Below are 288,358 nucleotides of genomic sequence, written 5' to 3'. Positions count from 1 at the left end.
AAGAGGAGCTCCCATTAGAATTAGATATCTGGCATTGTTCAATCCTGTCACAGATTGTGAAGGTTTTGGCAGGTCTGATCCCTACAGGGTAACAGCTTCTGTGTCAGGTAACCTGGTAAAAGTATCTTAACAGCAGGTCAGCAGGAAGTGGCTTTTCCTTTTCAAGGAATGGCTTTGGGACACATTTTCAGCAACCTACAATAGCCTCTAAAACCTAATTTAAATCTGCTTTACACTCAGAGAATTTACGTTTTAACTTGGATCATGTTACTGACTGTCATAAAAAATGTTCGCTTCTTCTTGTCATAATATTACGTCTGTTTCTACTAGGTTTGCAGAAGCGTACTAATTCATTGAGCATCGATTTTACTTTAAACATAGTAGTAAACGCCATTGCATTGGTTCAGCAACAGTGCAACTAGAGTAGGAATTTACAGGTGCTTCCTAATCATGAGAAATAAGTTTAATGCTGTACATCATGGCACATTGCACACTGTAGCAATTATGGCAGAACAATCATAATTTATAGATATTTATGGATCAGCCAAGTGTTCATTGCATTAGTACTTTGAGCAATTTCACTACTGTAGTATTCTTAAAATTGTAATAACATCTTAATGAGACCACTGCTCTATAGGTCGGCTGTGGGTAGGATCTTGCTTGTCGGGCTCAGTGCACTACCTCCCTTACCTTTCTTAATCATCTTCCTATCTACACCCTGGGTTCCTGACTTATCATAATGATCAGTTTCCACCCTGCTTTGTTGCTCCTGAAGCCAATCTGATTGAAAATTAGACAAAGCTGATGCCATCACCCAGAGTAGTAAAGGTTAGGATGAAAAAAAGAAAGAGACATAGTCCATGTCTTGTTGCCTTCAACAGATCATAGGCCTTCAACAGACCTTGGTCAATGCTGTCTAAACGGTGTTAGTCCTAGCAGGAAAAGGCATGGCTTCCATTGTACTTTGCCTCCACCAGGTTCCTGTTGCTGAATGTTTGCATGACTTGTTGTGTGTGGAGCATCAGTAGTCTGAAACCAATGGCTCTGAAAGAGGAAGTGTCTTGCCACCTTCTTACCCTCTCTGCAGGCAACTTATCATATCCTGGCTCCCCAAAGCTGCTTCAGTCTGGCCTCCATGGACTGTCACTTTCTGTTGGTATTCCCCAACATGTGGGCAATTAGTTCCCTCTGCTTTGCTCCTAGGTGCCAAAAAGAATGTTCAGCTGGTCCTATCTGGGTTGTGCCGGTTATGTGTGTCGTTGACAAAGCTGAAACCTCTGATCTGCAAAAAATGTCCAAAGGTATAGAAGGGGCTCAGTCTGTTGGGGAAGATAATTCAGCAGAACAGCACAGAAGCCAGCAAGTTGACCTCAGATGTCAGAGGTGTGTTAGGTTCCCACTCAGCCCACACACTGCAGGAACGAAGTATGTACCAACCACTTCCCCGACTCACCAGCCACTCACAAGATGTAAATAATGAGTATACTGATGACCCAGAAAAGGGGGTGGATTATGGGGAGACACCAAGTCTACCACCCCTATAGAGCGAAGAACGAACTGCTCCTTCCTCCATGCTTCTGCACCTACACAAACACAAAAAACATACACTTCACAATACATGCCCTACCTTGAAACCCAACATCAGTGACCATATCCTGTTACCACAATCATATATGCTTACCAGTCAAGAGCACAGGTTTTGTATCGTGGAGACTGCAAACGACCTATTCACCTCCAAGATTTCTTCTCTTGGATCCAAATGGTTAGGTCGAAAATGAACACAAGGTGTCTCTCTGCACGTTACTGATATCGGGGGAAAAATACTCCACATGGACAGAAAAAAAACCCTTCACGCGTGAACACCAGAACTGGATAACTATACTGGGAGGGATTGGGAATGCAAACTAGCGTTCTCTACACACGGGATTGTTTAGCACTCGCGGAACGACCTAAAACGTAATTTCCGCATCAAAACGACATGGAGCGGTGCTTTAAGGAGCCGCGCAAAAGATAATGAAAGCGCAGTCAAAATCCTCGCGTTCTCCTCATAAAGGAAAGGGAACAAGGTGCCGGTCAGGAGGAGAACAAAAAAAACCCTAAAGCCCCCCCCCCCCCGGAACAAAAAACGAACGTGATAATGCACACGCACCAAAAAAACGGGACAAAAACGTGGAAAAGGTCACTAACCTCACTACCCAGGGACAACGAGGGAAAAGAAAAGAACCCAACTAAGGGGACCAGACTCAAAAATGCTCAAAGGAAGGGAAAAAGGAAGGATATCAGGTCTCACGAGCCCGTGAGAAACAGCAAAACGAATCCAGGAACCAGCCAACAGGAACCCACAGGTGAGCAATAACAAGCCCCGACAGTAAGGTAGGACTGACCTATATCCTGAACTGGCAGATCATGTGACACCAGGCCATGATCACCGAAAGAGGACTGCACCTGATTCCTAACAGTACCCCTCCCCCCCCCAATGATCCTCCCCACCGGTCGGGGTTTCAGGGGATGCTGTCTGTGGAACATCCTAACTAAACGAGGCGCATGCACCCCTCCAGCTGGCTCCCACGTCCTATCCTCCGGGGCATATCCCTTCCAATCAATCAGATAGTATAAACGTCCTCTCCTACGCCTGGAATCTAGAATAGCCTGGACCTCAAACTCTTCCTGTCCATCGACCACCAAAGGAGCAGGAGGGGGTAACACCTGATCAGTAGGAACATAAGGTTTCAACAAGGATGTGTGGAACACGGGATGAACTTTATTATCCTGCTGCAACTGAAGCTTCATAGCCACCGGATTCACCACCTGAAGCACCGGAAAAGGGCCCACAAATCGTGGCTGCAATTTCCGAGACCCCTGCAATCTCAGATTGCGAGAAGCCAACCATACTTGATCGCCCACTAGATAACAGGGAGCGGGGGCCCGATGTCGGTCTGCCTGCAGTTTCATATCAGCCTTAGCTTCTTGCAACCGCGCCCTTGCCTCCTCCCAGATGTCACTCAACCTCTTACACACGTCATCAATGGCTGGCACATGCCCAGTAGGTTGGATAGCTAACGCCTTGGGATGGTACCCTAATGAACAATAAAAAGGAGTCATACCCAAAGCGGAATGCAGACTATTATTATACGCAAATTCCGCTATGGGAAGAGCCATCACCCAGTCACATGACAGGGACGAAATCAGGCACCTCAAATACTGTTCCATAGTCTGGTTGGTACGCTCCGTCTGGCCATCGGACTGCTTATGATACGCTGACGACAGCCGTATTTCCATCATGAGTACCAAACAAAGCTCCGTCTAGAAATGAGACACGAACTGAGCCCCCCTGTCAGATATAATTGCAGACGGTAAGCCATGTATCCTTACAACCGAGATCATAAAAACCAAAGCCATCTCCTTAGCTGTAGGGATCTTGGCTAGCGGGATGAAATGCGCCATTTTCGTGAATAAGTCTACCACCACCAAAATGGCTGTAAATCCAGACACAGATGGGAAATCAGTCACAAAATCCATACTGATGGTATGCCAAGGAGTAGGAGGGACCTTTAAAGGCTGCAAAAGACCAGAGGGCTTACTGTGCGAAGGCTTAGTAATGGCACAAACAGGGCAAGCGGTCACAAAACTCTGGATATCTCGCGCCAAAGTCTCCCACCAGAACCATCTCATACATAACTCCTTCGTCTTCCGCATCCCAGGATGTGCCACTAATGCAGAGGAATGACACCACTCCAACACCATCTCTCTCAGTGTAGTATTGGGTTCCCAAGGCCTACATGTTCCGAAGATAACCCACTTACATTGAAAGAACTGTTGGCACGGAAGCTGTAAAATTCAAATAACAAGTTTATTAAGACCCCATGGGGTGGTGGTACATTCCTACAGCACCCTTCGGTAATGCAAGAAGTATCACACCGAACATCGGTGTGACTTGGTCTTTTATACAGTTTACAGGTAATAAAAGATAGGCGGCACAAAGTTACAAAGCGTTATGTACATATAAGGTCATCTTTTGGAACACAGCCAGCTCATTGGAGGGTTTCAACCCCGCTGGTCAGTTTGCGGCACATTCCTGAGGGGCGACTGGTCAGTGGGGACTGCGCATGTACGGGATGACCAATACTAAAAATAGCCTGTTGCTGGGCAAACTTGAGTGGTCAGTAGTGCGGACAACGGACTAAAGGGCACGCTAGCCACGAGGCCGCTTATGGTCTAAGATGGCCGCCGGAACATACAAAATGGCGGTTTCATGTATAGTCAATTTAAGCGGGAAAACGTGTAGCACAGCTAAGCGCTAACTCGGCCATTGTCAAATTACGACAGATGACCCTTTTAGCGTTTAGCTGAAGCTACCTCATAGTGAACATAATCAGGGTGTTCATCTTCAATATCTATGAGCATTATTTGAGTAACTTCTTTATGAAGCATCATTTTGTCATGGGCAAGAGCTCGTCTTGATGGTACACAAGCTGATAAACACATAGAGCAAAAAACTGGGCCACATTGAATACATAGGCATACAAAGAACAGTATTCCAACAATGACGCATAGAATTGTTAGCAGCTTCCAACCCCAAGTGGTGAGCATTGACCAGAACCATCCTGAAAGTGTCCAAGTGCCATTATCCGGGTGTATTTCAGCAGCTATTTCATGTAGCTTGGAAATGGCATCATAAACAGTTGGAGAATTGTCAGGCACGTATACACAGCAGCTGCTTCCGATAATTCTACATGCCCCCCCACGATCAGCTAGGACAACGTCTAACACCATCCTATTTTGGAGCGTAACAATCCTAGAAATCTGGAGTTCTTCAGTAATATTCCCAAGTGCAATGGCAGTATCATTTGCTACAGCCTCAACAACACGTGTCAATCGTCTTATTTTCCGACTGTTCAACGCGGCCCCCACAAAGGAAAACAATCCCAAATTAAAGTCCACATATTGCTGCAAGGCAGTATCAGTCTGGTCGACATCATCCAGAACAACAGTCCGCTTAACTCTATTCAGGACAAAATCGTGGTACAAGACATAGTCATTATGATACATTGGCGGGGCAATGAATACAGGGGGTAGTACAAACGATACATAACATGTGCCTAACCATCCCAGCGGAAGTTGATGGTAACCTTTTGTTCCACAAATGAAATACGTATTGCGAGATGCTACAAACGAGATGCCATTCGGGCTATCAAAAGTAAGTGTGGTGTTGCATTCACTTTTCCCCACCGGAATCGACCCTTTATTCCTTGTACACAAATCAGCCTTAGTAGCAATAACATTAATGACATGTGAGCTGGATACATTGATGTTTCGTTGATTGCCGTACACACGCGGGGCAGATATGTTATCGGGCCGGTACTCCTCCCATTCAAATCGAGTACCTTCAGCCCGTGGAAACCCATCCTTGTCATGGAAACATATTTTATTCAAACGGAAAAGCACCCCCCCTTTCGTTGGCCATCTCAGAGTAAAGAGGAGGGTGTACCAGGCATTGCAGGACCCATTATGTGAAAACGGGAGTGGAATGAGTGGGGTGCCCCCTTTCTTCTGGTGCCCCGGCAACATCCCACACACCCAACAGTTAGACGTATTTGTCATATTATGCGTATGATGTAGGATCTGAATAAAGCTATTGTTCAAATAAGTCTGTCGGTGCCGTTCTTCATGGTAAGGCAAAGTGAAGTGAAAATGTTCAGATGGAGCCGGGGTAGTCGGCAGCAAATGTTCGCGTGCAGGTACCACAAGTTCAACTACCCAAGCTATCACCGCTATTACCACAATGGTCAAGACGAAAAGGATGGCACCAAGTATTCTTTTATCTCGTGCTGCAGATGACGCCATAGTTCAAAAAGTTCTCAAATAGTTCAAATTGTTCACAAAGTCTCAAATACACATGTATGTATATCTAAAAAAAAGAAAAATACGGTGCTGAGCTCCGAGGTAGCCGTTGTTTTCTTCTCCGGGCCAAGACGGGTGTCGCTACACTTGGCAGAACTGATCCCCCCCCCCCCCCTTGGAATTCCCGGTTTCCGTTTCACAAACCCCAGAGCGGTAACCAACCAGTCTTGAAAAAACCAAAAATCTTCTTTATCGTGGCCGTAGATTGTAACGCTCTCGTCCAGAAACAGTATGGTCCGGGAAGGCTCCCTCAACTTCGGCCGATGTCACAGCTGGGCTCTTTTCTTTATCCAGAATCTCCTTGTAGTCAGTCAGCACAGCAGGATTCACCAGATCAGGAGAGACACGCCGGCAGTGAATTGAGTGCACCCACCGCTTCCTATTGGTCACTCGTACTGCTGTCCGGGTCGCCAGAAGGACCTGCTCGGGGCCCCGCCACCTCGGTTCCAAGCTGCTTGCCCTCTCAAACGACCGGATCATGACATGGTCGCCAGGGCGAAGATCATGGCCCTCTCCAGTAGAGTTGTCAGGGAGCGCTTCTCGAACCTGTTGATGAATAGAGAGCAAATAATTTGTTAATCGTGCCAAATAATCATTCATCATTATACAAGGCACATCATGTATCAATCGCGGCTTAGGCACTGCCCAAATATTCATCAGCCTTCCGAACACCACTTCATATTGTGTGAGGCCAGTTCGGGAGTGGGGTACTGATCTAAGAGAGAGTAATGCTAGCGGTAAGGCATCCGGCCACTTCAATGACGTGGATGCCACAATCTTAGCCAATTTGAGTTTCAACGTAGCATTGTACCGCTCAACCAGGCCTGCCGACTGAGGGTGGAACACAGCATGAAACTTCTGCTGAATCCCTAACCCCTTCAGTACATACTCCACAATTTTCCCAACAAAATGAGGCCCATTATCGCTCCACAGAAATTTGCAAACTCCAAAGCGAGGGAAAAACTCCTTGAGCAACACCTTCGCTGTTGTCAGAGCTGTATTGTCTTTCGTGGGGAAAGCTTCAACCCATTTGCTAAAAGCACATACCACCACTAGGACATACTTCAGGTTGTTGCAACGCTCAAGCTGGATGTAATCCATTTGGAGTACCTCGAATGGTGCGGAAGGTGGAACGAACGCTCCTTTCGGAGTATGGGTCCCCTTTCCAGGATTGTGTTGCAAACACACCAGGCAGGTCTGCACTACTCTCTTGGCAGTATTAGCAATCTCGGGATGTTCCCAAACTCGTGTTAGCAGTCGAGTGATTGCGAGAGCTCCCACATGTGCCAACCCATGTGTCATCTGAACCATCGCCTGCAAGTACGCTGCAGGCAATTTCCATTTCTCCATGTCCTTGCTTCTCCAACAACCTTCATCATCTAGTACCCCATCTGTTGCCCATGCCGCGAGTTCTGATTCAGTAGCTGATTTCTGAATATCTAAGATTTCTGCTCTAGCATCACTCCATCGCTCAGCCTGTGATTGTGCAACGTACAAGGGGGAGTCAGTTCGAGACATAGCCGTTTGTCTCGCTATGCTGTCCGCAAAGGCATTTCCTTGACCCACTTCATCAGTGATCTTTTTATGGGCACTACACTTTATTATCGCTACTTTCTTTGGGCAAAGCAACGCGTTTAGGAGATCACGCACTAGTTCTCCGTGCATAATGTGAACTCCATGAGAAGTCAAAAACCCACGCTCCTTCCAGAGTAGCCCGAAGTCATGTGCTACTCCAAAGGCATACCGGCTGTCTGTGTAGATGTTCACACATAGGCCAGCACTCAATTCGCAGGCTCATGTTAACGCTATCAGCTCTGCTGCCTGAGCCGATTTCTGTGGTATTCTAGCTGTCTCTACCACTGTCTTAAGTGTCGTGATCGCGTATGCTGCGGAAGTCGTACCATCTGGCATCCTCAAACACGATCCATCAACCCACAGTTCCCCATCCACATCTGGAAGTGGCATATCCTGTAAGTCGACACGACCCTTTGTCTGTTCCTCAGTCAGAAAAACACAATCATGATGTTTTTCTTCCTGACCCTCCTCGACCGGATAGGGCAATAAAGTGGCAGGGTTCAGGGTAGCACATCTTTTCAGTGTGATATGTGGCGCCAAAAGTGTAAGCTCATATCCTGTCAAACGTGCACTCGTGAGATACTGGGTTTTCGTCTGATTCAACAGGGCATCGACTGCATGGGGAACTAACACCAACAATTTGTGCGATAAAACTATTCCCTCACTCTGTCGTATAGCTACTGCTGTTGCTGCAACTGCTCGGAAACACCCAGGTAATCCTCGTGCTACAGGATCAAGAAGGGCAGAGAAATACGCACATGGCCTCTGCTTATCCCCGTGTGTCTGCACTAACACTGACAACGCGCACCCATCTTTCTCGTGCACGTACAATGTAAACATTTTCGTGTAATCTGGTGTACCTAACACGGGTGCAGAGCAAAGGGCCTGTCTCAATTGCTCAAAGGCATTCTGACATTCATCTGTCCATTCAAGGGGCATTGGTGTAGATTTGGACAGTAATGCTAACAAGGGTTTTATAATGTGCGAAAACCCCATGATCCACTGACGTTAAACCTATGAAGGCACGTACATCTCTCTGCGTGCGGGGGACTGGTGTATCTAAAATCGCCTGAATTCGATCTGATGTCAATGCACGCCCCTCCTTAGACAAAAGATGACCGAGGTAGGTCACCTTGGGTCTACAGTATTGAAGCTTTTTCTTAGAAACCTTGTGATTATTCTGTGCCAGAAAAGAAAGTAACGCAATCGTACTCTCCTCACATTGTGCATAGGAGTCTGCGGCAAGCAGAAGGTCATCCACATACTGGATAAGGACAACCCCAGACTGTAACTCAAAGGAATCAAGCTGTCTTTTCAAAGCCTGGCAGTAGATACTCGGGCTCTCGGTGTAACCTTGGGGAACACGACAAAATCTATACGATTTATTATTTAACGTGAAACCAAACAAATATCTGCTATCAGGATGGACGGGGATGGAAAAGAATGCGTTTTTTAAGTCAATTACACTAAAGGTCGTGGCCGTTGGTGGCACCAATGTAAGCAGAGTCGTAATATCGGACACCACCGGATATTGGGGAATGACAATTTTGTTAATCTCTCTCAAGTCAATAATAAACCGATAGACTTTGTCGTCAGTATCTCTTTTAAGGATCGGAAGAATGGGGCTATTACAAACATTATAAGGAACCTCCTCCACCACCCCCACAGTCATCCAATCTTGAACAATATGTGTCAGGGCAATTTCACCTTCCCTCGAAATCTTATACTGTGGTACCCGTGGCAGAGAGGCCCCCTCCTTAACAGTAATATGAATAGGTGGAATACGCATCTCTCCCACATCCGTGTCTGAGGTCGCCCATAACGTGTGCGGGAGAGAGGCCAATGCTTCAGCATTCTTAATCGTGAAAAATCTGTTCGGATCTGGGTAATTGTCATTTAGAATAACCCGCACCCCTTCAGGAGCACAGCGTATTGTTGCTCGAAAATATTTAAGCAAATCAATGCCCAGGATATTATCTGGGGTATAAGGTGATAACAAAAATTGGCCAAAACTGAAAAATTTATCGAGACAAAGTGCAAGAGGCTTCGATAATGGGCTAGGAGAGGGTGTGCCATCAAACCCTACACATGTTATCATATCGCCAGACAGGGGAGCCCTCGGAACCAAATTTTTAGACAAACCGCTATGAGTAGCTCCTGTGTCGACTAGAAATTGATCAGTAGAACCCAGGATGCCCGCTGATACATATGGACCACTCTGATCTACTGGCACTTCAACTGATTCCGTACCCCATCCTACGCAATCCTATGCATGTACATAATCCTGATGTTCCACATTCTCGCCTTCTGATATCTGATACTGGTTCCGTCTATCAAACGTGTTACGTTCATCCTGGCCACGGCCCCTCTCTCCAAACCTACTACGATCACCTCCACTTCCTCTAGCTCCCGAATAACCTCCTCTCGACCTTCCGCCTCCTCGACCACGCTGACTACGCTGTTCACGTAGTACCGGACAATCATCAGCCCAATGCCCAAACTCTTTACAATAGGCACATTGATCCTCCGCTATATCTGTACGACCATACGACGTATTCCCTCCACCTCGTCTACCTCTATCATTCCCTCTACCCTGTGTTCCCCGAACCTGCGCCAACATCACCTTCGTTTTCAATTCCTTCGCCTTTTTATCAACACTTTCTTTAGCCTCCAACTCCTGCCGCTCATAATACTGAGCCATAGTTAACAAAGACGCAGGGGTCGCCGTGGCCCAGGAACTTTCACTCGATTTCAATCGCTTTGCAATCTCCGGTAGGAGATTAGCTACATACCTATCAACAAACAAATGCCTACCCGTGTCCTCCGTTAAAGATTGACCACTGTAATCATGAAACGCCTCTTCAAAGCGTGTAAAGAAATCTGAAACCGTTTCATCTGGCTTCTGCTTGCATGAAGCTAACATAGTCCAATCGATCTTTTTAGAAGGTACGAGCATTTTTAATTTAATCAAAATAGCCGCCGGGAGGTCCAATATCAGCTGGCAAGGCTTACATGCCGGTTCCCTGTCTAAATCAGCTGCCGTTATTTCTTTCCAGGTACCCCCAAGTATCGTCTCATCATTATTTTTACGAATCTGTCTCCACATATCAGGTGGAAGAATTAACCCAAAAAACAGATCTATGTCAACAAGAGTCATCACACAAGATGAAATAGCCCCTTCCACCCCTTCATAGAATGCCGCTGGATTTTTACAAAGATCAGGTAAAGAATTTTTCAACGCCATAACATCTGCTCTGTTCCAAGGCGTATACACCCAGTTATATACAAAATATCCCTTTGCATCCTTTGATAATTTATCATCATCTGTACCTTCCCCTTTTGGTGGAACATACAAGGGTGCGGCTTCACGCATAGGCATAACATGCAATGCAGAATTCTTATCTGAACCCCGGAGAGAACACTCCTTAGTCTGCACATTAGACTCCGGCCCGGACTCCTTATTCTTTTTCCGCTCCTCCCGCAATCTGGTAGTCTCATCTCGCAGCTGGATCAGTTGCTTGTAAAAGGCATCAACATCTGCAAGATCAAATAAACCTTTATCCAAATTCTCACGGTGAACTGACACAGCTTTAGATTCTAACGTATCTGAAAATTGACGATATGCGGCAACAACTTCATCCGCCAAATGAGACAGAAAATACAGTAATTCATGATCCGTCCAGCTACTTCTTTCCGTAACAACTTCAGACTGAGAAACATAGTACGTATTCACTTTACGAGCCCAACTACGTAAATGTGCGGATCTCTCCGCAGAAAACCTGAGAGCAGATACACCCTTCTTTTCCGACTTATCCTGTCCATCATCCTCCGAATCTGCAGCTGGAGCCGTAGGCGAAACGTACGGAGGCGGTGACCGATCTAGCAATGAAAAATCATCAATTTCATTATTAAGGACAGGATAAAGCGGTCGATGAATTGGGAATTGACCAGTCGTTTGTAATTTACGTTCCCGTTCCTCCCTCTCTTTCTTTTCCTGAGCCTCCTTTTCCTCAAGCTGTAAAGCCTTATCCCGAGCAGCCTTACGCTGCTCTTTGTCCGCCAAGGCAACTTCACGTTTCATTCGCTCACGCACCGCTTTCTCCCACATTCGCACACAATCAAACATGTTTTGTCTAGACCTGCGTTGAAACAGACATTGCTCCACAAACTGTACTTTGCGCAAATCGAACGACCCATGTAGAGGCCATTGCAATTCAGGATCCGATTTAGTATACTTATTCCATAATTTACTGTACATTATAGGGGGAAGGCCAAATTTGATATACATTTCCCTATTTGGTGTGCCTTCTGGGGGAGCCGGCTGTGCTTCCGCTAACCTAATTGTGGTACCATTTCCAAAACAGCACATCCCTCGGAGTGTGCTTAAAACAGGCATGTTCAAAAAGTATCACAAAAGCGTGACACCGTATTAAATGGCACTTACAGTATTTCACACAAATGTGCCGCTCAAAAGGAAAAAAAAACAAAGATAGAGAAACATCTCTACATGCCTGCCTATGTGAAGTGCACTACACATATAAATTCAAAGGACACAAATTCACAAACGTTAGCTAACTCAAATCGTAGGTCATAGAACTCCGGCAAGCGTCCGAAGACTACCTTACCGATCACAAATCATAGAACTTCAGTAAGCGTCCGCAGATTACCTTACCGAACACAAATCTTACCCAAAGTCTCAAAGGTCCAGATTCCAACTGCCAAGGTCTTTTAATCGAATCAGCCAAACGGCACTCATCCAGCAACGCAGACGATCGAGTACTCAGTCGGAGACCGGCGCCACCTGGAAGGTCAGATCGGAAGGAAAGGAAGAAACACAGCGGGTGCCAAGACTCAGGTCACTCGGTGGCAGCGTACGCGTCCATGGCGAGTTTCCAAACCTTCGTCACGACCTCTCCTTCGGGCATCCGAGTCGCCGATGAGTCCCTTCGTGGTCGCCAATTTGTAGTATTGGGTTCCCAAGGCCTACATGTTCCGAAGATAACCCACTTACATTGAAAGAACTGTTGGCACGGAAGCTGTAAAATTCAAATAACAAGTTTATTAAGACCCCATGGGGTGGTGGTACATTCCTACAGCACCCTTCGGTAATGCAAGAAGTATCACACCGAACATCGGTGTGACTTGGTCTTTTATACAGTTTACAGGTAATAAAAGATAGGCGGCACAAAGTTACAAAGCGTTATGTACATATAAGGTCATCTTTTGGAACACAGCCAGCTCATTGCAGGGTTTCAACCCCGCTGGTCAGTTTGCGGCACATTCCTGAGGGGCGAATGGTCAGTGGGGACTGCGCATGTACGGGATGACCAATACTAAAAATAGCCTGTTGCTGGGCAAACTTGAGTGGTCAGTAGTGCGGACAACGGACTAAAGGGCACGCTAGCCACGAGGCCGCTTATGGTCTAAGATGGCCGCCGGAACATACAAAATGGCGGTTTCATGTATAGTCAATTTAAGCGGGAAAACGTGTAGCACAGCTAAGCGCTAACTCGGCCATTGTCAAATTACGACATCAGGGTTGGGGGAACAAACAACCGGCCCTCGTTATACAATAACCCATCCTGAGATACCACTTGGGATAATACCAACCAAGGAGCCAAATCCGTCTGACGTAACCGCTCTTTCACCAGGGAAGGAAAGTCATCAGCTGTTACGACCCCTATGATCCTCTCCTCATCGATCATTGGTCTATCTTCCTTTAAGTGACTCACTTCTCTTGGATCAACATGGATCCGGGAAAGAGTGTCGGATTTGATCTGCTGCGCTGCGGGTCTGTAAGTTATCACGAAGTCATACTCGTTGAAGAATAGGACCCATCGAATCTGGCGCGGAGTCAATGCCCGGGCTGACCGGAAAAACTCCAGGTTTTTATGGTTGGTATAGATCGTAATTGTATGCCGGGCCCCCCATAGATAGTGGCGCCATTCCTCAAAGGACAGCTTCACAGCCAATAATTCCCTTTCCGCCACGGTATAATTACGTTCTGCCGGCAGCAAAGTTTTAGAGAAAAAGGCGATAGGGTGCATATGACCTGTACTCTCCTCCCGTTGGGATAACACTCCACCCACCGCACACGATGAAGCACCCGTTTCCACAAAGAACGGCAGGGCAGGATCAGGATGCGTCAACACAGGTGCTGATGTGAATTTCCTAAGCAACAACTGGAAGGCATCCTGAGCCTCAACCGACCAAATGAAGGGAACCCCCTTCCTCAACAGACGGGTCATGGGTGCCACTATATCAGAAAAATGGGAAATAAAGCGCCGATGAAAGTTGGCGAACCCTAGAAGCACCTGAATGTGCTTCACTGTGGATGGTATAGGCCAGGTCACAATGGCCTGAATCTTTTTAGGGTCCATTCGAATACCTTCCGCTGAGATAATGAATCCCAAGAACTCAACCTCAGAGGTGCTGAACTGACATTTCTCTAGTTTGGCATATAGATGATGTTCCTGCAATTTCTGTAGCACTTGTGTCACATGTTCTTGATGTTTAGCACCGGTATTCGAAAATATAAGGATGTCATCCAGATAGACGATGACAGTCCTATCCAGATACTCACTAAGAACCTCATTAATGAAGAACTGGAACGCCGCTGGCGCGTTACATAAGCCAAACGGCATCACACAGTACTCAAATAGGCCATGTTTGGTCTTAAAAGCCGTCTTCCACTCATCCCCGGGTCGAACACGAATAAGATGGTAGGCGCCTCGCAAATCCAATTTGGTAAACACCGTGGCTTTGCGGAGCTGGTCCAACAACACGGGGATAAGCGGAATGGGGTATTTGTTCTTCACCGTGGCCTTATTTAAGGTCCTATAATCCACACAGGCTCTCAACAAACCCTCCTTCTTCGGTATAAAAAAGATCGCTAATGACACTGCCGAACAGGAGGGACGAATAAAACCCAACTTCAGCATCTCATCAATATATTCCTTGAGATGCAGTTCTTCGGGTTCTGATAATGCATATATGCGACTGCATGGCAAAGGAATACCGGGCACCAAATCGATCCTACAGTCAAAGGATCGGTGCGGAGGGAGACCCTAAGCCTGTCCCTTATCAAACACATCCTTGAATGCAGAATACTGCGGTGGAACTGAACCCACCTCCATCGCTGCACAGGACAGAGGGGGGATCCCTTCACTGGCCTCTCTGTAGCAATGTTTCAAACAATGAACGGAATCCAGCGTCACCAAACACTGCACCCAATCAATCCTGGGATTATGCTCCTGCCACCATGGAACCCCCAACACCAAACCAAAAGAAGGAGCATCGATTAAATCAAACACCACCATCTCAGAATGCCCATTCTCACACAACAACCCTAAAGGAACGGTTTGACGTGTAATACACCCTGACGTCAATTCCGTCCCATCAATGGCTCTCACTGGATCTGGTTGTTGTTTATAATGACAAGAAATCCCCAGTTTGTCCGCCAAGGAGATGTCTATGAAGTTACCGGTGGCCCCGGAATCCAATAACACCGACACTGGTACTTGATCATGCACTGAAAGCAACAGGTGGGCTGTGATAATAAAATGCCTAGGAACCAAATCCACTGCCCCCAATACTTCGTACCGTCCCCTCACCTCATCCTCTAGTTGGGGGTGATAGTCCACATGGACAAAGGCAACCCTCTTTCCATACCCAGCACGAGACGGTTTAACTGGACAATACCTGGCAAAATGACCTCCCTGTCCGCAATACAGGCATAGATTTAACTCTCTTCTCCTTTTCTTTTCTTCAGGGGTCAAGGGCCCTCTTACTCCCCCTATCTCCATGGGTTCAGGGGCACTCTTATGCTCCCCAAGTGGCTTAATGTCTGGTTTTAGGTAGCTGCCGCGGGATACTTGGAAACGACTACGATCACCCCTCCTCTCTGACAATCCGTGGTTTAGTTTCACAACAAGGTCTATGAACGCAGCACAGTCATCTGGTGGATTCACCACCTGCGATACCACATCCTTAAGTTCCTCAGACAGACCCTGATAGAACAAAGAAGTCCGCTTCTCCGCCGGCCAATGAGTCTCGGACACCAACCGGTTGAAAGAGGCTATATACGTTAAGAGATCCTGTCTGCCCTGCCGTAGCTTTAATAGTTCCGTGTCGCTTGCTTGCATAAAAGCATGCTTAGCGAACAGTCCTCGCATCAACTCCTTGAAATCCGCATAATTATTCAACACACGATCATCACTTTCCACCAAAGGAATAGCCCACTGAGCAGCGGTGCCAGCCAAATATGAGATTGTGAAAGCGACTTTAGCAGGGTCATTGGGAAAGGCCCCAGGCCTGCACATAATATGTAACTGGCACAGATTCATGAACATCCCAAATTTATCACTATCTCCCATAAACCTCTCCGGGGGAGCCAATGGAACAGGAACAGGGGAGGTCACAGTAACCGCAATTGGGGCCCCACTTCCACTAGTGCTCTTTCCCGCCCCTCCATACTGAAACGTAGCAGGCTGTATAACAGGGCTAGGCCCTCTAGTATGTACCTGTTCTCTAGCTCTCACAGCCCCCAGTTCCTGCCTTAAGCCCACATTCTCCTGATGTAAGTCCTGTACCTGGGACTGTAAGGCTGCCAGAGCCCCCATCACGTCCTGCATAGTAGGGGCATCAGTGCCCCCACCCGGTGGACCTCCCGCATCCACGTCCGTACTCGTCCGGGCAGTGTGACTATTCGTAGGCTTGTTATTCTGTTAGGTTCCCACTCAGCCCACACACTGCAGGAACGAAGTATGTACCAACAACTTCCCCGACTCACCAGCCACTCACAAGATGTAAATAATGAGTATACTGATGACTCAGAAAGGGGGTGGATTATGGGGAGACACCAAGTCTACCACCCCTATAGAGCGAAGAACGAACTGCTCCTTCCTCCACGCTTCTGCACCTACACAAACACAAAAAACATACACTTCACAATACATGCCCTACCTTGAAACTCAACATCAGTGACCATATCCTGTTACCACAATCATATATGCTTACCAGTCAAGAGCACAGGTTTTGTATCGTGGAGACAGCAAACGACCTATTCACCTCCAAGATTTCTCCTCTTGGATCCAAATGGTTAGGTCAAAAATGAACACAAGGTGTCTCTCTGCACGTTACTGATATCGGGGAAAATACTCCACATGGACAGAAAAAAAACCCCTTCACGCTTAAATCTACGCGTGAACACCAGAACTGGATAACTATACTGGGAGGGATTGGGAATGCAAACTAGCGTTCTCTACACACGGGATTGTTTAGCACTCACGGAACGACCTAAAACGTCATTTCCGCATCAAAACGACATGGAGCGGTGCTTTAAGGAGCCGCGCAAAAGATAATGAAAGCGCAGTCACAATCCTCACGTTCTCCTCGTAAAGGAAAGGGAACAAGGTGCCGGTCAGGAGGAGAACAAAAAAAACCCTAAAGCCCCCCCAGTACAAAAAACAAACGTGATAATGCACACGCACCAGATAAACGGGACAAAAACGTTCAAAAGGTCCCTAACTCACTAACCTCACTACCCAGGGACAACGAGGGAAAAGAAAAGAACCCAACTAAGGGGACCAGACTCAAAAATGCTCAAAGGAAGGGAAAAAGGAAGGATATCAGGTCTCACGAGCCCGTGAGAAATAGCAAAACGAATCCCGGAACACAGGAACCAGCCAACAGGAACCCACAGGTGAGCAATAACAAGCCCTGACAGTAAGGTAGAACTGACCTATATCCTGAACTGGCAGATCATGTGACAACAGGCCATGGTCACCGAAAGAGGACTGCACCTGATTCCTAACAGGTGATTTCTCATATCAGAGAAGATGTGGGGTTCCTGGTGCCAGAAGAGAGAATGGACCCATATGAACTATTTCTGTTGAGATCCTTCGAACCTGCAATTGGGCTTTGCTATTTGAAGACCTTTTATGAGCCTGCTTCTGTCATGGACACTTGTTTGGAACATGTGCTGCGCCTCAATGTTTATTCACAGACTTTACAAGCCCTCTTGGAAATCAAATCAAATACACTCCAGATTCTATTCCAATGTTTGCTTACCATTCCTAATGCATTATGGTACATTTGTAATTTGTAATTTGTAACTGGGTTTTGTATCGCGCCAACTCACCGACAGGTCTCAAAGCGCTTCTGACCAGGTACAGCAACCCTCTTCATGTATTCCCTTTTAAAGTTTGAGTACTGAAAAGGAGCCTTTTGGTGTATCTGATTCTGCTTGAATGTCTGTCTTGCCATTTACAACATGCCCATGTGCTCCCTTGCATGAATTCCAGCAATGTTCAGAAACAAGATCTAAAACATTTTCTACTCCGTACTTGTTGCTTCCTTAAACTTAAGTGCATTCCTTCAGACAGAGAACTGGAGAATGGACTTTAACTGCTCTCGACTGCACTGTGCTGCAGCTATGTCACATCTGTTCTGAGTTCCATTTACCCTATATGACTGTGATCTGGGAGGAGGGATTTTAGACTGTTGTCTGCCTTCATAATTCATGCTTTAACTACCATTAGTGGGAACTCTTGCTTTCTTCTCCAGCTGCCTGCACTGCTAAATCATTGAAACCTTGAGAAGAGTCCTGATTCTAGCTACTGCTTCTTTTGGTGTCCTGCTTCCCCGTGGCTGTCCCGTGCAGCATTGTGCTATATTTAACTTGTTTCTCAGTCTCACCTTTTTGTCTATCATTTCCAGCTTGATAGTTTTGATTTCTGTGTTTTCCCTGTTGAGCTTTTGACCACATATTCACTGAGTTGGCAGTGGTTCCCTTTGTTTCCTTGTTCTGGTTTACTGTTCTGTCCTTGTTCTGAATTCCTTTGTTTTTCCATTTACCAGCAGGGCATTACTTGTCTCAGTGCCTGTTGGGTAAAGGCTGCTCTTGATCCTAGTATTCCACTTTTGCAGTCTGTATCCCTTTACTGTGGGTCCTCTGGTTTGGTCTCCGTTGTGATCAGGTAATGGAAAGATTTCTGTTACCTATTTTAGGGCCAGATGTAGGTAAATACTGATTACGACTCTTAAATACCGACTCATACCGAATCGGTATTTAAAATTCAGAAAACGGGATGTAAGTAAAAATTCGGTAAAAATTACCGATTCGGTATCACTCGGAAAATGAAATCGGTATCTACCGAATTGGTATTTTCCGAATCGGTAAATACCGATTCGGTAATACCCATTCATTCCTATGGTCCGACTTCCCCATAGGAATGAATGGGAATTACCGAATCGGTATTTACCGATTCGGTAAAATACCGAATCGGTAAATACTGAATCGGTAATATGAAAAGGAACTCATGTGAGCCTGTGATCCAATCAGTAACACCTACCACACCCCACAACAAAGCTACAGAGGATCCAACCAATCAGATGCAACCACCCCTCCACAGTACCTGGGAGTGGCCACACCCATGCAGGTGCAGAGAAACTGAGCTGTTTGCAGAGCAGGAGGAAACAGAGAGGAGCAGGCTTCCCTGAGCATACCTGATCGCCAGAATGGAGTCCCAGGATGGCCAGAAGGATGCAGCAGAGCGCAGGAGGAAAATAAAATTCAATTCAGCAGAACTGCAGGTGCTTGTTGAAGAGGTGGTCAAGCACCACACCCAAATTTTCGGTAAACAGTCTCTACATGTTGCAGAGTCTGTGAAATGTAATACATGGCTTGACCTCCAGACAAAGGTCAATGCCATTGGGGTGACGCACAGGGGTATTGATGACTTCAAGAAAAGATGGTACGATCTGCATACCATCACCAAGAAACAACTTGCTGAACAAAGAAAGGAAGCTGGAGCCACAGGTGGAGGAAAAAACATAGCACCAAGACTAACAGACCTTGAGGAGCTGGTGGAATCCACCCTGGAGCCAGAAAGCATCCATTTAATTGGGGACGCTGATAGCTCTGCCAGAGCTGCAAAGAAACAAGGTATGATGCATGGACAGTAATCCACACCCATTTCCCTGTCCCCCATCCCCACTGTGTGTGTAAGCATAACACTCCAGAGCAGGTTTTACTGATGTCCAGAAATGCATCATGGGAGACGTAGTCATAGGTACATACATTCAATGCAGTCACCATAGAATTCTGCAAGGCATGCCACACAGTACTTCGAGAAGCTGATGTAGACTAGGCAATTGTGTGATAGAAATGTAATTTAATCATGACACACAGGTGAACGACACCACTTACCCAATGTCCATATCTGTCCACAGGAGAGTTCTCACGCAGTACAGCTCCAGAAAGGGAGGAGAGGGCATCAACAACTGAGAGGAGGGAAAAGAAGAAAGAAAGAGCAGGTCACAGCGCTGTTAAGAAAGACAACACCACAGCGCAGGAAGCCACAACACCTGAGCGACCCACAACACCACAGCCTCAGTCACCTCTGTTGTTTGGGACACAAGAGTTGGAACCAGCAGCACTTTACCCTAAACCAACAACACAGTCATCTGTGCAGGAAAGGGCAAGGAGGCTTGATGTGCCCCCTCTAAGGATCCTGCAAACCTCAGATGAGTAGGATGAGGAGGGTGAAATGCAAAGTAATCCACCTGTGGCTGACAAGGCTAGGCAGCAGAGTACTGCAGGCGCTGTGCGGGCCAGTGTTCTTGGCCGAAGGGCACGGGAGAGAGGTGAAGGCCAGGAAGGAGAGGGGGTCTTTTGTGGACTAGAGGCCACCATGGTAAAGGTGCAGCGCCTGCAGGCGAAGGCAATGTTGGCAGTGCACAGGCAGGTGAGCAGTATCAATTGCAAAATATCCAACATTGACCATGGAATTGGCAACATGGCTGAGAGCATGCAGCCAATTGCAAAGGGGATGACAGACATCACACAGTACATGAGTGTTCTCTGTGACAAATTGGATAGAGCCCACTCAGAGCGGCGCAGGGAGCGCCAGTGTATGCGGCAGCAGTCAAAAGCCCTGAACCGCTTTGCCACAGCAACCTCACTGCTGTGCCGGTGTTCTGTCGCCATGCAGGATTCAATTGTGCACTGCTGCACAGATTTTTCAAGGGGGATGGGGAGGGTCACCTCTGCCATGGAGCAGATGCTCACAAACCAGGCAGGCACTTCTGGAGACACAGGTGTCGATGAAACTGAAGAGTCCACCAGCAGGAGTGGCTCCAGCACTCCTGTCCCTGAGATGCGTAGGAGCGGCAGGTGCCAAATTTCTGACCCAGGCACCAACCAGAAGTGTTGAGACCCAGCCTTGTGCATCCCGCACTGTAGTGCGTGGGCACAAACATTAAAAATGGCCTCAACCCACAGGAAAGGTCACAGTGAGGAGAACTGCGACCACCCAGTCATGGACACAGACAATGTAGGACCATGGTGTTGAATCTTTAACATGCTTTAGTGACAATTAAACTACATACTTCACATACTACGCCTGTCTGTGCCTCCTTACTTACTTAGAAATATCGACGTGTGATCTCTGCCTGTCTCAATCTCCCATCTGTTGCTGCTGCTCCTGTTGCATGAGGCTCTGCCTGTTCTTGGTCATCATCAATATCCTCGTGATGTGTGAGCTCCACCTCTGTGCCTTTCTTGGTGGCAAGATTGTGCAACATGGCGCAGGTCGCTATCATCTTGCAGCACAGGATGGGAGTATACTGGCGTGCACCTCCACTCTTGTGGAGGCAGTGGAACCTGCTCTTGAGGAGTCCAAATGTGCGCTCCACTACGTTGCGAGTAGACCTGAGAGGGATGACCCCTCATTTTTTTCAGACGTGTGGCGTCGTATCTCAAGATTCCCATCAGCGGAAATAATCTTGGGAGGAGACTTTAATGTCTGCTTGGATGTCTCCCTGGATAGAAATGGCAGTACTTTAGGTAGGAGTAGCCAAGCTGTGGAGGCTATTCTTGGGATACTATAGGCAGGTCAATTATTTATTTATTTATTTATTTTATTTTGAAAGTTTTATATAGCGCGAACAGGATCTTTGCAGATATCAGAGCGCTTTACACGGCTGGGAATGCCAGCAAGAGATTGGGGTTACATATAGGTAGAACAGCACATCAGTAATATAAATATAACAGTTAAATGTGTGCATAGATAGTCAGTAGCATTGATAATACAGGTGAGGTACATAGTCATAAAGTTCGAACAGCGGTATAAAAGTGTGCGTAGATAGTAGTAGCAACAATAATTCAGGTGAAATACATAATCATACATGTTAATACATGCATAGAGTTCGAACAAAGTAATACAGGTCGGAGTAGGGTCTTTCCAAAACAACGTTAATCGGTCAAGTGTATTTGGCCATAAAAATAGCTTTTACTTCTTTCTTGAAAAGCGTGAAGGAGGAGATGAGCCTGGTTTCAGGGGGGAGTGAGTTCCAGATCTTGGGTGCCATTCCTGAGAAAGAGCGTTTATATGTTTTTACCTTCCGGAATCTTCGAGGTTTTAGCAGAAGATTGTCTGTGCCTCTAGTGACTCTAGAGCCGCCAGAGATTGACAGCTTCTGAGTGAGGTATCTGGGGGAGCTCAGGTGTAGAGCCTTGTGTGTCATGCAGGCGATTTTCAGATGTATTCTGGCTTCAAAAGGCAGCCAGTCCAGTGTTTTCAAATCAGGGGTGATGTGCGAGTGTTTTTTTGATCCAGTGATGAGTCTGGCTGCAGCGTTTAGAGAGGCTCTTAGGGGTGCAGTGGTGGTTAATGGGAGACCGTAAAGGGCGGTGCTGCCGTATTCAATTCGAGGGATTACTAGAGCTTGTACTGCAGTTTGGAAGTCTTTGGCTGGCAGGAAGGGTTTAAGCTTCCTCAGTGTATTGATTTGGAAGTTCGCTCCCTTAGTAGCCTTGCTGATATGATGTTGCATGTTAAGGTTGGAGTCGAGCGTTATGCCTAAAGATTTCGCTGAGTCCACTATGATGGGTTGGACATTGAGTGCAGTTAACTGTTTAAGCCAGGTTTGCGTGATGGGGATCTTGGTGGGGGGTGTGATCAGCAGAAATTCTGTTTTTAGAGCATTGAGTTTGAGATGATTATCAGCAAGCCAGGATTGGGTGCTTCTGATCGTAGAGTTCAGTAGTACAATGTCGTTGGGGGATTGTACTTTGAGATATAGATGGGTGTCATCTGCGTACATGTGAAAGAGTACATTGGATGATTGGAGCAGGGTGGTGAGAGGTTCCATAACTAGGTTGAACAGGGTTGGTGATAGGGAAGATCCTTGTGGGACGCCTAGCGACACAGGTATTGGAGAGGACATCCGGTTGTTACTCTTGAATTTCTGCGACCTGTTGTGTAAAAAGGAGGTGAACCACTTGAGAACAGTCCCAGAAAGACCCATTCTTGTGCTCAGAAGCTCGAGTAACTTCTCGTGTTTGACAGTGTCGAATGCCGAAGAGAGATCAAGCAGGATGAGGAGGCAGGTGTCACCTTGATCTAGAATTTGAAGGGCGTCGTCAATTATGTGCGTCATAGCTGTTTCAGTGCTGTGTCCTGCTCGGAAACCTGATTGATGCGGGTTGAGGAGATCAAACAAGTCGATATGTTTAGTCAGTTGTAGTTGAGCGCATTTTTCCAGTAATTTGGCGAGAGTGGGAATATTGGTAATGGGACGGTAGTTGTTTAAGTCGGATGGGTCGGCAGTAGGTTTCTTTAGCAAAGGTGTGACTTGTCCAATTTTGAGGGAGTCAGGGAAAGTTCCTTCTTGGAGCGAGCTGTTGATGATTTTAGTCCAGAGGGGAAGGAGCAGAGGGATGAAATCTTTGACGGCGTTGGCAGGGAGGGGATCCGAGAGGTGATTGGAAGGTTTCAAGGTGCTGAGCAGTTTGCCTATTTCTTCTTCGGAGTAGGTTTCAAAGGTTGACCAAGTAGCATTGTTTTTAGGTTCGGTGGGTGTTATGCAATTGAGAGTGCTGTGGAGTCTTGCGTCCGCGCGGAGGTCATTCTTTATGTTGTCAGTTTTTTGGGTAAAGAAAGTGGCGAAGTCATCACATGAGGGTGCTTCGTGCAAGGTACTGATAGGTTGGGGTTGTTCCTTGGCTTGTGTTCTGATTAACTCAAACAGTTTTCTAGGGCGATTTTTTGCTTGATCAAGCTGGAGGCTGAAAAAGTTTGCTTTCGAGCGCTTTATTTTCCTGAAGTAGGCGTTTCTCTTTGTCTTCAGGGTTTTTAGGTGTAGTGCAGAGGGAGCTGTCCTCCAGGTGCGCTCTGCCAGTCTCATGGCTCGTCTATCTTCATTGAGACTCCCGTCGTACCATGGTTTGGAGATTTTAGCGGGGACTCTTTTTAGCTGCATGGGAGCAGCCTCATTAATTATTGAGGTCACTGCGCTATGATAGTGGTCAGTCAGAGATTGGACATCTGTGACGCCAGTAGGGGGAGTAGGAGGTCGCGACTGTTCTGAGGTAGGGATAATGGGTTGAGTCTTTTCAGGTCTCTTTTCCAGACTTTAGGTCTGGTGGGTTGAACAGAGTTGAGTTTGACTTTTTCATTGATGTGAAATGTAACAATATGATGGTCTGACCAATCACAGCGTTGAATAGCCTCAAGTTGAATAGCGCCCTCTTTGGCGATGATAAGGTCGAGGATAGCGCCTTTCTCGTGGGTCGGGCTGTTGCATAGTTGTGTGAGGTCCAGGGCGCTGAGGAAGCTTTTAAGACTATTTACCACCGCATCGTTGAGATCGTTCCAATGGAGGTTGAAGTCGCCCAGGTATATTTGGGTGAGCTGTCGTCCTGCGTTGGATGAAATCAGGTCCATCATTTGCTGGGCGAAGATGAGGTGGTCTCTGGGAGGGTGGTAAATGCTATGGAGAGAGCATATCGGTTTGCCATCACTGATGACATCGAGGCAGATGTATTTGCAGGAAGTTGGAGAGGGTAGGGACGGCACGGGGACTTTCAGAACAGAAAGGCTGTTCCTGTATATGCATGCGATACCGCCACCTATCTTGCCAGACCTGTCAAGCCTAATGATGTGATAGTTAGGGGGGACCAGAATGTCCATTATAGGTGTAGAGGATTCGGTTAACCAGGTTTCAGTCAGGATGATTAGGTCGAGGTCCAATCTGAGGATGAGATCAGCGATGGCGGCGGAGTGTTTAGAAGCCGATCTGCAGTTTATGAGAGTGCATTTGAGACGGGGTGTGTCTGGAGAGGAAGAGGGTGCTAGAGAGAGTGGGACTTTTCTAAGGTTATTTGGGACGGATATTCTGTTGTTAAGAGTGGAGGATCTACGGGGGTTTGAGTGTATTGTGGGGATGGGGAGGTGCGGAGCCGTTATGAAGTTTAGGGGAGATTGGTCATAGGAACGGAGGAGGGAGAGAGTGTCGAGGTCCGAGTGGGGGTTGCATGTACGGAGGGGGCGGTTGTTGCGATTGTGGGCGGGGATCGCGGTCCAGTGAGTGTGGCGGTTGTGCTTGTTGCGATTGTGGGCATGGATCGCGGTCCGGTGAGTGGGACATGGCTTAGGAGCGTCGTCAGGACGGGAGGGGAGCATGTTGAGATGGGAGGTGGTGGTGAGTGAGGCGGGTCTAGGGGGTGTGGTGATCAGCTCTTTGATGATGTGCATGTCTTCCTTGATAGTGTGAATTTCTTCTTTGAGTTGTAGGAGGAAGGACATAATTTTGTCTAGCGTGGAGTGAGAATTAGTGCTGGGGGTGGAAGTCATGGTTGGGTGGCTGACCTGGGACTTAGCGTGCGGGAGGGGGGGAGGGTTAGTGTTCATGCAGGGCTCCGTGTTGTCATCGTGCGGGTTGGTGTTAGGGAGAGAGGATAGGGGGGCGATGGGAGTGGATGAAGTATGAAGGAGATTGGGGGCGTGGAGGCGGGGATTCATGGCAGGCGGAGAGAGCGGGGTGGAAGTGGAGTGTATGATGGTGGTGAAAGGGGAGCCTGAAGGGGAGTAAGGGCTGAGAGTGGGGGGGAGTAGAGGTTGGAGTGCTCTGTATGGTTAGTTAGCATGTGGAAGTGGAGGCTGAGAGAGGGGGGGGACAGGGTGTGGGATTTGTCGCTATGTGTGTCGATCTGGTGCTGAACTAGGTTTGAGGGGTTGTGGCCGGGATCTATGATGTCAGGGGGGAGAGGATGGGTGGGAGTATTATGAGTGGGTGTCACCGTGGTGGGAGTGTGGGGTCGGTTGATGTGTGATGGGAGGTTATTTATGTCTGTGATTGCGGAGTGTGGGGTGATTGCAGCAGGTGGGTGAGTGGCTGTTGTGTTGGGGGAGGAGGTGAGGTGAGTGTCTTTCTGGTGCTGAGCTAGGTAAGAAGAGTTGTCGGTGGGGGCTGTGAGGTCTGGTGTGATAATACTGGAGGAGATGTGAGTGGGGGTCCGATGGTTGGGGAGGTTCTCTTTGAAAGTAGGGAATAGGTTGTCTAGTAGTTCCAGGTTCCTATCAGTGGATTGAATTAGGACAATCCCGTTATTGTAGAGAGTGATAGTGGTTCTGCCTAGGAAGAGTTGGGAGGGTGTGATGGAGAGAGTGAAGCAGTGAGCGGATTTCCTGGTGGTGGAGACAGTGAGAAGTGTGAGGAACATTTTTCTCCATTGAGCTCTGCGAGAGGTGTGGAAAATGATATCGATGTTAAGGGATCCAATGACTGGTGAGAAGTAGGTGTCGACAAAGGGGATTTCAGGGTGAGACCTCAGGAAGTTGTGTTTAAAGCGTTTAGCGGCTTTTTTGGTGAGTGCGGATGGGTAGATGATTTTAAACGTGTGCCTGCCGATGGGCTCCATGTTCGGATGGCGTTATATGTGTAGGTGAGTGTGGCAGTGAGTTGGGTGTGGGAGGGTAGATGATAGTGCGACACACAGTGTACACTAATGAGTGAAGAAATATGAGGTAGCGGATGGTACAGCTTAAATAATGTAGCGAACTGTGAGGTAGCGGACGGTTCAGCTTAAATAGTGTTGCGAAATATACAAGAATATAAAGAATATAAAAGTATGAGTGTTGTCAAACGGTGCATAACGAGCAATATTAATATTAGTTATTCACCAGAACAATTTGGGGTAGGTCTAGGTACATTGACGGTGAAGAAGAGTGAGAAATGTGCAAGTTTACAATAAACGAAAATGTACACAATACAGTAAATGCGTCAAAAAACTGAATCGAAGGTGACATTAGTTAATAAACAAACATAAATGGGGTCGCACTCTGTGCGCTGTGTTCAAAATATAGGTGGAATTATAATACTGCAATAATAGGCGGACATTCATTCATATAACTCCACCTATATTCAAAATATAGGTGGAATTATAATACTGCAATAGTAGGCGGACATTCATTCATATATGAGGTAGTAATCTGCATTGCAAATGTTCCGCAAATAGGTAGGATTATACTGCTGCAATAATAGGCATGTATGAGGTAGCAATCACAAGCAGTGCATTACAACGCTTTAAAATACAGGTAGGGGAATAATACTTTCATATATGAGGTAGCAATCTGCATTAACACTGTTCAAAATATAGGTAGAATTAAGGTACTGCAATAATAGGCAAACGATAATAGGCAGCCTATTCAAAATATAGGTAGAATTATTGCTGGATGTATGGCAGATACAACATCCACGGAGCCAAGAAAGTACCTTTGTTTCCTCAGATCATGGAACCTGGTCCCGTATTGATTGCTGGCTTGTCTCTGAGGCGGTCGGGCCTGGACTTTACGTGTGGACCATTTGCCCACCATGCTTTCAGACCACTCTCCAGTAGTTCTTGTCTTGCAAATACCCTTTGAGAGGCCGCCGTTCGCATGGAGACTGCAACCCACTGAACTTGCAGACCCAGATTTCAAACAGACTGTCAGTGATGCCATTTGCAATTTCTTCTTTGAAAACGAGGGGTCTGTGGACAGCGCTGGATTGCTTTGGGAAGCGTTCAAAGTGATGATTAGAGGTGCTTGTATGGGGGCGCAGTCTGGAGTGCTGAGAGACCTCCTGCGCAGACTCAATAAATTGGCATCTGAGATATCTATACTTGAGCGTGACTAGGAATCAACTCCCTCTCCACATACGTTAGCTAAGATTAGAGAGTAGTGTCTGTACATTGTGAAACTGTTGAACAGGAATTGCAGCACCGCTCTCGGTGAGCGATGGCTCGATACTACGGGGATGGGGGACGTCCCAGTCGCCTGCTGACACAGAGATTGTCGGAACCCCGCAATCAAGAGAATATTAAGGAACTGAGAGACGAGGAAGGGGTGGCGCATTATCTGACCTCTGAACTCAGTGATATTATGTTAAGATTCTACACCACACTATATGCAACCAAAGCAGGCCCTCCGTCTGCCGAAATAGACTCCTATCTAGATGATGTGGCATTGGGGTGGCTCTCAAATGCCCACAGGGAGTATTTAATGCAGCATTTTGATGAGTAAGACATTAAACTTGCTATTATGGCACTGCCCACATGCAAAGCGGGCAGTATGGATGGATTCCCTAGCGAATGCTATAAAATGTATGTGGATGAAGTTGCACCTCGATTACTCACTGTCTTTGCGGAGGCTTATGACAAAAGGGAGCTCCCACCCACCCTTAGAGAGGCTCTGTTGGTAACCCTGCTAAAACCCGATAACCTCCCAGATGTGAATCTTATAAGCCCCTCTTAATTATAAATATTGATGCCAAAATTCTGGTGAAGATGATCGCAACTAGACTGCAGCCCCTGATTCCTCTTTTAGTTTTACCTGACCAATCCAGATTTGTAACCACCCACTCTACTACACATAATTTGCGCACCGTGTTCTCCACAGCACATTACTTTGAATCTGACTTTCAGGTGGTGGCTGTGCTGCTTGATGCAGCAAAGACCTTTGATTCCCTTCGTTGGGACTTCATGTTTACAGTTTTGACACAAACGGGTTTCCCTCCATTTTTTCTACAATGGCTCCAGGTACTCTCTGCGGCTCCGGCTGCACGAGTGCGTGTTAACTGATGGGTTACCTCGGCGTTTTCGATAGAAAGGGGCACGAGGCAAGGATGCCCTTTATCACCAATGCTCTTTTCACTGGCTCTGGAGCCCTTGGCCTGCAATCTCCAACAGGTACATGCGGCGGCGGCATTAAGATTCAGGCAACGGCCACTTGTGGTCTAACAATATGCTGATGATATGCTGTTATATGTCCGAGAGCCTCTCACCTTCTTGCCAGATCTTCTACGGGAATACGTGAAATTTGAGCGTTACTCCTGCCTGGGTATTAATTTGTCAAAGTCAGTGGTGTTCCTGCTGACAGCTGGTACCACGGAGATAGACGTAGATTTTCCCCTACAGTGGACTCAGGAACCAGTGTGGTATCTTGGGGTCTGGCTGCACAGAGACCCCGAAAGGTTGATATCAGAAAACTACGGTTGGGCCATTACGAGTATCACTGAGCAGGCGGAGCAATGGGCGTGCTTGCCGCTCTCCCTTGCAGATAGACTTGCAATTGTTAAAATGTCCTTCTTACCTAAGCTGCTATATTTCTTTGTTAATATTCCAATTAAATTAAACATAGTCCTATTCCAGATGTTACAATCTGCACTTCTTACATTTGAGTGGGGTGGGAAGAAACCCAGATGTAGATGGGATGTCCTAGTGCAACCATTTGACCATGTTGGGTTTGAGACTCTGGAATTTCGCCTCTATTATCTATGCGCCCAGGTGCAATTTGCACACTATTGGCATTATCCTCCGAGATTTTTGCCCCATCTTGTGATCGAATCTGATGCTGTACGACCTTTGCCTCTGCAAGCTGCGACCCTATCTGGGGGATCAGAAGGTCCCAGAACTCAGATTAACCCAGTGTTATGCAATGCTTGGGCCTGGAAGATGCTGGCCAAACAGTCAGGGCTTCCATATATATATGCCCAGCGATTACCGCTAGCCTCTCACCCAGACATCTCTGCCGCAAGGGAGAAACCAGCCCTGAAGGAACTGGCGGCTGTGGGTATATCCCGCATGGGGGATCTTTACATACACGGCCAATTTAAATCACTGCACGATATACAGGGTTCTGCAGCTTGTGGGTTCATGCTAGGTTTCACTTATGTTAGGGTGCGGCAAGCTATTGAAACTATTTACCCAGACTACTCAGAGGAACCTGTCACTTTGCAAGGGTTGCAGGTTATGTTGGGGGGGAGGAGTGAAAAGGCCTTATCACTAAACTATATAATGCCTCATTGCGTGAGCGGGAACTTGAGGAGCAGCCTTCTTATTGCCGATGGCAGAATGAACTAGGACATGTACTTACATTGGATGTGTGGAAGAGCTGCTGTGTGCTAACTGGTCGCCTCATGGCGAATTGCAATTTCCGGCTGATCCACTTTAAATATTAGCACCAATTTTATTATACCCCATTGCAACTTCATAAGTATGGTTTGCATGAATCTCCTAATTGTGTAAGGTGTGTCTTGCTTATGTCTTGGAAATGTCCTGGAATTTCTGCTTTCTGGTCCGAGGTTACAAAAATTCTCACGGATGTTATATTGAAGCCTGTACATTGCACGCCAGAGCGCCTGTTGGGTTATGTGAAAACGTTAAAGCCATGTAATGGGTGGATAACCGATGTTTCCACTTTGTTTGCGAAGAGGTCTATAGCACTTTGTTGGGGGACAAAAACCACTCCCACAGTTAAACACTGGATTCGAGACTTGCTTTATTGCAGAGACAAATTAGAGATATATACTGAGGAGTTACCTCACGCCCCAAAGACTTCTGGGTGCCCCTTACAGTATATTTAAGCACTCACTTGACGTGAGCGGTCTGTATTGTACTCCTGCCAGCTAGTAGGGGGTTGCTTCTCAAGATGTGGGGCCCTGCCATGAGTATTCACCGAACATCTACTCATGCATGTATCTGATGTCTGGTGTGCCTCCAATGCAAGAAGTACTGTAGTACTCATTGTTGGTGAGGGTAGAATAGGGTCTAATTAAATTTAGCTTTGCTCTTGTTGGCATGATTATCCAAATTGCATATGTATGTATGTCTAAATGCCTTTTGATTCAATAAACAAATTTTTAAAAAATTATATTTTTAAAAAATATCTTTATTCAGTTTTTCCACTAAAAGCATACCCAACCTCCCATAAGACCAAAGTCAAAGCTCTAGAAAAAGAAAAAATCAACGTATTACATACATAAGTTCGGGCTAGCAATCCGTTATATACAGATGGGTGTAAACGTGAAAATTAAAAGAAAAAAGAAAAGAAAATGGTCACATGTAAATTGTCCATACAATTTATCACACAGTGCGAAAGTTTTCCAAAAGAAAGCTAAAATTGTGATTATATATACAGCTACTTATATAAAACAAACACCCAACTTAGGCGTGGCTATGAATCCACTGAAGCAGTGGCTCCCAAATCATCATATCTCTTTTTCTTTTGTTATGCCCTTTATTCTTATAAATGGCCACCTCCAGGCTACATGTCGCGAGCAATCTAGCCCTCCATTGTGAAAACCTGAGTGGGTTTGAGTCAAGCCATGATGAAGCTAAACATAGCCGCAAGACTGCCATAGCCACAAAGATCAGCCCCTGCACACGCTTTGGTCGGTTACTGTTTGCTACAACCAACCCCAGTAGTTTCCGTACATTACTCCACACTTTGTATACACTAGATATAGTCTTGAATTTGACTTTCTTAAAATAACTATCATTGGCATGTCGCCAAAAACATCCTTCACAGCCCTCCCCAAGGATGATTTCTTGTGGGGTCGGGATAATATGGTTATTAGATTCTTTAGAGATAAGTATTGAACAATACCTTAACACGGTAGCCCAATAGTATAGTTTAAAGTTGGGCATTGCTTATCCCCCTCTTTTCTTTGGTAGCGTAATCCATCTAAGGGCCCAACGGGGTCTCCTGAATCTCCAAATAAACTCGAAAACATTGAATCTATAATTTTGAAAAATTGGGGAGAGAACTCCAGACATATCGCCTGAAAAAAATCTAAGAATCTGGGCAGAAAAAGCATCTTGACTATATTACACCTGCCACCAATAGTCAAATGCAAATTATTCAATCGTACCAGCTCTTTTTTTGTTCGAGTTATCAATGGATTCAAATTGATACTAACGATGTTTTCTATTTTTGCGCTGATGTTAACGCCTAGCTAAACTGCTTTTACCTTTTACTCTTGCGTCCCTCATACTGATTTTGTCATTAAGGATGATCTGGGTTTTGCCTGAATTTAATTTGTACCCAGAGACGAGTCCAAACCGTTGAGCCTCATCTTCTATCACATTTATAGCCCGATTGGGATCGCTGGTGACAAGCGCGATGTTGTCGGCATATGCTAAAATTTTGGTATTATGATTACGTATTTGGACAGGTGGTATTAACGCATGATTTTCTAGCCTAGGGACGAATTTATCAATATAAATCGGGAAAAGAAGAGGGGAGCAAGGTCACCCCTGTCTAGTCCCCCTAGTGATAGTAAAGCTCTCCGATAGAAGCCCATTGATCTGAACACTGGCGCCTGGATTAATATATCACCTTTGGGTGGCCTTAATGAAACTCTCAGTAATTCCACAGTGAGACATGGCTGCCCATAGAAATTTCTAGGAGACCATATCAAACGCCTTTTCTGCGTCAAGCAAAATAAGCGCCATAGGGTCTCCTGTTGTCTCTGTACAGACAAATAGGGAGATTACTCTTTGGACATGATCTATTGTTGATCTCCCTGGGATGAATCCATGCTGGCGATTTGACACTATTTTATTTATGATAGGTGCCAATCGAGCTGCCAAGAGTTTAGAATAGATTTTGGAATCCCCATTTATCAATGTTATAGGACGGTATGATCCCATTTCCAGGGGATCTTTATTTATTTTCAGAAAGACCACAATCTTAGCAGCTGACCAAGAGGCAGATGGATTCCCCCCCTGAAATATATAAACAAATAGTTTTAACACAATTATTCTGAGTTGATCTGCGAATTTAACGTAGAACTCCATTGGGATCCCATCTATACCAGCTGCTTTCCCGCTGGCCAGCGAGTTCATGGAGAGGAGGATTTCATCCCAATAGAGAGGATTATCCAGTTTATCTTGATCCTCCTTCTCGAATCTGGTACCTGTAATCAGATCTAGATATAGTTCTGGATCCTCCTGTCCCATTTCTGACTCTGTGTGTAGCTCCTGATAGAATATCTGAAATGACACTCCTATTTCTGATGGTTCTGATCTTAAACCTAATTCTGGATCCTGAATTGCCTTTACTATATTGGCTAAGCTCTCCTTCTGGGTGCGAACCGCTAGCTGATGACCAACTTGCTCGCTTAGCTCGTATACTTTCTCTCTATAGATTGTTGCTTTAGCTATGGCCTTTTCCGTTAATATCTCCGAAATAAGATTTCTAGCAATAGCTACCCAGGCTAATTCATTATCCGTCACCCATCCCTCTTGAGCAGTTTTGATCAGATCTTCCTCTGCTCAGCCCAGATTCTGTTGCAGTGTTGCCAATTGCTGTTTTCCCTCCTTATTAAACCTAAATGAAAATTACAGCATTTCTCCTCTAATACCAGCCTTCAGTGTATCCCAAACCACATTGATAGGTGCACTGCCCAGGTCATCTGTTAAAAATATTGGGATCCACTCTCTCATGTGTTGGCAATATTTCTCGTTCCTCAATAATGCCTTTTCAAAAGTCCATATCTTTATAATGTGACTGTTTAGACTACTAGCGAGGCTTAGTGCTAATGGGTTATGATCCGATAACACCCTTGGGAGTTTTTCTATTGTGCAAGTGGACTTCAATGAGTTAGAATCAGCATATAGTCGAAGTGTGCATGACGGGAATGTGGATAAGAATAGTATGTGAATCCGGGATCCCCTGGGTGTTTGAGTTGCCAACAGTCCATCAGCCCATGTGATACACATAAATCTCTTAGTGCCCGGAAAACCTTTGGTTTCCTGCCATGATATTTAAACTCGGACCCATCGACCAACCTCCTGGCAGGTGTAAGTTAAAGTCCCCGCACACAATCAAGGGTAGGGGACAGTGTACTAGTGTCATCTTATTTAACCCATTATTATAGTGACATTCGGTGATGGCCCAACGCCCAAAGTTATCGGCTAATGATCTTGAGAATTGAAGTTTATACCCTAATGTTTTAAGCAGGTATATTTGCGACCCTTAGATGTGTGTCTCCTGCATGCATACAATGTTCGCCCCCATTAGTTGTAGCCCCATAGCAACCTTCTGTCTTTTCTTTGTGTCGTTAAGGCCACAAATATTAATCGACATGATTTTTAACTTAGCCATACTAGTTTGAGCAGTCATCGGTTGCTTTCTGTGGTGGCATACCTGTTTCATGAAAACATTCCCTGCCATTTTCTTGATGCATTGACCCCACCACACAACACCTTTATTACCCATCTTGTACTTAATATCCCTTGGTCTTACCCACCCTGGATCCCCTCCAATCCCCTCCACATTTTAAGCCGCCAGGCTCAATCCTGAGCTGTGTAATAGCGTCGGACCAACCTCACCCACACTCCACACCTGCCCTTCCCTCTTATCCATGAGAATAAACAATGCCCTGGCTTCTCAGTCAACCGCTCAGCCCACCAGGCATATATAACGAAACTTAAAAAAAAAAAAGGAAAAAAAAAAAAGATGTGAGACAGCCCACACAGGGAGAAAAGAAAGAAGAAAGAAGTTATTAAGATGATGGAGATATCAGAGAGAAAACAACAACAATAGCTCAATTATTGAGACACGACCCCCCAGTAGGGAAAGTGGCTGGGTATCTGAATAGTCCCATCGTAGATCGGGTTCTTCCTCAATGTCCACCTTCTGATCAAATTTTCTCCCTTCTGAGGCCCTTTTAGATTTTCCCTGAGTTTTTTTACCCTCACATTGGCTACCATTACTGGCAGAGGTATCAGCACAGCCGTCCCCGCTGCTATCACTATGAGAGCCCAAGATTTCAGAGCCATCGGATTCCTCATTCAATGAAAAAAAGTTCTCGGAGGTATCCGGGACATATACCCCTGCTCAGTGTTATCGGGGGGGGGGGGGGGCTACTAGCGTGCCCTTTGATTGTTCATCTGGAGATGGACCCCCTTTCCCGGGCACACAAGTGACAGTTTCTTCCCTCTCAGTTTCTGTATTGGTTGTAGCCTGTAGCCCGTTTTTTAAAGCCTCCCTGCTCTGCTTGTAGTGGGTTAACTGTAGTGCCATTTGAGAGTAGTACTGTGATCTCACTGCAAGAGCCCTAAGATAATCGTGCTTTAGTCGTTTCTGGCAAGTTCTCACGGTGTAGTCGTTGTTTCTTTTCTCCTTCCCACAGATTCATTTTGTCACCAGTCACGAGATCTAAGTCTGCATTTGAGTCAGCATTGCCTTTCTTATGAAATGGTTTAGTGAGGAAAGTTTGTTTTTTCTCCACGACGGCAGGCTGGTCACTAATAGCGGTGGATTTAATGTTTTTGCTATCGAGGGGTTTGCTGCTCTTACCGGAATTCACGCCGGGTTTGGCTTTCCCCGCCTCCGATCAAGCCTTTGTCTCGGATCACGGAGTTGCTTCAGGAATAGGCACTGTGGGGCGGGCTTTGCTCCCTGCTCCGCCTCGGGCTGCTGCCATTGCCAGTCTCGTGCACGCTTTCTTCTCCCTGGCGTTTTGATTGCTAGGCAACCTGGATCTGCAACGTCAATTTCGGTCCAGCCGGCGAATGCAGTAAGGAGCAGACGAGCCAGTGCTTTCCAGCGCGGGCTATGTGACAGGTTGCTTCGGCGATCGGCCATCTCCACGCTCGCACCGGATCGATTGAATGCCAGTAATGTCCTTGGTGCCAGTGTCATCTCTCGGATGAAAGAACTCCTTTAGAGGGACGGGGTGGTGCAGAGGTGAGTACTGAGGTCTCACTCAGCCGCCATCTTGGCCTCTCACTGATTTAAACTGTAACGTTATGTTTGTGCTAAGTGGCAGTGCATATGCCCTCAGTACTTGGATCATGACTGCATACCTGAATACAATACATAGACAAAGATGATACAATGTGGCTCATAGATGAACCAGGGTAGTAATTGAGTACACTTTTGGATTTCTAAAGGCTAGATTTTGCAGCCTATTTACAACTGATGGTACTCTCCAACATTTGTAAAGTCAATCTTTGCAAGCAAGAACAATCCCTGGTCCACTAATCTTGATGCCGCAGAGGAAACAGTGCAGACCTCAGTGGAGAATTGGGCCCCAGATATCAACAAATACACAACTATCAAATTGGTATTAAAAAGTAACTGCACCTCTGCTCACGTGAAATGGACACTAAAGTGCTACAAGCGAGGGATCTACACGTTTCCCTAATGTCGCCCTAAATACATCAGACATGTAAACGATGCCTTTACCAGGCATTGGGAAAACATGGTTTAAATCACATACTATGGGCAATACTTGTGCCACTTCCAACTAAGGAACTCATCCCAGCCTGGTAATCAATTGTCAATATTACACATTGCAGATTGTGTGACTACAGAAGGGAATCACTGGCTCCTATACTATTTTGTTGTCCAGAACTGCATTTTACCCATCGTACTCTCTTGAGGCCAATTTTCCAACAGCATGGCACTGCCATTGGTTAAAGAGGCTCAACACCTCTTATTTACCCTGGAAATTGAGACGGAGATGGCCAAATTTAGGAAATGTATGCAACAAGCCTGTCCACTGTTATAAGGTAAGCTGCCACAAGCCCCTGCCAAATGGCTGGTTCTAGCCCTGCCCTGTAGCAAGGAGCAGTCAAGTGCACAATAGAATCTTCTCCAGCTATACCAGTCTTTGGGGCACCAGGCAACATATTGGAATACTTTGATCTCTGCAATGGAAAATGTTTGTGCTCTGAAATACCATGTGATGTTGCACTGAAAAGTTGTTATCCTTTTTAATTAATACACCAGAAATTAACTGATTTAAAAAATATCCTGTTTGTTGCGCTGAGAAGTTTTATATAATTTTACTCCAAATTAACCAATTTAAAAAATGCTCTTACATTGCCCATGTTCTTATCTTGCGATTGAGGCACACCACTAATGGCTTTAATACATCACATAATAAAGTGCTTACTCTCTAACATTTCTCTAAAGTGGCATACAACATTGTAGCAGCTTGTGCAGTGCTACACAACATTGCATCTAAAAAAGGTATTTCAAACCAGCCTGAGGTTAACAGCTCAGGTGAAGAAGAATTTTGACCACACAACCCAATCCATGATGTCACATGGCCTGCAGATGGGAGGGATTGCCGAACATACATTACAGTAAACTTTTTCAAAGGTAAATGAATTTAGTATAATGTATATTAATAAAAACTCATAGTCCAAACATAGATGAGTCATTTTTATCCACATGTGTTTTCATAGGAAAGGGAAGGAATACAATTAAAATATACCACACTTTTAGTTAGCAATGTAAGCTACAAATACAAACCTTTGTTTTGCTTATCAGAAACATATTTTAATATTGCTTTCTTAAATTGCTAGGAGTTGGTCTGTAAATATGTGTCCCTGACATGTTGCCTTCTCTTTCAGAAGTCTGTCTATGAGTATGCCTACATCTTACCACATTAGATAGTGACAAACTACAGTGGCAGAATGCCTCCTCTCTTTCTAGGTAAGGGGTTGCCTCATAATTTGAATGTGTTCGCATAGTTTGCAGAAATTCCTGTGATGGTGTAAGCTGCTTGAGGCCCTTACCTACATCTTTTCTGCAATATGCTATTTTCTGTTGCATATGTGTGGTTCTTTCACCCAAAACCCCCATTATGGTAGCCAATTTCTTAACATTCTTATTATAATATTGCTCTCTTAATACTACACCGTGATATATTTTATTCTGTTGCTGAATCTCCTCATGAATTGCCACACATAATGACATTAAAATAATTTAATGTCATCAGTAAAATTATCAATGCTATTAATTATGGCTGTCAATTCTTTATTAATGTTTTTGCCAGTGATACTTAGAGAATCCAATTGTTCATTTTGTACATGCAACATAGATTTTTCTATCTGCACATATTTCCCTCTTGTGGGTTTTGCACCTGCCTCATCATATGTGCAGTAGTTTGTGCGCTTAATGATATTAGTAGTAGTAGTAGTAGTATAAATCTTTATTCGGTAAAAAATTTCACCATAAAAGAATACATTTTATACAATTATACATTACTTTAGGTTAAAAGAAAAAGGGAAATAAAGAACATTAGATAAAACCTGGCACAATAAAATTCCCTTGTTAAAATGTGAAACCTGCACATTATACAGTACATTGGGTGATTATTATGAGGTCCCAACCAAGCATTCTCATCAATACACTGTTACATAATGGTTAGAATGACTAATGATATTAATCTTTGCCTTCCAAGTCTTTGGATGTAGAGGTTTGTTCCATGTCATACAGAAGGAACATGTGTAGAAGGTCTTCTTGTTCAACTTCTGGGAGGCACTCTTCTTTAACAGACTGTAGCAGGACTTGTAATATCTATGGGCGGAGGAACATCAATTATGGCACTATGTTGATCCTCAACTTCATTCTGAATATCCTCCTTATGCCCTCTGATATGTTTGCCTCAATATCTGTAGTGAAAGAATGTAACAATATTATCATTTTAATATACATTTTATATATTGCTCTTTTTTTCACTATGGACATAATGTTTTTATGTGTAATACGTGTTGGCACTTTAAAAGGTAAAACATTTGTTACTGTATTATTTGGTGGACTAGAAGAAATGATATTAAGTATGCATGCTGTACAGTGTTTTCCTTTGATAAAGCAAACTTTAATAAACCTTTAACAAAAGAAATGTATTATTTCTAATGGACAGCAAACTACACGATGCAATTCACCATGCAAACCAAAGAAAGCCGTCTACATTTGCTATATGACTTTTTAGAAATTAATAATGATATTCAAATGTAATGTTGCACTTTGAATAAACTGGAATATTTTAATTCACATTACTCCCATTGCACTTATGTGTTCTTGAATTCTGCTCCAGAATTCATTTTTTGTGGTGCCTCGAACTGTTAAAGATGTTTTGACAAAAAGCTGTTCATTGTTAGCCACGCATTCTTCCCCAATTTTGTCTATTTCTTCATCATAAAAAGTCTGCTTGCTTTCCCTCAGTTGACTCCTCTTGATGACCTCCTGTCTTGTCATTCTTCTAGACTGAAGCACATGCCTAGGACATCTATTCTGACAGCTCCTGTGCTTTTCATTGTGAATGTAACAACATGTTTCCTAATGCTGATGTCCTCCCTGCATGTCTGAGCAACATTTGAAATTTGGAATCTCAAACAAATTGCTTTTTGCGATTCTGTATTTTAGGAAAGCAAATCCTAAGAAATCGGTAAATTACACATTTTGCATCTGAGCCTTACTGCCAACTAATTTTAAAATCTTGTGTACAACAGAATAGATAACAAGTATTGATAATACCAATAGGCTTATAACTGAAAGTGTGACTTTGGTAATTGGTGCCTTTAGGTACTTAATAAGCTTTGTACATGCTGTATGTGAATCATTGCTGCGCGTATTCATTCATCCACCCACTAACTCATTCTTGGATTCACTGACTTATCCATCCATGAATAACTGTACACACAAATTCAAACATCATATTAAAGGTATATAAAATGTTAATACATTTTAAAAAACCATGACCGCCTAAACACGGCAGGCATACGCTTGCAATACATAATAAAATGATACTTAACCACAGTCAGCCGCCTTGCAATGATATTGTACAATGTGTATTATTGTTTTCAGGTTGTAACATATCCACTAGGATTAGAAACAATGACTGGTAAAAGAATGATAAACTAAGCAAATGCCTTGCCAAAATGGTCTCTGAATAAACATTGCAATTGGAGGCCATCTTGTAATGGGATTTTTCATAATGTATAATTGTTACACCGATCCCGATCTACCCTGTAGAGAAAATCTTTCCAAGGTGACTACCTGGTTTAGAATCAGTGGCACATAAATGTTCCAACATGACAAAGAATGGGGTACAAGCACTCTTTTTAGAGCCAAAACACACAAATCAAATGACCTACTCTAGCATATCGACATGTGCTTGGAATAAAACTCCTATCTCAGTAGAGCTTCATTAAAATCTTTCTATGTTGATAACACAAGGTGTAGATGCAACTGGGCTGTCAAGCCAGGCTTAAAAAGAGGTCCTTTATCATCAGGTACAACCTGTTAAAACCAAAGTTTTTGCACAATTACCTTTTTCAGAAACTTTACTCATCACTTTAAATGCCAGCAACGCCCAAATAGGCTGAATGTTATCCTACTGTTCTGCTTCCCTTTCCGCAAAATATTTCAACGGATAGATGATTTAGCCATTTCATATCAGAAAGCATTCAAACAGCTAGGCATTTTAGGAGACCGGTATATGAGTTGAAATACCATCAGATCCTAAAGTGGCAGATTTATTCATGAATGTGACTTCCTTACATCTCATCCAAGAGGAAGGTCATACTGTTTACCTTATTTGTAGTAGCCAAAACCTCATTAACATAATCCACTACCAATCGGCTGGAAAGATCACTTTGTCATACTTTTAGACTTATTCAAAGAAAAACAAAAATGTTAATTGGAAAACAATATACAGTAATCTGTTTCTGGAACGAAGCTACCCTTGAGGATTGGAGTAACAAATTTAAAGAACACTTTCCATCCTCTCCAATAGAAGATACTACATCTCACGCAGATGTTACTGAACTTCTGTCCAAGCATTGCTTTCAATCACCGAATATATCTAGTGAAATAAAAGATGCCTATTTCCATTATATATGCTTTGCCAATGAATTGGCACAGGGAAAGAAAGCACGAAGATCACTGAAATATAAAAGGCAGAAACTCTACAAATAACAAGATCAGGAAACCAACGCTCATCTATTTACCAAATTTCAATTACTCTTCTTTAAATAAATCTTTAATTAAGTAATTTAGTAAATGTCTGGCTTTCCTCTGGACATTTGCCTGGTAAAGTTCTAAAAAGATAGCCATGAAATGGTTACACCTATAATCAGGGATGTCCTCAATGCAATTCCTAAGCCAGCTAAAGTCCCCAGAGCTTAAATAAATAATAAAACAAACATAATACAACATTCTTTTGATGCAACAGATCCCACTAATGTCCAACCACTCTCACTGACCCTATACCTATCTAACCTCCTAGAGAACACTGTAACCTCTCAACTTCAATGTATGGTTGAACAATCTTATTTATTAGATCCAACAGAAGCAGACTTTTGACCACTAATATGGACAGAATCAGACATTGTCTGCACTACCGATAATCTCAGAATGATAGCAGGCTGTGCTGGACTTGGTTATGAAATATTATTAGATCTCAGTTCAGGTTTTGACACCATTGATCATACTCATTAGTCTCCTAAACAGTTTAATTAAAAATGGGAAAAACCTAATTGGATCTTCTTCTTTTTGTTAGATAGAACTCATGCAGTTAAATTGGGAGGCTTTAAAAAAGCCTTCTAGACTTTTGGATGGAGAGTACTGCAACGTTCCCATCTATCTTCGTCACTTATTAACCAACTAGCAGCAATCAGGCTCCAGGGCCCCCGCCCGCCCTGACATTGTCCGTAGGTCTCCCGGAGCGCACCCGCGGCTGCTTGTTTGGGGCAGAGTTCTGTAAACATCCTCTGTCCCTTCCGTCAGCCACTCACAGCTCGAGTTATTGTTTCAATAGCAACCGCAGGCAGAAATTGGTGTTATTGTGGTCTTATTTCAACTCAAGCGAGCACAGCTCCGGCGTCCGCACACTCGGGGAAAGTCTGAGGGAGCGAGGAATGAATGCCTTTCACATGATTAGCCGCTGCGGGTCTGTGGGTGGGTGTGTTCAACAGGAGGGAGCGGTAGGAGCGAACCTGTCAGCCGGCCCGAGAGCTAATTAGCTCCGCGCACAACAAAGATAAGCGAGCGGGGAAGGGGACCCCTGGGGGCTCTTTAGTTTCCGGGCGGGTGATGTCTGATTGGCAGATGTTAAAAGGGATTCCTTGGTAATCCGGAGCATCAATGAACTGCACAAATTGAGCCCAGAAGTGGAGGGACCCAGGAATGAGGACACTGCGTGGGTGCGCGCGGGAGCACGCAGCAGCGAGATGGACCGGACGCTGGAGTCCCTGCAGCTGGTAGTGGCCCAGGTGCTCCCTCACAGAGACCCCGCCATGGTGTTCAGAGACTGTGAGTACAGAGGGGCGAGTACTGAGAGTGTATGAATGAGCACGCGGCTCGGCGGAGTTCAGCGAGTTTGTTTACGTATTCTGGGGTGACTCTCAGTAGCACAGCACTAACATGAGCAGCGTGTTCTCGTTGTAAGTGAGCCCTTACCTACATCGGGTACTCTCTGATCCTACAGTGCTATGGAACGACCGCACACTGTGGTAGGCGCTATTCAAATACAGGCAGCACAGCATTGCATTACATTGTGTTGGTCTAGCGCTGCTGTACGCTCGATTGCGGCCATGAAAGAAGAACTTTGCTCCTCCCCGCGCACCTGATGTCAGCACGCACGTCGCGGTCGGCGCTACTTCCAAGGGACTACTTTTTTTTATCGTACATTTTTTAAAGAACGTATATTTTATTTTTTTATATAGCCTATGTCCATCTGCAGACCCTGACAATTACAATGATGCATCAGGTGTTCGGATTGGCGCTGTGGTTCCCGAGTTTACCCGCCTCAAAGGTTCCCAGTTCTCTCTTTATAATAGTAGTATAGATATGTAAGCTCATTAGCTACTCTGTCTCAAATTTAATGGGTTCCTTCTTTTATCACAAACAGCATCCAAACTATTTCAACATGTCCCTACAAGAAAGAGACTCAATGAGAAATCACACATGCTCTTCAAGAACTTAAAAGCTACATGTTTAGCACCTTTTTAGAATTAAACTCCTTCAAGACTGAAATAGAAGTAAACTAAATTCCTTAGATGCAGCTCCATAGTCCATGTCCATACACCTTCACCAGTCCAACCCAGAATGGCTGGAAAGTGGGTATCTTACCAGGGTATCTTAGCGTACTTGAACTTTCATTAAGTACCCATGGATCCCAGATGAGTACATACAGTTTTTATCCTCTGCAAAACATCCAACAGATTTTCCCTTCTTTAAAATTTTTCCCAAAGGATTCTCATAATTAACACATTCATTCACTCCTAACTAGATTATGGAACGACTTTTTTAAGTATGTCAGCAAAAAACTGTGATTGCCAACAATACATCCAAAACACAACAGCCAGAATCTTGCTCATGCTAAATAAATTTGACCATGTGTCTAAACATCTTCTTCTCCTCCATTGATTACCAGTGAGGAAGAGTTCAGTTTCAGGTGGCCTACATGGTCTATCATACCTTCAATGGGGTAAGTCCAAAATGTATTCCACAAAACATAACAGGTCTATGCACTCTGTTGCCGGGATGAAACTTTCAAGTTCCAAATTTAAGTTGACGAAATCGTTGGTAGGGCTTCCAGGGCCACCACAGCCCTGTTCTGGACCAGCATCACAATAAAACCTTTGGCCCATACCCACTCTCCTCACCTTCAAAAAGCTATAGAAAATGTGGTTATTCACAAGTGAGTTCTCCCCATGCTTACCTAACAGTCATTAAACATGTGCATGAGTGTGAATACTGCACTCAATAAATAATCCTAAAATAAAAAAAAAATCATCATGTTGTTTATACATTCCTTAACAATAAATGCCACTATCCTGCCTACCATTATCTTCTAGGGACACCAAATTGATCCTGAACTCGACTGGTGGTTGCTTCTTTTTTTTGAGACATTCTATCTATCCATAGTGTGCTATCTGGGGTTTTACTTTTTGAACTCTAATGCTTTTGTCCTCTGGTGTGACTGAAGGCTTGCTAAGCAGTCCATGGTCACTCTATGTTATGCATAGAACGGTTTCAACAGCCATGTGATTCAAGAGCGTCTTACTTTGTAGTAGTTTGCGATAAATCAACTTCCATCATTTCATGTTCATCTGAAGTTAAATGGTTTGCCTGGGCAGAGCAGTCTCATTGAAGCCTGTTGTATGCCCTCGTATGTTGGCCATACTCACCTTCTTGGATCCGCTCTGAGTTTTTCACAGCATCTTCTGCAGCCGTGCTCAGATATGATATTTAACTTTATTGTTTGCCCATTGTGTTTTCCCAAATAGTTCCTAAGAAACTATAGTGTTATAGACAGCCTATTTCTGTTTGATCACATGCACTCGTAGGTCAACACTTTAAATGCTGAGGTGCCGTGGACCTCTGAGAAAACATATTTTTTTCACGTTTAATTATGTTTTGCATTGTTTTTAAACCAACATTTTTTTCAATTATGAAATTCCCCCATTATCCATAGTATTGAAGTCCGTATCTCTTATAATTCATTCAAAGGAAAAAATGACTAAGTGGTAAAACCATCGATAACATCATGCTTTCAGCGTTAATAGGAAACATGCTACATCAGGAACAGAAGAACTCTGTGCCTCTTTATCGAATTCAGCAATGTCTTTTACAGCATAGACAGAAACAGACTTTGGATTAAGCTGAGGTCTTGGAGTATAGATCACACACTACCTTAAGCCATGCAGGGGCATATGTATCAAGTCCTTTTCCCGGTCGCAAACGGGCCGATTCTCAGAATAGGCCCGTTTGCGAACCAGAAAAGGCCTTTTGGGATGTATCATCCCACAAGGGCATGGTTAATTAGAGAATCGCTAAATTGCGTTTTTCTATTTTGCGATTACATTTAAGGAATCGCAAATTGCTATTCCTTAAATGTGATGTAGAAAGGACCTAAGTTGTGAAAATTTGGCATAAGAAATCGCAAATTTAGGGCATGAATGTGCGCCACATGTGCACACATACATATTTCAGGGGTGCAACAGGGTGACCTTTTGACACCCTGACCCCTTGAAATTGCATTCTCAATTTGCGATTCTCTAATTGCTAATCGCAAATTGAGAATGTCTTCCAATTCATTCCAATGGGCCTCTTAGCCGATAGGAATGAATGGGAAGGTATTCCTTAATTGCGATTCGCAATTTACTAATCACAATTAAGGAATGCCAAGGAATGGCAAAATATTAGCACATTTTTTATTGCATCCCGTTTTGCGATTCTCAAATAGCGATTCCCTAAATATTGCTATGTGAGAATGTGAAAGTTGAAGAAATTGATGTACATAGACAGCATTCATTCCCCTTCTTCTCCCACTCCTCTCCCTGTGAGCACCATGAATACCGTAAACTATTGACCGTATCACTCTGCCAGTAAGAGCCCATACCCCTATGCATATGTACAGCCAGTTTAGGCACCATGGCCTTTTACCCATTGGAATCCCCGGCTTCCCACCTGCGCGTACCTTACACCCCCTCTCTCATGCATAGACCATGAAACCCTCTCCCTCTGCGCGACCCTGCTGTGAAAGGCAACTCTCCTGCTTGACCCGCACAAAACCCCCTCCATTCCCTCTTGAAGAGGCATCCTTCGCCTTAGCTGACATAGCCCTCCCCAGCTGCACCTGGCTGCCCCCGCTCTCTCATGTACGGGTCATAAGATCTCTCTCTCTCTCTGTGTGACTCTGTCCCTGTGTCCACCCTGGCTACCCCTCCCTTCTCCTCACATGGGCAAGTCATAAACCTTCTTCTTCTGCAAGGCCCTGTCCTTGAGAGTCACGGCCGCGCCTGACCAACACCTCCTTCCCTTCCATGAATGCCCCTCTGTTGACGAGCCTTCCCTCCGCGCTCGATTGTCCACGCGGCATGAATACCACTCCTTGATGACCCCTTCCCCCGAGTCCGGCTGACCACACATGTCCGAGGCCATCGCCTAAGCCCGGAGATACCATTTACTGCCCTTATTGTATGAAGTCACTCCTCTTCAAAGGATCCTCTATTGGTCTTAGCCACCCCACCCCCTGGGCTATGATCAGGCGTACACATCCTACGAAACACTCAGCTGCGTGATTGCCCTCCCCTCTTATCAGCAGGTCAAGGGTCCCCATTGTGAACACATGTGGGGTAGGATTGACACGAGGATTATAGGAATGTCTTTCTTTTGCGTCATACTGTCCTGATTGTGTTATCAAGTGTTCTGTAAGGTATAAAAGCAAGAGTCTCAGCTCACTTGTTAGAGCACCTCCCGAAAGACACTGTGTTTCGTGTCCGAAATGACTGGCTCTCCTCATGAGAATTAAACTCTGTTCTTGATTCCTGCTTTCAGCGCCCGTCTCTTTATTTGGTAATTATTCAACATGGGAACTAAGAGGCGGTTTGCGCCAGCGGCCTGGGCATCGATAGGATTATGGGCTCATTTTCCACAATTGGCGTCCCAACGCGGGGTCCATCAGTGACATAGGGTCCGATAAGAGAGATCCAGACGAAGAAGTGAACATCTAAATGATCGGGGTATGCCTGCCTTGAGAGGGCCCTCGCCCGGCTGCCGATCGACAGAACTTCACCAATTCTGAACTGACCTCTCTTGAGTGACCTATTGTCCTGACTGGAATCCCACAGGAATGCTACATGGAGTAAGAGAACGATCGGGCGCTGGAGGAGGAAGTCAAAGAACTGTCCGTATGGTCCGGTCCGGGTAAGATTAAGTAGGGCGTTCTTACGCCTGATTGGTAGGGTGGTTCTATCCACCTGATTGATTGATTGATTGTATTGAAAATCGGTATTTGTATACTGATATTGTTGGTATTGGTTCATTTAGCTTTGAAGGCTACTTGACATATTGGTTCTCTTCTGGAGAACGAGACATTCTCTGTTTGCAAACAGCGGCGAATAGGAACGTCGTCCCTCTTTGCAGATAGAGAAGGGTAGGTAATGCAGACTTTTGTCCCCGGTGTAATCCGTCATGCTTACTTTTCTCCCCACTGATTGTTTGAAGTCGATTAATAATCGATTGTTGCTCTTTGAGATCTTCCCTGTCTACAAACTGAGACGAGTAGAAATATTCTGTCTTCCTTTTTGGATAGCGAAGGGCAGGTAATGCAGACATTTGTCCCCGTTGTAATCCGTCATGCCTGTTTTTCTCCCCACTGATTGGTTGGTTGCCTGGACATTGTTGTTCCAGGAATTGTTTCGTTTGAGGTATTTTCTGCCTGCAAACAACGTGGAATAGAAATATTCTATCTAGTCTTTGCAAGTAGTAAAGGGTAGGTTATGCCCCTTTGTGAATTCGTCAGTCCTACCCACTCCCCACTGTTTGGTTATTTGGGGGGTAGCTCGCATGGTCCGCCCAGGAGACTACCCTTATGGAGGACATATGCTCCCCGCTCATGGGCCATTTAGTGGAAGTAGACCATCTGGTCCGTCCAGGAGGCTACCCTAGTAAATGGAAGTACATCGCTCGGTCTGTCCAGGATGATACCCTAATGAAGGAATATATGTTCCCCTTTTGATCGATAATCTCGTTCCACCCCGGACCATTTATTGGAGGGAACTCGTCTGGTCCATCCAGAAGTACCCCCTAGTGAAAAGGACACATAAAAAAAAAAAATATGAAGTGATCACCGTTCCCTACTAACAGAAAGCTTTAGCTCGAAACACGCTAAGGAAGAGAAAGAAAAATAGAAAAGGAAATCAGGCTAAGTCAGTAACCCCCTGATGAGCTTTTGACTTCACTAAAAATAAGAAACATTAGAAATAGTTCATAATAAGAAATATGAAATGGCGAAAAGTTTGGCAGCAAAAATAGCCACGAGGTAGCTAGGCTTCACTGCCTGTTCCTGCTCCCAACATGCCTGCCTCATTGCCCGCCACGCCCAAATAACGGTCACATGAAATAGAAACAATCCAATAGGTACCTACCCCCATTCCGGAAGCTCCCGAAGTGCAACAGGTTCGCGGTTACGCCCATCCGGAAGGCGAGGCCTCGAGGCACGAGGGGCTCGCCTGGCCACGGTCAGGAGGAGATGATGTTGGGCAGGCGGTCCAAAGAATGACAGAGACCTCTCCTTCTCTCCTTTTCTGCTGCCCTGCAGGCCACGGGGGGGGGGCTGTCTTGCCTCAGCCACCGACCACCCCCCCCCTTCTGTCTCTCGCCTGGTCCGACCCACGAAGAAGGCCGAAGCCAAAAGCGAGAATGGCGGCGCTTGCAAGTAGTCCCGCCACATGTCAAATTCCTGGATAGTTACAGGTAGTGCTGCCACATGTCGACGCCTGGACAGTTCCAGGTAGTCCCGCCACATGTCAAGAGAAAAGGGGGGGCTGTCTTGCCTCAGCCGCCGACCACCCCCCCCCCATCTTCAATGGCTGGCACGGCCAATACCGAAGCGCTGGAGCCGAAGAACGGCGCGGGGTCGCTGGAAGGGGGAGGTGACGCGAACGAGCCTCCCCCACCTCCCTCCAGGTGGAGGCTTCCAGCGACACCCCAATGCTCTTACTTAAAGAGGGTCAACATCAAAAAGCGGTCTTCTGCCCAGGACGGGCACACGCTCCATGCCTTCTCTCCTCAACCTTGAAGATTCTATAAGAGCCGGGGGGCACCCCGATCCCTCCGCATGGGTGCCCCCGCCCCCTTCACTGGGAACCACGACATCGGTGCAGCTCCTGCCGGCGCCAGCCTCGGATTGGAAATGGCTAAAATGCAGCCGCGGCGCAGACTTGTTCAGTTCCGGAGGAACACCAGAATGACCCGGTAGGAAAATTGTTGCCGCCCTCCCCACTCTTTGACTCATGGTCCATATTTGATAGACTGTTAACCACATAGCACAAAACTTTTTGAACTGCCAACGGAAAGTTCTGGGCCAACCACGCGAGACTAGAGACACTCTGACTGTGCTGGAACTCGCCTGACCCCACCCAAAATGGCGCCGACACAAAATGAGACGTTTTGAATAAACCTTGTTGCACCCTGATTGCGCAGCTTGTTGTCCCGAGATCTATATGCAGTTTTTGGATAATGAAAGTAGATATGAAGGATGTTGAGTATGTGCTTGGATAATGAACTGACTTAGGGTGGGTACTGATTATGATTTGGAAAATGAATTGGTGTAATTTAGATAAAGAATGAGTATTGGATAATGAATTATGAATTAATTAAAACTGATTTCTTGACATGCATCATGCTTGCTCTGTAAGAAAATTTTAATACGATTTTATTGCACTGCTGCACTTCATGCAATGAACTGCCACCAATTTCGTTTATTAAAAGTATTTTGAAAAAGAAAGCATGGTTGTAGCAGTTGCATTAATGAGTTTTGGATGCCCTACTACTGTGAGCGAAGAATAAGTATGATGAAGGATGTAGATCAAAAGGGATCAGATATTTAGCAGCTACATTATGTATTGCAGGCAGCCAGGAAAAGTGTTTTAGACACCCTTAAAACGACACCACAGAAATGCCACCTGGCCGTCACCCTTGCACCCGACAGAGAGGGTTACGACCGAGTAACTCATGTAGATATGTAGATCGTCAATGATCATCTATCTGACATTACTGGTCCCTCTAGGCTTAAACGCCGAGATGGTAAAGAAATGCAGTACGCGGAGATAGGTCGAGTAGGTGGTAGGTAAAAACATTTTTGGACTACTACATGCTGATGTACTCTGAATGCTGCCCCCCCCACCCCTTCTTTTCCCTCCCTTCTGCAGGTCACGTCAGAACGTCGGCTGAAGTGTGGAAGAGCGACGGTCGGACCACCGACGAAAAAGGGAAAGAGGGAATATGTGTGTAGTCGTTATAACGATAAGTTTTTAAAAGACGTAGGCTTAACATGACTGTTCCTCCTTAGGACATAGCGACTGGGAGGATGGACTGACATAGAAACTGGACAGGTACTGAATGACGAAAAATTGACTAGAAATGACGTGTTAAATAATGTAACTGGACGTTTGACTAGGTAGGGAAAGGACAAAGAAAAATTATACGGGTAAGGGTTGCCACGGCACCACCCGTCTAGGAAGTTAGAAATGTTGCTGATGTTCAAAATGCACTACCCCCTTTCTCACACTCTTATAGATATAGCCAAGCTGTCCGACTGTTCTCCCGATCAATGCTTGCCGTTGCCTCAGCCTGGAGAACTTCCCACCAAAGGAGGGAACAGAAAAATGGTTTAAGATCCAGCCATGGGTAACTAGCACGACCAGGTTAATTACTGATCGACCAACCGAGGTGTGAGTATTGGTAATTGGGAACGCTCGCAGGCGTGACAAGCGAGAAGGGAAAGGGGGGAAGGGTAGAAAGAGCTAAGCACGTAGATAAATAGGATAGTAAAGATATGTAGGATATATATAAAAATAGATCTTGTAGGCTAACAACTGTTTCCTGTCTTGTCGTGAATGTCTTGTATATGTGTAATACATGTGCCGTCTTCCCTGTCTGAGTTTGTGTGTGTGTAATGTACGAATTTATGTCTTCCCTCTGTCTGTATCTGCGTGTTACCTGACCTTTGCTGTTCCGTGTTGTGAGCGCACTAAATGACCTATTTTCGTACACGTCTCTCTCTCTGTCTCTCTCTCTCTCCACCCCCTTATCTCTCTCTCTACATGTCATACATGTACCGAATGGCTCGTTTAGATTGCGGACGACTCTCACTCTCTATGAGAGTCTCCCTATTTTCTCTCCCTCTTTTTGGTAAAACTGTACCCCACCGGTACCAGTCTGATTTGATACATATTGAACGCGAAGGTGTTCAGCGAAATTGACCGAAAACTAAAATGACTGTATCTCGCCATATTACTGCCTCTCCTTTCTGCAAAATGAATGAACCTGAATTGGCTGAGAAGGAAAGGACAGGTAAGACGACTAAAGTCCCCCAAATCTGGCCATTTATAGGGGAACTGTATGTCAATGGCACCTTATGTCTGTTCTTCAGAGACGAACGCCAACGTCTAGATTGACCCCCAATGCCCAGATTGCCCCACCCCCCTTTTTTGCACCGAAGCGTAAGCGCCCGAAGCATCCCCGCCCCATTTTGATAGAACCCAGTTGCTGTCCCGGATATAAACATGATGACCATGAGTAGCTGTTGACCCTCGAAATCTTGTTTTACCTGACTGTCGATGATGGCACCCCCGCCCTGTCTGAAAATGTTAGCCAGTCCTGAAGGGAAATGCTCCGTAATGTTGAATATGATGTAACGCACAGTTGATGGGAATATCATTTATCCTCACTTGAGTTATAAACAGGACAATGAATAAACCTGCCATAAACTCAGTAGGAATGCTGACACATGCACTGCTTGGTAATAGGACCTCTGACTGTGACCAATGAGCGTATCTCCCAAATGCGTAGAATTGAGGGAGGAATTCAGATGCGTAGATATCTTCTTCTGCCATTTCTCTAAAACCTTGTCTTGTACCTATTCAAAGATTCACGATCACCGAAGGAGATGGGTCAGATGTGACGTACAGCCTGACTGCGGATCTTGGGACTCGTGTGACCTCGACCAAAGGTGGAGCCGCAGAGCAGCAGGATACGGGACGAGACCGCAATTTCAACGTGGAAAATGAAAAACGAAGGGCCGCCTCGAAGCCCCCCGCCTGCTAACCCACGTGTGCCTGGAGTCTCCGTCCCCCTTCTTTGGGCCCGATGGATGGGCCTGCCTGCTTGTTATCCTTTGCTCCCTTGGTCCCTTTTGTGTGTCCCAGGAACTCTGACCCAACTCCGCCCTCTCACCTATCGACTATTTGAACCACACTCACCCTCTTTTCCACGTGACCTTTTTGCCAAGGGAAAGAACCGCATTCCACTGGGAATAGGGTGCTGCCATAGAACTATGGGTGCCGAGCATAAGGCGCCACCAACCGGATTGTTTAGGGAACAGGACTGTGGTCTAACAGCAGAGGACTGACCGCACCCTGCAACGCGAAAGGATAGGACTGAGCTGGACCTATAGCTCCACCGCCGGTGCTCAACAGCGCCAACGAAAGTACACGGACTAGAGCCTACCAGTGATGGCTCACTGACAAAAAGACACTGTGACGAAGAAATATTGTGTATTGAACTGAATTCCACTCTCAACTACCTGGTCAAAACTGTTCATTGGTCACATTTTTAAGTTAGAAAGATTTATGCTATGTAGTGCGTTTTTTATTGTCAGGAACACAACGAAAATGCAATTTCCTATGTGCTGCACTCTGCCCATCACCTCGACTGTCTATGATTGAACACCAAATGTTAGTATCGACAAAATGCTAATCCATCAACGATGCCTGTCTACCTGTAATCCCATCAATTGCAAGAATGACTGCTGTTATGTAAAAAGGGGCGACTGTGAAAGTTGAAGAAATTGATGTACATAGACAGCATTCATTCCCCTTCTTCTCCCACTCCTCTCCCTGTGAGCACCATGAATACCGTAAACTATTGACCGTATCACTCTGCCAGTAAGAGCCCATACCCCTATGCATATGTACAGCCAGTTTAGGCACCATGGCCTTTTACCCATTGGAATCCCCGGCTTCCCACCTGCGCGTACCTTACACCCCCTCTCTCATGCATAGACCATGAAACCCTCTCCCTCTGCGCGACCCTGCTGTGAAAGGCAACTCTCCTGCTTGACCCGCACAAAACCCCCTCCATTCCCTCTTGAAGAGGCATCCTTCGCCTTAGCTGACATAGCCCTCCCCAGCTGCACCTGGCTGCCCCCGCTCTCTCATGTACGGGTCATAAGATCTCTCTCTCTCTCTGTGTGACTCTGTCCCTGTGTCCACCCTGGCTACCCCTCCCTTCTCCTCACATGGGCAAGTCATAAACCTTCTTCTTCTGCAAGGCCCTGTCCTTGAGAGTCACGGCCGCGCCTGACCAACACCTCCTTCCCTTCCATGAATGCCCCTCTGTTGACGAGCCTTCCCTCCGCGCTCGATTGTCCACGCGGCATGAATACCACTCCTTGATGACCCCTTCCCCCGAGTCCGGCTGACCACACATGTCCGAGGCCATCGCCTAAGCCCGGAGATACCATTTACTGCCCTTATTGTATGAAGTCACTCCTCTTCAAAGGATCCTCTATTGGTCTTAGCCACCCCACCCCCTGGGCTATGATCAGGCGTACACATCCTACGAAACACTCAGCTGCGTGATTGCCCTCCCCTCTTATCAGCAGGTCAAGGGTCCCCATTGTGAACACATGTGGGGTAGGATTGACACGAGGATTATAGGAATGTCTTTCTTTTGCGTCATACTGTCCTGATTGTGTTATCAAGTGTTCTGTAAGGTATAAAAGCAAGAGTCTCAGCTCACTTGTTAGAGCACCTCCCGAAAGACACTGTGTTTCGTGTCCGAAATGACTGGCTCTCCTCATGAGAATTAAACTCTGTTCTTGATTCCTGCTTTCAGCGCCCGTCTCTTTATTTGGTAATTATTCAACATGGGAACTAAGATGCGGTTTGCGCCAGCGGCCTGGGCATCGATAGGATTATGGGCTCATTTTCCACAAGAATCGCAATAACGGTTTTTGATACATATGCCCCCTAGTCACTATACTCAGAAAGTTGGTAGTCATATTATGATTTAGATCACAACTGAAATGATAACGCACACTATTATTACAGAAAGCCTTGTAGCATGTACTGTTTTCTCTATTAGTTATAAATGCATTAAAAAAAATTGATTGTAAAAAAAAAAGTTGCCAATACTAAAGCACTCTGACATTCCATAGACAAGGATTTCGCAACCATGTCTGGCAGAGGTTCTAGCGCTGAATCTTAAAAAGGACTACCCTAGACTATCATTTCTGCGATATCTGCGATTGGGGAAACAAAAATGGAAAGCAGTGGTCAGACAGACAGCTGCAGGCTCTGCCAGTAGAGTTCTGAATCTCTGGGACGCATCATATACTACTGTGAAGCCTGCTCAAAGAACCAAGGGCCCTATTTACAAGAAAGTAACGTAACGTGGTGCTGCACGTCATTTTGCGGCACTGTGCAGCATTAGTTTCTTGTAAATATCGTTCAAGCCAGGGGCGGACGGCATGGTTCGTGGGTGGGTGCGGTGCTCGCGGTGAGTGGCGGGGAGGGGAGCGGGGTTTAGAAATTCTAAAAGAAAACTTACCTCAAGGCCGGGTCCCATGTCTTCTGTGCTCCTGTTCTCCAAAGTCTGCTTCCAGGAACAGGAAGCAGGCAGCCAGGCTCCCACCGGGGCTGTTGGGGTGGGCATGTTCTCCATGCAGGCTGTAATGCAGTCTGCACGGAGAATGAGGAAGTGCGCATGACTGCTTTGGGCGGCCCGAGAGGGGCGACCAAACAGTCATTGCGCACTTGAGTGGCAAACCACTCTGCCCCTGCCCTGCTCCATGAGGAGAGCAGTCCCGCCCACTCTCCAACCCGCAAAGGAAACAAAAGCATGATAATAACTGGAAGTTATTATCATGTTATGTTTCCTCTTCACGCACTGCTTGAAATCAGTGGGGCGACGCTCCTCCGCTATAGCTACTTTACTACTGCGATCGGGAGTCAGAATTAGTGCTATGGTGGTCAAAGAAAATGTTAACACCGCATATATGAAGCTGATGAGTGTTTTTTTTTTAAGTTTATACAAATAGCATCTGTTAAATTAAAAACCTGTTCTAAATTTACGAATGTAAACCGATCACACATTGAAGTCCGAATGTATAGGGAATTAACTTTAAAATGGCATCTATTCTTGAACCATTGTGTCTGAAATACCATTGGTGCAATCTAATATAGTACCTAAGACCATATGCCGTAATTTTTACACCAGTCTTACTTTTGAGACGAAGTACTTTTCTCAAATGGACAGTTTTTGCAATGGTTTTTATTAATTATGCAATAAAGTTTGTTATTATTAGAAAATATATTACTACACTAAGCCGCTATAAACCTATAGTATAACACAACTCAAGCAGTCAATGAATCTTGTACATCCAGCTTTTTATTTTATGTTGTTGCACACATAACATATAGCACTTGCAGGAATAGAAAATCATAGCGTGGAGCTAACTGGATATTCATTTTCAGAACAGAGACTATGGATAAGGCTACAGGTTCATACATGACAGTGAAGACACCTGATTGCCGTAATCACAGAATGCAATAATCAGGAATGTGTCAAGGAGGAGCAGAAGACACCTACATTGCTTGTAATCTCAGTGTTTTATCACATATCCTTAATCGACTCGAGGTACCTCAGCAGAATTATTTTTTCAGAGGCCTTTAAAAATAATTTCTTCTACACTTTTCCAGACCACGAGACTGCCAATGAGCTCATATGTAATTACCATAATGCTGAAAATAGCTTATGGGGACAGAGTGAGCAATACTCACAAACCATGTAATTAAGGTAATCTGCCTGCAGATTGACTTTCCTGAAAACATGCGTTTTGTAGAAGAATGTGTAGGACATCAGATTCTAAAAATAGCTGCTTCTTCCATGGTGTTTTTTTAGATTTAAAAAGACCCTCGTTTAATTTCTAAATAAAGGAGAAATCTATGATTCATGGAACCATTCTATGAGTGTTCGATGAGCGTAAAGACCACAGTCTGCAATCTTTTGGGCTGATTTATGGGTGGGTGGTAATGTACATGTTCTATTTGTGGTGGAACTGGTAACACTACTGGTATGGGATTGCTAGTAGATTTACTGTCACCATACTATACCAAAGTTATTGGTAATTCCCTTGGTGGATTCTCCACTGGCAGAGAACACTCTCGAGACACTAACCAGTTCAGGTGCAAATCTGTAGATTTACTTTATCCACCTGTTGGACCTGGCCCTTTCTGAAGGCCATCCCCAAACGTTTTGCCTTCCTCCCCCTACTTTTTGCTGAATTCGTTTTTGTTTGCCTTTAGGACTTCGTGCACTTTACCACTGATAACCAGAGAGAACCAGCTTGAGCTTAAAACATGGTATAATTGGCTTATACCCAATTGGCATATTTAATGTACTTGCATGCTTCCTGTAAAGGGACTTTACATGTGCCCAGGGCCTGTTAATTCTATTCTACTAATGAACCTGCAGCACTGTTTGTGCCACCCACTTAAATAGCACTTTAACATGTCTCAGGTCTGCCATTGCAAAGCCTGGAAGTGCAGTTTTAACTGCCATTTCAACGTGGCAAAATGCATCTTTTCATAAACACAAATGGGCAGCTAGGATAGAGTTGCTGGAAGGGACAGTAGGGGAAACCAAACATTTTGGAGTAGATGCCTCACCCACATACTACTGGCATGCTTTATCATCGGCGCCTATCCACACCCTGGTAAAACCCATCTCTTCACACAGCAGTATCACCAGACCACCAACGTGAAGCTCCAGCCTGCTCATCTGTGACATCCTACCTACTTTTCACGCCACGCCGACTGTCACCTGGGATGCTCTCGATGCTCTCGGCGACCCTCTCCAACACAACCATGACTCCTGGCACAAGAATTGCGAAGGGAAAGCTACAGCTGGGCTAATCTGGGACTGTATCAGATCTGCACTTCATTGCTGTTGGCCTAAACTTTTGACTTTGAACCAGTCGAGCACAACCAGGTAGCCGCGGTTGATGCTTTCTGTGTCTAGGCACCATTTTACAGTTTATTATTTAGAGTTTCATAACTCCAGCTCTACTGATTTGATTTATGTCATTTTGGTCTTGTTCCATTAATTACATGTTGCTGTATTTTTCTAACCTGGTGTGGGATCGTCTTGTGCAGTGTTTTCACTGTTTTACTGTTTGAAGAGTTGCACAAATACTTTACACATTGCTTCTAAGTTAAGCCTGACTGCTCCTGCCAAGCTACCAGGGGGTTGAGCACAGATTCATTTTGGGATTGCTCTGGCCTTACCCTGACGAGGAATGTGGTTGCTGCTTGACCAGGGCTCACAAACCGTCAACCGGTAAACCAATTTCTGACACCACTCTAATCAGTACCTAACATTAAGTAGAACTGAACCCTAAAGATGTGGGAAATAGCAGCATCTGTTACTAACAGCACATACAAAGGTCAAAAGTGTAGGTGCAGAAAAAACTAATTATCCTTATTTGCTCTAAATATAGCAGTAATCAGTATCTTGTGAAAAAAACTCCAAGGCATTATATTTTGCTGAACGGTACCATTATTTTGATTAAATGTAATAAACGCCCAATCATAAGTGTCCCCCAATTCAAGTAAAAACACATATTTTTTGTGAAATTATAGGTATTGCTTGTTAGCAGTTTATGCTGCACATCAGGGGCTGTGGGAGTAATTGTTGCACCCTTTCTAAGGCTGTGCAAGTGAATTAAGCAGGTGTATGTGGGTGTAGGTATCAGAGTGAGAATTTTCTCTGTAGTCACACGTACAGATTATACAAACATTTTATAAGTGGCACTGTGGCCAAAGATAATTTACCTCAGTTTTGCAACTTAGGGTCAATACAATAGACTTTCAAACTACCCATTCTTCCTGCTCCCCATTCTGTGAGTTAAAACTACTGTTAAACTCACCCTGATTCCTAAATCTTTGCTCTTCTGGCTCCCCTAGCTACCTAAGCTGTGTAATTTCCCTTCCCAGTTTCAGAACCTCCCAATACATGCAGGACTGAATTGGACACCAAAATCAGCCGAGCCAAATTTCTCAAACCATCCAAAACTGCAGCAGGCCATCCAGCTCTGAAAACAGCCTCTTGGCCTGCAACCCACTGGGAAATATGAGTGCCAGAATAATCAGCCAGGCCAGGAATGTCCTTGACACACCATCCTGTCAGTGCATGTTTAATATTCCTGCCAGTGCCCCACCTCCACTATTAGAAAGAGGATCCTTCACCCTGCTCCATTGGATCTAGAATATACATAGCTTTATGAGCTTTGGCACAGAGGTCAAACTATTGGCCAGGTGTGTGGGGTTTCAACACCAGATGAGACAAAGGATAAATGATAAGATGCAGTTTATTTCATAACTAGAAAATGTACAGCAAAATACTTTGACTGGTGTCTGCTCCAAGCCCAGTCCACAACTGACAGATTCTACTAAAGAACCCAGTGAGCTCTAGAACTACTGTTCCATCTCACTGATCCTGTTTCCTCCCAAAGTCCTAGAGAAAGCCATCAACCTCCAACTCACTGATTACCTGGAGAGAAACAACCTGCTGGACCGTTCCCAATCAGGTTTCAAAGCCAACCACAGCACTGATACAGCCCTGACTACCGCAGCAGAAGACATCCGCACCCTACTCGACAGAGGAGAATCAGTCACCTTAATTCTGGTCGGCCTCTCCGCAGCCTTCAATGCCATTTTCCCACCACACACTCATCGGAATCACAGATGGGGCACTCACATTGATGGCATTCTTTCTCACTGGGCGCACCTAAAGAGTCTGCCTCCCTCCCTTCACCACAACCCAAACATCGCCAGGTCGCATGATATCAACATCATCTCCTATACCGATGATACCCAGCTCGTTCTCATGGTATCAACAGACCCCACCACGATGAAGACCAACTTCCACAGCTGTATGAAGAATGTCTCAGCCAGGATGAAGAACAACTGCCTCAAGCCCAACACGGACAAAACTGAAGTCCTGATCTTTGGTAGGTATGCTGCCCACTGGAATAACTCCTGGTGGACTTCAGAACTCGGACCCACCCCCACTCCTAAAGACCATGCTCGCAACCTTGACATCATCCTGGACAGAGACTCTCCATAAAAAGTCAGGGCAAAGCTGTTTCCTCAACCTGTTTCCACTCGTATGCTTCGCAAAGTCTTCTAGTGGATGCCCATCAGTATCAGAAGAACGGTGAAGCAGGTCCTCATCACCAGCCTGCTGGACTACAGTAACGCACTCTATGCAGGCATCACCACCAAACTCATGAAACGACTCCAGACGATCCAGAATACAGCAGCCATACTGATCCTCAACATACCCAAGAGGACACAAAGCACCCAGCACCTGATGGACCTACACTGGCTCACATTACGGAAGAGATGCCAATTCAAGCTTCTGACCCACGCCTACAAAGCCCTCCACAACCCAGGACCCGCCTACATGAACCACCGCCTGCTTTTCAACAGACCTCCTAGAAATCTCTGTAGTTGTTCAGATACCACGCATCTGCCGCTGTTGCTCCAGAGGGCACTCCTTCTCCCACCTCACTGCCATGTCTTAGAATGACCTCCACCTCCGCACTTCACCCTTGTTGACTCATTTCAGGAATGGACTCAAGGCCTGTCTCTACGAATGATAACTGCAGCACAGTGCCTGGGTACCCTCTCAGGTGACAAGCCACTCTATGTAAATACCACTTGATGACAGTCTTAAGTGACAATGACAAAAAAAAACATGTTACAACCTGAAAATACAACAATGTCAAAAATCCTTACAGTTCAGATAATGCTTCCAAACATATTTCCAAAACAAAAGTTAACTTTGACAGTATATAGTAGAACACATGTACAAGTACAAATGTGAAATGCATATGAACTTGCCAATAAAATACTCTATTCCAGAACGTAATTCTTCAAATATCTAGGATAGTGTGCAACACTTCTATTTCTTCCAGTTGTAACATTAGGCCCACCACACAACGTGTTTTATAAACCGTTGGAGACTCCATCTGTGACACCCTCACAACTGATACCATTACCTTCTTCATAACATGATCCTGCAAATATTTAGGAGTGCATGCAACTCTTTTATTTCTTCTAGTTGAATTATTAGGCACACCACAGAACATATTTTCTAAACCATTGGAAACTCAAACCATGACACTCTCGCAGTTGATCCAATCACCTTCTCTAGAACCTAGTGTACCAGCTCTTGAACCACCTCAAGAGCAGAATAGCTAGAGACACCCTAAACACCAACCCACAAAGTATCCAATATTCCTTGACTTACTAAATATCCTCCTCTTCCAACTACAACCATAACCACATCCCTTAGTACATCATCGTGGTTCTTGACCACAGCAGCACTCCCCTTATTCCACCACTTATCATTCTCCATAAGAATTGCATCTTTGGAAACCTTAACAACACATGTGTTATGGAAAAAGTTTAAAAATCCCTTCTTGGAGTCTGCAGGTTTCCTAATTTTTATTGAAATACCAATGTAAAAATGCACATCTCTCCCTTTATTTAAACTTTCTCACGCCCCTTTTCTCTTAGGTTGGACATCTTTTACAGTGTGGTGCATATACTCCAATTCTGGCATTTTGCCCCCATCTCAAGACCACTTACAAGAAGAAAATCTACCACTCAATAGAACAAAAGGGGAAACTTCTTTGGAGTGTTACACTAACCCCGCAACTTTTCTTGAACTGTTAACATGACATCAGCATCATTAGACAAAACTACTTGAATAGTGTCCTTCAACATTCTGTTTACCCTCTCCACCATTTCATTACCTTGAGAACTATACATAGTGTCCTTCAACATTCTGTTTACCCTCTCCACCATTCCATTACCTAGAGAACTATACAAAGCCACAGACAAGTGTTTGGAGCCAAATTATAGTAAAATGTTTCCATTGTCCTCGACTTAAATTGTACTCCACTGTCTGTGACTAAGCATTTGGGAACACCCTCTGTCTGGAACAATTCCAATAAAAAAATCAATGACTGCATGTGTATTGGATTTATTCGAAAGCCATGCACATATGACTAATAACACAACTTAGATGAGTGATGTTGGTTATTCACATCCTCATTTGTATACATTTTATGTATATATACTTTGAACAGATTAACGTTGTTCCCAAAGTGAGACGAAAAGGAAGGGGGAGGGAAGTGGTAAGTGAATCGTGAGTTTTGAGGTTGTGTAAAGTAGTTTCAAAAGTCAAATGTGGTCACACAAACCATTTTTTGGTTGACATCACATGGGCATGTTATTATAGCCCCATACATTTCTAACAATTGTGAAATCCTATCCCATACAATAAAACACAGTAGCAATAATCTGTTGATTTTGGGTAGGTGTTGTAAAAATGGAAAGTCAACGTTTCGACCCCTGGTCAATGTAGGTCTGCTCATTCTTGAACACCCCAGAATCACCAACATTGCAATCATTGTGGAATTTGCCGGCTACTGTAGGCCATTTCAAGTGCAGCCAGTGTAAGGCCTGTGAAACCACCATACAAACCAAGCAGTTTACATGCAGTCACTATAAAATAGACCTTGGATTATTCACTGACACCAGTTGCGTGATCTACTGCATCATATGCCTGTGCTGTCTGGCCTACATAGGTCAAACCCAACAAAAGATAAAAGCATGCATTCTCCAACATCACAGCAAAGTAAGGTGTGACATTCAGGGTGCACCCCTGGTTGAACACTGTAAAACAGCAGATCACACACCAGAGTCTTTGAAATGGGTGGTACTCGAAAAGGTATCCCTAGGCCCGAGGGGAGGTAATATTGGTGCAATCCTTACCCTGAAAGAGAGCAAATGGATGACCCGTTTTGACACTATTCATGACGGTTTGAATGAACATGATGCTAGCTATGCCCAGTTAGCACGTCTACACTAATTCAGTCTGGAATTAATTTTGCTAAATTTCAATTGCAAAGTTTCTGTCCAGTATTGTCCTTTTATATCCTTCTGCAGGTCGACCACAGATGAACACAAATAATCCTACTGTTATAATGTTTTGAAATTGTAGTTACCATGTTCTAAATATGAGACATTACTACATGTACTACATTCGTGCCACCAAGGTGATTTCTAGACATGATGTCCATCTTGGACATGTCATTATTGCCCTTTAAATTAAAAAGCTGTAAATATTTTAACTTGCAGTTCTTAAATTTAGCCCCCACCTTGGTGCGAGATTTGCGTCGCCCAAGGCTGCTTCCCGACCTGCCTACCTGACATTGCGCCGCCGCTATTAGGCGCTGGTTACTCACTTCAGCCACTTCAGCTGCCATCTTGGGCAGGGGAAGGCTGGCGGTCTAGCTGATCGCTCCTCTCACCCTCCTCCCACCCCCCAACCATGGATAAAAACAACAGACCCGCCCGTCCGTGCAGCGGGCGGGCGCAGCGGGCGCGCCGGCGGCGCGCCGAAGGCGCACCAAAGGCAAGCCCGTCTGCGCCCGTCCGTGCCTGGAGACCGGGCCAAGGGCCAGTCCCCCTGGTCCATATCCCCTGGTCCCACGAGGACCATACACGTCCAATATGCTACTGCTTCTGCGACCCCCCCAACATCAGTCATGTCTCCTACTCGACCCGCTGCTACTTGATGGGGATTCTGCACAACTCTGTTCCTGTTGTAAATCACGGATACCCCTCTATCTAAATCCTCCCCCTACCACCAAGTCTAAATCACCCAAATCCTTTTCACTTGCCCTTATTAATGTCCGCTCGTTCGGGAAACACCGACAGGACATAGCTGACTTGATGGAGGACAATAGTTTAGACTTGCTATTTATGACAGAAACTTGGATGGACAGTTCGTCCGATCCAGACATAGTGATTGCAGTTCCAAAAGGCTTTTCTATCCACAGACTGGACAGACAACGCAAGAAAGGTGGTGGGATTGCCGTCATTGTACGCAACACTTTCACTGTCAGAACCAACATGATCTCACTACCATCCTGTGAAGCTCTGCAATTTTCTATCAAGTTGACTCCCTCCTATAACTTTAAAGGGATCCTTTTGTATCGTCCACTGGGATCAAGGACCGGATTTATCTCCGACCTTAGGTCCGTTCTGGAATCGTCAGCCCTTGATAGTTCTCTTACTGTCCTCGGTGACTTTAACTTTCATTTTGACTAAACGGAGGACAAAGACCCTGCTGCGCTTCTAGGGGATATGACAACCTTTGGTCTCCCACTGCTGGTCAAATCACCCACACATGACGGGGGCCATATACTGGATGGCATTTTCACCAACTCACAGGATTTACATGTTTCTCAAATTCTTCCTGTCACTTGGTCAGACCACCATGCTATCCTGGCTTCACTAACCACTCAAGACACTGGTGCCTCCACATTACCCTCTAATCCTCGCCAGTCCTTCCAGGCGTGGAATGACATTGATAGTTCCAGCCTGGAAACTCTCTTAACCAATTCCATCCCCCCTCTATCAACCGACCCTAACACCGCCACTACTCAATTCTATGAGTGGGTGGGCTCAGCGGCATCCTCCCTGGCCCCGGTTAAACAACGGTCTCGTAATAGATCTACCCCGTCGGCCCCCTGGTATTCGGAGGCCTTAAGAAAACAAAAACAACAGTGTAGGAATAAGGAGAGGCACTGGCGAAAAGACTACTCTGTAGAGACCAAAATTAACTATAAAGAAACGGTAGCCAAATACAAAACTATGATTGGTGAGGCCAAGAAAAAATTCTTTCGCGAATCGAAATGGCCAAAAACTCCAACAAGGCTTTGTACGAAACCACTAAGCAGCTAGCAGGCTACTCTCCAAACTTGACTCCACCTCCCTCACAACCTCTCTGTGACGCCCTAGCTAGCTTCTTCTTTAGTAAAGTCAACGACATCTATTCTGCCTTTGCTAAAAATACCAAATTCCCTTCTAACTTGTCGACCGCCGTTCATACTGGACCCATCCTCTCTCAGTTTGCAGAAATCTCTAGTTCCCAGATTGCGGACATTATATCCACCATTAGATCAGGCTCTGCACTTGACCCCTGTCCATTTAAAGTATTACTACCTGTTATCGAAGTGGTTCTTCCTGCCATCACCTCTATCTGCAACGCCATGTTTAGTAGAGGCACTTACCCTGACATTTAAAAAAAACCCTCATTAAACCACTCTTAAAGAAGCCACATCTTGACATGGAAGAACGAAAGAGCTACCGCCGATTGCTAGCCTACCAGTTCTGGCTAAAATAGCTGAAAAGGCTCTTAATCAACAGCTCTCCGCCTTCATAGAGCAACATCATTTACTTGATGAATCCCAGTTTGGCTTCCGCCAATTCCATGGGATGGAGACGACTTTGATTAAAGCGGCGGATGATATTAGATCCATCTGCAACGCTGGGGGTACAGCAGTCTTGATACTGCTTGACTTATTGGCAGCTTTCGACACGGTCGATCATGCTATTTTGATCGACCGTGTCGAAAACATGGGTGTCCAGAATAATGCCAGGAAACTTCTGGCCTCTTTTCTGGCCAACAGAACCCAGGTGGTCACAATGGGATCCTTTCACTCTTCCACCTTGTCTCTGCCATGTGGAGTACCTCAAGGCTCATCCCTAAGTCCGACACTTTTTAACATCTATGTGTCGGACCTAGCCAATATCATTCGTGAACATGGGATGAGCCTTACCTCCTATGCAGATGACACACAGTTGGTCCTTGCCATTAAGAACAACGGCCATAAAATAGCTGAATATCTCAAATCAGGCATGGTAGCAATTGGGAGCTGGATGGCTTCCAATTGTCTAAAATTAAATTCTGACAAGACGGAAGTAGTCATCTTCGGACAGCTGACTCCGGAATGGTCATCCAATTGGTGGCCATCTTCATTAGGCTCTCCTCCCGAGCCTGTCAGCAAGGTGAGGAATTTGGGAGTCATCTTCGATGACCGCCTCACTTTTCATCCACACGCTAACCAGATTACCTCCTCAGCCTTCCACAAACTGAGACTCATCAAAAAAATTCTCCCCTTCCTTCCTGACACAGCTGGTAAAACCCTGGTCACTTCCCTTGTATTGTCCACCTTGGATTACTGCAATGCTTTATTCCTTAATGCACAAGAAGGAGTCCTAAACAAAATGCAAATTATACAAAACTCAGCTGCTAGGCTCCTGGGAAAAATTCCCAAATATCAATCTGCCTCGGACACCATCAGAGAGTTACACTGGTTACCCATCAGAAACAGTATAAAATGTAAAACTCTCTGTATTGTGTACAAGGCTTTGCATAACCTGGGACCAGCTTATCTCGTTCAAAATCTGATTCCCTATTGTCCGTCCAATCAATCAATCAATCAATCAACGACATTTATAGAGCGCACTACTTACCCGGAGGGTCTCAAGGCGCTTGGGGGGGGGGGAGGGGGTGCTGCTACTGCTCGAACAGCCAGGTCTTGAGCTTCTTCCTGAAGGAGAGGTGGTCTTGGGTCAGGCGCAGGTTGGTCGGGAGGGAGTTCCAGGTCTTGGCGGCCAGGTAGGAGAAGGACCTTCCTCCTGTTGTCGTTCTTCGGATGCGGGGGACGGCGGCGAGGGCGTGACTGGCCGATCGGAGATGGCGTTTGGGAGCGTAGAAGTTGATGCGGTTGTTGAGGTAGCTCGGGCCTTGATCGTGTAGGGCTTTGTGTGCATGGGTGAGGAGACGGAAGGTGATTCTTTTGTTGACGGGGAGCCAGTGCAGGTCTCTCAGATGTCCAGAGATGTGGCTGTGGGATGTCGAGGATGAGTCTGGCTGAGGTGTTCTGGATCCGCTGGAGTCTCTTCTGGAGCTTGGCGGTGGTTCCGGCGTAGAGGGCGTTGCCGTAGTCCAGTCGGCTGGTCCAGAACACTGCGTTCTTCAAGTCTAATTGACCTTGTGGTTCCTCGTACCAAAACTGTTTCATGGGGTGACAGAAGATTCCTGGTGTCAGCTCCAAAGTTATGGAACACGCTGCCCCACTCGATTAAAGCCAGTCCTTCTCTCTGGTCCTTTCGTAAGCAACTTAAGACCTGGCTCTTTAATCATTAAACTCAGCTCCCCCCTCTCAAGTTAAATACTACAGATATCTCAGCGCTGAGACGCCCATGGGCCTTTGTTCGCGCTCTAGAAATGTCACTAATAATAATAATAATAATTTAAATAAGATAAGCGATACCACAGCCTTCCCACAACCTTTGATCTAAAGCTTTAGGACATGTTACATTCAAAAGTTTGGGGCCCGTGCCTCTCTTCTTTTAACTGACCGGTTTCACGCTGCAACTTAAAATCTCTTCAAAACAGTAGACTCATTGATGAAGTATTCCTCGCGTTGTCACCGGACTTATTTGGAGTCACTGTAACTTTATTAAATCTACGATGAACAGCGGGATGGCAAAGTGGGTGGAAGACAACCACAAGATGGCGGCACATTTTCGTGGTCATGCCGAATGGCTCTGGGCACGTTGCTGTAATGAAGCCCTTAAAAGCAGCCTGCACCTCCGAAGGCACCGGGACGTCATAGACGATCACACAGCAGCTGCTCTTGATACCAACAGGTAAGGCAACGCACGGCTGAGGGAGCACGAGCCATGGTTTTTAAACCGCAAAACAGCGGTAGGCTAGCAAATGTAATCTGCGGCCCAAAATCGGAAAAAAATACAATCAGTAAGCTCACCTCAGAAGTACTCTAAAACAGCATTAGATGTGTCGAAATCTTCCACATCAGAATTTCCAGACTCTCCAAAAGGTTGCAACAGAACAGAATTTACCGATTATTACTTGTCAAAGATAGTCCTCATACCAGTCAGATCAACTTGCACCATCCCAAAGTGACACGAAAGTGAATAAGCACACATAGTTGAACCACTCCTCGTGGTAGGAACATCTCATACAGCAATAGGAAACTAAACACGTAATTGTGCTATCCATGTATTAACAATACACCAAACTTGGCAGAACCACATAACCCCTCTGTGGCGCAGATATGTCCTCACATTAGATCAGATTTCCAAAATATAGATTTCCTTTAGAATAGCTGTAGTCTTTGTAAAAAACGCTGTGGCTGGATCACCAGAAGAGGCTGTAGTGTAACTACTCCAACACACTGAATCCATATGGGTTGACAGATGTAAATACAGCTCTCCAAATGTAATAAATACACCAAACTTGGCATAACCACACCACTCCGGTGTGGTACATGTGAATACATTCGCTGAGTTAGAACATAACTCATTTCTTGAACAGCCACAATTCCCTTGCGCAGTGGATACATCCATACGGCAGATTCCAAGGAAAGTGGTAGGGTGAAAGTCAGTCCATTCATACCCTAACATACAGACCATACCTGTGGTCAAGTCCATGGAGTAAGATCAGGCACGACACAGGTTGGGGCCGTCCGATGACAGGACACTGGTGGGGCTGACTTGCCTTTTACTCCATTCTGCTTCATGTATTTTTCTTTCCTTTTTCTTTGAAGTTGCGCTGGTTACAATGGTTTCTTTATAGTTTCTGGGTTTCAGTTCAATCCTTAAGTAGGCTTGGGTCCAGGTCTGCTCGTCGCCAAAATATGTTGTACCTTGTACATGAAGACACTTGTAGCCAGGTTGTAAGTATCTTGAAGTCTTCTTTAATAATCCATGTCTTGTAACATCAAACAGGGATCATCCAAGTACAGCTCTTAATCCAGCTCGAATTACTCCTATGCCAGCCCCATCAGGAGCAGCCTGCCTAGCTGCTCAGCCCATCTCCAACTGTCACCCACTCATCCACACAGTCACCCAGGCATTCCATTCATCACAGGCACACCAACATTCCGTCACCATCTCTCACTCTGGCTGAGCAGCTAGGAAGACCTAGGCTGATTCACATAGGAATGTAAATCTTAGGATATAACAATTAGCCTTCACGTCGGATAATGGTTTCTTAAACACAGCCATGGCTTAGTGCAATTAGCCCCTTTTAATGACCATGTCGAGTCTGTTTCTCTCTCTCTTTCTCTTTATCCGTCTCGTGCTCCAATTCTTTGATAATGCCGTGTTTATTATATGTACTGCGGAACCCGGATGGGCTCATTCTTTAACACGGTGGTGATAATAGTACAATGCAGTGCCCTCGAATTTGCCAACAGTTGAGAGGTATATGACCCTCTTGCCATTTGATCATTATATCCTCTGTATTCTGTTTTTAACACGGCTGGGTTTTGTTTATATATAAACGCACACGCTTGCAAGTAATTAAGCTGTTTCTCGGTGGGTATATGCTAATGATAACCCACTCGCTTATGTATTCACCTATTTTTAGGATAAAGCACGCTCTCTGCATATTAGTGAGCCCACGGGCCCAACCACTAGCCGCCAAGGCTGCCACTCACTGAAGGTGGCATTTTTGTAAATATTTCATTTGCGTTTGTTTTTTCTTACGAAAGGTGCTATTTCACTAGCTCATTTATATGTTATCTACTATAGGTGCCCTACCCCTCACATCATGCCCTAGTCCTGATGAAGACCCCAAAGTAAGGTGCCACTCAACCTACATTGACCAGGGGTCAAAACGTTGACTTTCCATTTTTACAACACCTACCCACAATCAACAGATCATTGCTACTGTGTTTTATTGAATGGGGATAGGATTTCACAATTGTTAGAAATGTATGGGGCTATATTAACATGCCCATGTGATGTCAACCAAAAAATGGTTTGTGTGACCACATTTTACTTTTGAAACTACTTTACACAACCTCAATCCTCACGAATCACTTACCACTTCCCTCCCCCTTCCTTTTCGCCTCACTTTGGGCACAAAGTTAATCTGTATAAAGTATATATATACATATACATAAAATGTATACAAATGAGGATGTGAATAACCAACATCACTCATCTCAGTTGTGTTATTAGTCATATGTGCATGGCTTTCTAATAGTTTCTGTTTGTTTTGAAAAACACGTTGACTGGAACCCTATCTATGCAACATTGAATACCCAGGTCCCAGTACCATTGGGTCAACCCTATTTTGCAATGCATGTGTATTAGGCTCTCTCAAAAATTTATATTCAAACCACTTAGAATAGTAATTTACCTCCACCAATGCATACCTCATATTAGCGTGTAGATTATACATGTGCCCTTAAAATCCATAGATAACTTTTCCCAAGGTCCTTTCATGAACTCCACTGGACAAAGGGGAAAGCTATACATACAAGCAGATTTGTCAGCATTCATGCAGTTAGTACAACTAACTAAAAATGCATCATCCCTCTGTATCCATTCCAGGACACCAATAGCAAGTGCAGAGCCTATACTTACTACCCATCTTCCAAGCATGTCGTTGATGGGCAAATGCTATCAGACATGACCTTAACCCAACCGGCGGAATTAACAAATTCCCTTGCAACACCAAATCACCCTCTAGTCAGTTCACATTTCCTTTTATAAAAGACTATGGCCTAGGGTGGAAAACACCTTGGCCCTGCCTAATTGGACTACCGTTTCTTGGATATTGGATAGAGAAAAACAATCCAGTAAAATATTCTTATTTAGTGGCCTGAGGTCAACATGCATTCTTCTACTTCCTGTTTACTTTTTGGCCACAACAATTGGAGAAATCCATTGAGAGAAATCAACTGGTTCAATAACCTTATCGAAACACAACTTGTTCAAATGATCCTTCAATTAATTCCTAATGCTCAGTGGAACATTCTTCACCTTGTGAATCACAGGAATGACATTCTCCTTCAGAATAATCTTGTGTATAAACACTTTCACCAATCCCAGCCGGTCTTCTAACAAGAATTTATTCATGTCAAGCAGCTGATCAAGTGAATTAGGGATAAGTGAGAGAACCTCAACTAAAAAAATCTGAAAATCAGTACCTGGTCTCAACATCATCTGAAAAGCATCCTGCTCTCAACCCAAAATGTTATACCTTTCTTAGCTACATAAACCTTGGTGTAAATTTTCCTGTCTTTGGACGTGACCCATTCTGGAAAATAGCCCATTATGTTAATAGTATGCCCCTGAAAAGCTACTGTACAAATATCAGGAGGAAGTGTATTTTATCTGTGACAATAGGGATGGAAGAACCAAAACCCACCCTGACTTAAACCCAAGGATTGTGCATCCAAATTGCCTCAATTTATATCCCTTTCAACTTCAGTTGATTGAACAACAGTTGGTAAATTGTCCAAAATCCTCGGTCTTTCAGACCCAAACAATTATATGATAAAAACGGTTTTCTTGTGGGATCAAATGTAGATCCATCTATTGCGATCAAATAGTAGTTAAAATTCTTGAACCATTGCTGCCACTTGAACTGCTGCAATTGTGGTTCAGCTAGAAAAGGAGTGAGGATGTAAGCATTGCTTGTTGAGTCTTTATTCAACTAATGGAGCACTAGCAAATATCCAACTTAACTAGAAATGTTAGCTCAAATTGCCTGTGCTCCAAAAATTGTTCAAGAAATCTGCTTGCTGCTTCAACCAATCCATTCCGTGGTTAGTAATTGCCCCAATCCGAAGTAAAGTTGCAATCACAAATGCACATTGACAGTAGAAATATGAAGCCACAAAATTAGCCAATCCAATGCAAGGTTACATCCAAAAATGTGTGATTCTGAGACAGCCAGGAAGGAAGGAAGAAGAAGGCATTGGTAGAATGGCGAGTACATGAGCCTATCAGAAACACATGCAAGCTCAAAATCCCCGATCAAGTACGATGAAATCCACGCTCTGTGTGTGTCTGAAAGAGGGAAGGAGCGCAAAAGGAGGAAAATATTTTCATCTTTCCCATGCAGCACGAGGAAGGGGTTGAAGGCTCACACCGGTCTGTTTCATGAGGCAAAGACTTGAACTCTCCCACGCTCTAGTTCGAACTGACAAGGGGCCTGCCAAGTGAGCAGAAAGTCTGAAAAACGCCTAATTACCACACTAGGTATCATGGCCTACCAATTCTACATTTAGATGAAACCAGCTCTGAATCTCTCACCAGTCACTGGCCTGCTCTTTTGATGAAAATGCTTGTACTCTCATAGATTCAAGCTCGAACTGACAAGGAATCGTCCAGACGAGCGAAAAGATTGAAAATCGCTGAAATATCACAAAAACATATCATGGCTTCCAAAGTTTTGAAATTAACTGAAGGAAGCGCTGATGAACTCAATCGCCACAGTGAGGTAAATGGTGTGCTGCCCAACAACCAATTAGCACAGGTCCAACACCTCAGTCCCGGGAGCACCAGAAAAGGCGATGGATACATTAAAAGAAATGAAAAGAAGACATTTATTTCATAACCAACAAACGGACAGCACAAGACTTTTCTTGGTGTCTGCTCCAAACTATGTCTACAACTGAAAGAGTTTGGAACCCTCACCAAGCAATTCCAAGATTCAACAGTGTAACGTGACAATGACATTGACCAAACATAAGAGGAGCCTATTGCCAGCCCAATATGACAGTAAATCTATAAATCTGAAGCTGCTCTACATCTAGCTCATGAGGTTAGCGACTGGAGGACAGGGGCTCCTAGAGAAGATACATGCCTCGTTCGGCCAAACCTTAGTTTGATTCCATCATGAGAAAAAAGTGCAGAAGCTCAACCAACTGCCCCTTTTTTGAAGGAAATTTCCCTGATCTGTGGTGGGAGAGGTACAGTGAAAGTCTGCAACCGCACACACCCTGTAGCTGCATTGCAAGGTCCAAAGGCAGGGCTCAGGGGGCACAATGAGAAACACTGATATCTTGGTATTTGCCAGTGTCTTTGTATATGTATCTGTCCTGGCTTTGGAGGATGAAGATGAAGACTCCTTCTCCATTGGGGATTTCCTTGGAGAACATTGTGTTCATCTTCCCCTCTCTCAAAGAACACCATATGGGCGCATTAAGGGTCTAATTTACAAGTTTTTGACGCAGGACAGCACAGTTAGTCACTGTCCTGACCTGTCTTGCGACTAAAAGAAAGGGCAGGAATTTGTTGTATTTATGATATACAGTGAATTCCTGGCCTTTTCCACTGTGCTGGCACCATTTTGGCTGACTTGCGCCAACACTAGCAACTTTGCACCATGGTGCAAGGGTGTCTGCATTGTAGGAGTGATTGTTTTTGTGCAGGAAAAAAAGTGAGGCACCAGTGGCACAATGGGCTTGTAAATAAGCTGTTAAGTGTGCATCACGACCTAGCTGGGGCACAGTTTATGTGTCACTTGACGTCTTTTAGCTTAGGCACACAAGATTGTAATACAATGTAGTTTAGGCATGGGCGGAAAATCCGTTCCGCTCGCGGATTTTGCGGATTTTCGGGAAATCCGCAATCCGCGAGATTTGCGAATTTCCTGCAAAATCCGCAAATCCGCGAGCAGCGGATTTTGCTCGCACTGCTCGCACTGTTCGCGTGAGTTCGCGCCCCGCGAATAAGTGCGAAATTGCAGAAATATGATCTAAGCAAAACTGAAAGTAACTACTTACCAGGTTCAAAAGTTCAGGCACATCATTAGTAGCCATTTCCTGTAGTGCTTCATGAGGGGCCCCTCCAGAGTTCAGTTGCCAGTTGAAACTATTATGTGACCCTGCTCTGAACCTCAGAATAGTTACACATATGCCACAAAGGTCATGAATTACAGCTAAGGGAGACAAGCAGGAGCCAGGCTGGAAGTTTAAATCCATTAATCAGCCCCTAATTCATTATTGTCAGTTGGGGCAGGGCAGGTGTTGTAACTAATTTTGCAACAATGAAAGCACTTAGCAAGTGCAAAAGATCACTAATCAGGAAGCACTAAGGAAGCAGGTGCCAGCTAAAAAAATATTCTGTGACACATTAATCAGCCCCAAATTAATTCAGGTCACTTGAGGCAGGGAAGGTGTGCTTGCTTTGCCACAATAATGTACACTGACTGGACAACCAGAGGGTGCTGTGATGAAACAGAGGCTGGCATGGGTGGGCCAGAGGGTGGCATGAGTAGTCAGAGAGTGGCAGTGGTGACAGAGAGTGGCAGTGATGAAGAAGAGTGTCCCAAACAGGTTGGACACGTAGAAACAACAAGTTCGCAAAACTTGCGACCCGACAGGTAAGTTCGCAAATTGCGAAATTGTAAAAACCCTCGCGAACTGGCAGAAACACGGGCGAACACAAAAAAAAAAAAAAATCCGCAAATTCGCGGGAATTCGCGGATTTTGCGGATTGCGAGTTCGCAAATCCGCAAATTCGCGGATTGCCAATCCGCAAAATCCGCTCATGCTTAATGTAGTTCCGTCTTCTCCATGTAGCAATATACCCAAGTAACCATCTGTTGCACCTTCTGTAATACCAAAGGGATGTGAGAGTGTAAAACGGGTGCAAATGTTCCTTGTGCTCCTGACCCTCTTGTTACTATGGCTCCAAGCCAACAAAGTCATCCTGTCATCCTGTGGGTGAAATGCAATGTAGCGCCCCTCCAACGTGGGAACAAGAAGGCAAGTGACAGAGAGCGAGAAGCACAAAAATAAGCAGACAGATTTTCATCGATTTTCTTAGATATTTTGTGCAGCGCTGTACTTCGCCTTTCAGGGGGAGACATACTAAGATTTTGCGCTGGCTTTTTACCACAAAAGTGATGGAATTTGTGCAAAATCTTTTTTCCCCAATTTACTTTCCAGCGCTAAACTTGTTTAGCGCTGGAAACAACGGAAAAGTAATGTGAACTGCTTTGCCTTAATTTGTGCCATGGTGGTGCATGGGTGTTCCCATGCAACCACCCATGGTTTCTCACGCTAAACCCAATGGGCCTCATCACTTTTACCCAATTTAAAAGTGACGCACCGGCGGCGCAAGACCTTCATAAATAATTCCCAATGAACCAAACAAAATAGATTGGGTTTAGCGTGAGAAAACGGTGCCCTTTTAAAGCAGGTGCAAGGAAGGAGAAATGTTTTCATTTCTCCTTCCTTTTCCGACTTTGCATGCCTGCTGCACTGTAAATTAAATTGTAAATTGTAAATTGTAAATTGTTGTGTCTTGTAAAGCGCACTGCTACCCGGAGGCCTCGTAGCGCTATAGACCGCTGGGGAACCCGTCCTGGCTTTCCCTGTGAGATAGTCCCTCCTGGGGGTCTCCAAGGTGAAACCAGGCATCCCCGGCGTTTGTGTGGGGCCGTTGTGGAGATGAGGCAAGCTAATGCCCAGAGTTGCCGAGTGTGCTCCCTGGTCGGAGTAGGCACCGATGCGAGAATTATCAGTCCGCTGATCCTGGTCCAAGACCCTGCCGCGTCGGGAATCGAACCCTGGTCCCGGGCCGTTCTCTGCACTCGGGTCTGCCGCCTCTAACCAGTGAGCCACACCTCTCCACTGTGCAGCACTCATACAAAATGGGGAAATGGTTATGGTCTGTGCATTGTATTTTGTACTGGAAGGGTTCCTTTCAGTACAATACCTATGCTAGACTCACGGAGACACCCTTGCACCCTGGCGTAAAAGTGTCGCCCTGGCCCACAGCTGCTGATTTCAGCGCCGGCGCTAGTGGGAGGGGAGCAGAGTGCCTTATTTTAGTAAATAGGGAACTCTCCTCCTCTCTCGTTATCATGTAGCGCACCGCAGCATTTGCAGCTGCTGCAGTGCGCTACATGAAAAAATAGTAATTCTGCCCCAAGTTACTAACTAGCAAAAATAAGGGTAAACAACTCTACCAAAAGCAAGTCGGAAAAAGAATAATGAGAAAACAACTTGTAAACTTCAAGGTTATTTTTTCAGTATAGATGCACCTGTTACCACAAGAAACACATTTACAACATTAAAGAGGCATGGCTAGACATGGATACGTGTTGAGACGGGCTTGTTGCGAGACTACACGCAGGGGAATGAAGTGGCGACTGATGACAGACGCAGGAAGACGCACTGAATATGACACTTGCTGAGCACCTGGTATTGGAGACAGGGCCACCAGAGGCTACAGTGCATGAGAATTGAATCCCGGGAGACAGCGGGATAAGTGCTTATGGGTGACATCACAGATCTGCGAGAGAGGGGCACACATAATAAGCATCCGCGCACAGACAGGACGTAATCCCTTGCAGGAGGTAAGGTTGTGCGAGGGCCCTGCAGGCCACAGGCACCCCTGGCAGGACTTCACAAACAGCTTCTCCGTGCCAGAGGATGACTTTGAAATATCTGCTGCAGCTCCAAGAAGCATTATCAGCCCCTTCGCTCACTGCTCAGCCATGCACGTGCTCTGGGGGAACATTCGGATCACCTGGCCTCTGCTGCCTGTTGAAGAAGACCTAAGTTCTTGGCAAGCCTGTGCGTTGATGACATTTTTGGCATAGTGCCTAGGCCGTGCAGCTATGCACTGACCTAGTGCTTTTGCATCTGTGGGGAAGAAATCGGCATGAATCTAGTAAGTGTCATGTGTTATTTAGGATGGCACCTCTGTGGTTGTGGTTAAGTTGTGTAGTCAGTCCATGGGAAAGGCAGTTTTAGGTCTGACGTTAGCTAAAACCTTTCGATTTTACAATAATTGTGTGTATATAATGCTTTCAACCTGCACTGTTCATTCTTTTATATGTAGTTGTGTCACTCACATTTTTTCTACCACTGCAGCGTACGGTATAGGGCAATGGATCAGATGCAGTGCTTAATTTGATCCAGTGGTTGCTGGTGAGACCCAGCTGCACTTATTTTTGGGGTCTGGCACTTATTTTCCCTGAAAAGATTTTGACGCAGGAAAGAAAAAGACAGAAAAAGAGGGAAAGGAGGAAGAGAAAGATGAATAACAGTGACAAAGAGAAAAAATAATCTGCAGGAGTGAGATAAAGAGGCTGGTGAATTAGGAGTACGCAGCCTTGATACTCAACACCCAGATCTTCGATAGAGCCAGCCGTGGGCTTTTGAGCAAAACTTTGGGCCACAACACTTATTCTTTTACAAATTAATCACTGGTCAGCCCACTTGAACCACTGACTAACTTTACTGTGAGTGACAGCTGCTCTATCACAAGTACCACGTTCACACACAAAGTAATTTCAGCCATTGAGTGGGACCACCATACGCAATATGTGCTTTTTGAGACCGACACAATTTTTGCTTTCAGTCAATTTTGTGTGTATTTTGGCGAGGTCCTGATACCTCATCCAACAACAACATTATACAAAATCCATGACAAAACAAAACAAGCATTGACAAAGATAAAATGGCGACAGCCAACACCAGACCTATTAGCATTGACAATGCTTGTTTATTTTCCGTATAATTTTTTGGGGCCCATTTGACAAATTCACACCAAGCTTAAGAGATATTTTTGATCGATCTTGAAATAATTTATGCAAATGTATCAAAAGGTCAGGGTTATACCTGGGGTTAAAAAAATTGAATGTTCCCATTTTAATGCATATAAATAACTTTCAGTGAAGTCTACAGAAACAAAACACTGTTCAAAATAATTCCAGACTAGGTGTGACATTAGAAAGCGCTATTGATTTTTATGCTTTGGTGTAAAATCATACAGAGATTTGATAGAGTGTGAAGCAAAACATATTACAGATGGCTGAGTAAAAAATCTTCCAAAGATCACAGATGTCTCTGAAACTGAGAATTTGAATCTGAGATTGGAATGAAAAGCCTAAAATGGTGTTCCTTTTAGTGTTTGTGTAGGACATTGGGTTCTAAAAAAAAGCTATTTCTAACACAGAGTGTTCTTTTATTAGAATCAGGAGCAACTCCTCCGCAATGGTGGAGGAACGTCTCCCCACTGATCCAAAGCCAGCAAGTTAAAAATAATACGATATTTTACTATCATTTTATTTTTCACTTCCCAACTCTGAGCCAGCTTGTGCAGGGATGGGTGGGGTATGGGTGGGGGTGGAGGAGTGCTATGTGCACTTCTAAGTGCACATGTGTGTTTGGACAGCTGTCTCATTCCGGCCAAACACATGCGCACTTAGGTTTCTCCAACCCAGTTGCATTAAGCTGCCGGGCTGGAGAAACTAAGCAGACTCCCTGACCTGAGCGGAGTATCTTCTCAGCCCACTCAGGCCAATCCCTGAGCTGCTCTCAAGCAGGAGAGCAGAGCGGGGTATTGGATGGAAGTCTGTGACGCTGCCCAGTGCCAGCTGGGACAAGGAAGTTCACAGAGGCACACGCAAGGCTGGATGCAGCGGCAGGTAAAGGTACTTTGTTTCATGTTTAATTATTACCTCTCATGCGTTCCCATTCCGTGCTCTCAGCGCACCCTCCATCTGCCCTACCCCTCTTAATTATGTTGACCGCCACTGGTTAAATTTAGAAGGACTCTCTTTCAGTTTCTGAACAAAAGTAAAAAGACTGAGCCCTGAAACCTGTTTATGAGTTCTCAGTGGGCCCACAAACCACAGAAAGGACACATGGTCTGCCCCAGGTGTAAAGTAACTGTACATTTTCTAGTTTCTAGTGTAAATAGTAAGTCTACTGGTGGAGGATTTTATGCCAGTGGAGACTTTGTAGCAGAATGACAGCCGGGGGGTTGGAATCATCCATCAGCAGAGACTATTCCAAAGTTATATTAACTGACTTGGTGAAATGACCAGTTTTACAGTTACTACCCACCTTTCAATCAACCTCTTAGTTTGTATTCATAATAAGAACACAGGAGGCGACAATGAGCAAAAGGCTCCTTCAGCGCAATGTGGAGATCCGACGAAGCACACCTCACAGCAGGATCAAGAGCTGTAGGCCAGAGAGAGAGTCTCCACGCAGCCAGCGTGAGACTCGAAGCAGGGAACACAACTGAGAAACAACAGATTACGCGCATCTCTTCCCAGACCTGACTGGGCTATATAGAAGTTGCTCCTCCCCCGTCAGGATTTCTGGGAGTTGTAGTTCGGGGTGCACAAAGGAGACAATGTAGGCGCTTTGGACACTGCAGGTTCCGGTCAGCGCCTGACAGAATTCCCTCCTCCCATGCGCCTCCTAGAACCAGGCTTATCAGGACAACGGGCATGGAACTTGCGCACCGCCCGGGGTGCATGGACATTGGATGAAGGCTCCCACGAATTGTCTTCCGAACCGTATCCTTTCCAAGAGACGAGATACCAGAGCCGCCCGCTCCTGATCTTAGAATCCAGCACCTTACGAACTTCGTACTCCAGCTGACCATCCTGAACCACCGGCGGCATGGCTCGTCTAGTGACTCCCAAAGCCGGTTTCAACAGACTGCAGTGGAATACCGGATGTATGCGCAAAGAAGCGGGCAGCTTAAGCTTGTACGCCACCGAACCCACCGGGCGCACCACCGGATAAGGCCCAATGAAACAGGGATGAAATATACTCCTGTAACGGAAGCGGATGTTCCTGGTTGACAACCACACTCTTCACCTGTCTTGTAGGTAGCACCTTCCTGGCGTCTGCCATCTGCCCACGGCTTGTACAGTCTTTTTGCAACATCCAGGTTGCGACGAATCTTGAGATGCATATCCTGCAGGCGTTTGATCAGCATAGCCACGGTGGGTTGGTTGCTAATGTCATAGGTTATCGAAAGAGGAAGCACCTTGGCATGGAAACCATGATTGGCCCGAAAGGGAGAATCCTTGCTGGAACTATGCCATGAATTGTTATATGACAATTCTGCTAACCACAACATAGCGACCCATGTTTCACTAGCCTCTTTAGCATAACAGCGCAGATATGTCTTGAGGGTCTGGTTTAGTCTTTCTGTCTGGCCGTCTGTCTGCGGATGGAAACTCGTCGAAGTAGCCACCTCGATTCGGAGAACCTTGCACCACATTTTCCAGAACCGGGCTATGAATTGCGGTTCGCGATCTGAAACAATAACCCTTGGGAGTCCATGCAACCTCACCACCTGTGACAGCAACAACGGGGCAGTTTGTCCGGCTGTGGGCAGGTTTCTACAAGGGACGAAGTGTCCCATTTTCGTATGACTGTCCACCACCACCATAATGGCTTTGCACCTTTGATCTTTCGGCAGGCCTACTACAAAGTCCAGTCTGATGGTATGCCATGGTTGTGTTGGTGTAGGCATAGGAACCAGTTTGCCTTTAACTCTACAATGTTTGGCTTTGGCTCGAGCACAAACATCACAATGTTTAATCCATTAGTTTACATTGTTTTTCATGTATTCCCACCAGAACTGTCTCTGTACAAGTTGTAGTGTCTTCTTTACACCAGAATGTCCTGCTACTACAGCGTCGTGGCACCAGTTGAAGGCTTTCAATCTGATTTCCTTGGAGGGAAGGTATAACTTGTTGTTCACGAATGGCAACCCATGTTTGAGAGGTACTATTGTTGGCCCACCGTTTCCACTCTGCCTGGTTTCTCTGGTTCTTTACCTCCTCTAGGAAGTTCTCTGTGGTAAGGGAACACAACACCTTCTCGGGTGAAATGATGGCCTCTGGTGGAATGTCTTGTTTTGCTAGCACATTTTCTTGTCTGGATACAGCATCCGCTTTTCTGTTCTCTGACACTGGCCTGAATGTGATTATTTATTTATTTATTTATAGTCTAATAGCGCGCCTGAATCAGCCCCGGGGGGGTATCTCCGCGCATAGCTTCTGTATGAGTTGGGCAAACTATATTGAGGGGGTGACAGAGAGAAAGGCCAAATTAATCTTGTGCGAACAAGTGAGTTTTTAGGAAGTCGAACTCTGCGAAGAAGAGCATCCATCGCATTTGACGTTGTGTTAGATGTCTGGCGGTCTTCATATATTGTAAATTACGGTGGTCAGTGTAGACCGTGACGGGGTGTTTGGCCCCCCATAAATAGTGCCGTCATTCTTCAAAGGCTTTCTTGATGGCCAAAAGCTCTTTTTCGGCCACCGTCTAGTTCAGTTCGGCTGGACTCAACTTCTTGGACAAAAAGGCAACTGGATGTAATTGTCCCGAGAGACGATCTCGCTGTGAGAGCACTACCCCAATAGCAATGTCGGAGGCGTCTGCTTCCACCACAAAAGGCACCTCAATCTGCGGATGTTGGAGAATGGGGGCCGATGTGAATGCCTTCTTGAGGTACTCAAAAGCGCTCTTGGCTTCTGGGGTCCAACAGAAAGGATGTCCCTTTCTCAGCAGACGTGTTAAAGGGGAGACCAACTGTGAGAAGTGTGCAATGAACCTCCGGTAGTAATTTGAAAATCCAAGGAAGCACTGCACATCTCTTACGTTCTTTGGAATAGGCCATTCTTGCACTGCCAAAACCTTCCTCTCAGCCATACACAACCCAGAGGGGCTCAGAATCACACCCAAAAACTCTACCTGTTGCACATGGAATTCACACTTGTTCAGTTTGCAGAACAGTCCGTTCTCCTGCAATTTTCGCAAAACCTGCTTTACATGATTACCATGACTGTCTGTGTTTGGAGAGTAGATCAAAATATCGTCAATGTAGACGACTACGAACATGTCCACATAACTCTTTAAAACATCGTTCAGGAAGAACTGAAAAGCCGCTGGGGCGTTGCAAAGCCCGAACTGCATCACTAGATATTCGAAAAGGCCATAACGGGTTTTAAAAGCCGTCTTCCACTCATCTCCTTCTCGTATCCGCACCAGGTGATAAGCCCCTCTCAAGTCTAGTCGGGTGTAAATGACTGCTTCACGAACCTAATCTAACAAAACGGGGATGAGTGGAAGAGGGTATAGACTTCTTACAGTGTTCTTATTCAACACCCTGTAGTCCAGACATGTTCGCAATTCACCATTCGTTTTTTTAATAAAAACCAGAGGTGAAGCAGCCGGTGAGCGGGAAGGACGAATAAACCCGATGTCAACATAATGATCCAGATACTCCCTCAGGTGTTGTGTCTCGGGGTCTGATAGCGCATACACCCTACAAGAAGGCAGTACCGCTCCAGGAATCAGATCTATTTGACAATCGTACTCCCTGTGTGGGGGTAGTATTTCCGCCTTCGTTTCAATAAACACCTCTCTGAACTCTGCATAGGCCGGGGGGGGTAGTACTGTTTCTTTTTCAGCAGCGGTAGCAACCTGATAGACTTGTGTGAGGGATAGGACATGATTGCTTAGCGGTTGGACACAGGATGATAGACATTGCTCCGACTCAAAACATAATGACTTCTGTGTCCAATCAATTCTGGGATTATGCTTCCATAACCAAGGCATTCCCAATATCCCCTCGTATTGAGGCGCTTCAATAATGTTTAACGTTATCTTTTCCACATGCATGTCCTCCTCTCCTTTCCTGACCAGTTCTAGCTCTTTTGTAACTTCAGTAATGGGCCCTGACTTCAGCGGCTTCCCATCCACTGCTAAAACCCTTTCAGGAGTGTTCCTAGGTACCCGAAGTAACTCCAGACGTTGTACTAACCCGCTATCAATAAAATTTCCGGTAGCTCCTGAATCTACCATCACCTCTATGTTATGCGAGCCCTTGTTATCTGTGAGACTCATCTGCAGTACGATGTGAGACACAGAAGGAACGACCTCAGCTCCGGCCAGAGATGGGACTCTCAACGCGGTTGGAAGTTCTGTTTCCTTCTCTGATAAAGCTTCTACACTAACCTGTCTCTGAGGAGACATGTTAGTGACAACCACTTTCTTGTTGCTGGAGGATGTACCTGGCTTCTTCGGTTTCGTGGGGCAGTCTCTCACGTAGTGTCCTTTCCTGCCGCAATACATGCACAACCCCAACGCTCTGCGATTCTCTCTCTCAGCTCTGGTTAAAGGGGCTCTAACGGCTCCGATCTCCAATGGCTCAGCTTTCTGATCAGGGGTGGAGGAAACAGGTCTGGTACTCTTCTCGGTTTTCTCCCCCTGACCATAAACCCTTTCACCTCTCCTTTCTGCCAGTCTATGGTCCAGACGCAGTTTCAGATTCATCAAATCCGTGCACGTTCTGGGCTGGGGATCTATTTGCGCTAAAACATCTTTCATGTCGTCTCTTAGCCCCTGATAATATAACGACATACGTTTCTCCTCTGGCCACACGGTTTCTGCTATCAACCTGTTGAACTTAGTCAGATAGGTGACCAAGTACTGTTTCCCCTGTTTTAATTCTAACAATTCCCTGTCAGCTGACATTGTGGTAGCACGCCTATCAAACACTCTCTCCAGTTCTCGAAGAAAAGAGTCCCAATCAGATAGGAGTGGATCATCGTATTTAACCAAGGGCACAGCCCAATCGGCTGCATCCACGGTCATATACCAGATGGCAAACGCAACTCAGGAATGATTAGTCGGAAAAGAAGCAGGTTTAGATGAAAAGTGCAGTAGAATTTGTGTGAGAAAGGTCTGTATCTTGGCTGGATCACCGGTAAATCTTTCGGGACTAGCCAATTGAATGGGAGGGGGTACGTTCACCTGTATCTGTGATGACCCTTGATTGGCATCAAAAGGGTTTCTTGCCTGTCGATCGACTTTCTCTCTAAGAGCGGCGGTTTCCGCTTTGGAGGCTGCCAACTCTTGCTGTACCAGCACAAGCGCTTGTAAGACATCGTCTAAGGAAGCCATGTTTGTGCATCACCAGAAACCAAAGGAGCGATATATCTTGGGCGCGTAATTCTGTCAGTGTCTAGCCACTCCTCTGGTTTCTGTGTGATGCCAAAAGGGGTCCACCTCCAGACTTCCCCAACTCTGGAAAGGAGCAACTCAGAGTAGTGAGGTAGTCAGGCGAGGGAAATAGTGAAGAAGGCCGGGACCAGTAGGAAGCGGGAGAACCTGCAATATAAAATACAGTTTTAATACATAGACAAGCAAACTTACTACTCTCATGTATTCTCGCTTGGACTTGCTAATACCTTTCCACTGGCAGTGATTTCCTGTAGTGGACGTCTAACAGGCAGGGACTTCAGTATCAACTTAGATATCTACAACAAGAAACCACAATGGTAAAGCATAGATTCCATTACTACCACATACGCACAAACTGCAGTAGTCAATCATACATACCAACTTCCAATTATCCGAGTGCAACATAAACACAGCTCCCAGAAATAGGGCTTTCTTCTCAATCAGCAAGAGATTTGGACAAGCCCATAACATAAGTGCTCCGCCCGTTCAGAGCAAAGGAATGAGAACTTAAAATAATAAACTCAGGGTCCATTAAGTGAAGGAACAGAATTCCACAGGACTGTACAAGCCAACCACGCTTCCTTCAGCGCAGCAGTAAGGAAGGAAGAAACCGAGTCACTGAATACAGTTAACCACCTACTTGTTCCGATTATTTCAAAGGATAATAGCTAGGTTCGCTGTATGCATCGGATTGACTCCCTTGGGGCAAAGCGCTTCCACAGCGCTACAAACAAAACAAACTCCCATCCGGTGTTCTGACCAAACAGGAGGCCTCCTTTAACAATCCCAACAGAAAGACAGAGCGTAGAGATGAGCAGCGCTTCCTTCAGCGCGGAAGATACCTCAAGAGCAGAATCTTCCAGCCCCACCTTACTTCCTGACAGGGATCTTCCGAACGAAACGGGCGCTTACTTCAGCGTCCGTAGGAAAAGAACACAGGAGGCGACAATGAGCAGAAGACTCCTTCAGCGCAATGTGGAGATCCGACGAAGCACACCTCACAGCAGGATCAAGAGCTGTAGGCCAGAGAGAGAGTCTCCACGCAGCCAGCATGAGACTCGAAGCACGGAACACAACTGAGAAACAACAGATTACGCGCATCTCTTCCCAGACCTGACTGGGCTATATAGAAGTTGCTCCTCCCCCGTCAGGATTTCTGGGAGTTGTAGTTCTGGGCGCACAAAGGAGACAATGTAGGCTCTTTGGACGCTGCAGGTTCCGGTCAGCGCCTAACAGAGAGGCAACATCACAATTCATTAAAGCACAAATGCACAATGTAGTAATCAAATACAGATTCTTTCTTCATTTCTTAATTACAGATCTTTTTAATCTTGTCTTGTCGTCACAAAAAATGCCAGAAGATGTTTCAAAACCAGCAAGAACAGCCAACGCGTTTTGGCACACACGGGGCTTCCTCAGGGCAAGCTTCACAACGTTCGAGTTCAAACGACAGATTGCTTCTGATCCCCGTTAATACTCAATAGTTTAAGACCTAGGGGGCCCTTTGATTTTTAAGTCTGCGGAACGTGGAGACGGCGTCTTTCGCAAATGGATCTGTGAGAAGGAACGCTAACTCGGCGAAGCCAGCTACATATTTTGGAGTCAACTATCGTATTGACCTTTTCCCTACAGAGGACTTTTGAAGTAATTACAGTTAATCGGAACCATTTGTGCGACTGTTTTCCTAGCCATGTGGGCTAGGTCTCAAACTATTGAGTATTAACGGGGATCAGAAGACATCTGCCGTTTGAACTCGAACGTTGTGAAGCTTGCCCTGAGGAAGCCCCATGTGGGGCGAAACGCGTTGGCTGTTCTTGCTGGTTTTGAAACATCTTCTGGCATTCTTTGTGACGACAAGACAAGATCAAGACTGATTTGCATATGGCTTGGTATAAACTTGAATAGCATGGGGGGCAAAAAATCCTGATAGATTTTAGTCCAGATCTCTGTACCGGGGTGAAAGTTTGACATTGTTCAGCATTCTGTCCATTAGTTATTCTTTTGCATCCATATGCACTCAGATACTGTTGGACGATGCACTAGTATTTGTACGATTCAATCTAGTTGCCCTTTCTCAACAAATAGCTCCCATATGGTACATTAACAAGATCGCCTTTCGGGACCTGGCACTGCAGGACTCGATCCACGCATCCCCAGACCATTATTTGAAAGAGAACGACAACGGTGGTGTATCTCCGGCCACACCCTGGAATGTGACTAACGCTGTCCTGAAGGGTGATTTTATTGGGTGAATTGATAGTGAATTGATAGCGCATACCTCAACATTTACAAAATAAGCCAAAGCCAAATAGGCTGACTTGAAGGTTTGCGTTTTCCCATATTGAAGCCAGCATAAAACAACAGGTCTGACCAAAGTCTACAGAGAGCTACGACGGGTTCAGGGGGAGCTTGAACAGCTTTATGTGACTGACCAACATGGATGCTGCTATGTTTTAACGAAAAATACTGTGAGAAAGTGGACAAAGCCAACAGACTGGCATACAAAGTGAGACAGAATCAAATGAGAAATCATATTTCTTCTATAAAAGCCGACACAGGAGAGTCCCTTTCAGACACATTCAATATCCTCAATATTTTCACAGCATAATATTTTGCGCTGTCCTAAGCGCAATCCCTCTCTACTAACACTCAGGATCAATACTTACAAGACCTCACATTTTCCCACTTAGATCCATAGTTATTCCAAGAACTGGAAGAGCCAATCACACCAGATGAGGTGTGGTCAAAAGCTAACAAAGCCCCGGGCCAGATGAGTTATCAGTTTCATTCTATACAGCCTGCTCTGAGCTGTTGGCAGATCCCAGGGCCAAGGTTTTCGACTCCTTTTTACTCACTAAAACGGCAACACCAACTATGGCGGATTTTTTAAAACCTGGCCAGGATCCCACAACTCCCTCGTCATATGGATTCATACGAAATAGACAGGCTTGAGGCAATGTGCATCTGTCAGTGAACATCTTGACGCAGCAGAGTGGACCAACACCACGACCATCCTCTGTCTGGATGTGGGGAAGCTTTTTGATTGTGTGGACTGGCAGTTTCTCCAAGCTCTCTCCTCAAAGACTGGATAGGTCCCCCATATGATGACCTATGTGTTGGCCAATTATGTCAACCTGGTAACTCTGGTCAAAGCTAATGGTACTCTCTCCTCCCCCACTCCTCTCTACAGAGGCACTAAGCTGTGGTGCCCACTATCTCCATGATATTTGCACCCACAATGGAGCCCATTGTCCCGTGGAAATAAATCTGGAAATCCAGGGTATTTAGGTTTATCGAGAGCACTACAAGGTAGCTCTGTTTGTTGACAACGTCTTGTGTTTCCTGACGCACCATAACATATCTTTCCCACATCTTCTGGATGAATTAATAAGGATACACACAGTGATGTATGGAATGATTGAACTAATCTCAGTCACTGGTAATCAGTCAGGCCACATCCCAATTCATCGTTATTTTGCACACCATGCCAACTCAGTTTGGACCCAGCAATATACATATCAGTCTCAACCCTGCTCCAACAGAAGCAGTCCAGCCCAAACTGCCAAGCCAGGTCCTCCCTTATCCAGAAAACAAGCAACCCAGGACCAGTTTTGCCCGATTTACGGGCTCATAAGCCGGGTACAGCTTGGTTCCAGTGGCACAGTGTGCACAGGACCCACATCTGGGCATACCCATGCCAGTTAGGGCGACACTATGAGTATATAGAACAGTGATGTATGGAATGCTTGAATTAATCTCAGCGATTGGTAATCACTCAGGAACATCCAAAACCATTGTTATTTTGCACACCATACCAGTTTGGATCCAGCTATATGGAAATCAGTCTTAACCCTGCCCCAAAGGCAACATTCCTGCCTGAACTGCCAAGCCAGGTCCTCCCTGAATAGAAACACAAGCAACCCAGTTTTGCTCTAGTTATGGGCTCATCATCTGGGTACAGCTTGGCTCCGGGAGACAAGTGTGTCCAGGACCCAGATCTGGGCATACTCTTCCCACTTAAAGAAGTTTGAAGCTGCCACATGGTTTCGCTTTAACTACTGTCCACCGACATAGGGGAAGAGTGTCTGATCCTACTAATATATCTCAACACCTGCTCTTCACTTCTGGCTGGTCAAGGGAAGCTTCCTCCTTCCATCATTTAGGAATTTTTCTCAGTTGTTCCATCCACACAATATACACTTGCAACATCTCACCTGTACTGCTGGGGTAAGCTCAAGATTCCATGGTTGGGCCGTATCAACAGCATTAAAAATAATTACCTGCCCCAATCACTTTATGTAAAGCAAGGAGACTATTCTTGAAGTCTAAAAATAACTGCTGAAGTCTGTATGGCACAATTCAATGCCTAGAGTACCTAGGTAGACACTTTTTAAGAGACCATCGGATGGAGCTTTAGAATTCCCTCACATAGAGCACTATATCCATGCTTCCCAATTACAATCAGCTTTGGATTGGCACCAACTTCCATACACCAAACCTTGTGTGCTCCCCGAACAGGGACGCTCTTGCACTCCTCTACACAATACTATGTATTTTATCCCAACAAGCATCATTATGGGTTACTGCAACTCTTTTGCAGCATTGGGATAAGATTAACCACCACCAAGCGCCCACCACGTTGTTGTATGGCGTTTTAGGATCCGAGCGAATTTTCCCGATTCATGCCCTTATATAGGTACATTTCACATTGCCCTAATATAGGCATAGAAATCATACCCATATTTAGACATAGCCCATGCAGTCCACATTCAGGCATGGCTACTTCCACCCATACCAGAAAGCCACAACGATTTCTTGGAAAATCAGCTTAAGCCGTCAGGGAAATCCCCTTGCTTTAATATTGATTTGTCCAAGAACTCATGGAGTTTTCAAAGAACTACCATTCACTTGGGGTTCTTTGATGACGTTATTATGCCCTACTTTACGTCAAACTAGGCACCTTCAAGGTACGCATTATACTTAGCAGCCTGTATTACGATTGTACCAGTTCACTTTACTTGCATGAGAAAGAAGGCTGTTCAATAAATCCTTTTATTGAAAACACCTGTCTCTCTATTTCTTTGCACCTCTGATGAGAAGCATGCACAATTGACTGAGTAAAATATCTATCTATTGTTTCCGCGACTCTGAAGATACGTTTATTCTTGGGGAAACAAAGTTGTCATGTTTATGCGGTTGTCAGAAACTAATCCCTTCTTGTTTATTCGAGAAAGTTTCTAGTGACCTCTGAGCTGGCTGGCACTCACAATTAAGTCTAATATATTTCGATAGAGACCTAGTCGACCTCAGTGCTACATCTAATCTTTAGGATATATTATTCCTATTGAGAATATAGGAACTACACTGCAACATATCCCTTCACACTTTTCCCATTGTGGGAATCCCTGAGTTCTCGCTGGGCACTATAGATTCACACTTTGAGGAGTGGAAAGAAGGAGTGCCTTCATTGCTAGGTGAAATTTACAAGGATGGGGCTGCTCTGGACAGGCCTTTCAATTGACCATGGTGGATGAGTTCCCCCTGCTCAACTCCTTTAGTGGGTGAACACACCTAGAGTGAAGGACAATGGTGGAAGACCCAAGGCACCCCTTGAACACCATACCTTGCAGGGTATGGCAAAGAAGGGTACCACCCTTCTCTATATAGCCCTGTTTAACCTATCACAACCACACAGGCACCCCTACTAGTTGAGATGGGAGCAGGACCTGGGGACCATTTTGAAACATGGCAGTTACTTGTAAGCAGTCAACACTGCTGTTTGCCTGCAGCATAAAGCGAACTCCTTACCAGATGGTATTTCCCTCAGTAAACCTTTATGCCATTTCTGGAATATCTGATCTCAGTTGGAGGAGTTGTGGGACCCAGAGCACATGTTTACACATGTGGTAGCAATGCACACAGGTGAAGCAAGTTTAGGTGGTGGTGCTGCAGAAAATTCCCCTGATATCTTTGGTGGCCCTGACATTAGACCCAATGGGGTGTTGCATGAGGCAGGGGAGAACTCAGTCTACTCATACACTACTCCTAGGGGCAGACTGTTCACTTCCCTCCTACTGTCTGTAAGGGTAACAATAGCCCGTACTTGAAAGAACCCCTTACCCCCGAGCATTACGCTATGGTGGACCAAAGTGTGACACATTTACGCTAGAGAATGTTTGAATGGTGTAATAAATGATATGCTGTTCAAGATCGAAAGTATTTGTTTACCATTAAAAATCATTTTAGAAGGGATAGGTACCAGGTGAACCTGACCACTTCTTTGCCGCCTATCTTCCACAAGCTCAGCTGGGGGGGGACTCTCGTTCTTATACAGCACCTCTGAAGATGATTACGATGACCCACCATGAACTTCTTTTTGCATTGCAACTATGTTCAACAGTAGCCCGTTGGATTTCTGATCTTCGGCCTGGCTTTGTGCCATGGCCTGTATTGCTAATGTGATATCAACAATCTTACGTTAAAATGTCAACACACTTTCAATCAAAACCTCAAAATAATGTTTAAAAAAAAAACATAGAATCTCCACAACCATAATACCCAAATACAATATCAAATGACCTCATGCATGACAAAAAATATTACATAAGAAATAAAGTCATTAATGACCACTGAAAGTGCTGCATGACTATCACTGAAATCATCAATTAAATGAGTGATGGGACATCACATGTTTCACGACATCACAGTGAGTGCCTGTAGTACCACTAAGTGAAAACAGATGACCTCACAGAAGTTGCAGTACCACAGCCACAGTCACTAGAGAGATCAATTAGTGATGGAAGAATGTCTGCAAATCTCTTGAAGAGATATCTTCGTTGAGATTCCATGGGCTGTAAAGCATGTAAACCACTGTATTTAATTTGCTGCCCATGCCGGGTGTACTCATAAATAATAAATATCTTCACAAATATTAAAGTGGAGCCAGAAGCCTCTAGATGCCCTTGCAGAATTTATATATAGAACTAAGGCAACTGCACTTTAATTATTTATTTATTGTTTATTTTTTAATTGTATATTGGCACGAGCATGGCACAATGGGTACCATAATACCTCCATGTATTTTGGCACAGTTGATATATTGATTTAGGAGCAAGCATCATCGTTTGAACCAGTCTAACATGAAATTACAATCAACATATTATGTTATGTTAGGATGTCTTGTATAGCCCGCAGCTGCCTCAGCAAAGCGGCGTCCCAACATTACTAGCAGCTAACAGCGAGGAAACCTATCATGACAAAAGGAAAAAAAGACCAGTGGGCTGATACAAGCCACAGAGGCAAGCAGAAGGGCTTGGACTACAAACAACCTAAAGAGAAGGAAAAAGATGTGTCTTCAGTGCTTTACGAAATGCCAGATAATTATCCAACCTCTGGATATATCCAGGGAGGGTAATCCACAGTTTAGCTGCCAGTGTGCGAAAGGAGCACCTCCCGGCGCGAGCCCCCCTGACCTGGGGAACAACTACCAGGTGTTGACCCACCATGCGAAGATGGCGAGTGGGAGTGTAGGAGGAAAGCAGGCCCGCTAGAATGCCAGGGGCAGGGGAATTCAGGATCCTAAAAGTGAAACATAGAGACTTGACCAACACCCGTCCCGCCACCGGTAGCCAATGTAGCTGATGAATGGTACTGGAGGTGAGGCTGGGTTTAGGCATGCTGAGAAGAGTTCTGGCGGCTACATTTTGGACCCTTGCAGTCTAAAAACCTCTATCTTGTTGCCCCCAGGGAAAGCGAGTAGGCATAATCCAGTTTTGACAGCACAGATGCTTGGAAAATCATCTGTCGGATGGAAGGGTAATAAAAAACAACAGAGGTTAGAGCCCGCAAAGAATACCAAAGCATCTTGCTGCCACCTTCTTAGTTTGGGTTTGGAAACTAAGAGCCGAATCGACCCAAACACCAAGGTTTTTTACCACCTGGTTGGTGATGGGTGCACGGATCCAGGGTGGTGAGCCACCACTGTTCGCTCCACAGCTCAAGATCTTTCCCTACCAGCAAGACTTGCTGGCATTAAGCTGGGGACAGTTGGTAATCATCCACCCTGCAACGTCCGCAAGACTGCTTATTAGTGTTACCAAGCAGAGTTCACAATAAAGTGGGCTGCTTCCAAAAGTAAATTTGATGGTTAATTATTCTGTAGGAAAATTTGCAAGATGTAGCTTACATACATATATACTTTAATGGCATATTTCAGGAAGGTTTGTCAAATGGGTCAACCTAGATTGAGAACTTGATATCAATATTGTATCAATGTGTTCCTTGCATCAATAATAATGATATGTTGCTTTAATATGTATTTATACTACACATGGTTTACACACCAGCTCTAAGAACAAGTAGAAGAACCCATATTGTTTTATTACAATTATATGCAATGATTACTTTATTTTTAAATTTATATTTTTTATTGCAAAAATATGACCAACATGTTTAGGCAGCAGCATGTCTTTTTTTGTGGTATATGCTTGCAATAAAAACAAAAAGAAATGTAACAATTGCACAGCTTGCCAATACCTGACCTATCGTCTTTATTAACACTTGTTGAAACATGGTGAGTAGAGAAAATTGTGCAGTTTGGGTCTCAGAGTTGGCACAATTCCTAATGAAAACATAATCTGACAAGACAGCAAAGAAGAAACTAAACCCCATTGGTTTGAGAACTTCAGAAGCAAGAACCCAAGCTTCATTCTCATTGCTTTAGAGGAGTTGCACTCAGGTACAAAGGCTATTGTAAGGTTTAAGAGCTAGCGGTAGGAGCTCTTGAACCTTGTGATAAAAATACAAATCCTGGGGCCATGTGGTGACAGGGTGCCCACAACTCCCCCAAATGCAAGATGAGGGCACACTCCATGGTAAAAATGCTTTTACTACTCCTTCTCAAAGGTTACTGAAGCAAATCCACCTTTCTCTGCATAGTCACCCCAGATTTTTTGTTTTTTTCCTGGACCCTATTTTTGCTCACTTTAGGACTCAGTGCAGGTTACACTACTAAACAGCAGTAAAGTGCTTGTGCTTCCTCTCTAAATCCTTTGCTGTACATTGGAACTCCCTCTTTGGCCTATTTGTCTTCCCAACAAGTCCATTGTACATGGTGCCTTAAGTGCACCTATGGCATGGCAAAGTAAATTTCATGAGGGCTTCAATAAGTATTCACCTCATGCACATATATGACAAAACTTTCTGCCAGGAGTACCAGTCTGCTGTGACTTGCTGCAGTTTATAAAGACTTATGTGACACATGACAGGGAAATATGTATATTTTGATATATTCATAAGTCAACCCCTAACATTGTCTTTTAAGCCCATGGCATGTGAAATGCATCCCAAAAGTTATTTCACTACGTGGTCTGGCTAGACTTTACCCTAACAGGTCTTGGTGAGATTAAAATCTATATTTTCTACCTCCACTTATGAAAGGGAACAAAATATACTGCAAAGTTATTTCCTGCTTACTTTTAAAAATCTGACTTAATGGTGAAATCAGATTTTTGATAGCTTAAGCAGAAAGGTAACTTTGTGGGAAATGTACTTTAGACTGTGTGAGCTAGAAATGGCTTGAAAATAAATCTGTAACGTAAGTATATGGTTATTGCGCACACCTATTGATGTATAAATTAAGGGCAACTTAAACTATTTTCTTGCTGTTTTTTATGTTTAACTGCCTTGCACACGTATGATAATGCAACTCTACTTTAAGTGTCACTGATCACATGAAGTAGAAATGATTCAATCAACAATTTTTCAACACAAATTCAAACAGTACTAAAATGACTAAATTGTTTATCAGACTACATTTTAAAAAATGTTTCAATTCATCAATCTTTTATATCTCTAATATTCATTCACTGATATTAGATTACACATCAAAATACTCTGTTTTAAACATGAACAAAAAAGCTGGTAAAGTGGCCTATTTGACTAATGAAAGTTTCATTTCTGATCATGTGTCTGTTGCCCAATGCATTTTGGGATATCACTCCCTTCTTCTAGGGCCACTGTGAAAAATATAAACAACAATGTGGGGGGGACATCAAAAAGCAATATTGTTTAACTTAATTCAACTATGCACATCTTCTTAGTGTTTGACTGGGTGATAGGAAGCTGAAAAAGTGTTGCAAACTATGCTTGATTGATGAGAGAAACAGCCATGCCTGAAAACATGACAATGTGATTAGCGTCACCCAAAGACAAAAAAAACCTGTGCTTAAGAATATAACAATGTGATTTGCGTCCCCCGGAGATGAGAAAAAGAAAAAAAGAAGTGCACAGACTCCCTTTCTAGTATGTAAAATAATTCTGTGACCACAAAGTTCCCCTGATTTATAATCCATGTCACCCACAAAAATAGTGCCAAGTTCGTCTATTACAGTAAAGTAATAGATTAACAAAATAAGTATCCATTATAACTCATAAGTACTCACAACACAGAGTAGTTGTTCATCACAACACCTTCTTTCTGAATGTCATAACCAAGCATACTTCTGTACAGACTCTGTAAGTGATAACCAACCATAAGGAACAAGTAAAAGAAAAACGACCACTGTCATGGCACTGAAAGTATATCGCCTATATGAACATACCTGCAGTCAGCATTGCATGGAATGCGCCGATCGACAACGTTAGGAATTGCTTTGAATATGGTTATACTCTACGCTGTGGAGCAAAGAAATTAAAGAGCCAGTTTTAAAAAAAATTGTTCATGTGTGAAACCTCAAGGTTACTGTTTCAATATCCACAATATCAGAATGCGAAAAGATGCTTACCACAGTTGGTCTATGCCAGTGTGTTCTCCGACCGTTCACCTAAAAAAACTGCACAAGTAATCTTTTGCTGCATTTCAACCCTACATCTAGACATCACATGCAGTTGGCGTCTTCCTTATTAAAAATAAAAATAAGACTAAAGTTCCCGGAGGGATCGCTAAGAAAGAAAAATAACCGTTATATTGACACTGTGTATACCCGATGAATCTGCTGCATCTGAAGATGAATCAAAATCCCAACCTGCGGACACCCCCGCGCCGCACGACCACCAGCTGCTGCGTGTGCCCCTTTGCCTGCCCTCTGCCTCGCTGCCGGCTGCCGGCTGCCGGCTGACTCCGCTGTCGGTTGTTTTGGCCTTTTTTTGACCGTAATTTGTGCCTATTTTTATTTTCTCTTTTTCTGTGCCCGTGTTAGCGTCTCATTTTGTATTGTATTTTTATTGCTATTCTTTTGCCGTGTCAGCGCTTTCCTTCCTGTTTGCCCGCCTACCTCGCCGCCCTCCGTCTTCCCTCCCCGCTCCCCGCTTCCCGCCACCACCGCAGACCCCGCCCCTTTTTTCCTTCTGTTCCCTCCCCGCTCCCGCCTCCCAGCTGCTCCGCCCACCCGCGCACTTGGCCTTATATGGCGACCGTGCGACGCAGGTGAGTGTGACCCACTTGTGGGACACCCCCGCGCCGCACGGCCACCAGCTGCTGCGTGTGCCCCTTTGCCTGCCCTCTGCCTCGCTGCCGGCTGCCGGCTGACTCCGCTGTCGGTTGTTTTGGCCTTTTTTTGACCGTAATTTGTGCCTGTTTTTATTTTCTCTTTTTCTGTGCCCGTGTTAGCGTCTCATTTTGTATTGTATTTTTATTGCTATTCTTTTGCCGTGTCAGCGCTTTCCTTCCTGTTTGCCTGCCTACCTCGCCGCCCTCCGTCTTCCCTCCCCGCTCCCCGCTTCCCGCCACCACCGCAGACCCCGCCCCTTTTTTCCTTCTGTTCCCTCCCTGCTCCCGCCTCCCAGCTGCTCCGCCCACCCGCGCACTTCGCCTTATATGGCGACCGAGCGAACGCGCAGCGGGCGCGCCGATTGTGCGCCGAAGGCGCGCCAAAGGTAAGCCCGTCTGCGCCCGTCCGCGACCGGACCGCACCCAGCGCCAGGACCCCTGGCCCCCGAAGATCCCGACCAACCCGCCTGACGTACTCCGCCGCCACCCTCATCGCACTCAACACCGGCCGACTCCCAGAATGCCACCAAGCCACACCACGACGCACCCACGGACCCTTCAGCTGCCACGCCTGCAAGTTCACCTGCATCCGGACCTGCCTCGCACCAGCACCCGCCAAATCGAACACCAGCAGCACCCACCTCAAGTGCATCCTGCTCAACACCCGCTCCGTCCACAGACACGCCATCGAACTCTGGAACCTCCTAGACGCCACAGCCCCTGACGTTGCCTTCCTCACGGAGACCTGGATGAACGCCTCTTCAGCTCCCGACATCGCCATCGCTATCCCAGAGGGCTACAAGATCGTCCGGAGGGACCGCAACACCAACCAGATGGGAGGAGGCATCGCCATCATCCACAGGAACACCATCCGTCTCACGACCAGCACCGACAACACCCTGACCAGCGCCGAACACCTGCATTTCCAGATCCACACCAACCCGAACACCACCCTCAGAGGCACCCTGATCTACCAACCCCCTGGACCACGCACACAATTCAGCGAGGACATCGCCGACTTCGTCAGCCCGCATGCCCTCCCCTCCGCTGACTACATCCTCCTGGGAGACCTCAACTTCCATCTGGAGAACAACAACGACCGCAACACCAGCACCCTGCTCGACAACCTCGCCAATCTTGGACTCAAGCAGCTGGTGTCCACCCCCACCCACCTCGCCGGACACACACTCGACGCAGTCTTCTCTTCCAGCACAGACATCGACTTCAGCCACGCCACAGAGCTTCAATGGACGGACCACAGCTGCGTCCACTTCACCTTCAAGAGAACGACGACCCACCACCACCAGCAACAGGCCGCCCGCAGAAGCTGGAACAAGATCACAGCAGACCAGCTCGCCACCTCCCTGAGCCAGCACCCTCCTGCCAGCTCAGCGAACCCCAGCCAGGCTGCCGACAACCTCACGAAGTGGATCAGCATCTGCGCGGACGAGCTCGCCCCGCTGAGGACCCCGCCCAGCAGACCCGGCAGCAAGAGAGCCCCGTGGTTCACCGACGAACTCAAGAGCTCCAAGAAGAACTGCCGAGCCCTCGAGAAAGCCTGGAGAAGGTAACCTACACCGGACAACAGGACCTCCTTCAAGCTCGCCACCCGGAAGCACCACCAGCTGATCCGCGCCGCCAAGAAAACAGCATTCAAGGACCGGTTGGACAACAACGCACACAACTGCAAGGAACTCTTCAACATCGTTAAAGAGCTTTCCAACCCCAGCGCAGGAAACAACGACATCACCCCATCGCAAGACCTCTGCAACTCCCTCGCTTCATACTTCCAGAACAAGATCGCGGACATACACAACAGCTTCAACAACCAACCAACGCACACCATGACCAAACAACCACCTCCCACCACCACCCTCCACGCCTGGACCCCGATCAGCACCGATGACACCATCCGCACGATGAACTCCATCCACTCCGGATCACCGACCGACCCCTGCCCTCACCACGTCTTCAACAAGACCGACGCTGTCATCGCACCCCACCTGCGAGACATCATCAACACATCCTTCGACACCGCCACCTTCCCTGAGAGCTGGAAACACGCCGAACTCAGCGCTCTACTCAAGAAACCAACAGCGGACCCCACCGAACTCAAGAACTACCGCCCCATCTCGCTCCTCCCGTTTCCAGCCAAAGTCATCGAGAAGACCGTCAACAAGCAGATGGCCGCCTTCCTCGAGACGAACGGATCCCTCGACCCCTCACAGTCCGGCTTCCGAGCCAATCACAGCACCGAGACCGCCCTCATCGCCGCCACCGATGACATCCGAGCCCTGATGGACAATGGAGAAACAGCGGCCCTCATCCTCCTAGACCTCTCCGCGGCATTCAACACGGTCTGCCACCGCACCCTAGTACAGCGCCTCAGCAACATCGGAATCCAGGACAAGGCGCTGGAATGGATCATCTCCATCCTCGACGGAAGAACACAGAGAGTCCGCCTACCACCGTACAAATCAGAGGCCTCCCGGCTCCGAAGTCATCTGCGGCGTCCCTCAAGGATCATCTCTGAGCCCCACCCTCTTCAACGTCTACATGAGCCCCCTCGCGGCCATCGTACGCAAACACAACCTCAGCATAATCTCCTACGCCGACGACACCCAGCTGATCCTCTCCCTGACCAACGACCCCGCCTCCGCCAGAGCCAACCTGCACGAAGGGATGAAAGAGGTAGACGAGTGGATGACGACCAGCCGCCAGAAACTGAACTCGGACAAGACGGAGGTCCTCATCCTGGGCTCCTCACCCTCCGCCTGGGACGACTCCTGGTGGCCTCCTGCCCTGGGCACCGCACCCAAACCGACAGACCATGCACGCAACCTGGGCTTCATCCTGGACTCCTCCCTCTCCATGACCAGGCAAGTCAACAACGTCTCCTCGGCGTGCTTCAACATCCTACGCATGCTACGGAAGATCTTCTGGTGGATCCCCACCGAGACCAGGAAGACCGTCACCCAGGCCCTCGTCACCAGCCGACTGGACTACGGCAACGCCCTCTACGCCGGTAGCACCGCCAAGCTCCAGAAGAGACTCCTGCGGATCCAGAACGCCTCAGCCAGACTCATCCTCGACATCCCACGAACCAGCCACATCACCAGACATCTGAGAGACCTTCACTGGCTCCCCGTCAACAAAAGAATCACCTTCCGCCTCCTCACCCACGCACACAAAGCCCTACACGACCAAGGCCCGAGCTACCTCAACAGCCGGATCAACTTCTACGCTCCCAAACGCCACCTCCGATCAGCCAACCACGCCCTCGCCGCCGTCCCCCGCATCCGAAGAGCGACTACAGGAGGAAGGTCCTTCTCCTACCTGGCCGCCAAGACCTGGAACTCCCTCCCTCCCGACCTGCGCCTGACCCAAGACCACCTCTCCTTCAGGAAGAAGCTGAAGACCTGGCTGTTCGAGCAGTAGCGGCACCCCCCCCCCCCCCCCCCCCAGCGCCTTGAGACCCTACGGGTATGTAGCGCGCTCTATAAGTGTCACTGATTGATGTTAATCCCTCGTGCATAACATGTAATTGAAGCTTGTGAATGCCCATAATTTATAAAGCCCGTAAACCTAGCTCAACAGTGAATTTGAATAGGTACTGCATCAACTTGTGCAGTGATGTACTGTGAAAAGAGATAACCAGAACACCTTTGATCCTAAAATCCATGAAAGTAAGTGATAGTGTGATGAAATGAAAACACTTAAGTACTAAAAAGAACTTGTTGCTGAAAAATGAGTTTGTTTTGACAGTCGATTGTTAGAAATACATACACAATCACAAATATTGTCTCCTGGGATGCAATTTACCTTGTGTACGTTACATAATACAGAGATCGACATTTGCATTCATATCAAATTGGTATACAACTCACATCAGGGTCATTGTATTGAATCTTTTGATCCAATAAGTTTCTCTCTGTGACAGTAATTTGAAGTTGTAGTGCATCCAGAATCAGGCATCCTAATTGCCAATGTTCTGTCTGCTTTCTAACCAATGAAAACTAGATTGGAAGTAGTGTTTTTGTTGCGGATCATGCTTTTGTGTTCCGTGATTCTTGTTTTGATCTTTCGTTATGTTTTGCTAATATACCTTAACCCATATGGACATTTAATGCAGTAAATTACATTAGCTGAATTACAATCTGCTGTATGTCTGAGTTTAACTTGCTCATCCGTATTGGGGTGTGTAATGATATTGCCACTGATTACATTATTGCAATGTATGCAATTATAGCATTTTCTGGTGCCTTCTTCTTGTTTATCCATTTTGGTGTAATTAGTCATTATTTCATGTTCTTCGTCCTCGTGTAGACAAAAGAAGGGTTTGTTTTTGATTTTCTTGATGGTGACCCATTTAGTTGAACATTTAGAGACAAAGACCAGACAATTTTGTAGAAGTGTAGGTTTATTTATCAGAAGGTTTTGATTGTTAATTGTTTCCACTCTTTTTTCTGTTATCTCTAGTATTTCATTGGGTACCTTCTTTCCATGAATTTCAGTTTTTATTCTTCAAATGATCTGAGAGTGCTTCTGTGGTAGAGGATATTCTCTTTATTCTAAGCATCTGGGAGTAAGGTAAATTGGCAATTAGTTTTGACGGATGAAAGCTCTGGTACAATGATAAATTGTTTTGATCAGTGCTTTTCTTGTGTGCGCTTGTATTGATCTTTGAGTTTGACTTATCCACCTGAACATCTAAAAATGCTAAACTCCTGTCGCTGATATTGTCAGTGAGAATTCTCATATTCTTGGTGTTTAATTCAGCTATTTTGTCCAGAAGTTTAGTTTGAGTATTTTTCCAAATCAAAGTATGTTGTTGATGAACCAACAATAAAAGATAAGATCCTCATCACACTCTGGGTCTGAAAAAATATAGTCAAGCTCAAATTGGGCTATGAATGTATTTGCATATGCAGGGGCTCCTGTAAATCCCATTGAGGTTCCTCTTACTTGAAGAAATCAACTCTGTTTCAATTAAAAAAAACTATGTTGAAGACAGAATTGTAAGATTTCAAGCAGGAATACTTTGTTAGCTTGAAGTTGAAGCTGTAGTAATGCCCATTGTACTGCGTCAATGCCATCTTGTTAAGGAATGGAGGTATGAAGAGATGTTACGTCGATTGTACATAGTAACCACTGGTTGCTTTTTTCACAATCAAGATTCTCTAGGCTTTGAAAAACATCTGTGGTTATATGATCATCATGTTTGAGCAAATGACAGCAAAAAATAATCAACATATTTCCCGAGTGGTTCAAACAACGAGTCACACCCTATCACAGTAGGTCAAAAAGGTGCATCATTGATGCTTCTATGAATTTTTAGAAGCATATATAGGCAAGGTCGTTGTGGATATTAACTGTGAGAAATGATCGTGTTGTAGATGTTATCCACTCCATTTACAGTGCTTTGTCTAAAATGTTTAATAATAGTTCCAGTATCTCAAAAGTGGGATCTTTGTCAAGGAGCAAGTATGTGGATTCATCTATTACATGTTCTTGTACTTGGTATTGTAATGACTCTTATCCATAATAACTAAGGCGCCACCTTTGTCTGCTGGTTGAAACACTAACTATATATTGTGAGTCAAAGTTTTCAAAATTCTACGTTCTGTTTTCGAGAAGTTAGAGCGTCAGTTAGAGTGAAAATTTAAAGAAGCAAGATCTTTTTTCGTCAGTCCTCAAAGGTATCCAGCATTTTATGGTAAACTGGCGGCATGTAAGTACTCCTGAGTTAGAATCCTGTATATTCCAAAACTTTCTTTTCACCTTTGGTTGGTGTAACATTCTTAAAGACATGCTGTAATCACAAAGTTCTCATAAATCTAAACAATGCTACTTCTGTTTCCAGTGGGTTAGTGTTGTAGGTTGGTACGAATGAGGTACCTTTGCTTAGTACCGCTAACTGCCATGTTGTAAACGCAACTGAAGATATGTTAATTACTAAACTTTGTTTTTGCATCTCAGATTTTTGCTGATCCTTTCTTTTTCTTTGTCCTCTGCATGTTTTTGGAAAAAGGCTAGTATCTGGTGGACGTACTGTATCTCGGCCGCTGCCTAAAAAAGTTGAGGTTAATAACAGAAGCAGAGCAGAAAAAACAGAAAAATGAGTGCAAACAATTAACTGTCCAGAGTTACTGATAAACAAACCTAAGGTTTCACAGTATCTTTGTCTCTAAATCTTCAACTAAATCAGTCACCATCAAAAAAATCGTCAACAAACAAGACCTCCTGCAGAACGAACCTGAGTTTAAATGTTTATTTAAAAACAAACCCACTTTTTGCCTACACGAGTACAAAGATGGTGAAGGAATCACTGACTACGCCAAAAAGGAAAAGCCAGAAACAAGAAAAAGGCAGCAAAAAATAAGATAATTGCATACATTGCAATAATAAAATCAGTGGATTATCATTACAAACCCCAGTACAGGTGAGCAAGTTATACTCAGACATTCAGCAGATTGTAATTCAGCTAATGTGATTTACTGCATTGAATGCCCACTGGTTTATTGTATATTGGCAAAACAAAATGAAAGATCAAAACAAGAATCACGCAAAACAAAAACATGATCTTCAGCAAAAACGCTAATCTAGTTGTCCACTGGTTAGAAAGCAGACATAACATTGACCAATTAAGATTTCTGGTTCCGAAGACACTAAAAGTCCTGACAAAGATTACTGTCACAGAGAGAGACTTACTGGATCAAAAGATTCAATACAATGACCACGGCAGGAATTTCATATAAAATTGATATGAGTTGTTTTCTATAAGTGTGCCACTTTGATATGAATGCAAATGTTGAACTCTGTATTAAGCAACCTGACACAAGTGAGATTGCGTCCCAAGAGATTATATTAATGATTGTTTATGTATTTCTACTGATCAACTGTCAAAATAAACTCATTGTTTAACAACATGTTCTTTTTACGTACTTAAGTGTTTTCATTTCATCACAGTTTCACTTTTTTTCATGGATTTTGGAGTCAAATGTGTTCTGGTTATCTCTTTTCACAGCACATCACTGAGCAAGTTGATGCAGTTCATATTCACATTCACTGTTGTGCTAGGTTTATGGAATTTGGTAAATTATGGATATTCACACACTTCAATTACATATTATGCACAAGGTATTAATATTCAGACTTTTCCTTCCAGAATCCTCGGAACTGTGCTGTGATGCTCAAAGGGGTCCACCTCTCGACAGCCCTAAGAATGGAATGTAATAACACACAGACTTTTGGAATAGTCAAGCTAGGGAAGGAAAGGGTAGGGACTACAAGGAGGGAGATCTGTGGATGACACAGGAACACTGGGTAAATATACAGTTTTCTTATATGAATATGTATGACCTAAAAACTTTAGACCTCATAAGCAAAACACAATACGATTGGTATACCCTACCTGTAAAGGAAAAGAAAGGTGCCTTATATGTTGCGAGAAGAGAGTAGGGCTGGATGTGAGGTTTTGTTGGAACACATGAAAATATGAATAAAAGAGACACCAGTGTAAAACAATCTGATCTTTTTCTTTTCCTTATACTTTTGTTTATATGTAATAACTCCCCACCCTTACCTAGACACATATGTAGCAACACCTAAGACTCAAACATCATAGGAGGTACACCCCAGCGTTGGATTTCTCTTCTGGGAAGAAGACAAAACAAAAGACCTTGATTCAAAATGTAAGATCACTAGTACCAGTCAACACTGGAAAGCATAGTTTGTGAAACTTGACTTCTGACAAGGTTCCATAAGATATGATCATTAAACCACAGCTTCTGTTGGATGAATCACAATAGAGCACTTTCAATGTCTTATCAACGACTTTCACAAGCAACAATGTTATGACTAACATTGTAAAATCCAAAATTTAGTCGTCTTGATAATTTACTCATAAACAAAGAAGTTATAGTGCCGTCTTCTAGATATTATAAATATATATAGCAACGGATAGTCTGGCGTCTATGAGATATGGCTTTTCCCCGTTTTGAGACAGCATACAGGTGGTCACAACCAATGGGGAGAAAATAAGGAATAAGACCTCTTCTGCAAGAGACAGCGTAAAGCCTACCTCGGCCAACGGAAGAGATCGTATGATCAAAGGAACCAACAAGGTTCGGATGGGGCCAGGAGCCTCCTCCGCAAGAGACCCCGGAATTACGGGTCTCAGCCAATGGAGGAGGAAAGATCACGAGACCCCTTTAACACGCTCCCAAAAGAAATCCACAAGACAGAGATGTGCCGGCTGGCCCTCTTACCCCACACCTCAAAGGAGTCCGAAGAAGAAGTCTGCCAATTCAAGACGGAATAGTCGGCAGCGCAGATGGTTCTCTGTTTGCTTTTCTTTGCTTCCGGCTGTACGTAAGTGTCACATGCAACGTGACCTTCAGGGCATGGCGGGAAGTGTAGTTCAAAGCCCTTATGCCCCTAATTACGGCTTTTTGTTAGTCAGCGTGTTACCGGCCTGAGATTCCTGACATTAGCATTAGAGCAGGTTGGGATTTTTCTTTCTTAGCAATCGCTCAGGGAACACTAGTCCTATTTTTATTTTTAATAAGGAAGACGCTGACTTATGTGGTGATTAGATATAGGGTTATATAGCAGCAAAAGATTACCCGTTTGGCATAGACCAACGGTGGTAAGCGCCTTTTAGCATTCAGATATTGTGGATATTGAAACACTAACCTTGAGGTTTAAAACATTAACAATATTTTAAAAAACTGGCTCTTTAACTTGGTTGGTCCACAGCGTAGTCTATAACCGAATTCAAAGATATTCCTAAAGGTCTTGATCAACGCATTCCATGTGGTGTTGACTGCCGGTATGTGCATAGAGGCGACATTCTTTTGTGCAGTTAAAGCGATAGTTTTTTCTTTTACTTGTTCCTTGGTTATCACTTTCAGAGTCTGTACAGAAGTATGTTTTCTTACGACAGTCAGAAAGAAGGTTTGCGATAAATACTGGTCTGTGTTGTGAGTACTTTTGAGTTATAATGGATACTTATTTTGTTAATCTAGTACTTTAATGTCATAGACTAGCTTGGCACGATTTTTGTGGGAGACATAGATTATAAATCAGGGGAACTTTGTGGTGACAGAATTGTTTTACATAATAGAAAGGGGGTCTTTGCATGCCTTTTTTTCATCTCCGGGTGACTCCAAGCACATTTTTATGCTCTTAGGCATGGTTTTATTTGCCTTTGCGTGATGCTAAGCACATTGTCATGTTTTCAGGCACTGGTGTTTCACTCATCTACCAAGCACAGTGTGCAACAATTTTTCAGCTTCCTATCAACCAGTTAACTACTAAGAAGATATGTACATTTGAATTAAGTAAACAAAAATATTGATTTGGGATATTCCCCCTTCCCACCCATTGTTATTCATATTTTTCACAGTGGTCCCTGAAGAAGGGAGTGACCTCCCGAAATGCATTGTGCAACAGAGATTGGAAATTAAACTTTCATTTGTCTAATAGGCCAGTTTACCAGCTTTTTAGTTCATGTTTAAAATAGAGCATTTTGCTGTGTAATCTAATATCAGTGAATGAATATTAGAGATATAAAAGATTGATGAATTGAGAATTTTGAAAAAACGTAGTCTGGTGAACAGTTAAATTTGTAATTTTACTACTGTTTAAATTTGTGTTAAAAAATTGTTGATAGAATCATTTGCTGCACAGTCAGGTCACAGGTGATCAGTGACACTTGAAGAGTTGAATTAAACTAAGTTCTGCCACTCATCAAACCTTCAGAATTGAAATACACGTCTTAGCTGGGCTTCTCCTATTCTTTCCCAGGACCCTCCTACATATCTGGTCTCCAGTCACAGTAGAAGGGAAACAGTTCTGCTACCTATCACACTTCTAGAGCTGGTCTTCACATCTTTTGACAGTGGGAGATAACTCTTGCTCAGAGGATAATGGCTTACCTCTGGGTCCAGTGGTGTAAAGCTCATGTCTTCCAATACAAAGACTTCTTTCAAACCAGTATGACAATGTGTAATTGAACATGCAACAATTCATGTACTGTGACTCCATCAAATGCACTATTTTCTAAACAAGCAATGTGGAATACAGTAATCTATGGAGAACCAGTGCCATAAAGCTTTGGTATCTTATTCTGGAAAAACATGATAAACAACTATCTGTGTGCACTGGATATTAACACTTCATAAACTAAAAGATTATTTCATACAAAAAGGTTGCACTGCTGTTGCCCATCCTGAAGTATGTAGAAATTGATGTGTCATCAAAATCAGAAAATACTGATTTACCAGTAGCGCCAACACCTGCTCTCGCCAGAGTAAGGCCACACGACATCTCTCACTTCCTGGATTCCATTGACATCAATGATGGGCTTCCTCTGCTCTGTTAACATCAGGACTCTGTTTCAAATCCAGCTGCTGTTGTTTTCACAAACCATCTAAGCACCACTCTGTCACCAAGGGCTAAACTATGTTCTATGGTTTCAAACTGCAAATTCAGTGAAAGATCACCTCTGCTTTATCAGTGGAAAGAAACAAACTTAACTGGATTGAATTAACATGCAAGAAAGTAATTTTACCTCCGTTTTTAATGTTACTTGAAGAAAGAGAGTTTTTTTTTAATGGAACAGTTTACACTTTTTTGTCTTCTTTATGTTTTCCTTTTTGCACCCAGACCCAATCATCAAAAAATGAAATCATTTGTCTAGAATATTTTTCATTTATCATTGTGCATATAACCCTTCTTTATAAAGCTTGTACATTGTCATGAATGCTTTTTTTGTATCTTTCTTATCATTACGGAGGTGCTGTACATGTCACGTCATCCAATACAGAGACCCCTTGTTTTCAGTATGAAAATGTGTCATTGAACAAGCAACAAGCAGTAAGCACAAAATGCACATATGTAAGCATGTTCTTCTGTTATGTAAATGTATCATGAATTTATGATAAGCAAGATCATGCAAAAACGTATTCAGTGATTGTTTAATTAAGAAGTTATTCCAGGAATGTCATAAACACTATTACCATGCTCCGTCATAATTATGTTACTTTATTTATATAAATCATTTGATTTTAGACCTTTATTTTAATTTTAGTTGACAGTTTGAGGTTCTTAAGTACGTGCAATACAAGTTCCATGTTAGCTGCAGTTTCGATTTTAGTTGGCCTGTCTGCACTTTAGTGCCCAGTCAGTATATTTTTCATCTTTTGCAAAACCTGCAAAAGTGGTATTTATGTTGCCCTTTAGTCTGAAGTGCTATAATATTAGGCAACACAAGTCCAGTATATATTCTTGATATTTACATCTCAAGTTCTTGAAAACAGACACTTAAATATGAGTTAAGGATGGGCTTTTTACATAGGGGACATATTTAACATCCACTGGTTTACTCCAGTTAGTTCTAGTGTCTTAAAAGGCCCATTTGATTCTGTAATTTAGCCCCAAACTGACCACTGAGAAGAGACCCTCTTCACCTTTGATGCAGATCCTGATGGGCACGGTACCAGATTCCACTTTAACCAAAGAAGGCGCCAGCGAGACCCTCCAAGGCTCTGCGAAGCATTTTGCCTTTATTGACTGGTGCCATTATTGTGTTCTCGAACAGATACAATCTCTTTGCCCTTGTGCTCGAAATAGCTGGCAAGATATTCCAAGCAGACAAAAAACCTTGTAGTCCCAGTTATGCACACCATCTCTGAAACTCGAGAAATGTGCTTTATATTTATTATCTGAGGGTGTTAAGAGTTACAAATTGTGATAATGATGTTACAGTTTTTCCTTGTTGTTTTCTTTGTTCATGAAATGCTTACCTGCTTTTAATTTTTGTCTTTTGTGATGCTACCCAACAATATTGTGTGCACTAAGTTCAGAAGTTTTACAATAATTATTTTAAAATAAATATGTCGAAATGCATTTTCCATTTCTACTGACCCTTGAGTGTGTAGCTCATTAATGAACGATCGTTTGGATTACCACTTCATCCCTGTTAGTAACCCAGAAAGCACAGACCACATCAGCAGGTATACCCCCTGTGTGGAGCTCAGTAACCTGGAATTCACTACTCATTATTGCTGCACTGAACTTAGTAGATCAGCAGCTGTGGGTTGGGTATCCAAACCTTGTAGACCTCGACAAGTGTACAAGGATACGCAACACCAGGAAGGGACAATAGCTGTTAATTGCTGTGCACATAGCAGGCATTAGCTATCTGGGAGTGGTCAGGAACAGTTGGCTGAATAAAGAGTAGTGTTAGGACAACCTCTTTTGACAAGAAGATGCCGAAGAGGGTTTCTCCTATTCATCCATAGGAACCTGCTAGACAGTTAGGCTCCAGCCACAGCAGCAAGGAAAATCAGACTGCTGGTTGGAAGCTGGTACCTATCATCTTAAAACAGGCTCCTGGGAAAGTTCACATTAAGGCAAAGAGGAAGAGCTGCAATACGAGGTGAGGGGACTGCAAGATAGTTGTTAGACTTAGGCGGTAGCACTTCTCCAATCGCTGGCTAGTGCACATGATAAATCTGGCACCTCCATCACCACTCCCTCAGAGAATTACTGGACTTGACAAAGGCCTGTTGGATGAAGAATACTGACCCCTGCTGAGGGAGGAGAACTCATATAAGGGCTCAAAGATTACTGAATTCTGCTGGCATCCAAGGACTGGACTGCTCCCCAAGGATTAAGTGGTTGCCACTTGTTTAACTGCTTCATGGACGCAAAAAGCTTAATGACTCCTTACTCCAAAAGAACCCTTCTGACTAAAGAGGACCAGACCCGGCAGAAGATGTGGCACAACATCTGTCTGGAATTAGCCAGTGCTGAGTAGATAGGGACTGCAGGACTGACAAGAAGAAGCTTCACCAGCACTGCAGGGGTATTTGAAGGCAGCAGGGTGGACACCCAGACAACCCTCTTGGAGTATCCAACTTTCATTCTATCGTGCTTGGCTTGAAATTATACCGAGATCCTGGTCCACTGCACACAGTTGATTTTCCATAGTGCTTGACTTTTTCTAGGTGCCTATTGGCATAAAATTTTAAACAGTCGTATCTCTGGTTCCACTTAACCTATTTTGATGATCTTTCTGTCTTTTTTGCTTACTAAATATTTTTACATTTTTCGAAGTTGGTTCGGAATTTTATTGAGTTGTCCTTCTTACTTTTAAAATTGTGGGTCCTGCTTCAGCTTACCACACACATCTGTGGAGACTGCCTGATATGTGTGCCATATCTACCAGGGGTTGAGAAATGATTCTCTCAGAACTGTGTTTTGACCAAACTAGAGTAGGTTTCTGACAGTTACTATTTTAATTTTATTTTATTTTATTATGGTACTAGCAGCCCGTCCCGACGTTGTCCGGGTATGAATTGCTGCCGGCCAGTAGTATATTGTTTTGTAGGATTTCGTTTTGATAGCATTTCTTATCTGTGACAGGCCTGTGAAAAGCTCCAATTCACAGTGCACTGCTGATGCACTCAAGAGTGCGCGTTCAGTAGTGTGTGAACTCGAGTTTCCCTACTTTATTTTTACTTGCAATATTATATAGCGCGAACTCGACAACATGGCATGAGCACAATTTACATTACAGAAGAACACATTCATTTGTGGTAGGCACGGGGAGACAAAGCGATTTGCCTGGAATCACGGGATGTTGAGCTGATGTCGAGATTCAAACGTAGCTCCCCAGCTCTAAAGTTCGCAATTCCAGAACTTGTGGCAGGAGGTGTGTCTAAAAGTGCGTGTTGGTGCTGGCCATCAATGAGAGAGACCTGTGCATTTTTCAAATCGGTGGTGAAAAAACATGAGTATGTTGCTGGAGATGTGGGCCGCCGTGCCACCAATGTAATTACCGGGGGAGGGTAAACACTCATTATTCCGCAACTTTCTTTCCGCATACCATCACTCCGCATACTTTCATTACGAAAGTACCATGACTCCGCAATTCCATTATAACGCATGGCATTACATTTTATATGCTTTTACCACGCATACATTTATAACGAAATTCGTTGTAACTGTATGACTGGTAAAAGCATGTTTTTGATTTTTAATGTTTGGATAAGGTAAGTTGGGTATAGGGGTATATGTTTTGGGGTACTGAGGTATATGTTTTGGGGTGTTTGGGTATTTTAAGGGTTCAGATATAGTTTTGGGTTATGGGGTACAGGGGTCATTTTAAGGTTTAGGGATAGGTATGGGTTTTGGGGCACGGGTATTTTTAGGGTTCAGGGCTAGGTTTGGGTTTTGGGGTATAGGGTTATTGTTAGGGTTCAGGGGTAGGTTTGGGTTTTGGGGTACAGGGGTATTTTAAGGCTTCAGGGCTAGGTTTGGGTTTTGGGGTACGGGGTACTTTTTAGGGTCCAGGGCTAGGTTTGGGTTTTGGGGTACAGGGGTCTTTTAGGGTTCAGGGTAGGATTGGGTTTGGGGGTACAGGGTTATTTTATGGTTCAGGGCTAGGTTTGGGTTTTGGGGTACAGGGGTATTTTTAGGGTTCAAGGGTAGGTTTGCGTTTTGGGGTACAGGGGTCTTTTAAGGGTTCAGGGCTAGGTTTGGGTTTTGGGGTACAGGGGTTTTTTAGGGTTCAAGGGTAGGTTTGAGTTTTGGGGTACAGGAGTATTTTTAGGGTTCAGGGCTATGTTTGGGTTTTGGGGTACAGGGGTATTTTTAGGGTTCAGGGGTATGTTTGGGTTTTGAGGTACAGGGGTATTTATAGGGTTCAGGGCAAGGTTTGGGTTTTGGGGTACAGGGGTATTTTTAGGGTTTAGGGATAGGTTTGGGTTTTGGGGTACAGGGTATATTTATAGGGTTAAGATGGGTTAGTGTTTAAGGGTGTTGGGGTATTTTAAGGAGTAAGGGCGGGTTATGATTATGGGGTGCAGGGGTATTTAAAGGGAGCAGGGTGGACACCCAGATCTGGAATGTACAGAACCTGGGAAGAAAAAACAATGAAATATTGGGCACAACGCTCGCTTTTTTTCCGTTATCCCGCGCCCGCACATGCCCACGCCCCCAGCACACACCCACAGCCCACCATATGAGACATGGCATGAAGGGCGGAACGTACCACACGCCCCCAGCATTTGTCACGCCCCAGCACACGCCCACAGCACAACGCAGACACGCCCACATATATGGTGGGCGTCTGCATAGCCTATGTCTTTCTGCTGCAACTGCCGTTTCCAATCCTGTATTGGGTGTTGTGATTGGTGCTGTGGTTCCTGAGATTACCCGCCTCAAAAGTTTGGGCTCTCTCTTTATTATATTAGTATAGATTTATATAGATCAGCCCTCACTGCATTGGTAATAGAGCTCTTCACATAGAACAACAGATTGCATAGCTAACTAGCTAACAGCACATAAAAACTCGGATTATAGATGTAGAGTAAAACTACTAAGGGAATAGAACAAGAACAGAAGAAAGTTGACATCATTATTTGGCTTGAGGGCTACATATATTATATTGTCATGTATATATATATATTTATATATATATATATCTATATATATATATGTACTGCATGCTGGGACTAGAAGTTCGCTATACTCAACACGAACTCTGATTGGTCTGCCGATTGCCAGGAGGAGGAGATTCAGGTGCTAGCAGAGACTTCAACAGGAGGAGTTAATGAGGGACGATATCCTTACAGCATGGGGTGCCGAAGAAGGCTCACTCGCCGAAATGCATCCGCCACCGCTGGGACCCTGGGAATAAAGCTGTTCTTTTCACTGAACTCCCCTTGTGGCCTTTGTTTCTTCTCCTCGGAAAAGAACCTCCTTCATGTATACTGTGCTTGCCAAGGCACAGTCCGAAGGCCCTGCAGCATCCAAAAGACCCGGAATGAATTTGGCACCACACTGCTTGCAGCTATCCTGTATCCAGGGAACTGGAAATTCCGAAGTCTGCCAGAAACGTCAGGAAGACAAGAGAGGACCGAGATATTTTATCTCAATTGGGCACCCAGTCTCGCATTTGACTGCCCCCACTCAACATGCTACCTGGTGGGACTGGTTGCTGCAGTCAGAGGGGACTCAGAGGGAACGCTGCTATTTCATCTGATCCTCGATTCGCCCTACTCACCTGAAAAGCTTGCACCGATCCTATGATTACTCACTCCTCTACGTGACCATCTCAACAATGCAAACACACTGCATGCTGGGACTAGAAGTTCGCTATACTCAACACGAACTCTGATTGGTCTGCCGATTGCCAGGAGGAGGAGATTCAGGTGCTAGCAGAGACTTCAACAGGAGGAGTTAATGAGGGACGATATCCTTACAGCGTGGGGCGCCGAACAAGGCTCACTCGCCGAAATGCATCCGCCACCGCTGGGACCCTGTGAATAAAGCTGTTGTTTTCACTGAACTCCCCTCGTGGCCTTTGTTTCTTCTCCTCGGAAAAGAACCTCCTTCATGTATACTGTGCTTGCCAAGGCACAGTCCGAAGGCCCTGCAGCATCCAAAAGACCCGGAATGAATTTGGCACCACGCTGCTTGCAGCTATCCTGTATCCAGGGAACTGGAAATTCCGAAGTCTGCCAGAAACGTCAGGGAGACGAGAGAGGACCGAGATATTTTATCTCAATTGGGTACCCAGTCTCGCATTTGACTGCCCCCACTCAACATGCTACCTGGTGCGACTGGTTGCTGCAGTCAGAGGGGACTCAGAGGGAACGCTGCTATTTCATCTGATCCTCGATTCGCACTAATCACCTGAAAAGCTTGCACCGATCCTATGATTACTCACTCCTCTACGCGACCATCTCAACAATGCAAACACACTGCATGCTGGGACTAGAAGTTCGCTATACTCAACACGAACTCTGATTGGTCTGCCGATTGCCAGGAGGAGGAGATTCAGGTGCTAGCAGAGACTTCAACAGGAGGAGGTAATGAGGGACGATATCCTTACAGCATGGGGCGCCGAAGAAGGCTCACTCGCCGAAATGCATCCACCACCGCTGGGACCCTGTGAATAAAGCTGTTGTTTTCACTGAACTCCCCTCGTGGCCTTTGTTTCTTCTCCTCGGAAAAGAACCTCCTTCATGTATACTGTGCTTGCCAAGGCACAGTCCGAAGGCCCTGCAGCATCCAAAAGACCCGGAATGAATTTGGCACCACGCTGCTTGCAGCTATCCTGTATTCAGGGAACTAGAAATTCCGAAGTTTGCCAGAAACGTCAGGAAGACGAGAGAGGACCGAGATATTTTATCTCAATTGGGCACCCAGTCTCGCATTTGACTGCCCCCACTCAACATGCTACCTGGTGCGACTGGTTGCTGCAGTCAGAGGGGACTCAGAGGGAACGCTCCAATTTCATCTGATCCTCGATTCGCCCTACTCACCTGAAAAGCTTGCACCGATCCTATGATTACTCACTCCTCTACTCGACCATCTCAACAATGCAAACACACTGCATGCTGGGACTAGAAGTTCGCTATACTCAACACAAACTCTGATTGGTCTGCCGATTGCCAGGAGGAGGAGATTCAGGTGCTAGCAGAGACTTCAACAGGAGGAGTTAATGAGGGACGATATCCTTACAGCATGGGGCGCCGAAGAAGGCTCACTCGCCGAAATGTATCTGCCACCGCTGGGACCCTGTGAATAAAGCTGTTGTTTTCACTGAACTCCCCTCGTGGCCTTTGTTTCTTCTCCTCGGAAAAGAACCTCCTTCATGTATACTGTGCTTGCCAAGGCACAGTCCGAAGGCCCTGCAGCATCCAAAAGACCCAGAATGAATTTGGCACCACGCTGCTTGCAGCTATCCTGTATCCAGGGAACTAGATATTCCGAAGTCTGCCAGAAACGTCAGGAAGACGAGAGAGGACCGAGATATTTTATCTCAATTGGGCACCCAGTCTCGCATTTGACTGCCCCCACTCAACATGCTACCTGGTGCGACTGGTTGCTGCAGTCAGAGGGGACTCAGAGGGAACGCTGCTATTTCATCTGATCCTCGATTCGCACTAATCACCTGAAAAGCTTGCACCGATCCTATGATTACTCACTCCTCTACGCGACCATCTCAACAATGCAAACACACTGCATGCTGGGACTAGAAGTTCGCTATACTCAACACAAACTCTGATTGGTCTGCCGATTGCCAGGAGGAGGAGATTCAGGTGCTAGCAGAGACTTCAACAGAAGGAGTTAATGAGGGACGATATCCTTACAGCATGGGGCGCCGAAGAAGGCTCACTCGCCGAAATGCATCCGCCACCGCTGGGACCCTGTGAATAAAGCTGTTGTTTTCACTGAACTCCCCTCGTGGCCTTTGTTTCTTCTCCTCGGAAAAGAACCTCCTTCATGTATACTGTGCTTGCCAAGGCACAGTCCGAAGGCCCTGCAGCATCCAAAAGACCCGGAATGAATTTGGCACCACGCTGCTTGCAGCTATCCTGTATCCAGGGAACTGGAAATTCCGAAGTCTGCCAGAAACGTCAGGAAGACGAGAGAGGACCGAGATATTTTATCTCAATTGGGCACCCAGTCTCGCATTTGACTGCCCCCACTCAACATGCTACCTGGTGCGACTGGTTGCTGCAGTCAGAGGGGACTCAGAGGGAACGCTGCTATTTCATCTGATCCTCGATTCGCCCTACTCACCTGAAAAGCTTGCATCGATCCTATGATTACTCACTCCTCTACGCGACCATCTCAACAATGCAAACACACTGCATGCTGGGACTAGAAGTTCGCTATACTCAACACGAACTCTGATTGGTCTGCCGATTGCCAGGAGGAGGAGATTCAGGTGCTAGCAGAGACTTCAACAGGAGGAGTTAATGAGGGACGATATCCTTACAGCATGGGGCGCCGAAGAAGGCTCACTCGCCGAAATGCATCCGCCACCGCTGGGACCCTGTGAATAAAGCTGTTGTTTTCACTGAACTCCCCTCGCGGCCTTTGTTTCTTCTCCTCGGAAAAGAACCTCCTTCATATATATATATATATATATATATATATATATATATATATATATATATATATATATATATATATATGTGATTTATTAACATGCAGCTTTCAATCTAGGGGGCATATTAACAAGTTGAAGTATCGCCGCGTTCTCAGCACAATTTGCAGAGAAAGCGGCGATACTTCCAGCGCCCTATCAACAAGGGCATTGCAACGCCTGCCACAAGCCCACTTTGCATGTCAGCGAGAAACATCGCTAATGACATGCAAAGTGGGCGTTCCCACGTCCAACCACATGTAAAATGTGGTTGGAGGTGGGAACACCCTATCACCAAGGCAGGCGTTGGGAGGAAAAAACCTGCTATAAACTTGTTTATCGCAGGTCTCCCAACGCCTGCTCTGACCAGGCGTTAGGCATTGTTAACATGGGGGTGTGGATCATAAAGCTGAATCCACCCCCCCATATTAACAAGGCACACATTAGCGCGTGAAAACAACGCTTGTTGTCACACGCTAATGTTCACTATCGCAGGATTTACTATCGCCTATGTGTTGCGCGTTGATAATAACGCGCTAACGTGGTGAAAAAATAGTGTAATGTGTGTTTTTTAACGCACATCTTGTTAATATGCCCCTAGGTTTCCTGGTTTGATAATTTCTAAAAATATATAGATTTCCATATAGCTATATGATAGGGTGAAGATAAGGTGAAAGTTGGTTCTTCTGTCTGACAGATCAAGAACAAAAAAAAAGAGCCAGGTTGCGAACAAAAAATGAGAGGTGGCAGCTTGGCCATACTACCCCATTTGGCCAGCCACCAAGCGTTTCCCCTTACCTGGGTGCACAATTGTCATAGTAGGCGATGAAAACAAAATGCCTGCCCTCTGTCCCTCGTATTCCTGGTACAAGTTGATGTTAATGAAATACTCATTTATTTAGCCTCCTTTCCACTTTCACCTTACCCAATCAAGAGCGGCCCGTGCAGGTAAGAGCGATCTGGCTGGGATTTCGACAACAAGGGAAAATTAATTATTTATTTAATTTTCCCTTGTGGTCGTCTGTCGAAATCCCCCCCACCCAGACACACAGCTCTTACCTGCATGGGCCGCTGCAATGCCCACATGCTAGGGAGCCAGGGAGCAAAATCTCTTTTTTTTCTCAGTAACCTAATCCTTGCAACATCTTACCAGCCACCAGACTCACTGGACCAGGACAAAGTCAAAGTTTTGGGCCAACCAAGATGGAGTGTGGGTCAGATAGGCTGACTGCTTGGTCCTGATCAAAAATGTACCTTCTTACTTAGTCTTTTTCTTGGAGCTGTTCTCTCTTAGATAGGCTCGTCAGAGGGTCCTCGGACTTCTTGGATACAGAGTTCGATTCAACGACTGCGGCCTGCCACTGAGAGATGCCTCAGTGAATCTCTGGCAGTCTTTGTCCTCAATGTAGATGGTGATTAGCTCCTGAGCTTTCAGTGGAACAAACCAGAGTGGTCAGGCCAATTCACATGTAGAGGATGGCGGCTTTACTTTCAACATCGAGCCAGCCTCTTCCTGGAGCTTTTCTGCAAAACTGTACAGAAAATTTCCCAAATTGCAGATCTACAGCCTGATTCATCAAGCATAATTGCGCTCGCAAAGGGCCAGATTCTGAGAATCTGGCCCTTTGCAAGTGCAATTTTTGCTTTTGGGATTCATCATCCCAAAAGCAAAAGTCTCTATTTAACAAATCGCATATTTACGAGGAATTGGATTTAAGGAATCTCTAATAGAGATTCCTTAAATCCAATTCATCAACCAATTAGAAAATGCGAAATCACAATATTTGGTTGCAATTTACCACCAAGTCTGACTTGGTGGTAAATTGCGAAAAAAGAGTAAAAAGCACTTTAGTGCATTTTTTTCTTTTGCATGTTACACACACACATGTCCTTTGGACATGTGTGTGCGCAACACCTGTTCAAATGTGCATTTAAGGGGTGCTACAGGGTGTCCTTTGGACACCCCTGGCACCCTTCAAATCGCTATCTTATTTGCGATTAGCAAATTGCTAATCGCAAATAAGGAATACTCCTCATTCATTCCTATGGGTCTTTTGGCCCATAGGAATGAATGGGGAGTTTTTCCTTATTTGCGATTAGCAATTTGCTAATCGCAAATAAGGAATTTGTAGGAATCGCATTTTATTTTGCAATTCCTACATGAATACCGTTTTGCAAGTCTCTAATAGCGATTCCTTATAATTCTCTATTAGAGACTCGCAAAACGGTACCTTGATGAATCAGGCTGCTAGTTCCTTGTTGGTTCCTTTGGGGATAGAAGCATCCAGCAGCACCAACCATGGGGTCAAAGACTCTGCATTTACTCTTCGAGGCAAAGACTCCGTTTCCCACAATGCGCCTGTGCAGTGAAAAAAAATCGAGTTGTAGCTCGTGAGCCGGGGTAGTCCTCTCTTTGCTGTGGCTGGTGACTTCTTTCAGCACTGTTGTACCTTTTGCTGCTCAGGGAGTTAACTCATTTTCCTTTGAGCCAGGCACAGTCCTTTCTTTGTGGATTCTTGAGCATACAGCTGGTGCAGTCCTTCTAGTTCAAGCTTTCTGAGAGGCAGTCCAAGGGTACAGCAGAGCAGTTCTTCCTCTTTCTTCCACTGTTACAGGCAGTGATCTGAGGAGGTCCTGCAGCTCTCTCATATTTATCCTCCATTCTGGACTGGCAAGATAGGGGAGTACCCTAACCAATAGGGTAACATTACCTCCATCTGCTATGACCACTTCCTGCGAAGTGTGGCATATTAGTGACCCAGAAAGCAAAATGGAGAAATTCTCTCCATGGTGTGTGTCTGTGTAACCTAACCCAGAGATGTGGCTAACATCTGAATTCACTCCCCTTCCAGACCCTGTGATAATTTAATTAGGGGGCTCCCATCTGGATGGGCATCAAGGAAGTGGGTGCTGGCCTGGGTTCTGTGACATCTGTTCACCTGCCTTTGAAGTCCAGCTTATCTCCCCAGCCCCCTTCCTCTCCCTGGCTTTTCCGGTAAACCAATATCCTCCCACCAAATGGCTGTATTGTTTTAGTCCCAAGCCTCTTCATGCCAACTCAGGGAGTTTGGCTCAGGCTGTCAAAAGGCTGGCCAATCAGAAGAGTCTGCAACAGGGCTGTTTTAGGTAACATCAGGATAGTAAGTTCTAAAACTACTTTCCTGTAATGAGAAATAATAGATCTGACCTTGCAAGTTAATGGATTTATTGTAACCATTATTTTGACACTTTGAATGATATTGCTTTTTAGCTCCAATCAAAAGTTAGACTTTATTAAGATTATTAAAGCCTTACCATGTTAGCATATAGGGCTAGCAGCACTCTAATAGGGGACAATTGCTTTGCCTGCTTTTCCTTACCAGGGCACATAAATCATGCTGCATATTGTCCCTACTTTTGTATTACAATGCACACTATCCTTGGGACACCTAGGGTAGACCTTAGGGGTGACTTATATGTTATAAAAAGGTAGTTTTGGACTTTGGAAGTATTTCTAATTCCAAAATTGAATGTAGACATTGTTTCATTTTAAAACCAGACTTCATGGCAGGCCTGGCTTTACAATGACACCAAACACCATAACAGTGCACACTTAAGGGCATTAAGTTCACTGGTGTTACTATGGAATCATAACAAAACCATATACCTTTAGAGGACAGAGCACTGGCCCTGGGCCTGGTTAGCAGAGCTCAGGGCACTTTCAGAATCAGTAACCACCATATCACTCAGAAAATAGGGGTGATCAGGGCAAAAAGGATGACTTTCCTGCAGCAAGGGCCTGGGTGAATGCCAGGGTAAAACTGAATAAAATTATATGCACCAGTCCGGCAAACCATTAAAATGAACAGATGCACTGGTTGCACCTTACAGAGAAAATGTTCAAAGTTATTGAGAATCAGATGTAATTGGTAAAAATCTTGGAACAGCCAGCTGTTTTAATTCAGTGAGATCCGGATGTAACTGCTAATAATTATTAAGAACATGTTTAAACGGGCTGAAAAATGTAAATACTGCTTTAAACCAGTACAGATCAGTTGTAACTAATCTAAACTAGTACAAGCCATATGTAACTGGCTTTAAACTTAAAGAGTAAGTGAAATTAGGTGTGCATCCTGAACAACGACCCCGAATATTGATGCAACAGAATTTCAAGGGCCAGGGTAAAACTGAATAAAATTATATGCACCAGTCCGGCAAACCATTAAAATGAACAGATGCACTGGTTGCACCTTACAGAGAAAATGTTCAAAGTTATTGAGAATCAGATGTAATTGGTAAAAATCTTGGAACAGCCAGCTGTTTTAATTCAGTGAGATCCGGATGTAACTGCTAATAATTATTAAGAACATGTTTAAACGGGCTGAAAAATGTAAATACTGCTTTAAACCAGTACAGATCAGTTGTAACTAATCTAAACTAGTACAAGCCATATGTAACTGGCTTTAAACTTAAAGAGTAAGTGAAATTAGGTGTGCATCCTGAACAACGACCCCGAATATTGATGCAACAGAATTTCAAGGAAAAAATATTGAAAAAATATTGAGAGGTATACTTAACTTCACACATATGTACTTATGTGTTACATATATCTTCAAAGTATGTAAATGTGGAGACAGGAATAGTAAATCTGTACTTCCATGTTTCCACTTACCTTTTGATATTTTGTCCCTCAATTTTCTGTCCTCCATATTGTTATTTGACGATATCACAATATTTTGGGGGTCGATACTCAGTAGTACAATCGTTAAACTAGTTTAAACCATTTGAAGTTGATAAAAACCAATGAGAAGGAAACGCTGCCTGATAGCCCTTAGGGTTATGATCCTTGTGCACTAGACTAAATTATTGAGGTTGGTCGATTTGCGACTCCCTAGGAATCGCTAAATGAAACTCTTGGAGTTTCATACATTTGTAACAGTGATTACCTAATTGTGATTCCCTGAAAATCGCAATTAGGTAATCGCTATTAAAAACATTGATACATGTTGTCCTCTCACTTTCGTGTCTTGTGAGTTAGTAATGATGGAGCCCTTTTGGCTAATGATGGACTCCGTAGAGGTGTGACGTACATGTTTGTGCGGAATGCAATGAAGGCTGATTTAGAATGTTACAAAAATACAAAAACACAATAGAGTAGACCAGGTCTAATGGGGTGTGCTGCCCAAGGGGTAACTAAAGATCACGCGGTCACATGCCCAAAAACTTGTATTTGAGTCACACTAGGCTAGAGATTCCCATCAGTCCACCTTCGTGGCGGAGTTTCATCAGGTGGGTGTAGGCGGTCAATCCAGACACTGCCCCAAAAATGCAAGTGCCGGTGCAGGAGTTGGTCATGACGCTAGCCAGTGTATTGCTCAAAAGAATACTCGGCAGCTCCAATGTCAATGGCGCATGCGCGAAGGATTAGAACCCCACGGAGTGCCGATGGAGGCAAACGCGCTCCCAGCTGTCCTCTATCTACATGCAAAGGGGTGTACAAACGCCCCGTTTTGAGGTGCAATTATGGTGTCCACATGCTGTGGCGCCACCGCCCATTGGACAACGTGGGAAGCCTATTACTCAATCATCCCCTGGATATAAGCATTACGAGCGGCCCCCGCCGGTACCTCCACTTCCGCTCGGCTAAGTGCTTGAGGCACCGACGGATAGGTAAGGCTCTTGCAGCTCTGTCTTTTCTCGACTACTGATCTTGTTTGACTGTGGTTAGTAGAGAGGGCATAGTATCCGCTTTTATGTTTTGAGACTTCCAAAGTGGCATATTAAGCGATGTTTTAGTTTGTTGATCAGCTTTCAAACATCATTTTGAGACACACTCAACAAATCTTAGCAGGACCCACCAACAGTACTCGTCGTGGGTGCTCCCTCTGGGTTTAACCTTGGAGTCAGTTTCTTGATGATGCAGATGGGTGTCTATCACATGTTTTTTGGGTTACATGTGTAGTGCTATTAGGCTTGGGCACAGTAGAACTGCGTGCTAACTGTGTCCTTTTATTTTCTACACACTAGAGCGGGGCCTCTAATTCCCGAGCGGTTGCCGGGTGAGGTGAGGCCATCACCCACACAAAGCTGGGTGAGTATCACTACGAGGAAATGCCTCCATGTGATAGAGCTACTATGCTTTTTAGAATGCGGAACACAAATTGTTCTCGCAGGTGTGCACTGTCTGTGTGGTAACTGTGTGATTATGTGGTTGTTTGGGTAAAAACAAGTATACATAGTGTATTTTGTCTTTGTACAGGAAGAAGACTGTTTGTCTGTCTCCAGTGGACATTGGGGCTCCAAGTTCCTGGTAGATATATGACTATTGAAAGTACAACTACATGTTAATTCCATCTACAACTGTTTGATCTTATCAAAGTTTGCAGTAGCTAAACACATATTTAGGTCCTGAAGAAAGCTGGAGTAGTTCTCCAAATAGCTGAAACATGTCGACCGATCTAGCACAGCGCCTTGATGTAGTTTAACCCTTCAACTATTAGGCGTATTTTAATCTTGACACCGAGACTAATTTTCTCTTACAAAACTAATTTTTGTAGTCTTTGTAGTCATTTTTATTGAGCACCATCACCTGAGCACTGCACTTTAACAGTACTATCTTTTGAGCAATACACTGGCTAGCGTCATGACCAACTCCTGCACCGGCACTTGCATTTTTGGGGCAGTGTCTGGATTGACCGCCTACTCCCACCTGATGAAACTCCGCCACGAAGGTGGACTGATGGGAATCTCTAGCCTAGTGTGACTCAAATACAAGTTTTTGGGCATGTGACCGCGTGATCTTCAGTTACCCCTTGGGCAGCACACCCCATTAGACCTGGTCTACTCTATTGTGTTTTTGTATCTTGACAGTAGGGGCACGAGTTGACAGGTCGGTAAATTATTTCCCCTTGACCCTCCACACACACGTTTTTTGATAATGATTTAGAATGTTGACTTCTCAGATGGATGCAGAGGAATAAAGACATGTAATAATAAGAGCTCTGTGTTTTGTGTGGTTATTGGTGGAAACCTGGGCTATGGAAGACACTACAAATGGGGACGAGATAGGTGATAAGGCACTCAAAGGTCAACAGTGCTCTACCAGAGAGTTTGCAGTAGTCCTAACAAACTGCTCATGCGTGCCACGTGTGCAGCCATCAATGTACGGAGTCAGCGCTTAAAGCATGTGGAGTCAAAGTGCAATTCCAGCCATTGTGTAGCAGTTGATGATTATGGAAGCATTGCAGAGAATCTACATGTTGTTGACCGAGAACCTGTTGGTTAGGTCATACATAAAGGTACCATGCTGCCATGCAAGATAAAGTCATACGTTATACAGAGTGTCTACTCTGAAGGCGATGCAACCAGGTTTTAAAAGAGCAGTCATTTATAATTGGGGGAATTGCTAAATAACACTGCAAACAGAAGTGCTGCAAAGAGGAGACCAACTAGGTGTCAAAAAGTGCAAATTGACATTTAGAAAAGAATAAATAATTGACTACCAAACCCAATCGAGAGAGCCATTGTACTGCTGCAGTCAGGGAAGTGGCTGAAGAAGATGTGCCTAAGGTTGTGCTTACGAAGCGGTCCATATGTCAAGTAGCCAGCCCCTAAAAACTGCTGAGTGTGGCATTGAACAGCTTCAAAGTTCTTCGAAGAATAAAGAGTTAAGACATACTCTTGGAATAGTGACATCTTACATATGGCAGTAGAGAAAGTCATGTTTCCAGCTATCAATAAAGATGATCCCAAGGTCAGCACATTTCTAGGCCTCATAAATGAGTTGCCTATATAAAGTCACAGTGATCCACCAGCTGTATCAGTAAGTTCCATACGGATTTACAACGCTGCCGCCTTCCTGAAACCACCACCATTTTTTGTTACCACCAAAAAAGCCACATATTGCCGATAGATGGATTGTTTGGATAGAGACATTTGAAGATTTCATTGATGCTTTTGAAGGGACTGATTAAAAAAGGTTCTCAAATACCTCAACAATCTTGCTGGTGATGATGTAGAAGAAGTCATAAGGAAGATGCCATGAACTGATGAGATCACATACTGTCAGATTAGAGAAATTTGAATTGCAAGTTCAATCCAATATACAATGTTGATTACAAAAGATACATTTTAGTCAAAGATGCCAGAGATATGGCGAAACCATTGATGAATATGTGGAGAGACTCGACACACTCATCAAGCATTATAAGTTCAATAAATTTAATGATGAAGTAGTTATACATGTTAGAGTTATTGATGGATGCTTGTCAGATTCAATCAGACGATGAACAGTTAGAGGAACTCATAGTATGGAGACTCCTTCCAGTTAATGGCTGCCAGAGCTTAAGAGCGGGCCGATAGACAAACTGCTGACATGGAGGCCGTAGGTGGCCAGAATGAAGCATTCATGAGACTTAAAAGTAAACCAACTCCACAGTCTGGAATACACATGCTGAGGTCTACACATAAAAAAAGTTGTATTTTAGATGTGGATTTTCGTTCCCACATGAAGGTAAATGTCCTGCCATTGAACATACATGTAAAGTCAGTGGGAAGGAGAACCAATTTGGGACGGTTTTCAGAGCAAAGGAAAAAGCAAGTGTGTCACGGCGCGAAGACAAAGAGGCCCCAGGAACGTTTCAGAAGCAACATTCAACATGCACCCACAAGGCCAAGCAGCTACATCAGTTAAAGCAAATGGGCAATCAACAAGATGATTGTCATTTAAATCACCGTCAAGAGGTTCTTGTATATAAGTATAAAATGGAAGTGAGGAAGATGGTTGTGCCATGTCAATGTCTACCTCTGAAAATCGTGCTCATGTTGGGCTGTCCACATGTGAAGAAAAATGTCAAAGAGAAGTCGACATGCTAAAGCACAAAAGTCATTCAAACATTGTCCACAGAGTACCCTGAAAATAAATGGCTGTTCGATACCTTTCATCACCGATAGTGTTGATTCGATAACCATTATGCCTGAGGAGAAGTATAATTAATTGTTTCCATTACCGCAGCTTACGCCAACCAAAAAATCCAGAGTGTATACATGGGCTGCCTTGATGCCCTTCAAAAGTCACGGTTCATTTGTAGCGACACTGAAACACAAGAATAAAACAATGCAAGCTCCCATACATGTGCTTCAAGGTACAGGGTCAAATGCATGTCTGCTCGTTTCAGCAAAGTTGTTGATATATAACTGATGTTCATAAACTACAATATAAATGCTCACCATGAAATAGTAAGTCAATTCTCTCCATTGTTTCATGGTTTAGGAAAGCTTAAGACTATGAAAGTATAGCTGCACAGTAATGAGGATGTCCGTCCTGTTACTCAAAGACATAGACAAATTGCTTTTCATTTAAAAGATGCTGTTGAAAAAGAACTTGAATCGCTACTTAAGCATGATATCATTGAATGGTATAGTGGTAGTGTCCAAAAGGACAGTGGAGGAGCTGTACACATATGCGTTGATATGCATCAGGTAAACAAGGCAATTGAACGCAGGCAACATCTAGGTCCACACATTGCTGACATAACGCAATTAATTGGTGCAAAGTATTTCTCTCAACTTGATTTGAATAAAGGTTATCATCAGTAGAAACTTGAAGAAAGTTGCACATACATTACAACCTTTTCTAAACATTTTGATCTGCTTTGATACAAAAGACTACAGGACCGATTCACAGAACTAATCTGAGATAAAATCCTAAACTTACTACTGGTATTCACAGAAGGCATTTGGGGGCCGATTCCGATTTGGTAAACTAATCCGTCTAACCGAACCGAAACCGTAGCCCTTCCGTACGACTCGTCCAATTACCGTCCAAATCCCGTAGTACGATTCGTAGGAAAAATATACAACCGAATCGATGCGAACCGTACGAATAGCAAGGGAAAATACGTACGTCACGGATCCTCAAAGTGAACCGTAGGAATCGTAAACATGCTTTATGACCCTACAAGTACGATCCAGACCGGGGAATCAGAATGCAATTTGTACGAAAAACGTTGCGTATGAGCGAGTCGTATCACTATTGTAATGGAGCCATACACGAGCATGTGTAACGCAACGTACCCTGTCATTCATGGCATGTGTAAGCACCGTACCCCGGCATTCATGGCGTGTGCACACACCGTACCCCGGAATTCATGGCGTGTGTACGCACCGTACCCCGGCATTCATGGACATACCAGGGATGCAGTTCGGGTCGGACTCTGCTTTTCCGGACGTTTTGAGCTCCCGTAGAAAAAGAGTCGTACGGAGTGTCACAGAGACGAATCGTACTTGCTGGGCCGGAAACTGCTGCTTAATTACGTACGGACGTCGTATTCCGGATACAAATTGCACGTATTTTTTTGTCGTACGGTTGCAGTACGATTCGTACGGAGATCTGCTTTGGATCCAAATCGTACTTCATCGTTCGTAAGGGGACGTTTATGGGAAATTTGCTCCGTACGGCTATTTGTAAAGGGATTTTACCAAATTGGAATTGGCCCCTTAGTGGTAGTAAAGTTAGGACTCCTAACTTAACTACTACTAAACTGAGATAAAATCCTGAACGTACTACTTTTGGTATTCACAGAAGGCATTTAGCACTAGTAAAGTTAGGACTCCTCGTGCCAAGCTCATGCCACGCTACCAAGGGGGTGAGCAGGGGTTATCTTGGGTGTATAACTCCCTTACATTGACAAGAAAGAAGGGTCCCTATTTGGAAGGGGTGCATACCACTGCCATCCAGAGAACCCCATTTCTAACAACAATGAATACACCACAAAAAGATTCACACAGGGTTAGTAATATAGATCATTATATTCTGAATAAAACAAGAAAAAAAAATGAAAAAATTGAATGTATCGAAGTTGAGATATGTAATTTTACAGGAATAAATACAATAAAGTGCTTAGCAGCAAGTAGCGCTAAAAAAGGTTACTTTAGGTCATGCTGGACCGGGGCAAAGTCAATGTTTAGGCCGACCCGCGATGGAGGGCCGGCTGGCTACAGGACCCACGCAGGTGCTGGTAAACAAAGTAGCTTTCCTGGTCGCAAACAGCAAGATGCATTGAAATCGAGGCCCACAGGTGAACGATGCGTCTAACATTTCCACTCAGTGAAAGCGATGCGTCAGTTCCAAAGGTGGGTGCCAGAGTAAAGAGGCATTGAATGATCCACCAGATTATGCCACACAATTGAGGGAACGTGTGAATCTCACCAGGCTGCAGCAGGGGCGATACTCTGTCCCATGCGTCGATCTCTGGAGGCAAAGTGCTGGTTCTGAAGCGATGCAATGATTTTACTGCCACAACCGAGACGATGCATCAGGTCTGCTACACGCAGACAGAAGATGTGTTGAAATCCAAGAATCTGGGTCACTTCCAGTGAGCCATGCACAGGAGCAGGGGTAGAGACTTTGAAATCCCTGAGTTTCAAGCAACAGAGGGCAAACCAACAAACCTTTAGAGATAACTTGGAGTGAAGACAGAGTCCAGGCCCCCTTCAGTAGAGTCAGAGAACAGCAGGGCAATGAACAGAAAAGCAGGCCTTCCAGATCATCAGTCCAGTTGAGTCCTTCAAGTAGCACAGAAGTTCAGAGCTTCAGTTACAAGTGCAGTAGTGTCTGATTTGAGGAGGTCAGAGACCCAATACTTATAACCAAAAGTGTCCTGTCTGCCAGGCTATCTGTGGGGGTAAGCAGTCCTTTGTGTGGGGACAGGACACAGTGAATTGTTATCCATTCCCTTCCATCCTGCCCAGGCAAAGCCATCAGAATGCAGATGTATATGGATGGGTACTCAGACACCCCTATTCTTCCTGTGTTGTATCTGTCTAGAGGGAATACATGAAATATAGCTGTCACCCAGCCCAGATGTCTATTGGAGACAGGGTGCAAAGAACATAAAGGTATAAGCACAGAGAAATGCCCTCTTAAAGGGGCATTTCTAAAATAGTTATGCCAAATCCAACTTTAACACTAAGAAGGATTTGTCATTACCATTCCAAACACAGAAAATATGAAAAAGCTACTCCTCTCTGATCAGGATTTATAGCCTAAAATGTATTAAGCAATTTTCAACCTACGAGAGATGTAGGCCTCGTAGTAGTGAAAAACAAAATAGGCTGTTTGTCACTAACAGAACATGCAAAACATACCAGTACATGTCCTACCTTTAACTTTCTCAGCACCCTGCCCTTACGGCTACCTATGGTCTACCATAGGGGTTACCTGTGTGTAATAAAAGGGGAGTTTTAAGGTTGGCCAAGTCGAAGAGGCAGTAAACTGCACTCACAGACCCTGCAGTGGCAGGCCTGAGACAGGTTTGAAAGGCTACTTCTGTGAGTGGCACAATCAGTGCTGCAAATACACTAGTAGCATTTAATTTACAGGCCTTGGGTATATGGTATACCACTTTACAATTAAATATTCCAAAAAGGTATAAGCCAAATATAGCATGTCTAGAAAAGAGAGCGCATGCACTTTAGCAGGGGTTAGCAGTGGTAAAGTGCTTAGAGTCATAAAAAGCCAACAAAAAAATCAGGAAAAGAGGAGTAAGAAAGGCAAAATGTTTGGGATGAATCTTCAGAGAGGGCCATTTCCAAAAGTAATTGTAAATTGCAAACTCTTCCCTTAGGTCATCTTGACACTAAATAACAAGTTTTTTGTGACCCATCTCATTGTTTTTCACATAGACCCGTCTGAAGGTGTAGTGTAGTTCCTATTTTCCTAATAGGCCCTGCGCATTGGAATAACATAAACAGTAGTATCGACGTAGAAGTGCGGCTCTTCCAGGCCTCTACTGACTATGCTAAACTTAATTGGGTTTGTTACCAACTAGCTCAGAGGTCACTGGAAACTTTCTTCTCTGAATAGGAAGTGATCAGCTTCCCTGGTACAGAAGAGAAGGGATTCAGTTTTCCAACAACCGTGCAACATGACAACTTTGCTCCTCAGATAAGAGTCAATCTCTAGGGTCGTGTGAAACAATAGACAGTTATTTTACTCAGTCAGTTGTAGTGCAGATTACTTTCACAATATGTAGAGAATAGAGAGACGGGCGTTTTCAATAAAGGGTAACATTTATTGAACAGTCTTTCTTCTCGTACAAGAGAAATGAATTGCCACAATTGCAAGATTTGTTATTATAAAAAGTACGTACAGTAAGACGAGTATTGCGAAATAATACTGTAAAAGCATTGATATGGTTTCTTAGCCATACAATGGTTTAAAATGAATAAAACATATATACATTCATATATACATTACGCTAAAATACTCAACTGGTGCTTCTAACTACGCCTACCCCAGTGTACCTGACCTAAGCCTAATACTTGGGAGGGGAGTAAGTAAGTAGCTTTAAGTTAAGTTGGTTTTGCCAAGGTTTGCTTCAAGAATTCTCTCTAAGGGTTTAGTCAACACCATACCTCTGGAATAGAATGATGGAGTTCTGGTATCTCCTTCAGGGACTCGATATCCCAGTCACCCACAAGGGTAGGCTGGAAACGCCGGAGCTGGATTTCTCAGCAAGAGAAAAGACAGCGTCTCTCTCAGCGCGTCGAGGAGGAGGAGGAGGGGCAGCGTCCGCGGGCAGCTTGCATCTGCTGGGCTCTTGCAGAGAACGGCTGTTCAGCTCCTAAGTTCACCACACCATCGTTCGCTAGTTAGCAGCGATAGCAGTAGCGATAGCAGCTATGGTCTCATCAGCATAACAGCAGCTTCTTCAGCGAGACAGCTTCAGCTTCAGCGAAAACAGCAGCAACATCAGCATCAGCGTTTTCTTAAGGCAACGTTGGTAATATTTATACCTGAAAGGTGCCTTGTTTGACGTAAGTTTTTGGACATAAGACGTCAATAAAGATGTCACTAGGAAGTGATTGTCTATCAGTGCTCATTAGAGTTCTATTACTAATCAAAACATAGCAAGCGGGGCTTTCCCAGGGTGCTGAGTTTTTATCTTGTTGAAGAACTCGTAGTGTTAATCTAGGAATCTTAGATAGTAACTTCTGCTATGTCATTGCACTAATTGGCTGCAAAGGAAGTGGCAGAGGAAGCGATTCTGAAATGTGGCTCTGTACGTATGAGGCCAGAGACGAGTTTCTGAATATTGCATTTGATCGGTTATGCCAATATAGGGAATATATGGATTTATAGCCGTATAGGGGCATAAGGTCACATTATCGATCAGGGTCCTGGATTAGAACGCAACAAAGGTGAACCTGTAATGTTGAGGTAAGACACAGATCACTAGAATGGATGAACTACTCCAATGAACCACAAGATAGTTATGCTGTTTTTCTTGTTCTTCCAATGAATATATCAGATTTCCCTTTTGTGCTAACTTTTCATTGCTGTTTCTCCTAGTGTGTCTTGGCTGCAGCATCTGCTTATATTCTACAGTTTGCCTCACAGAAACAAGCACATGAGCAATAAAGCTTATTTTTAATCCTTTCGGTTTACGTGGAAAACATAATTGACTCCCTTTCAAACTGAGATTGTTGGAACTACTCCCAACTCTTTGCAAGAAAACGGGTGACCACGCAAACATACACTATTTGCTACGACATTTTCTAATAGTACTTCATTAATGTGCTTATTAGTGCAGAAATGGCTGCTTGATTACTCATAAAATGCTTGGACTATATTATGTAACGCCGTAAATATTGTAATCACTGCTACAGGTCTACTCTGTTTAAAAATGCAAATATATTTTCCATAAAATGCTTGGACAAAAACACCCAAACACCTCAGTAAACTAGTATGTAGCTCCTAAAATGTTCTGATCAATGCTACTGGCCTAATGTGCTTAGAAACGCCCCATTTGCCCATAACTCATCCTATTAAGGCCTCCCAGTGACCAGCCAAGCCGAAAGTGTGGCAGAAGTTTCTGTATAGTTTGTCCACCCCAGCTTTGGGCATGCATGGTACGCATCTACCAAGCAGCTATTTGTGTGGTGACATGATTCTCTAGCAACTCTATTTTTTGGGGGGGGTTGCAGTTTTATATAGTGCGAACCCAACCCAAATGTATTGGAGCGCTTTACATGAGCTCCAGTTACGTTACACAAGGACACATTCATTTTTGGTAGGCACGGGGAGAGTAAGTGAATTGATCAGAATCATAGGATATTGAGCCAATGCCAAGACTCAAACCTGGTTCCCCAGCTCCAATGTCGGCAGCTCTGGCCATTACACCACATCCTCTATCCTGTCAATGTAGCGTAAAAAATACCAGCTCCTTGTGCATTGTTATCCCAAGTATTTCCATTGATAAAGATGCACATTTACTCAAATGGGTGTACTCATATCTTCAGAGAGACTAAGGTGTGGCGCAGCACCCATAGTGGCTGACTCCAGAGCATTTGGCTTGCGGTTCGATCCCCAGACGGCAGCTCAACTCAGCACCATGTGACTCTATGCAATGGCACAATTAATTTTCCCAATGGCCCACAGCGCCTTAAAACCCTTACTGGGTGATATGTTCGTGCTTCACAAATAAGAATTTTTATTATTATTATAGAGCATTAACACTAAGCCTAGATGGAGTTAGTGAAGTGCAAATAAATCTGTGGCATTCCGCAAGTGGCGGAGTGCGGTGCGGACTGCCGTTCGAGCTGATCTTCCTACTGCTTGGGTAGAAATTCAACAGAGTTCTCTGCACTTCGCAAGCTCCACAGAGTGCAGAAAACTCGAAAAACTCTACGAACAAAGCAGAGTTCATTGCCCAGGGCTAATTACCACCCTTTTTCGCCTATAACACATACATGCATTTATGAGACTGGAAATTGTTCAATACTTACTGATTACAACTGTCATTAGTGCAAGTTACGATTGCAAAATCACAAGCATACTGATTCGCAGAATCAGGATGTGGACTTTACTGTTGAAATTGAATTCCTCTAAGGTGGCCAAAAGCGTTTGTGAATGATACGTTATTTCCTTACTGCAATTTTATAAACAAGCATTGGTGAAGCTAATCGGTCTCTCCTTTTGATCTATTGGTTTTGCCAGTGCTTTTTCTTGATGATGTTTAGCATCAGCAAAAACCTAAGGGCCTCATTTATGAAAAGTGACGCATCGCTGCGTGAAAACAGCGATGCGTCACTTTTCACTGCGCACTCCAATGATGCGTCATATTTAATGTATGGCGCATCATGTCGCACGGACTTACAGATACGTCAGTATTTCTGACGCATCTGTAAGCGCAAAAGTGACGCATTGCTGGAGTGTGTCACAAAAGTGACGCAACTCCAGCAATGCGTCCTTTCACATGGGGGAAAGCCCCATGTGAAAGGGCTTGCGTCAGTCTTACGCCTGCTGAGAGGCTGGCGCAAGATTTTGACGCAACAGCATCCTAAAAGTGATGCAGTGAAATCTCATAGATTTCACTGCGTCACTATTACGAGGCTTTTTGCGGGGGAACGCCCCCTCTGCATACATTATACCTGACGCAGGTATAATGTGGTGCAGGGGTTTAAAAAGTGACGCATCTACCTAGATGCGTCACTTTTTAAATATGGCGCAACAAGGCGCATTTTGTACGCCGCTGGTGCGTCACAAAAAGTTACGCACCGGCCGCGCAAAACTGACGCAAGGCCTCATAAATAAGGGCCTACGTTTTTTGTTGAGGCTGTGCAGCATCAGACAGAAAAAATGACAATGGCATACACATGGCTATGCGTCATCACGCCTGCACACTTATGCGTCATGACCCTGTGGCTGGCTAGTGTGAGTACCACATGTCACAGATTTGGATGTAAAAGTGGTGAGTATATAATGACCCTGATTACATTTTGACGCAAAGCCTGTTTTGGACACAGATTCCCATGCTCAAGCACAGGCTCCCATGTGCACCCAAAGCAGGATTGCAAGTAAGAGGTAAAGTGCATCTGAAGCAGGAAATCACATCCTAGATTTTATCCAAGCAAATCCTGCCACAAATCACAGGTGCAAACTGTAAGGTGTGTACAATTCCAGTTTGATCACCGCCTTATCCCAGGAAATCATGTGCAAACTGCACCAAACTGCCCGTTACAAGAGCAGAGAGAACTAACTGAAATTAGATACAAATTGCACACTTGGGGCCTCATTTATAATATTTTACCGCACTGCTGCTCAGCAAGCCTTCCTGCTGCACTGCCAGGCATCAACATAAAAAGGGCAGGAATGCACCGTATCTACAATATACAGTGCATTCCTGTCCTTCCCCCCTGCGCTGGCGTCCAAACAGCAGCCTTTCGCCAGCACAGACATCCTTGCATCATTTTGCGGGCATGGTTGTTTTTGTGGAGGAAGGGACGCATAGAAAGAGGACAAAAAGAGGAGACATAAAAGTATTTCTCCTCGTTGCGCCTCCTTACGTTTCCCCTGGGGCGTAAGATTCTGACGCATTCCCAGCTTCACAAAATGTTGTAAATCTGGGAACACATCAAGTTCTATGCATGTTGCGTGGGAACACCCACAGCAACACCCTTGGAACGCCCCTTTTGTGTGAAAGGGAAACATATTTACAAGGCCATGAAAAGTCACACAGGGTGACTTAACATGGCCTTGTAAATATGGGAAATCGCATTCCACTGCTGGTGCGTCAATAAAAATGACGCTCTGACGGCGCAATGGGCTTGTAAATAAGCTTGCTATTTATCGCACCACAAGGCAAATAGCAGAGCGCAATGTGAAACTTTGAAAAAGGGGGGTGAGGAGGGAGGAAACAAGCCCAGAATCTACGTAGGGATAAAGCGGGGAAAAAACGCAGCATACAGTGGCTGCGAACATCGTTTGTTGCAGTCAAAAACCCACCAGCGGGTGTGATGGTTTCTCCTGTTATCACTGCTGACTGCAGATGTGATAAAAACCCAAATTGTTACCGGCGCTAGGACACCTGTATTACAACATGCTGAACCGTGTTTCACTACCGAGTGGCTTTCGTAAAACCATACGCTGTTCTCATCTTGGGATAAGTACATGAGAAATGTGGGATTTAAGTTTGCCTGAATTTAACATGTCCCAGCTGTTCTTTGCTCAAGAAAACCCTTGCAAGTTTGAAAAGTGATAACAGCAAGGAATCTTAAGCAGCTACCAGGGGACTTTGAAATCCAGCATGATAGATTACCGGGCTCTCCCCTAGCGCATTGAAACTCCGCCAACAGCTCTGGCAAGGGATTCACACTGCAGAAGCCTCACTCGAGATGCTAGCAGCTCGCAACTTCGAGGAGCTCGCGCAGATCCGTAGACACGCGCCAGAAGCAAAATGGATGATATGGGCGAGAATGTTTGATTCAAACTCGGATTGGATGAGGTGTGCGAACAGTGCGTATATATTTTCGCCAGCCAAAATTAGATCCCATGCGGCATTTTGCTCCTTTTGCGCCATGTTACTGTTGCACAGTGCCAAATTATGACCATGTTTAAAAGAACTGTTACATTTTGTGCATCAATTACATTTGTGTAAAAGATTTATATTCAACATACAATTTTATGCTTAAGTGTTACTCTATTTAGCCAGTTTAACTGTTATGGTGTCAAAGTCCTTAAAAAGTCTGTACTTTAACATGAACATAACATCACAGAATTATGCCATCCCCATGAACTATTGTCCATAATTCGTTGACATGGCATAATTTAGGGATTTCCTCACATGCAAAGTCCAGGGCCCTTATTTATGAGGCCTTGCGTCAGTTTTGCGCCGCCGGTGCGTCACTTTTTGTGACGCACCAGCAGCGTAAAATATGCGCCTTGTTGCGCCATATTCAAAAAGTGACGCATCTAGGTAGATGCGTCACTTTTTAATATCCTGCGCCACATTATATCTGCGTCAGGTATAATGTATGCAGAGGGGGCATTCCCTCGCAAAAAGCCTCGTAATAGTGACGCAGTGAAATCTATGAGATTTCACTGCGTCACTTTTAGGATGCTGTTGCGTCAAAATCTTGCGCCTGCCTCACAGTGGGCGTAAGACTGACGCAAGCCCTTTCACATGGGGCTTTCCCCATGTGAAAGACGCATTGCTGGAGTTGCGTCACTTTTGTGACACACTCCAGCAATGCGTCACTTTTGCGCTTACCGATACGTCAGAAATACTGACGTATTTATTACTATTTGCGACATAATGCGTCATACATTAAATATGACGCATCAGGAATGTCGCAAGGAGGGCGCACTGAGAAGTGATGCATCGCTGCTTTCATGCAGCGATGTGTCGTTTCTCATAAATAAGGCCCCTGGAATTTCCAACTTCCCTACTACAAACATTTTGAGCTCATTTTGAAAAGAGAATCAGCAATCTGTACTCGTAGAACGGTAGAAGTACTATTACTCACGGGTGAATATTTATGATTTTGCCTTATTCTCATAACTCAGCGGAAGCATGCTTAGCTTCCAGGCCTACTACTTAGTGAATGATGTGAAAGTCAGGTCTGGCTTGAGAACTCAGTTGTAGCATTTCCTTATGTGATCACAAGAAAAAGACTTTTAGGAATCAGTTCTAAAGGGCCTAGGCTCCACCCACATATTAATATTTCCCTCTACAAGCTTTTGATTGGACAGATGGTAGCTTCTGTTGCAGAAGAGAGCTTGTCTTGCACTTTTTGCCTTGTGGAAATGCTTAAAGTCAGTTCGGAAGGCCTGAGTTAGTTATGGCACAAGGCAATGATAAAGGCAATCAACCTGATTAGTTTGTGTGAAAACCTTACGTCACTTCCCCTAGGTCTCATCAATTTATTATGAAAAGTTACAACAAAGGCAGTAGGTCCAATTTACTAGAGGGAAAAAACATATGTTAAAGGCAAAAGACCATTAAGGGTGAATTGTTACTACACTGCGTTAAAGTCTGTAGCCATGTATGCATTACATGGAACTTCACATATGGCAACATTTGACAAGGGTTTTGATGTTAGTTAACTTTTCCAACACACCTTGAAGATGTGCACTGTAATAATCCTGGTTAGGTGTGTATTATTTAGCCAATTTAAATTTTGTACATAATAGTAATTTCATGCATAGTATACAGTGTTGTGAGTTCAAGGGTACTTATTAGGTCTGGAATGACATCTGCAGGTGTCTTCCATGGTCTTGTAATAAAATCATTAAAAAATGCATACTCACAACTACTTTGAGGGGTGTCGAGTCTGCCACCTTTAGCTATTGGTGTCTCCATATGTCATTTGCAATCTTCTTCTCATGACAGAGTACAGCAAGCGTTAATGGGACAGGCCGTGTTAGCCATTGACTCTATTGCTGTGTGAGCTATGGCAGTTTTAGCGGATCCCATCTGCCTGAAATTGAGTGGGCTTCAGTGTCAAAGCTGGCTAGCTGGTCATTTAGTTTTCATTCTTAAGCCCTCTTTCTCACGTTCCTTCTTTTATTATATTGTTTTAAGAGTGCCCAGCAGTTTCCCAGACAATGCTACAGAGAGGCTCACTTGTCATTCATGTTATCTGCATGCCGCGCAGCCTGGTTGTCTTAATTGAACAGTTGTGGAGTGCTTAAACTTACCACTGACTGAAGAGGTACTTGTAGTAAAAATCCAGATCTATCGGCAATTTCAAGTGCTTGTTTTAAAGGCTGCAAATAGAGTGTTAGATTTGGGGGTCTCTAGTTGGCAGAAGTAGGTACCTTTGACCAAATAGGGACCCTTGCGTCTAGTCAGGGTAAGGGGCTACACTCCTAAATTAACCCCTGCTCACCCCTTTGGTAGCTTGGCACGAGCAGGCAGGCTTATCTCAGAGTCATTGTGCAAAGCATTTGTGAACACATACAGTAATACAGTGACAACACTACAAATGGACACCATACAGGTTGCACTATAAAAAATAAGTATTTATATATAGACTTCACACAAGACCAAACGACAAAAATCCACAATACTGTACACAAAAATAGACTTTAAAATGGTAGGATATAGCTCAGTTCTCTCAAGTTGTAAATGCAACACTTTACTCTCAATGTACCTTGGATGCGTAACGCAGAACAAACAAAAGGGTCGCAGGGAAGGTGATGCGTTGGTTCCTTACACTCAGGGGAGTGGATGCGTTGGTTCCTTACTGCTGCGTAGGGGAGTTGATGCTCGCTTCCTTACTGTGTGGGGAGGTGATGCATTGGTTTCTTACTGCTCCCCTGTACAATGTGACAGGATGGCAACCCAATGCGATACTCTTTTCCGGTGTGATGCGACAAAATGGCGTCTTGGTTACAATGCGACAACGTTGATGTGATGCGTGCACGCCTAACAGCTGTGCGGCGACTCGATGATCTTCTGAGCCGCGACAGGCCCTGCGACATGCTTCTCCGGTGATGCAAACAGCGGCAGCGGTGGCACGCTTCCTTGGCGATGCAACGGCAACTGCAGCGGCAACAACATGCTTCTCGTCGTTGAGTCACGCTTGAGTCACGCTTCCAGCTCCCAGTGACCCGCAGTCTCTCGGAAGGCCCAGCACAACAGCAGGCACTTCAATTTCCAGCAAGGGAATTCAGGGTGGAGCTGGTTGGTGAAGTCTTGTATCCCTGAGAGTTCAGGCAGGAGGCAAGCTCAAGTTCAAACCCTTGGAGATTCTTCTTCAAGTTGATGAAAAGCACACTCAGCCCTCTTCTCCTTTCTTTGGCAATGAAGCAACCACAGCAGGCCAACCCCCAAACACACTGCACTGGGGTAGTCTCCTTCATCAGCTTCCTGGCTCTTCTCCTCAACAAAGGTTTGTTTTGATTCCCAGAAGTGATCTAAAGTTCTGGGGTCTGGGTCCCCCTTTTTATACACCAAAGTCCTTTGTCTCTGAAGGCAAAGAGTGCCTGTACCTAGTCCAAACCAGTTCCGTGCAGTCCTGGAGCACTTTTTGACAGGACTCCTTCTTTCCTTTGACAGTATGGGCCAGGGTAATCAGAAACACCACAGAAGGTGGAGCCAGCATTGTGGAAGGCAGGCACAGCCCTATTCAGGCCCAGGTGCCACTCCTCCCACCACTCTACATGCAGATAGGTCTATTCAGCCCTGTGCTGACTCACCCTGTCTCATGTAGCCCTCAGCCCCTGTCACTCTAAAACCAGACAAGAAATACACAACCTAGCAGAGGCAGGCTTGGATAGTTAGGCAAGAAAATACCTACTTTCTAAAAGTGGTATTTTCAAACACAGAATGTTAAAGCCAACTTCACTAAAAGATGTATTTTATCATTCTGAGTTCAGGCATACTAAATTAATTTTTTCTACCATGTTCCCTGAGTCGGTTAGGATTATAAGGTGTTATAATCAAACTGCCCATTCTGGCCTGTGGGGAACAGTTGCCTTGCAATAGTGAAAAACGAAATTGGTTGTAAATCACTATCAGGACATGCCACACACATTAGGGCATGTCCTACCTTTTACCTACAATGTACCCTGCCCTTGGGCCTACCTTAAGGATGACTAATATGTAGAAAAGGGAAGGTTTAGGAACTGGCAAGTGGGTGCCCTAGCCAAGTTAACATGGCAGTACCAGACTGCACACAGGCTCTGCAATGGCAGGCCTGAGACACACTTTACAAGCTGCTCCGGTGGGTGGCACAATCAGTGCTGCAAGACCACTAGCAGCATTTGATTTACAAACCCTGGGTACACGCAGTGCACTGTACTATGGTCTGACAAGTAAACCAAACAAGCCAATCATGGAGTCACTAATCCATACATCAATTTAACATAGAGAGCATATGCACTTTAGCACTGATCAGCAGTGATAAAGTGCCCAGAGTCATAAAACAGCCAAGAAGGCAAAAAAGTTAAGGGATGACCCTGCAAAAAGGGCCAAGTTCAACATAGAGATTTATTTTTCTCCAGTTTAGAAACCCCACTCCCTACAGCTCCACTAAGGCCCTGATTATGCTTTTGGCAGTGGGTAATGTCGGTCCGGAGACTCCTGGGCCTCCACTAGTCTGTCTGTCCGTGGTCCACCAGTCTCGTAATCGGCCCATTAGTTTGGAGGGGATCCAGTTCTTCACAGGTCAAATAGGAGTTTGTCAATGCTCAACAAGTGACATGTTTGAGGGTGCTCACTAGCTGAAAAGGCAAATTGCATGTCACTCCCACTCCACACCACTTGTGTGGGATTTATTGGTGTGTAATTCTGTGAATCTTTCACAGAGAATTTTACAGTAGTAAAACCATGTACTCCTGACAGCTATACTTTTGTGGATAGCAATGGGTTGTAAAAGGAGCTACTTCCAGCTGTAAACATTTAGGGCTTAATTACAATGTCGGTGGGACCAACGCCTAAGGTCACAACGGTGTAGGTCCCAGCGACATCTGCCCCTGGGGTCTGGACCGGCCACCACATTACGATACGGCGGGCAGAGGCATATGGTCCATCTGCTGCTTTTTCCGACAGGCTCATTCAGCCCGTTGGAGCATAGGAAATGCTCATGATCCCTTAATGACAGCAGCTCCTCCGCCAGGATCATGATGTCATTTTCCGACAGCCTTTCCATGTCGTCCTTTCCGACATGGAAAGGCTGTGGGAAAATTACTTTGGGGGTCCCTAGCGTGGCACCCATCCACCCTGGCCCTCCGCTATGGGGGACCCCCTAAGCATCCCTGAACCATGTGGCCTGCCATACGGTGCAGGGATGTTCACAAACATCCTTTTTTCAAAGGAAGCTTGTGCTCCAGGCCTGTTCCATCCGCCACACAAGCTTCCATTGGAAAATGATGTTTGCGACCGCCCTATGGGAGGTCACATCCTAATCCTGAAGCCTGAACTGCCGACCTAAGATCTGGCAGTTTCAGATCGATATGGTGTTGTTTGGCCCACATCGTAATCAGACCCCTACTATTCTAATCCTGTTCTAAACAAATAGTAAGTAAGAACCATTACAATGTAAAGGTCAGTGAAAGTAGAAATATCTTTAAGAGATAGTAGTGTAAGTCTTTGCAGTTGCAGTTTATACATACAATAACAATGGCGTGACCATATAATAAAGCTGATACAAAGGGGCTGCTTGCTTCTGTACATCAGTCCTCTACTATATAGTGTGCACTGGAAAGAAATTTCATTTCTCGCAAGTTGCAATGTTTTTTAAATTGTGCTGGTGCTGAACAAATACCAGGCCTGTCTCAAGGCGCCAAAATTGATGTCATTTTTGTTTGTTGTTTGAGAGCAAACCACTCCTCATCCAAATCGTACTTAGAGAAAACCACAACTCACTGCTAAGGCCCTCATTACATATATTGAAGTAATCATGTGGTATTCCCACACAAGATAATTACCACAGCATAAGGCAATGACCGGGTGTGTGATTTATGATTTTTGAGGAAAAGCAATGGGAATAGGGATTTCGAGGCACTTTTCCCCATTCACCTATCACCAGCATTTTCCAGGCAAAATGTAAAGGGGTTGGAGCTGCATAATTTGTCCTCCATACATTTACCCATTCACCATACTGATTGTGCTATAACGATATTAATTTGTGTGCACTATATTCACCATAGTGAAAGTAGGTGGCCACATTTATTTGAAGACCCCCACATATAACCACTATAATCAATGTATTTGCTCATGCTAACTTACTCAGTTGGCTGCCATCTTTTTTCTCTTGATCTTGACATGACTCGTGCTTAGTCTAAAGCACCTGTTAGCTACAATAGTCTTATTGTTTATTTTTGCGATCTATTAGAGTAGACAGTTTATGAGACCATGGCTGATGATGAGCGGTGCATGGGGATGGAAGAGAGCCTCCTGTACTTTGCAGACCAAACTATTGCTAAAGTTAAGTCCTGCTGCTGTACACTCTTTTGTCTAAGATGGCAGGAGATTTTACCTAGCTTCACTAACTCTCACAGCACTTGTGTAGCATGAGCAGAAAGAGTGTATGTCTTTATGTATTACATGTACTTTGACATCAGCACTGGATTTACTCCCACACACAGCACATGCATCAGCAAAATACAAGCTTCCCTAGATGCACCGAGCACTTACTGCACATCTAACATAAGTGCAAGCATTCCTATTACATCTAATACATAAAGTACAGCAAAGGTACCGGCAGTGTAAACTGTAACTGTTCTGTGTATCATGGGTGTAAGCTTCCCTTTGTCTCTGTACAATATCTAATTAGAAATCCTCACGTGTATTAAACAAAGGTGTCAAACACACAACACACAACACCCTGGATCTTCCCAGGGGAGGGAACTAGAGGATACAGGGTGTTCAGGGGGAGCTGGGCTCCAGCCTATAATGAACACACAAAGAGCTACCCTGAATGAAATAGTTGTTAGGGACTAGTGACCGAAACCTAAAGACTAATTAATGGAGGTGCTGGGCATCTCAAAAAATGTAAATGACTGTCCTCACACACCACCAGGCGTCATGCTTCATCATTGGCAGTGCTCACTCTCTAGAAGCCACGATTGGTAGAGAGCGGGCCTACACCTGGAGACAAGGAGGCACTTCTAAGATCTAAGTGGGGGCCCGTGAGAGAAGTGATTTTTAAAAACCAATGTAAAAGCCAAGATATATTTATTCACTGAGTATTTTACTTGGTATTAAAAGCTGAGTGTGGGGATTGGGGGAGCTAGTACCCCATCAACATTGTGGTCGTTGTCATCAACATGTTTCTGCCAAGTTGGCCCAGAGGGTCCGTGGCATTTATCAGGATGAAAAAACTAGGGCTCCTATCTTACCAAAATTGGTCAGATGTTACCACTGTGTAGGGTGACCTGTGTCATCCTTTAACTAAACGGTATTCTTTAAACCTGGAAAACAAATGTAAGATTCTGTCAGAATGATGTCTGACTGATGCCCGATCACATGAGAGAGAAGAAACATACATACCATGTATATATCAAATTTAGTTTTTCTTGTGAGACCATCTCACAATCTTACCCCAAGGGAGGGTCACAATTGCCCCATGGAAAGGGAGTAAGAGAGACCCCTATAGTCACACTCTAAAAAGGATGATATTTTAGGGAGGTAAATAATCACTTATGTAAACCATATAAAACCAAGGCACGCACTTCAAAGTGAAATGTTCACGAGTTCTCATTCACACTTCCAGTCACACCCTAACTGCCTCAAGGTGCGTCTCTCGCCTTCTGCCTAGATGTGTCTACTCCTCTCCCCAATGATGGTGGAGTGGAGTGAGAACATCTTGTGTTTTAGGTCATCGTCATCTGCTTCATTGGTCCATTAGCAGTTTACTTGTGCAATTATGTGCTCAATTGGTTTTTGGATCCAGTGTCCGTGCCGTTGCCTGAAGGCTACGTCTTAAGTTGCTGCTAAATGAAAAGCCTGGTGGTTGTGTGAAGCGCAGCCACCAGGTGAGAAACATAATTTATTGTGGGCAGGTACAAGTGCGTTCTTTCCAGTGTCCCATTCGGGAATGCTTGGGGGACGCATTGTGAAGCAGCGCTCACAGGCAGAAAGGATTTGTGTGTCCCTGGCGATCGCATATGATGCAATGGGCAATGGAAAATCCATTAGGAGTTTTAGGGATCTAAAAACCTATGTTGTGGTGGAAGACATAAGTTCTTTGAAAAATGAGGGAACAGTAATTGCTGCTGTAGGAATACAAGGGACATACTTTCTCATCCACATCTCCGTTCTGGCAGTGTTCTCCGTTGTTGGTAGTCAATGGATACCTCATGTTTAGTTGTTATTTATTTTCCGATCTGTAACCATGGAATGTCATCATTCAACCCAGTTTCACACGTCCTGAGGCGATACACCCATCATTGTTGGCGGGCGGGGAGCCTGTTCTGTATGTGTGGGCAATTTGTGTGGATTTTTCCAGTAGTAACCATTTCAAATCTACATCTCGGTGGCCTTTTACCAAGAAGTTGCAAAAAACACAGTTGATGGACAGAATGCAGAACAATGTCTTACATTCACCCCAGTACAAAGATCTGGGCCTAAATCCATCGTTTTTTTGCACTCCACACCACCCTAGGTCAGACAATGGCTATATGCAAATCAGCCTTGACCCTGTGCCTCATGGGAACAGTCCAGCCCGAACTACCAAGTCATGTCTTTCCTAGACCGGAATCAAGCATCCAAGGATCGGTTTCTGGCTATCAGCCTTCTTCAGCCTGGATAGCTTGACTCCAGTGATGTGGAGTGCCTAGGACTCACGTCTGAGCATACCCAACCCACTCGGGGTGAAAATTGCAAAAAACACAGTTGATGGACAGAATGCAGAACAATGTCTTACATTCACCCCAGTACAAAGATCTGGGCCTAAATCCATCGTTTTTTTGCACTCCACACCACCCTAGGTCAGACAATGGCTATATGCAAATCAGCCTTGACCCTGTGCCTCATGGGAACAGTCCAGCCCGAACTACCAAGCCATGTCTTTCCTAGTGTCGCGACTGGCAGTAGCGCAAGACACAAAAGCACCACTAACCTTTTCCTGAGGCCAAGCAGAGACGATATCTGATGCTAGGTCCCTTATTTCCTCAAAGCACGACCCCCAGCAGAGAATAGTATATACTCCGCCAGACTTCATGCCCCAAAGGAAAAAAGGGAATGAGGATGAATGTGTTGTCACAAGACTTCTCTCCGGGACGTGGGTAACACTCTTGGCTGGGTCCCTTATACATGAAAAACTTGTAGGTAGAATGACAAAATAAACCATTACTCAGGGGCTCAAGAAAAACGTCTATTCTCGTTATTTTGAAAATGTCTCTCTTCTGCTCACCAACTATTCCTCTATTCCCCTCTTCAGATAACTTCCAAGGAATACCCAGTCTGTATCTCTTATTTGCCAGGATACAACCAAGTCCCAAAAATGTTCTTTACACCACTTGAAATTCACCAGGATATAAATCTCTTTGAAGAAAGGAACCTTCTTCGTTTCTTTTTCCCTCGTGCTCTTACCGTCACAACACGGTGACTAATACTTCCACAAAAGCAATTTCTTAGTATCCAGATCAAGAAGGGTTTGGCTTCACGTTTCTCCGAACATTTTATCTCAAAAGAAAAAAGGAGCAAGCGGTATATTCAGAGTTACGCACTTGCTCGGTCACCACACCTCTTCAACCAACTAGAAGCGTGAAATCTACACGCGTCTGAGCCCAGTCGCGCTGTAGTTTAAACGCTTCACTTTTCTCGCAGTTTGTTAGAAGCGTCCTTGACACTTCGAAACAATTACCGCGGCTACCCTGAGAAACTAAACACAGCGGCTCCAAATGTCACAGGGATCAAAGGTCTTTAGCAACAAAAGGCGAGCCCGCACTTTTGACAGGAAATAACTAGATACTGTCTGAAATACCCTCCGGCACTGCAATACTCGATCTTCAGCATCACCAGACGTCCTCGAGGCTTGAAATCTTCCCGCTGGGATCCGGCGGGGAACACCATCCGCCCTTCCTCGAAGCTCCACTAGAACAATTGACAAGCACCTTCCCCTTGAGGAGGAAGGGCTTATGTCCCACGAGGAAACCCCAGGGCAGTCTGGGACTTGTAGTTGGAAGTATTCTTCCCGTTTTTACTGCATAACAGGAATTCCGCTCTCGGGATTTCAGAATCGCCACAGAAGCCCCTCTCGAGGACAGCAGTCCCGGCGGTCGGCCTGGCTTCCCAGGATGTCTCTCATGGAATTGAACGACCAACTCAGGACAATTCAGATTAGCCAAAGGCTCCCAGGTCCTCTCCTCAGGTCCGTATCCCTTCCATTCCACCAAGTACTGAATCCTACCCCTTACCATACGGGAGTCAAGGATAGCCTGCACCTCATATTCCTCCACCCCATCAATGTCCATAGGAAGCGGCCGATCCAGAATTCTAGCACTAGCAGGACAAGGAAGGAGGAGGGAAACATGAAATACAGGATGTATTTTCCAGGTATCAGGGAGGGACAACCTCATAGCCACAGGGTTAATAACCTCCACTATGCTGTAGGGCCCCACATACTTAGGTTTCAGCTTGTTTTCCCCTTTCAAATGCATGTGCCTAGTAGAAAGCCACACCCTGTCTCCCACCCCATAATCAGGTGCTGGTGATCTCCTCCTATCGGCAAAGCGTTTCTGGGAAGACTGAGCACTCGCCAAGCTGTTCCGTGCAGCAACCAGCACAGCTTTGAGATGGGCATGGTGTTCATGAATGCTGGGTACAGAAGAATGGACGGGCACCTCAAAGGGGAGTGCATTAGGATGATAACCATACAAACAAAAAAAAGGAGAACAGCCCAAGGTGGAGTGAATGGCATTATTGTAGGCAAACTCAGCCATCCAAATTAACATAGTCCAATCCATATCGTTTTGCAGAGCAAAGCAGCGAAGATACTGCTCCAACGTCTGGTTCAGACGTTCCGTTTTGCCATCAGTCTGAGGATGGTAGGAGGAAGAGAGTCGAGCATCGACGTCCATGGTCTTACAAAGAGCCTTCCAAAATCGGGAAGTAAATTGAGTTCCTCTATCCGTAATGTGCACACAAGGAATGCCATGTGCTCGAACGATATGTTGCAGAAACACCTGTGCCAGTTCAGCTGAAGTGGGAAGACTCGTCAACGGAATGAAATGACCCATCTTTGTCAAATGGTCAACGACCACTAGGATCACGGTCTTATCATTACAGGGTGGCATTTCCACTATGAAGTCCATCGACAATGTGGGCCAGGGCTTAGGAGGAACAGGCAGAGGTCTCAGAAGTCCCATGGGTTTGACATGGACGGATTTCCCTTGCATACAAACAGCACAGTTTTTGATATACTGCCTCACATCATCCCTAAGGTTGGACCACCAGAATTCACGTTCCACCCCAGCAATGGTCTTGTAGATCCCCAAATGGCCTCCTAGGGGGGAGTCGTGTATCCATCTCAAAACTTGCAGTTGCAAGACCTCCGTAGGGACATAGATAGCGGACCCATGGTAGGCAAGATCGTCTTTTTCCTTTCGATGTTCAGGATCTTCTTGTATCCATTCTTGTACTTCCGACTCAGCAAGAGCTACTCGCACATCGTCCAAAAAGTCTTGTGTAGCTACCAAGGCAATGGAGGGTGGTCGACCACTTGTTTCTTTCAGGATTAGCGGGGGTTCTTCAGCGGTCCCTGCACTTTGGTCTTCAGTTTCACCTATGCGAGACAGGGGGTCCGCTTTACCGTTCTGTGGCCCAGGTCTATACTTGATAACAAAATCATAATCTGAGAAGAATAACGTCCATCTCAATTGCCGAGGCGTAAGTGCCTTCGCTGTTTTCAAGAATAGAAGATTTCGATGGTCTGTGTAGATTTCAACCGTGTGAACCGCTCCCAATAGGTAGTGACGCCATTCCTCACATGCCCTTTTTATTGCAAGGAGTTCCTTATCCGAAATGGAATAGTTAACCTCACAAGGAGTGAGTTTCTTGGAGAAAAAGGCAACAGGATGCAATTGACCAGTGTCAGGATGGCGTTGTGATAGAATACCCCCTATCGCATATTGCGAGGCATCCGTTTCCAGCACAAAGGGTATTTGAGGATCCGGATGGCGAAGGATGGGAGCTCGTGTAAACTGATCTTTCAAAAACTGGAATGAGGTAGCTGCCTCTTGGTCCCATACAAACGGAGTATTTTTTCTCAACAAACGGGAGATTGGATGGATTATTTTTGAGAAATCTTTAATAAACCATCTGTAATAATTGGCAAAGCCAAGGAAACTCTGAACTGATTTAACATTTTGAGGAGTACTCCATCCGATGATAGCCTCGATCTTACTAGAATCCATTTGAAATCCTTTTGCATTGATGATATATCCAAGGAATGCAACCTCTGTGACATGAAACAGGCATTTTTCGAGCTTCGCATACAAGGAATTATGCTGCAGTTTACTGAGTACGATCTTCACATGTTCCACATGCTCAGGAAGAGTAGATGAATAGATCAAAATATCATCAATATATACGATACAAAATGTTTCCAGACAACCTCTCAACACTTCATCCATGAAATACTGGAAGGCGGCAGGGGCGTTACAAAGCCCGAAGGGCATCACTCTATATTCGAACAACCCAAACTTTGTTCGAAAAGCAGTCTTCCACTCATCTCCCTTCTGGACTCTGACCAAATGGTACCCCCCTCTAAGATCGAGTTTGGTAAAGAAACGGGCACCCTTCAATTGATCCAAAAGCACCGGTATAAGAGGGAGCGGATATCGATTCTTTATGGTCATTCTATTGATGGATCTATAATCGATACATGGTCGTAACTCGTCGCAGTCCTTCTTCGGGATGAAAAACATAGGGGATGAGGCAGGAGATGTTGAATGCCGAATGAATCCTGTAGCCAAATTCTCATCGAGGTAGTTCCTCAAATACCGCGTCTCCTTTTCAGTCAGGGCATATACTCTACTACACGGTATGTCTGCTCCCGGAATGAGATCAATACGGCAATCGTATACACGATGTGGAGGTAATTCCGTTGCCTTTTGTTTATCGAACAAGGATCGATAAGAATTGTATTCTTCAGGAAGAACAGTGGCGCAACAATAATGTCCTCTAGTACACTCTGTTGCTAAACACACGGAAGGCGTGGTGTTAATCTTTTTCTGGTCAGGCAAAGCTTGTCTACAATTCTCTTTACAAAAATCCGATGACAGAGTGATGGTGCGCGCAGCCCAACTGACCTTCGGATCGTGAAGGGTCAACCATGGCATTCCTAGGATAAGCCGGAATTGAGGAGCATCAATCAGATCGAATTGTATATGTTCCTGGTGATTCTGATTCGTCTGCATCAATAACGCACGAGTATGATAGGACACAGGACCTGATGACAGGACAGTACCGTCTACTGCTTTCACTAGCTCCGGTTTGTCCTTCTTCTCGCAGATGATTCCTATCTTCATAGCGTATTCTTGATCGATGTAGTTGCCGGTAGCACCAGAATCAAGTAACGCATCGATCTCCATGGCTTCACGAGAATTGACCCACAGGGTGACTTTCAGATTCATATGAGCTACGGCTGGATGCAAGGTGTTCGCAAGCATTGGTGAGATCGTTTGTATTTTACAACCCAAGGCAGAGACCTCTTCCTGATTTGGGTTTTCTAGTTTTCCGCCGGTCGTCCTGATTGTATCATCGCTTGGTTAGGTGGTCCTTGGGATCTTCCTGGCAAGGCATTTCTCGCTCTACAATCCTTAATGAAATGGCCTCCCTTGCCACAATACAGACATTGTTTCAGTCTTCTTCTCTTCTCCTTCTCTTCCTTAGAGAGGGGTCCCCGTATACCTCCGATCTGCATAGGCTCTACCCCATCAGGCATTTTCGGATGCTCTTCTATGGTACTCTTGAACCGGGGATAGAAGAAACGTCCTTCTCCTCTGTTCCGATCGCCCCTTCTCTCCAGGAGTCGGTGGTCTAATTGGACTGTCAGGTCGATAAGTTCCTCACATGTTGAAGGGAGCTGCACTACCTGGGCTAACACGTCTTTGAGTTCCCCTCTTAGCCCTTGATAAAAGATGGATATTCTTTTTGCCGTGGGCCACTCTGTCTCGACCACTAGTCGATTAAACAATGTGATATAGGACAGCAAGTCTTGAGACCCTTGTCGCAACGTTAATAGTTCTCTATCCAAGGACAACATGTGTAGCTTCCGATCAAAAAGCCTTCGTAGCTCTAAACAAAAGTCCTCGAAATTGTGTAGCACAGGATCATTTCTCTCCACCAAGGGAATAGTCCAACTAGAAGCATTGCCTCCCATATACGACATCATGAACGCCGTTTTTGCAGCATCATCTTGAAACACCCCCGGTTTACACAAAAAGTGCAACCTACTCTGATTCAAGAAAGTCTCGAACTTACGGGGATCCCCGTAGAACCGTTCAGGGGGCGCTAGAGGAATACCAGTGTTTTGTATTACATGAACGGTGGGTACGGTATCAGAAGGTGAGGAAGTGTCTGGGGAGGACAGAGAGAACCCCCCCCCCTTCAGCTCCCTGGGTGACAGTAGATGCTGGGGGTTGCAATGTAGCTGGCTTTATGTAAGACGCCCCTCCCGTGTTCTTACGTGCTAACCCTGCCACTTCCTTCCGAAGCACCCCCACTTCCTTATATAACACCTGATTCTCGGTTCTGGAAGTAGCAACCTCTTGCTGAAGTGCCGCAAGGCTCTCCACCACAGAATTCAACACACTTTCTACATTCATCGTCTAGGCCGGGCTTGTATACGTGGGCTTGTCAATCTGTCGCGACTGGCAGTAGCGCAAGACACAAAAGCACCACTAACCTTTTCCTGAGGCCAAGCAGAGACGATATCTGATGCTAGGTCCCTTATTTCCTCAAAGCACGACCCCCAGCAGAGAATAGTATATACTCCGCCAGACTTCGTGCCCCAAAGGAAAAAAGGGAATGAGGATGAATGTGTAGTCACAAGACTTCTCTCCGGGACGTGGGTAACACTCTTGGCTGGGTCCCTTATATGTGTAAAGCTGTAGGTAGAATGACAAAACAAACCATTACTCAGGGGCTCAAGAAAAACGTCTATTCTCGTTATTTTGAAAATGTCTCTCTTCCACTCACCAACTATTCCTCTATTCCCCTCTTCAGATAACTTCCAAGGAATACCCAGTCTGTATCTCTTATTTGCCAGGATACAACCAAGTCCCAAAAATGTTCTTTACACCACTTGAAATTCACCAGGATATAAATCTCTTTGAAGAAAGGAACCTTCTTCGTTTCTTTTTCCCTCGTGCTGTTACCGTCTCAACACGGTGACTAATACTTCCACAAAAGCAATTTCTTAGTATCCAGATCAAGAAGGGTTTGGCTTCACGTTTCTCCGAACGTTTTATCTCAAAAGAAAAAAGGAGCAAGTGGTATATTCAGAGTTCCGCACTTGCTCGGTCACCACACCTCTTCAACGAACTAGAAGCGTGAAACCTACACATGTCTGAGCCCAGTCGCGCTGTAGTTTAAACGCTTCACTTTTTTCGCAGTTTGTTAGAAGCGTCCTTAACACTTCGAAACAATTACCGCGGCTACCCTGAGAAACTAAACACAGCGGCTCCAAATGTCACAGGGATCAAAGGTCTTTAGCAACAAAAGGCGAGCCCGCACTTTTGACAGGAAACAACTAGATACTGTCTGAAATACCCTACGGCACTGCAATACTCGATCTTCAGCATCACCAGACGTCCTCGAGGCTTGAAATCTTCCCGCTGGGATCCGGCGGGGAACACCATCCGCCCTTCCTCGAAGCTCCACTAGAACAATTGACAAGCACCTTCCCCTTGAGGAGGAAGGGCTTATGTCCCACGAGGAAACCCCAGGGCAGTCTGGGACTTGTAGTTGGAAGTATTCTTCCCGTTTTTACTGCATAACAGGAATTCCGCCCTCTGGATTTCAGAATCGCCACACCTAGACCGGAATCAAGCATCCAAGGACCGGTTTCTGGCTATCGGCCTTCTTCAGCCTGGATAGCTTGACTCCAGTAATGTGGAGTGCCTGGGACTCACGTCTAAGCATACCCAACCCACTCGGGTGAAAATTGCAAAAAACACAGTTGATGGACAGAATGCAGAACAATGTCTTACATTCACCCCAGTTCAAAGATCTGGGCCTAAATCCATCGTTTTTTTTTTTTGTTTTTTTTCAATTTTCACCAAGAAGTGGCACGTCAATTTGATAGTGTTCCTATTGCACCTGATCATACTTCTATGCTCATTGATTCGCGTTTTAATTTTTCTGGTGGTCATTCCTACGTAAAAAAGTTCACATGGGCAGTAAATAAGATAAATTACATTTTCGCTATTACAGTTAGTAAAGTCCTTCAGGATCCATGGTTTCCCTGTTTTGATGTCAACTCCTTTTGTGCTCTTTGTGTAATTGTATGCTACACAGTTCCTACACGGGTAGTGTCCCACCGGCCGCTGGATGTCCCATACAGTTGTTTGGGTGTGGGCCTGCGGGGGTGGTCTTCTTGCATGTACCACTTCATCCCGTAGACTTGTGTTCCTCTTGAAGGCAAAACGTGGTTGAGGCGTGAGCTTTTTGGCCCATTCAGATTGTGCCAATTTATCCATATGATATTTTGGACTTTGTTTGATATGAGTGTGTATGTAGTGGCCATGGAGCAATGGCACTGCCAGGGAACCACCTTTCCTTGGAGGTGACGCAGTGGTTCTGAGGCGGCAATATACTTGGCAGATCCACCACGGTTCCACCTAGCATATTGCGAGTTTACGTTCCGCCAGGGAGAGAATGGTATAATTTATATATATGTTTATTGACTTGCAGTGTAGAGTAGTTAGAAAACCTTCTCAGTAGAATTCATTCATCTTTTAGGTATCTAGTGAAAAAGTGTCAGAAAATATATATAAGATTGGTATATTTTACTCATAAAGTATACCTTGCTTTTTGTTTTTATATAAATGATGCAAGTTAAACTTACTTTCTAATATAGATGACACTCTTTCTTAGTATTTCTCACTCTCCTGTACTCTGTTGCAAGTGATCATGTCAGAAGGCAGTGTACCTCAGACCACAAAATTGTGGACGCCTTTTTTATATGTTTTTAAGGGTATGCCATAATTTACATTAAAATAGGTATTGGAAACTACGTTTTTTTCTGACGCAAAATGGCACTAAACTTATAATTATTTCTGTGATGAAATGTGACGCGCATTTGACCTTCTTCACAGAGTTGTCTACCATCTTAGGGGTCAATTATGATGTCACTCGGAAAGGCTCCGAAAGGCATTTGGGTCGTGCGAATTTGACTCTGAAGCCTTGTTTCCAAACGACGTGGATACATTTCCGAACTACCGATTATGATGTTCGGAAAACGTTCGGACTTTCTGAATGGCATTCAGAGTAACCCAGTTGTTCAGAGCCATCTCATACAGGCCTACGGACCGCATTTCTGAATGAGCAATTAGGATGTCAGATTTGGACAACCTTTCCGAATCGGTTGTTCCGACAGAGATCGGCTGTCAGTATCTGATTTTGGGCACCTATAGCAGGCCCCCCTTCACCCGGGGGCCTCCGAATCGGGCCTGTGGGGGTACAAATGGATCCCCCTTTCCAACCATGCACAGTGTGGCAGGCACCTTGGGGTGTCCCCGACAGGGTGCACGATTTTCCCCAACCACCCCTTTCTTCAGTGGGAGCCTGTGTATTCGCTCAGAACACAGGCTCATATTGAAGTATATGGGAGCCCAACCGAACGGTGTTCAGAACCATCGTAATCGGTCGGATGGACTCGCAGAATCCGGTTCGGTCAGGAACCATTCTGAAACCAATTCGGTCAGAATGGTTTCCGAACGGCATCGTAATCAACCCCTTATTTGGGTACAGGGTGTTTGCTTATGTAGAAATGAGAGAAAGTGGGAGCTTTTAAGTGTACATAGTGTTTTACTATTCCAGAACACTTTCTTTTATATACATTTATGGTAAAGTTTGTGAAGGGTTGCAATAGTTTGTATTTTGTTGCATTAATATATAATGATGTTTAAAAATGTTGCATAGTGCTGAGTTTGTTTTGATTTCATTACAAGACAGGAGGCTACATTATGCATTAATCTTTTAATGCAGTAACAAGCAGCCGCACTTACATCATAAATAGAAAGATCTAGAATGCTGTGACAACACATGTACAATAAAAGACATGAACAACAACAGAGCTGCCTCTTTTAAATGTGGCTCGCAAGCAGATAAGTTATTCTTACTTGCTCTTGATATATATATTGCGCTGAATACTCTTTTTGTATCTATATTGATTCCTTGTCATTGATTTCGCCTTTTAACTGTATTTATTGCTTATTTACTTAATTTCCTTTTTATTCCATCGGTTTCACGATACTTCCTCCCTTCCTTCCATCGACTTCCAATTTTTGGTTGTCAATCCCGCCCCCTCCCCCCCTCCCCTCATCACCGGAGCTCTAATTTGGGGCGGGCCCGCACTCCTCTGGAACCCAGAGTGGCCAGTGTAAGTTACCAGGGTATTACGATCACGTTGTCTACTAACATGCTTCCTCCGTATATGATTCGCACACTGCTGCCTTGCTTGTAATCAGCCTTCCTTTACAGCTATTTTGGCTAAATTATTGGAATTTTGAGGCGTGCTCGCTTCACCCGACCTCGCGAGCGCATCTTCCTACTCACAACGAGAAATGGACCTCGGCAGCGGTGGCGTTGCGTCCCCCGCTTGCCTAGGACCATTCCTCGAATTCTCTGGCAGCGGCTGGCTCGAGCGCGTCAGTTACATCGTGCTGGCCAGCTGCTGCTGGAGATCACCACCGTCATTCAGCTGATTGCTGTTTTTAAATAAATGAGTGTATTTCAAACCCCTTCAAACCTCTTTTAACTAACTTATTGAAAGAGCAAGCTACTCCTAGGAGCAAGTTGACTTGGGGAGCAAGCTACCCCCCTAACCCCTTTCATTCATTTACCCAGCACTTCCAATGAAAAAAAATTAAAAAGAGTGTAAAACTAGAAATAAATTAATTAAAAGAAGAATATTAAAACAAATATATATATATTTGCACAGCAGATTGACAAAGCCTTCTGCGCAGGCGAAACGCGTCTCTCTTTTACTGCAGGGTCGTGGGAGACCCAAAAATCAATAAAGAAGCCTGATCCATGCATGCCTCGTGTACGTGCCTCTTCTTCATTGAAGCAGGATTGTTTTCTCTCATATATATATATATATATATATATATATATATATATATATATATATATATATATATATATATATATATATATATATATATATATATATCATAAAGGGGAACTCAATTATATATACAAATATTTAAATTAAAGTAATTTATTTCAATTTAATAAGATTTTTAATACTTACCTACCTTTCTCACCTTTTGTCCTCTACTATAATACCTGTCATGTCTGACATGGAATCAGACTATGCTATCGCCAGTTCCCCTAATAATACAAATGACTCCTTTAAAATCTTCCTGCAAAAGGAAATGAGGTCCTGCATGATGGACACACTCAAGGAGGTTATGTCATCCAAGATACCCCTTCTTCATGATCATGATGACACCCCTCCTCGTGATCCTCAACTCATACATTCCAAGAACAGTAAGAAATCCAAACACTGCAAAGGCACTATGAGAGGTCGTGAAACCTCAATTGACATGGGAGGTCCCAGCACCTTATACTTGTTGGGGGGCCCCCACACCTCAAAAGATAGAGGTAACCCTCGCGACACAAATAGGATGGGCATCCGTTGCCGCACAAACTTGGTGGGTGTCCCTAGCGATACGAGTTTTAATAATGCCCATGATGACGCAGGTACCGATTCTGATGAAGAAGTCTTCAACAATCCATATGATGAGTTTGTCCTCAATTTGGACGATCAAGACCTTAATGATCTAGAATTTAACAACCAGTTTGAGCTTGACTCTTCCCCCTCGCTAAGGATGCTATCCTCGACCCCCTGGGTGGTGAAATGTTTTCCCCCCTCAACATCTCCCACCCCAATAGTTCCAAATGGTTCCCCCAAGATCATGTCTCTAAGTTCATCACCAGATGGATCAGAAACTCTCTTGAGAGAGAAACACGTAACACCCTCTGGTCTGAATGCCCGAGGCCCTCTATTGAAGACAAGGTCTGTCAGACCCCTAAGCTCGACCCTGATCTTATCAAATTTTTGTTTAAACTAGGTAAAGACCCTAGGAAGGGCCTCAAAAGAGCACTTAAAGACTGCCAAGATCATCTCCTCGATATTCTCGGCCCCCTTACCAAGATTTTAGACTTGGCCAAAGACTGTTATATCTCCGACTACCCTCTTGACACCAACCTGATTAGAGGTTGGAGCCAAAGGGCAATTGTCTTACTTGGCAACGCTAACTCTTCCCTCAACATTGAAAGGAGAAAGACCATCCTCAATAAAATAAATCCAAAACTGGACGACCTGGCCGAAAAGGAACCTTTACAAAACCCCAGAGGCCTCCTCTTCGGCAAGGACATGATTAAATCTATAGGGAAGTATGTTTCCACCTTTACTGCCTTAGACAAAGCCCAGAGCAACATGAGGCGCGTTTTCAATAGCAATGTTTTTGGACAGGCTGGAAGAAGGGGCCGTTCTTCCGGCCGTGGCTACTACCGGCCCTTCAAATCCTCGAGAGGCAGAGGAGCTTCAGGCAGAGGTTTCTACGCTTCCAAACACCAGTTCTACCCACAAAGAGGAAGAGGTTCCCGCAACAGAGGTTTCTCCTCCCATGGAACTCCCAGCAGCAACCCTCCAAGTAAGTTTTTCTCTCTCTTCTTCCCCTCCCAAGGTCGGAGGAAGACTCAAACATTTTTACCATGTTTGGAAATCTTTAACTCAAGACCCGTGGGTTCTCGAGACAGTTCAGGGTTCCAAAATAGACTTTGTAGATCTCCCCTGTCACCTTTGATTCTTTCTGTGGAACATCAGGAGATTGTCAAGGAGGAATGCTCCTCTATGCTTCAAAAAGGCGCAACTATCGAAGTGCCATGGTCTGTAAAGAAGTTTGTCAGCTCTCTCTTCTTGGTCCAAAAGAAGGAAAAAGGCTGGAGACCAGTTATAAACCTACGAGAAGTAAACAAGTACCTAGTGTACAGACACTTCAAAATGGAGGGCATTCACATCCTCAGAGACCTCCTTCTTCAAGAAGACAGGCTGGTCAAGCTATATCTAAAAGATGCCTACTTTACCATCCCTATGGCAGAAGAACACCAACCCCTCCTTCAATTCATCTGGGACAATCACCTCTTTCAATTTCAGGCCCTCCCATTCGGGCTGTCATCCGCCCCTTGGTGCTTCACCAAGATCATGAGAACTATAGTTTCTCTCCTGAGAGAAAGAGGGATTCGTCTAATCATCTATCTACACAATATCCTTATCATTTCCCAACTTCACTCTCAACTTTTGGAAGATCTCAAGACCACCATGAATCTCATAGAAAGTCTCGGTTTCATTATAACTCGAGAAAAATCCATCCTTACGCCCTCGAAATCTCTAGAATACCTCGGATTCACTGTAGATACATCAAAATGTCTCCTTCTTCTTCCCAACAAGAAGATCGCCAAGATTCGGAAAGAGATCAGGTTTGTTCTAAAACAACAATCTCTTACTCTTCGGGAATTAGCCAGACTTCTGGGCTTACTCTCTTCCTCTTTTCAAGCCATCTTTCCGGGACCCCTGAATTACCGTGCCCCCCAGAGAGTGAAAGCCAAAGCCCCCAGATCTGGTCTTTGGTACGGAGACCTTGTAACCCTAGATCAACAGGCCAAATCAGAACTCTCTTGGTAGCTGGACAATTTGGTTGCATGGAATGGAAGAGCCATCTTCAGCTCGACCCCCGATTTTGTCTTGGAGTCAAACGCCAGCCTTCAGGGTTGGGGCGCCCGCCTCCTCAACCAAAACACGTGCAGTGTTTGGTCTCAGGCAGAGTCCTCCCACCATATAAACTTTTTGGAACTGACTGCCGGCTTATACGCCCTAATGAGTTTCAAACACTCACTTCAGGGCAGATCTGTTGTGCTGAAAATGGACAACATCTCCGCAGTCTCCTATATCAACAGCCTTGGCTGGACCAGATCAGTAGACCTCTCTGATTTAGCCAAAAAACTCTGGATGTTTTCTTCAGAACACAAAATTTTGCTGAAGGCTGAATATCTCCTGGGAAAGTCAAATCTTTCCACAGATTGGAATTCGAGATTCCTTTTAGACTTCAGCAATTGGAAACTCAATGTGAACGTTTTCAATTCCCTGTTTCATTTTTGGGGCCCTTTCGATGTGGACCTTTTTGTGAGCAGATTGACCTTCCAACTGCCAAAGTACTTCAGCTGGATGTCGGACCCAGGCGCTCTTGAGGTGAACGCCTTCCTCCAGCCCTGGTCTCACCTTCAGCCTTACGCCTTTCCTCCCTTTGCCATGATTCAGAGGGTCCTTCAGAAAGTGAGAGAAGACAAATGCTCCCTGGTCCTGATAACTCCCTTCTGGCCTTCTCAAGCGTGGTTCCTGACAACCTTGGAACTGTCGTGCGACATCCCCTTCCTAATTCCCACAACGAAAGGTCTGGTTTCAAACGCAAACGGAGAAGATCACCACCTAATACTTTCAGGGAGTCTGAACCTTCTTGCTTGGAAAGTGTCAGGCAATCTAACAAGTTGTCTGGACTTTCGTCATCAGCTCTCTCTCTCCTCGGAGAGTCCCGGGCACCAGGGACACATTACAGCTACAATAACATTTGGAGAAAATGGTTTTGTTGGTGCATGGAGAGGAACTTGGATCCCGTGGAGGCTCCTATCGTCAACATAGTTAATTTCCTCGTTGAATTATTCAACAATGGCCTCTCCTATAGATCCATTAACTGTTACAGATCAGCTATCTCTGCTAGACATTCTCTCGTCAACGGTAAGACGGTAGGTAAGAATGTTATTATTTGTAGAGTACTGAAAAGTATTAGACTAAGAAGACCTCCTAGTCCCAAATACCAATCCTTGTGGGATGTTAAACTTATCCTAGACCTTTTTTGTTCATGGCCTGATAATTCTCTTCTTAATAGGAAGTGTCTTTCCATTAAACTTGTCACTCTCTTATGTTTAATTTCTTGTCGTAGGGTGTCTGATGTTAAATCTCTTGATATTTCTAATAGATTTTATGACTTGTTTGGTGTTAAGTTTGAAATCCTTAGGAGATCTAAAACCATGTCAGATTCTATTTTTTACCCTCGTTTTGATTACTGCAAAAAACTTTGTGTTGTTGATTGTATGAAAGAATACGATTCCAGAATGAGAGACCTTTGCCCTCAGGATGCTAATCAACTTCTCATTTCATTTGTTAAACCTTTTAAACCAGTTTCTTCCTGCTCTATCGTAGATGGGTCAAGTTAGCTATAAACTTCGCTGGTATTGACCTTTCTAAATTTCAAGCCCACTCTCTCAGAGGTGCTATGGCTAGCAAGTCCTTCTGGTCTGGTGGTAAGTTAGATGATATCCTTAAAGCTGCTGATTGGTCCAATGCCTCCACCTTTGCTCGTCATTATTGTAAACCTATTGAACACATGTCCGATGTTGTTGTTCAAGGCTACCAACATGCATAATGTAGCCTCCTGTCTTGTAATGAAATTGTGATTCTCCTATTAACATGACCAGAGAATCTGGATTTCATTAAAGACACAGAGACTAACATTATTCCACCCGTCCCTCCCTTGGACGGAGTATCTATGTATATGTTATTGATTATTTGAATTCATATGCAGTTGATTCTTTCACTTGTTCCTTTACTGTTTACCATATGCATTTTGTCTTTGATGCAAAGGTTTTTCAACCTTTTAATTTTTAATTCTTCTTTTCAGCTAACTCAACCTTCTCCTGGACTACTCTTCTCTTCGTTTCCTTCTTCGGAATTCCGTTTCTTCTTCGCTCTCTAGACTAAGTTGCACCTCGTCCTTACGAACTCTCTTTTTGCTTCGTTTCATTTAAAAGAGGCAGCTCTGTTGTTGCTCATGCCTTTTATTGTACATGTGTTGTCACTGCATTCTAGATCTTTCTATTTATGATGTAAGTGCAGTTGCTTGTGACTGCATTAAAAGATTAATGCATAATGTTAGCCTCTGTGTCTTTAATGAAATCCAGAACCGCAATCTGTGTTGCACAGTATTTTCATGTTGAAAATATTTGTGAAGTGTTGCGATGCATTGAGTTGACATGCAGCGTGTTGCATTGTGTATTGGTGTGTTGAGTGGAGCTGCTCTTCTCAAAAGTATTTTTTTCATAAATATGTTGCTAAAATTGTGATAAGTTAAATTATAATTTTGTCATCTATGTAGATATTATATAAAAAAAATTTAACCAAATGTATTACCTTTTTCATATTAAAAAAAATGTTTGGTAATGGTGTTCATTGTGAAAGTCTACATGGTAATGGTTAATATAATGTAATTCTTTGTATGTTCATGGTAAAAACATGTGTTGTAACGATGTGCGTGGCAATGGTATATGCATGTTAAGAGACTTCGTGGTAAAGGCATCCATGGTAAAGGCATGGGTTGTAACGTGATACAGCTGTTTTCGACCTGATGGTCCTATCTTGGAGAATGTGCCCAGAGGCGTGGGTGGTGCCATGCACCTTCTAACTAGTGCCAAGCCTTCTGGATTCGTGAAGTGGGGGATCCCAGTGCCGACCACTTTATTTCCCACTAAAATACACCGAAGAAAAGTAGTGCCTGACACGTCATGTATGTTACAAGGGTCATTACGGGGATTCCCTTGTCTTAAAACCAAGTGTGGTGCAAAACTCTGGCTACCTGCAGGTTTTGCATTATCCGCAGTTCATGTGATTTGGCACTTCGCCCTTTTACAGTAAGACCTTTGAGAACTTCAAGCAAATAGTGTTTACATTTTAAAGGGTTAAAGTAAGAGGGAAAAGGTTCACTCAGGTCACAGCCCCTGCCACGTGGACCCACCAGAGGAGAGCCAGCATTCTCTCTGTCCTTTAGAAAAATGCTGAAAACATTCATTTTTCATTCACAGCTTGCAGGCTTTACTTGTTAGAAGTACAGTTAAGCCCTTGGATAAACTGTGTGGAATTGTAGTGCTATATAAAATTCCCAAATTAAACAAAATACGAAAAAATGAGCTCTGTAATCTTAAAGGCTATTGGTAGGAGCCAGTGGCCAAACACTGAGCAAAAGGAAAAAAGGAATTCCACGCCTATGGTGAACATTCAACTGGTATATTCTTTAGGATCTATTCACTACCAATAACACCTCACAGGCATGTGCATTTTTCATTCCTTTCATTTATTTCAAACATAATTCATATTACTTACACCTGCCGTTATTAAAAGTGATTGGGTTTTTTTCAAGTTAAACCAGCACTCTTGTTTCTGCAGATGCTACCTAATGCAAAAATAGGTTTTAATGTGGCCAGATTTTTAATGCGTGCGCTGGGTATGGATTGAGACAAGAGTATTGTTGCCAGGTTGATGGTTGTAGGAAATTAAAAAGGAACTGATCATGTATGTATTTTACAATTCTGTTTTTTAATTAATTGTTTTTATTGCTTTTATTGATTTTGTATATTTGTCTTTTACGATTTTGATTAATCGAATAAAGATCAATTGACTGAATGACTGCCTGACTGACTTACTCGACAGTCTTATGTTAAAACAGAAATCCTCAATTTATGTCGGGGTGTTAAGGTTCCTGTAAGTCTGACTAAGGTGCTTGAGGGATGAGGTCCTGCTGTTAGGCACCCTTCAAACTATGGGTCACATTCAAGCATCACATTAAGGTTGCAGTGCAAAAAAACACATTGTGCTGCTTTGCGTCAAAGGTTTTGCAAAGCCCGATCTACTAAGTGACTAAGAAAGCCAGACAATAAACAAGGGAAAAGTGTGCATTTCTCCCAAAAAAGAACCATTGCATGTGTGCTGCAGTGATCATCACCCCTTCCAATGAATGGGACCCTTCTCAGTGTATCTAGGCATAGGGATTTCCACTTTAAGGCTATGCTTCTATTACAAATCCTATGCTAAACAGTGCACACTCACCGCTCCACCATGGTGTGTTGATGTGCGTCGTGCTGCTCGTGCAAGGCAACCTTGTAAGGGCACTAGCAAAGAGGATGAGAGCAGCAGGCCAATGTCAATTTAGCTCTGAGCTTGATTATTCCCGTTGCCCAATGCAGTGCAGCAAATTTGCTTGCTGCGCTACTGGAAAGAAAGAATGAGTACACCTGAGTAAAATGGGTAAATCAGGGGCTGCATACTGTGTCTACAGTACAATGAGGTACAAGACCGGCAATCTTACTGGTTTTGCTTCATATTTAATGTGCTGGTGCAAACTGATATTTGATCATTCCGAATGCACGGGCAGACATTCTCTGCAGCATATTCTAAAAGGGGACATTTCCTATGCAGAGCATACGCCATAGGAAATTCTGTTCTGTGAAGGAGTGCAGACTTTACTACCCACATGGGTGGGCTGCAATGTGCATCTGACACAGGGAGAAGGGGATATCTTCGGAAAAGTATGATGTGCCTCACAGACCATCATGAGCACCCCATAGGAGGTGCGGCCTATATTTGCCAAATGATGACCAGCAACCTGGTGCGGGTCAAGACTTCTAGGCAGCGACTCACCATATCAGCATGAGCAAACCCCTAACCACAGCTTTTGTGGTGAGGTCTCTACTGAAAGAAAGGCCGTTGGCTATCACTTTGTAAGTGTGCGCTAGGTGGAGAACTTATGGAGTGTGTGCATGTCCACTCCTGCAGTGTGCACAATGTGCAATGGCCATGAGGGCCCTACTTTGATGAGGCCCATTGGTTGTTGCAGACACTTAGCACAATACAGCAGTAGCCTCACAAACATGGCATGGCCTCATCAAAGGATGTGAACCACACCCTTACAGATAGATCTTAGCTAATTTCAAATATTTTGATTCCTTATGTCTTATCACCTTGACAAATACATTCTCCTTCCCGTTCTTACATGGTCACAGGTTTGAACCATTTTGTGCTTACAGGGATACAGTATGCCTAGCATTGTCTCACCAAGCACTGCAACAGAACTCAAAACATCGACTTGAGTGATTGTTGAACTTTCAGAAAACATTGTTACTTTTTGTGAACACTGACACTATATTAACACCTGCAACATGAACAAGGCGGAATGCTTGAATTAATCTCAACCTCAGGCAATCACTCAGGGCAGCATTCCAGTCCATCGTTTTTTGCCCACCATGCCACTCTAGACAAGAGGCCAGCCGAATGCAAAACAGTACTGACCTTTTTCCTCATTGGAACAGTCCATCCCAAACTGTCAAGTGAGGCCCTATCCGGAAGTACCCAGAAGCATTCCCCGCTTGGTTTACCCTACATAGGGCTCCACACATGGGTGTATCTTGAGTCCTTTGGCACAGTGAGCACGGGACCGATGTCACAGTATATTCATCACATTCAGAGTGTGCACTGCAGCAACAACGTGATGGATAGAATGCTTGAATTAATCTCAGCCACAGGCAATTGCTCAGACAGTCAGTGGCATCACTAGCACTTTGGCTGCCTGTGGTGGTCCCTGTGTTTGCCGCATTGAAGAGCGGGGTGGGGGTGCTGGCGAGAGATTGCCAGCCTGCGAAGGCAGAAGGTAAAAGCAGGGGAAGGCTGCGGCCCCCAAAGCTCCCACCACCCTCCCCCCTTGCTACACCACTGCAGACAGACTGAATTTCACTCCTTTGTTTTTTGCCCACCATTTCACTCTAGAGTCTAGACAAAGGTCTGCCTTTATGCAAAACAGTACTGGCCCTGCTCTCAAGGGTACAGTCTGTCCTAATCGGCCAGAAAAGGCCCCTTCCAGAAAGGAACAGGAGCAACCCCAGACTGGTTATGCCCTTCTTAGGGCTCGTCAGTAAGATGCAGCTTGAGTCCTATGGCACAGTGAGCATGGGAGCCAAGTTTGTGCAATTGCTTGGGCTGCATTCCAGGTCCTTGCTTTTTGCCCACCATGCCACTCTAGACGAAGACCCGTCTTATGCAAATCAGTACCACCCATGCGCCTTATGGGAATAGTCCATCATGAATGTTAAGGTGAGACCTCCTCCAGTAGGGACCACAAGCAACCCCACCCCAGTTTCGACCTATTTGTATATGAACAGCAGCAACAGCCCTATAACATGGTAGGTGGCCTGAATACACACTTAGATTTGAGCATAATTTCACCTTAAAAACTGTGCATCTGCGCCAGATACTTGATGCCAAGGGAAAGCTGTGCGACTCTTTTCCAAGTGATTGTGAATCTCGCATGTCCCGTGCAAGGATTCCCTTACAGAAAATTGTCATGATTTCAAGACATAAATGATTTTCAGCTGCTTTTCATCCCAGGAGCAGAGACAGAACGGTGAAACGAGAGCTGGAAAACCCAATAATGATGGCTTAAATGACAGAGAGGAAAGATTCCTAGACAGGCTTTGGATTTGTGAATTTGGCAATGTGAGGAGAGGAAAACCCCAGCCGCGCTTGTGTAAAGCCTGCAGTAATGCCATCAGCAGATGTCCCTTATTTCCTTAGGGATTTGGTGGAAGACTGAAAAGAGGGGAGAGTCTTTAGTAATCACAGTTCCAAAAGTAAGTGAGTGAATGAGAAAAGTTTATTTCATTATGCACACTGCACACTGAACTACCTTTAGACACTTATAAGTAGAGCCACTGGGATTACACAATTCTGCAAGGGTGCTTTGTTTCACAAACATCACGATTTGCACCCTTGCAAAATAATGCGTGATCTGCAACATAATTTGCAGATTTTAAATAATAATTGTTTTTTGCTCGAACAGATCAAAAGTCTATATAAACCATGGAAACATAGTGCAACTTCGCACCAGAGAATTCACCAAAGCAATCTGGGTGCCGTTTGTGGATGGTTGTATTTAACCATTTAAGGAGGTGCCCGGGGGTGTTAACATCCCCAATTGATGACTGTGGCAATGGCTTTTGCCTGCAGCAAATACATTCAATACTTACATGTATTTGGAAGAGGATGGAAAGGTTGATTACTTATTTGATCGACAATGTTTTGTTTCACCATGAATGCAAATATATATTTCCAATTCATACGTTGCTCTTAAACAAAGGGTGTACTCAAAATGTAGACTTCTTTAATGAGTCTGACGTCTGGAGTCTTCAAGCACGCCACAGTGAGACACAATGGGACATATTTACAATAAGTGGTGCATCCCTGCACATGGGCGTCCGCAGGGGAGGGCAAGGGGGGGCACTTGCCCCCCCCTGGAACACCGGTCCGTCACTATTGACAGCCCCCACAGTGGTGTTTGTCTGCAGGGCGTCAATTTTAAAAGCGTTAGAAAGCGCTTAATGACAGCCCTGCTAGATGAGCAGGAAAACTGCTGCTGATGGGCAAGTGAGAAGGTCCGGGCCTGGCTGCTCCTACAGCTTAAAGCAGAGGCCACCTAGAGTCAAATTTCGGGGGAGGGGGGTCACATTTTGCAAGCTAAGGAAGAGTGGAGCTGCAGCCAGGGGCCCTAGAAAGGGGTGAAAACCATCAAAGCCTCATTAGCGCTGGCACCGAATTCAATTGGAAAGTCCTTCTGTGCACTCGTGATTTATTTGTACTCAAGCTATTTTGTTGGTGCTACTACATCATGGTACCTAGTCTTTAGGTGCCCTTTCGTATACCATATCGTGTGTGGTGCAGACAATTCTGTTCCGATGGATGTGTGCACTTTTCAGCGAACATTAAAGTTTCATCAATTTCTTTTCCATGGTAATAATCAGTTTGAACTCTTTTTCAGTTGTCAACAAAATATTTTAATTCATATTTTGGTTTCCATTGTTAACTGTTGTTATACGTTTTTTAATGTATCCATTATTTCTAAACTAAAATAATGGATATATTAAAAAACGTATAACAACAGTTAACAATGGAAACCAAAATATGAATTAAAATATTTTGTTGACAACTGAAAAAGAGTTAAAACTGAACAGAAGTGTCTGCACCACACACGATATGCCAGTTTTTGCACCATAAGCACTAGTATTACAGAAGGGTCTGCATATGAGATGGATTAAAGAGTTTACGCCTTGAGCTCCAAAGGGGCAGTCCCTCATGTTCATTGCAGCATGGAGTGTAGCCCCTGGTCACTGTCTGGACTCACTGTCACCTGCCATGATTCACGAAGGGAAAGCTGTCCCACAGGGACAACTTTTCTTTTCTGAATCATGTACCAACTGCAGCTCAGTGTTGGTATCATTCAACGGTTTGTGACTGCCATTGCGTTTGAAAACCATGGATATATGTCATTGTAAGTTGCAATTTGAAGATAGCACCCTTTCCACTGCCAAATTCCAACATGGAGTAAGATTCTGAACCCCTTTTGTCAATCATGAAGGTTATACACAACTCTAAAAAGGGGTTTTGCAGTAGCAACCACTGTGATGCTGCAAATTGTAAGCTTTATGACCACAACATCCTTTTGTATTTGAGAGCCCTAGTTATTTAGATAAAGCAGGATGTGCAATGAAAGGAATGACGTTACAAATGAGTAGTGCCTTTAATGCTCTGGAAATCTCTCTCTACCTTTCTCTCTACCTCTCTCTCTCTACCTCTACCTCTCTGTCTACCTCTCTACCTCTCTCTCTCTACCTCTCTCTCTACGTCTCTCTCTCTACTTCTCTCTTTACCTCTACCTCTACCTACCTCTCTACACCTCTCTACCTCTTGCTATCTCTTCCTTTCTCTCTCTCTACCTCTCTCTCTCTCTCTACCTCTCTATCCCTCTCTCTCTACCTCTCGCTCTACCTCTCTCTCTCTACCTCTCCCTCTCTATGTTCTCTCACTCTCTACCTTTCTCTCTACCTCTCTCTCTACCTCTCTCTATACCTCTCTCTCTACCTCTCTCTCTACCTCTCTCTCTCCACCTCTCTCTCTCTCTCTACCTCTCTACCTCTACCTCTCTCTCTACCTCTCTCTCTCTACCTCTCTCTCTACCTCGTTCTCTCTACCTCTCTCTCCCTACCTCTACCTCTCTCTACCTCTCTCTACCTCTACCTCTCTCTCTACCTCTCTCTCTACTTCTATCTCTCTCTCTACCTCTCTACCTCTACCTCTCTCTCTACCTCGCTCTCTACCTCTCTCTCCCTACCTCTCTCTCTCCCTACCTCTACCTCTCTCTCTCTACCTCTCTCTCTCTACCTCTCTATTCCTCTCTCTCTACCTCTCTCTCTACCTCTCCCTCTCTACCTCTCCCTCTCTATGTTCTCTCACTCTCTACCTTTCTCTCTACCTCTCTCTCTACCTCTCTCTCTCCACCTCTCTCTCTCTCTCTACCTCTACCTCTCTACCTCTACCTCTCTACCTCTCTCTCTACCTCTCTCTCTACCTCTCTCTCCACCTCTCTCTCCACCTCTCTCTCTACCTCTCTCCCTCTCTACCTCTCCCTCTCTACCTCTCCCTCTCTCTACCTCTCCCTCTACCTCTCTCTCTACCTCTCTCTACCTCTCTCTCTACCTCTCTTTAAACTCTCTCTCTACCTCGTTCTCTCTACCTCTCTCTCTACCTACCTCTACCTCTCTCTCTACCTCTCTCTCTCTCTCTACCTCTACCTCTCTCTCTACCTCTACCTCTCTCTATACCTCTCTCTCTACCTCTCTCACTACCTTTCTCTCTACCTCTCTCTCTACCTCTCTCTCTACCTCTCTCTCTACGTCTCTCTCTACCTCTCTCTCTACTTCTACCTCTCTCTCTACCTCTCTACCTCTACCTCTCTCACTACCTCTCTCTCTACCTCTCTCTACCTCTCTCTCTACCTCTCTTTCCCTACCTCTCTCTCTCCCGACCTCTACCTCTCTCTCTCTACCTCTCTCTCTACCACTCTCTCTCTCTACCACTCTCGCTCTCTCTCTCTCGACCTCTATCTCTCTACCTCTCTACCTCTCTCTCTACCTCTCTACCTCTATCTCTCTCGCTACCTCTCTCTCTCTCTGCCTCTCTCTCTCTACCTCTCTCTCTCTACCTCTCTCAACCTCTCTCTCTCTCTACCTCTCTCTCTACCTCTTTACCTCTCTCTCCCTCCCTACCTCTCCCACTCTCTCTACTTCTACCTCTCTACCTCTCTCTCTACCTCTCTCCCTCTACCTCTCTCTCTACCTCTCTCTCTCTCTACCTCTCTCTCTACCTCTTTACCTCTCTCTCCCTCCCTACCTCTCCCACTCTCTCTACTTCTACCTCTCTACCTCTCTCTCTACCTCTCTCCCTCTACCTCTCTCTCACTCTCTCTACCTCTCTCTCTCTATCTCTCCCTCTATCTCTATACCTCTCTCTCTACCTTTACACCTCTACCTCTCTCTCTACCTCTGTCTCTCTCCCTACCTCTACCTCTTTCTACCTACCACTACCTCTCTACCTCTCTCTCTCTACCTCTCTCTACCTCTGTCTCTCTACCTCTCTACACCTCTCTCTCTACCTCTCTCTACCTCTCTACACCTGTCCACCTCTCAACCAGTTGAATTCCGGGAAGTCCAAACCATCAGTATTTCAAATCTGCGCATGAAACGTGGGTAGGATGAGCCGTGCAGCTCAGAAAGAGATGTTCTTTTTACATAATTTGTATTTAATAGAATTGGGAAGCAGGAGAGCAGTCTCACAGTTGAGATAGGGATTAACATACACTGGTGACAGCTTTTGAATTGGCTTTAAAACCATTCAAAGATGGCTGCAGCATCTACGTGGGATGTGGTGGACTAAGTGGCAGCCGGAGCCATATAGCACTGCTTGTCATTTAAAAAAAAAACAGCATTGACATAGCCAATAGGTCTCCCCTTTGGGACCTTATAAGTGTTTAGTTGTCTAGGACAATATCCTTGGTGCAACAACATCAAGTGTTGCATGGCTAAACACTTATAAGGTCCCAAAGGCGAGACCTATTGGCTATGCCAATGCTTGTTTTGTTTTTTCCTCTGTTTCATTGTGGTTGCCAGGTAATCTGCTGTGAAGCCTCACATGATTTTCCTCCCACCGCATGGGTTTCTTTATTTATTTAAGCTCTTTGTCTTATTAGATTTTTTTATTTGTTTATTTAATACTTGTGCTCAATCATGTCGGAGGATGGTGATGAAGTAAAAATGTTGCCCCCCCCTGGAAAAATTTCTGCGGACGCCCATGTCCCTGCATATCAGCAGGGAAGCACCACTTATTGTGCGCCATGCCTACGCCAACATGGTTGTGCTGCATTTACAATGCGGCGCACCATGGGGCAAAAACGGCACAGATGCGTCACGCATCTGTGCCGTAAAAGTGTCGCATTGCTGGAGTTGCGTCGCAAGCACGACGCAGCTCCAGCAATGCTCTGGGGGCCCTATCTTGTTAATGCTGCGTCAATCCTTACGCCTGCTTCAAGCAGGTGCAGGGTTTTGACGCAGCATAGGTCCCAAAGTGACTGAGTGAAATCTTGTAGATTTCACTCAGCCACTTTCAGGAGGCGTTCCTGCGCCGGACCCCCCCCCCTCCATCCCCCCCCCACTATGTAGTGAAAGCTCACTGTGTATCGCAACTGAGTACTTTTTACACGAATGTGTGTAAAAATATAAAAACAGCTCGATAACAATGCCTCAAAGGGGGCCACATAATTTGACTTTAATAATGTAATATGCTTCAAAATGAACTTTTCCTTTGTCGAATAAATAACTACATTACCGAGCCCTCTACTGTCGCATAAGCCCAGTAGCCTGCATTAAAGGTTCTGTACATGATCTGTAGATAAAGAATATGGTAACAAGTAAAAGGCCTTTATAAGACTTTTTGGCCAGTTGCAGGTCGAGCCGTGAGAATTATCAAAAATGGAAATAAGCAGAAATAAAAATGTTTGAATCTCTTAGTATCAAAAACAACACTTACATGTGTTCATATCTTCTACCACCATCGAGGCCAGTAAGGTGAGTGAACATTACAATCCCTGTGGATACAGGTTTAATTTAAACTAGGTTTATAATAGCTGAAGTGACATCACTGGCCTTTTAGTCTCCCACTCTCGATGAATTCACAGGAAGTGACAACACATGACCTTTGACACGAATCACTTCACAAGAGGTCACATCACACAACTTTAACCATGATGAAGTTACACGAAATGGATAAGGAAAATGCAGAAATAAGTGAAAAGTAACATCACTCTAGAATGTTGCAGAAGCGGAAGTAAGACCGCCCATACATTAAAAAGGGAGAACATAGGGGCATATTTACAAAGAATTAAACGGAAAGCAGCGTTAGCCTTCCAGGCTTTAAGTCGCACTCCGCCACTTCTGAAATGCAGCGTTAAGTGCAGCCCCGCATTTCCCCCTATGCTGGCGCAAATGTCAGCTGCCTAGCACCAACGCAGGTGTCTGCATTGGGAGGAATGATTGCTTATGGGCAGGAAGGTGTCCTTTCCTGCACATAAACAATCTCAAATGGCGAGCTGTAACTTCTATGTGTGCTGCTTGGTGTAGCACACATAAAAGTTGCAACTCGTGATTTAAAAAAATATTGTTTATTAGCAGGAAGGGACACCTTCCTGCATATATACAATCATACATGGCGTTTTGCTGTTTCTATTTGTGCTGCACAATGCAGCACACATAGAAACAACAAAAACAAGGAGAAATAAAACATTTCTCCTCGTTTCGCCGGTTTAAGACCACGTTTTTCCTGCTCTTAATTGTGGCACTGTCCCATATTTACACCACCCTTGTAAATATGGGGCAGATTCAAAATCAATGGGTGTTGTGGCGGAATGTTCACCGCAACACACATTGCCCCCCCCTTTCACGCTAAGCATAACGTGAAAGGGTACCTTATTCACAAGGCGGCGTTAAGCCATGTTAGGAGGCTTAACGCCGCCTTGTGAATAAGTCGAAGCCCATATAGCCACAGGAAAGTCAGAAAAAGTGGCGTTCCTGTAGTGATAGCGGCTTGTAAATGTGCCCCATAGTTGTTTAAGCTACAAGCCTTGGCAAACACTAATCAGTTATGTGCAGCAAATGTCTGACTATCAATCATTGTTGTTGTTATTCTGGAATGGTGCGACCCTTGACCTTGTCTGGTAGGTCGCCCCCCGCTGCAGCTCCACCAGCACTTGAGTGCCCCTGTGCCCTGTTCCGCTGTGCCCAGTTTGCCTCTGTTCCTGTGTGCCCATTCTCTTCTTGGGTGCCCATTTTTCCTCTGTTCCTCGCGCCCCCGTTCTCATCCCTCTCGCAGTTCGCGCTGCTGCTGCCACTGCGGCCCCGCCCCGTGCCCATTCGCACACCCCTGCCACCCACCTCCCAGCTGCTCTTCCCTCCCACCTCCCCATAAAATGGTGGCCGCGCGCAGCCGGCGCACCTAAGGCAAGCCCGTCTGCTCCTGTACCGCATCCAGAGCCAGAAACACTGCCCCCCGCACCAGCCGTGATGACTGCCTCCGATACGACGCCAGCACCCTCATCGCTCTCAACCCAGGACGAACCCCCACCTGCTGCAGGGCCACCCTGAAGCGCACCCACGGTCCCTTCGCCTGCCAGAAATGCAGCTTCTCCTGCATCGAAGAGGCAGAGACACCGGCCACGACAAAACACAACCAGCTCCGTTGCATCCTGATTAACACCAGCTCCGCACGCAAACACGCCGTCAAGCTCTGGGACCTGCTCGACACCGCATCTCCGAACTTCGCCTTCCTGACCGAGCTCTGGATGAACGAAGCCTCCTCCCCAGACATCCGGATACAAGATCGCCCGCAGAGACCGCATCAACGGAGTCGGAGGAGGAATCGCCATCGTCCACAAGTAGTCCATCAGGGTCTGAACAAACACCGATGACACTCTCAGCACCGCCGAACACATGCACTTCCAGATCCACACGGACCCCAAGACCACCCTAAGAAGCACCTTCGTCTACAGACCACCCGGACCCCGACCACAATTCTGCGACACCATCGCCGACTTCATCAGCACGCAAGCACTGACCTCCACCAACTACATCCTCCTCGGAGACCTGAACTTCCCTCTGGAGAACAACGACGACAGCAACTCCTCCAACCTGATAGACAACCTCGCCAACCTCGGACTGGAACAGCTCGTCACGACGCCGACCCACATCGCCGGACACATGCTCAACGCCATCTTCTCCTCAAGCCCACACGTCTCCTTCAGCCATGTCTCCGAAAACACTTGGACGGACCACCACTGCATCCACTTAACCTCCCGGAAACCAGTCGCACATCACCGCACCCTACAGACAACCTGGGCCAACATGAGCATCGAAAACACAATCAAGACCATGGGCACAATCCACTCCGGCTCACCGTCTGACCCTTTTCCACACCACATGTTCAACAAAGCCAGCAGCTCCATCGTACCCCACCTACGCAACATCATCAACCTCTCCTTTGAGACCGTGACATTCCCTGAGAGCTGGAAACCCGCCGAGATCAACGCCCTACTGAAGAAACCCAAGGCGGACCCGAGCGAACTGAAAAACTTCCGGCCCATCTCCCTGCTTCCGTTCCCAGCTAAGGTCATCGAGAAGATAGTCAACATACAGCTCACCCGCTACCTCGAAGACAACAGCATCCTGGACCCCTCCCAGTCAGGTTTCTGCAGCAACTACAGTACCGAGACCGCCCTCATTGCAGCCACAGACGACATCAGGGTCCTGTTGGACAACGGCGAGATGGCGGCACTCATCCTTCTGGACCTCTCCGCCGCCTTCGACACTGTCTGCCACAGCACACTAAGCACACGACTCCACGACGCAGGGATCCGAGACAAGGACCTGGACTGGACCTCCTCCTTCCTCTCCGGCAAAAACCAGAGCGTCCGCCTCCCCCCGTTCCGATCCAAAGCCTTTGAGATCATCTGCGGCGTCCCGCAGGGATCCTCTATCAGCCCGACGCTGTTCAACATCTACATGGCGCCTCTCGCACGCATCGCCCGACAGCACGACCTCAACATAATCTCCTACGCTGACGACATGCAACTGATCCTCTCCCTCACCAAGGACCCCCTCACCGCCAAATCCAACCCCCACCAGGGAATGAAGGACGTCGCCGAATGGATGGAGCATAGCCGCCTCAAACTGAACACAGACAAGATGGAGATCCTCATCCTCGGGCCCATCCCCTCAGCATGGGACGACTCCTGGTGGCCCGCATCACTGGGGACACCCCCGCACCCACCACCCACGCACGCAATCTGGGAGTCATCCTCGACTCAAAACTCACCATGACCAAACAAGTCAACCCTGTCTCCTCCACTTGTTTCAACCCCCTCCGTATGCTCCACAAGATCTACAGATGGATCCCGACAGACACAAGGAAAACAGTCACCCAGGCCCTAGTCAGCAGCAGACTCGACTAAGGAAACGTCCTCTACGCCGGAGCACCAACCAAGCTCATCAACAGACTGCAAAGAATCCAGAATGCCTCTGCACCCCTGATCATCGACGTTGAGCGCCGCGAACACATCACCCCCCCACCTGAGGAACCTGCACTGGTTCCCTGTTGACAAAAGAATCTCTTTTAAGCTCCTGATCCACGCACACAAGGCACTCCACAAGACCGGCCCAGCCTATGTCAACAGCCGACTCTCCTTCTACGTACCCAACACGAAACTCCGCTCCGCAGACCTCTCCCTGGCTACCGTCCCACACATCCGTAAAACCACAGCCGGAGGCAAATCCTTCTCCCATCGCGCCGCCAAGACCTGGAACACCCTCCCCCTTGTCCTACGACAAATCGAAGACCTTCTAACCTTCAGGAGACAACTCAACACCTGGCTGCTCGACCAGTAGCAACAGCACCCCCTTCCTCCCCTCCCTTCAGCGCCTTGAAACCCTCACGGGTATGTAGTGCGCTTTACAAATTATTTGATTAATTGATGGTGCACAAAGGGCATGCATTTTCATACCCGTCTGCTAAGTCGTGAATGTCCACATAGTTGAAGTATACTCAAGCAGCGTCTGATTAACCTTCATAGTGGCAGGGAATAAAAACTCTCATTGAATTAGATTTTGAGCAAATGGCGAAGCGAGCAAGTCTGAACCCTATTATAAGCATTTAGGAGTTCTCCTTTTTAGAAAATTTTGAAAAAGATCAAATGCAAATGGTGCATTTAGTACCTTTTGTCACAATCATATACCGCCTACATCTGGACCCTGAACTCGACTGTCTATACGAGTAGGATACACATACAAATGTGAATGTGATAGGTGGGACTGGAGGACATCTGAAAAGAAAGGAATGAAATAAAAATTCGATTTATTGAGCACACTATTACCCTGGGGTGTCTAGACGCTAAGCTCAGAAGAAAGGTAGTCTACTGGAGTGGAGGGGGTTACGGGGAAAGAAGGAGCTATAAATTTAAAATGCAAAAAGAACAATTGAAGGATAGAATGCAGACATAGTCATACATTCACCCCAGTACAGAGATCCCATTGGGCGCAGGGTCAAGACTGATTTGCATATGGCTGGGTCCAAACTGGAATGGCATGGTGAGCAAAAAAACTATGGATTTAGGCCCAGATTTCTGTACTGGGGTGAATGTATGACGTTGTTCTGCATTCGATCCATTGTATTGTATTTGTTATTTGTAGAGCACATTATCACCTGCAGGTCTCTAAGCGCAATAAGAGAGAGTACCTATCGATGACAGTGGGAAGATTTCAGCTGGTAGTTGATACCCCAGGCTTCTGAAAAAAGGACTGTCTTCAACTTTTTCCTAAAAGGGAGGAGGACCTGTCCTTGCGTACATTCTCTGGCGGATTATTCCAGATTTACGGAATAGATGTTGAGAATGCTCTTCCTCCCATGGAAGAAAGACTGAAACGGGGGCAGACCAATAGGCTGGCCTCCGCAGACCGAAGCACCCTACTAGGGATGTAATTGGCTAAGTGGTCCTTGATATATCCCGGGGCTTGGCCATAAATGGCTTTGTGTGAAATGCAGAGGCCTTTAAACTTAGTTCTCTGCCTAACCGGACACCAGTGCAGCTGACGTAGAAGAGGGGAGGCGTGTGCACGTCTTGGCACTCTGAAGATTAATCTGAGTTTCATCAGCATAATTATAGATTTGGCACTCGATATGGTTCAGTGCAGCCATCAGGGGCTGAAGGTAGGCGTTAGAAAGGAGGGGTGACAAAGCCGAGCCCTGTGGCACCCCGCACAAGAGTGTCCCTGGGTCGGACACATAATCAGACAGCTGAACTCTCTGGCAGCGGGCTTTAAGATATGATGTAAGCCACGCCAGGGCCCTGCCCTGGATTCCCATCTCTGAGATCCGTGACAATAATAGGTCGTGATTGACCATATAAAATGCTGCGGATAGGTCCAGCAAGACCAGGGCACATGGCTTTTTCTTGTCTGCCCTCAGTCTTAGTTTATCCAGTACCGACAACATGACCAGTTCCGCACTGTGGTGAGCTCTGAACCCTACCTGATTGGATTGTAGGAGGTGGTTATCCTCTAGATGGTGTGATAGGGAGTATAGGACGTGCTGTTCTAATACTTTAGTAAGGAAAGGCAGCAGGTAGATTGCCCTAAAGTTTTTGAAATTCTTCTTGTCTGCCCAAGATTTTTTTAGGAGCGGAATGACATGGGCCTCCTTAAGGTTAGCAGGGACTTGCCCTGCTTCCAGGGACAGATTAAGAAGCGAGAGAACCTCGCTGCCAAACCCGGGGAGAGCCATCTTGAAGATCTTTGGGTAACAGGGGTCTGCAGGAGATCCGGATTTCACCCGTCCTATTAGGAGCGATAGAGAATCCTTTGTGAGCAGAGCAAAAGTGATCAGTGGTTTATCGAACGTAGGAGGTGTACCTCTTGGCACTGCAGAGAAGGGGAATATGGGGGTTAGCTGAATTTCCATCAGGAGGTCCTCTACTTTCTTCATAAAGAAGGACTGGAATTTATTTCAGTCTTCCTGACAAAAGGAGGGCTTCTGCTCCTTATCTTGTCTTAGCTCTTTCAGGATCCGGAATGTCTCCTTTTGTGGGTAGTCAGCTACAGCAATCTTCGCTTCATAAAATTCTGTTTTTCTTGTCAGAATTGCCTTTTAATATGCAGCAAACATCGCAAAATAATCTGCCTGGGCCCCTGGTTCATGGGCTTTCTGCCCGGCTCTCTCGCACTGTTGAAGTGTTTGTTTCATATTTCTCAGAACCTCATTGAACCAGGGGGCCCCTTTACCTTTGTCCCTTATTCTTTCCCTGCGGGCTGGGGCTACTGTGTCAATGGCATTCATGAGCCTTATCAATAGGGCAGAGCTCTCTTCATCAAGTTCTCCCATTAATGCAGTTGAAGTGGCTGATTTATGTAGAATGGTGACCAGGTCGTCAGCACTGATCTTATTCCAGCTCCGCAGCACTTTCCACTCTGGCGGTGGACTTGCTGTTGGATTAGCAAGGGGGAGCCGGCCATAAATTACAAAATGGTCCAACCATGAGCAGGGACTAATATTTATAGGACTGGTAAGCGGAAGGGATGACCATACCAGATCGAGTGTATGGCACTTCACATAAGTAGGCTCGACCACTAATTGGCGGACTTCTAAAGAGGTCATCGCCTCTTCTAACTGTTTTGCCTGGCTGTCTTTGAGCGTTTGCTCCCAGTAGAAGTTGAAGTCCCCCATCACGACCATACCTTGGTACCATGAACGAAGGTCGTGGACTAGTTCCGAGAAGAGTTCCACAAACCTGGGTGACGTTCGCGGGGCGATACACTATCAAGATTACCAGACAGTTAGTCGGGGAGAAGAACTTAGCCCCCAATACATCAGCACCCTCGATGGTTTCTGAACAGAGAGTCTCGGCCTTTAAATGGTGGTTATAAAGGATTGCAACCCCCCCGCCCCCAGCAGCTGTTGTGGTGGAGAGCCGCATAGTTTGGCGGCATAGCAGCTACCAGGTCGGGGGTTGAGGACTCTTCAAGCCATGTTTCTGTGATGCCTAGAATATCCTGCGAGTCATCTTGAAGGTGCGAGAAGACCTTGAGACTATGCTTCTGCAATGAGCACGTGTTTAGAGTGGCAAAGCTGAGTCCTTGAGAGCTAAATGGCCGAGACGGCCTAAGGTGGGATGTTGTATGATTTAGACTCCCCGATCCCTTTTGTGGCCTCATCAGCCCTTCCACTCTGAGTGTAGCTGTTAGTTTGTTATTAAGCGGCAGCGTGCCTTGATTTAGGAGCAGGAGTTCCTCCATGGAATACAGGAGGTGGGGCCAGTTCATCAATTGTTCTTTTTGCTATAAATTAAAAAGCCAGATTTTCAGGGCCCTCCTAAAAGCTAGCAGATCAGTCTTTCTTTTCAGCTCAAGGGGGAGGGAGTTCCAGAGTCTGGTTGTGCTCCCACAAAGCTCCTTACGCCCCACTGAGATTTTTTAAATTTTGGTACCACAAGATTGTAGGACGCAGCATAGAAAAACAATCTTGGCAGGGCACACCAATGGAAACTTGAGGTGGGCGGGCCAGTGCCCCAGAGTGCTCTGAAGGCAATACACAGGGCCTTAAAATCTATGCGCTTCTTGGCAGGAAGCCAATGGAGATGGGTGAGCACGAAGGATGCAGATTCATGCTTGGGAATGCCTAAGCGTAGACAAGCAGCCGAATTTTGGAGAATCTGAATTTTATTGAGACACTTTTTCCGGATGTTAAAAAAATAAGGCATCGCAATAATAGATTTTTGAAAGAACGAGGGCTGTTATCGCGGTTTTCTGTAGATTCAGTGGGAAAAGGGAAAATATTTTTAAGAAGCTTCAAGGTATAGAAGGAAGCTGAGGTGATGGAGTTGACGTACCTCAAAAGACAGTTTATTGTCGAGCACAACACCAAGGTTCTAAACCTTCATAAGTGGCGTAGGAAGAGTGCTGAGTTCCTGGAGCTACCACAATTGAGACCAGAAGGAAGTGTTCATTCCGAAAAGCAGTACCTCCGTTTTGCCAGAGTTTAGCTTCTAACAAATGTGGGACATCCACTTTCCAACCTGGAGCACACCTTTGTGGAAACACATAGCTATGTCTGCTGAGTCACTGACGACTGATACAATTTGGATGTCATCGGCATAGGATACCAGTGAGTACGTAAGGTAGAGTGAAAGGGGAGGAATTGAATTCTTTGAGAGCAACAAATTGTTCACAATGAGAGAGGAACGATTTAAGAAGGATGTGCACGTCCCCTAATGCCAATGGCCGTACAGAGGCTTTTTTATTTTAGGGTCCAACCAGGCAAGTTCCCTTTCTTTTTGTCCTGATGAAGGCCAAGAACTGGGCTTCCATTGTGTCACAGCTTCAACATTTTGATCCACACGACTGATTCGTCATAGATAGTACATGGAACAGCTACAGTGAGATGATTTATCACTGCTCTGTATTTCGAACAAGAGTCAGTTTGAGCACAGTGTGCACATACCCTTTTGTTATCTAGTAAGTCCTGGATTCCCTACTCGCACAAATGGTTCAGTTCAAGCTCATTGTACAACATACAAATTTCAAATCAGTAAACTGAATATAAAATGAACAGAAGTATAGTTGTTCTCAGCTGGCTCCCTGAATGATTTGCTTAATTTGTATATTAATATAAATTCCTTAAACTGGCAAGTGGGAGTAAAAGAGAAAAATGTGTTCTTTATAGATATTAGGGATATTAGATACGATCTAGCAGGTGTTTATTACACATATTAATACAATTAGCAACTGAACGGAAAGGAATAAATTGGGAACTACTGTTCTCCTTTCTTTATTGATAACAGAGGTTCCCGTTTAGAAAAAGAGTAAGACATGTTGCATTTTATAGCCCCGAGCATCCTGACATTAAAATATTGACCTTTGGCATAAGGGGAGTAATTTTGGGATTATTGTGGGTATCTTTTTGCACACACTACCAGTTGCAAGAAAGTAAAGCTGTCGATGCTGGGTTGAAATATTACTGGACAAGTTGAAGATGAGATGCCCTTTCTATCTTACTATATTGATTTCAATACATTCTCCAAAACAATGCAAACATTTATAAAAAGTATCATTTATCCATGCACTCATTCAGCAACGTATACTTCATTAATCCATGAACTTATCTAGTCATCATCCTCCCACTTAATCAATCACTCATCCATCCAGTCTTCCAACCACTGGCTTATTCCCACATTAATTTACTAATACAATCACACTCACAACCCCACCAATCAAATACAATTCGTTCTTACTTCTAAAAAAGATCCACACCAGTTGGCTTTGACAATGCTTGTTAATTTTTACACTTGCTGCTGCTATCAAGCTGCTTGGATTGACAAAATACCCGAAATACCAATTTTCCACTGCTGTTTGTGCCATGGACAATATTCACTTTTAACTTCAAACACAGATTTCCACATTTTTTGTGAAATGTGTATTAATTTTCAGTGGCATTTCTAAGTCGCCATGTACTGTAGTTGAAAACTTAAAACACAGCTCCACAGGTGTGACTGGTGTGTGCCTTATTTTCTCAGGCAACTGTGCCTATTTAACATGCATCTATTGCAAGTAACATAGAAGGCATCAGGTGCTAATAATTAGGGACTATAACTTTGGGGTATAACTTCACTCTCTAATCCTCGACCCAGAGTCAATTTAGCAAAAGATGGGTAAATAAGGGCGCACCCAGGGGCGTATTTTAGGGGGTGTTTAGGGTGTGACACCCCCCAAATAAGTACATTCTTGGCCTGGTAGCTGGGTGTGGGGGTCGGGTCAGGTCTGCTACGTCTGTGTCAGTTCTTCTTGTCATCCAGATTTCACTACAAGATACTAACTTGTTAATTTTTTTGAATCAGGAACTTAAATATATTTAGGCCCAGATTTGCAAAGATTTGGGCTGGGGTTGTGTCACTTTTTGACACAGTCCCCGCTATAAAATCCCTTTTGGTATTTACCAAGACATGTAAATGTCAGTTGTTTGGCTCTGGAAGAAAAAGTAGCCTAAAGAAGCATACTGCACTATCTTGCGTTACTATGCATCAGGTAGGCATTCTATGGGTGGTGCATGGGCAATCCTGTGTATCCACCTATGGTGTTTAACGCAAAGCAGAGTTGAAAGTATGGGTTTACATCAAAATAGTGCTCCTGCCTTGGGCTGACCACCCTGACTATAACGCAGACACCCTTGCAGTATGTCACAAGGGTGTCTGTGTTGGAGCAAAGCAGCCCAAAGTGTGCCAGCGCATGGATCGAGCAGAACTGCGCCCTTTCTTTAAAGCTATTGGGTGGTTTCTGCTCTCTTCAGGTGATGCAACACAACGAAGAAACTTTGCTTGCTGCGCTGTTCCACTTCTTTGTAAATATGCCCCTCAGTGACCGGATTACCAGAAAAGTAGCAAGTCTGCACCCATAGAAGTAAACCTTGAATCGATGCAAATGTAATACTTTTTAGAATTCACAAACATTGGCAGTAGTAGATTTGGAAAGCTTCACCAGTCTCAGGTTTCCAGCCATACTACTGGCAATCAAAAACCTAAAATTGGATGTGACAAATATTTGTAAATAGTCTAACCACTGGCAATCCTTCAGGATAGCGTTCCAAACCATTGTTTTTCATACACTGTACAACTCTAGACAGAAGCCCTGATTTAGGGTTTAGAAGACGGAGTTCACTACGTCACCGATAATTATTCGATTTCATTTGTGTACTACAGAACACTGGGCTGAACATTCAAGGCCTGAATCACAAATTGCACTTTTGAGTAAGTTTACTAATTTTCAGTATTCACAAACTGCACTTTTGGTATAACTTACACTTTTGCAATAAATCCAGCACTACATATTGTCAACCACTGGCACTGCCACACCCACCCATAGAAAGTAGTGGAGGTAGGGACTTAAAATCAAAAAAGTCATATGAAATAATGTTATATTTAATTAAATTAATTAAAAGTAGTTGTAAATATAAATACATATAAATCAATGTTAAAAATATACTAAAACAGTATGCATTAATTATTTAGGTATAGCATTTGCAATAACCTATTTTACATTTAAAAAATAAAGCAACGGATGATTCATTTTTAATAACTTTTATTACATTATTTTAAAAATTTGAATAGGTTATTAAGAAATAACAATAATGACAAGCAATACATAACAGTTCAGAATCTCATTTGCATGTGGTATATTGATTTTTATTGCTTTAGGTCTGGAAAGACAACATTTTATGCAAATACAGACACTGTCAAACGGTTTATCATATACAATATCAGAATGTATGTCTTGGAATCATAACAATAGACATACTAAAAGACTCCCCTTGAATGCTCCTACTGGGCAGACCTTGACCAGCTCTGCTACAAGGCACTGTGATGATGCCTAGTCTCTCTGTTCCTCTCTCCCTACTATTTCCCCTAGTATATTTCCAACAAACATACTGGCAGTGTGTGATTAGCAATGGTTTTGGAGAGGTATGGAAGCAAGCATCACTCCCATTGGATCCTTATTGCAAAGCTCATGCCTCTTGACCTTACTTTGCATATTTTGTTTACCTATGTGAGAAACAGGAAGGATCTTCATCACTTTCAAAGACTTTGATATGCTTCTCGTGATGCACACATAGCATTAAAGTAGCAATATAATTTAAGGAAGTGTATATTTTTTTATTTTATTTAAAGACCTTTATTTTTATGGATCAAAGCTTGCCATACATATCACATAAAGTCACATATTTTGTGGTAACTGTGTACCTATATCACTGAGCAACATAATTGTGTACACAGCCATTTAGCCGGCATCCCGAAGGCCCGGCGGCGATCAAGTCGGCTATCTGCCGTAGGTAACAGTGTGTGGTTACAGCCCACCGGCAGTATAAGGTGCGCCATGGCAACTCGCAAGCTTCTGAAATTCACGTGTATCTAAGGTCCCAGGAAAACAAGGCAAGACCAAAAACAATTTAACCAACCCAACAACCCCCCACCCACCCACATGAGTGCCTGCAATGATGTCCCTGTGTGCAAACTCCGATAGTGTTCAACAGTGTGCCAATATTATACTACTCACAGTCGTCAACCCGGGAAACCCATCCCCCCCCATCAGCTGCCTAGACTGAGCCCCACTCGCACCGACTCCAAGCACACTGCCCCCGACCCTCCCCCCTCCCCCCCCTGCAGCCCCCCTCAAGTGAACCCTGTGTCAGCCTCGGCACCTAGTCCTCCGTGGCGTCCGGGAGGTCCACCACCTCCGTGTCATCTGAGCCCTCCTCGTCCTCCCTCTGTATGTATTCCTGGTAAAGACCCCAAAAATGTTTTGGCCTATTTCTAGGGAGGAGTAGCTCACTATAGAGTGCAGTCTGAGTGCAGCAGTGGAGTAGGTCACCCGCCCATCTTTTCTTGGTGGGGAGAGGCCCCCTCATCCAACACCGTGCAACCAATCTCCTAGCTAACAGCAGGGCCATATCGACTAGGCGGCGCTGGGAGGCAGGGAGCGGCTTAGAGTATCCCAATAGAGCCAGTTCTGGGCTGCGAGGCAGCTCCGAGCCCAGGATCCCACCAATCTCTGAGAAAACCTCCGCCCAAAATTTCTGAATGCCCGGGCAGTGCCATGCCATATGAATAAAGTCTGCCACCGGCGTGTAACAGCGTTAGCACTCCGCCGACTGCCGTAGGCCGTACCGGTGGAGTCTTTCCGGGGTGTAGTAAACCCGCTGGAGGAACATAAAATGCACTAGCCTGTGCCTACCTTTGAGGGAGATTCTACGCGTGCTGGAGCAGCAGTATCTCCACATGTCGTCGTCAATAGGCGACTGCAGATCACCTTGCCACGCCTCCCTGGCCTTGGAGTATTGCATCTGCTGATGTGCAACACCTAGCTTGTTGATGTTTGAGATTAGTTTACCAGGGGACTTGTTTTTAATGACGTAAGTAAGCTCAGGGACCTCCACGGGTTCCTCCATTGCCGGGCCCAGTACTTCCTTGAACGCGGACCGGAGTCTGTGAAACTGGAACCGCTGCAGCAGAGAGGGACCCGAGGGGGCGGGTGGGAGCTGATCCCATGTCTTCAAAATACCCTCTGCAAACAGATCCTCCATCTTCACGAGCCCCAGGGAACGGAGCGCCTCGGTCACACCCTTTTCCCCAAGGGGGTCCAGCCACAGCGCCCAGTCAATCTGCATTAGGGGGGAATACAAAATGGGACAGCCACGTGCACGGGTAAGCGCGTGCCATGCGTGGTTAGTTGATTTAAGGGACCGATGGAGCGATCCTCCGGAAGGCAGACCGTGGCCGGGAGGGGGAGGGGTTCCGCAAACAGGCGCTCTAGGGTCACATGTGGTATGCGTGGGTCCCCATGGATCCACGAGTGTAAATGCAACGCCTGCGCTATTCGGTAGTATCTTTCCATGTCGGGGGCCCCCAGGCCCCCCATTTCACAAGGAAGGATCAACGTCGCCCACTGGACTCTGGGTTGTTTGCCTCCCCACGCCAACCTGATGAGAACTTGTGTAAGTTGTTTGAAGAAGGCCCTTGACAGGACCGCTGGGATATTTGTAAAAAGGAAAAGGAACCTCGGCAGCACTATAATTTTCATGATGGCTATTCTGCCCAGGAGAGATAGCGGGAGCTTACACCAAGTTTCGACGTCCTCAACGAGCTTATTGTAGGCTACACCATAATTGTCCCTGACCAAAATTTCCGGATCAGTGTGCAAGGAGGAAGTGTATATTTGGTATCCATTTTAACTTTATAATTCTGGTGAATGTGTGTTATATTACAGTTTAACCAGAAAGTGAGTTCAGGCAAAACAGAAGGTAGTTACCTTATCAGTAAAAGAAGTGAGATAATTACAAATCGTTATGACTGTAGTTTCATAGATAACATTAATGTTTCGTGTTTAGGAAATTCAAAGTTAAACTAGAACATAGAGAGTCAGAAATATAGTGATGTACTGAAGATATATTGTTTTGTGATATGAAGTATTAAATGCTGCAAGTAAGAAAGTGAGTTATTAATTGGGATGGATAGGATCCTCCCCCCCCCACCCCCAGGGAATAAGGCAACACACTTGCCAAGGTAAAACTGAGTTTGAATAGTTTAAACCAGGGCTCAACCCCCTAGTAGCTATGGCATGGAGAAGGCAAGGTTAACTTAGGAAAATGTGTAAAGTATTTAGGAGTAACAAAACAGTTAAAAGTCACAAAACTAGGGGTGGGCATAGCTTGCGTAATTTGCTGTAGTGTAATTATGAGATTTTGCAGAACTATGTGAGGAGTGTAACCCAGCATTAAGAGTTATTTTCCTAGCACTAAATGCACACTTGCATCAAAAATGGACCTAAGGATGCATTTGACTCTGAGAAAATAGTGCTAAATGGAAAAGAACATAAACAGCAGCAGCCAGCAGCCACTCACGCTTTTTAAATGTGTTGTTCCTATGATCCTGCGGTTGAATTTTTGTGCTACATTACTCATAATCATGCAAACATTTGTAATTGCTTGATTTTCAGTAATTTCACATCAAAAGAGTAATACGAAATTACTCAGAATAGGGGGTGTGGCTAGCCACGAAGGAAGATGGCGGCTACTTGGAGAAGCTCTGACAGCCCGTCCAAAGATCCCCCCATTAATCCTCCTTATCATCTGTTAGTGTTGACGAGCGGGAGCCTCCCGAGTTCCACTCGCCGCCTTGTTACCAGCAATGCATTTTGGAGCCACAAGGAGCCATGTTTCAGACTGACACTCTACTGCGGCCTGCGCTGTAGACAAATCCACGACCTCAATTTGCGGTAGAAAAGGGTTCAGTCAGTGCGTTTTGAAGGTCCAGCGTCATCCCCGCTCCCTATAACTGCCTCTCTCCACCCCTATGACTAGAAGGACCAGAACCGAAATTCCTCCACCAGCATCCGCATACGCTTCCCAGAGGAGGGAGGTGCTGACAACGGAGGCACACATTGGGCGGGGTCCATCCCACGACAGGAATATACCCGCGGCCCAGTGGTGAAGTTTATGCAAGTGCTGGTTCGTTCAAGTTGCTGTGAGCCTCTCCCGCTATGCTTTTGACTACGGTGAGCGGCTGGTGCGAAGGTTGGGAAAGGAGCCACATCTTACCCACTGATCTCCCTCCAGGGCAAAACGGAATTCCTCCTAATAGCACCTTCCTCCAAAGTCCCCATTGCTCAGGATTGGCTTCAACATCTCACTGCACTTAACGTTCAACCTATCATCGTGGATTAAGCAAAATCTTTAGGCATAACCCTCGACTGCAATCTCAATATGCAACATCATATCAGCAATGCAATGAGGTGAGCTAATTTCCAAATTAATAGCTTGAGGAAGCTGAAACCCTTCCTCCCAGCCAATGACTTCAGGACTGCTGTCCAAGCCCTAGTTATCCCTCGGCTTGATTATGGAAGTGTCGCCCTCTGCGGCCCCCCTTATCGACAACCGCACCCCTAAGAGCCTCTATTAATGCTGCAGCGAGACTCATCACTGGATCAAAAAAACGCTCACACACCTCTCCTGACTTAAAATCCCTGAATTGGCTACCATTCGAAGCAAGAATACACCTGAAAATCACATGCATTACACATTAGGCCTTACACCACAATTCGCCCAGTTACCTCGCTCAGAAATTGACAATCTCGGGTGGCTCAAGAGCCACAAGAAGCGCAGAAACTCTCCTTCTGAAACCTCAAAGATTCCACAGGAAAAAGACATATAAACGCTCCTTCTCAGGGATGGCACCCAGGATCTGGAATGCCCTCCCTCCAGAAACCAGACTTATCTCATCCACATCATCGTTCAAAAGAAGTCAAATTGATCCTCTTGGCTAAATTCACATGAATATAGACTGAGGAAATCTTGAGACTCATTATTTATCCTTTTCATTAGATTGACTGGCCTGACCACCTATGCAACTTTGATACCTTGTACTGTTCTCTATTGATAACCTGCAGCTCTTCTTTGCACAAAACGCCTTGTTAAGTATTCTTCTGTCTTTATATCCCATATCTATGTAAAGCGCTCTGATATCTGTAAGTATCTTGTTCGCGCTATATACAACTTTGAAAATAAATAAAATTAATAATAAAATAGGCCTTGTTGTGGTCACACAAAGGAGCGGACTATCTAGGCCCTGGGACACCTGGCATCCAGAACTTCTCCAAGGAGTGACCGCCTACATTAAAGCAAGTCTGGACTGCTTCTGCAGGAGCGGTTGAGGGAGTAATCGTCAGAGGGATCTGGGGGCAGGAAACCCCACAGGCCACCAAGCATATTGCATCAGGCTTGGGCAGGAAGCAGTTAGTACTACTTGTAAATACCCCCCCACCCGCTCCGTCTATATTGAACTCTGAGGAGCCTCCCTGTTCATGAAGGGTGGCAAGAGTCAGTGCAGCACGCAATAAAAAAACAGGACAAATATACTCTCTCAAAAGTGCCATCCCCCGCTTTGGAGACCCCACTGGATACACCAACACTTAAGGTTTCCTCACCCTAGGTCAATCCCCCTCCTACGCTACAGGACATAATGTCCGCCATTCACGGAGTTAAATTAAATCTAGTAGCCAGGATAGACTTCGTGACCAATGAAGTCTTCCTGTTGAGAGCAGATTTGTGAACTATGGGTGCTCAAATGAAGGAGATGGAGGACGTCACGACCATTCTTATGAATGATACTAAAACGCTCCAAGCCCAGGTCCGTGGACTGCATGCCACAACAAAATCCCTAGAAGCCAAACTGGAAGGCCAGGAAGGCCGCTCCAGATGCAGCAAAGTCTGCTAAATGGTGTTTACTCAATATATGGGAGGCCACGGACCTTGCCCGCATGGACCAAATATTCATATTCATTCAATCCTCTTGATTTTGTCGACTTTAGCTATTGCTTGTACTAGAATGTCATCCGGATACCCTCTTTGTTTATACTTTACAGTTTGTTGCAAGATTGATTTTTTGGCTTGTTCTCCATCCGATGTTATTCTCTTCAATCGTGTATATTGCGAAAAAGGCAAATGTTTTTTCAATGGCTCCGGGTGGAAACTTTGAAAGAGCAGACTTGAGTTTCTATCAGTAGGTTTCTGGAACACTTTAGTACTGATCTCATGATTGGAAAGACAATATCAAGACACTCAATTGTCAAAATGAAAGGATTAAATTCACATACACCATATCCAAAGACTCGATATCTTTCCTTGATGTACAAATTAACATTTCCAATCATGAGATCAGTACTAAAGTGTTCCAGAAACCTACTGATAGAAACTCAAGTCTGCTCTTTCAAAGTTTTCACCCGGAGCCATTGAAAAAACATTTGCCTTTGTAAGCTAAAGTCGACAAAATCAAGAGGATTGATTTATTGACACCCAAAATCAAACCAACCACCCAAAAAACTGTATGTGTACTCAAATACTCATCAGACTCAGAGAAAATCAAAAGAATCATTAATAAACATTGGCACCTGGTACAATCTGAACCTGATTTGAAAGATATATATAATGATCGGATTACCTTTGCATATCAAAGATCGAAAAATCTGAAAGAAGTGCTGAACACTCCAAGGAAAGAGAAAAAAACATGGAAAGGAATGCCCAAATGTTTTAATTGCATCCACTGCAATAACGTCATCTGTGGAAACATTATGATGCATCCAACTAAAGGCTTCCCCATTGAATTGGAGCATTCTGGTAATTGTGACACCGCAAATTGTATATATCTGATAAAGTGCCCATGTGGCAAGGTATACGTCGGGCAAACTGAACGCAAACTAAAAATCTGTATCACGGAACATAAAAGCAACATCAGACTCAGTAATCTCAAGTCAGCAATAGCGTGCCATTGGAAAGAGATGAATCACCAAATATCACAGTTAAAATTCACGGTGATCGAGGTTATCCATCAGCGCCCCGACATGGATCCCATGAAACAAAGACTCAAAGCGGAGTTCCATTGGATTAAAAAACTGAACTCTTCCCATCCCATGGGTTTGAACGATCGTATTGAGCATGCGTGGGTCTTATGACTCACTTAACACTGACATTGACTTGTTCCAAGGTCCTGTTTCCCTTAATATGTGTCATTGTTTAGAGCACAAAAATATGCAATGGAATGAATTTCGCATGTAGCAAAGTTTTGATTCTTTATGATTTTTTATGTTTGACTTTTTATGTTTAATTTAGTTTCTATTTTTGTTGGACAACATGTCACAATTTAGTCTTAGCGCTAACTTTGGAGTTGCAGACTCAATCCGTATGTAAGTTCTGATACGATTTGACGATCGCATCTTTATTTTGAAGCCAGTGTACTCTACTCACGTGACCACGGCTCCGCAACGCGATTGGTTGCAACCGCGATCACGTGACACACCTTCAATCCTATGAGAACGATTGTAGTTGGTTAGTTGCAACTTGCTGAAGTCCATGGAAGCGCGATCGCGTGTGTAAGCTTGTAAGTTTTTACACTTTTGTCTCGCAATGCTTGCGTTTCTGATTTTGGGGCAGTAGCCAGCGCTATGATTTTCTCACAGTATTAAGGTGGAGCATTCTTCTGCTCAGCAATTCAGATTTATGTTAGGCGTAATGTACCCTTGATCTGGTGCATTTGGGTTCTTGTTTGATCACGACTTTTCCGTTTTTCTTTCATTTTTTCTTTCTCATTTAGCGAGATTAAGAGCGATGTGACACTGTACAATTCTGGATTGTTGGCCATGTTGTTGGGTGACTAATTTGGTCCTGTTTGATTTCCTTTCTATAGACCCCTGACGAAGGGTCATGGCTGTTGTTTGACCCGAAATGCATTGGGTATTTTCAAAACATGGATTAATGTAATGACTGATAGCACAACATAAGAATTCAATTATGTTGGCAAGAGTAATAAACACCACGTTCAACAAATGGATTTGAAATGTTTGAAATGGAATAAACTTGAATAATCTTAAATGAGAAAACTTAGTTTTCGTTATTATTGGAGAGCCCAGTCCAGAGGCTAGCGTCCCTAACCTCAATACTTACATCACAGAACAGCCACACTTTTGCTTTATCCATTTTGTTTTGACAATAGATGAGAGCTTATTCTCCAATGGAAAAACACAAAAGTTGTCATTGGTGCTGAAGCTGCCTTGCTGAAGTAGTGGGTGCACCTGTTGGTGTGAGGATGTTATACTGGTGCAACTATATGTATAGATTCAGCTGTCTGAGGTCTTAGTAGTGAGAGTGGAATTACCTCTTACTCTACCATTGTAAAATGACCTGTTGTGACCGTTATTGGTTGTTGCCCTTGAAAGATGAGGAATTCAAGCAAGCTTTCAACAGTATAACCGAAACGTTTCTTAATTTCAAAGGTCTTGTTAAGTATGGAGGTTACACATTGTATGGCCTATCCACAAATGACTTGTGCAAGGCATGACAGCTGAAGGAAGTGTGTCCCACCCTTGTTTCAGTAGCAGTGTTTGAATAAAGGGCGGAAACTTTCAATGTAAAATCATACCTAAATATTGTACTTATTAAAATATCTGTTTGTGGTTGTTGACTTATGTGAGAATCAGCAAACTGGACCATTATAAGTGTCAAAACACACAAGATGATGGACGGAATGTTGCACAATGGCAAAACATTCACCCCCAGTCACAGATCTGGGTTTAATTGATCGTTATTTTGCTCCCCAAGCCACCCCACTTCAGACATGGCCATATGCAAATCACTCTTGACCCTGTGCCTCATGGGAACAGTCCAGCCCGAACTGCCAAGCCATGTCTTTCCTGGACTGGAATCAAGCATCCTAGGACCGGTTTCAACATATTGGTCCTATAGATAAGGGGCATCTCAATGAATTAGAAACTCCCTTTAAAAGACTATTTTAAACAGGTAAGAGTGATTCATTGTAAATAGTTATAAAATACCCTTTCCCCTCCAAGGAAACATTTTTAACAGACTAGATTAAATCTCTTCTCCCTTTTTTTCACTCTTTTCATTTTTTCCTTTTCCTAAAACTGAATTGATCGACATGAAACCTATGTAAACCACCAAATATGAATGTACTTATAGGAATACTACAAAGGACGAATGGCAGTAGTATGTCTTAAAAAATTGTCAAACTATAAAAACAGACTAAATTGGATGGTATCACTATGTATATATGTATATATATGCTTATATCATGAATATGTCCAAAATGTATGAATCTAAACAGAATTGGGTTTCTATTTTTCTTGTGTGAAGATATTCAAATTCTAAAATATATCGTTAGGCGGTATTATCAACGCATGTTTATAACCGTTATCTGGCACATAAAATTACCTCTGAAACATATGCTGTTTTTGCACTAAAATACAAAATTGTAAAGAATTTTTAAATATCTTTTTACAGCATCAGATGGTACAGTCCTGAGGAAGACACGGATAAGTGTCGAAACGCGTAGACAGGAAACCATCCATTATTTTTAAATCTAAAAAGTGTTTTTTGTATGAATGAATGGATGGTATCACTATGTATATATGTATATATATGCTTATATCATGAATATGTCCAAAATGTATGAATCTAAACAGAATTGGGTTTCTATTTTTCTTGTGTGAAGATATTCAAATGCTAAAATATATCGTTAGGCGGTATTATCAACGCATGTTTATAACCGTTATCTGCACATAAAATTACTTCTGAAACATATGCTGTTTCTGCACTAAAATACAAACAGCATCAGATGGTACAGTCCTGAGGAAGACACGGATAGGTGTTGAAACGCGTAGACAGGAAACCATCCATTATTTTTAAATCTAAAAAGTGTTTTTTGTATGAATGAATGCATATGCTATAATGCTAAAATGTTTTATCAAATGTCAATAATCATGTATTGATTTTATCAAATAATATTCTCTATAAGGAATTAAAATGTATTTTATGTGTTAAAACAGTAGTCGATTATTATTATTTTTTGTGGTGTATGCCACCTTTCATGTGCCAGTAGGTATTGTGATTTTGCCTGGGTGTTTTATTTACACATATATCAGCCGTCTTCAGCCAGGATAGCTTGGCTCCAGTGGCTTAATGAGCAAAGGACCGACATCTGGAAATGCCCTTCTCACATAGGGTGAACAGCAGAACACACAAGATGATGGACGGAATGTTGCAAAATGGCAAAACATTCACCCCCAGTCAAAGATCTGGGTTTAATCCATCGTTATTTTGCTCACCAAGCCACCCCACTTCAGACATGGCCATATGCAAATCAGTCTTGACCCTGTGCTTCATGGGAGCAGTCCAGTTCGAACTGCCAAGCCATGTCTTTCCTGGACCGGAATCAAGCATCCTAGGACCTGTTTCTGGCTATCAGCCGTCTTTAGCCAGGATAGCTTGATTCCAGTGGTGTGGAGAGCATGGGACTCACGTCTGAGCATACCCATCGTGCTCTGGTGACAATTTCAACTGTCATATTTGGCCAATAAAAACGGGAGGAAATGCTTTTTTGCGTTTTATTGTTACCTGAATGCCCACCAATAAGAGACTAATGAAATTCAGCAAAAAAATGTTGGGCACATTCAGCAGCAATGACAACTTTAGTCTTCTTATCTTTACCGATGTAGAACAAACACTCATCTATTAACACAAAAAAGATAAAAAAAGATAAAGTAAAACAGTTTCGCTAACTATGCAGGTAAAAAAAAATAACATTAACTGAGAACATGCCATTTCGCAAAAGCCATTAACACATTGCACTTAAAAAACAATACTAAGAAATATTTACTACGGTCAATGGTGTACTTTTTCGACATTCTACGCAATCCATGCTTCTGGACTTTACTGAAACCTTCAGGATACACTTTAATGCTTACATAATCCAGAAGCTCTTGGTACTTAGTGGCATCCATTTCTATTTAAAATAATAAACGTGAAAAAAAGAAGAGTTTACCATGATATATGTAATTAGCCAATTGTACATGCTGACATAGAATTACAAAGACAAAAATAACTATATATGTCATTATACACGATTACTATAACAACTGTCCCCCCGTCTTCATCCCTCACTCCAGCCATGAACACCAAGGGACAGAGGGTACCTTGGACCCAAAATAGGGGTGTCCAATGTCCATAAAAAGGGACGGGTGAGGCCGGGCAAAGAGCTGCAGTGTGAAAAGTTTTTTGAGAATGCTATACCCCAAACGAGATTACAAATGATGGCTCTCCTACACCGGCAATACAGAAGAGATAAGTAAAGCTATTCAATATAAACAAAGACAAAAACATCAGCAGGGGTGCTCTGTAACACTAAAAAGAAGGGGCATGAACTTGTTTTTGGAGATCTGGAAAATACTAACAAACAACATAATTAAGTTATAGAATGAAGTAATGATAATGGATAGACAAATCAAACTAGGAACAGGTGAATAAGATACCGCAAAATGGAGGAACTAAAGATGCTAGGGGAAGGCACAGACTATACACTAAACAACAACACACAGTAAAAAGACCAGACATCTACTGGCTTTACTGATATACACAGAAAATGATAGGGCACAGTAGCTGAAGGGGATGATGCCGGGTGGACACTTACAAATCAAGAGTTGGTTTACAAAATGTAAGGGAGAGTGTGCTTAAGGCAAACAAGAAAAAATGGTAGCAAAATAAATGACAAGGTATTATGCCAAGCAAACGTGGAAGGTAAAAAGAGCTAAACAGCATATGGAAATGACGGTCACCCCTGCCCAAATATCAGAGTACATAGATCTTGGTCCCTTTATAGCAAAGCAGTCAAGGGGGGAAAACACTGGCATACACATAGAGAAGCAATAATGGTGGTTCTCCCCAGTACAGGTAGCGATCCACCAGTGTGTGAATCCTGTAGGCTCCTGTCAATGATTAATGCACATTATAAAATATTGGAAAAAAGGTTTGCAAAGCATCTACTGTGGATTGACCTTCAAAGGTCAGAAGCAAAAAGGCAGGGGAGATCATGCCAAAGGATGCCAGGTCTAACAAGAATTTACAAGTATGGAGGATGGTAAGCATCCCAGTGTGGGTAACATATACATACATTTAAGGGGATTAAGTTCATGCACTCCCTCTGGAAAAGTATGACACTCGTGTCTATCACGCTTCACGATCAGTCACTGAAGCCATAATGACCGTTCGGCCGGTGCTGTTTGACTGAGGTCTAACCAGCTAGGATCTTGCCTTTGTGTTAGCCTGGGATGCCCACGCTGTTTTATCATTGGTTGGAGAATCTTTTCTAGTGGCTTACCTTTCCCTGCCTTGTAAGGATCCAGATCCTGGGGAAACTTTATGGGAGCCTGTGAGTCCACTACAAAAAGATTGCTTTCTCCATCATCCTTACAAGGGGAGGCATCCTCAAGAGTTTGGGATTCCAGGCCATGGAGGTGCTAAACTAGCCCACAACTGTTTCACATTCTGTCCATCCCTTCCCAGGTGCCCTAACCCACCAATGGGGTTAGAAGCACTAACAGGCCACCATCACATTTTGCTCACTTACTCTTCCCTTCTGGCAACCGCTCAGCTCAGTTGGTCACGCATCAGGGCTTTGTGAAAACAATTGCGCTCCAGCAACTCAACCAAATCCAACAAGTGATGCACTACTTGCATTATAAAACGCATTAGCATTATTGTTACATTAAAGACATGGGGCAGTTTTAGGATATTAGGAACAGGGAGAGCGTGCTCGAGGCTAGGGGCCCGAGGGTAACCAAACCCGTGTCTAGTACCAGGCAGGACCCCCTCCGCCTCACCATAAAAGTGCACGTGGCACACTGTTTCGGGAACTGCCACGTGGTGCTCAAAATTGCACGTGTCGCACTGCTTAGGAGGGTATTAGGAAGAGGGAGAGCGTGCTCGAGGCGAGGGACCCGAGGTGAAACCAACCCCACGTGTAGTACCAGAGAGGACCCCCGCGGCCTCACAATAAAAGTGCACGTGGCGCACTGCTTCGGGAACTGCCACATGGCGCTCAAAATTGCACGTGGCGCACTGCTTCAGGGGTTATTAGGAACAGGGAGAGTGTGCTCCAGGCAAGGGGTCCGAGGGGAAAACAACCCCGCGTCTAGTACCAGGCAGGACCCCCGCCGCCTCACCATAAAAGTGCACGTGGCGCACTAAATCAACATGTGACGCACTACTTAAAGGGCCCGAGGGGAAGCCAACATGTGACGATCTACTTAAGTAACAAAGGTGGCAGCCTTATCGTAACATTAAAGATATGCAGCAGTTTTAGGATATTAGGAGCAGGGAGAGCATGCTCAAGGCGAGGGGCCTGAGGGGAAATCAACATAGGCAGGACCCCCCCACCATAAAGGTGCACGTGGTGCACTAATTCGGGAACTGCCACGTGGTGCTCAAAATTGAATGTGGCACACTGCTTTGGGGGTATTAGGAAGAGGTAGAGCATGCTCGAGGCGAGGGTACAGAGGGAAACCAAACCCGCGTCTAGTACCAGGCAGGACCACCGCTGTTTCACCATAAAAGTGCACTTGGCACACTACACCAACATGTGATGCACTACTTAAAGGACCCGAGGGGAAACCAACATAGGCAGGACCTCCCCCACCATAAAAGTGCACATGGTGCACTACTCCAACAAGTGACACACTACTTAAAGGGCCCGAGGGGAAAGCCACAGTGATGATCTACTTAAATATTAAACGCAGCAGCATTATCGTAACATTGAAGACACGCAACAGTTTTAGGATATCAATAACAGGGAGAGCGTGCTCAAGGTGAGGGGCCCGAGGGGAAACCAACATAAGCAGGACCCCCCACCATAAAAGTACACGTATCGCACTGCTTCGGTAAATGCCACGTGGCCCTCGAAATTGCACGTGGTGCACTGGTATTAGGAAGAGGGAGAGCGTGCTCGAAGTGAGGGGCCCGAGGGGAGACCAAACCTGCGTCTAGTACCATGCAGGACCCCCGCCACCTCACCATAAAAGTGCATGTGGCGCATTACACCAACATGTGATGCACTACTTAAAGGGCCCGAGGGGAAACCAACATAGGCAGGACCCCCCACCATAAAAGTGCACGTGGCGCACTACACCAATATGTGACGCACTACTTAAAGGGCCCGAGGGGAAACCAACATGTGACGATCTACTCAAATAATAAACGCGGCAGCATTATCGTAAAATTAAAGACACACAGCAGTTTTAGGATATTAGGAGCAGGGAGAGCGTGCTTAAGGCAAGGGGCCTAAAGGGAAACCAACATAGGTAGGACCCCCCCACCATAAAAGTGCATGTGGCGCACTGCTTCAGGAACTGCCACGTGGCGCACAAAATTGCACGTGGCGCACTGCTTCGGGAGGTATTAGAAAGAGGGAGAGCTTGCTCGAGGCGAGGGGCCCGAGGGGAAACCAAACCTGCGTCTAGTACCAGGCAGGACCCCCGCCGCCTCACCATAAAAGTGCACATCGTGCACTACACCAACACTTGACGCACTACTTAAAGGGCCCGAGGGGAAACCAACAGGACCTCCCCCACCATAAAAGTGCACATGGTGCACCAAACCAACATTTGACGCACTACTTAAAGGGCCCGAGGGGAAACCAACATGTGGCGATCTACTTATATAATAAACGCTGCAGCATTATCGTAACATTAAATACACGCAGCAGTTTTAGGATATTAGGAACAGGGAGAGCGTGCTCAAGGCGTGGGGCCAGAGGGAAAACCAACCCCATGTCTAGTACCAGGCAGGACCACTCCCCGCCCCTCCGCCTCACCATAAAAGTGCACGCAGCGCACAGCTTCGGGAACTGCCACATGGCGCTCTGGAAATTAAAGACACACAGCAGTTTTACAGTATTAGGAACAGGGAGAGCGTGCTCGACTACTTAAAAAATAAAACACAGCAACATTGCCATTATCCTAACGCAGGGAGAGCGTGCTTGAAGCGAGGGGCCCAAGGATAAACCAACGTGTGACGTACTACTTAAATACTAAAATGCAGCAGCATTAGCATAACCGTAACATTAAAAACCAACATGTGACGTACCACTTAAATAATAAAACGCGGCAGCATTAGCATTACCGTAACATTAAAAAATATTTAAATCAAAAAGTGCTCACCTACGAAGAAGTGGCAGGGCTGTAACTGCTAAATAGGAAAAGTTTGAGTTCAGCGACACGATGCAAGGATTGGATTGAACACTATCGGCAGGACGGTGACTGCGGGATAGGAACAGTTCGATGCAAGGCTTGAACACTAATCGGCAGGGCTGTGACTGCGGACTAAGAAAAGTTCGAGAACGTTGGAAGGTTATAAATACTTTGGAGAGCGATGATTGGTTGAGCATGATGTCACTGGGTGTGAGCATGATGTCTCTTGCTGTGAGAGCTGTGATTGGTCATGTTTGAATAGAGCATGCGCAAATGCAATGAAAAACGTTAGGGGTACACGGACTGACGGTGGGCGTGGTGGGGCATATTATGCGCATGCGCACCATTAATACGTATGCGCAGAGTGAAAGGGGTACACAGCTCGATGGGGTCCACTCCTCTATAGAACACCGGCTTGTCAGTGCATCTGCACAACTGCCTGAGATTGCAACTGACATTCTTGTTTTCCTTGTAGCACTAGAATGCGGAGGGAGGTGCCTGGCTCCACCATCTCTTACTTACCGCCATCTTAAAAGGGCGTTTTTAAGTTTATGGGTTTAACATTCACACTGTTTATTTAGTTTAAGCTTGTTTACCAGTAGTTATGCTCCACAAACTTTTTATTAGCAAGTAGGCAAAAAACTCCATGGTTGATAAACAGTTGGGAACAAACTGGCATTGTTTTTCCAAGACAAAGTTAAATCTGTATATGATTACATTTTAGTAGCAAGCCAAATTTCCCAGCCAGACAACCAGCAAGGCAGCCATGGGTCCTTCTCCAACTGAGGTGTTGATGAATCTCTTAGGCAGGAAACCTTTCCATGATGCATCAGCTCATAAAAAGAATGTAAGCCCAGTATCCATCTCTTCTGCCTTGACTGGAGATCAGATGCTAGATTTCCTAAAACAAGTTACATCTGGGTCTCCAGAGGACCAATAACTCCCCGGCATAATGCATCTGGCCCCCAAGATTATACCTGTACACCTTATGTGCATCTTTAACTAAATATTCCATTCTGTATACTTTCCAAAAGACTGGAGAATAGCTACCATTCTTCCACTCTTAAAAAAAAAACTTAGACAAGTGACCGTAACAACTACAGGCGGATCTGTTTATCTTTCAAGGAAAGCGCATCCAGTTCAAGGCCCTCTGTATAGCCTTTAAGTCCATTCATGTTCTTGTCCTAGCTTATCTGGCACAATGCTTCCAATGATATACCCCAACAAGATCTCTTTGGGGCATATTATCAAGGCGGGCGAAATGAAATTATCGCCGCTTTAGCGGCTGTTTTCAGCCTCTAAGCGGCGATAATTTCATTGCCCTATTAGCAAGCTGTCTCTAACATCAGTTAATGACAGCTTTTAGGTGATAGCGAGCGGTTTGGGGCCCGCTTTGCATGTCAGCGAAATTTATCGCAAATGACATGCAAAGTGAGCGTACCCAACCTGTTAGCGACTAAAAACAGTCGCTAACGTCGCTATCGCTTATTATCAATGCAGGCCTAGCGATGGAAATATTCGCGCTAAGCGTGAATATATCCAAAAGGTAGCGGCTGCTCAGACCAGTTCTTAGCCATTATATCCAATGAGAGGTGGATATTATGGCTAAGACCCTATTGGTGTTAATGCGTGAATATCGCTGTATTCTCAGCGATATTCACGCATTTCGCCACCATCGCTGGATATTTTATCGCTTTAGAGTAAATTCTTTTGTTCTTCCGATGCCATTACATGCTGTATTCTTCAGTTGGCTTAGCGCCTAGATACCTCTGGGTAGTAGTCACGCTCTTGAAATTCCATTTTTATTCATTCATTCACTAAAATATTGAAATACAAATTCAAACTCCCCTTTGATAACATAAACAAACATCAATTCTGCCTTTGTACAACATCCCCATATTTTCCAACTTCAAAACTCTCTTAATCAGACCTCACCGACATCCTGACAACTTTCAAATCCAACACACATGCAATCTACTTTATAGCACACTACTTGTGATGTGCCTACTCAAGTAAGCACTCACATGCCTTGGCAACTTTATCAATGGCTCCTTCACTGACCGCATATTTCATAATGCTCAAATCCACTTACACTGTTCGATTGACAACCCAACCAACAATGAGGCAATTACACACATGCCAGTCCTAAGAAACATACTTGAGAAAGCTATCTCAATCCAGACTTTAATCAACAAGAATTGCATCTTTCTTTCCAATTTGGATTCCGTTTAAGATAAAGAACCAAAACAGGAACTATTTCAAGTTGTAGAGAACACCCTCCTCATCACAGACAAGAGAAATTCCTGCCTTCTTAGTAGCATGAACTTTGGGGGACTTTTAAATAACTTGAATTACCATGCCATACATATGGCTTGGCAGTTTGGGCTGGACTGTTCCCATGAGGCACAGGGTCAAGGCTGATTTGCATAATGCCATGTCTGAACTAGGTTGGTGTGGTGAGCAAACAAACGATAGATTTAGGCCCAGATCTCTGTACTGGGGTGAATGTATGACATTGTTCTCCATTATGTCCATTAACTGTTGTTTTTGCATTTGTCACCCCGAGTGGGACGAGTATGCTCAGACATGAGTGCTGTGCTCTCCACGCCACTGGAGTCAAGCTATCCAGGCTGAAGACGGCTGATAGCCAGAAACCGGTCCTAGGGTGCTTGATTCCAGTCCAGGGAAGACATGGCTTGGCAGTTAGGGCTGGACTGTTCCCATGAGGCACAGGGTCATGGCTGATTTGCATATGGCCATGTCTGAACTGGGGTGGGGTGGTGAGCAAAGAAATGATGGATTTAGGCCCAGATCTCTGTACTATGGTGAATGTATGACATTGTTCTGCATTCTGTCCATCAACTGTTGTTTTTACCATGCCATACAGAGCATCAAGGAAAAATATGTAGGTTTTTTGTGCACAATATTTTACTGGTCACCATCTCGTCCACAGGAATCCATTGTGTCCCCCATCAGTGGCAAGGGCTACATTGGGAGCCTTGGGCCCTACATGCAGATACCAGTATTGTTACATCAATATGCTGATGACAAAGTTTAGCTGAAAGTGTCCTCCATCAGTGACAGCAGCTTAGTCATGACCTGGCTCATTCTCATACAGCACTGGGGGCCAGATTTATCAAAGTGTTGTGTCATGCAAGGTAAAGAAAGGGCAAAGCAACACTAAAGTCAGATTTCCCAAGTGGCAATGCTTGGTAAATCTGGAGTAACGCAATGCAGCAACTCTGCCCCAGGGAGGCGTTCCATTTGTGGAGCTCAGGTGTTCCCACGCACCCATCCATGGATTTTGGGGTATTTCTAAATTTACCATGAGTAGTAGACCAGGTAATGCGTCAAAATGCTAAGCCTTCCCAGAGGAGGTGTAACAAGTAGAAATATTTATATTTCTCTTTCTTATTTCCTCTTTGTACATGTGCTGCTTTATGCAGCACACATAGAAAGAGGAAAATGCTTCTGAATTTTGTTTTTGTGCAGTAAGGTGTCCCTTTCTGCAAAAAAACCATCCTGGCTGGAACGCAGGCCCCTCTGCACCATGATGCAAGGCTGCCTGCATTGCCGCTTGGCAGCCAAAAGTGTGCAAGCACAGGGAGAGGACACGAATGTGCCATATAATGTTTAATATCGCCAATTCCTGTCCTCTCCATTACACGCAGTGGAGCAACTTGTCTTGCTGCATTGTGTGAAATATTGATAGATCTACCCCTAGATGTCAAAAACACACCTAGGAATTAACTCTCTGAAAACCACATTTCCGCTTGTTGCAAACCGAAACAGCCAAGCCCTAATCCAAAAAAAGGATATTTGACATGAAACTGAGTGTATTCACATCTCAACGCACCTCTTGTGCAAGTTTGTAGTGTCGTTCATATATTCCCAAAAGGCTCTGCGCATTGGAATAATATATCCTATAGATGTGACGTAGGACTTATGTCTACTAGATCTCTATCGAAATATATTAGACTTAATTGTGAGTGCCAGCTAGCTCAGAGGTCACTAGAAACTTTCTTGAATTCACAAGAAGGGATTTAGTTTCTGACAACCGCATAAACATGACAACTTTGTTTCCAAAATAAAACTGATCTTCAGAGTCGTGGAAACAATAGATAGATATTTTACTCATTCAATTGTGCATGCTTCGTTTCACCAGAGGTGCAGAGAAATAGATAGACGGGTTTTTTCAATAAAAGGTTTTATTGAACAGTCTTCTTTCTCAAGCATAATAAATGAACTGCTACAATTGTAAAACTGGTTGCAAAATATAATGCATACAGTAAAAAGAGTATAATACAATAATACTGTAAGAGCATTGAATGGTTCCTAAACCATAGATAAATACATACATAAATAACAGAGGCTAAAAAGTACTCAACTGGTGCTTCTAAAATACGCCTACCCCGATGTACCTAACCTAAGCTTAGTATGAGGGAAGAAGTAAGTGAGGTGTAGCATAAATTTAGTATTCCTTATCAAGAACCTATCCAACATTTCTCTTAGGGTCTAATCAACTCTGTACTTTGGTTTAGAATGAAGAAGGTCAATCTCAGGACTCGATTTTCCAACAACCCGCAAGGGTAGCTTGGAAACACTGGATCTGGATTTCACTGCAGGAAAAAAGACAGCGTCCCTCTCAGTGCGTCTGCTGGAGGGTCGGCTTCCCTCGGCACTTGCTGTAGCAGGATGCGCAGGCAAGTAGATAGTCGAACTGCTCCAAACCACCGTGTGTTTGCTACGGCAAGTGTGGGCATATTTATACCTTGAAGGTGCCAAGTTTGATGTAAAGGTGGACATAATAACATCATCAAAGAGTTTCAGTTCTTTGAAAACTCGATTTGTTCTTGGACAAGTCAGTATTCGAGCAAGGGGAAGTCACTAGCTGCTGAAGCCGAGTTATCCAAGAAAACTGTATGAGCTATGTCTAAATATGGTTATGATGTCTATGCCTATATTAGGATATGGTGATTTATACCTATATAAGGACATGAATCGGGAAAATTACACTAGAGTCCTAAAATACTATACAACACCTACTCCTCGTTATCATGTTCAACTAAGTTTAAGCACTAAAACATATAGCATGTGTTTACAATTTCACCCAAAAATACATATAAAATGCATTTGAAATGGTTGCACACGGAAAATGAACATTTGTACTGAACGCATTTAAAAGCAATGATTTCATTGTAAGCTTATAATATGATATTGGAAATGCTAACTGAATGAATCATGAAATTAAATTTATGAAATGGCTCTTAGTTATAGAAAAAAAATCGAGGCAATCCCACAGCAGAATATACAAGTTGTTTTCGTTGGTCGATTAGGTCAATATTGTTTCTAGGAAGTATTCAAAGAATTATTGTTCTCTAAGAATAGTTCTACTTTAAGCAGATTGCTTTGTGCCAAAGTTCTTTGTGTTTCGGTAAAAAGTCAAATCAAATCATAGAAAAATAGAGTTCCAAACTTAGAAGCTTTTGTTTTGAAAAAAGGGAAAGTCGCATTTCAGAGTAGAAAGAACGCTGTGTGCTAACTTCAAAAGTTATTCTAGTTGTCAGGACAAAACATTAAGGGCTAGATGTAGCTATCCAAATACCGGTCGGTAACGCCTGAAAATACCGTTACCGACCGGTATTTAGATACTCAGATGTAGGGCATCTCAAAATACAGATTCGGTAATTTTACCGAATCGGTAATTTTACTGATTCGGTAAAACTACTGAATCAGTAAAATTACTGAATCTGTATTTTGATATGTAGGTAGCACTGTAAACAGTGCTACAGGGCTTTAAGGATTTGTTATTTACCACCAACTATTAGTTGGTGGTAAATAAGGAATTCCTATGTAAATGCATAAATGTGCATTTACACTGTGCCATGTGGCACACATACATGCCCTTATGGCATGTATGTATGCCACATGGCACACAAGCACTAATCAGGGGTTCAACAGGGTGCCAAAGTGACACCCTGCCACCCTTGACTTTTTCTCTACATAGGAGTTACTGATTCTAAAATACCGAATCGGTAAAATTCGGTATTTTAGAATCGGTAATTTCCTATTACCTACATCAAGCCCTAAGTTGTCTAGGCTGGCAAAGAAATCGTCTACCACAGTTGATGAAAGTTGAATCACTTCATTAAGTAGATCAATCGTACACAGATGAGAAGCGTATCACACCTTCAGCTGGTATTGCCGGTAAGATCTCAATGAATGCCGTCATCAGGATTGGTAGCCATTGGGGACAACACAATACATGAGCCGTTACCGGACCCAGTAAAGCGTCAACATCCGTTGGCATTGCCGATGGAAGTGTTAGACAGATATCTAACACGCATTCCTCTCCACAAAACAGGCATCGTAGAACAGGTAAGATGCAATCTTGCCAGATTGGTCTGAATGACAGGAACCATGTGGTATTCAGATCTCTCAAACGAGCCAAGCCAAGGATCTGTGTTATTCTTTCACGATACTGTATTGCCAGAAGAGCATTCTCAATGGTAATTTGGGCATCGCTGGTGACTGGACTTGCCCTAACTAAGCAGAAGAAATACAAATAGTATGCCTGCTACGAGTCCCAAGGTGAGAGGCAGGCTGCCGAACACAGAATGCACGAAGTTAGGAAAAATGCCCAGGACTGCTTCAAAGGGTGCTAACAGACCCCAAAAAATTGTCTTAAATACATATACAATAACGCTGGTATCAGACATGTTTAAGATACGACCTAACATTTCTGCGAAATATATGGGGTAGTTTGTTGATAATAATGCATGTATCTCTGCAGAGGACCTTGCAACTTGCAGATCATACGTCTCATTGGACGAGGTCAGTGGCACCGTTTTTTCATTCTACTTAAAGTATCAATTCGTATAGAAGAGATGTTCAGTGAAGGCCATAGTGGTGACTCCCCGTCTGTCTTAGTTTTTGGAAACAATACTTGCATACAACAAGTGCCCCTGGCTGACACACTAACCAGATAGGCTGTCCCTGGCATCATTCCACATCAGCTCTCATCATTCAGCATTATGTAGCTTCCATTGGAAAGCTGCCTAAAAATTGGATCTATCACTGCTGCCGGGGAACCGTGCAGGTGGCATGATAAGTTGTTTGAAGAACCATCACAGGCTCCATGTAAATAAATGCCTTGACACAGTAGTGTACCGCTTAATGTGGTTTTACAGTTTTTACCACTAAGAAATACCTCCTTTCCCCCACTCCAACATTTGTGTGTGTATGGTAAATCCCAGGTCGACTTTATGTACTCATTACCCAACCTTTCATACAGGCCTGCTGGTACTGAAACTGGAAAATCGTCACTGGTATCGTGATGGTGCATGTATTATCCATTCAACTGATGGTTTCTCAGAAATGGTTAATGGTGATCTCTCTAGTTTTTCTATGCTCAGCACCATATAGTCTGCTCCCCTCTGTGCCAAAGAGATTTGTTTATCTGTAAGGTTAAATACAGTAAATAATGACTTGGTGTTGATTAGACGCCAGGGCACATAGCCAGAACGAAGGTTTTGTAATGTCCAGCCTAGCAGCATTATAGAACGTAATTGAGACTGGCCATGTTGTAACATTAACAAGTCCTGTTCCATTATGTCTATGGCAGAAGATACAATGCTGTCCAAAGATTAAATTCTGGAAGACAGAGTTGTTAACCCATTGTCAATTACAGAGAGAGCTTTCTCTAAATTAATACGATCAATTTCTCGTATTCGTTCTGCAGTTTCCATTTGTGTGACTTTCCATGCTTCATTGTAAGCAGCGTAAATACTGGCGTATATGAAACGTTTATGACATGGTTTGCGAGGTCCAAGTAAGAATTCTCGCAAGTCATTGCCATCTTTAAGTAAAGTTAAGTGTTGTTTTATATCTGGGAGTGTGGATTTTTTTAGCAATTCAAGGCACAGTTTTTCTACACTGTAAGATGTTATTATCCCTGGATGTTGTCTCTGGACATATCTTGGATCTGGCCTAGTTACTGTAAACCCTTGTGTCTTGTTCAGGAATCTATCTTGACAGTTATTCGTGTCTGTGGGCCAGATTAACCATTTTCTACATTCAGGATTATTTCTGTTTTGTTGTAAAATATAATTCACGTCTACCTCCTCATCTGTAGTTCTATTACTATGAGGTGTGGGTTTAGGTATGGATGGGTTGTTTAAATCTTTTATCTTAGCCAGGCCAAGACAAGATGTCTGTTGAACAGTTTCATTTAAGAACAGTATTTGTTCTGGGATGATACAGGTTCTGAATAATGCTTCTAAACCTTGTACCTGCCAGTCTTTTGTGCCCCAAACAGTTTTTGTCTTAATGTTGTCTTTCCAAAAGTCAAAGCCTAATGTGGACAATTGAGCATAAAAGGCTGCAGAATACATTTGTTTAGTATTTGTTAACATACTTTTCATGACTGTCTTATTTATATTTTTAAAGTAAAAGCTTTCTGGATTTGTGACATTAAAACCTGTAAAGTATGGACATTTTCTATAGAATGTTTTAAAGCTGCATTTTGAAGGTGTTGGACAATGTTCCCATTGATTATAAATTAAAACCTTTCTAGGGTTTGCAGATTTGTGCAAATAATGATGACCAAAATTATTAAAACAATACATTTCTTTATAATTTGATGAACCTTCTAAGTATTCATGTTTTGCAAATGTTGCCGACATTTCTAAGTCTGCCATCATGTTATTAATGGATCACTGACATAATATCGAGGGACATAATATCGACTAGCAAAAATATTGGCGAAAAAATATCGACAGACAGAATATCGACTTTGTATCTACAAACAGGAAAGTACAAAAATATCGAGTAAAAAATATAGTTTACAAAAATATAGTTCATAAAAATATCGACTTTATTAAAAATAATGTTAAATTAAATTATTATTCAAAATTAATTACTAAAGTATACTTAAAAATACTTAAATTACCTTATAATAATGAAATAATTAATTAAAGTTATAAAAAAAATGTTTACAATCATATTTGTTAAAACATATATATATAGTAACATAATATAATTAAAAAATATCCAATATTATTACCGTAGGATAGCGGAAGTGTAAAAATTACTATTCCCACTCCAGAGAGTGCAACAGTAGATAAGGCGTTGGATAGCATAGAGGTAAAAATTACTATTGCCACTCCAGAGAGTGCAACAGTGGAGAAAGGGTTGGATAGCGTAGGGGTAAAAATTACTATTCCCACTCCAGAGAGTGCAACAGTAGAGAAAGGGTTGGATAGCGTAGGGGTAAACAATACTATTCCCACTCCAGAGAGTGCAACAGTAGGGAAAACGTTGGATAGCGTAGGAGTAAAAATTACTATTCCCACTCCAAAGAGTGCAACAGTAGGGAAAGCGTTGGATAGCGTAGGGGTAAAAATTACTATGCTCACTCCAAAAAGTGCAACAGTAGGTAAGGCGTTGGATAGCGTAGAGGTAAAAATTACTATTCCCACTCCAGAGAGTGCAACAGTAGGGAAAGCGTTGGATAGCGTAGGGGTACAATTTACTATTCCCACTCCAGAGAGTGCAACAGTCGGGAAAGCATTGGATAGCGTAGGGGTAAAAATTACTATTCCCACGTCAGAAAGTTCAACAGTAGGTAAGGCGTTGGATAGCATAGAGGTAAAAATTACTATTCCCACTCCAGAGAGTGCAACAGTAGGGAAAGCGTTGGATAGCGTAGGGGTACAAATTACTATTCCCACTCCAGAGAGTGCAACAGTAGAGAAAGGGTTGGATAGCGTAGGGGTAAAAATTACTATTCCCACTCCAGAGAGTGCAACAGTAGGGAAAGCGTTGGATAGCGTAGGGGTAAAAATTACTATTCCCACTCCAAAGAGTGCAACAGTAGGGAAAGCGTTGGATAGCGTAGGGGTAAAAATTACTATTCCCACTCCAGAAAGTGCAACAGTAGGTAAGGCGTTGGATAGCATAGAGGTAAAAATTACTATTACCACTCCAGAGAGTGCAACAGTAGAGAAAGAGTTGGATAGCGTAGGGGTGAAAATTACTATTCCCACTCCAGAGAGTGCAACAGTAGGGAAAGCGTTGGATAGCGTAGGGGTGAAAATTACTATTCCCACTCCAGAGAGTGCAATAGTAGGGAAAGCGTTGGATAGCGTAGGGGTAAAAACTTACTATTCACACTCCAGAGAGTGCAACAGTAGGGAAAGCATTGGATAGCGTAGGGGTAAAAATTACTATTCCCACTCCAGTGAGTTCAACGGTAGGGAAAGTAGATACTTCAGATATTATTTAAAAAAATATATATATTAATATCTATAAAAAAAATCTTAAAAGTAATTACCAATTTAATATAATATAATATTTAATTAATTACAAATACTAATTTAAATTAATCATTACAATTAGTTATCTATTAATACTAATTAATTACAAATTAACAAGTAATTAATTATTAATTAAAAAGTTACTTAACAATTAAAATCTAATAAATACCCCCCAAAAATTAACCTATGTAATTAGTTATAATTAAATTACTTCCCACCCTATTCCCCTATAAACCCACAACCCACTACAGAAAATAAATTAGTAAAATTAACATAATTATCAATTAATCAATTTAATACAATTAATTCTCATTTAAAATTTAATTAATTACCAAATAACAATTATTTAACAATTAATTATAAATAAATAACACTACATAAATTAACATATTTAAATAATTATAATTAAATTACTTCCGACCCTATTCCCCTATGAGCCCACAACCCGCTACAAAAATTAAATTAGTTACATTAACATAATTATCAATTAATCAATTAAATAAAATTAATTGGCAATTAAAATTTTATTAATTACAAAATAAAACTTATTAACAATTAATTATAAACAAATACCAATAAATAAATGTAAAAATGTAATTAATTATAATTAAATTACTTCCCACCCCATTCCCCTATAAACCCACAACCCGCTACAGAATTAAATTACGCAAAATTTAAATGACATTAAATTCATTAATTAAATTACATTAGAACATAAACACTTTCAAAACATAAAATACACTATAAAAATGTTCGATATTTGTATTAACCTATCTTATGTACTTCGATATTTTGACTATCTATATTTTAAAATTCGATACTACATTACTTACCTTCAAAACAATATTTTTAATGTCTATATTCTGTCTATTCGATATTCTGTACAGCCTATATTTCGTACTCGATATTATGTCCATTCGATATTTTGCAGTCGATATTTTGTCTGTTTACCGGTATTAATAGTCTCAAAGTCCCAATCATCAGAAAATGTACTTGTTGAAACAAAATCACTCAAGGAATCCTTAAATTGATGCGGAATCTTCAGCAGCTCCACAGGGCCATAAATGTCATAATCAGTTCTATCCCAAGCTATACTACCAGGTAGAGGAACAGCTCTGATGTTCACTGATGACAGGTCTCTTTGCTCATGATGAGATGATTTGTGTGGCTTCATGAGCAAGTTGATGTTGTTACTTGCTGTGTCCATTTTACTATATTTTCCATCTATCATCTTTCCCAAACTTAAAACAAGAATGAGCCATAGAAGGAGAAAAAGTACACCTAACACATTCCAAAATTCAACCAATGGTGAAACAGATATGTATTTCTAAGCTGGTGAAAAAATTCTGTTACTTGTTCCTTGAAATTATTGTTCGTTGGTGTAGTTTCAGGTTCACTGGGATCCTCAGAAAAGGTATCAAAGTTGATGAAATAGCCGGAGGCAGTTCTGTCAATAGTTGGTATCGCATCTGGATTATTTGAAATTGCTGGAGCTGCTCGATCACTTGACATATTAGTATAGTCAGATGCTACATCATTGTAGATGGGAGTTTCTTGACAAACTGTTATTTGGGTTTCAAGAGGCACAAGTTCAATGGCTTTGTTGCATAGTACTTCTTCTACGGGTCAATTGATACAGACCGGTTTTCCTTTCTTCCAGCAAGGGGCTGCAGTTACACTGTTCTTGATCCGTGGACTGCTAGTACAGGTACTGGTTTTCTATAAGAAGGCCCAAATTCCTTCTTATTGGCTATTTTCTCTCTGACCAGATCCCCAATCTTTTGAATCCAGAAAGATAGGTCTTGCTGGAACAGGTGTTTTTTCTTCAGTGGTCGTTGGCTTCTGTATGGTGTTGCTTAGACTTCTTCTTGTTTCATTTAAGTCCTGTAAAACAGCCAAACGTTCTTTGATATCAAATGGTTTTTGTTCCACCACTGAAGTATGACAATCGAGGTCTTCAACCATCATTCTAGTACCAAAAAGGATTTCATATGGAGTGATTCCACCCAGAGAATTTCTTGGTAGGTTATTATGACTACGTTGGACACTTATTAGATGTTTAACCCACCCGTCACCCGAACCTAATACCCTAGCTATTATAGATTGCTTTATGTCACGTTTTTTTCTTTCCACAACCGAATTTCCCTCAGGATGGAATGGACTTGGATACCCCAATGCAACACCCAAGCTGGCCATTGCCTCCTTGTAAGCCCGAGAATTAAAAGCAGGACCCTGGTCAGAATGTAGCGTGCCGATTGCGTATGTGCCAATAAAGACTCGCAAATCTTTTATAACAGTTTGGGCGTTCGCCGAGCGCTGAGGCCACATCAAAATGAATCTTGAGCAAGAATCCACTGCGACCATGATGTATTTATAGTTACCATCCCTTTGCAGGGGACCGCAGTGATCCAGGTAAACACATGCTAATGATTTATCTGAAATCAGAAGGGGCATCTGCGTAGGACGTTTCACTGTTGAAACTTTCATTTTCTGGCAGATTTCACATTCCAAAACACAGTTTCTGGTTTGTTTCGTCATGCGCGGCCTTCAGAATTGTTGTATTGTTGTTTAATAATGAAACTGTGGCAGAAACAACTGGGTGTGCAGAGGCAAGCCCATCATGTGCTGCTAAAATTAGTCCTAATCTATGTTTCATGTTTGGGATGACTCTTTCCCCCACTCCAGGTATTCGAGCAAAGGGAGCATTATTTGCATCAGTTATATAGGAGTACTTGAGTGAAAAGCCTTTTGGTAGTGTTTTCCCACTGTCTTTTACTGAAGCAGTGACAGCTTGAATTATTTTGCTGTCTATTTTTGTTTTTGAACGAGTGATTGCGGCTACTGAAGCCATTTGCAAAGCTGCCTTCGCAGCTTCATCAGCCAATGAATTCCCTTCAATGTGAACGCCATCACGCTGATGACTCAGTGTATGGATCACGTGAGTCTTTTGTAGTTCTTTCTGTAAAATAACTACTTGTTCCCAAAGCATTTTAAGCTTGATTGTGCCACCTTTTGCGTCTTTAAAACCATTTTCAACCCAGTTCTGCAGGTATTCATAATAAGACTGGATGCAGTAATACGAATCGCACACTATGCGTGTGGGGAATTTGCGATCAGTATTTTCAAGCACCATCTTGAAAGCCTGTAGTTGTACAGTCTCCAAGAGATTGAGTTTTTGTGACCATAGGTCTGAATTTACCATCGCACCAGCGACCTTTAGCAATCGCACACGCAGCACTATAACCTTGTTTACCCCCAATTGCGGGTTGTGCTGATCCGTCTGTACATATTATACATCCGTAATGTTCTAGAGGCAGAATTTCAGTTGGCAGAGGGCATTCTTGTTCGTATTGGAGAAATTCTTGTGTCTTCAAGTAAGGGTCAAAAACGTATTCAACGTCTATTTCAGCAAGAGAATTAACGCATTGTATCCATCTCGGATGTAGAGCTTTAGCATTCGGAATGCTTGCTTTTGTGACTGTCTCTAAGGCAGGTACAGGAGTAACAACATTAATCCGTTTTCCCTGTGCGAGTGCTCTCTCTTTTGCTACCGCAGTTTGAACCGCTCTCAGAATTTTTTCTGTTGAAGTGAATTTCAGCTTGTGTGTACCAGTGTGATTTGTAAGCTATTGGTACCTTTTCACCTTCATTAAAGGTTAGGTATGTGAATCCGCATCTCCCTGGGATGACTTAAATTATAAGGTTGCGTTCATTTACGCGTGTCTGTAAATGTGTTGTTGCCAACATGTCTGTTTGCGCTGAACACAAAATTTCTGTGTGTTTTTGAGTCCAATTAGTAGGTTTGAAATCAGGTTTGATTATTTCGTAGAGAGGTTTAACCCTTTCTGCGTAATTTAGAATGTAAGTTCTTCCGAAATTCAGGAATCCTAGAACTGACTGTAAGTTTTTCAGTGTTTTGGAGGTTGGAGCAGCACACATTTTTCTAAAAGCTTTGCTGCCAGGCCTCTGCCTTCACTTGAAAGTTCGTAACCCAAGAATAGGACGTTGAGGTGGGCAATTCTTGATTTTTTAAAGTTGAATATATACCCTTTAGAGGCGAATCCAAGTATTATGGTGTTCACCCTGGTCAAGTGCCTGTCCAAGTCATCATCTGTAAGATAGATGTCATCGACATAAGATAATGCCTCATCATAATACGTTTGTAGTAACTCTGTTACTCTGGCTGAAAATAACCCAGGACTGTTCTTGAATCCCTGCGGGAGACGACAAAAGTGTTGATGAGGCCCCATTATTGAGAAAGCGGTCAAGTACCTGCTTTCAGGTTCAATGTTTTGACAGAAGAAACCGTTTGAAATGCCTAATGTCGTTTTGTATTTTTTGCGCACAATGTTATTCATCAGTGCTGTACTGTTTGCATTTTGTACTGCAAAGGTTTTGCAACAGGAATTTAAATGTCTGGTGTACAAAACTAGATGATATGTATTGTCTGGTTTGGAGACAGGAAACAAAGGATTGTTCATGGACGAGGTGCATGTTTCAATCACCCCTTGGTGTTGAAGTTGATCTAGGATCTCCCTAACCTGCTTTTTAGATTCTTGTTTAACTGGATACTGCTTCTGAGCAGTTGGTTGATTTTTAACTGGATCTTGTGGTGGGGTGAATCCTCATCCCATCCCCCATGATTTTTATATAACGCTGGAGCCTGGGCCACAGCCCATTGTCTGGCATATGTGTATTTTTTATGAATAGGAATATGATTTGAGAAGGCTGGCATAATGATCTCTTCGCCATGTGGGCACTCCCTGACAAATTCAGGTGGCCAGTCTTTTTCAGCCAGAAGGATGTCATAACCCTTAGATAGTTTTTCCCAAAAGAGTGCTTTTATTTTCTTAGTTATATCCCCCTCTATTCGGAGTGTTACTTCATTAAACTTATGGGGTACACTAATCCTGGTATCTGCAGTTTCAACCTGAATGTATTCATTCAGATCTACTGTCTCCAGATCATCCCTCAGGATCTTGCGAGCTATGGTTACCTCTGCTGCGCTGTCCAGCATTGTCTGGGCCCACTCCCCGTTCTTGAGTTGTGTCCTCAAGATCCTCTGCATGTCTGATTTTAAGACTTGCTACCTTCTTTTTAGTGAATTCAGTTTTCTTATTTTTCGGAACGTGTTGATCGTCTTTGGACTTCACACGTTCTTCCTTGTGTTCTGATCGTCCTCTTCTTTTGGATTTCTGTGAGGAAGTCTGAAAGGTACGAGAGGAACATGTATCAGTATCTTGATATCTATCAGGATTTCTCAAGTTATCCCTGTTTCTGAGGTTATACCTCTTTTCAGAGGGCTCCTTTCGAGGAGATCTACCACTTGATTGAGAACGCATCTCTTTAGGAAGTGTCTGTCTAGTATTTTCCCACTTCTTTTTAGGAGTAGTGAGAGTGTTTTTAATAAAAACTTTTCAGGATTTCCTGTTAGTTCAGGTTTTACTGGTTTCCCTCCCAAACTATCCCTTCCTAGTTCTTCATATGATTTTTCTATTATTCTGGCCAGTTCAAACGTTGCTCAGTTATATCAAGTTCTTTTAGTTTTTGGCGGATTGCCACTGATGCTGCTTCACCTTTAATATTAGCTAATATTATAGCTGAGACCTGTTTGAAATCCTTGAGTAACTTCATACCGAGATTTAAAGCAGGCTCTACCCTGTATTCATTTTGAATCCGTTTCAGGACATCTGGTATCACTGCCATAGACGATACACCATGTGTTTTTGTGTAGATTGCAGCAAAGACTGTACCCCAAGTGTCACAGTCCTCTAGATGTGGTGCGATCCCCATTGGTAAACAGATTGTAAGAATCCTGTGTTTCTCATGAGGTGTACTATCGGGAAATACTGCCTCAATTTGAGTAATTTTTTTAGCTAACCAGAACGGAATTTGTTCACTTTTTGTGGGTAATTTACCGATGACTGATTGTATAGTCTGTGGTGTAATTTTGTTTGTGTTCCCCTGATGAGGGGTGTGCTGTGGAATCCTTATAGCAGGTTGGACTGTTAACATCCGTATGACATATTGTACTAACTATCTATGAATTTTAATTAATTGTTTTAGCTGAGCTAATAGTTCTGGACCTGTCATTTGTTCAATGCCAGGATGTAGTGTATAGCTAGCTAGTACCGGCCATGTTGCTCCTGGTCTACCTAGTGGACCGAGCCTGGTAATGTGATTTTGATGTTGTAGGGCGTTTTTAAACCAGAGCTGATGCTCTTGGTAAGTTAGTGGAATTTCAATGTCCTCGAAAGGAACATATTCCGCTGGGTGTTCCTCTATCTTATAGAAGTGGAACGCATGTGTTGTTGGATTTGCTTGTGAAAAGATAATCCATGAATAGAATACCTCTGTCTGCCGATATTCATGTACCTCTATGACGAAAATTACCCTACCCACAACACAAGGAGGGAGGTACCCTAGGAACCAATAAAGGACCGGGCCAGCAAGTATACAAAAACAAGGAAGAGGTCTCTGGACGTTGAGGATATACCTTATGTCGAAAAATAGCTCCGCCAAGATGTCTGTGGGGGCTATATTCGACCTAACAGAGAAGACTATCTCTGAAATTCTACATACACACTATCACTAAATGGTGGCTGACAGTCAGTAAAGGAACTCTGTATACAATACTTCAAACATTTAAAAACACTCTAGTATTCACCAATATTTAAAATCATCAATTTATTATTCAAGATTAATAACATTATGAGATCTAACAATACATAAAAATACAATCAATCACAAATTAAAAAAACCAAAAGTCGACGCGGCGTTTCGGTGTCTTGTGTCGATGGCAACACCTTCTTCAGGACGTTTTTTTTAAAAAAATCTCTAGAAAAATAAAATTACATAACTACAATCAACAGAGGCTTAATGTACACTGACGTTAGCTCAACCATAGAATCACAATTACACATTCACCTAAGCATTTGTTATGTCTCCGCTCAGAGTTGTATCCAAATATGCAGTTAATATCCTACAATGAGGGGTACTTCTCAGAGGGCAATCCCTCTTGGGATCGTCTCACTCAAGGATCCTATTCTGTTTCAGAAGGCATAGTCAAAACATACTGTCTATCCTTGATTAACCTGGTTTTAGTCATTGTGGTGTTAACAATCTTTATACACATCAATCTAACAGGCTTTTCTATGAACTTTAGCTTAACAAAACCTTCATATACTTTTACAACAAGCCTCATTAGCATGCACTTTCTTCACCTTGCCCTTATTAATTCAATAGTTGAACCTTGAGTTGACGGTGGTCACGTTTTTACACAAAAATATTGCCAACCTACCTCAAACTTTTTTGAGGGATTCAGACCATAAAAGATATCTCGAGGGTGCAGTTTTTCATTCATTAATCTGCATCTCTTATTGTTTCTTCATTACATGGAATTTAAAGACAATTATTCCACCTGGAGGGTAAATTTTATAATGTAATTTGTTCAAACACCCCAAACATTGCATATTACTATGCTTTTGATTGTATTATATATACAAAAGATTGTTACCTGAACATCAATTCATGTATGTATTCAGTGCTGTATCAGGGGTGACCACCGTATGTATATTGGGATTGGATACAATTTTCTGCAGATGGACAAAAATACATGGAATTTTTTTTTTATAATAGAATTTGTATTGCCTTGTTGGTAAATAAATGAGCTTGAGTCTTTGGAGTCAAAGCCAAGAAATTATTTTCTATTTTAGATACCTTTTTATGCATCACGGATTAGATGCAATCCTATCTTGAAGTGGAAGGGAGCTTGGGGCTCATGTGCCGTTGTGTGAACTTGCTTCCTTCTACAATCTTGCTTGTTATTCTTCCGTTTATTCAGGGATAACACCGTCTATTCATGAAGACAAAGGACGTATTAAAAGTAATAAATTCTCGTCATCTTTTGCTAATTGACATTGTGCTACGATAACTTTATTATAATCATTGGCCGGCTGTCAGTCCCTCATTGCGGATAGACTTAGCAATGGCATCTTTACCGGAATTTAAAGTTTGGGTACTATCTATACATAGGGTTAGCGCCCTACTCTGTCCTGGACTCAATGTCGGTAAAGTTGATCTGTATCGGCTTTGATAAGCTAATCTGAAAATTGATACAAACATTGATAGGGGAATCTTACCGATGTTTACGGTATTTTACAAAGATTTTTTTTTTTTAAGTTATTTCGAAAACTTGGAGTTAGTCACAACGCTAAATACGTATACACTACCGTAATTGTTGTGCTATTATACACAAGAGTGTTCTAACTAGATCGACGGTACATCTGGTTTGCAAGTTTGCTTAAATACGTGCATACGGCGGTCTTTCAGAGAATAAAGTTAGAAGGCCGATCTAAGATTCAAGGTCTATCAGTATCGTTTACACAACTTACTATCGATAAAATAACACCAACTAGGCTTTAGGGAGAAACCCTCGATCGATTCTATATTTTAACGCATTGGTTCCATCTCTCTTACCTTCATATGGAACAGCGGCCTCCCTGTCACCTGGTCCTGATACAGCTTATTCCTAGAGTGGCTTGTCTTTCCGAGTATCTAATATATAAATGGATACTCGGAATTACGGTAGTGTATACGTATTTAGCGTTGTGACCAACTCCAAGTTTTCGAAATAACTTTTTTTTAAAAATCTTTGTAAAATACCGTAAACAGCGGTAAGATTCCCCTATCAATGTTTCTATCGATTTTCAGATTAGCTTATCAAAGCCGATACAGATCAACTTTACCGACATTGAGTCCAGGACAGAGTAGGGCGCTAACCCTATGTATAGATAGTACCCAAACTTTAGATTCCGGCAAAGATGCCATTGCTAAGTCTATCCGCAATGAGGGACTGACAGCCGGCCAATGATTATATTAAAGCTATCGTAGCACAATGTCAATTAGCAAAAGATGACGAGAATTTATTACTTTTAATACGTCCTTTGTCTTCATGAATAGACGGTGTTATCCCTGAATAAACGGAAGAATAACAAGCAAGATTGTAGAAGGAAGCAAGTTCACACAACGGCACATGAGCCCTAAGCTCCCTTCCACTTCAAGATAGGATTGCATCTAATCCGTGATACATAAAAAGGTATCTAAATAGAAAAGAATTTCTTGGCTTTGACTCCAAAGACTCAAGCTCATTTATTTACCAACAAGGCAATAAAAATTCTATTATAAAAAAAAAAATTCCATGTATTTTTGTCCATCTGCAGATAATTGTATCCGATCCCAATATACATACGGTCGTCACCCCTGATACAGCACTGAATACATACATGAATTGATGTTCAGGTAACAATCTTTTGTATATATAATACAATCAAAAGCATAGTAATATACAATGTTTTGGGTGTTTGAACAAATTACATTATAAAATTTACCCTCCAGGTGGAATAATTGTCTTTAAATTCCATGTAATGAAGAAACAATAAGAGATGCAGATTAATGAATGAAAAACTGCACCCTCGAGATATCTTTTATGGTCTGAATCCCTCAAAAAAGTTTGAGGTAGGTTGGCAATATTTTTGTGTAAAAACGTGACCACCGTCAACTCAAGGTTCAACTATTGAATTAATAAGGGCAAGGTGAAGAAAGTGCATGCTAATGAGGCTTGTTGTAAAAGTATATGAAGGTTTTGTTAAGCTAAAGTTCATAGAAAAGCCTGTTAGATTGATGTGTATAAAGATTGTCAACACCACAATGACTAAAACCAGGTTAATCAAGGATAGACAGTATGTTTTGACTATGCCTTCTGAAACAGAATAGGATCCTTGAGTGAGACGATCCCAAGAGGGATTGCCCTCTGAGAAGTACCCCTCATTGTAGGATATTAACTGCATATTTGGATACAACTCTGAGCGGAGACATAACAAATGCTTAGGTGAATGTGTAATTGTGATTCTATGGTTGAGCTAACATCAGTGTACATTAGGCCTGTGTTGATTGTAATTATGTAATTTTATTTTTCTAGAGATTTTTTTTTTAAAAAACGTCCTGAAGAAGGTGTTGCCATCGACACAAGACACCGAAACGCCGCGTCGACTTTTGGTTTTTTTAATTTGTGATTGATTGTATTTTTATGTATTGTTAGATCTCATAATGTTATTAATCTTGAATAATAAATTGATGATTTTAAATATTGGTGAATACTAGAGTGTTTTTAAATGTTTGAAGTATTGTATACAGAGTTCCTTTACTGACTGTCAGCCACCATTTAGTGATAGTGTGTATGTAGAATCTCAGAGATAGTCTTCTCTGTTAGGTCGAATATTGCCCCCACAGACATCTTGGCGGAGCTATTTTTCGACATAAGGTATATCCTCAACGTCCAGGGACCTCTTCCTTGTTTTTGAAAATTACCCTACCACCACTTGCTGATAGGACATTTTCTATACGCTTTATAGCTATGGTTTTCCCACATTCTCTGGGATGTTTATAGCATTCAGGTTGTCATGTCGGAAATCTGTAACGTCAAAACCTGGTTGGTTTGCATTTACGGCGTAAATAACAAGGACCCCCTGCTAGACAACTGGATTTGTTATACAGGGAAAGTAAACAATGTAATAACAGCTAACAAGTAAATAGTAAAGCCAGGGAGAAACAACATGTAGGAAGCACAGACCCCAATAAAAAGTACAAAATTGAATTTATTTGTAAATATACACATGTAGAGTAAAAACATTAGAAATTTCAAAAAAATACAAAAACATTACAACAAATTAAAAAAACAATAAATTCAATATAAAGAAATTATTTTTGTAACACAATTGTACAGAAATTCATAAAAGAGTGGCAGAAATAGTCATCGACGCGCGTTTCGGCGTTTGGACAAGAACGCCTTCCTCAGGAGCCACATTTAAAATCTGAAAAATATACACAAATTGAGTTAAAAACACACAAAGGAGTATTAACACTCCTATCATCAATGTATCAATATTTATACTAGGCGCTTAGCCCGAGGCTGTGCTTACCAAAACATTTCTTCCCTACTTATGCAGTTATTAATTCTAACTGCACAAGGTACAACCTAAATAATTTATATTTGAGCAGTGTCATATTCATTGGAAAGAACAGGACATGGAATAGGTATCATTACTCAATTCCGTTCACACAGGGGACCATCTGTACTCATTATTAATGACAGACTGAGAGCTTTCTTGACTACTTATGAACATAACTGACAAGAAGGGGGACGTAGGAAAGGCTAATCAATCCCTTCTTCCCTTAGATGAAATGAAGATATATTTATTATTTATCAGGTAGGTGCAGTCGCTTTGTATTTACAGCAAGTTTTTAATCTGTGGTGATTAAAATAATGATATTCACGATATATTAGGCGAATCTATACATATTTATTTAGTGATTAGGTATGTAGAGCCTCTTTTGCTTACCTAAATTAGTTGAAGTATATACGCTATTTGCTGATTCAAACACACAATTCTGCAGTTAAATTGTACCAGCGAGTCGTAGGGATTTTAACACTGGTAAAGGGGATAGATAAAAACATTTAGTTGGCATTACATAGGGGCTAGACTTAATTCTATTAGTCTTAAACCTGTATGATTCTTACCAATTGTTGAATCCGTTTATTTATAGTTGCACTTTAGATAAATGACGAATTCTTATGGCAATTTTCACTGCTGTCGATAAAAAAGAAGACCGAACAATGATTGGTCAAAAGGTTGCCATTGTTGGTACATTTGCACCATTTAACGTGGAAACAAACTTACCACTGCAAAGTAAATGAATTCTTGTAAATATGGACCACAGAACGCTGAGGACCGAATATCTCTTAGCGTCTACTTTATAGCTTGTGGTGCTGTAGATAAAAGATAGAATAAAGCAAGGAACCCTGCCGTTATTAACCTCGTTTGTAAACGTGTTACAGCAAGGCAGATGTAGAAAAAACGTTTTCGTCAACAATGTTGAAAAATGACGGCAGCTCTATTGTTTAATTAACACATGCGATTAGGAGGATTCAAACATGTGTTTTTAAATTATATATACTCGCTGGAAAAGGTCAGCCGAAGTTATACTGTTTCTACAATTCTTTATCTTTGACCAAAAGGAAGCCTGATATATTTTCAAGACTTGAAAGTCGTCGCTGCACGTATTGAGAACTTCAAGGAAGTTTCTTGCAGAGCTTTATACAAATAGAAACAAAGTAAAGCTGATGTCCGCGCTCTAGGTTAGCGTAAACAGCAACAATGTATCCGCTTACCGTTTCTTGCACTAATTTGATATCTTTGATGAAAACACGGGAGCCGCAGAAATGATGGCTGCTTGTCTCCCTATTAAAAGTCCCGGAACTACAAGTGAAAAAATATTTGCGCTTAGTCAAGTTTAGTCTATTCCGTGAAAAAAGGACAGAAAAATGGTCTCGTATTTACTAGACCCGGTATTAAGGAAAAAGGGGATCCCCGATCTACTTACCGAGATTAGTTTTGACCGGACGGTAACATCAACCTGCGGGCGCCGCCTACTGCATGTGTCCTAGCGTCCCGCAGCCGTTGGAAAGGTTAATTGACCTGACTGCAATTTCCGGCTCTATTTAAATTGGTCATGTTTAATGACGTATGAAAGTCAGTGCTTAAAGGGAAAGAATCCCTATTTACCGCTATGAATGGGAATCATGTATTTAAACGGCCAGAGCATAATTTCCCAAATTACAAATGGTATAGGGAAATCGAACATGCAGCGCAAGTGTATTAGGAATAAAGTGAGGAAACAATAGAGGGATATTCAAATCCCTTGCATGTTAAGGTGTAATTTAATGGTGATAGATATCATTTCAATTGTACCAAGTGCTTCTATTAGTTGAGACAGAACGGCAGATAGTTGTTATTTATTCCGTAATGCCGTGGGAGTATCTTTTAAGGATATAGTGACAATCAAGAAAGAAACCTGCTGGAAAAATATTTCAGCCAGATTATATTTGAATTTCTGGAAAGCCTAGAGAGAGTAATCGAACAATAAGGTGGGCATGAGGCAATCACTTGCTTTAACATATGGATAATTTCCTATGGTTGTTACTGAGTAATGTACCCAGTTTTGGGCCTATGTCATATAGGACAAAAAAGAGTGTTCTTCCATACGGACAGATTCCCAATCAAAGTGTAGATTTCTGTGGTGATTCAGAGATGGAGGTGTTATTTACTGACAGATCGCATTCTCCCACGGTATTTCATTATTAAGGCCCCTTTTGTGTGTATCCAGAACAAATATCCAAAAAACTTCACGTTTTTTTCGGATGGCACATCCTCCTTTATTATCTGGAGTTTTGATCTCTGAATCACCACAGAAATCTACACTTTGATTGGGAATCTGTCCGTATGGAAGAACACTCTTTTTTGTCCCATCATTTCTGCGGCTCCCGTGTTTTCATCAAAGATATCAAATTAGTGCAAGAAACGGTAAGCGGATACATTGTTGCTGTTTACGCTAACCTAGAGCGCGGACATCAGCTTTACTTTGTTTCTATTTGTATAAAGCTCTGCAAGAAACTTCCTTGAAGTTCTCAATACGTGCAGCGACGACTTTCAAGTCTTGAAAATATATCAGGCTTCCTTTTGGTCAAAGATAAAGAATTGTAGAAACAGTATAACCTTGGCTGACCTTTTCCAGCGAGTATATATAATTTAAAAACACATGTTTGAATCCTCCTAATCGCATGTGTTAATTAAACAATAGAGCTGCCGTCATTTTTCAACATTGTTGACGAAAACGTTTTTTCTACATCTGCCTTGCTGTAACACGTTTACAAACGAGGTTAATAACGGCAGGGTTCCTTGCTTTATTCTATCTTTTATCTACAGCACCACAAGCTATAAAGTAGACGCTAAGAGATATTCGGTCCTCAGCGTTCTGTGGTCCATATTTACAAGAATTCATTTACTTTGCAGTGGTAAGTTTGTTTCCACGTTAAATGGTGCAAATGTACCAACAATGGTAACCTTTTGACCAATCATTGTTCGGTCTTCTTTTTTATCGACAGCAGTGAAAATTGCCATAAAAATTCGTCATTTATCTAAAGTGCAACTATAAATAAACGGATTCAACAATTGGTAAGAATCATACAGGTTTAAGACTAATAGAATTAAGTCTAGCCCCTATGTAATGCCAACTAAATGTTTTTATCTATCCCCTTTACCAGTGTTAAAATCCCTACGACTCGCTGGTACAATTTAACTGCAGAATTGTGTGTTTGAATCAGCAAATAGCGTATATACTTCAACTAATTTAGGTAAGCAAAAGAGGCTCTACATACCTAATCACTAAATAAATATGTATAGATTCGCCTAATATATCGTGAATATCATTATTTTAATCACCACAGATTAAAAACTTGCTGTAAATACAAAGCTACTGCACCTACCTGATAAATAATAAATATATCTTCATTTCATCTAAGGGAAGAAGGGATTGATTAGCCTTTCCTACGTCCCCCTTCTTGTCAGTTATGTTCATAAGTAGTCAAGAAAGCTCTCAGTCTGTCATTAATAATGAGTACAGATAGTCCCCTGTGTGAACGGAATTGAGTAATGATACCTATTCCATGTCCTGTTCTGTCCAATGAATATGACACTGCTCAAATATAAATTATTTAGGTTGTACCTTGTGCAGTTAGAATTAATAACTGCATAAGTAGGGAAGAAATGTTTTGGTAAGCACAGCCTCGGGCTAAGCGCCTAGTATAAATATTGATACATTGATGATAGGAGTGTTAATACTCCTTTGTGTGTTTTTAACTCAATTTGTGTATATTTTTCAGATTTTAAATGTGGCTCCTGAGGAAGGCGTTCTTGTCCAAACGCCGAAACGCGCGTCGATGACTATTTCTGCCACTCTTTTATGAATTTCTGTACAATTGTGTTACAAAAATAATTTCTTTATATTGAATTTATTGTTTTTTTAATTTGTTGTAATGTTTTTGTATTTTTTTGAAATTTCTAATGTTTTTACTCTACATGTGTATATTTACAAATAAATTCAATTTTGTACTTTTTATTGGGGTCTGTGCTTCCTACATGTTGTTTCTCCCTGGCTTTACTATTTACTTGTTAGCTGTTATTACATGGTTTGCATTTACTGCATCTCTACTGTTTTCTTCGTCACTATTCGACATTTTGTTGAATGTCTTGGTAGAGCAAGTTTCAAGGAAATATAGATAAGGTGCACAATACTTTGGAACACTGTATCCTTCAACATTGAACAAAACCAAAAAACTAATAAAATAGGATTTTTCGTCCTACTCACTTTAACCTCTTCGATGCTCATGACGGCTCCCGGTCGTCATGAGTCACGGTGGGTGTGTGCTGATGACGGCCGGGAGCTGTCATGACAACGCCCGCGATCGGAATGTTCAGCACTGCAGCGGAAATTGCACCGCAGTGATGAGGTTAAGGTGGATATTTTATCCTTTAACCCACTCCAGACGTCTATTGGAGTATTTTACAGGACTAAGGGGTCTCTGTGAAAAGCACGACTGAGTTACTCTAGTATCTAGTGTTAAATTAGTGCCTTACCAAATGTTGGGCGCCATGTAGTGTAGATCCTATATTCCCAATAGGCTATGCGCATTGGAATAATATATCCTATAGATGTGACGTAGGACTTATGTCTACTAGGTCTCTATCGAAATATATTAGACTTAATTGTGAGTGCCAGCTAGCTCAGAGGTCACTAGAAACTTTCTCGAATTCACAAGAAGAGATTTAGTTTCTGACAACAGCATAAACATGACAACTTTGTTTCCCAAGATAAAACTGATCTTCAGAGTCGTGGAAACAATAGATAGATATTTTACTCATTCAATTGTGCATGCTTCGTTTCACCAGAGGTGCAGAGAAATAGATAGATGGGCGTTTTCAATAAAAGGTTTTATTGAACAGTCTTCTTTCTCAAGGATAAGAAATGAACTGCTACAATCGTAAAACTGGTTGTAAAATATAATGCATACAGTAAAAAGAGTGGAATAAAATAATACTGTACGAGCAGTGTATGGTTCCTAAACCATAGATAAATACATACATAAATAACAGAGGCTAAAAAGTACTCAACTGGTGATTCTAAAATACGCCTACCTCGATGTATCTAACCTAAGCTTAGTACGAGAGAAGAAGTAAGTGAGGTGTAGCATAAATTTAGTATTCCTTTGCCAAGAATCTATCCAAGATTTCTCTTAGGGTCTAATCAGCTCCGTACCTTGGTTTAGAATTAAGAGGACTTGATTTCCCAACAACCCACAAGGGTAGCTTGGAAACATTGGAGCTGGATTTCTCAGCAGAAGAAAAGACAGCGTCTCACTCAGTGCGACTGCTGGAGGGTCGGCATCCTTCGCCACTTGCTGTAGCAGGATGCATCGGGCAAGTAGATAGTCGGACTACTGCAAACCACTGTGTGTTTGCTAAGGCAAGTGTGGGCATATTTATACCTTGAAGGTGCAGAGTTTGACATAAAGGTGGACATAATAACGTCATCAAAGAGTCTCCATTCTTTGAAAACTCCATGAGTTCTTGGACAAGTCAGTATTCGAGCAAGGGGAAGTCCCTAGCTGCTGAAGCCGAGTTTTCTAAGAAATCGTTGTGGATTTTCGGAACTAGTGGAAGTAGCCCTGCCGTATTTGGACTGTATGAGTTATGTCTAAATATGGTTATGATTTCTATGCCTATATAAGGATATGGTGATTTATACCTATATAAGGGCATGAATCGGGAAAATTACAATAGGGTCCTAAAATACAATACAAGTTCACGTGGACTAAATCTTGATACCAACCACTCCTTTAAGAGCCACATAGCCAGCTCCCCAAATCCTGCTTGAAAGCGGACATCCGAACAATCATACAAGTCCTAATTTTGGAATCCGGGCCTCTCACCCTATGGAAAATGCCTGTACTGTTGCATTTTAGAAAGGCCTTGAAGACCTGGCTGTACTGGTGGTCATATTGTATTGACCTCTCTTTCTTCTTAATGTCTGCTTTCTTTTCAGCTTGCTACAGGCAAACTTTGAGTTGTCTCCTAGTCCCAGGGGACCTTTGAGTTAATTGGGTGCTTAACAAACCTTATAACATAACGTAGCAAATCATAGTCCTCTACCAACTGGGTGGTAGCAACTCTCTTCTAATAGGCTCTAACCTCTTCTCCTATAGGTCAGGGCGCGCATTGAGCCATGACCATCCTATTGATAGGTAACAGTAAACACTCCTTGGTGCAAATCTTTGCCCTTTGTCAAGAAAATATATTTGGTACACTGCAGTGGGCTTATACACGACTATAACTTGCTGTGGAGGTTGGAGGAAGTTAGGGGCATATTATCAAGGGGGTTTATCTCCGCTTTTTTGGCTTTAAAAGCCAAGAAAGCGGAGATAAAATTATCTCCCTATTACCTAGCTGTCGCTAACACCAGTTAGCGACAGCTAGTAGGAGATAGCGACCATCTTGGGCCCCACTTTGCATGTCAGTGATATTTATCAATAATGACACGCAAAGTGGGCGTGTCAAGATGTTAGCGGCTGGAAACAGTTGCTAACATCGCTATCTCCTATTACCAACTTTTGGAGATATTCGCGCTAAGCGCGAATATCTCCAAAAGCTAACACCTGCCCTGAGCAGTTCTTATGATTTACAAAAGGGGGGTGGTGATGAACAGAGTGTCTGAGTTAAACAGACCACTCTTACCCAGTCCAAAGATCAGGGCTTGATCCATCACCGTTATTTATCTCACTGCCCCATCCCAGCTCAGAATCTGGCTATATGCAAATCAGTCTGTCCCTGGCCCAGTGCATCATGGGAACAGGGCAGACTAAACTACCAAGCCAATTCTTCACTAGAAAGGAGACAAGCTACCGGGGACCGGTTTCTGGCATTTCAGCCTTCTTCGGCCCGGCTTGCTTGAATCCTGATGGAGCAGTGAGAAAGGGACTCATGTCTGAGTATACCCTGCCACACCTATAGTGGCCAAAAACGATTTACAAAAGGGGGTGGTGATGAACAGAGTGTCTGAGTTAAACAGACCACTCTTACCCAGTCCAAAGATCAGGGCTTGATCCATCACCGTTATTTATCTCACTGCCCCATCCCAGCTCAGAATCTGGCTATGAGCAGTTCTTAGCCATGTTATCCAATGGGAGATGGATAACAGGGCTAAGAGCATTAGCTCGCTAATGCATGAATATCGCAGACTTTTCAGAGATTTTTATGCATTGCGGCTGATTTTTATCGCATTTGCGATAAACCTTGGTAATACCAAGGTTTATCTGCGGTAAAAATCGACGCAGCTCGGCGATAATTTTTTCACTCTAACCAAGCAATAGCGATAATTATCGCTATTGCTTGGTAATATGCCCCTCAGTACCTTAAATCTCCCTTGCTGCATCCAGTTGCCCACTGCGCAGCCCGAGCATCCAGTTCAGCCATAAATGGCCATTGTTGGAACAGGAATGACCCCTGCATGAAGGACAGTCGTGTCCCTTGCCCTGCATGCCTAAACTGCAAGAATATGTGATCATGGCTTTCAGATTCTGACCTCACTGCACACTGATCATGACCCATGACTTTGGTAGGTTCAGATTCATCCAAAACCTGGAGGGGTGCACAGGGCCATCTTAAAACCACTCACAGGAATAAAAATGTTTAACAGAAAATGCGTGTTAAATTCTGGTCTGTGCATAGAATAGCATGGGTCCCATGTGCTCGTGGGGCCCCCAGCCAACTGCCCGCATGTGCACAAAGTGTGCACTCATAGTACAGAAGGACCATTGTCCCTGTCATGGGTTTTACACATAACGTGCAGTGATGGCAGAGCCACTGAAATTATGTGGCAGTGGAGGACTAAATTATGTGATAGGGTTGACCAAAATATGGAGCTAGGAAAGGCCATTTATAAGGCATAATGTGAGACAATCTGTAACAGTGTTATTTATTTATATTGACATTTTAGCAAGTATTAAAGTTTTCGTGGTAAAGTTGCACCACTTAGTACCAGTTTAACCTCTGCCTACAACAATCAGCAACTGGCAGGTGACCAGTAAAACTTTACAAATTATCTGCCACTGTTTAGAACTATGTGTAGCGCATTTTGTTTAAAAACATTTGATCTAGGAACAAGGATGTTTTTTTTTTTTTTTTAATGCAATTCTGTAGCAGAACGTTCATTATGTGTGAAATAAGGAAAACCATGAATATGTAGAAAACACTTCAGGCACAAAAAAGCATAATTACCGTGGCCCTGATTAGATACATTGTGCCAATTGTCAGGCTTGTTCAAAACAAAATAACATTAATTTCCTGACATTTTGCCATTTGTTCTTTTAGGCAACCAAGGGTTAAACAGTCCAGAGGGTGATAAGACTGACATGATTAGATAAACAAATGGGCATGTTAAAATGAGATTTACCAGAGCAATGTGAGCAGCAGTAGCTAAAGTGTCTAAAGAGACTCTGAGACTAGAAAATCAAAGTGATGTTATCCCTCTTCCTAATATCCAAAAAAATGGAGGGACCCTGTTAAATCTGACACGGAGGGGATCTTGACACTAGAAAGGAGTTAGCAAACCCTGTCTTCGTATTGATAGGTTGGATGTCCTAGAACCTATCTCTGACAGAAATACGGTATGGATTTTTTCTAACCTAAGGACCAGGTGAATATAGAGAAATAATATCAAAAGCAAGGCAGGGCAAAGTAGACAAAGGGACGATAAAGTTACTGAGGGTTAATGACACTAAGTAAGCAAAATTTTTGTCAAAGATCAAACATAAAATTTATTACCTCCCGAACGGGGACATTCACAACACTAGTCCCAAAGTTATAGCAACTTTTACAGTATTTGGTGACCCCGTCTCAAATGTTCAAACTGTCGATGCATAATGGGTGTTCTAACCGTAACAATAAGTGGTCAGAAACATAAAGTCCTGATCAGGTATATGCGTATAGCTTTCTGACCTAGTTGATGTATATGTGCCGTATAAAAGGACAAGAGATTGTGTTCTATAAAACGATCACATAGCGAATGAAGCAGGAGCAATAGTTATTCCTAAGTGTAGACAAGCAGTGTAATTATTTTTGTTTTGATTTCTTAGATATCAAGTCTAGTGTTGTGAATGTCCTGAAGAAGGTGTGAAGAATAACAAAGCACCGAAATGCCGCGTCGACTCTGTTCACTCTTGACCATATATGACTGTTTTAATTTTTATTGTATAATGATGTATGAATTGACCACTGAAGGTGGCTTGTATTAATTGTTTTTAACAGTTTTTAGATTGTAACCCGTTCGGGAGGTAATAAATTTTATGTTTGATCTTTGACAAAAATTTTGCTTACTTAGTGTCATTAACCCTCAGTAACTTTATCGTCCCTTTGTCTACTTTGCCCTGCCTTGCTTTTGATATTATTTCTTTATATTCACCTGGTCCTTAGGTTAGAAAAAATCCATACCGTATTTCTGTCAGAGATAGGTTCTAGGACATCCAACCTATCAATACGAAGACAGGGTTTGCTAACTCCATCCCTCTTCCTAAGCCTTTAGCCCATTCTTAGCATACACGCTGGTGTGAATTAAGTGGAGTGCCAGACACAAGCCCAGCCTTGAACAAGTGCAGCACGTGCTGCAGGTGCTGCCCCGCGAGGGCCGCTAGTGGTGAATAGTGAGACCGCTGCACTTTCAATCCATCCTATGCGGCCCAAATCGGTCTCCAGAACATAGGACTACCCGACCCGAAGTGCTCTCGGGTGCCCAGTAAACAAGTAGAGGAACTCGCAGTGCCCAGAGCCACCCTGCTCTGAAGATTCAAGGCCCTCACCTTGACACTACAGGCTGAAGAGAGCACCAAGAGGCCAAAGTGCCCATGACCTCAGCTCCCAATAGGGTGACTGCGGTTGCATCCCAAGACAGTACCTGGAAGTATGCCACCATGACCGGAGCCCCACAGTGGTAGAAGAGGACTGGCAGCTGCCTACACCTGGGTAGAGTCCCATGCCATTGACCTGGGCAGAGTCACATACGATTGACTCACTGGAGTACCAGGGCTGTATCTGCCAAAGCCTGTAAGATTGCCCACAAGAAGCACCCGCTCCTGCTGCAGCCTTCCAGAGGACCCGCTACTGATCTGGAAGCTGCTTGCATTCAGTGGACCTGCCACAAGCTGTGCAGGGAAGGCCCGCCCATCACAGGTGAACCCACTAATGTGGGAAAAATAGAGGTGGCACCATTGTGCTACAAACAAAGGCAGGTGAGAGACTCCACCAAGCCCTGTGCCCTAAAAGCTGTGTGTACTAAGACAAGGAGGGTGTGTGTTGCACCATATTAGAAGCTACAAAACAAACCTTGATGAACCCAGAGGCAGTGGGAGAAAATAGGTATAGCGCCAAGAGTGGAAGCACTTTGAAGCACCTAAGACACACAACTGTGAATCAAGTATTCCCATGTTATTTTTGTATGTAGTCTTTCTGTGTAATAAAGTATGTCTCCTTCATTTAAAAAACGCATTGGTCTGGACATTAATCTGAATGCGCTGTTGGGGGTGGTGTTGATTTCTAAGCCCAACTACTCCAACACTAACGTCCCTGAGAAGTCAGAGACTGCTTGGCATATCCACTAGTGAGAATCAAGTGAGAAAAGGGTTGAACTTGGCCTACTTTGTAGAGCCATTGTAGAACATTGCGTGGTACAATAGAGGCAAACTTCCGAGCCCCCACAGCTGATGCCCAGTACCCCCTCCCTATATTTGAAAGGGGTATGTCCAAATGCCTAATTGGTATGATATGTATCAATGTTGTACATCCTAAATGAATATATGTCTTTACTACGAATGGGATACATCGCATGCCATTACAACTCGGTTGTTACAACAACCGTGTTGTTACATCGCAAACCATTACATTGCAAGTCGTCACAACGACTTGCTGTAGGGGGCGCACTGGACTTAGGAATAGTATAATTTACTATTCCTACTCCAGTTTGTGCAGCAGCAGAGAAGGTGTTGGACAATCCAACACCTCCTGCCCCGTACAGCAAGTCGTTGTAACGACTTGCGATGTAATGGTTCCCGCTGTAACATTGCGGTCGTTGTAATGACCGTGTTGTATTGGCATGCCATGTATCACATGCAATGTAAACGCAGTTACCCATCTAAAATGTGGTTGCAAAACATTGGAACTTTGCTGACCTCCAAACTGGGATGGTAATATATTCGCAAAAGTGAAGGGGTCCCTTTGAGAACCCTGCCCTTTGCAAATTTAAAGTTAGGTTTGTTATGGAGTAGGCAGTGGTCCCTGGGACCAATGCTAACTCCCAGAAAAAAAAATAGTAAACTTTTCTTTTTAAATGCAGCCCTGTATCCTTGAAGGTGGGTTGCCTTGTGATAGCCTCCAGTGCTAGCGAGTTGCAATTTGCTTCCTATCTCATGAACAGTAATTAGGTAAGTAAGATTGCTGACCCACACTGAACCTGGATTTTCTGAACTGACCTATTTGTGTACACTTCAGTTCAGACATTTATTGACTGGTTGTAAATATTCTGGTCTCAAATTGTAAATAGTTCATCTGCCCGTAGATCCTACCATGCCTACTATATATACTGGGCCTTATTTATGACGGACTTGCGCCGCCGGTGCGTCACTTTTAACATGGAAAAAAGTGACGCACCGGTGGCGCAAGGCCTTCATAAATGAGGCCCACTGGGCCTCATTTATGACTTTTTGCCGTAGGGAAGCGCAGCAGGCCTTCCTGCTGCGCTTCCCTACGGCAAAAGAAAAGGGCAGAAATGCGCCGTATCTATAAGATACGGCGCATTCCTGTCCTTTTCCCCTGCGCCGGCGCACAATGGGCTGCCTGCGCCAGCGCAGGCACCCTTGCACAATGGTGCAAGGGGGCCTGCGTTGCGGGGAAGATTATTTTTGTACAGGAAGGGAAACCTTTCTGTACAAAAATAATCACAAGAGGCTTTTCCTCTTTCTATGTGTGCTGTAGAATGCAGCACACATAGAAAAAGGAAATACGAGGAGAAATAAAGACATTTCTCCCTGTTGCGCCTCCCTTACGCCTCCCCTCGGGAGGCGTAAGCTTTTGGCACTGCTTCAGAGTTACGATTTCTCGTAAATCTGGGGCAGTGTCAAAAGGCCATGGATGTTGCTGGGAACGCCCCCAGCAACACCCATTGCACGCCCCTTTAACGCAGAACACTGCGTTAAAGGGACTGATATTTATCAGGCAGCAGTATGCCAAAAGAAGTGGCTTAGTGCTGCCTGATAAATACCACGCAGGCTTCTGCGCCACGGAACTTCATGAAAAGTGAAGTTCCGATGGCGCAAGGGGCCTCATAAATGAGGCCCACTGTGTTTTGTTGCTTTGGAAACTGAGGTGGATTTATTTATTTCCCACGCTCCTATGACTCTTTCCCTATTGTGTTAACATGTTACATTTATTAATCCTCTTTTCTCAATCCTCTAGGGATATCTCGAAGTCTCTCCAACCTCCTCGCTTGCTGCAGTGGGGAAAAGCAGGGTTTCCAAAGAACAGTGTCCTATTGAGCTCATTGACTTCTTTATTTTGACCGGTGCTTGGACAAAGTTTTACCTGAAAAAAATAATTAGGGAACAAAATGCAAAACCCAAAGGAACATCGCTGGCGTGAGTCTGATAGCGTCCCCACTGTGTAGAACGCGGCTGTGCTCCGGCTAGCACGTTGACGTTATCCACCTCTAAACCACACTGTTTATTGGTGTGGTTCGTGTCAATCACAGCCTGGGGGGACTTCTTACCCCATTTCCATCCAGAATTACACCAACAATTACACACTGTGGTTAGAAACAAGCCAGGCCCGGAATACCTGCGGCTTCTTGCCTGCTTCTGGAACCTTCCTAATCAAATAATCCCGCGCGCGCCTGTATCAGCGCCCTTTCATCATGGCGGCTGCTTAGACAGGATTCCCTCGCAGGTACTTGAGTCTTATCACAGCAACCTGTTGAAAAGTACTTGGGTCTCTGACACACTGTTTGTTTAGAAAAGAAACTGGCCTTTCTTAGCGGCGAATCCATAGGTGAGGGCCCGTGTATATATCGGAATGAAAGAATGTGCTCAGAGTGCGTCACAGCTTCCACGTATGCTAATGTGCAATAGCTTTCACTGCAACATATACTATGCTCTTTTCACCTCGCCGCACTATTTACGGTGAGAAGGTGTTTACATTATGTCACATTCAATATAAAATAAGAGCCTGCAAAAAGTCTACATCTTGACGTCTACACTTGTTTTAATACTGTAGCGATTTGTTAGTAATGCCTTACGGAGTCCGCGAGGCAATGCTATCACTGTACTGTATGTATATATGAAAACGTGCTAATAAAAGATTGTTGAAATCAAAAAAAAAATAATGCCTACTCTGATTGGTTCATTATATGAGTCACCTGTTTGTCTGGGTAGAGACAGAAGTTTAGCTGTTTCACAAACCTTATACCAACAATACCCCAAAAAAAGGCAGTGGGTTGTCCCACTTGTTTATTCAGGCTACTAACTGAATTCTGCAATTAAACGGTTCCTTTCTAGGGCTGCTGGTAAGCCTTTTATGTTATATTATAATTTATTTGTAGAGCACTCATACACCAATGCTTTTTGGCCCTTACGGAAGATACAGTTTAAAAATCTAAGAGTACTGGGTTAAAAGAAAAGAAGACACTTAATAATTGAAAAGACAATTTTTTGCAGGCATTTAATCTAGAGGAGATGTGTTTTTGCAAGCAAACCCAAAAAGAGAGACTTCCACAGTTGGCTGCTGCTGTAGAAAAAGCACAGTGTCCTTTAGTGGGTGTTGTGTCAAAGTAGTGGCAAGAAAACCCTGGTTTGCTGATGCAAGTGAGCATGAAGGGTGATAGAATGACAATGTATTGTCCAGAAAAGAGGGCGAGCTGAGGTTTAGGGATTTGTTGACACCTGCAGGCCTTGAGTCTACACAGACTGAATAGGTAGCCAGGCGGTTGTGCCACAGCATTCTGAGCAAGTTGTAGTCGATGTAAGAATTGTCTGGAGCTTCAAGCTAGATTGAATTAGCGTAATCACATTATTGAAGGATATCATTCACAACTGGCATATGCAAAGATGGATCAATTACATTTAGTGAAGATTTTGCTGGAACAAAATTCTAACGTGTAGTCAATTGCAAATAAGTGTGCCATTTGGTGGGTATTAGTGTGCAGAAGTAGCTACTACAGCTGTCTTGTGGTCAGCTGGATTCCAAGAATAAGATTACCTGCATGTGCGGACAGGTCCCAGTCAGTAGGGGCCCCCAACCAAACTGCCTACCCGCTAGTTGATACGGTCTCTGGTTACAACTAATTTGTTTCTTATGTTATACCCAATACTGCATCATCCTGAAGAACCTAGCATTAGGCGAGGGCACACGTCATGTTCATGCCATTCAGTGGGGCTCTGTGTCTGATGCGTTGCTTGTGAGCCCTTCTCGTGCAATTCGTTAGATAGTCCAGGCTTCAAAACAATTGTCTGCAACGGCTGTTCTGCTTTTGACAGAATTTGAACCCACATACAATTTTTGTCAGCTAGTAGACTCAAGTGTTTAATCATCAAGGACCACGAGCCACCTTTTAATGAGTGCCTTGCACTTGTATGCCTCACTGTACTGATAGTGAACAACTGCATGGATAGTAAAGTACATCAGAGTATAACGTGGAACATTCAAGAGACTTTTTACCTCGTTTTACCCCAGGGAGTGCAAAATCGGGAGGTAATATGGCTGAGATACCCGCCACCCCCTCTCAACACAATCCCCAAGGATGGGAAACCGGAAACAGTTCTGAAGTCTTTGGAAGACGGGAGGGAGTAACCCCCCCGGCCGTATTTATTAAAATATGAAACAAAATTAAAACGTTAAATAAACAGTTTCATATTATGTACAATTTCATTACCACATTGCGATGTTTGGCTAACCTTAACAGAGTCTCTAATACAAAGGTTCTCCTAGCCGAACTAACATCCTGCAAAACATTTACTTGAAATTTTGAAATTGTACATCCTAACGTTTAAGGGCCAACGGCAAGGTCGTAACCGGTGTCAAGATCCCTAACCCAGAAATATCGCCCTCACTTGTGAGGGGCGGCCCAGAGGCGTACCTCAAGTGCAATTACCAATTTCCCTTGACTTGACGGGGGCCCCAATAAAACTCGTCGCCACTTAGAGGTCGTACGAGGACTCGTGTGAGGTATCTAGAAGGTAGCGTAGACCTCCCCCCAAACCCCACACAACTTACCATATCTGCCGTCGCAGACGTCCTGGCCCCGGGAAATTCCCCAGGAGGGGGCTGTAACCCCTCCTACCCAGGAAGGGGCCTTGACCGCCTTTCCTCTTCTTTCGGCGACCCATCCTTAGAAGGGACCGCCTCCCCGTTGAGGGGCCAATGGCCACCTCCCCCGAGCGCTCCCATCCGTGCTGGGTGACGCCCACTCATAGAGATCTTCCAATTAGTGCTCACCGATCATGACCTTACCGCCCGACCAAAATAAATACGACAATGCTAACTAAATGATTAAACTAAAATACAGTAGCAACTATACTTTTATTAAAAGCATGTTTACCAATGAACACTGAAGCAGAATTTCTTTATTTGCAAAACACAAATCGACATTCTTTATTACATACTCAAAATCATCACGATAATACCACGACCTGTAAACGAAAAACAGAGTTGTCCATCAACTTTAATCAAAACCACTTGCTGTCATCAGGGGCTGGTGGGTGGGTCAAAATTGGCTCTTCGTTCCGTCTCGAGCTCACGTGCAGCGAGGAGGTGCAGCTTCAGAGCACAGGAACAAGAGGATGCCTTCGGATCTTGCTTCTCCTTTTATCCGTCTTCAGGGCGGGCGTAAACCCGCCCCTGCCTGCCCCTAGGGCGTGGCCAGCCGCGTCAGTGTCTAGGCCAACCCACTCTAGGGCGGGAAAAGGCGCGCCCCGGCTACGCCGCTTCGGGCATACCAGCCGAGACTCGCCTCCCGCCCAAGATGGCTTCCCGGGGGGATCGTGGTACTCTGCCATACGTTCGGGGGGACCGAGTGGTCGCCCCTTTCCATATGGCTGAGATACCCGCCACCCCCTCTCAACACAATCCCCAAGGATGGGAAACCGGAAACAGTTCTGAAGTCTTTGGAAGCAGGAGGGAGTAACCCCCCCGGCCGTATTTATTAAAATATGAAACAAAATTAAAACGTTAAATAAACAGTTTCATATTATGTACAATTTCATTACCACATTGCGATGTTTGGCTAACCTTAACAGAGTCTCTAATACAAAGGTTCTCCTAACCGAACTAACATCCTGCAAAACATTTACTTGAAATTTTGAAATTGTACATCCTAACGTTTAAGGGCCAACGGCAAGGTCGTAACCGGTGTCAAGATCCCTAACCCAGAAATATCGCCCTCACTTGTGAGGGGCGGCCCAGAGGCGTACCTCAAGTGCAATTACCAATTTCCCTTGACTTGACGGGGGCCCCAATAAAACTCGTCGCCACTTAGAGGTCGTACGAGGACTCGTGTGAGGTATCTAGAAGGTAGCGTAGACCTCCCCCCAAACCCCACACAACTTACCATATCTGCCGTCGCAGACGTCCTGGCCCCGGGAAATTCCCCAGGAGGGGGCTGTAACCCCTCCTACCCAGGAAGGGGCCTTGACCGCCTTTCCTCTTCTTTCGGCGACCCATCCTTAGAAGGGACCGCCTCCCCGTTGAGGGGCCAATGGCCACCTCCCCCGAGCGCTCCCATCCGTGCTGGGTGACGCCCACTCATAGGGATCTTCCAATTAGTGCTCACCGATCATGACCTTACCGCCACAGGCCGGATAGTTGACCGGCTATCCGGACCCCCCACAACACTCCTACCTAAAGGTCATGGTGTAACGTTTTTAGCCATGCTAAGAAGTCTCCTATGAGTAACTCATTCCCCACCCGAGACAAATGCACTCCATCCCCCAAATACATACTGTCATCATTAATACACCCATGGGAAATAGCATGCAGTGTCTTGGAACGGAACAACCTACTCACTTTGTTATTAAGCTTCCTAACAGAATGATTTAGAGCAGGAACCGAAATAGCCCCCCGCCACACTTTTCGTGGGATCATATGGGACCATGCAATTGTGCACCCTGGAACTCTCCTCGCTAACCAACTTTAAGTGGAAAGCATCGCCTCAAGAAGAAGTCGTCTACCAGTGGTGACCAAATCATTACCCCCAAGATGTACTATCACTACAGACGGCGGTGACCTCGTCCGCCCTAGCACACCCTCAAAAAATGATTGAAACTGGTCAATACAGAGCCCGCCTCTTCCGTAGAAGGACACACTGTACCCGTATTCCCCAGCTACGTGAATCATATCACCTGCCTTGAATACGTCTGCGGCACGCCTCACGTATGAGTGGCCCACAACCCACACCTCCTTTTTCACAGCCGGTGATGTCTGACCGCTGGCCCGGTGTAGGGTCGACTGCAAAGTCCGCCCCGCCTCGTAAGCTTGCGCAACTGAAAACCAAACAAAAACAAGAAGCGTGAGTACATTGCTACAGCTTCACAACATGTGCAACCGCACATACCTCTTATAACAATTGGAGGACCAACGCCCCACCCGTTTAATTTGTTCAACATCCAGACCCCTGGCTGTTGCTTCTGTAGCAGCCCCTATCCGAAAGGAATGGGTCCCAAACTCGCCCGGGTTCAAGCCCGCAGCGGCAATCGACATCGCAAGCACCCGCTGAAACTGAAACTTTGTCAGTGGGGTGGCGTCAGCGTGTCTCAACAAGGTCCCCCCCCATGATGCCACCCTTCGTGCTAAATAATCTTCTAGACACCTTACCGGGCACATGGAGGACCCGGGAATCCTGCGTATGATTACGCAGTCACCCATCCCACTTTGATCGGTCTTAGACCTGACAAATGAGACCGTCATCGTCTCCCCTCTGATCTGGACGTGCTCCTGGCACAATCCTCCTGTCACATCCTGCTTGTTCCTCGCCACTAATTCGCTTACTCGCATAGCCCCATGGAATGCCAGCGTAAAAGCGGCTCGGAATAACACCGTCTCAAACTGAGATGAACACGTAGCAGGGAGACTGGACAATAACTGGGCCAGCCTATCCAAACCTATCGGGCGCCTCTCATCTACTCTGCGACCCTCAAGGCGTTGCCACCCCCGTAGCGCTTTCTGTACAACGAAAGACGCTGTCGGATCCTGGATCCCGTGAGCCCTGGCAACAAAGGAAATGGCAGCCCGATGTCTCTGAGCCGTGGCCACCGATTTCCCGACCCGATGTAAGGACATCAGAAAATCCACCACCCACTCTTCCTGGCCCCAAAGCTCCTCCCTATCAGTACCCAAAAAGGCCAAATAGGACCGGAACGCCCCTTCATATGCCTTCCTCGTCCTGGGTGCTAAACTCTCTCCCACGAGGTTACGAAGTTCGGGGCACCGAGAGACCAGAGAGCTTCGGGAAAGGGTGCCGGCTCCGGGTCCGCTGTGGGAAGGAAACCCCAGAAAGCCTGTATACGAAAACGAGACAGTGCATCAGCCGCCTGGTTCATTACCCCTGGGACATGTCTTGCTCTGAATAGCACATTCAATTGCATACAAAGTAAAACAATTTCTTTGAGCAGTCTCAAAATCCACTTGCATCGTGCTGCCTGACTATTGATACACTCGACCACGGTCATATTGTCAGACCAAAATACCACCGAGTGATCTCTGAACCCTTCGGGCCAAGTTCTCAGGGCCACTAAAATGGGGAAAAGTTCCAGGAAAGCAATGTTACTTGTCAGTCCACTGTCATGCCACCATGTCGGCCACTTTTGTGCAGACCATCTCGTGCCGAATATGGCACCGAAACCTATGCTCCCCGCCGAGTCTGTCCACAGCCCCAGCTCCTCAGAGGACACGGCTGGTTTGTTCCAGACGACTCGACCATTGAAATCCGCCAGAAATGCCAACCAAATGCGCATGTCCTGGCGGACCTCTGCCGAGAGCCTTGTGCGATGATGGCACTCCTTCAGGCCGACCATGGCTTGAGCGATCGAACGGGAAAAGGGGCGGGCCATTGGTATAACCCTCAGGGCAAAATTCAACTGGCCAACTAACTGCTGTAATTGATGCAGCCTAACCTTAGGTCCCCTTATACACATCTGCAGGGATGTCCTGAACTTTGACACTTTGTCAGCTGGTAAACGAAAACAACCTTCTGCGGAATCTAACTCGATCCCCAGAAACTCGAGGCACGTGGAAGGCCCCACAGTCTTACCTGGTGCCAATGGCACGCCAAACTGATTCATCAAGTCACAAAACTGTGCTAAAGCCTGCCCACATTCCGGGTCCCCGGCTGCCCCCAGGAACAAAAAATCATCCAGGTAATGCATCACATTTCGGAAACCTGTCTTCCTTGTGAAGACCCATTGTAGAAAACTACTGAATTTTTCGAAATAGGCACAAGATATAGAGCACCCCATCGGCATACACCTATCCATGTAATAATGACCCTGAAACATGAAACCTAAGAGACGCTGATCGTCTGGATGTACCGGGAGCAACCGGAACGCTGACTCGATATCAGATTTAGCCATCAGCGCTCCGGGCCCCAGGCGATTCAAAATGGCTACGGCCTCATCGAATGATGCGTACCGCACCGAACACACTTCCGGGTCTATCGCTTCGTTGACGGAGAGACCACGTGGGGCTGATAAATTATGTATCAGCCGAAACTCACCCGGGTCCTTCTTTGGGACCACACCTAACGGGGAACAAACAAAATTAGGAACCGGTGGTACACTAAACGGACCGGCGACTCGACCTCGAGCAACCTCCTTCCTGATCTTATCCTGTACCACAGTCGTATGCTGAAAGACCGATAGCTGATTTTTACATTTCGATGCACCCTGAAAGTCCCCCACTGGGATGCGGAAACCATAAGAAAACCCGTTCCGCAACACCCCAGCAGAAGCACGATCCGGGTATTCACTGAGCCAAGGAATCATTGCCAAGGTATCAATCGGGGTAGGTAAAGGCGCCCCTCGGACTATGTTAGACCTGTTTGGCGCCTCCTCTACCCCCGTTATCACCCGTTTTGGCTCTGCACGTGGACTCAGGATGGGATGATTGCCCACACCCACTACATTCATGTCTAAATTTGCATGATCCCTGGGGCCTAGTACATTTACCCCTGTTGAAGTTCCAACAAACCCCTCTTTTTCCTGTGTTACCGGCAGGCTTCGAGTAATTGTCTGTACCCGCACCTGACCGGAAGGGCGTCCCCGCATACTGGCGGGAAGAGTCGCCGACGACACTCCCCACTAATGGCAATTTTAACATACCAGTCTCCTTCATTTTGGACCATGACACAGAATCATAACAATCCCATGTTAAGTTTTTATCGTGTTCTTTGGCTTTTCTAAACAGATTATCATAGCAGAACCAATGATTACCCTCGTGTGATACCGAGTACCCCATGATTCGTGATTGATAAATCGGCAATTCGGGTAACAGATCGGGCCTTCGCTCCCCCAAGATCGATGTAAAAACCCCCCACGCTTGGCCCCAATTGCCAATGTTTTCATTTACCTTAAAGGCGGCCATTTTTGCGCGCCAAACACTCGGATGCATGAGCTCCTTCTGGCCCTTGACATGCTCCATCTCATAGTGATCAGTAAGCAACGAGAATATGTTTACATACTCCCCTGCCCATATCTTTTCCTTAATAGCCAAAGGAACATGCTGACCCAATTTTTCCCTACGAGAGGGTGCCGACTCATCCCTCGCAATCGGCAATGGCCGCTTACCTGCACCGGACGTTGTCTCTGCTACTGAACCCGTCCCCTGCGGCTTCTCTACTGCTGCAGCCGGCGTGGACACCTTCGCTGCTTCCCGTGACTCACGCAGTTGCTTCATTAGCTCCTGTGCGTCGACAGCCGTGGTGCCCTCTTTACCTTTTCCCAACCACGCTGCCAATTGCGCTGCCAGCTCGGGCGGCATATCTTCCTCGGACACGGGGGTGACCACAACGGGAATCGGATTCCCTTCCTTCGGCACGGGAGTTGGTGCCTCGAGCGGGGCACTGGGACCCGGGATGTCTTCTCCCGCTGCTCCCCTCCTGGGCCTCTTGTTTTTCCCTCCCGGGGCTGCTCCCGCCAAAGGACGTTTTGGTCCCCCTTCCTCGTTCTTATCCACTCGCCTCTTTAGTTCGGTCATCTCCTTCATGAGAACACGCAGCATCTGTTCGGTAGTCATGCGCTTTCCCACCTTCTTCGGCATTCTCCAACAGAGTATCTGCAAAACAAACAAGAACGATTACAACGCTCAAAATTGGCTCTTCGTTCCGTCTCGAGCTCACGTGCAGCGAGGAGGTGCAGCTTCAGAGCACAGGAACAAGAGGATGCCTTCGGATCTTGCTTCTCCTTTTATCCGTCTTCAGGGCGGGCGTAAACCCGCCCCTGCCTGCCCCTAGGGCGTGGCCAGCCGCGTCAGTGTCTAGGCCAACCCACTCTAGGGCGGGAAAAGGCGCGCCCCGGCTACGCCGCTTCGGGCATACCAGCCGAGACTCGCCTCCCGCCCAAGATGGCTTCCCGGGGGGATCGTGGTACTCTGCCATACGTTCGGGGGGACCGAGTGGTCGCCCCTTTCCAATCTGAGTGGTAGTGGCGAACCTGCTTTCTCACCAAGAATGGCCAACAGCCAAGTCTTTGTTGCTGCCTCAGTGTTAGTGATGTCACATGACCTCTTCTCGCAAGGATGAAAGGCTGAGTAGACCTTGCTGATAATTAGATATAACCCTTTGGCGTTGAAGTTCTGTGTGGGCACTCAGGCCTTTTAACCATTTTAATGTTTTCTTCAGTAGTTAATTTTCTCACTGAAAATATTGCACAGTATGAACAGAACTGAACTCCCAGCTTACATTAAATCCAGTTCATTCTATTAAGATTAACACTGTAACCGCATGAACATGATTATATGATTATATGTTAAATTATTCGGTTTATGACATATGTGATATCTCTCTTCTCTCATTCGTTCTTATTTTAAATTTGACCCAATCTTTATTTACTCATGTCCATTATATCTACCGTTCTCATCTCTTGCCCCCATTCTCTTGTTTTCTTCTTTTTCCCTTTTTCTCCATCTCTTTCTTCCGGTATCTCTTTTGCAATTTCCTAATCTCTCATACTTTTCTCTCTATCTGGATTTCACTTGTTCTCAGTCCCATTATCTTCCTTCTGCCTCCCCTGTCTCTTCATTTCCAGCTTGTTTTGCTCTCTCTCCATTGCCCTCTCTTTATCTGTCTGTCTGTCTGTCTGTCTGTCTATCATTCAATCTCCACTCCTATTCAGATCTATCGCCTTGTATCTTGCAGCCCGTCTTCCTATCCCCGCTTCTCTCTCGCCCAATTTTATTTTGTATCTCAAGGTCTATTTCTGCCTCTATCAAACTCATTTCTTCTTTTTCACCAATTTAATTTCTAGGTTGTGTTCTCTCTCTGCCCTGTTCCTCTCATGGCCTCTCTCTGCCTCTCTTCCCTTCAGGGGTTTTGATAAACCCAACCTATCTCGAATTATTTATCTCTCCCTCATCCCATCTACCTCATGACCTCTGTACCACACATCCCATCTCATGTTCTCCCTCTCCTCTCTGCCTCTCTACCTATCTCATGTTCTGATAAAGCTACCACATCTCAAGTTCTCTGTCGCTTTTCCCATCTACCTCATGGTCTCTGCACCACACAGCCTACCTCACACTCTCTCTGCCTAGCCTCACATCCATGTCATGTTACATATGCCCCCTTTTCGCTCTCTGCTTTTTTCCACTCTATTTCCTGCCCCCTCTGTCCCTTTCGAATTTATTGCACCTTCTCTCTCAGTCCCTCTTCCCAAATCATGTTGTCTCTCTGTGCCTTTTCATATTTATCTCAATCTTCTCCCTCAGCCTTCCTGTCTATTTGATGTTCTATGAAGCCCCTCCCTATCTCATATCTCAAATCTGCCCCATTTCCTTTCGATGTTGTGTTCTCTCTAAGCATGGGCGAATTTTGCGAATCTGGCGTTCGCAAATTTGCGTATTTGCGAACTCGCAATCCGCAAAATCCGTGAATTCTGGCGAATTTGCGGATTTTTTTGTTTTTATAGTGTTCGCAAGGGTTTCTGCCAGTTCGCGAGGATTTTGTACCAGTTCGCAGTTGCGAACTTACTTGTCGGCACGCAACGGTCGCGACTATGTTGTTTCTACGTATGGTTCATCATCACAGGTTCACAGCACCCTCTGTTTCAACACTGCCACCCTCTGTTTCACCCATGCCACCCTCTGGTACATCAATGCCACCCTCTGGTTACTCATCATCACTGTAGATTATGGGGGGAAAAAGCAAGCACACCTGCCCTGCTTCAATTGACATGAATTAATTTGGGGTTTGATTTATTAATGTGTCACTGTTTTAAAATTCCAGTCTGGCACCTGCTTCCTTTCCTGTAATTTGCTTTCTGTTGCAGCGCAATTTTTTTTTCCAGGACCTTTGTGGCCTACTTGTAGATATTCTATGATCCGGCTGTGAGGGTCAGAGCAGGGTCATACAATTGTTGCACCTAGCAACTGAACTCTGGAGGGGCCCCAGTCAGGAAGCACTACAGGGAAAGGTTACTAATGATGAATTTGAACTTTTGCACCTGCTGAGTGCTTTCAGTTTAGCAAAACTCGTTTTTCTGCAGAACAGCAAATGTAATGCCCCAAATAAACTTACTTGTGAAAGTTGATTTCTAATCCAAAAGTGATCCAAAGAAAGTCAAAAGGCCTCAAATCCAAAAAAGGGCAGGCAAATGTCAACCTGAGGAGTTATTCTGATAAAAATAATCATTTTCAGAAGGTATATGCTGCTTGCTAGTGGATTTCTTGTGCAGAATTGCAAATTTTGTAATTTTGCGAGTGCGAGATTGTTGCTGCCCGCCGCACCTACATGTTCGCAATTGCGAACTTACGCCGCACGCCGCAAAATTGTATCACCAAGAAAAAAAAATCCGCTGCTAGCGAATTTGCGGATTTTCGGTAAATTTGCGAGCGTTCGCGGATCGCGAATTACCCGAAAATCCGCAAAATCCGCGAGCGGAACGGATTTTCCGCCCATGCTTAGTTCTCTCGCTGTTCCTTTTTAGGTTTTGCCTGAGCCAGCGCATGCGCTGCAACTCGAGACTATTAGTGTTTGCTTTTAAAAGTCCGACCACACACTTATGGCTGGCATAGAGCGTGCGGTTACGCGCACAATGACGAGCAGAGGCGCCATCTGGCTTTCCTCTCTCGTCATAGTATGCTCACATTGGACACCACTTGCAAGCCTGCTTTTGTTGTTTGCTGTCACGCGCACCTCAATTAACTTTCGCGCATGTCTTGGCCCCCACTCTGCTCTTCACTCCTTTTGGCTTCACTCTGCCAGCCCCGCCTCCCTCGGCATCCTTCCTCCCAATCTCTTGCTCCCTCCTTCTTCCCATGACATCTCGGAAGCTTTAAAGGTTAGGACAAGGCTCTTTGAACAAGAAAACATGTGTAAACTTGTTTCGAACCTGAGGAGTCCCGAAACTTAAATTTGGTTTTATTTATTCCTGTGTGTTTTTCGACTTTCCGTTTCAGTCCGACCGTTCCTTTTCGTAGCTGCATTGACTAAGGGGACGGGATGAACGAAGCCTGTATGTTCAGACTGTCATGCAAAACCGGTGAGGTCACTTCCTTCTGACCTTCGTGCCTTACCACGCAGGCAGAACAATTCAAGCTTTGCAGCTGCGTCGCAGTCTGATTGGTCCCAAAGCAACAGGGCCTGCCAGCATTGTGGTGCCACCACTGGCAGAGCAAAGTTTCTTGTACGGCCACGATTTTGACGTACACAGATTTATAGGGCACAAGCAGTGCGTTTCGGATCATCTACACTAAATGAGTAAGGATGCGTCTGTGTACATCTACACCAAGAAAGCTAGGGGTACACATCTTAATAGGTGTAGCCGCACACAATTTTACATATACACTCAATCACAAATACCAAGCAAAAAGCAAAACACTGGCTTACTTTAAATCTGACTGTCCCAGGGTTAGACAAAACCCATGAGAGTTCAACATATAGGACCTGTTGATAACCAAGGTTAGCTCTTAACTACAGAGCACGTTTTACTCTGGGATAGCTTTAAGATCCAGATAAACTGGAGGGCAACTCTCAGTTTACCTGCGGCTGAGGTTACGGCTACTTTCTCTTAGCAGTGACCTAGTCCTTTTAGATTTGCAGGTTTTGAAGGGATTGTGCAAAACAGAACAACAAAAGGATGGCCCTGACATAGCTGCAAATAAGATGGACGGGTAGGTATAGCTATTATCAGAAAGGAAAAAGAACACTGTAAAAGATCAAAGTCGGCCCTGATTTATTTTTAAATGAACTGATACAATGCGGGTAAGGTCTCAGTTGGTACCTGGTCCCACCAACATTTCGGAAGTGTTGGTTGTTTGGGTGGCAGGCTTGATGTGCGGGAGTGCAAGAACAACAACCAGAACACAGCAGTTGCTCGCGGCACTTGCTTTGTCTCTTTTTAGTGTAAAATGCATCATTGATCGGAAAATTCGCCCGAGGACACATTTTATGCTAAAATAGTGCCAAATGACGGGTTTGCATATGGTAGAGTTGTTCTGTGGTTCTAGTGGTACATTGTGGCTGATGTGTTTCAGTCAGTTAGGTAAGTTTCTTTTTTTGTTTTGATATAATTTGTTGTTCCGAGTTATTTTGTGCTTTATAATCACTTTATCCAGGTCATCAAATGCTTAATTTGCAGCATGCGACATACATTCCTTTAATAATCGAGTGAGAGCCATTTACCGCTGTCCTGGGTGGTCAAATAGTTCTGCAGCTGTTGTGACATCAAGTGCAAAACTGTTCACGATATCTGTCTCTGTGAGCACTTTAAGCGTTCACTTTGTGACATGTCCCAGAATCTCTCTCGTCGTGGCTACATGCAATAAACAGAGGGACATGCTTGCTCTCTGAGGCATGTGAAATCCTGCTACCTAATCGCACTGACAGTTGCTGTGCCCTAGTGCTGTGTCAGCTTTGTAGTGGGCAGATGGCAGTACTTAGTGCAATGTATCTATTAGCCTACAACTGCCCCCGCCTCTCACCAGGGGTCTGGTACCTCTCATAGTATCCCCTTTGCTGTTGACACTTTTTTCACACCATGGAAGTCATGATTTCAAGATAGCAGAAAAAAATGTATCCCTTTCTTCAGCCAATCCCATTCATCTAAATATTTAACTATGATTGACAGAAATCACAACATAGATTTTAAACAGGGTAGATATAACCTCCTGGAACCTTGTAAAAAAAAACTACTGCTGAATGGCTTTCAGCAAAACAAATAAAAGCACCCTTTGAGCAAAAAGCTACTTTCACACCTAGTTTGGGGTAAATTCATTCAGCAGTATTTTAAGGTAGCTACAAGCAAAATTCCTAGTGGGAGCTAAAATAGAAAACACCTTTATTTTACCCTTCCCTCCTTAATTTTTTTGTCTTGCACAAAATTTGTCATGACAGGCACTTAGCTGACTATGCTCAGCAAATGTGAAAGTTTGTGCAGATCCGTCCTGAAGGGATAAAGTAAAAAGCAAACCAAAATAATACCTTTTCAATGTAATGTGCAGTTGAACTATAACTATAATATCTTGGGACTTATATTTGGCCTTTGATATAGTAAACCAAGAAATCAATTTATACCTTCTAAGAAAGGCCCAGAATAATTAGCACTGTAAAACAAGGATATCAGTGAGTACAAATTGGTAATGCTCTGTCCAAAGCCATTCCTGTAACTTGTGGTACTCAAAGAAAAAATATTGTTGTGCTTGCTGTCCTAGAAACTGCACAGAAATGCCTAGCACTCTCCCAGCTCAACTAAGGCAATCCCTTTTTGATCGGTCTTTTCAAGTATGGCCTGGCATCTTGAAGCGCTGTCCACCATGCTGCAGCTAAGTCCATCTCAAATTCACATAAATATGATGTCAGGGTTCGAAAAATCCACTTGCACACTCGCATTGTCCAGCAAGACGAACTCTATTGAGGGACTACCCACCCCTTTCTGGCGAGCTGAAAATACTCTAACTTCTGGAGAGACAAACTAACTTTTGACCTCTGTCTGGTGTGGGGTGCAAAAAAATGATGGATTTAGGCCCAGATCTCTGTACTGGGGTGAATGTATGACATTGTTCTGCATTCTGTCCATCAACTGTGGTTTTTGCATTTGTCACCCCGAGGGGGATGGATATGCGCAGACGTGAGTCCCATGCTCTCCACATCACTGGATTCAAGCAAGCCGGGCTGAAGACGGCTGGAATGCCAGAAACCAGTCCTCGGAAGCTTGTTTCCGGTCCAGGGAAGTCATGGCTTGGCAGTTCGGACTGGACTGTTCCCATGAGGCACAGGGTCAGACTGATTTGCATATGGCCATGTCTGAACTGGGGTGGTGTGGAGTGCAAAAAAACGATGGATTTAGGCCCAGATCTCTGTACTGGGGTGAATGTATGACATTGTTCTGCATTCTGTCCATCAACTGTGGTTTTTGCATTTGTCACCCCGAGTGGGATGGGTATGCTCAGACGTGAGTCCCATGCTCTCCACACCACTGGATTCAAGCAAGCCGGGCTGAAGACGTCTGGAATGCCAGAAACCGGTCCTCGGAAGCTTATTTCCGGTCCAGGGAAGACATGGCTTGGCAGTTCGGGCTGGACTGTTCCCATGAGGCACAGGGTCAGACTGATTTGCATATGGCCATGTCTGAACTGGGGTGGTGTGGAGTGCAAAAAAACGATGGATTTAGGCCCAGATCTCTGTACTGGGGTTAATGTATGACATTGTTCTGCATTCTGTCCATCAACTGTGGTTTTTGCACGTGTCACCCCGAGTGGGATGGGTATGCTCAGACGTGAGTCCCATGCTCTCCACACCACTGGATTCAAGCAAGCCGGGCTGAAGACGGCTGGAATGCCAGAAACCGGTCCTCGGAAGCTTGTTTCCGGTCCAGGGAAGGCATGGCTTGGCAGTTCGGGCTTGACTGTTCCCATGAGGCACATGATCAGACTGATTTGCATATGGCCATGTCTGAACTGGGGTGGTGTGGAGTGCAAAAAAACGATGGATTTAGGCCCAGATCTCTGTACTGGGGTGAATGTATGACATTGTTCTGCATTCTGTCCATCAACTGTGGTTTTTGCATTTGTCACCCCGAGTGGGATGGGTATGCTCAGACGTGAGTCCCATGCTCTCCACACCACTGGATTCAAGCAAGCCGGGCTGAAGACGTCTGGAATGCCAGAAACCGGTCCTCGGAAGCTTATTTCCGGTCCAGGGAAGACATGGCTTGGCAGTTCGGGCTGGACTGTTCCCATGAGGCACAGGGTCAGACTGATTTGCATATGGCCATGTCTGAACTGGGGTGGTGGGGAGTGCAAAAAAACGATGGATTTAGGCCCAGATCTCTGTACTGGGGTGAATGTATGACATTGTTCTGCATTCTGTCCATCAACTGTGGTTTTTGCACGTGTCACCCCGAGTGGGATGGGTATGCTCAGACGTGAGTCCCATGCTCTCCACACCACTGGATTCAAGCAAGCCGGGCTGAAGACGGCTGGAATGCCAGAAACCGGTCCTCGGAAGCTTGTTTCCGGTCCAGGGAAGGCATGGCTTGGCAGTTCGGGCTTGACTGTTCCCATGAGGCACATGATCAGACTGATTTGCATATGGCCATGTCTGAACTGGGGTGGTGTGGAGTGCAAAAAAACGATGGATTTAGGCCCAGATCTCTGTACTGGGGTGAATGTATGACATTGTTCTGCATTCTGTCCATCAACTGTAGTTTTTGCATGAAAAGATTTAAAGGCATCTTTATTGCTCACAAAGTGAACAAGCATTGGCATAGCCAAAGGGTCTCGCCTTTGGGACCTTATAAGTGTTTGGCTAAGCAACAGTTGATGTTGTTGCACCAAGGATATTGTGCTGCATACCTAAATCCTTATAAGGGCCCAAAAGCGAGACCTATTGGCTATGCCAATGCTTGTTCATTGTTCCTTCCTCCACTGGTTGCCGTCTCATGTTCTCTCTCAGACTCTCCTTTCTCTGGTTCTCGATCAGCTCGAGAACTTCCCACGTATCCCTCTCTTTGCCAGTGTTGCTTTCTAGCTCATGTTCTCCCACTGTCTCCTTCCTGGCCCATATTATCCTTTTAATGCATCCTCATTTTTAGCATCTGGTCAGACAGCTATAGATGTCTTTACTAGCGTTAATGACATTAATAGATAGATTAAAGTGCAAAGGCACATCACAGATGTATACACTTCCATTCTGAACAAATATAATGTAATTGGCGATTTGGCCTTTAATTATTTTCAACTGCATGGACTATTGGTACCACCATGTGCCTTCTTTGTTTACTACAGACAAACATTGTTTCATGTTCTTGCTGTCCCTTTTCTAAGCCCATATCATGTATTAGCCATAGTTTATTTAATTGGGGTGCCGCCGAGCTCTTTGCTAGGGCTGGTTTTCGGCCGATTTTGTTGCAGGACCGCTTTTGCAGCTATGCTGCACAAACGGCCCTGTAACAAAATCGGCTCCCAGGAGCTCAAAACCGGCCCCCATCCTTGCCGCCCACCGGGGGGATTGCCCGGTGCCCGCTATGGCCATTCCGGTCCTGACCCAGAGGGCGTAATCAGCGGGCACAAATGCCCGTTGTGCCCCAGGGCACACATAGCCCCTGTGTGCATTTTCATATGAGAAAATAATTGAACACATTGGTTGTTATAAGTATCTGCACAGGAGTACTCCAACTCTTTCTGAATTTCTAAAAAAAAAAAAAGATATAAAATTGCTAAAAACATAAGCATACAAGTGCAAATTTCCAACATTTTGCCAGGGACCTTTACAAAAAGTGCTCTTTATGATTCTAATATTTTAAGTCAGTTAATATGTGCATTTTTATGGGACTTTTTTTTAAAGGATGTTTTGATTTAAGAAGCAGGGTTATGCCAGCTGCTTTAGGAACGCTCCGTCAACAAAGGTAGCTGATTACACAGAAGGTTAATTTGATCGGTTTACACTTAATGGCAGAGATCTGAGGGAACAAACTAGAGAGTTCGAATTTACTGGTGACTTTTGTGTAACAAAGGGTTTGTGACGTGAAGACACAAACGTGACTAATTGATTAGTGATAAGGGACTAAAACTTAAAGAACGTATTCACTAGATATAACTGTTAAGCGCAGACATTTCTTCACATAATTAAGAGGACATTGCCTGTTTCTGTTTCTACATGTAAGTTCTAACCTTTTCTGTGGGTTTAATTATTTTTTTTCTAATGGGGAAAAAAGCATATTTCCATCCAGAGTATGCATGAATGCACGATTACAACTTTGGAATCCATGTGACCAGCGAACACTGCACATTTTTAGGGTGCAGGCCGTACATGTAAATCCTGTGAACTGTGCAAGTTTGCTGCATTTAAACTGAAACCCCCACAGTGCCAATGAAAAATAAATATGAGAGGGCTGTGATCTCTGGGTATCAAAAGATGCCATTCATAAAATGCCTTTTCCTGACTCCGTGCCCAGGTTTACTGTAGGAAGGTGCTGAAGGAATTACTTAAAATATACATTCACCGAGTCTGTTTTTGCAAGATAAATGATCTGCCACAAGCCATTTCCAGGGCAGGCTTTGATGGATGCCAGATATTGAATGAATGTTCTCTGTCGGGACAGGCGGAGCTTGCCTTCAGTTTTGGATTTCCAATGGAAAGAGTGACACAGATCGGGAATCAATGAGCTGACTTTTAGTAGCGCTTGCTCAGCGAGATATCATGAATGTCAAGGGGCCTCGTGTGAAAGGCACATTCTGCATTTCTGAATTCTTTCAGGGTTTAAAAAGAAACTACAAATTCCAGAATGCACCGTTCTGCTGGCCTAAAAGGTAGTACATCTCAACGTGTCACACGTGACAGGGAAGGGTTTAGCAACTATTAATGGCTGTCACTTAGAGGTCAAGTTTGGCAATGGCTCCGCGTGCTGCTGCGTCAGATTTCTGCAGGTAAGCAGAAAGTGAAGACCAAGGAACCAAGGGGAGATAGGATGCTCAAAGATGACAAATTCTGAAAGTTAATTTGTGGGAGCTCTTTTTGGGATGCCTTGGCGAAAACGGGTTACTGATCTCAAACTGCAGTAATAAGAGCTTTTGCTACTGGTTTTCTGGGGCCTTAACTTACTGTTGTGCCAGCTGGACCAACCTGCTTTAGGCATTCTGCATTTGGTTCCACAGTGGCAGCAACAGTTTCAATGGTGTCGCATATGGAGAGGGCATTTTTTTCACAAAAAGTGACTAAGTTTCATTCTGCTTTGAGACTTAGAAGAAATGTCAAAAATGTTCCTCAAAAAAGCGATGAGGGGCACTATTTAGAGTTTAGTGGATGGGTGCTCTGTCATAAACTTGACGGATATCCCATCCGCCTAATTAAAGTGCAGCTATTTGGCTTCCAGACTTTCACAGGACCAATCCACTTGGGGCTTGATTACGACTTTGCGGTGCGGGACCAGGTCCGCCCCACCATGTAGTCAGACAGCCCACCATATCAGGAGTTTCTTCCTGTCTGGAGGGCTTTCATTTTGACGTTCCCATAGAGGTGCCTCATAAAATGGGCACCACAATGGGAACGCCAAAAAGATTTCCTGCACGGCATGGAGTGTAAAGTCCCGCCAAGCATATTGGGCCGCAGAGAGTGGGGTCAGCACAGACCACAGACTAGCTTGTTGGTGTGAAAAAGGCCTCTTTATTGGAATCAGGTGAACCTTACAAAAACATTCCCTTGGCGTGTGCCGTACAAAACTAATCCTCACTAAATTTTGTCTTGCTGCCTTACCCCACAACCCCTCCCCTAAACATGTTCCCCCCTGCAACAATTATGAAACAAGCTTGCCATTCCTAACTTCTATACACCTACCTAACTATGTACATTCTTATGTTCCTTCATAAAAGCAAACCACCTTATTATATCTCCGATAAAACTTAGAAAAAAAGCCCCATGAACAATAATGCACCACACCAGCACCTGTTCCAGCGACAACCTGTAGCAGGGTTTCCGTTCTCCCACAGAACTGTGCACAGAGACCTAGAACCTGGGTGAGTTAGGGTGACCCAAAACTCACCTTAGTATCAGAAATCCCCTTACCGAGCTAGCTACAGTGTCTCATTGGTTCTAATAAACTCCCAATGACTTAGACAATCCAGAACATGAACTTAGGGTACCTCAGGTATCGTGGAACACATGAACACTCTTTCGTTATATAATCATTACAAACCAAAACTGGGAGTCAAAGAACACACATGCAAGTTTGAAATGTTTATTTTTCAATGCAATGTTCTCAAACGCAGTATCTTATATAATACCAGCATACATATTATAAAAATCAGAGTTATCAGCATAGTCACTAATCCATAGTAAGCAAAAGGTGATAGCATGTTATAATGCAAAAATCTATAGAAATCTGTATCACCTACATTTCGCGCACCCTATTTAGAATATTATATTATATCTAAGAAGGTCTCATTTGGGTTTTTAGCAGGGCGGGCCCATACCTCTAAATGTCAGTAGTAGAAGATCACATCAACAGCTACCAGCTCTCTGCATGCGAAGCATCAAGTGTGTTGATTCATTGCCTGTAACTCTATCTTAAACCCGCGTAGAGCCCAATGTTGGCAGCAACATTATTTGTGTTATGTCTAATGTGGTGCGAGGATCAGGCCTTCAGCAACCTTGTGTTAGGTTATTCTTAGAGGGTGCAGTTCTCAGTGTGCAGACAGTTGTACCAAGTGTACCAAGACAACTGATATCAGAGCAATAACATATTATTCTCAAATAAATCACATCTTTCGTCTAGGTTGAAAGCTACAGTAACAATTAGGTGTCATGTGCAAACTGAAGCCAAAGGAATATATGTTGTTTAAACATTTAATAAACTCATGCTAACTTAACACAATATATAGAAACGCAGTAACCATATGACACCCCCCCAATGATCCGAGGACGGTCAAAAAAGGAACAAAACAAGCCAATACTATAAGAAAGGCAAAACATGAAAGCAGAGTTCAACAATATTGAGCCACGCTAAATGTATGTAAATGTATATAAAAATCAATAATACAAAATATGTATGAATGCCTATAGTGGCCACACAAAAATATAAAAAAAAACTTCAACTTGAGGCCATTTATAAAATCATAGGCCCAGAACATATAAAAGCCGAATGTTCGTAACAGAAAAGGCACCATTCAGAATTACTAAAAAGTCACGTGTCATAATAGTGAAAGTCTCCAAAGCCACTCATGGGTGGATAGAATATGCAAAATAGGTAGCCACAGCTTCCAACATGAAATCACTGTCATCATCCGAAAACAGTTCAGCCATCCAATTAAGCAATGGGAAAGAACATACGTGCTCCTCCAGCACCGAATCCTCTAGCAACGTCAGAGGACAACTCAGTGGGTTCTCGAGAACGCTATGTGCCAGAAAGTCATGCGCCGCTGCGGATATGTCCTACTGACCCATTAGTCCATGCATCGCTGCCACGGCCATAACCCTTTCGCCAGAACAAACCAACTCGTGAGCAACTACGGGGCTCATCAGCTGATCAAAATCGACGTCAGGAGAAGTCGTCAAGCAGAGACACAAATCAATGGCCCAGTCGAAATCACAGCTCAGGCAATGAAACACAGGTTGGACACACGTGAAATAGGAAAATCGAAACGATAATCCAAAAGCCGTGCTTAAAGTCGCAAGCAGCAAGGTGCCATAGTAATCAAGCATCCGGTTGCGAAACAGTGTTAGAAGGGGCTGAGCGGCTCCTTGCGCAGGATGGGCATCCATGTTTTATAAAGCAAAATATCACCAAAACGCCTGCAGCTAAAGCCAGAAAACAGGGAATCCGCCAAACAAACTTGCGAATATAGAATGAAAGAACGCAGGGATAATACCAAATACTTTTTCAAACGTAGTCACAAGACCACTGCTAACCAATTTAAAAAAAAGTCCGAGTCCAGACGTGGAGGAGGCATTAAAGATTTGATGAACCAGCTCGCAGAAATGAAAAGACAAGTCAGTATTTAAAAGTGCCTGCACCTCTGTGCGTGTGTTAGCTATGTGAAGGACATAAGTTTCATGGGCCGAGCTCAGGGCCTCTTCTTTTTGAGACAAAAGGGCTCTTATTCGGCTCAAACCGTTGAACTCCGCTCTCAAGGTTGGGATGCGCGGCCAGATGGAAACATCTGAATTCCCATCCGTGGGTGGATATAACACATTCTTGCAACACACCACACATTCTGATACAGTAACCACATAGGCGATACCGACTATTAACCCACAACACTCCTCGTTATTCAAAAGTAAATAACTACCGTTAGTCAATAAAGTGAATGTGGGAACTATTGCAGTAACCGGTGTGCCTTTTAAAACACAGGCTAAATTAGGCCGGTCCTGATTACAAGAACCATGCAACTGGATGTGCCTGCATATCAGTGAATGGTCAGGTGACTGTGTGCATTCTTCACCATTCAGATTCACTTTCTTTCCTTCCTTCAGACATCTGTATGTGTATGGTAAAGACCATGTCTCATGTAGGAAAGCACTGCCTAGTGGTTCATATCGCCCTATAGCAATATATCGCATACAATTTGTAAATTTATACAGAGCAAATGGTAAAGTAATAATACCATGGATAAGCCATGTAGCAGCAGCTGCCTCAGCAACAGAGAAGGGCAAAGATTCAAATTTTTCAATGTGTAACATAGAAAATGATGCATCTCGCATGGAAAGCATGCGCTGCTTGTCAGTCAAATTAAATGGGGCAAATAGTGATGAGACGTTCATGTAACTCCAAGGCACTCGACCAGCTTTCAGAGTCTGTAGTGTCCAAGCAAACTGCATAACAGAACGCAATTGATTTTGACCATGATATAATACGGACAGTTCATCATGCACAATGTCAACAACAGAAGAAACAATATTGTTCAACGTGTAAATTCGGGAAGAAAGCATGTTAATACTGTTATCGACAACTGCAAGTACCTTTTCCAAATTTGCTTGGTCAATTGCCCTTAGGCGCTTAGCAGCCTCAATTTGAGAAACTTTCTAAATTTCATTGTAAACTGCATAAATCCATCGTTTAGATCTACCCTTAGCCGGGCCTTTTATAAAATCATTTAAATCCACATTTTCAATCAACTGAGACAGATGTAGTTTAACTGCAGCTAACGTGGAATGTTGTAACCAATTCTGACACAGTTTCCCCACAGAGTATGTGGTGACAGTATAATCAGTTTCAAAACGGGGATCTGGTCTTACTTGTGTGAACCCTTCAGCCAACCCCAGAAAGCGACGTTGGCAAGAATCAGCACTCCTTTGCCACAACAGCCAACCCTTTGGATCCAAACTGGATACATTAAAGGACGAATTGTGTATTAGAGACTGTATCTCACGAATAGACAAATCAGAAAAATTACCCCAACCTGAATATTCTTCTAATTCGGGGATATTTGGTGTATTTAATTTTTTAGAAGTAGCCAATCCAAAGCATGTTGTTTGGGAAATAGTAGAATTTAGAAACAACATGTGATTCGGGATGAGACATGCACGGTGCAAAGCCTCAGTGCCTTGTACCTGTCAATCTTTGGTACCCCAAACCGATTTAAGGTCAATTATTCCCTTCCAGAACTCGTAGCCATCTACAGCCAACTTGTCTAGAAAGGACTTCGAATACAGCAACTTTGTATCGGTAAGTCTAACTTTGGACATGGACTTTTCTGTCATTCTGAAGTAAAATGACTCAGGATTTGATTGATTAAAATCCGTAAAATAACTGTATTTTTTCAGAAATGTACTGGAGCTTCCTATTAAAGGAGCTGGACAGTGCTCCCACTGCGTGTAATTCACAGCAACCCTCCTGGAATTCGTCTTATGGAGAAAATGATTACCATAATGTTGGAAGCAAAACAAATCACCATAATTAACAGAATCTAAATATAAGTCTTCAGCATCAAAAGCTGCATAATATTTTAAATCAGAAAATAATGCTTCCACGGCCTGAATATCCCAATCATCAGAACGTATATTTTGTTTAATCACATCCCCCATGTTTACTCTAAGCACATTCCGAACATTAATCACTTCAGTGGGGCCATGTATTTGAAATCTAACCGCATTCCACACAATCCCATCAAGGACAGGCCAAGCAGTAATGTTGACTGTATCAATTCTCGTTTCAGTCTGTGTGCTGAATGTGAGGAGGAAAGAGGGGCCAATGTTCCATTAAGGTAACGAATTCCTGTTCTTTCTTCGACATAATGACCATCGATCAGGCGGAAAAAATAAAACACAAAACCAATTGACATAAAAAGATAAAATGAAAATAGGATCAACCAAATGTATGTCCAAGGGGGAATTAAAAAGTGTTTTTTAAATAAAGTGGCATATTTCGCAATAGTTGAGGGTTTCTTTGAAAGTTCCGAAACAGAGTCAAAAGAGAATCTGGACTGGTCGGCCAAACGAGTCTGCAAATCAGGCATCGATAAATCAGCAGGATAGGTGTAGTTCAGCTCATCAATGTTAGTAACAGGAATAGTATTTAATAAAGGACTGGAAATAGCAGGCATCTCGAGGGACACCTCCTGTTCTGCACCAGAAGTAATAGCCAGCACAGAGTGCCTCACCATGGAAGGACAGGACACAGCCGGTGTCATACTATGAAGAATCGGCCACCCTGTGTGTCTTGACATTGTCAATTGAGATAAATCTGTTCTCCTTACGACCTGGGAGTGGTAGGAAAATGACTGTCCTTGTGCCCTTCACTCCAAGAACTCGAACCGGTGCACAATATGAGGGACCAAACTCTTTCTGGTTATCGATCTTCTCTCGAACCAGTTCTCCAACTTGGGGTAGCCAGCCAACTACCCGGATCTGCAACGCATCATCCGATGTGGAGGGCAAATGTTCCTTAGCTAGACTGTCTCTGGTCTTTTGTAGATCCTGTAAAACACTGCAATGTTCATCTACGTCAAAGGCCGCGGCCTGGGCCTTGCAGTCTAGACCGTCGAGGTCAGGTACATACATCTTGATACCAAAGAGCATTTCGTACAGGGTCCGCCCACCCAGAGACCTTCTAGGGAGATTATTAAGCGCACGCTGCACGCCATTGAGGTGGGCCTACCAGTTTCTGCCAGTGCCTATACCTCGAGCTGTCAAAGATTGCTTTAAGTCACGGTTCATTCGTTCCACTACACTATTACCCTCGGGTCTGTACGGACTCGAAAACTTGACTTGGACCCCCAACGAAACCATAGCATCCTTATACGCCTTAGAGGCGAAAGCCGGACCCTGATCAGAATGGAAGGTACCACAGGCAAAAATCCCTATAAAAACTCGCAAATCCTTGATGACAGTCCGTGAATCAGCGCTCCGATGTGGCCATACCCACACAAAGCGTGTGCATGAGTCAACTGCTACCAAGATGTACTTGTATGCAGTATCAGAAGAAAATGGACCGCAGTGATCCAAATAAACGCATCCGAGCGGTTTATTAGAGATGTACAACTGTGTCTGAGGCGGACGCGCAGCAGTTGAAGGTTTAATCTGCTGGTAAATGTCACATTGAAGGACATAATCGTGCGTCTGTTTGTACAGTCCCCGCCACCAGAACCTTTGTTGTAGCTGAGTTACAGTGGCTGACGCCACACCTTCATGAGCCGCTGTAATCAAAGCAGCCCTGCGATCCGAGTTGGGAACTAGACGTTCGCCAACTTCAGGAATTTTCACATAAGGAACCTTATCGGGACTTAAGTGGTATGTGTATTTAGAAGGATATTTACCTCCCTTCTCGGTGGCAGCCACAGCTGCCAAGATGTCATCATCTATCTTGCTTTTGGACCTCGTGACTGCTGCAACTAAGTATTTTGATACCGCTGACTTCGCCGCTTCCTCAGCAAGCGAATTACCAACAGCGTGGACCCCCACGCGCTGATGGCCGAGAGTATGAATCACAAACACGAGTGGCAACTTCTCTTTAAGTTCCGCCACTCGGACCCAGATCATTTTATGTTTTATTGTGCTACCTTTGGAATCACGAAATTCATTCTGAATCCAAAAGAACAAGTTTTCATTGTAAGACTGGACACAGTAGTAAGAGTCACTTACGATCAAAGTCGTCACACTAGGATCTGCGTACTCCAAAGCAAGCATCAGAGCACGAAGCTCTGCTAATTGTGCGGTGCACTCCCCAAGCGTCTGCGTGTGCACGACACTGGACTTGAACTCATCGTTCACCATGGCACCGACCACAATGGCGCATGCGGAAACGTAGGCATGTTTAGAGCCATGCGCAACCTGCGCCGAACCATCAGTGTAAATGATGCAATGGAAATCCTCCAACAGCCGCATTGCTAAAGGAGCAGGATGAACAAATTCATACTGTAAATACTCCTGCGACCGTAAAGTGGCGTCAAAAATAAACGTGACATCCTGGGATGTCAAGGATGCAGCCCACTGAATCCACCTAGGGTGCAAAGCTTTGGAATTTGGTACACTGGCTTTCGTAACTGCCTCCAAGGCAGGACACGGGGTAACAACCAACATGCGTTTTCCTTGTGACAGGGCACGTTCTTTAAGAATTGCCATCTGTACAGCCGTTAAAACTTTCTCCACAGTGGAAAAATGCAGTTCAGCCGAAGTGTACAAGTGTGACTTGTAAGCAATAGGTACTGTATCCCCTTCATTAAAAGTCAGGTACGTGAAACCCACCGCCCCAGGGATAATTCTTATCACCAGGTTGGTCTGGTTATCACGAGTCTGTAAGTATTCAGAAGCGAGCAAATCATCCTGCAAAGACTGCAGAATGGCTGAATGCTCAGGCAGCCAGCATGATTTGGAAAAAGATGGTTGTATCAAAGCATACAAAGGCTTGATACGCTGGGCATATTCCGGAATGTACGTCCTCCCGAAATTAAAAAAACCCAGCAAAGATTGTAATTTTTTCAGTGTTGTCGGAGAACGCAACTGTGCGCATTTCTCCAGGAAGTGAGGTGCCAACCCCTTTCCCTCGTTGTTAAGCTCGTAGCCGAGAAACAACACTGTGTACTCTGCAATGTGCGACTTTGCAAAGTTAAACTTGTAACCTATGTTTGCAAAGTTACAAATTATGCTATTAACTCGACACAGATGCTCCCAGAGATCGTCATCTGTGAGATAAATGTCATCCACATACGAACAAGCAACTGGGTCGAATCCCTCCAAAAGAGAGACTATGCAGGCGGAGAATACTCCAGGCTATTCTTATAGCCCATCGGGAGACGCCGAAACATTTTTTGCACACCGCCGCATGTAAAGCTGGTCCATTGGGAACTTAGACCATCTAATCTATGGGCATAAAAACCATTGGAAATGTCAAGCGTGGTTTTGAACCGTTTACGCTCAAGACTATTCACTAAAGCAGAGCCATGAGTATTCTGTACTGCGCAGTTACGGCAATGCGAGTTTAAATGTCTATAATCCAAAACCAAACGATATGAGCCGTCCGGCTTGTTTACAGTAAAAAGGTAGTTATTCATAGGGGTGGGCGGCCAGCTACGCTCCGTGCACGGAGTGTGCGTATTGCCGCCTACTCCGCATTTTGCGGAGCTGGCGTAGCCAGGCGGCACTACGCACGCTCCGCAGACGGAGCGTAGCTGGCCGCCACCCGCCTCCCTCCCGCCCTAAATACTTTCAAATAAAGGAATCAAATAATTTAAAAAGCACTTACCTTGCCCGCCGCTGCCCGCCGCGTCCCCGGGGCTCGCTATCTTCCGTCTTCCGTCTTCTTTAGTAATGCGCATGCGCTGGCGGCCGCGCATGCGCATTACTAAAGAAGACGGAAGACGGAAGATAGCGAGCCCCGGGGACGCGGCGGGCAGCGGCGGCAAGGTAAATGCTTTTTAAATTATTTGATTCCTTTATTTGAAAGTATTTAGGGAGGGCGGGAGGGAGGCGGGTGGCGGGGCTGGCGGCCAGTGGTGTTTGCGGAGTGGGGCTATGCGGAGTGCGGAGGTGGGCGTAGTTTCTCGCCCACTTCGCGTAGCTCCGCGAAGCCCCACTCCGCCAACTCCGCCCAGGGTTAGTTATTCATCGGTGACACACACGTTTCAATTACACCTTGATATTCCAATTGTTCAAGGTTAGCCGCGACTGAAGCTTTGGCTTCACGCCGTATGGGATATTGAGGTTGAGGCTGCGGCTGAGACCGTAAAGGAATCTCGTGGCTTGGAGACAATTTATCCCAGCCACACTGATTGCGGTACACAGCCGGCGCAAGCGCCAGAGCCCACTCTTCTGCAAAATGCAGCGCCTCCGCTCTCGATACAGTGTACGCGAAACTGGGGAGGATCACGTCCTCCCCTCGCGGAGCTGCGAGAACAAAGGGCGGGGGCCAGTCAGCCTCCGAAAGCAAAATGTCATACGTAGACGAAAGATTTTCCCAAAATACCCCTTTTACAGTTTGCTGCATGTCACCTTCGATTAACAGGACAATTTCAAAAAGACGTTCAGGGGGAGCAACATGCGTATCAGCCGTTTCAATTACAACATAAGTGTCAGTCGCTGTCACCTTCAACAGTGGACGGAGGGCCTCTCTCACTATGGTAATCTCTGCCGCGCTGTCCAGCAAGGTCAGAGCCCACGTCAGATTCCAAAGCCGCGTTCTCACTATCTGGGGCATATCGATGCGCTGTCAAGGTGGCGACTTTCTTCGTGGCAAACTGTGGTCTCTTGGGCGTAGTGCCTTCCTGCTGGTCTCCACCGTTACGCGGGTGGGGCTGACCACGTCCTTGCTGGCCACCCCGGCCCCTGCCACCCCCTCCACCACCGGTTGACGGAGCCGATGAGTCCTGAAAGGAACGAGGAGAGCGTTGGCCAGAAGCCTGAAACCTTTCAGGTGATTTAATCATTGCGCGATCGCGCAAATCATAAACTCGATCCGACTGTGCAGGCAACGGAGACGCAGGAGCAGAAACCTGTGTTTGTTGTTGTTGTTGCTTACCCTGATTCTGCTTTTTAGGTCAATTCTGTTTCTTGGACTTAGGTTGACCACTAGTTTCCGAAGACTGACCCTGGGGCTGCTTTTTCTCCTTATCAGAAAAAGTCTTAAGACCCTTTGCATTGCGGCCAACCGTTTTATAAGCCGCCACAATTAACCTTGCTAACTGACGGGGTTTTCTCGGCCTCGGGAATTAACGCTAAAGCGTTAGCAACCTGAAAGTTCACAGCATCCCCCTTGACATTTGCAAGGATCAGATCGCAAACTATATCAAAGGTGCCACACAGGCGCATACCCAATTCAACCGCCGACTCCGGTCCGTGATCATCTTGAACACGTTTAAGGACCGCACCCAGATTGGTCACAGACGGGGTGCCATAGCACCTCGAATAGACCGCTGCAAAAGTCTTACCCCAGGTTTCACAGTCAACAAGTTCAGGGGCCAAATCTTTCGGTAAACTAAGCGTAAGAATCCGGTGTTTGTCACCAGGATTCGTATTAGGAAACACAGCTTCCAGCTGGCCGAATTTCTCCGCAAGCCAGAAAGGAAAATCATCCTTATCTTGGGGCTTCTTGCCCATTACGGAATTCACCATGACAGGATTGATTTTTAAACCAGCCTGCTCTGCTCGAAGCTGCGCACCCCTAGGGGCTGCGTCCTGAACATTACGGCTTGTGTAATGAACAAGCGCTCTAATCACAGACACTGCGACCTCATGAAGTCGCCGCAGATCAGCCACGTTACAAGTGGCGCGATTAGGATGAGGAGTGAATCCAGCCAAAGCGGGCCAATTTGTGCCCGGAATGGACAAAGGACCCAACCTCGGAGCGGTTAAAGCGTGTGGTAGGGCGCCACCAAACCAAACTCCATGCTGCCAAACATCAATAGGAACCTCCAGTGCCCTGTACGGAGCATACGCAGCCGGTACAGCTGAAGCAGTGTATGAATGGAACACACCAGAATTAGCGTCCACCGCCGGAAATGTCACCCACGAATAAAATAGTTTGTACGGGTAAGCATGTTCCGCACTCACTACCAGAACCACAGCCAAGCCTTCCACAGGGACATTAAAAGCCCGCAAGTGGCCACGCACCGCAATGCGACTATGCTGCGGGATGTCCACGGCTTGTGCCATGTCAGCACAGGAAAGAAACAAAAAGAAACAAAGAATACTATGTAGCACAACTGGGTAGTAATTCAAGGAAACCGTTTTAGATGAATTCAAGCTTGAAAAGACCTATTTAAAAAATAGGTAGGTTGTCCGACACCACCGTTTTCCGGAAACGGGAATGAAGGGGTTAAGGTTTGAATGATATACTACTCGAGTGTCATGATATAAGGCCAACAATGTATGGGCGCCATGTAGCAGGGTTTCCGTTCTCCCACAGAACTGTGCACAGAGATCTAGAACCTATGTGAGTTAGGGTGACCCAAAACTCACCTTAGTATCAGAAATCCCCTTACCGAGCTAGCTACAGTGTCTCATTGGTTCTAATAAACTCCCAATGACTTAGACAATCCAGAACATGAACTTAGGGTACCTCAGGTATCGTGGAACACATGAACACTCTTTCGTTATATAATCATTACAAACCAAAACTGGGAGTCAAAGAACACACGTGCAAGTTTGAAATGTTTATTTTTCAATGCAAGGTTCTCAAACACAGTATCTTATATAATACCAGCATACATAATATAAAAACCAGAGTTATCAGCATAGTCACTAATCCATAGTAAGCAAAAGGTGATAGCATGTTATAATGCAAAAATCTATAGAAATCTGTATCACCTATATTTCGCGCACCCTATTTAGAATATTATATTATATCTAAGAAGGTCTCATTTGGGTTTTTAGCAGGGCGGGCCCATACCTCTAAATGTCAGTAGTAGAAGATCACATCAACAGCTACCAGCTCTCTGTATGCAAAGCATCAAGTGTGTTGATTCATTGCCTGTAACTCTATCTTAAACCCGCGTAGAGCCCAATGTTGGCAGCAACATTATTTGTGTTATGTCTAATGTGGTGCGAGGATCAGGCCTTCAGCAACCTGGTGTTAGGTTATTCTTAGAGGGTGCAGTTCTCAGTGTGCAGACAGTTGTACCAAGTGTACCAAGCACAACTGATATCAGAGCAATAACATATTATTGTCAAATAAATCACATCTTTCGTCTAGGTTGAAAGCTGCAATAACAATTAGGTGTTGTGTGCAAACTGAAGCCGAAGGAATATATGTTGTTTAAACATTTAATAAACTCATGCTAACTTAACACAATATATAGAAACGCATTAACCATATGACAAACCACGTGCAAAATTCCCCCCGATGCACCTGTTCCCAAGCAAAGCAACCTCCACTAAAAGCTGTAAGAAAAACCTAAGAATACCGAAACCAGGAGAAAAAAGGATAGAAAACCCAATAAACAGGGTAGGTGGGAGGGAAACAAGAAGCCCCCAGAGACCTCCCAAAACCGGCTGTCATGTAACGACCACCAAAATGATGCCTTGTGACACGAAATGGCCGGTTATAAACCCTGAGCAGCCCAAGAGGAGCCCACCCAGCCCAACCAGCCCAAAGATAGCCCAACCAGCCCACCCAGATTCCAAGGTCCCGCAGCCCCCCCCCCTCAGGCCCAACACACCCTGGGGGGCAGGCCTCCCGCTGGTCGGATACCCCCCAAAGCCCTATTGGGCCGCAGGGATGGGGGTCAGCACAGACCACAGACTAGCTTGTTGGTGTGAAAAAGGCTGCTTTATTGGAATCAGGTGCACCTTACAAAAACATTACCTTGGCCTGTGCCGTATAAAAGTAATACTCACTAAATATTGTCTTCCTGCCTTACCCCCACCCCCTCCCCTAAACATGTTTCCCCCTGCAACAATTATGAAACAAGCTTGCCATTCCTAACTTCTCTACACCTACATAACTATGTACATTCTTATGTTCCTTCATAAATGCAAACCACCTTATTATATCTCCGATAAAAACGTATAAAAAACACCACTTGAAAGTTGACCCTGCTGGCTTTTGACCCCCCCCCCCCCTCGGCCTCCTGACTCTTCGGGTACTGTGGAACAGGAGCCCATATTACCATCGATGCCCAGGCTGCTGGCGCAAGTCGCCTCTTAGTTCCCATTCTGAATAATTACCAAATAAAGAGACGGGCGCTGGAAGCAGGAATCACAAGAACAGGATTTATTTCTCATGAGGAAAGCCAGTCATTTCGGACACGAAACACAGTGTCTTTCGGGAGTTGCTCTAACAAGTGAGCTGAGACTCCGTCTTTTATACTTTACAAAACACTTGGCATTACAATCACGATATTGTGAAACAAGGAATAGGACATCCCCATAATCCTCGTGTCAATCCTACCCCACACGTGTTCACAATAGGGACCCTTGACCTGCTGATAAGAGGGGAGGGCAATCACGCAGCTGAGTGCTCCGTCAACTGTTTAGGATGTGTGCGCCTGATCATGGCCCAGGGGGTGGGGTGGCCAGGATCAATAGTGAGTCCTTTGAAGAGGAGTGACTCCATACATACGCAGAAGGGAAGCCGGTGATTCTAATCTTAGGCGGGCAAAAGGCCAGGGCGCCTAAGATGGCTGTCATGTACACATGGGTACAGGCCTTTGCTGGCAGAGGGATGCAGTCAATGCTTTACGGTATTCATGGTGCGCGCAGGGAGAGGGGTGGGAAAAGGGAAATGAACGTTGCTTATGTACATCAATATATCTAATTTTCTACAGTCGCCCCTTTTTACATAGCAAAGTTCATTTTCGTAATCGATGGGGGTACATATAAACAGGTGCGGTCGAACAATTAGCATTTGTCAATACTAACATATGGCATATAATCATGGACAGTTGATGTGTTTTGCAGAATGCAGCACATAGGAGATTGCATTTGTCGAGTTCTTATCATTCCAAAAGCACTATATAGCATAAACGTTTCTGACTTAGAAATGTGACCAATGAACATTTTGACCAAGTAGTTGAGGGTGGAATTCAGTTCAATACACAAGATCTCTTCGTCACAGTGTCTTTTTAGTAGTGAGCCATCACTGGTAGGCTCTAGTCCGTGTACTTTCGTTGGCGCTGTTGAGCACCGGCGGTGGAGCCATAGGTCCAGCTCGGTTCTATCCTTACGCGTGGCAGGGTGCGGCCAGTCCTCTGCTGTTAGACCACAGTCCTGTTCCCTAAACAATCCGTTCGGCGGCGCCTTATGCTCGGCACCTATATTTCCGTGGCAACACCCTATTCCCACTTGAATGCAGTTCTTCCTTTTGGCAAAAAGTCACGTGGAAAAGAGGGTGTGTGTGGTTCAAATAGTCGATAGGAGAGAGGGCGGAGTTGGGTCAGAGTTCCTGGGACACACAAAAGGGACCAAGGAAGCAAAAGGATAACAAGCAGGCAGGCCCATCAGTCGGGCCCAAAGAAGGGGGACGGAGACTTCAGGCACACGTGGGTTAGCAGGCGGAGGGCTTCAGGGCAGCCCGCCAAGTTTCATTTTCCACGTTTGGAATTGCTGTCTCGTCCCGTATCTTGTTGCTCTGCAGCTCCACCTTTGGTCGAGGTCACACGTGTCCCAAGATCTGCAGTCAGGCTGTACGTCACGTCCGACCCTTCTCCTCCGGTGATCGTGAATCTTTGAATAGGTACAAAACAAGTTTTTAGAGAACTGGCAGAAGAAGACATCTATGCATGTGAATTCCTCCCTTAATCCTACGCATTTGGGAGATACGCTCATCGGTCACAGTCAGAGGTCTATTACCAAGCAGTGCATATGTCGGCATTCCTACTGAGTTCATGCCAAGTTTATTCATCGTCCTATTTATAACTCGAGTGAGGATAAATAAGATTCCCATCAACTGTGCATTTCATCATATTCAACATTTCGGAGCATTTCCCTTCAAGGCTGGCTAACCTTTTCAAACAGGGCGGGGGTGCTATCATCGAGAGTCAGGGTAAAACAGGGTTTTTCTCGAGGGACGACAGTTACTCATGGTCATCATGTTTATATCCGGGACGGCAGCTGGGGTCTATCAGACGGGGCGGGGATGCTTCGGGTGCTCGCGCTTGGGTGCAAAAGAGGGTGGGGCAATCTGGGCATTGGGGGGGGGGTCAATCTAGACGTTGGTGTTCGTTTCTGGTGAACAGAAAAATAGGGTGCCATTGACATACAGTTCCCCTATAAAAGGCCAGATTGGGGGACCTTTGTCGTCTTACCTGTCCTTTTCTTCTCAGCCAATTCGAGTTCATTCATTTTGCAGAAAGGAGAGGTAGTAATATGGCGAGATACAATCATTTTAGTTTCGGTCAATTTCGCTGAACACCTTCGCGTTCAATAAGTATCCAATCAGACTGGTGCCAGCGAGGCACGGTTTTACCATAAAAAGGAAGAGGAAATAGGGAGACTCTCAGAGAGTGAGAGTCGTCCGCAATCTAAACGAGCCATTTGGTACACGTCTGACATGTAGAGAGAGAGATAGAGACAGACAGACAGAGACAGAGACAGAGAGACATAGGAAAAAGGGAGAAAGATAGAGAAAGAGAGAGACGTGTACAAAAATAGGTCATTTAGTGCGTTCATAACACAGAACAACAGGGGGTCAGGTAACGGAGAGACGCAACAACATAAACCCCTACAGTTCACACACACACACACACTCAGACGAAGGAAGACAGTACATGTATTACATATATAAGACATTCACGACAAAACATAAAACAAATATTGGCCAGAAAGATCTATCTTTACATCCTGCGTATTTTTAATATCCTATTTACCTACGTGCCTAGCTCTTTTTACCTTTTCCTCCTTTTCCCTCTCGCTTGCTATCTTTTCGAACGTTCTCAATTGCCAATACTTACACCTCGGTTAGTCGATCAGAAATTAACCCAGTCACGCTATTTACCCATGGTTGGATCTTAAACCATTTTTCAGTTTCTTCCTTTGGTGGGAAGTTCTCCAGGCTGAGGCAACGGCAAGTATTGATCGGGAGAACAGTCGGACAGCTTGGCTATATCTATAAGAGTGAGAGAAGGGGGCAGTGCGTTGAATATCAGCAACATTTCTAACTTCCCAGACAGGTGGTGCCGTGGTAACCCTTACCCATACACTTTTCTTTGTCCTTTCCCTACCTAGTCAAACGTCTAGTTACATTATCTAACGTGTTATTTCTAGTCAATTTTCGTCATACAGTACCCGTCAAGTTTCTATGTCAGTCCATCCTCCCAGTCGCTATGTTCTAAGGAGGAACTGTCATGCTTAAGTCTACGTCTTTTAAAAACTTATCGTCATAAGGACTATGCACATATTCCCTCCTTCCCTTTTCGTCGGTGGTTCGACCATCGCTCTCCCACACTTCAGCCGACGTTCTGACGTGACCTGCAGAAGGGAGGAGAAAGAAGGGGTGGGGGGGCAGCATTCAAAGCACATCAGCATGCAGTAGTCCGAAAATGTTTTTACCTACCACATACTCGACCTATCTCCACGTACTGCATTTCTTTACCATCTCGGCGTTTAAGCCCAGGGGGACCAGTAATGTCAGATAGATAATCATTGACGATCCGCGTATCTACATGAGTTACTTGGTCGCAACCCCTTTTGTTGGGTGCAAGGGTGGCGGTCAGGTGGCATTTCTGTGGTGTCGTTTTAAGGGCGTCTAAAACACTTTTCCGGCTGCCTGTGACACATAATGTAGCTGCTAAATATCTGGTCCTTTTTAACCTTCAGCTTTCATCATACTTATTCTTCGCTCACAGTAGCAAAACATCCAAAACTCATTAATGCAACCGCTACAACTATGCTTTCTTTTTCAAAATACCTTTAATAAAAAGTGTTGATGTATAAACTGTACATAAGAAGAACGAAGTTGGTGGCAGTTCATTGCATAAAGTGCAGCAGTGCAATAAAATCGTATTAAACTTCCCTACAGAGCAAGCATGATGCATGTCAAGAATTCAGTTTTTTTCAATTGATTCATTAATCCATTATCCAAATGTTCATTCGCTGTCTAAATTACACCAATTCATTTTCCAAATCATAATTAGTACCCACCCTAAATCAGTTCTTTGTCCAAACACATGATCAATATCTGTATTGCTTTCTTCTCTAAGCACATAATCACTATCCATCTTATCAACTTTCATTGTCCAAAAATGCACACGTATCTCAGAGCATCAAGATTCGAGCAATCCGGGTGAACAGGGAGTTTGAAAGTTTTGTTTCGTGTATTGGCGCCATTTTGGGCGAGGTCAGGCAGGTTCCAGCATAGTCAGAATGTCTCCAGTGACTCGTGGTTGGAGCGGAACCTTCCGTTGGTAGTTCAAAAAGTTTTGCGCAATGTGGTAACAGTCTAACAATATGGACCATCAGTCAAAGAGTGGGGAGGGCTGCAACAATTTTCCTACCGGGTCATTCTGATGTTCCACCGGAACTGAACAAGTCTGTACCTTGGCTGTGTTTTAGCCATTTCCAAACTGAGGCTGGCGCCGGCAGGAGTGCGCCGATGTCGCGGTTCTCAGTGAGGGGGGCGGGGGCGCCCATGCGGAGGGATCGGGGTGCCCCCCGGCTCTCATAGAATCTTCAAAGTTGAGGAGAGAAGGCATGGGGCGTGTGCCCGTCCTGGGCAAAAGACCGCTTTTCGATGTTGACCCTCTTTAAGTAAGAGCATTGGGGTGTCGCTGGAAGCCTCCACCTGGAGGGAGGTGGGGGGAGGCTCGTTCGCGCCGCCTCCCCCTTCCAGCGACCCCGCGCTGTTCTCCGGCTCCAGTGTTTCGGTAAGGCCGTGTCAGGCGATGAAGATGGGGGGGGTCGGTGGCTGAGGCAAGACAGCCCCCCCCTTTTTTTGACATGTGGCGGGACTACCTGTAATTGTCCAGGCGCTGACATGTGGCGGGACTACCTACAATTGTCCAGGCGTCGACATGTGGCGGGACTATCTGCAACTGTCAGGCGTTGGGTGTAGTTGCAGCCATTATAGCTCAAAGAAATGCCGCCATCCTCGCTTTGGCTTCGGCCTTCGACGAAAGCCGGGTCAGGTGAGAGAGAGGGGTGGTCGGTGGCCGAGGCAAGACAGCCCCCTCTCTCCCCGTGGCCTGCAGGGCGGCAGAAGAGGAAAAGGGGAGACCTCCATGATTCCTCGGGCCGTCCGCCCTACAGCCTCCCCCTTCGACTGCGGCCAGCCGAGCCCTGCACGCATCGAGGCCTCGCCTTCCGGATGGGCGTAACCGCGGACCTGTTGCACTTCGGGAACTTCTGGAATGGGGGTAGGTACCTATTGAATTGTTTCTATTTCATGTGACCGTTATTTGGGCGTGGTGGGCAATGAGGCAGACATGTTGGGAGCAGGAATAGGCAGTGGAGCCTAACTACCTCGTGGCTGTCTTGCTGTCGATTTTTTCGCCATTTTATATTTCTTATTACGAACTGTCTCTAATGTTTCAATCATTTTTAGTGAAGTCAAAAAGCTCATCAGGGGGTTACTGACTTAGCCTGATTTCTTTCTATTTTTCCTTCTTTTCCTTAGCGTGTTTCGAACTAAAGTTTTCTGTTAGTAGGGTACGGTGATCACTTCATTTTTATATGTCCTTTCACTGGGGGGTACTCCCGGACGGACCAGGTGAGTTACCTCCAATAAATGGTCCGGGTGGAACTAGATTATCGATCAAAAGGGGAACATATATTCTTTCATTAGGGTATCATCCTGGACGGACCAAAGGATGTACTTCCACTTACTAGGGTAGCCTCCTGGACGGACCAGATGATCTACTTCCACTAAATGGCCCGTGAGTGGGGAGCATATGTCCTCCATAAGGGTAGTCTCCTGGACGGACCATGCGAGCTACCCCCCAAATAAACAATCAATGGGGAGTGGGTAGGACTGACGAATTCACAAAGGGGCATAACCTACCCTTTACTACTTGCAAAGACTAGACAGAATATTTCTATTCCACGTTGTTTGTAAGTAGAAAATACCTCAAACGAAACAATTCCTGGAACAACAATGTCCAGGCAACCAATCAATCAGTGGGGAGAAAAACAGGCATGACGGATTACAACGGGAACAAATGTCTGCATTACCTGCCCTTCGCTATCTGCAAAGGGAAACAGAATATTCCTATTCGTCTCTGTTTGCGGACAGGGAAGATCTCAAAGAGCAACAATCGATTATTAATCGATTCCAAACAATCAGTGGGGAGAAAGGTAGGCATGACGGATTACAACGGGGACAAAAGTCTGCATTACCTACCCTTCTCTATCTGCAAAGAGGGACGAACGTTCCTATTCACCGCCGTTTGCAAACAGAGAATGTCTCGTTCTCGAGAAGAGAACCAATATTTCAAGTAGCATCCAAAGCTAAATGAACCAATACCAACAATATCAGTATACAAATACCGATTCCAATACAATCAATCAATCAATCAGGTGGATAGAACCACCCTACCAATCAGGCGTAAAAACACCCTACTTAATCTTACCCGGACCGGACCATACGGACAGTTCTTCGTCTTCCTCCTCCAGCGCCCGATTGTTCTCTTTCTCCATGCAGCATTCCTGTGGGATTCCAGTCAGGACAATAGGTCACTCAAGAGAGGTCCGCTCAGAATCGGTGAAGTTCTTTCGATCGGCAGCCGGACGAGGGCCCTCTCAAGGCAGGTATACTCCGATCATTTAGATATTCACCTCATCGTCTGGATCTCTCTTACTGGACTTTATGTCACTGAGGGGCCCCGCGTTGGGACGCCAATTGTGGAACAGGAGCCCATATTACCATCGATGCCCAGGCTGCTGGCGCAAGTCGCCTCTTAGTTCCCATTCTGAATAATTACCAAATAAAGAGACGGGCGCTGGAAGCAGGAATCACAAGAACAGGATTTATTTCTCATGAGGAGAGCCAGTCATTTCGGACACGAAACACAGTGTCTTTCGGGAGTTGCTCTAACAAGTGAGCTGAGACTCCGTCTTTTATACTTTACAAAACACTTGGCATTACAATCACGATATTGTGAAACAAGGAATAGGACATCCCCATAATCCTCGTGTCAATCCTACCCCACATGTGTTCACAATAGGGACCCTTGACCTGCTGATAAGAGGGGAGGGCAATCACGCAGCTGAGTGCTCCGTCAACTGTTTAGGATGTGTGCGCCTGATCATGGCCCAGGGGGTGGGGTGGCCAGGATCAATAGTGAGTCCTTTGAAGAGGAGTGACTCCATACAATGAGCAGTAAACAGCATCTCCTGGCTTAGGTGATGACCTTAGACATGTGTAGACAGCCAATCGCGGAGGGAGGGTTTACTAACAGAGGGGTTATTCATGAAGGGAGAGGAGGTGCTGGTCAGGCGCGGCCGTGACTCCCAAGGACAGGGTCCTGCAGAAGAAGAAGGTTTATGACTTGCCCATGTGAGGAGAAGGGAGGGGGAGCCAGGGTGGACACAGGGACAGAGTCGCATAGAGAGAGAGATCTTATGACCCGTACATGAGAGAGCGGGGGCAGTCAGGTGCAGCTGGGGAGGGCTATGTCAGCTGAAGGCGAAGGATGCCTCTTCAAGAGGGAATGGGGGGGGGGGGTTTGCGTGGGTCAAGCAGAAGGGCTGCCTTTCAGGGCAGGGTCGCGCAGAGGGAGAGGGTTTCATGGTTTATGCATGTGAGAGAGAGGGGGGGGGGTGTCACATACGCGCAGAAGGGAAGCCGGTGATTCTAATCTTAGGCGGGCAAAAGGCCAGGGCGCCTAAGATGGCTGTCATGTACACATGGGTACAGGCCTTTGCTGGCAGAGGGATGCAGTCAATGCTTTACGGTATTCATGGTGCGCGCAGGGAGAGGAGTGGGAAAAGGGAAATGAACGTTGCTTATGTACATCAATATTTCTAATTTTCTACATACCTGTGTACAACTATCACCCTGTCCAACGCCTCCTTCAACTGCACAATGTAGAGCTCCATGCCATACCGGGATAGATGCACCCCATCATCCCTAAAGAAATACATTGCCACATAACACAGCTCTGGGTGCTCCATTCTCCCAAATCCTTCTTTATCGCAAAAAAAAATTCATGTCCCTATTGAGTTTCCTGCACGCCCTGTCTATCGCCGCTGGCCGCTTGGCCCCTCTCTGAATCCTCTGAGGTATAAATTCAGACCAAATGATATGGCACCCTGCCCCCTGTCACTGAATCTCCAACAGATCCTGCTTCATTTGCTTCATCAACGCCCGGCTGCCGTCATATCTGGTAAAAATCTGCAGTACGACGTTTTGTTTACTGGAAATTGCTTTTGCTGTATGGCCCTGGTAAGGACCTTCTCCTTAATCTGGTAGTCAGAAAAGTTAACTAAAATCGTGCGTGGACCACTTTGTCATAGCTAACCACGTCGTCCCTTACCTTGTCTTGACTGAAGTTCTCTTGGAAGACGTGGATGATTTCGCAGGGACGCAAGGGACCAACTTCCCTAATCACTAACTAAAACTCACTGACTTAAATATGCACAGCAAGGTTTAAACTAGAAATTAGGGAGGAGGGCCGGTACTGGGCGTTGAAGAGAAGACTGTGGATCTTGCTGTCAACCTGCGAGGCAACAAGCACCAAGACTTTAGTATTCCGTCTTAAGAAACAATATTCCTAACTTTCCTAGACCCTCCACTACAATCTCTATCTAATTAGAGCCCCTAAAATCAAGTGATGCTTTTTTAGAGGTCCCCCTACCTGCAATCAGCAAGTTGTAGGCCTTCGCCCAGTATGTCTTTGTAGGGATGTAGGGTAGTTGTGATGAAGTCGTCAGATGTCCTCTAGGATAGTTGTTTTACTGGTGTGATGTCAGCTTGTTCGTCTGGAAGTTCACACAAAAGAAAGGAAGGATTAATTTACTATTCTTTAAGAGGCCCTTTGCATTCCTTCTATCTCTTCCTAAGACTTACTTGGCTTTAACCTTTGCTCCTTGGTCTCGGGTTTCTAGTTCTGTTATTAGTGCTATAAAAGAAGCATAAAAAGAAAGACACACCAAATCCTACGTATCTTTCTTCAATCACACTATTTTCAAATAAAATCTAAAAGTTCTTGGTAAATCTCTTCACAATTCAACACTCGTAAATGATTGGCAAATAGTTCTCAAATATAAATAGGCATAAAATGTCCCAAGTCTCTTTCTTTGCGAAGGCCTTCACAAAGTAATTGTTCCAAAAATTCTGTTGACCTTTCTTGCGAAGGGCGCCTTAAATCAAGTAAAAGTACTTAGATTTCAAACTCAGATGTTGAGGATTCAAACTCCAGGAAATAAGAAGCACCGCCGTGGAGTCCTGCCAGGATAGAATTCTCCTTCAGGTGAGCACCTCCATCAGACGCGACCTTCTCCGAGGGAAATCCGAAGGCAAAGCGCCTTCCAGAAGGCTGGGTGCGGTTTAAATACCGGACCGCACCCAGCCGCTCCCAGTCACGCTCTGTGAACGTGCGCGGGGACGCTGCATGCAGTCCCAGCTCTAGCGCGCACCGAATGGTAGCGTGTAGGGATGTGAAGAGAGATCCGTGAGACCTTCGCGGGGGCATTGTCTCTCACGGAGCCATACGCGAAGGTCATAATGCAAATACATTGCGCTCTTAAACTTCAATAACCACACAAGGCTAACAATAGTTTACAAGCAAAAAGGCACAAGTAAAGGCATGGTTAGCAAAACCTTAAGAAGGTGGTAAACATGCATTACAGCAGAAGTATATGTAAACACCAAATCACACTGACTAGAAGCGTGCGTGGAGCACGGGACAGGGGTGGGTTTTCATAAGGGGGAAATCAGCACATGTCTTAGGATATGTGTGCTAAGGGTAAGTGGAACCATGACAGTACTCCCTCCTCAAGATCCCCCCAAGAACAGTTGAAATGGGTTTTGGTTTCTCAGGATGTCTTAAATGGAAGAGTCGGATCAATTTAGGAGAGTTTTTCAGATGGTCCAAAGGTTCCCATGACCTTTCTTCTGGGCCATAACCTTTCCAATCTATGAGGTAAAACAGTTTTCCTCGAACTCTTTTGGAATCTAAGATAGTTTTAACCTCAAATTCAGGGTGATCATCAATCATGATGGGAGGCAGAGATTTAGAGATACGGGTCTGGGGATGGAATGGCTTAACCAGAGAGACATGGAAAACCGGGTGTATCAAGTACTTGTGAGGGAGACTCAGCCTTACACAAACCGGGTTAATTACCTTCTCAATAGGAAAGGGACCAATAAACCTCGGATTGAATTTCCTGTTTCCCCTAAGTTTCAAATTCTTCGTACTCAGCCATACTTTATCACCTACTTTATATTGAGGTTGTTCAGATCGATGTCTGTCCTTGGTCTCTTTCTGAGATTCTTTTGCCTTTGCCAAGTTGAATTTAGCCTCTTCTTGGATGAAAAATACTTTGGATACATAGTCAGAAATTGCGGGTACAGAATCATAGTTAGTAGAACTTTCAGGAATACATTTGGGATGGAATCCAAAATTACAAAAGAACTGAGACATTTTGATAGATGAATGTTCGGAGTTATTATAAGCGAACTCTAAGGGGCTTAAAAGATCAGACCATTCTTCAAGAACATTGGGCAACATACATCGGAGATATTGTTCGTTTGTTTGATTAGTTTGTTCAGTTAAACCATCTGTTTGGGGATGGTAACTAGAAGACAATCGAACGTCCATTTGTAGCAATGTACCCAGCTTTTGCCAAACCTTAGAAATAAACTGGGAGCCTCTGTCCGAAATGACCACTGATGGAATACCGTGTAATCTAATCACGTGTGACATAATTAGATGAGCAAGCTCTAAAGCAGTGGGAAGTTTCTTTAAAGGAATGAAATGGGCCATCCTCGTGAACTGATCCACTACAGTCAAAATTGTATTAAATCCCTTCTTGGTTTCAGGTAGTTCAACTATGAAGTCTAGCGATATTGTATGCCAGGGTTGAGGTGGGATAGGCAGAGGCATTAACAAACCACTAGGAGCTTGATGGGAAGTCTTATGTTGAATGCAAACACTGCAAGTTTCTACAAATAACTGAATGTCCTTGAACATCAAAGGCCACCAAAAGGTTCGTCTTATAAGTTCCATAGTTTTCAAAATGCTAGGATGAGCAGATAACATAGTATTGTGGTGAAGCTGGATTATGGATTTTTGAATCTTTTCAGTAGGAACGAAAATCAAACCATGTACCATCATTAAATCATTCTTCTCTAGAAGGTAAGGATGATCCTTTTTCAACATCTCAACATCCTTATCTTTCAAGGCCTCCTTGATGTCATTAATAATGTTACTCGTGGTTAAACTTCCCTGAAAACAACAAGTCGGGATTACAGGATGGACAATTTCGGGTTGTTCAAGGCCTTTCTCACCTATTCTAGACAAAGCGTCCGCTTTCAAGTTCTCTTTTCCAGGACGATAAGTTATCACAAAAGTGTAGTCATTGAAGAACATAGACCAACGTAACTGTCTAGCAGTCAGAGCTTTTACAGATCTTAGAGCTTGAAGATTTCGGTGATCTGTATAAATAGTTACGGGATGACGAGCCCCTAACAGGTAGTGGCGCCATTCTTCAAAAACCGCCTTAATTGCCATAATTCTTTATCGGCAATGGCATAATTTTGTTCTGCTTCTGACAACTTCCTGGAAAAGTAAGCTATAGGGTGCATTTGGCCTGTATCTGTATTTCGTTGTGAAAGAATTCCTCCTAATGCATATTGAGATACATCTGCTTCTACAATGAACGGCTGATTGGGGTCTGGATGACACAAGATTGGGGCCATGGTAAACCTCTTCTTTAAATTTAGAAAGGCTTCTTCAGCATCAGAGTTCCACAAGAATTTCACTCCTTTTCTCAGTAACTTGGTTATGGGTGTAATTAATTGAGAAAAGTTCTGGATGAATCTTCGGTAAAAGTTTGCAAAGCCTAGGAAGCTTTGAATCTGTTTCACGGAAGTTGGACTGGGCCAGGTTGTTACAGCTTCCACCTTTTTAGGATCCATTTCAATACCTTCGGGACTAATTATGTAACCCAGAAAGTCCACCTTGGAGACATGAAACAGACTTTTTTCCAATTTAACATAAAGAGAATTGGAGAGTAGTTTTTGAAGAATGGCGCGGACCTGTTGTACATGTTCTTCCTTGGTATCTGAGTAGATGAGAATATCATCTATATAAACTACGCAACAGATGTCAATAAATTCATGCAACACTTCGTTTATAAAAAAACTGGAAGGCGGCAGGAGCGTTACACAGTCCAAAAGGCATGACTTGATACTCAAAGAGACCGAACTTAGTGCGGAAGGCAGTTTTCCATTCGTCTCCTTTTCTTACCCTGACTAAATGGTAAGCTCCTCTCAAGTCCAGTTTTGTATAAATCTTAGCCTTCTTTATTTGGTCCAAAAGTGTTGGAATCAAAGGTAAGGGGTACCTGTTCTTAATGGTGACTTTGTTTAATGCCCTATAATCTATGCACGTGCGCAATTCCCCTCCCTTCTTTGGAATAAAAAAAAAGAGCTGAAGATACTGGAGATTTGGAGTGCCTAATGAAGCCGTTTGCAAGATACTCGTCAAGGTATGCTCTCAGATGAGTGTTTTCTGCTTCCGAAGAGCATATATGCGACTGCAGGGCAAGGTTGCTCTGGGCATGAGATCAATTCTACAATCGAAATCTCTATGTGGAGGTAGAGTATTGGCCTTTTTTTTGTCAAACACATCAGATAAGTCGTTATAAACCGATGGGACCCCTTCCAAAAGCAGGCCATTAGGTGATTCAATTCCAAAATCAAAACCTTGAACTATGTCTTTAGATCTATTGATTAGAAAACACTGCTCTGTACAAAAGGATGACTTGAAGGTAATTAGCCTGGTTACCCAATCTATGATTGGGTTATGTTTTATTAACCAAGGTATCCCCAAAATCATTTTAAATTGAGGGGCATCAATTATGTCAAATTGTATTCTTTCTCGATGTATGGGAGAACAATCCATCTCTAAAGGTTCGGTTTGTCTGTTTACCAACCCAGAAGTCAACTCTTTACCATCAACTGCTCTGACGGTTTCTGGGTGATCTTTAAACACAGACTGAAAGCCTAACTGTAAGAAAAATTGGGAATCAATAAAATTACCTGTAGCCCCGGAATCTATAATGGCTTCCACTTTTCTTGTGTGGGATTCTGGAAGCAGATCTCGGAGTTCTACTAGGATTGAAAAGTGTCTAAATCCTGCAGGAGGAAGAGTTGAGGCCAAACTAGAAAGACCACCCGATAAACTGACCTCTCCCTTTACCGAGTGTACTAGTTTTCCGACTTTTCCTGCGTGATGGCCAAATCGGAAGTTTTGGTTTTAAACTTGTTAGGTCGTGTAGGGCATTCTTTTGCGAAGTGTCCTGTCTTTCCGCAATATAAACACTGGTTTAAACGTCGCCTTTTATCCTTCTCCTCCTTAGTTAAAGGACCACGGATCGAACCAATTTGCATGGGTTCGACAGAGTCAGACTTTGGGCCTGATTCTCGATTCAAGGTTGACTTTTCCCTAAAGAAAACTACCTCATGCTCAGTTTTCCCTCTTTCTCCCTTTCTCTCAGAAATACGATGATTAAGTTTTACCACTAAATCAATGAACTCACTTATGTCTTCTGGGGGTTCAAGAATCTGAGTTATCATGTCCTTTAATTCCTCCCTTAGACCTCTGTAAAAGATGGATACTCTTTTGTCGTATGGCCAGTCAGCCTCTAAAACCAGACGGTTAAAGGTGGATATGTAATGTATCAGATCCGAAGATCCTTGCTTTAAGCTTAAAAGCTCATTGTCTGCAGACTGAACGAAAAGATGTTTTGCAAACATCTTCTTTAAAGCTCTCTCGAAATCCTTAAAATTATACAAAATTCGATCGTCATTTTCCACTAAAGGAACTGACCAAAGAGCAGCATCTCCCCCCATATAGGATAACATAAATGCTACTCTGGAAGAATCATCTGGGAAGGCTGTAGTCTTAGCTATAAAATGTAGGTGACATTGCTGTAAAAATACAGAAAACTTATTACAATCCCCATAAAATCTTTCTGGTGGGGCTAAGGGGGTGGGGAACGGAGTTACCACTTGGATCTGAGTCTTGGTATCCGCACTGGACAAGGAACTCTGGAAAGTGGTTGGTTTTTGTTGAATAGAGTCCTGAAGAGAGGATAAATCCCTACGTAAGGCTACGTTATCCTGCCTAATAGCTTCTAAAACAGCTGCCAAATCCTGCATGTTAACTTGATCCATTGCGTCCGGGCGAAATTATCTTTGTGGGCTTTGCCTTCTGTCAAAGCTAACCACGTCGTCCCTTACCTTGTCTTGACTGAAGTTCTCTTGGAAGACGTGGATGATTTCGCAGGGACGCAAGGGACCAACTTCCCTAATCACTAACTAAAACTCACTGACTTAAATATGCACAGCAAGGTTTAAACTAGAAATTAGGGAGGAGGGCCGGTACTGGGCGTTGAAGAGAAGACTGTGGATCTTGCTGTCGACCTGCGAGGCAACAAGCACCAAGACTTTAGTATTCCGTCTTAAGAAACAATATTCCTAACTTTCCTAGACCCTCCACTACAATCTCTATCTAATTAGAGCCCCTAAAATCAAGTGATGCTTTTTTAGAGGTCCCCCTACCTGCAATCAGCAAGTTGTAGGCCTTCGCCCAGTATGTCTTTGTAGGGATGTAGGGTAGTTGTGATGAAGTCGTCAGATGTCCTCTAGGATAGTTGTTTTACTGGTGTGATGTCAGCTTGTTCGTCTGGAAGTTCACACAAAAGAAAGGAAGGATTAATTTACTATTCTTTAAGAGGCCCTTTGCATTCCTTCTATCTCTTCCTAAGACTTACTTGGCTTTAACCTTTGCTCCTTAGTCTCGGGTTTCTAGTTCTGTTATTAGTGCTATAAAAGAAGCATAAAAAGAAAGACACACCAAATCCTACGTATCTTTCTTCAATCACACTATTTTCAAATAAAATCTAAAAGTTCTTGGTAAATCTCTTCACAATTCAACACTCGTAAATGATTGGCAAATAGTTCTCAAATATAAATAGGCATGAAATGTCCCAAGTCTCTTTCTTTGCGAAGGCCTTCACAAAGTAATTGTTCCAAAAATTCTGTTGATCCTTCTTGCGAAGGGCGCCTTAAATCAAGTAAAAGTACTTAGCTTTCAAACTCAGATGTTGAGGATTCAAACTCCAGGAAATAAGAAGCACCGCCGTGGAGTCCTGCCAGGATAGAATTCTCCTTCAGGTGAGCACCTCCATCAGACGCGACCTTCTCCGAGGGAAATCCGAAGGCAAAGCGCCTTCCAGAAGGCTGGGTGCGGTTTAAATACCGGACCGCACCCAGCCGCTCCCAGTCACGCTCTGTGAACGTGCGCGGGGACGCTGCATGCAGTCCCAGCTCTAGCGCGCACCGAATGGTAGCGTGTAGGGATGTGAAGAGAAATCCGTGAGACCTTCGCGGGGGCATTGTCTCTCACGGAGCCATACGCGAAGGTCATAATGCAAATACATTGCGCTCTTAAACTTCAATAACCACACAAGGCAAACAATAGTTTACAAGCAAAAAGGCACAAGTAAAGGCATGGTTAGCAAAACCTTAAGAAGGTGGTAAACATGCATTACAGCAGAAGTATATGTAAACACCAAATCACACTGACTAGAAGCGTGCGTGGAGCACGGGACAGGGGTGGGTTTTCATAAGGGGGAAATCAGCACATGTCTTAGGATATGTGTGCTAAGGGTAAGTGGAACCATGACACACTTGAGCTTGGCAATGGATGAAACGGAACCCTAAGGCCCCTTGTAATAGTCAAATCTCCACTGAATTCTGGAAGAACCTTCTCTTTAATGAAGGATCCCACCCATTGCGGCACCTGAGCCCCCTCCACCCTCTCTGGTACACCCACAATGCGCAGATTTGATCTCCGAGAGTGGTTCTCCAACTCCTTGAGTTTATTTTCCAGTAGAAGCTTATCCTTGTTAGCATCACACACTTTGATGAGCAGTCCCGACATCTGATCATCCAACTGAGAGATTCTCGGCTCTGCTTCCTGTACTCTGCCCGGAAGACATGTGACTGCCTAAATCGTTCTCTCCTAAATGCAGTACACCCCCCATGACCACTTTATTCAATGCCAGAAACAGCTCATGCCACCTCATACCCCCCTTTCCCTGTCAGTGACAAGTGTAAAGCCTAGGATCCAACTCTAGATTAAGATTCTTGTGCTTATCCCATTCCGCCTGTTCCGATCGCTTCACAAAAGAATGCCCTACGATGAGGATTCACAGTCCTGCAGCATCCGGCCCTGCCACAACACCTGAAAAGACACACATGTAAGACTAAGGAACAGCAATTTAGGCCTCTTCCTCCATACCACACCCCGCAACCTGATGCATGTCTTGTAACAATCCGATTTCCTATGCCCCAATCGAATCAGTTCCTCCCTCCCCCAACCCTTCCGCGCTGCATCAGTCGTGGCCCCTATGCAGAAGGAGTATGTCCCAAACTGTCTGGGGTCCTCACCCATTGCCTACAGGGCATGACGAAGAACCCACAGCAGCTGAACCGCCATAACCCGGCTCCCATCGGCCCGTTGAAAAACCTTACCTTTCGCTGTCCACGCCCCGGCTGCCAATCTCTTCCCCACACCGCTGGGCATACCTCTCGCTCCCTCACTGGACCCATGACAACCCACTTCCCCACCCCCGTTGGTGGGTCTTTGAACGCCGTAGCAGGACCACCACCTCCCTGGACCTCAATTCCACCTTGCCCCATTGCAAACCCTGCCGACCCCTCTGTCCTACCAGTTCTGACAACCGAAATGACCCGAAATACATCCACGACATAACCGTGGAGAACAACGCTGTCTCTTCCCGATTGTGGCAAATCTGTGACAGGAGCCATAACACCCCCCCAACATACCCTCCGTAATGGGACGGCTCTGCTGCGCCTTAGTGCCCCTCTCCCTCGCCCATCCTTCCACGAGACGTGTGCCCAACTCACCCGCCGACAGTGTGTAGACCCACCACATCTTTCCCATGAATGCTATGGCCGACAGTTTCCCCGCAATTGTCACTTTCGACAGACTCTTGTCTGTCATTGCCAGAATAAACTGTACCACCTGTTGACCCCGCACCCAGTGGCTGTCATGCCGCCCTGCGCCACTGTCCAGAAACTCCTGCCAAGCCTGTTCATACGTGCTCCATGTGGAGGCACCCACAGATCCTCTTACCAACTGTAGGACCCTCTCTCTCCTACCGACCACAGCCCCGCTGGCACTGGTGTCTTGTATTTGTCCTCCTCCGTGGCTAACCCATGGAACCTCTGCCACTGTGAACGAGACAAAGCATCCACTGCAATGTTTGGAACCCAACATTTTGTTTCAAGCCCGTCATGTGCTGGGGATGGACATGTCATTGTCCATCCCCAGCACGTGACGGGCTTGAAACAAAATGTCGTGTTCCAAACATTGCAGTACAAAAATCCAAAATAATTTAAGAACCTGTGCATCCCTGGTGGACTGTCTGTCAATGACGTGCACCACTGACATGTTATCCACCTTGAATACCACCTTTTTGTGTGCCAACTCCCGTGCCCACACCGACACTGCCACCATCAGTGGGAACAATTCCAGAAATGTGATTCTCCTCCCCCGTTCTGCCAAAATGGGGGCCAGACTTCTGTACACCACCTCCCATGCAGTACAAACCGAAGCCACCTACCCCCGCCATGTCCGATGAGATGGTCACATCCCATTCCCACTCTTCCGGGGGATGCATAGGGTTACTGTTGAAAAGCTCCAAGAAGGCTAGCCACATGCGCAAATCCTCCTTCGTACCCGCCTGCAAGCGCTAATGGTGGTGTGACAGGGTTAAACCAGACAATGACAAGTCCAAATGCCGACAGAACGTGCGTCCCACCCGCACCACTCGGCATGCAAAGTTCAAATGCCCCAACAGCACCTGCACCTCCTGCACCGTCACCTTCCGTTTTGCCAACATGACATCCACCAACATCTGCATATGCCCTTTCTTGTCCCCCGGCAGCGCGCTTCCATGGCCACCGAATCTAGCCCTATTCCAAGAAATGACAGCACAGTCCTGGGACCCTGTGTCTTCTCTGGCGCCAGGGGTACACCCAGGTAGCACATGAGCTCTGTAAACCTGTCCAGCTGCTGCTGGCAGTCCGATGAACGGGGCAGTCCCACCAGGAAAAAGTCATCCAGGTAGTGCGTCACCGTCTCTTTGCCCGTGTGCCGTGAAAAGGCCCACTGCAGAAAATTACTGAACCGCTCGAACAAGGCCACAAGATTGAACACCCAATGGGCAAAGCCTTGTCTACAAAAATTGACCCGTCGAACTACATCCCCAGCAGTTCCTGGTCCTCTGGGTGCACCTGTAACAGCCTAAAGGCTCACTTGATGTCACATTTTGCCATGAGCACCCCATTCCCCAATGCCGCCACCAAACGTCGTGCCACATCCACTGAGAAGTACGACACTGTTGACAACTCGGTCAATATGAGGTCATTGACGGATGACCCCTCCGGCCACGACAGATGTTGAATCAACCGATGCTGCCCGGGGTCTTTCTTCGGCACAACTCCTATGGGCGAGATGATCAGGTTCTGCATAAGAGCCGCCTGTAAGGGGCCCGCCATCCACACCTCCCGCACCTCCTAGGCCAGTTTGTCCCGCACCACGGCCTTGTGCGTTGCAGCAGATTTTAGATTTTTCGCCCACCTGGCGATTCTCGGACCGCCGTACCCCAGCCGTAAACCCTCCGACGTAGTATGTCCGCTTCCTCGGTCCGTGGATAGGACGCTAAGAAGGTTTCCATCCTCTCCAGCCTAACTGGCGTACAAGGCTTTTCCCAAAGGCCCCTGTCCTCCCCTGCTGCCCCTACCCCCTACTTGCTGCCCCACCGCTGTAGACTTGGGACCTTGACCCTTGACCCCGCCCCCAACATTGCACCACCGGGTGGCATTCCCCCCGCAATTGGAGCATTTATGCCGGAACGTGCAATACTGCCTCGTACAATTGCCCTTGTTCTACTCCCAGCACGCCCCCACTGCGGCACCGACAGCGTTCTCACCCTGTCCCACCCCACCACGAGTGGGGCAAGTCAGAAAGGTGTGGGGCGCAAACGGCAAACCGCTGGCCGTGTAAATTGTTTTCCCGAACTCCCCCCCCCCATTGTCTGCTGATATAAGTCTGAGTCAAGCTCTCCCCACTTAGCCTCCAGGTCCCCGGCCATACGCGCTCTGAACTCCTCGTAACCCCCGTAGGTGGCCTGCGTCCTCTGTATCACGTCCATATATTTGAAAAGTGCGACAGACCATTCCAGGTACTTGTTGCAATAAACACTGGCATAAATCAGGAAACCCAGCCGACCAATTCTCGATGTTCAACAGGACCCTAGGTCGCCTGGCCATCTCCTGTTCCTCCTCCTTTGACCCTCTTTAGCCGTGAACTCACGATGCAACAACTTTAATATATATATATACGTACTCCCCCTTCCATATCTTCTCCTTGGTCACCAACGACAAGTGGTCCCCTAACGGCTTTGCAACGCCCATGTATGGCAGCTTGCGTACCGGAACATCGTGACTCTCCTTCCCTTCCTTACCCTCCTTGGGGGCCGCCCTGTCCGCCTTTGTACCCGACGTCCATTCCCTTCCGTACCCACATCTCCTGGCCCCACCCCTGCGTCCTTTACGTACTGGCCTTTATTCAGACGCCCTTCACCTCCTTCCCGAGTCCCCGCCCCCGCTTGTACCTGTTTCTGCTGGCCCCACCCCTGTATCTTTCACATGAGTTCCTTTTCCTTTCCCCCTTCTCCCCCCCTTGCAGCCGTGCCAACTGACGCCTTGGCCTGTGGGGCCCCCGCAGCTCCTCACCCTGCTCCCTGCCGCGTCTTACCTGGCATCAAGGTCGGCGTCCGCACCGGATCCCACCGCCTAACCAGCGGAGCAGGAGGGGCCGTCACTCTGTCCGCCTCGGGTTTCCTCTGCTCACTCTGCAAAAAAGTACGAAAAACATTACTCCGTCCCTCCTATCCCACCCCACCCCCGGCCTTAGCACAAATATCTCTCCCTCCTCCCCGCTCTCCACTTCATAATCCAACTGGGACGGGCCGCCCTCCATGGACTCCAGCCCCATTGTCCCCCTGCGGTCATGCTCCAGGCCGCGCTCTTCGGGCTCCGGCCTGCTCAGCCCTGCCCTTTCCCTGCATGTGCGCATCAGCTCCCCCAGATTCACACTCTCCCTCCTTTGACCTGTGTATCACTCCTCTGGGTCCCGATTCGTACTGAAGTACCTATGCCCCCGTCAGCCGTCTAAACCCTTCGGGGGGGCTGACAGGGACTTACCGCCCGCATTAGGCAGAGTCGGTCCATCCCCGCGGTGGAGTGGAGCCGCATCCTGCTCTCCTGAGCCCCTCGTCAAGCCTTCCTGTCGAAAGAAAAAAGTGGAGTCCAACATGCCGGGGTTAAAACCCTCCCCCCTCCGCCGCACCCCCCAGCCTCTCCCCGCGATTCCCCCAAACGCCTCCCGTCCTCTCCCGTTACTCTCCTCCCCGTCGCTCCAAACCAAAGCTCCAATTCCCGTCAGACCGTGCTGCCCCCGCTGCCCCCTGACGCCCCCACACCCCTTCCCTGGCCCCACGCATCCGCCTGCTCCCCCCATGCCCCCTTGCCCCAACCCTGCTCTCCCCAGCCTGCAGCCGCCCTCCCCTGCCGCCCACCCGCATCCAAACTGGGCATGGACCCCCACCGCAGAAATCCCCCGCCCCCCTTCCCCCGAGGCATCACCCACCCTGTGCCTAAACCCTTTCTGACCCCAGCCATTCCCTCTACCCCCCTTCCCCTCCACCACCCCCTGAGCTTACTGACTGGTGCTGTGCCTCAAGAACCCTACCTTCTCCCCCCAACACCTCTGGCCCTCCCACTGGCCCCTCCCCCTCACTCTCACTGTCAATAAGGATGCGTGAGAAACCCCCCTCGCTCCCCGGGGGGGCGCGTCTTCGCCGCCCAGCCCCAGGCCTATGTGTTCCACCTCTACTTCCCCCTGCAGGCCCATCTTTCCCCCCCCCCCCACTCGCCCGCCTCAGTCCTGTGCCCCTCCCGCCATCTCAAGCTGCGCTGCCTGCCCCACCACTGCCCCAACCATACCTGTCGCTCTCGCTCTTGCTTCCTGCTTCGCTTCGGCTGCGTCGCCCACCCTGCCCCCGCCTTGAAAGAGAGACCTGGCCTCTTAGCCCCGCTTGACTTCTCCTTACGCTGCCGCTTCCGCAGCGCTGCCGCATAGGCCTGGCAGCCGCGCCCCACGGCCTCCACTGTGCCGCGCTTCCCCGCCCGCGGTGGCCTACATGCGAGCACCGCCGCAGTGACGCCACTCGCGGCGCGCCGCAGGTGCCTTACCTTGATGTTGGGCCGCAGGATGTCGTTGCTGCCCGCATCTTCTAACAGCCGAATTGCCTCCAATACTCGGGGGTCAGTGAACTGCGCCATCCTCCGATCCCGACCAACGAGGCCCACCTCACTCTGCTGCACCGCACGTCCGTTACCGCCTAAAGCGATGCAGCTACCCACCAACTGCTGCTGCACCAAGACAAGAGACCACTCTACCCGTACCGCTCCCCAAAACACACCCAACACTACAAGAGCTGACAGTTAATCACCAAAAAAGAAGCCCCATTAGACCTCGCAAAACCGGCTGTCGTGTCACGACCACCAAAATGGTGCCTCGTGACATGAAATGGCCGGTTATATAAACCCTGAGCAGCCCAAAAGAAGCCCACCCAGCCCAACCAGCCCAAAGGTAGCCCAACCAGATTCGCAGGTCCCGCAGCCCCCCTCTGGCCCAAAACCTCCGGGGGGTGCAGGTCTCCCACTGGTCGGCTGCCCCCCAAAGCCCTATTAGCATATTACTGCCTCCTGAGCGCCTCAACACCACCAGGAAACAGTGGTTCCCTGGCGACTGCGGGAGGGCTGTGGTGATCCGACCGCCTATATCGTAATAGGGCGGTTGCGAGACCACCACCATGGCACCCCCACAAGTCTGACTGTACGTTGATCGCCAGACTCATAATCAAGGCCTTGGTGTATTCGTCCTGGGCCTCATCACAGTCGCCCTGAATTTGCACCTTGATCCCATTCTATTGCCACTATTGACTTACGTGGGGGGCTTTATTTTTCTAGGCACTGTTTCATTTCTTTTGGGGGCCCAAACCAATCACCAAAACAAGGTGAAGATCCCACCCTGGGTTGCAGTGGTGATACAACAGACACTGATGTAACTGCTGGCTGCAGTATGCAATCATGATGTAGCTCCAACTTCTCAAGGCATTTTTGCTTTTTCTGCTACAATTGCAGAAATGTTGTAATGATTCACTAGTGGCTAATCAGTCACCGGCAATCTGTCTTCTTAAGGAGAAACTGCAGCATGCATTTGCAGTTTTTGTGAGCATCAAACAATTACAGAATCTTTTGCTTCTGTTCATGCAGCAGGACAGTAGCATCTCAAGGCCTCCCCCCACAAAGTCCAGTAGAGCATGTCCTTCCCTAGGTTGAAGCAGACTTCTTTCCACTCCTCCTGCAACAACTTCTCGCAGTCCTCCTTTTATAGGAAGTCTGTCTTTCATACAAAGGTACCTCCAGCACCTGTACTTCCTATCCGTTAGGAATTTCCCTAAAAGCAGACACAAGATAGCTCTTCTGGCATATTAAAGAACTTCCAGGTTCCTGTACCCAACCCCGGCTAAGGGCAGTTGACATTTAGTGACCCCAGCTCTGCAGCTCAGTAGAGTTCCCCGTCTCTACTGCTGCAGGACCCTAGATTCTGGTTGAAGAGAAACCGTGGCACTTTTGTGTATTCCTCTAGCGCAGATCCAACCGTAGTCTTTGTCGCAAGATAAATGTAAATGTAAATGTTTTGTACTTGTATAGCGCACAGCTACCCAGACCGGGTCTCCCGGCGCTTGTACTCATACCGCTAAGGAACCCTTCCTGGCTTTTCCCTGTGAAATGTCCACTCCTGGGCATCCCCAAGGTGAAGCCAGGCATCCCAGCGCTGTTGGGGCCGTTGTAGAGATTAAGCAAGCTATTGCCCAGAGTTGCAGCGTGGGACCCATGATTAGAATAGGCACCGAGGCGAGAAATCAGGTCAGAGGAATTTAGAGCTCAAGACCCCGCCAAAGACCGTCCGAGGCGGGAATTGAACCCTGGTCCCGTGCCAGACTTCTGCATCAGGGTCTGCCGCTCTAGCCATTGAGCCACACTTCTCCAGCAGGAACGTGGGGTGGACTAGGAAGGTCCTTGTTAGGGAGAGAGTGAAAACAAGGAAAGAAAGGATTTAGAGCATTCCTCATTTAACTACCTCTCAATCTGTTGGCGGTAGTGCTTGTAGGGGACAATAGGTCAGGAAAGGGCAGGGGGTTTCCTGACACATCAAAGGGCTCCTCTTGCTCTTACCCCCTACGGCCTAGAGTCTGGTCCACTAGAAAGGGCCTCAAAATGCTTAAGAGAAGGCTTGTAATGGGCATTGCTGTCTGAGACTTTCTCCGGTTTCCATCTTATGTACCACTTCCATGTAATAAATCAAAATAGATTACTGGATTGTCACAGTCACATGCAATGCATGCATTCTACACATAGTCTACCCCATGGTGATTGGTCAAACACACATGCATCATCTATGCCCACTATGGATAGAGCAAAGTGCCCAATTCCAGTTATCCCATCGGGCAGTTCCCCGGTGGGCTGGAACCTTTGGACGCTATCTTTTTTAAGGCAGCCACTGGTGGCACCTTTACCTTCTCCAGGTTAATTGATTCTCCAGGTTAATTACAGCTGGCAGAGAGGTTGCATTTGAAGAGATAAAGGAAAAAGAGGAAAGACAAAAGCAGAGGAAGAGGAGGACAGAAGCGGGCTGGTTTTAAAATGCTTTCCAGCTGGCTTTTGATTCCCAGTCCAGCTCTGCACACCAAGGTCACTCCTCCACAACCTGATGGAAGCCACTTTGTATAGAAGAGTGCAAATGGTGTACCCATTTATACCACAGAGGCCAGATCTGTGTATCTTCCATAACAGAGGACTTTATGTCCTCACTCATAATTGTCATGTGTGCGGAGGCCTAAACATCAGATACCAACAAAAACCGACTATGGGAACTCAAAGCAAGGGTCACACACTGCAGGGCCATGTGGGGATCTTTTCCATCCCAATAGAATTAGATAGCAAAAGCGACTGAAGTAAGGAAGGAATAACTAGCAAGTCTGGGTGGAGACCTGAGGGGTAAGATCTAGCTGAATAGAGAAAAGACATTCTTTTTTTCCTTAACGCCCATATCACATTCATCATAGTAAATTCAATTCAATTCAAAATATCTTTATTTCGGCCTATCTGGCAACTGCAACACATTTCATACAGTTTCAAAGAATCCAAATAGGCCAGACTAGATTTTAGTACAGTTGAACAAACTCACCAAATAGAGAATAAATATGGGGAAACTGAATACAATAGGGAGGCTGGTATCATATTTTAATATCCTGTATGCCTCCCCACAGTGAGTTGTCCCGAGATTCCGGCAGACCTGTTGCAGCCATCGGTGCCTGATCTTCTTGTATACCGGACAGTACATGTTGGTCCGATTCAGGGATGCTCTTACATACCGGACATCCCTTAGACTGTGCATCCCCCCCAGTTATTTGTAAAGGCACGGAGTGGTGGTACCCCGTGCATAAATTGCAAATAAAGTTTTTTGGCAAGGGGTGGCTGAATAACGTCAAGAACAGGTTCTAACTTGTATTGGTCCTTGACTTCTAAAAATTGTACAGTCAGTATACCAGTGGTGCAATTCCCCTTAATCTGGTTTATCTTAATTTCTCAATAAAGCTTTGAAAGAGCCTTCCTGGGAATTGTCGGGCAAGATACTTCAGCGTTGGTCCATAGATCACCCATCCTTAGAGCAACTAATATGTTTTTGATATAGGCTAACCATGGGATTTTGCCCCCCCTGCAGATTCATAACTTCCTTCATCTCATCCTTAAAAGCCACTAGTTCTGGTGTGCACCATAAACGTCTCCAGTGAGGAAGGGGCCTGAGGGCAATTTCCTCAGCAATTGGACCAACCCCAAAGTCCATACGGACTGGCGTCAGTGGTGTACTTTTTGGAAGGCATAAGATTTGTCTAAAAAATAAATTTTCGTTCTTAGAGGGGGAATCAGGTGATTGATGGCCCCAGATTTCTGCCCCATATAGGGCCGCCCCCCTTGCTTGTATATTATAAATTTCCATAACCGGGCTGACCATTTTATGGGTATTTTTCTTGAACATCTTAGCCAGTCCCCCTGAGGTTTGGGCTAATCTTAAACTAGCCTTCCTAATTCGTGCGTGCCACTGCATTTTATCAGTGAGGGTTAATCCTAGATAATCGAAAACTGTAACTTTTTCCAGTGGTTTCCCATCTACACAGGGATTAGGAAGTGTGGAGTCACCTGCATTAAAAACCTTGGGCCATATTATAAAGAAAGTCAGATACATTATCACTGCTTTTATCAGCAGGAAACTGCCGCTAAAGCGGCGATAATGGGCTTGATAATATGCCCTTGTGAATTCCCATAGAAGCCCAGGTTCCGGTGTTAACCTGAATGTATGTATCGCCCTTTCTTGATAATATGGCTCCATGTATTTGGTTTTTAAAGAGTTTATCTCCAAGCCCCTGCTTTCGCAAAATGACTGGAAAATATCTAGGGCCCGTTGAATTCCCATCTGGGATTTGGATAGAAGCAAAGTGTCATCGGCAAACATCGGTCCGGGACCCTGCGTTTCGCCAACCTGGGGGCATCAACATCCCGCCTGCCAATCAAGTCATCCAGAAGACCATTAATAAATAGACTAAAGAGGGTTGGGGGCAAAACACACACCTGTCTTACCCCTCTGTCTATAACTATAGGATCTGTGAGCTCACCATTTTTCCCATATCTGGCTTGTGCATAGTTAGATTCGTGGAGCCGCTTCATCTGACGACAGAGGTATGGAGGGACCGCCATACTTAATAACATGAACCATAATTTATCCCTGGGGACCAGGTCGAATGCTGATTTTAGGTCCACAAAGATCAGATAAAGGCTGCCGCCCTCCAGAAGCACTGTCTTCCAATAGAGGATTTGCAGCCTTAAAATCTGATCTATTGTGGACATCCTTGCTCTGAAGCCGGCTTGAAAAGGACTAAGAATGGAATTCTCCTCCATCCACCTCTCTAATCGATCCAAAAGTACTTGTGCATGTATTTTTACCAAACATCTATGAGACTAATTGGACGATAGTTGGCGGCGAGAAGTGGAGAGCCCTTCTTGTAAATCGGAATAATCTCTGCCCCCAACCAGGTTGTTGGAATTGGCATCCCTTGAAGAATCGCATTAAATAGGCTCCAGAAGTATGGGGCACAAATAATAGCTTTGTTCCTTAAAACATAGCCTGGGATCTTGTCTAAGCCTTGTGCTTTGCAGGGAGCCCCTCTGATCAATGCGGCCATTATCTCTTTTAAAGAGAATACTGGAGCATTGGGGGAAGACTGCTGAAAGCAGGTTGGTATGCCCATAGCTTGGCCTACTTCTTCCTCTCCCCTTGCATATAGCGATTTGAAGTGGGACCTCCAGATTTCTGCCCCAAGGTTAGGCTCTATTGCCGATTTTCCCTCTTTGCAACCGGTGTTTACTAGGTTCCAAAAGGTTTGCTTGTCCCTTGAACATAAAGCCACCCTCATGCTTTCCCATTTGTCACCCTCCCACTGTTTGTTTGCAACATTGATTGTATTTCTATAGGCTATTCGCTTGTCTTTTAACATTATTTTGTCCTTTGCTTTGATTGCTAGGATCAGTGATTGCTTAGCCCTTCGACAGTCACCATTATACCAGGAGTAGCCCATAGACACCTTTTGTTTGGATTTTACAACAGGAAAAAAGATGCTTGCCAGGTCACACACAAGGTCTTTGTGGTTTCTCCCAATTTCTACTGAAGGTATGGAGTGACAATTTTATATAGGGAGGCCAACTTATCCTGGGAATTACAAATGGCCCCCCATTTCACTCACCTCCTACAACTAATCAGGGTTAACCTGGGCCCATTTAAATGATGATTACCTACTTGGACACCCTTAGAGGAAGGTGATATCAACTCTAAGACCAGGGCATTGTGGTCGCTATTATGTCTAGGTATAACCTTAAAATCGATCACCCAACACCAAGATTTAGTATCCATCAGGATGTTATCTAAAATGGAAGATCTTCTGGGTCTATTAAGAATGTGGTTTGGGGGCGTGGCCAAGATGGCGACGGAGTGAGACGTACTTTGCAGTCCCTCCGGCGCCATAGGCCTTCTTAGCATTGTATAGCTGGTCCTGGGGACTCCTACTCATCGCCTATCGTGCTGCGGGGCTCCGGAGATGACTGGCGGAGTCTGGGGCTTTGTACTGCCCGTGGCGGTGCCCTGCGATGGAGCCTACAGCCGCGGGTTGCCAAGCGGTGGCCGCGCGCGGGAACCTCCGGCTGCTAGGGGCGAAGTGGCTCGGAGAGAGGAGGTCCGAGGCGCGGCGCCCGAGGGGCCCTGTTTCGCGCCTCCTCAATCGGAGGGTGAAGAGCCAGCGGAGGAGCCGCCCCCGCACCCGACGAGCCTGGGATCCACCTGCCGGCGGTTGACAGCGGCGGCTGGGAGAGTGCGAGGCTTCGGGACTCTGGGACCTGAGAGGGCCGTAGCTTGCCTCCGCGCAGAGGGGCCCACCTGCAGGCGAGAGGAGGACAACGCTCGACGGCCTATATCGGGGAGAGCCCGGGGCTCCGGGGCCCAGGTAGGCCACAGCTTGAGCGCGCATGGCCGGGGGCGGACCACAGGAGGGAAGCGGAGGGCCCCCTTGCGGCCCTTAGAGAGTGGACTTAAGGCGGATAGCGGCGGTGATCTGTAGCACTCCGACTGGCCATTGACAGAGGCCGGCTATGGGGGTGGCAAGAGGCGATACCCGTTGAAACAGAGCCCAGTGAGGCTAGCTCAGGAGAGGCCTGGCATCTGGCTGTTGAGCGCGGAACTAACCCCCCCATACCCTCCCCCCGCAGCCAAACTGCTCATTCCTTGCATAGCGGCCCACATGCGGTTGGAGAAGGGTGGCGCCTGCGCCCCGGAGTCCGCGGGGCCCTCCACGCACGACGCACCGCCGCTTTGGAGTGGGGCCACAAGAGGACGTGACCTTGGACCTGGAGGAATAACGCTGGGATCGAAGGGATCCATAGTTTTACCTGCCCATCTAACACGCTGTGCGGTCCCCCGGCACCGGTGAACACGACTGGGATCAACTGAAGGGGCCTGGTGGTGACTCCCCTTGCTCTCAGTTGAGGCTGCCGCCTGACGCCACGCGTTGGGCCCTGGAGGTGCCCCTCTAGCGCGGGCTACAGGGCCTAGTGGTGTGGAGACCAGGAGAGGTGTTGTGAAGCCCGGTCGGCGAGATCCCCCCTGCCTGACGGCCTCAGAGTGGTGGTCCAGAGTCGAGTTGAACGCACTCGGTGGGGGCCGGAAAGGAAGACGGTCCCCTGACCTATGGGTCCCGGATCCAAGGAGTAATGACGGGCAGAACCCGTAAAGATAAACCCAGCAAGGACGGCCTACCCAAGGGAACAACGGCCACTACGCCACCGGGACCGAGCAAGACACCCCCCTGTGGAGACGACGAGGTGCCGGTGATGAAGGCCTTCATAAGGGAACTGTTCTCTGCAATCAAAGAGGACATTTCAGAACTACGCACGCAACTGGCGTTGGATCTCCGAGAGGTACGGAGAGATGTGGACGAAGTTGGCGAACGGGTGGCGACCCTGGAGGAACACGACCTGGGGATGGCGGAGGACGTACACCAACTCCAGCAAGATGTGATTCGACTCACAGAGCAAAACTTAGACCTCCAGGTGCATGCCGAAGACTTGGAGAACCGTTCCCGCCGGAACAACATTCGTATCCGGGCGGTGCTCTGGTTGGGGGAGGGTACAGATCTTTGGGAGTATGTGGAAAGCCTTTTTAAACATGTCCTGGACAAAGACGATCTTCAGACCATACGCATGGACAGAGTCCACCAGGTGGGCCTACCTAGAGGTACGAAGTCACCGCCCCCGACATTCTAGTCTGTGTCCATGACTTTCAACTCAAGGAACGCATACTCCGGATGGCCCGAGAAAGTGGACCCCTACTGTTCCGTGACCATCATACCCAACTCTTTCAGGATCTAGCGGCATCAACATTGCAGAAGCGCAGAGAGTTCCGCCCAGTCACCACCTTCTTGCGAGACCAGAAGGTGGCCTACTCGTGGGGCCATCCCTTTTGCCTTATCTTCCGCTGGAAAAACAAGCTTGTCCAGGTCAGATCTCTTGCAGCAGCCATGGAGCTCTTGGGTCTTGAGTACTCGACCACAACCCCCAGGGGTGATGGCACACCCTCAAGACGCCGCCAGCGTTCTCCAGCCTGGCAGAGGGTGGGCCAGGCAGTGCCCGGGGGGAAGCCGGATCCAGTGATTAGCCGCCAGGAAAGAGGAACGATAGTTGCCTCTTTGGCGTTGGTGACGGAGGCCTCCCCGCAAGATGACCCCCTCAGCTGAATGAGACCCTAGCAGCAAGTGAGGCCGGCGTTGGAGGGAACCGGAACGTCTGTCCCGACAGGTACTTTATGTCTTTCCCTGGGACACAACCCTGCAGAGACCTTGAGACTTTGGCCGCCAAGGTCCAAGTGACTCGACCCCTATGGTGATCCTTCATGCCCCTCCTGTGAAGGGGTTACCTGGCTAGGCCGGGTGGTCTTTGGGGATGAGGAGAGGGGAGGGGGGTTGTTGAGGGTAGGGGGGGAGGGGAGGGAGGTAGTGTGGGGGGTAGTGGTAGTAGCTGGGGGGTTTTGCTGTTTTTTTCTTTGCTATTGACAGGCGGCGTGGGTGGTGGCCCGGAGCGGGTGAGGGAGGCAGAATTGTTGGCTGTTGGGTTTTTGACTAGGGGATGGGGGCTGGATGAGCCCATAGGCCCCAGGCAGTGCACGCAGATTCCCCGCTTCTACGATGCCACTTACCTTAGGGACTTGAAACGTGAAGGGGCTTAACTCCCCCCAAAAGCGCCAGAAAGTTTGGAAGTACATTATGGACCATCACTTAAATGTGGTGGCACTGCAGGAAACCCATCTGTCCAGGACAGACGACTCCCGCCTCAAACATAAACAGTTCCCCCTCATCTATAGGTCTTCCGCCACCACGAAACACAGGGGAGTGGCCCTTACGTTCAGGGCGAGCCTGCACTTCCAGCCCACGGGGGTGATCACTGACAAAGAGGGGCGCTGGCTGGGGGGTCAAGGGGATGCTCCGGGGTAGACTTTGCACATTCCTGGTCCTCTATGCCCCTAATGTAGGCCAGAACGGGTTCATTCAGGGCCTGCTGAAGATGGCCCTGGAGTTTGTGGAGGGTCCCCTAATTGTAAAGGGAGATTTTAACTAGATTAGAATTGCTTGACCTCTGAGGCGGAAGCCGGAGGTGTCATCACGCTCGTATTTTTTAAAAACTTGAAACTGTGAATAACTTGTATTTTAAAACTTGTGCACCTACCCCCAGCCACTGCAACTACTTCCCCGCCAAGCAGTCACCCACAATCAGCGGAACATAGCGCTGTTGGGAAAGGGAATCGGCACACGGACGCCATCGCTGGGAAACGCGAGGCCACGCCCACACGATAGGCCACGCCCACCCCCCACCCTATGTAAGCGCTGATCAAGAGCGCCGGCCATTAGAATTGCTTGACCTCTGAGGCGGAAGCCGGAGGTGTCATCACGCTCGTATTTTTTAAAAACTTGAAACTGTGAATAACTTGTATTTTAAAACTTGTGCACCTACCCCCAGCCTCTGCAACTACTTCCCCGCCAAGCAGTCACCCACAATCAGCGGAACATAGCGCTGCTGGGAAAGGGAATCGGCACATGGACGCCATCGCTGGGAAACGCGAGGCCACTCCCACACGATAGGCCACGCCCACCCCCCACCCTATGTAAGCGCTGATCAAGAGCGCCGGCCATTAGAATTGCTTGACCTCTGAGGCGGAAGCCGGAGGTGTCATCACGCTCGTATTTTTTAAAAACTTGAAACTGTGAATAACTTGTATTTTAAAACTTGTGCACCTACCCCCAGCCACTGCAACTACTTCCCCGCCAAGCAGTCACCCACAATCAGCGGAACATAGCGCTGTTGGGAAAGGGAATCGGCACACGGACGCCATCGCTGGGAAACGCGAGGCCACGCCCACACGATAGGCCACGCCCACCCCCCACCCTATGTAAGCGCTGATCAAGAGCGCCGGCCATTAGAATTGCTTGACCTCTGAGGCGGAAGCCGGAGGTGTCATCACGCTCGTATTTTTTAAAAACTTGAAACTGTGAATAACTTGTATTTTAAAACTTGTGCACCTACCCCCAGCCACTGCAACTACTTCCCCGCCAAGCAGTCACCCACAATCAGCGGAACATAGCGCTGCTGGGAAAGGGAATCGGCACACGGACGCCATCGCTGGGAAACGCGAGGCCACTCCCACACGATAGGCCACGCCCACCCCCCACCCTATGTAAGCGCTGATCAAGAGCGCCGGCCATTAGAATTGCTTGACCTCTGAGGCGGAAGCCGGAGGTGTCATCACGCTCGTATTTTTTAAAAACTTGAAACTGTGAATAACTTGTATTTTAAAACTTGTGCACCTACCCCCAGCCACTGCAACTACTTCCCCGCCAAGCAGTCACCCACAATCAGCGGAACATAGCGCTGTTGGGAAAGGGAATCGGCACACGGACGCCATCGCTGGGAAACGCGAGGCCACGCCCACATGATAGGCCACGCCCACCCTATGTAAGCGCTGATCAAGAGCGCCGGCCATTAGAATTGCTTGACCTCTGAGGCGGAAGCCGGAGGTGTCATCACGCTCGTATTTTTTAAAAACTTGAAACTGTGAATAACTTGTATTTTAAAACTTGTGCACCTACCACCCAGCCACTGCAACTACTTCCCCGCCAAGCAGTCACCCACAATCAGCGGAACATAGCGCTGTTGGGAAAGGGAATCGGCACACGGACGCCATCGCTGGGAAACGCGAGGCCACGCCCACCCTCTCTCTCCATAAATGTGTGTCCCACGCAAGCGCAGCGGACGAGCGCAGCGGGAGCGCCGTTTGCGCGCCGAAGGCGCGCCTAAGGCAAGCCCGTCTGCGCCCGTCCGCGACCAGACGGGACCAGGGGCCACCCCCCCTGTCTCTCCCGTTCCTCTGGTCAGGACTTACAGCCCCGCTGCTCTACGCCTCATAGGAAGCAGAGCCATTGCCTTATGTACCCGCACTTTTGCAGCCACATCACTCCCTCCTTGTTGCTCCGAATGCAAACATTCCTTCCGAAAAACCCTGGCAGGCCCCTCGGTACAGAAATATTGCATGTTGGCATTAAATTGTCGATCATTGCCAAAGCATAGCACCCAAATGTCCATGCTGCTAGAGGACCGCAAGCCGGATGTTATCTTTCTAACAGAGACCTGGCTCTCCACTCAATCTGACCCAGACATAGTCGCAGCTTTACCTAGTGGATACCACATTGTTAGATCGGACAGACCAGTAGGAAGAGGCGGCGGTCTGGCTAT

The 288,358-nt window shown here is 44.9% G+C and overlaps 1 long non-coding RNA gene across 1 annotated transcript in view; it reads right to left on the bottom strand.

The window, feature by feature from the left end:
• Positions 1 to 21,102, bottom strand: part of LOC147707002 (uncharacterized) — a 22,441-nt gene extending 1,339 nt beyond the window's left edge. The window contains exons 1-2 of the long non-coding RNA XR_015296434.1: positions 20,905 to 21,102; positions 19,688 to 19,761 (exon numbers count right to left, since the gene is read on the bottom strand). This is a non-coding gene — a long non-coding RNA (uncharacterized LOC147707002). The remainder of the gene's footprint in view (positions 1 to 19,687; positions 19,762 to 20,904) is intronic.
• Between the last annotated feature and the right edge of the window lie 267,256 nt (positions 21,103 to 288,358).

Source organism: Lissotriton vulgaris, chromosome 6 (assembly GCF_964263255.1).
Source record: "Lissotriton vulgaris chromosome 6, aLisVul1.2, whole genome shotgun sequence".
Classification (NCBI taxonomy): domain Eukaryota; kingdom Metazoa; phylum Chordata; class Amphibia; order Caudata; family Salamandridae; genus Lissotriton; species Lissotriton vulgaris.
Note: the sequence above shows the minus strand (reverse complement) of the source record. Positions and strands in the feature narration are given on the sequence as shown.